Raw genomic sequence first — 288,358 nt, forward strand, 5'->3', positions numbered from 1 at the left:
TTTCACCATGCCTGGTCTCTGTTCACTTGGGAGGGCACTGGTTCCCTTGACTTCCCTGACTGCCAGGCTTTGCTGCTGCCAACCTTTGAAGGGGACTTCTAGGGCTTTGGGGAACTTTTGTTATCCTGAGTGGGAGATTCCCCTCAAACAGTCTCCTTTTGCCTGGGCTTCCCTGGTCTTGGGTGGCGGCAGCAATCTCCTATCCCAGTTACACCCAGTTTTGGACGTGGGTGGCAATTACTTGGTGCTGCACCCTCTGCCAGCCTTCTGAGCACCACAGATGGAGATCTGCATCATCAGATAGCGTGACCCAGTTTAATTCTGGGCACATTGTGAGAAGAAGCTCACAACAAAGATTCAGCTGCCTTCCTTACGCTGGGCTTGACATTCTGTGCTCTTTTTTACGTGCCTTTTGGTGCTTATTTTTTTTTTTCCATTGCTGTCCTAACATATATATGAGACAGTCCTGTGTGGTTTTTTTTTTTTTTTTTAAACCAGGCTGAGGCTGGAATGTAGGGCAGCTCTAAGCATTTCTGACTGCATCTTGCCTCTCAGTCATGCATATGTGGGAATATTTTTATAGCTACGTGGGTGGCTTTCGCCTGGTGCCCAGACAGAGAGCTCCATACAGGGCTGTCACATCTTGCTGACCCTGGGCACACACACAGACACACACACTAAAAGCAGCAAGGCCAATTCTACGTCGTCAATAAAAATTTGACTGCTTGCTTGAGTCCGTGAGAATGCTTAAGAATTAAGGAAGTGCCATGCCTGCTGGCAGACCATAACTAGGGAAAAGTCTGAGAGGCACCTGCCCCAGGCATTTCGCCAAGGGGGGCACATGACTGCCTTAAGGCTCTGCTCTAGTTATGGAGAAGGCCCTGGCAGCAGTGAGCACCTCATGCCTTCTTCTCCAGAGGAGATGGAGAGGGAGAAGAACCCAAGCAAGACAGTCACTTCTGGGTTGTGGCACTCTGATAAGTGTGTTGGACTGTTGTCCAATGCTCCTCTGGAGGCTCCCAGCCTCCCTGGGAGAAGGAACTGGTGTGCTGGTGTGCTCCCTGGGGCATTATCTGATGTGCTCCCTGGGGGATTTGGTGGGCCGCTGTGAGATACAGGAAGCTGGACTAGATGGGCCTATGGCCTGCTCCAGCGGGGCTGTTCTTATGTTCTTAACTACAATTCCCAGGAAGCCTTGCAGGTCTCTTGTTACCTGGTGTGCTCCCTGGGGGATTTGGTGGGCCGCTGTGAGATACAGGAAGCTGGACTAGATGGGCCTATGGCCTGATCCAGTGGGGCTGTTCTTATGTTCTTAACTACAATTCCCAGGAAGCCTTGCAGGTCTCTTGTTATCTGGTGTGCTCCCTGGGGCATTTGGTGGGCCGCTGTGAGATAGAGGAAGCTGGACTAGATGGGCCTATGGCCTGCTCCAGTGGGGCTGTTCTTATGTTCTTATGAACGGGGTGCATGAAGCAGCTGCAACAAGTCCCCCTCCTCAGGGATAACCCAAAAGTGATGTCACTGCTGGGCAGTCTGTTATCTCTCCCTACTGGAATGTGTACAGTGGTGTAAATGGGGAGTGGGGAGAAGGGAAGATCACCTCCTGCAGGTGCCATTTGTCTTTTATTTGTTCATTCATTTTTTTGTTTGTTTGTTCATTTGTTTCTCTCTTTTCTAAATCATTGGCCTGTCCTCCAGTGTGAAACATTTTCCAGGGTGGCTCACAATGAAATCTAACAACATCAGTAACACAAGAACCAAAGCAATAAAACCAGAAAGCTACAAAGAGACAAAGAGCTGCAGCATCCAATTTCGGCAGAAGCAAAAAGTTCCGGGGAAATAACCATAAAATTCAACAGACACTGGCAAGATGGAAGAGCAGGCACTCAGTGAGCTCTCCTGAGACAGCATGAAAAGTAAGGGGCCACAACCGAGAAGACTGTGTTTTCAGTCACCGACTGCCTTACTCTCAACAGGGGAATCCCTTGGAGAAGAGCCTCTGAGTCGGAAGATGATCAAGGTGTGTGGGATGGTTGATACTGCAGAACGGATTCCTTGAGGCAGCAATTTATGACTTTGACAGAATGCAGGGGGTGGCACCAGGACGCAGGTTGTGTCTTGTGTGCTCCCTGAAGCATTTGGTGGGCCACTGTGAGATACAGGAAGCTGGACTGGATGGGCCTTTGGCCTGATCCAGCAGGGCTCTTCTTATGTTCTTATGACAGTATGCATTTCAATCTATTTCCAGGCCCAATTCAAGGTGCTGGTTTTGACCTATATGGCTCAGGCGCAGGGTATTTGAGGAGCAGCCATCCTGTTACAAACCAACCTATCCAACAAGGTCAGCACCTGTTGTATGTGCCACCTCTGACAGGGGCAAGATTAACAGCAAGGGTCTTCTCTGTGGCGGCGCCTTTATTAGGGAATTCCCTCCCAGTGGAATTAAGAACTTCCCCTTCCCCACTACCCTTTCAGCAAAGGCTGAAGACTTACCTTTTCCACCTCGCCTTTCCATCTTAATTAGTTGTTTTGGTATTTTGTGGCTGTACTTTGTTTTAATTTTTTTAAAAATTGTACTACTCTTTATTATTTTTGATAATACACAGTATACTTTTTTTCCTATTTTATCATTTTAGAGGTTTCTGTCGCTCTGTGTTGTACACTGCCTCGAACACTCCATTTATTCAGAGCGAAAGGTGGGATGCAAACCATTTCAATGAATAAACAATGAAATGCGCTGTGCCCAGAAACAGACCAGGAGTTGGCATCGCTGTTTGAGCTTCAGCATGATGTGTTCCCATCGACCAGTCCAGTCGGCAGCCAGGCAACTATGTACAATCCTATGCTCAAGCTTCCCCCCCACACCCACTAAGATTTCTCCAGTCTTGTAGAAACCTATTAGATCTCCTCGCAAATTCCCAGATTTTTTTTTGTCTTGGGAGAAACCCTATGATCCATTTTGAGTTTCACTTCTTTGAAATGTTGGCACCAAACCTTATAAATCCATACCTGTTTTAAAATGAGAGGCTAGTGCTGTGGCTCGGTCATGTTGTGAGAATGGATGATGGCCGGATCCCAAAGGATCTCCTCTATGGAGAACTCGTGCAAGGAAAGCGCCCTACAGGTAGACCACAGCTGCGATACAAGGACATCTGCAAGAGGGATTTGAAGGCCTTAGGAGTGGACCTCAACAAGTGGGAAACCCTGGCCTCTGAGCGGCCCGCTTGGAGGCAGGCTGTGCAGCATGGCCTTTCCCAGTTTGAAGAGACACTTTGCCAACAGTCTGAGGCTAAGAGGCAAAGAAGGAAGGCCCACAGCCAGGGAGACGGACCAGGGACAGACTGCACTTGCTCCCAGTGTGGAAGGGATTGTCACTCCCGAATCAGCCTTTTCAGCCACACTAGACACTGTTCCAGAACCACCATTCAGAGCGCGATACCAGAGTCTTTTGAGACTGAAGGTTGCCAACAAGTGCTGGATAAAAATGACTGCCAGCAGTAGCATAGCAAGCAGGGCGGCAGTCTTCCCTGGGTGATACCTGTTAAGGGTGGTGCCCATGCTGGCAGTGCCACTGAGTTCCAGTCCTGCACTGGGCCTCCCATGGTGTCCCTGCTCACTTCTGATGGCACACTGGGCACTGCCACTGTTATTGACATTGAGGACTCGGGAACTGGCCTGCCCAGGTGGGCACTCTGTTGAATGTGGTGCCCAGTGCATGCGCTGACCATTCCGGAGAAGAGGGCTTGAACAAGTTTCAAGTCCTTCACTGGTGGCTAAAGTTTTAAGACTGGGTTTTCAAGACATGAGAGCAGCCTCTGTAGTTCTCGTCTGACTCTACAACTTTTCTACTCCTCCGGAAAGTGTTGTGGCTGGAATAGGCTGTGGCTTTGAAGCAACAACAATTCTTGTTAAACTCAAAGAAAAGTTCTATGAATTGATTGCAGGAAAGACATTGAAGACTGATGCAGGAAATAGGCTTTCTTGGGAAACATTAAAATACGGGTGCGTCGCAGAAGGTTGGTAAATGTCCTATTATCTGTTGGCTACAATTCAAGAGATGTCGATTTATTTCCTGTTTGGGGGAAATGTGCACGAATAAGAATGCATTGGGAAAATGTGATTCAGATCATGCGCAAGACAATGACATATAGAACCCGGCCCCATCTCAGAATTATACATCCTGTTCGTGCAAAGGGCAGAGATCTTATTGATAACGACTCAAGTTATAATGGCTTGAAATTGAAAAGAAAAAAGAAAAGAAAAGCAAGCAACAAGCATTTAAAAAAATACGGGCTGCCTTTAAAAAAACACAAGACAGACTTCAATTGAATCAGATAGTTCTGTGTTGTGTAAATGCGACTTAAGTACCTAAGAAAAATCTTTCAGTGCTTGTGGAGAACATCTGGTACTTACTGGGAATACAATAACAGATGCAAAACTGTATAATTTCTACCACAAAATAAAAAAGAAAGAAAGAAAGAAAGAAAGAAAGAAAGAAAGAAAGAAAGAATCTGTTACAAAAAGGTAATAGACTCACAGCCTAATCCTAAGTAACCCCCCTCCTCTGCAATTCAGATGCACCAACAGAACATGTACTTCATCTTGCTGGGGGGGGCAGTCCCAACAGCTTCCTTGAGGTAACTTTGTTTCTTTACCTTGGGAGAAGTCTCTGCTGCCCCAGTGGGTTTCCTTGGCCCTGTGCCAGCCATTTGACCAGTGTAGGAGAGCAAAGGAGAGGTACTAGGTATAGGATCCTGGTGCCTGCCAGTGTTGCTAGGTTCTCACATTGATCACCCAGAGGCCCCAGCAGTGGTGTGGCTAAGGGGTACATTGCCCTGGGTACCATGCATTGAGGGGGTGCCAACCCGCATCCCTGATGGCAGATGCCAAGGTGTCTGGGAGGTGGTCTGAGGTGTGGGGAGGCCCCAGGCATGTTCAGGGCATCTGACCCCTGGGAGGGGTGTTAAAAAATTTTGTGCTCCTGGGTGCCACATCCCTTAGCAACACCACTACCCCATGGGAAGACTGCCAGAAGTTTATGTAGGCACTAGCCCTCTCCCACTCTTGTTTCCCATCCACTGGCATTTAGGGCACACAGTCTTGGAATCTGGAAGTAGCATATAGCTATCTCACTTAATGGACACCACTTTGCCAGAGCCGTCCTCTGTGAATTTGTTTAACTCGGTTTTAAAGTGATCGCATCTCAGGATCACTGCCTTGTGGCAGTAAATTCCACAATTTACTTTCTGTTGTGTGAGGATTAGCAGCCCTTTCTTGGTCTATCCGGAACCTACTGCCGAGGACTTCATAGGATGACCCCTTTAGAACATAAGAGCCCTGCTAGTGGTGTAGCTGGGGGGGGGCAAAACACCAAGTTATGCAAGGAGCCTCACTGCAGTATGCAAATGGCCCTGCCCCCTCTCATTTGTAGCCATTTTGGATAGGGGGAGCAAAATGGGCACATTTGCTTTGGTATTTGCTCCCCCTACCCAGAGTGGCGTTTGGGCCTCTTCAGCCTAGAAAAGAGAAGCCTGAGGGGGGACATGATTGAGACATACGAAATTACGCAGGGGATGGACAGAGTGGATAGGGAGATGCTCTTTACACTCTCACATAACACCAGAACCAGGGGACATCCACTAAAATTGAGTGTTGAGAGAGTTAGAACAGACAAAAGAAAATATTTCTTTACTCAGCGTTTGGTCGGTCTGTGGAACTCCTTGCCACAGGATGTGGTGATGGTGTCTAGCCTGGTTGCCTTTAAAAGGGGATTGGACAAGTTTCTGGAGGAAAAATCCATTACGGGGTACAAGCCATGATGTGTATGCGCAACCTTCTGATTTTAGAAATGGGTTATGTCTGAATGCCAGATGCAAGGGTGTGCACCAGGATGAGGTCTCTTGTTATCTGGTGTGCTCCCTGGGGCATTTGGTGGGCTGCTGTGAGATACAGGAAGCTGGACTAGATGGGCCTCTGGCCTGATCCAGTGGGGCTGTTCTTATGTTATTATGGCTGCGGCCACTTGCAGGCTGCAGTGAAGCTCCCTGCAAAACTTGGAGCTTTGCACCCCGTCTAGCCACACCACTGAACCCTCCTGGATCAGACCAAAAGGTCCATCTAGTCCAACTTCCTGTTTCTCACAGCAGCCCACCTGATACCTCAGGGACCACAGAAGACAACAAGATACCTGCATCCTGTTGCCACTCCCTTATACCTGGCATTCTGAGGTAGCCTACTTCTAGCTCTAGTTCTAGTGTGATGAAAAAGGGAGGGATCTCCTCTATTTCCTTACCATGCATCATTTGGTAAAGCTCTGTCATGTCCCGCCTTACTCCCCTTCTTACTAAGCAGAAAACTCTGCTGTTCCAGCATTGCTTTTCTTCTACAATATACTTTTTGAAATGGGGCCACCAGCCTTGTGCCTAATAGTCTGCCTTCCCAATGTGACTAGATTTGCACAAAAGCTATGTGATCCTGGAAGTTTTATTTTCAATACTTTTTCAAATTGTTCAAGCATGAACTCTGCCTTTTCTGCATGGACATCCTGGGTAACTGTTTCTGCTAAGCCACCATGACTTCTTTCTAGGTGAGTCATCAACAGTTCAGACCCCATTAAGGCATTAACAATTATTTTGGAGGGGGGGGATAAATAACTAATAATTTTAGAAGTTGGTGGTGTAGTCAAATGTATGATAGACAACACAGGCCTACCCTCCCCTCAAAAGACAAAAAAGTTTTTTAGTTGCCAAGGATGTTTAAATGAATTTAGGATATATGGTGTGCTGAACCCAAAAACAGCATCAGTTGTGCCTGATTGGCTCTAGTTTTGAGGGTATGGCATAGTCCGCAGCATAGCTAGAGGGGTTGCAAAGCACTAAGTTTTGCAGGGAGCCTCACTGCAGGGTGCAAGGGGCCCCTCCCCCTCGGAGCCAGGTGTACACCTCCATTTTTCTCCCACCGCCTGGAATGACTCTGAAGGCGGAGTGGCCTCTTGCACCCTGCAGTGAGGTTTCCTGAAAAACTTGGTGGTCTGAACCCCCTCTAGCTATGCCACTGGGCATAGACACCTTATATGCTGATCCAAGCAGCTTCCTGGCATCAGGATCCTCATGAGGAAATTGCTTGAATCAGAATATAAGGTGGCTATGTCATACTCCCTAAACTAGAGCCATTCGGACAAAACTGATACCATTTTTGAATTCAGCACCCCAAATATGCTCAAGAATAGGTCTAACTTTTATGATAACAAAACGTGTTTAGGCCTATGTAATTTTTTTTTTTCAGGTAGTTCAAACACTCACTATCAATTGTTAAAAAAAAAATCTCCAATGCATATTTGACAACAGAGGACATAGATGGGAACAGCAGTAAAAAAATGTGCACCTACAACTGATTGGTGATAACAGAAGCAACATGTCTTGCATGGTTTTGGGTCTGGTGTACTGCACTCTGGGTATGGAAGCTGGGGGGAAAAGATGTGGCTCTTCCCAAGTCAAATTAACCTACCCTATGCTTCTATTTATTTATTTTTTTAAGGCAAAGTTGTATTTCATTGAATAGGTCCTGTGTATTTCATCAGTGGACTTGTCCAATGTGCCATAAAAATAAATTCAGTCTCCAGGGAATCTCCTCTTGCCAAATCTTCAGGATATTGTCCATCCAAGAAAGAAACCATAATGGCACAGCTTCGCTGGGCCCAATCCTTTGCCGGGGAAGAGGAATGTAAAAAGGAGGGGGGGGGGAAAATCAGGGCTTGAGTACTTTACAGCACATCAGTTACAGTGTTTTATGTGGTGCTGCTTTTGAAAACAATTTGGAAATGGCAGCAAGTGGTGGGCTACCTGTTAACAAGCACAAATTTACATACATAACATCGCCTGTTTTGAAGCATCTGCACTGGCTGCCTATTCTTAAAACCCAGGCTCAATTCAAAGTGAGAGTCTGTACCTTTAATGCCTTAATGGTTTGGGTCCTGATGATCTTAGGGAATGTTTACCCCTGTATGAGATCACCTTCCTAGCACATAAGATCTTCTGATGAAACCTTCCTCCAGATTCCATTTATCAGCTAGATTAGCTTCTAGAATGGGAACAGGGTCTTTTCTCTAGCAGCTAGGTGCTGTACAATTCTCTTCCAAGGGAAGTCCATCCTGCCTCTGCTGGCTTTCTGAAGATAGGTAAAAACCTGTTTGTTTCAATTAGCCTTTGAGAATTAACTGCTGTATGTGTTTCTGCTGCAGTGTTTTGTTTGCTATTCTTGAGTTCTTAGGTTATAGCTGTTTTCCGGTTGATTTTCAGTTTTGCAAACCACTGTGATATATTTAGGATAGAAATATTTTGAAATAAATAACAACACAACAGCTTTCACAGCTTCACTGAGATTGGCTACCTTGGGGAATGGAGGATATGATAAGAGTTGTTACATTGTGACATTGAGGACGAATCTAGATTAAGCCCAACCTGTTTGAAATTCTAGATCAGGGATGTCAAACATAAGGGGGTGTTATGTGGCCCGCAGATGTGGCCTGCATAAGGGGGTGTTATGTGGTCCGGATGTGGCCCACAGAAGCTTTTTATATGGCCCTCTGGCTTTCAGTTGCTGTGTAGTGCTGAGGTGTTACTGCTGAAAAGGCAGCCCACGTGAAAATTAGGCTCTCCCATATCTTGCAATATGATCAAGATTCATATATTTTCTCTTTTGTTATTTGCAGCTAATGAGTTTCTAAGTGAGAAAAAAGTGTGTATTTTTGGTTATGACATGTTTAATGACATCACTTCTTGCCTAATGACATCACTTCAGGCCCTCAGCAGGCATCATGAATGCTATGTGGCCCTCCGTATGAAATGAGTTTGACACACCTAATCTAGATCTTTCACAGTAGTGCTGGGTCTTGAATAGAGTTTTGTTTGTTAAGGATTTTGGACTTGGTAATGTAGGAAATATTCCAGATCTCTACAGTCATCGAAAAAGAAAATATTAAGGATGACCCTTTTCATTGAATGGAAAGTTTTTCTTCTGTTATAAAATAAGAACATGAGAACAGCCCTGCTGGATCAGGCCATAGGCCCATCTAGTCCAGCTTCCTGTGTCTCACAGTGGCCCACCAGATGCCTCAGGGGACACACAAGACAGCAAGAGACCAGCATCCTGGTGCCCTCCCTTACATCTGAGTTTCTGAGGTAACCCACTTCTAAAACCAGGAGGTTGCACATACACATCATGGCTTGTAACCCGTAATGGATTTTTCCTCCAGAAATTTGTCCAATCCCCTTTTAAAGGCATCCAGGTCAGATGCCATCAGCACATACTGTAGCAAGGAGTTCCACAGACTGACTACACACTGCATAAAGAAATATTTTCTTTTGTCTGTTCTAACCCTCCCAACACTCAATTTTAGTGGTTGTTCCCTGGTTCTGGTGTTGTGTGAGAGGGAATAGAGCATCTCTCTATCCACTCTATCCATTCCCTGCATAATTTTGTATGTCTCAATTAATAAAATAAATTAATTCACCTATTAGGTAAGTATAGTTCTTTGCACTATTCGTCTATTTGTTTTGACTTTTCCATTCAAAGAGTGCTTAAGCTGGTTTTCACTCAGAATAAAAATGCAATTCAATAGCCAAATCAACCACATAACAGTGGCATAGCTAAGGGGGGGCAGGGAGGTACATTGCTACCATGCCTTGAGGGGGTGCCAATGTGCACCCTGTGATGGCAGATTGCAGGCATCTGGGAGGTTGTCTGGGAGGTGGCCATGTGTTCTCTCCCCAGGCCTTAGAAGGCTTCCTGGAGACCTTAGAAAGGCACTTCTGGTTTTTACCGAAATCTGGAAGTGCCTTTCTAAGGCTTCCCTGCACTTCAGACCACCTCCCAGATCCCAACGGCATACTCTGGGCATCTGTCCCAGGGGGAGTTAACACCATTGGGGGGCATTAAAAATTATTGTGCCCCTGGATTCCGGGTTCTTTAGTTTTGCCACTGCCACAGAACAGCAGGCTGTTCTCTCATTGTACTGCCTCCTGGTGGGTCTCTCTCACCCATGCAGAGCTGCAGTGGAAGAGCAGGTTCTTGGTTGCAAAAAAATCTTACTTGCTTCCTTGTTCTCTTGGTTTCTTTGGGCTGCTTCCACTGTGGGTTGGATCAGGCCTACATCTTATCCCCAAATCCATAAATGAAACCTAGAAAGCAGCTTTCTATTGAGTCGCACCTTTGATTGATCCAGCTATGTTTTGCTAAAACTGACTGACAGCAGTCTCCAGGGCTTCAGAAAGGGGTGCTTCCCAGCCAACCTGAATGAAAGGGATTGAACCCGGAATCTTCTGCTTACTAAATAGGTGGTCTACCACTCAGCTATAGCCTCTCCCAAATGGCTCTTCAGATGGGTAGTGCACAATTACCTTATGGAATCTTCTGCCTTAAAACCATACTTAGCAAATTAAACAGGTTGAGCTTTTGGTGTCTGAGTGGCTGTTACTCTTGATCAGGGGTGCCCAAACCCCGGCTTTGGGGCCACTTGCGGCCCTCGAGGCCTCTCAATGCGGCCCTCAGGGAGCTCCCAGTCTCCAATGAGCCTCTGGCCCTCCAGAGATTTGTTGAAGCCCACACTGGCCCGACGCAACTGCTCTCAGCGTGAGGGCGACTGTTTGATCTCTTGCGTGAGCTGTGGGATGAGGGCTCCCTCCATCCAGCTGTTTCATGTCTGTGAGGCAGCAAAGGAAAGGCCAGCCTTGCTTTGTACAAGGCCTTTTATAGGTCTTGAGCTATTGCAAGACCTTCATTCATTCATATAAGTTCATCTTTAATATATTCATTTATGTAAACTTATGTAAACTTATTCAAATTTTAAATGTAAATTAATTCTTTTTTTCCCTGTGTTCCCTGACACAGCGTCAGAGAGACGATGTGGCCCTCCTGCCAAAAACTTTGGACACCCTTGCTCTTGATGGTTAAACTTCATTTGTAGAAGTGATATACCTTTGAATTTCAGATGCTGATGACAACTAATGGGAAGGACAGCTACTTTCAAGTCTTCAGCATGATCCTAACAACCCCTAACAGAGAGGGGGGATCAGAGTGCAGTTACCCCCCCCCCCCCGGGTACTCTGAGGCCAACCTGACCAGCTCATCTCAACCACTGGACGTGAGCGGGGGAAGCCCATTGTGGGGCTAACCCCTTTCCTGTTTCAGAGGGAAGCCATTATGGCACATTTGCAACCCTCCCAGGCCAGCACAAGGGACTTGCATCAGCCCAGGGCACAGCTAGGATTGCACCCTAGATTGTATAAACCTCCAGAGGCCTCTAGCTGTCCACAGTGGTAGCAAAATGCTGGGTTAGATGAACCCTTGGCCAGAACCCACAGGTGTCTTCCTATATTATAACCTCTCTGAGGCAGCTAAAGTCTCCAGTGTAGCTCAGCAATTGCTCTTCACTTCATCCAGCTTCTCCAAGAATTCATGAAAGAACTGAGATGACCTTATATATCCTTTCTGGTACCTTGGTGCAGATGTTTGAAAAGAGGAAGCTAGAATCCCTCTTGCACTCCACTATTCATCCGGATAGCTGTGACATTTTGAAGGCTGCTCTCTGGAGCTTGCGTGTTTCAAAACTTACCAGCCAATTAGTCCCAGAGATTTGAAACTCCTTCCCTCCCCCCCAATTCAAAGTCGGATGTGTGAAGCCGAGCAGATGGGCAGAATCTCAGATGATGGAGTTTGGTTTCAAAAACACTGGAAAAAGGAGCTGAGAAACAGAAGCAGAATCCTGCTGATCCAAAATTGAAAGGGACAAATATTTTGGGGGTGGTTTTTTTTTTTTTTTTTTTTTTTTTTGAGATGGGATGTTAGGACAAGCAAGAGGAAGAAGAGGAAAGTAATTGGGAGGCAGAGCAATTTTTTTTTTACTTTTTGCAAACATTTATAACCTGCCTTTCAGTAGACAATCCCCCAAGTGGTTTTTACACCACCACTTAAAAACAACAAATGTAATAGAAATAATTAAAAACTGCAACATCTCAGTATCAATTGAAGGGAGCAGTAAAATGCTAGAGGTTCTTAAAAGGCATTCAAAGCTTGTGGAAACAAAACAGATGTACGCCTGTGTTGAGTTCCATTAATTAATTTGTGTAAAATATTTCCTTGTTGCTCTTCAGCCCAGGAATAAAATGCTAAACTACAGTCATAACTCAATAAAATGCCTTGTGCGCTGGCATAAAATCATTGCATCCTAAAAGGCCTAGATCAGTGTTTCTTAAACTGTGAGTTGGGACCCACTACGTGGGTCACGAGCCAATTTCAGGTGGGTCCCCATTCATTTCAATATTTTATTTTTAAGATATTAGACTTGATGCTACCATGGTATGTGACTGCATTTGGGAGAATGTTACAGATCTGTACTTTTAACAGGCTACCATGTATATGCTTTTAACAATGCTAGTAAATGGGACTTACTCCTGGGTAAGTGCGGGTAGGATTGCAGCCTAGGATTGTTAAAAATGTTCCTGCTTGATGATGTCACTTCTGGTCATGACATCACTTCTGGTGGGTCCCAACAGATTCTCATTCTAAAAAGTGGGTCCCAGTGCTAAAAGTTTGAGAACTACTGGCCTAGATGAATAAAATTATGCACACCTGATGCTGAAAGGAATAGAGGGATGGCTCCAGACAAACCTCTATGGGAAGGGGGTATCATCACTGAAAAGGTTCTGTTTGTGGTCACCACCCACCTGATTTCAGAAGACAGGGGGGCTTGGTGCACAGCCTCTGAGGCTGAATCTTAATGACTGGACAGATTCTTGCAGGGGTTCTATACTGTGCTGGTAACATAGTCTTAACATATCAGCCACATGCCATTTGACTACTGAAAGGTGCATTCCTAGCCATTTCCCATGAACTCTGAGCGCTTTTTTCCTGCTTTCAAATGGAAGTCATGCCACACTCTTACACCTGCAAAAGCTTCGTTTTAGGGCCAGACTAGATGAGGCTTCTCTTAAGTGGTTGAGGTCAGCATTTATTTGGATTTTCTAGCAATGGAGATACCTGTAGAGCAGGGGTCTCCAAACTTTTTGGCTAGAGGGCCACATCAAACATCTGGTGTGGTGTTGAGGGCCGGGAAAAAGAATTTAAATATAAAATTTAAATAAGTAAATTAGAGCTGGAACTCAGATGAGAGTTTGAGTGGAACTCAAACTCTCTGGCCCTCAGAACACCCTCCAGACATAATCAGAGCATAGTTCTGGTCATGTTCCGTTGAGTAGGCTAGAGGCTTTCAGGGGACAAGAGGATGGCCGCGGGCCGGAAAAAAGCTTGCTGTGGGCCGCATTTGGCCCCCAGGCCGGAGTTTGGAGACCCCTGCTGTAGAGACCACAACAGGATGGCACTTTGACCTTTTGACCCTGTCATAGTCACAGTCCAGTTTCCCTCTCACCATGGCCACTATTTGTCCCAGAGTGGAAGCTCCCTCCCTCCAGGGCAAATAGCAACTATGGGGTTGGTGCAGAAACAGCTGGGCAAAGGGTTAAAGCACCTTCCCCCTATTGCAGTCCCAGTCTGAATTGGAGTCTCTTGTGGCTGCTATTTACATTTCTCTAAAGCCTAAAAGTAACACAGCCCCCAATCAGGTAGCAGATGTGTAGTTTAATTTGGACCTTAGAGACTGGAACAGCAAGAATTACCTATGCCAGGGCTGGCCTTAGGGCAATTAGGCTAAATTGGGCCCCACATCTGGAGGGGTCCTGCACTGGGGCAGCAAGCAAAGTGCCCACAGCCACTGCTGGCACCTCACTCTGTGGCTGACACACCCGCATCTTCCATGTCAAGACACTGCAAGGAGAGTATGGTCAGCGGAGCTTTGCTGCTGGATGACCCTTCCTTTCACCCTCCCCTAGATCCAGTTGGCTTGAAATAGGCCCCCTAAAAATAGTTGGCAGTGATGCCACTGCTGGGTGCCTCACTGCTGGCACTCATCCTGGTAAGTAGCTCCCCCCCCCACCCACCCCGGCTCTTAAGGCTGGCCCAAAGCCATCCTCCTTGGAAATCCATGAGTGAGGCCTGGTCTGCACATGTAGGAGAATTAGGTGGTAGAATGCTTAATAGAACAGGCCAACTCAGCAGGGGGATTCCAGTTTTTTTTAATGCTCCATCACATTTAAACAAAAAAAGAAAATAACAGGTATAAACTCTCCCTGCAAATAGGCAGCTAGGAAAGATGCTATTGGGACCTTCATTGCCTGTACGTGCTCCATGATATGCACACAGTGTGTTTAACACCGAGAAGCGTCTTAAAATATGACGTCTCAGCTGCAGCCCGAGTTCATTATGAAATTCATTCTTGCATATTCTAGTATTCTACTAACTCATTCTACTGCCTGTATCACTTAGGCTTGAGTCATTGTTCTGGGCATGCGTCCTGAGGGAAGTAAGCAAGACCAGAGTGGTGACTCATGCAGAGATGCGGCAAAAGGACTCGCTGGCAATTTGCTGTCTCTCTGTATCCAGAATGATAGAATACACCAAGCGCACCCGATGCAGAAACACCACAAACTCACCCACTTTCCAGAGCCTATCAAATGCTGAGGCCTTCCTGCTCTGTGTCCACCCCCGAAGCCAGACTCATGACCTTGCCAGAGAGAGGGAGCCTGGAATGGATTCAGAGTGCTGAGGAAACCTGTGGGCAATTAATGCCCAGCCTGACTCAGTGGTTCCACAGGGGCTTGTGCTTCAAAAAGGAAAGACATAGCCGATCCAATTTCCAGAAACAAAATGGCTGGATGCCTGGCTATCTTGTTGTGTATTGGCTTCAATAACATCCACAGCCTGCTTTTTTTTTTTTTTATTCCTCCAGCTAGTTTTCATTACATCATCTGGAGCCCAAAACAAACTGTACAGCAGTGGCATAGCTAGAGGGGGTGCAAAGCAGTAAGTTTTGCAAGGAGCCTCACCACAGTGTGCAAGCAGCCCCTCTCCTTAGGAGCCATTCTGGGTATCCACCTCCATTTTGCTCCCTTGCCTGGAATGGCTCCAAAGGGGAGGGACCGCTTGCATGCTGTGGTGAGGCTTCCTGCAAAACTTAGTGCTTTGCACCCTGTTTAGCTACACCACTGGTGTGCATACAGCTCCCTGGCCCCTTTTCTTCCAGACTGGTGCAAATAATGCTCATGTGAATTGGGCTTACTCAGAGCTTGCCAAACATACATTATGCCTAGAGACACTATGGGCAGTCTTCAGTTCATGTTGGCATCCTTCAGTCTCGGAAGACTATGGTATCGCGCTCTGAATAGTATTCTGGAACAGAGTGTCCTCTCCAGTGCGCAAAGCCTGGGTAAGGTAGATATGGAGGATAGACTGTTACCCATGCAGCAAATCCCCCCTCTCCAAGTCGCTGAAATGGTCCAATGGAAAGGCAGAAGCCAATACGGTTGGTTCCAGCGACGTTGCAGGAGTTGCCAGAACGTGACTGTGTTCAGCCATGAACTGCCTCAGGGACTCCGGCTCCGGATTTTGCCTCGAGGTTGACTCCTGAAGCCTTTTCCTTAACTGGATGTAGCCACAAGGCAGTGGAGGTTTGGGATCAGAGTTTTCCTTCTCTCAGATGAGCTGCCTTCCCAGGCTAACAAGTCCCATCAACCCGGTGGCTGTTTAGTCGCTTCTTACGACAAGTACAGCCAAACTGAGGGCCTATTCTTATGCTATTGTCCCCAAGCCTCCCCATTCATTCCCCTTCTTCCCTCATCTTCCACTACCCTCGCTAAAATGTTCTCAATGTATTATTCATATCCAGTGAGATCAGGAGAAAGAAACACAGAAAAATCATTCTTAAGTTGAAGATGAATTTAATTTTTTTTTTTTGATCTGGGAACCAGATTTAAAATTTTCTATGAGATGAAAGCATTCAAATTTTGATTGCCTTTGGGTGGTTTGGATATTCACCTTGATTGATTCCAAATCTGGTGTCATGTTCACTTACCTGGACTCTTAGAGCAATTGATGTGCAGTTTCCTAATTGTAAGCCTTCGCTAAAAATGTGCTTGTTCGATCTGGGTCAATATTGTGTGTCCAGCCAGAGTCAATAACAAGTTCTGGAATGATTGAAGTAGTAAACATCAAATGAGAAGGCATAAAAAGGAGGGGTGAGGGGGAAGGAAAAGGGAATAATTTTCAAATTAGATGCCAATTTTCATATGAATTGGAAATTATATGAAATCGATGGTCAGATCTGTTTTCAAATGACTTGCAAGAAAACAATTTGGTAATGTTCAAGACATTGTATTAATGAGACTACAAGCACTAAAAGGAACCAAACTGGGGTGCAACTTTGGATTACTCACAATTCAGCTAGAGAGCAATTGAATAGGGAAGAATCCTATTGCATGTACTGGTGGAGCCTATTTATTTGCGTAAGTTCTGTTCCGTGTTCTGTTCTGTTCCGTGACTAAGAAAAAATGAGTTGTGCTAAATTCCATAGAGTTATGCAAATACAGTGCAGCCTGACACTTGGGACTGGAAGGAAACTAAGGTGGCTGTTATCAGTCCCCTCCCCTCCGCTCCTTTGCTTCCCCCTCCTCTGCTCCGTACTCAGCCCTCCCGTTGCCAGCTGTCCCCGCTTCTTTCACAAGTGGGATTGTTACGTGAAAATCCCCTTTTTCCTTAGTTGTGATTTTATATCTCGTTATGTTACTAAAACTTCATACAGGCCAAACTTCTCACACAGGCCAAACTTCCAAAACTCTGGTCAAGCCACAAGATCATGGATTATACAACCTCTACTTCCATGTGGTCACTGTATTCATTGTATTGTTTTAAGAACTGTATGCAAACGTGTCTCCTAATCCAATCACTGTTTATGCAAACACATTATAGGAAGAAGTCTGGCATAGTAAATCATTGTTTAAGTGTCTCCTATTCATTGTATTGTTTTAACTCAATCACTGTTTAAGTACTCTATGCAAATTTGAACTGCCTTCCTGGGTTACTGTTTTTACTGTATTGTGTAAGTTCCCCAGCTAGGAAGACAGACATTTGACCCTGTTGAATTTTGCTGATAATCCTTTCAATGTTTTACATATTCCAAGTACCCCACTGTGTGGTAGTAAGCAAGCACATCCAGGTCAGCTCTTTCGAAACAACCCTTTTTAAGAGAGGGCTGCCCCACATGCTCTCTCTCTGCAGCCCCCCTCCAAGGACACATCTGTGTTGTGTCAGAGGGTCCTCTTCCCAGGACTCTCCCCCCCATCCAACTGCTCTACAAGACAGGTAACTATCTCACGTCTGGAACTCTTTCCCTTCTTTCATCCCCCTTTTTCTCCCCTTCTCTCCCCATCTTTAGACAGCAACTGGGTTTGGCAGACCAGGGACCCCTAAAATCCTTCCCTACAATCTTCCCTTTTTCTAATTTCCTTGGATGCACCAAATACTCTCCACATGCAACCACCATGAAAACTAGGTACACTGGATTCAAGTACTAGAATCAAGGAATATATACTTACCATTTTTCCATGTGCATTATGTTTACCTTTGTACTTTGGTAATAAAACTATAATCTTTTAATAAAAGTTATCTTTTTCCCAGTCTCCTCTTTAAGCTAAAGGGAATTTCTCTGCATTACGCCATCTTGTTATCCAACCTGCGATCCTGAGGTTCCAAAAAGGGTAGAGTAATAATTCCCCCTAAACAAAACAGCCCTTTTGGTAACAGGATGCTGAATTTTTAAGAGTCCAGTCCGATGCGTTTCTACTCAGAAGTAACCCCCGTTGTAGTCAATGGGGCTTACTCACAGGAAAGTGTGGATCAGATTGTAGCCTAAATCTCATGCTTTGGCTTGCTGGGAAGACTTGCTTGCTTTGTTTCCGTAGGCTGGAGCACCAAGAGCCTGCACCATCTCAGTCTGAAGAGGGGAATTGGGAAACACTCCCTGGGTTTTTTAAAGCAATCCCCTCTGTTGCTACTGCACCTGCCCCTGTGTGTGTGTGTGAGTGAGTGAGAGAGCGCATGCTGCACCTTGCTGCTTGTGCTCTGGCTACAAAAGTTTTCTGCCCCCCTTCCCCTCTTCAGCCTTGTCTGGCTCAGGGGCTCCAGGAGTGTTACTGTTCCTTTGAAAGGGGAACCTCTTCTGTGGCTCCAGGGCTATTTCCTGCCTGTGCCAGGCAGAGCATTTTTGCTCTGCCTTTTGGGCTGCCTTGAACCGCATGCCATCGAAGGACAAAGGAGGCAAAGGTGTATGTGACTTTCAGTTCCCCCCATTTGTTGAGACAAATCTGCAGATAAAAAAAACCATGGATAAATAGGTTGCACCTGTTTATCTCTGACTGCAGGAGGAACTGCATGTGCATTAGCAATGCTACTTCATGTGTTGCTCCTTTCCCCAATTCAGCTGCTGGGGCTGCATGCATGGAACCCTCTTTACAAAGCAGCAATTGCACCTAACAGCTGTTTGAAAGGGAGAGCAGAGGGGCTGGAAATAGTTTCCATTTCTGCCAACCAGCTGAACTGTGAGGTTATCGCTCTTTTTTTTTTTTTAAGATGGCACTACAGACACAGTTGCAATTAGTCCGCGGAACTCCTTGCACAGGAGGTGGTGATGGCATCTGGCCTAGATGACTTTAAAAAGGAATTGGACAGCTTTATGGAGGAAATGTTCATATGGAGGAAAAGGTTATGGTGGAAAAGACTATTTATGAAGGAAAAGGTTACAAGCTGCGATGGGTAGGTGCAACCTCCTGGTTTTAGAAATAGGCTACCTCAAAATGCCAGATGCAAGGGAGGGCACCAGGATGCAGGTCTCTTGTTGTCTTGTGTGCTCCCTGAGGCATCTGGTGGACTGCTGTGAGATACAGGAAGCTGGACTAGATGGGCCTTTGGCCTGATCCAGTGGGGCTGTACTTATGTTCTTATGGCTCAGGGTGCAGAAAACAATGGTGGGAGAGGACTATCTGCCTGTAAGTCCTACTTCTGAGTGTCCCAGAGGCACCTGTTTTTTGGGGGGCCTCTGTGGGATGCTGGTATAGATGGACCCTGGGTCTGATCTTTGTTTGTTTGTTTCTTTTCAGCCTACAAGGTACAATAGCTATAAATCTACATTCCAGCTTCTTATAATGTCCTATAAATGCACCAGCCAGATGTAATGAATGAGGAAGTAAAAAATAAAAAGGCGTACTAAAAAGAATGACACCAAAAGGTCAGCAGAATGCCCTGGTGTCTCCCAAATGAACATGCACCACGGTTCCAACAGGTCGCATCAGCACACTGGAGCAAACCAAGGGTGAGTTCTTGCTTGAAAGTGATCTCAGACAAACGGTAGTGAGATTCTCCAGAAAAGAGGATCATTTTGCTCAGACGGAGCAGCACAACCTGGCAGGTCGAAAGGACATTTGTAAGCTCCCTGATTTAGTGATTCACGGATGATGAGTGGAAATGAGGTTGCTTTTCTTTCCTTGTGGGTCTGCAGCTGAAAAGGAGGTGGCTTTCACTGCCAATGCAATTCAGGACAGCTCCCCCAGACCCCAAGCCTGGACTCTGCCCACCTTCCCACTCCCTCCAATGGCATTTCAGAGGCTCGGAAATAGAGATGCACATCAGTTCTGGAAATTGTAGTAGGATTATCCCTGCCAAAAATAAGCCAAATGAACCATCAGTTGCCAATTGCATATTTTAACAATAAGCCATTCTGCAGTGTTCAATGTCTGTCTGATGGACTTCCATGAAGTTTCAAAGCGTGGGCAAGAGAAGCAGACTTCAGACTGAGGTATAGTATAGTTTAGTATGCTATAGCAAGGGTATAGCTACCAATGGCACTTAATTCCAAATGCATATGGAAAGGCTTGGGTTGCCCATAGGCTGCAGTCCTATGCACAGTTCAGTTCCCTCAAAGGTCCAGAAACATACACAGGATGGATCAAGCTGCAAGTTCGTAAGGATTTCACATAGAAATCCCCCCCCCCCATTTTCTACAAAGTTAACTGAAATAACAAACTGAAATAAATAAGGGGATTGATATAAATGCAAGAAGAATGCATTTCTTGAATGAACCTCTTGGGTCACGCCAAAGCTCCATCTAATCCTGCATCCTCAAAGCCCCCTCTAAGCCCACCTGCAGATCCTGAAGACAAGAACGCTTCTTCCAGGTGTCTGTCTCCCTCATTCACTCTGCTGTCTCTGAACAATTTGGCTTTCATAGGGAGTTCAGGTTGAAGACTCTTATAAGGAAAGGGGAGATTTATGAGAAGAGGGGACCGCCCCCCCCCATGGACTTCTTATGTAGCAGGTGCAAAAGCACCCCTTTCCTTAATTATAACTCCCCCCTTTCTCTGTCTCCCCACTCCGCATAAATGGCAGCATCCAGCAGATTGTGACCACGGGAGGGGGAGGGTTAAACTCCCCCCCCCCAAGCTCCCCATCTCGGTTCAAACCATCAAGGACCCGATCCTGCTGTGGTAAACGAAAGAAAAACAACCACTTTGAACTAAAAACGCTTCCATGGACAGCTGGGCTCCTGAGCTCTCCCCAGGCATACGAACAAGGGAGCCTACTCCCCCTCCTTCTCTCCTCCTCCTCTTCCACCTTTTCTCCCTCCATGCCAAACCAATTGCTACCCCCCACTTTTTCCTCCCCCCATCTCCTTCCTCCTCCTGCTTTTTTTTCCGCCCTGAAACAAACGCCTGAGTGGCATGAATTATTCAGCCGCTTCCAGTGGCGTAGCTACAGGGGGTGCAAAGCACTAAGTTTTGCAGGGAGCCTCACCGCTGCAGCGTGTAAAGCACTAAAGCGCAGCAGCCTCACCGCTGCAGCATGTGAAGCACAGGGGGAGCAAAACGGAGGCCTCCGTTTTGCTCCCCCGCCCGGAATGGCTCCGAAGGGGAGGGAGGAGGGGCCGCTTCCACGCTGCGGGTGAGGGTCCCTGCAAAACTTACCGCCCAATCCTATGCATGTCTACTCAGAAGTAAATCCCACTATAATCAATGGGACTTACTCGCAGGAAAGAAAAGGAATTGCAGCCTTAGTGCTTTGCCCCTCTCTAGCTACTCCACTACGCCACTTTCCGGTAGGAGAGCAGCCCCAGCGCGCTGGGGGGACGCACCTGGGCAGGGCATCCGAAGGGATCCCTGATGGGGGGAGGGTGAGCTCCGCCCACGGCTCCTGGCCAGCCAGCTTGGGGTTGAGTTGAGGAAGCCACCCGTCCCCTCCAGCCATTGATCGCTCAGCTCAGATCCCTCCCTCGCTCTCCTTCCAGTGTGGCGCGGATGCTCTTTGGACCTGCCCAGGTTGAGCTCTCCAGGTGTGCAGCAGCCGCCGCCGCCTCCTGCCCAGCCACCCACTCGCCTCCTTTCCCCGTCCTTCCAGCCGCGCGTGGGCGTCGCCAGTTCCAGATTCCACCGAGGTGGCGGCGGCAGCGGCGGCGGGGAATCCTCTCCTTGGACGCCGGCGGAGGCATGGCGAAGACGGACGGCGCTGGCCAGACCCCGTTGCCTCCAGCCCGCAGCAGCGAAGAAGGCGCTGTCCAGGGTGCCGAACACCCGAGCGGGCGCCTGAGGCAGTGAAGGCGCCCGGGAGGGAGCCGTCCAGGGTCCTGAACGTCCCAGCCAGTCTCTTGTCGCGGCGAAGGCGCTGTCCAGGGTCCTGAACCTCCGAACTCATCGCCTGCTTCGGTGAAGGCGCCCCCGAGGGAGCCGTCCAGGGTGCTGAATGCTCAAGCGTGGAACCTGCTGCAGCGAAGAAGGCGCGCCCCGGGGGAGCTATCCGGGGTACTGAACGTTCCAACTCGGCGCGTCGCTTTGGGATCAGCACTTCCCCCTCGTTCCATTGGGAAGGTGGAGGAAGCGATCAGTTGGTCGCTTCTCTTCTTTTTCAAGCAGTTTCTTCCCTCCAAGGAGTTGGGCTGATTTTTTTTTTTTGCCTCCAAGAGTTTCTCTTTTGCTATCCCTCCACCCCCCTCTTCTGATGCGCCCTGGTTACACAAGCTTGTGTAAGCCAGTGGTGGGCTTGGAGTGATCGACCAGCCGCAACTGGCCCGGCAAAGGGCGGGAGGTCTTGGAAGTGAGCGTGGTCATGTTGCGAGCCAGCTGGGGTGGTAGCAGCAGCAGCAGCAACATCCCGGCAGACGCGCAGGCGCAATCCCCGGGCAGGCTGCAGTTCCTGAGCAGCGTGTGCAGCCTTGCCACAGTCTGGGCTTCACCAGCCGCTGGAGCGCTACTACCATGAACTGCCTCGTCCACCTTCCCACAGCTACTCCACGGCCCTGGGCGCAAGACACCTTCCGAGCCCCTCCCAGCCGCCCCCACTGCGACTCCTTGGCTCCAGAGCCCGGCTCCTCAAGCGCAGGATGCCGGGGGGCAAGAGAGGGCTGGTGGCACCACAGAACACATTCTTGGAGAACATCGTCCGGCGCTCCAGTGGTAAGCTGACTTCTCCTTCTTCTTCCTCTGGACTGAGGGTTGGTGCAGAGGAGGAGAAAACCGAGTCTAAGTGCCTCAAAGTTAGGAACTTCAACACCCCCTCCCCCCTCAACTTGCATGTAGGTGAAGCTGAGAAAAAGTGGCAGTTTCTACAGAACATTCTTTAAAGTCATTTCTGCCCAACATGGCATATATGCAACAGGGACCAAATATGTACACCTGTGAGCCGGGCAAAAATGTGTTAACAGATGATAAAAATAGTTATAATAAGCCTATACATGGTAATGTGCAAATTAGAATGAGCAAAGTTCTCTGCACCCAGGATGGTGGATAAAGAAGGATAAGAAGAGGGATGCAAGACAGTTGGCAACAAGTTACATGTTCAGGAAGGGAGTTAAAGGCACAGGTAGTGGTGTAGCTAGAGGGAGTGCAAAGCACTCAGTTTTGCAGGGAACCTTACCACAGCATGCAAGCAGCCCCTCCCCTCCTTGTACACCTCCATTTTACTGCCCCTGCCCAGAATGGCTCCAAAGGGGCTGTTTGCATACCACAGTGAGGTGCCCTGTAAAACTTAGTGCTTTGCACCCCCTCTAGCTACGCCACTGCAGGGAGTACACAAGACAGTAAGAGACTTGTACCCTATTGCCTATCCTATCCTGCATCCTTTGTGTGTGTGTGTGTGTGTGTGTGTGTGTGTGTGTGTGTGGCACCAGGGGAAAATGTAATTGTTGGCATAAAAGGGCAATGCCCAACACCCTACTCTCCTCCCATCAGTAGGAACCAAAGGCCTGGAGAAACTTGAAAGGCATTCTGTGTTTTGGAAATGGTTGAATGGGTAAAAAAGATGAAAAGGAGAATAGGAAACCCTCATTTTCCTATTTTTCCTTCTCTCCTTGCCTTTCCTCCTATTTTTTTTTTAAACTCTCTAGAATGTGACTGAGAGGAAGACTTTGCCTCAAATACTTGGAGAGATCTTTGATAAAGTAACACAGAGTGTCAAGGCCTTATCGTAATAGAACTTAAAATGCACACTTTCTTAGCTAAAGGCATTCATACTGATAGTAAAAGGTATGATGCAAAAAGAGAGAGAGAGAATCCTCTAGACCATTACTTTCTGATATCAATCTTCTTGCAAGGAAGTGCATCTACAGCATGTAGATAATAGATAACGCACAATCCATTTATACTTTGTAATGGCATTTAAATTATCTATCCACTTTTTGTTTTACTTTTGGGTGTTACATATATTTGTTTTGGTCAGTCTGAATATTATGAAGCCAAAGGGACTTTATTCAGCCTCCTAGATATTTTAACTGTATACTCCTGGAATAAGTACTCATGACATCTGTGTGATAATTTATTGAGCACTCTTTAACTTTTATTTATTCATTGATCAATCACACTTGTGTCAAGTGATGTATATGGGATGATCCCATTTTGTCCCTGGGAGAAGTATAGATTTGGTACTCAACTCAGGAAAACCCGTGTTCTTCGGTCTGCCATGAACTGGTTAGGTGATGTTAGGCACACCACTCAGTGCCCCCCATATTAGTTCACATATCTTAGAGTTGTTGTAAAGATTACAACATGTGCAGTGCTTCAAACCCTTGAGGGCCAAATCCTATCCAATTTTCCAGTGCTGGTGCTGCTGTGCCAAGGGGGCATGTGCTGCGTCCTGTAGTAGGGGAGCAATCATGGAGACCTCCTCCAGGTAAGGGAATATTTGTTCCCTTTCCTTGGGGCTGCTGTGCAGCTGCCCTGGCACTAGAAAGTTGGATAGGATTGGGCCCTGAAAGTGCTACACTCAGCTATTACTGAGTAATAGCTCAGTGCTATTACTTTCCTCAAGCTTTTAGAGAGAGGTGGGAGGGCTGAAGAAATAGTGACTTACTCAAGGCCATCTAGTGGACTTCCCAGTTGAGAGAGAATTTGAACTCATCTCCTCAATCCCCCCCACTACACCCTATTGGTTTATATCAGGGGTGCCCAAACCCCGGCCCTGGGGCCACATGCGGCCCTCGAGGTCTCTCAATGCGGCCCTCAGGGAGCCCCCAGTCTCCAATGAGCCTCTGGCCCTCCAGAGATTTGTTGGAGCCCGTACTGGCCCAACGCAACTGCTCTCAGCATGAGGGTGACTATTTGACTTCTTGCGTGAGCTATGGGATGAGGGCTTCCTGAACTGCTTGCTGTTTCATGTCTGTGATGCAGTAGTGGCAGCAAAGGAAAGGCCAGCCTTGCTTGTTCAAGGCCTTTTATAGGCTTTGAACTATTGCAAGACCTTCATTCATTCATATAAGTTCATCTTTAATATATTCATTTATGTAAACTTATGTAAATTTATTCAAATTTTAAATGTAAATTAATTCTTTTTTTTCCCCCCGGCCCCCGACACAGTGTCAGAGGGCTGATGTGGCCCTCCTGCCAAAAACTTTGGACACCCCTGGTTTATATTATTTTAATATCCTGGTTTATTGCGTGCAAGACTTTAAAAACTATTTTATTTAAAGACTTTTACTATCATTTCTTTCTTTCTTTCTTTCTTTCTTTCTTTCTTTCTTTCTTTCTTTCTTTCTTTCTTTCTTTCTTTCTTTTGGTTTTGTCTGAAAACCAAGGTGCATATTTAAAGGGATTCTAGGAAACATGGTGGCAGAAATCCTTTGGATCTAGTAAAAAGCAGAAAGCAGTTCTCAAAATCCATATCTCCCTGTATGGGGAATATTTCAGCAAGAATACTGAAAAAATATATAATTCAGTACTTTTGGAAGTTTTTCCCTCTCATATTTCACATGTGATTGAAAATATATGTCATTCCATTAAAGTAATGGAATACTTTAGTAAAGAATGCAGGTGAATTAAGCAAAAGGGATTGTTTTATTATGGGATGGTTAACACAATACTTTTGGTTCTCCCAGTTTTCCTTGTTCATCCATTCATGCTGATAATTCAGTCTTAATATATTTCTAGACTGCCTTTTTGCCATTTGGTACTCAAATCAGCATGAAAAGGATTGAATACAAAATAATAGCACACTCCACGACAAGACATTATTTAATGAACTTTCTAAAAGGTTAGAAAAATCTATGGAGAATCGGTCTACCACTCGTTATTGGCCATGATAGTTAGATAGAGCCTCCATGTATAGAGGCAGTGTATCCCCGAACACCAGACACAGCTGGCCAGTAACAAGGAAAGGCCATTCTCTTAATGTGAGTTTACTGAAGACACTTGGCTGCTGGTCAGTGTTGGAAATATGCTGGATTAGATGGACCTTTGGTTGGTCTATCAAAAGTGTTTTTTTTAATTATAAGCATAAGAAAAACTTATTAAACAGAAAAAATTCTAACTCAAATCTCAATTAAATACCCACAATTTAAAAAGTGTTCCTAGTACATTAGTTCTATTATTTTGTTCTTTATACTTGGGCCAACCCATTCCTAAACTGGCCTATTGTACAACCAATGCAGCTCAGAGCATGTTGGAGATCTCCATGAGGTAAAGGGACATATTTCACCTTACTGCAAGTAAAGCCCCAGCCACACCTATGGGGTTCTCAGATCTCCACTAGGTATAACACTGGCAAAAATCTGGTAAGCGCCATGTAGGGCTGTCCAGCCCGGGGGTTTGGATACAGTGTGCATCACTACCACTGATCCTGCCCCCTTCCTGGGCCTGATCCACATCCTGTTCCACTCTCCCCCACCCACACTGCCTCCCCCCCTCCAAAATGCCTTCCTGCCAACCACTCCCAGCCCCTGCACCACCCAGTGTACCCAACGTACCCAACCAGCTCATGAATAGCCGCAAACATGACTTACAACATGTTTGTGACAGTCTGAGCTGGTGTGGGGATGGCCATACCAGCTCAAGCTTGAGTTAGGATCTCACTGGGACATCCACTAAAATTGAGTGTTGGGAGAGTTAGAACAGACAAGAGAAAATATTTATTTACTCAGCTTGTGGTTGGTCTGTGGAACTCCTTGCCACAGGATGTGGTGATGGTGTCTGGCCTGGACGCCTTTAAAAGGGGATTGGACAAGTTTCTGGAGGAAAAATCCATTACGGGTTACAAGCCATGATGTGTATGCGCAACCTCCTGATTTTAGAAATGGGCTATGTCAGAATGCCAGATGCAAGGGAGGGCACCAGAATGAGGTCTCTTGTTATCTGGTGTGCTCCCTGGGGCATTTGGTGGGCCGCTGTGAGATACAGGAAGCTGGGCTAGATGGGCCTACGGCCTGATCCAGTGGGGCTGTTCTTATCTTCTTATGTTCACTGCTAATAACACAAACACAATTTTCATAGAAAAAATATGCTTTTTTGGAAATTTGTGTTAAGCTACAATTGTGCACTTTAGAAGAAATGCCCCCCCCTTTTTTTTCCTATTGTGGCTATGGAGCTATATTGAAGTACTGCAAACTCTTGCAACCCAATCCTTTCTCAGTCTGTACTGCATGCTATGGGCCAGCTGGGAGACCAGACAGCCCATGAGAGACATTTTTTATTTACCTCCCGATAGACTGCCTGATTCCCAATGGGTCACCTCAGTTCTATTCCACTGGTTCTGCTGATGTACGTCTGAAGGGCCTTTGGGGCTGATCTGGCCTGGAAGGGTGGGGATAGGAACCGGTGTGCATGGCTGCTGCTGAGATCCACCACCTCCCAACCCTGAACCAGCCCTGGCCCAACTCCCTCCCTGCTCTGATCCACCCCGTTCCTTCCCTGCCACTGACTTATTGGTAGTGCAGGCCAGTATCACCTGCACACTACCTTCAGGGCTTGGTCCTGGAGGCAGCAGCCTGCAGATTGGCTACTGCATTAGTGACCTGGACCTTACCCTATCAGGTCTCAAGACCCAGAACACGAAGGTAAGGATAGGATTAGGCTATTAATATTCCTTTTGAATTTTCCCATATATACAGCCAGGTTATGATGACAGCAGATAGTTTAATTTTCTTCTTACACCGCTATGCTGGACTAAATGGACCTTGGTCTGTCCCTCTAAAGGCCTTTCAAAATTAAGACTCCATCTTGTCCAGCATTCTGTTCCCAGTGCATGCAGCACTTTTACCTATTCAAAGAACATAGAAACAGAGGTCAGATGACCGGTAAAATACATGTGCCGTTTGTGATATCCAGTGAGAGTTTGGATAAAAGAACCTTGCAAATAAGTTTGCCTTTAAAAGGGGATTGGACAAGTTTCTGGAGGAAAAATCCATTACAAGCCATGATGTGTATGCACAACCTCCTGATTTTAGAAATGGGCTATGTCAGAATGCCAGATGCAAGGGAGGGCACCAGGATGAGGTCTCTTGTTATCTGGAGTGCTCCCTGGGGCATTTGGTGGGCCGCTGTGAGATACAGGAAGCTGGACTAGATGGACCTGTGGCCTGATCCAGTGGGGCTGTTCTTATGTTCTTAAGTTTGGAATTTTTGGTTTTTTGGTGATAACCATCACCTTTGTGTCCATGAACTTCCCAAAGCACTTGGTTGGCTGCTGTTGGAAACAGAAAAGTATCCAGGACTACCTACATAAGAAGAGCCCCGCCGGATCAGGCCAAAGGCTTATCCAGCTTCCTCTGTCTCACAGTGGCCCACCAAATGCTTCAGGGAGCGCACAAGACAGCAAGACACAGCCTGTGTCCTGGTGCCCTTCCTGCATCTGGCATTCTGAGGAAGTCTACTTCTAAAATCAGGAGTCTGCATATGCCTACCATGACTTGTAACCTGTGATGGGCTTTTCCTCCAGTGCAACTGTTACCCTGCACATGCCTGATCTCATCTGGTCTCGGAAGCTAAGCAGGATCAGGCCTGGTTAGTACTTGGATGAGAGACTGCCTGGGAATACCACATGCTGTGGGCTTATACCATAGTCTTTCGAGTCTGAAGGTTGCCAACCATTTGTCCAATCCCCTCTTAAAGGCATCTAGGCGAGATGCCATCACCACTTCCTGTGGCAAGGTGTTCCACAGACTAATTACATGCTGGGTAAAGAACTATTTTCTTTTGTCTGTCCTCACCCTCCCAACACTCAATTTTAGTGGATGCCCCCTTGTTCCAGAGTTATGTGAGAGGGAAAAGAGCATCTCTCTATCCACCTTATCCATCCCCTGCACAATTTTGTATGTCTCAATCATGTCCCCCCTCAGGTGCCTCTTTTCTTGATTGAAGAGCCCCAAATACTGTAGCCTTTCCTCATAAGTGTTCATTTAGAAAAGAGGTGCCTGACTGGGGGCATGACTGAGACATACAAAATTATGCAGGGGATGGATCCTAGAACTAGAACTTACCTAGAACTTAGTCTGATCCAGTGTGGCAATCCTTGTGTTCTTATGATAAACTGTCAGAGTCTCAGTTGAGACTATGATATCAGAAACGAATGACTCAATCCTACATATCCTCCCATGCATCAATGCAACAGCGCCAATGCTGAATCCCATGGTGATGTTTTGGTATCGGGAGGCCTCCTCGGGATAAGGGAACATTTGTTCCCTTCCTCCAGGGTATGCCCCAGCTGGCCTGGTGGGGCAGCTTGGACCTGTGCCAGCTATATAGCTGGCCCAAGTCTGCATTGACCTGTGAAGGTGGAGGGAGTCCAAGGACGGGGCTAGGATTTGGCATGCATGCTGAGATCCATCACCTTCCACCTGTTGCAGCTAAACTTGCCCCTGCCGTAGACCTGATCTGCCCACCCCCTGCCCATTGCCTCCTCATTCTGCCACCCCTTCTGGCCACATTCTGCCCTCCCCCATCTCACCTCCACTGCCATCTTGCCTGTATCAGCAGGTCTTCTCTGGTCTGCTGGTGTGTGCAAGAAGGCTCCGGTCTCCCTGCAGGCACTCTGGCAGTGTGTGACTCCATATGTTGCAGAATATCTTTTGCGACAGTCATCAGGCAGCTTACACTGGTGGAGTGCTTCTTCTGCCTGTGGGGTAGCCCAATAGGATCGGGCTGCCCAATGTGTTGCGATATCAGCCTTAGACCTGGATAAACGCCAAAAAGCTGAGTGGACGAGAGAAAAGGCTGAATCCAAGATTTCACATTATCCAGTCAGTAAAATCATCAATGTAATCCATAAATAGGTTAGATCCTTTACAACCACGACAAGTCAAATCAATATTCTCCCTAGACCAGCACCCTATCCCTGACAGGGGCCAGGACCAAGCATCCCAGGACATTTCAATAAGCACACATATTATGCACCAAACCTGGAATTGTACTAAAACAGGTCTGCTTTACAGGAGGCCTTATAGTGTGGTGGCTCATGAATCGGTTTTGGGCCTAAATTGGTACCACCGTCATCACTGCCCCTGGCATGGACTGACGGGGACAGTGTAATGAGTGATATGCAATAGGTTGTGGGGTGCATGTGGATTGCTGGGACTAGATGTGTCCTGTGGATGCACAATGTTTTATCCTTTGTCCAACTTCAACCTCTGAAAGGTTCTTAAGAACCTGGTCTAGAGGGTAGAGCCTCCATTTGCCTGAAGATTAACATCCACAAGGTCGCCAGTTCGAGGCCACCGGCACCGTGTGACCTTGAAGCAGCTGGCAAGCTGCAGCTGAGCTGTTCCATCTGCTCGGAGCGTGGGAGGATGGAGGCCAGAATGTTAAACCAGATCGGAGTGTAACACCTTGAATGTGGTGGTTCTTGAAAGAGAGAACCTTCTTTCAATTTGTAAAAATCCCTGCGTGGATTTAATAAGCCTGCCTGTGTAAACCGCCTTGAATAAAGTCTTGAATAAAGACCAAGAAAGGCGGTATATAAATACTGTATATTATATTATGTTATATGTGAGTCGGTTTGACTCTGTTTAGCCGTTGCTTCAGCGGCTACACTGGCTGCCGGTTCTGTTCAATTCAAGGTGCTAGTTTTGACTTTTAAAGCCCTTTACGGCTCGGGTCCGGGTTTTTGAGGGACCGCCTCCTTCCCTACAATCCTGCCCATGCTCTTAGATCATCGGGGAGGGGGCCCTTTTGACTGTGCCGCCACTAAGAGATGTGAGAGGGGCAGAGGCCAGGAAGAGGGCCTTCTCGGTGGTGGCCCCCGAACTGTGGAATACCCTTCCCTTAGAACTGAGAACTGCTCCCTCATTGCTAACGTTTCAGTGTGGACTGAAGACCTTTTTATTTCAAAAAGCTTTTAATTGTTGACAGGCTGGCTGGTGTTCTTGCTTCTTATATGAAAATCCACGGGGTTTGTTTGTTTTTAGATTTTTTTAATTATTGTAAATTGTTTTTAATGTTGTATTTTTAAAGTGTTTGTAAGCCGCCTTGTGTGCCCGTTGGGCAAAAAGGCGGGGTATAAATTAATAAAATAAATAATAATAATAATAATAATAATAATAATAATAATAATAATAATAATAATAATAATAATATCTTCTTGGGGGGTGCAAGGGTAAATAGAATGCCACTTGCAGGAGAGTGGCAGTGAGATGCAGGTCTCTGGTTGTCCTGTGTGCTCCCTGAGGCATCTGGTGGGCCACTACGAGACACAGGAAGCTGGACTAGATGAGCCCTGGGCCTGATCCAGTGGGGATCAGGCCCTTTGTTCTGAGCACTTTGACCAATAGCTCTTTGCAGTCGCTCTTTCCATAACTTTGCCTAGCCCGATCCATGTGCTGGGGTCCACTCTATGCCTGGCCTCAGGCAGCAAGGGACTGCTGCTATTCCTTCTTACCAAAGCTGTTAGGTCTGTTAGGTCCACGAGGATGCTTGCTAGAAGATTGTGGAGAAGCAGCGGTTGCAGTACAGAGAATCTTAATCTTTTTCCTGTGCCATTTTACAATTCTCTGGAGCCCTGCCCATGGACTCAGCAGTGGGGCCAGGGCATCTGGGAATTATAATGCGCCATAGAGGGGAAGAATGAGGCTGACCTATTGCAGTTGCTCCTCCCCATCCCTTGAATGGGACTCCTGTAGTGCGTCTGATGTAGTTGCAGGTGGAAGAATGGAGGAGGACTTGCAACCATTTGCTGCCTGGTTCCCAGCCACTGGGAGGGAGAGGCTTCTAAAGCATGGGGGACCATGTCATGTGGGTCTCTCTTAGAGGGCTTTTGCCCCAGGGCCCCCCAAATGCTGGTGCTGCCACTAGACAGAGACACCTGATAGGCTAAAAAATGGTCTGTTCTGGCAAACACACTGCCCCTGCCCAGCCTTCATAGGCTCATCTGCTCTGACATCACAGAAAGTAAAGCAACATAGAGAATGGATGATGGGCAGATCCCAAAGGATCTCCTCTATGGAGAACTCGTGCAAGGAAAGCGCCCTACAGGTAGACCACAGCTGCGATACAAGGACATCTGCAAGAGGGATCTGAAGGCCTTAGGGATGGACCTCAACAAGTGGGAAACCCTGGCCTCTGAGCGGCCCGCTTGGAGGCAGGCTGTGCAGCATGGCCTCTCCCAGTTTGAAGAGACACTTGGCCAACAGTCTGAGGCTAAGAGGCAAAGAAGGAAGGCCCATAGCCAGGGAGACAGACCAGGGACAGACTGCACTTGCTCCCAGAGTGGAAGGGATTGTCACTCCCGGATTGGCCTTTTCAGCCACACTAGACGCTGTGCCAGAACCACCATTCAGAGCGCAATACCAGAGTCTTTCGAGACTGAAGGTTGCCAATACATAGATCTGATCTCCCTCACTTCAAGAAGATCTTTAAGCAGAGGCTTAAACAGGCACCTGCTGGAGATGCTCTAGGATAGTGGTTCTAAGTTCTTGCATGGGCAGGAGGGGGGAGGCAGCAGGGGTGGGGGAAGGCAGCGGCGTGATCCCCAGGATCGTGCCACTCAGGGGGGCTGCAGGGGCTTGGGTACACGTACACACCCTGCGCGACCCTGCGTGACCTGCAGCAGGGCTCCCCGCAGCAGTGAAAGTAGATGCAGAGTGATCGCGCCCTGAAATGGATCGCGTCGATCCCCAGGATCACACTACTGCTTCCTCCCTGGCTCCAGGCTGCCCCCGTCCCTTAAGGGGGCAGGGGCCAGGGCTCACAGGCTGGGGCGTCGCGATGCCTCTGTTTGAAAAGCCCTGCTCTCGGAGGATTACCTGCTACAGGCAGGTGGTTGAACTAGATGACCTTGTACTTCCCAAGTCTATAAATCTATGATTCTGTGAACATTTTAACTGCTCAGAGAAAGAGTCAGTTCTGTAATTTGGACAAAGCTTGTCAAGCAGAAATGTAGCTTGTCTGAAAAAAAAAATACTTCATGGAGGCTAAGAGCAAGGTGGGCTAGTGGGAAGAGGGTTGAAGTGAGGACTACTGGAGTAGGATGCTTCATCACCAGGGAGGGGGAGGAGGAAGGATGGTGGTGATAAAAACTGCATTCTAACATCTCATGCTGTAGTCGGTCTATGACTGACCTACTTTTCATTTATTTCAAGTCTCCCTTTGTTGCCGCATTATGGAGCAGGGCAAAGGAAAAGGACAGTTCAATTGAAAAGGTGGACAATCTTCATTTTGACATTATTATTATTTTATTAATTTATACCCCGCCTTTTTGCCCAACGGGCACACAAGGCGGCTTACAAACACTTTAAAAATACAACATGAAAAACAATCATTAAAAAACAATTTACAATAATTAAAAAATCTAAAAACAAACAAAACCCGTGGATTTTCATATAAAAAGCAAGAAGCAAGAACGCCAGCCAGCCTGTCAACAATTAAAAGCTTTTTGAAATAAAAAGGTCTTCAGTCCACACCGAAACGTTAGCAACGAGGGAGCAGTTCTCAGTTCTAAGGGGAGGGTATTCCACAGTTTGGGGGCCACCACCGAGAAGGCCCTCTTCCTGGCCGCCGCCCCTCTCACATCTCTTAGTGGCGGCACAGTCAAAAGGCCCCCCCCCCCGATTAACTAAGAGCACGGGCAGGATTGTAGGGAAGGAGGCGGACATGGTTTTCATGTTGAAGATCCAACAGTGCCACTGTTCAGGGGCACAACCAGACCGGAATATTTTTTTGCTGCTGAAAGTTGTGTAAGAAAGACTAGAGTTGCAAAGAATCTCTCTCTCTCTCTCTCTCTCTTTCTCTCTCTCTCTCTCTCTCTGTCTTTTGTCCTATCCCTGCTTTCTTCATTCTCAGAATTCGCTTCTCTCTTTTCTTTAACATGAAATAGGCACTGTTGTGGCTGTGCGCTCATTCTGCTAGACCCCTCAACCATTTCTTCAGCTCATTTATCTTAGCAGAAGCTTAAACCAACCACATCACTATGATCCAGGTCCTTCCTGTTAATCTTTACATTAGCCCCAGACTCTTTGCTAACAATGTGCAAGGAGACTTTTTTTTTTTTCATTAGGGTAGAGTGCTCATTTTCACCCCCAAATGCTTGGCACATGGTATAGCCTGTGGATAGTTTCATCATGTTACAAGCTATTTTCTCAGCCAGGCCTAAAGTTCTATTGGTGGATAGATAATTTTTATCTAAGAGTTCATCACTTGACATTACAATCTACAATGTTATAGCTGGGCCAATGCAAGGCTCTGGGGTGGGTGGGGAGGAGGCAAGAAGGAGGCGGGAGGGAGGTGTTCTGGGCCAGGGGGAGGGTGGGTAGTGGGTGGCCCTGGGGGCAGGCGGGTGGGGAGCAGGTGCCGGGGCTGGGATCCAGCAGTTATGCTGGATCCCAACCCCTGTTCCTGAGGATACCCATAGGGGCCAGGGCGCCTTACCCAATTCTGGCCTCTATCCTGTTCTGGATACAGCTGAAGCCTCTTGGTTTGCCTGTTCCAGCGCAGGATAGGATTGTGCCCTAAGTTGTATTTTTAACATGCAGGAGTGGAGTGGGGGTCCAGGATGATTCCAATTTTTGCCTCAGTGGTTCACAGACTCCAAAATTTTGGGAACCACTGGCCTATATAGAAACAGGCAGGGCCCTAGCAAGACGTTGTTGACAGATGAGATTTGATTAAGCTCTTGGACGGTAGTGGTTGACTAGCAGACATGAATTCCAAACTTGAATGAGCAAGAGGAAACACCTGCCTTTGCACCGTGCAGCTGAGGTCTATCTGGTGAGCACATATTAGATACAGAGCCAGACCAATGTAAAAAACATGGTGACGGTTTTTGTAAAGCCAGTCGGAGACCAGTAATCCCCTCACTTCAAACACCTTTTAAGATGACTGGATTGTTTTCTGTGATCTTTGTATCTTTGAGTGGTTTTCAGACGTTGTCTCCTGGGGGAACACTTTCTATGGCTTATCTGCCAAGGTGCAGCAGAATGTCTATCCTGTGCCTGGTGCAGGAGGGTCTTGGATGAGTCTCAGAGTGATTCGGTTTACCCAAGAAATAGACTGTGGCTCAGTGGAGAGCTCGGCAGAGAGCATGTAGAGGCTTCCAGCTTCAGTCCCTGGTGCCTCCAGCTATGGAGGGGCAGAGAAAGGCCTTTTTGTGAAATAATAATATAATAATATACAGTATTTATATACCGCCTTTCTTGATCTTTATTCAAGACTTTATTCAAGGCAGTTTACACAGGCAGGCTTATTAAATCCACGCAGGGATTTTTACAAATTGAAAGAAGGTTCTCTCTTTCAAGAACCACCACATTCAAGCTGTTACACTCCGATCTGGTTTAACATTCTGGCCTCCATCCTCCCACGCTCCGAGCAGATGGAATAGCTCGGCTTCAGCTTGCCAGCTGCTTCAAGGTCGCACGGTGCCGGTGGCCTCGAACTGGCGACCTTGTGGATGTTATCTTCAGGCAAATGGAGGCTCTACCCTCTAGACCAGACCTCCTGCCCAGATTCTCCCTGAAACCGTGGAGAATTGCTGCTCAGTGGTGTCACTAGGGTTCACGTCACCCGGTGCGGGAGGCCAGCGCGTCACCCCCCCATGCAGTGGACGGGGCAACAACCCAGGTGGTGGGCGTGGTGATGTACTATCACCCCACCCCCACTGGATTTTTGGCTGTACCTTTTGATAGAACACAGATATGTCAATGCGGTTTGTTTCATTGCTTTCTGCATGAAATCACACATTGATTGATATATAACATGATGGTATTATTCCTCCAAACTGATTTTAGTGGTTTTGGTCACTAGTGGTGTCACACGCACCCCAGGGTGTCAACTTACTAACACCTTAGTGCAGCAGTTCTCAAACTTTTAGCACTGGGACCCACTTTTTAGAATGATAATCTGTCTAAGACCCACCAGAAGTGAGGTCATGGTGGAAGTGGCATCATCAGGCAAATTAAAATAAATAAGTATAAATAATTAAAGTAGAACAAATAATTAAATAAGCAGAAACCAGCCCTGTTCCACCAAGTGAATTTCCTCTGTAGTCTGCCTGCAATGTCCCGTCCCCCGTCCCCCCAAATCAGGAAGGTTTTCAGCCCTACCCAGTGCCCAGTTAAATTTAAGAACTTCTGTTTAAACCAGATCACTGTCAGGATCCACCTGGCTTTGCAGGTCTCAAAGAAATTCATCTTATCAGCTGAAGCCTCTGTTTTGATCCTTTTTAGTGGGGGGGGGGGGGGGAGGCTGACTTCTGGAGCACTTGTTTACCTGCAGGTGCATAGGATCAGGACCATTCTGGTAGCCTTGCACTCTCCTTCACCTGATCTTCCACACCAGTCAAGGCACGTTTGCTTACTCGCGAGTAAACGCAACCGTGAGGCTTTGTTTCGCTTTCCATAGGGCTCAATACATTCATCTGCTTGGAGGGAGGGACTTCCTTCTCAGGTGTTTTTGGGGCTGCATTCATTGGATCAGGACCATTCTGGTATCATTGGATTCCTCTCAGCCTGCCCTTTCCGAAGGACTAAGGCAAGTTTGTTTACTCACAATTAAACACGCGATACAGCTCACTTTCACTTTCCATAGGGATCCATGCATTTTTTGTTCTCCAGTTTTTTGGCCATAACTTTTGATAGAAAGGAGATATTTGGGTTTTTGCTTTGCATTCTGCTCGAAATTCTGCATCCAAAGGCATGTAATATGATGGGGTTACTCCTAACCACTGCGATTTTAGTGTGTCGCCCCCCCCCAGTGTGTGTCACCCCCCCATTCGCATCCCCCGGTGCGGCCCGCACCCCCCTAGGAAAGCCACTGTAATGCTGCTGGCCTGTTTGGGAAAGAGTAAGCTAGAGGGGCTAATGGTTTCACATGCTATAGGAGTGCTTCGAATATAATGCAGGGCAGCGGCTAGGTCTGTGTATTGCGAACCGATCATGCAGCTAGAACATCCTCCTGTGATTGTAGGAGATGATTGGCAGCAACGGGCAAACTCTGTTCAGAATGCCTGCTTGGCATTTCAGATCTTTTCAAGGCAAACTCTCCGTAAGTGTCTGGAGAACCCTAGCACTCTCCACAACACAGGCTAACAAACCTAGTGGAGCCGACAGATTCATTCCAGAAATGTTAACTTTTGTTTTTGTTCCAAAGCAGATGCCATGCTTGTCTGCTGGGACAGAAACTAACAGCCCAATCCTTTGCTGAGTGGGCACTGGCATTGTGGCCGCTGCAGCCACTGCACTGGCTCTGGGTGTCATAAAGGTACCGCAAAGCATTTTTTCATGCCACATGACTAAATGATGCTGGTGGGAAGGCCTGCACTGTCCCATGGACACCACATCTTGCCCAATAGCTGATGGGATAGATAGCTGTGCAGGGCATTGGGGAAGGGAGGGGAGGAGGTGGGGATAGAGGGTTTGGGGTGGGGGAAGGTGTTTTGGGGTAGGGGGAGGACAAAGGAGGAAATTCAGGTCTGGGAAGAGGTGGGAATGGCTGAGCAGCTCTGCCACATCCTGGTGATGGTTGTCAACCTTCAGTCTTGAAAGACTATGGTATAAGCCTACAGCACCCCGTATTCCCCGGCGGTCTCCCATCCAAGTACTAACCAGGCCTGACCCTGCTTAGCTTCCGAGATCAGACGAGATCGGGCATGTGCAGGGTAACAGTTGCCACATCCTACTTTGCCACCACAGCTTTGGTTCTGTGCCAGTGAATTAGCTATTGTAGAACTGGGTAGTCCCATTGAGCAGGCTGGGAACAATGTTCCCTCACCCAGAGAAAATATTCTTCCTGCTCAATTCCAGTGTTGGAAACAGAATGAGTCCAGCGACCACACTGCTCCAGCGTTGGATGGGTTTGGGCAGTAAGACTCATATGATACTGTAAGGCAAACAAATTTATTGTGGCATGAACTTTCATGGGCAAGAGTACTTTGGAACTGCAGATCCATCCTTGACATGTCTACTCAGAAGTAAATTCCAAACACAGGGAGCCTTGTTCAGCTGGGCTTCACCCCCAGGTGATTACACATAGGATTGCAACACAAGTGGGCTCTAGGAGTCCATGAAAGTTTATACCACTATATGTTTGTTTTCTCATGACACAGGACTCTTTGTTCTTTTAAAACTTAACAGCCTTCATCTAGTACTTTTTAAAGACTGTGATTATTTTGTTACATTTTGGGTTGTATTTGGCATTTGGTCACCTTTTGCAACTGCCAGATGTTAAACTTATGTTGCTCAAAGTCGGTTCAAATGTATTGTCTTGAACATAAGTCATCATAACAGGAATCAGGAAGTCACAAATCAGTATGCAAAACTTATAAAAATGAATAATAGAACAATTAAAGAACCATAAAACAGTGGGCAATATGAATATTCATATCGTGCCATCACAATTTCTCTGCTGCAAGTGCAAATGAGGTTCCTTCCTCAATCGCTTCCTTTCATCTCTTTCTTTGCCAATCAAAACTCAATTTTCTGCTGACCGGTCCAAAGATAAGCAAAGGGGGAGCTGAGGAAAGACCTCATAATTAGACTCCTTACAAAGTGGATTATTCAGCATGCAATGTAGAATGCCCTCCATGGCCTCAGCCTTGCACAAGCAAGCAGTGGCATAGCTATAGGGGGTGCAAAGCAGTAAGTTTTGCAGAGAGCCTCACCATGCCGTGCAAGTGGTCCCTCCCCCCTTCCCTTTGGAGCCATTCTGGGCTTACCCCTCTGTTTTGTTCTAGCAGCCCAGAATGGCTCTGAAGGTGTCAGGGAGGGGCCGCTTGCATGGCGCGGTGAGGTTCCCTGCAAAACTTAGTGCTTTGCACCCCCTCTAGCTATGATACTGCAGGCAAGGCTTCAAATCAAATGGGACATTTCTATTATGGCCTTCAAGGATGCCAAGGCCTTTGCCGGCATCTGAGATGAATAAGCATGTTCCTTTTGGAAAGTACGCAATCCAAATCTTGTTTAGTAGCACTACTTCAGTTATGATTTGCAGAGAGGTGAGGTTGGAGATATTTTTCAAATTCCAGAGCATGTTTATGTACCGGACCAATTGGTTTGGTTGACTTTAATGTGACCTTTTCTGCACACATTGAGGGCACAATCCTATCCAATTTTCCAGTGCCGGTGCAGTTGTGCCAGTGGGGTGTACACTGCATCCTATGGTGGAGAGGCAGTCACTGGGGCCTACTCAAGGTATGGGAACATGTGTTCCCTTATCACAGGACTGCATTGAGGCTACACTGGAGCTGGAAAGTTGGATAGGATTGGGCTCTAAGTGTCCAGATTCACTGGTAGATTAACATGGATCTGATGGAGTCCTAAACAACTTTCCAGCTTGTGATGGCTTGAGATAACAGCAGAGGTAAACTGGTTGTGCTGCTGTCAGCCACTAGGGGTCACCCTATGTGATGTTGCATCCAGCTATCCCTAAGCCGCTTGAAGAAAATAGTCAAATGGAATTATTGAGCAATATTACCAGTGAGGAAGCTAATTCCCAATGGAAGAGAATTTTTAATGGACCTACTTGATCATTGGTTTGCATGATGGTTAGCTGGAGTTCAATGACAGCTGTGATTTTCCTGTCTACCATACTGATAACCCTCCAAGGTTTCCATTTGAAAAGGCAGATTTAAAAGATGGCATCGTGTGATTTATTTTATTTTATATTTGAGATTGAGCGTTTCCAAGAGCAACTCGGGAAAATAATTTTGACAGGAAGGAATTGCAGTTACCTTTTATGCTCTCATTCTCTGGCGTGGATGGCTGACAATATTTTGACAGTCCGAGCAAATGAGGCGGTGGAAGATCCAGGCCTGTAGATTAACTTGGGAGGTGGTGCAGAGGCGTTGTGATAAAGACAAAGCCCATGATCCAGGGCCAACTTGCAAGCTGCTGCCCCAAAATTGGCTGTGGCAGATGGGGTTACTTAAATGCACACCTGGCTCTCTCCCAAGGTGGCCGTGAGGAGCTGTGCTTGATAGGTTACTCCCGGTGGGGATTGGTGTAGCTAGGGGTTCCAGTCATTTCTTGACAATGAGCCAGAGTATCTGTTACACTTATCAGAGTAGTCCTTTCAGAATTCTTGAGGACCCTCCCTCACAGGCAATGAAAGTGGAAGGGCTTATGTGAGGATCCTTCCACAGTTCTCTCTGCCTGAATGGTCCCCAGTTTTGGAAGTTCCAATTTACCTGATTTGTGTTTCCAAAGTGGAACCTTTGGTGGGCCGCTTTGAGATACAGGAAGCTGGACTAGATGGGCCTATGACCTGATCCAGCGGGGCTGTTCTTATGTTCTTAAGATGTTAAATGCCAGATGCAAGGGAGGGCACCAGGATGCAGGTCTCTTGTTATCTGGTGTGCTCCCTGGAGCATTTGGTGGGCCACTAGATGGGCCTATGACCTGATCCAGTGGGGCTCTCATGTACCGCTGCATCAATGGCATCACTAGGGGGGTGCAGACCACACTGGGTGACACCCTCAGAGGAAGTGGCACCACTAGTGGTCAAAATTTTGGAAACCTTTGGGAAAATGTGTATTTATGAATATTATCATCATGTTATATATCTCATTGGCAAGGTAATTTCTTGCAGAATGTAATGAAACAAATCATGTTGAATTATCTGTATTCTATCAAACGTTGTAGCCAATCAACTAGAAAAAGGAAAAGCAATTGCCTTATGTAACAAAAAGTGGATTTTCTTAAGTCAAAACTGACCAATGAGATTGAGGGTGCAATCCAAACTGAGCCCTAGGTTATCACAATAGTACCATAAGGCACTTATGCATCACTGCTGGACAAGGTAGACTGGTGCATATCCATGCACTGGCCTCTAGAAGCCAGATGCATTGGCCCAGATGCACTGGCAGACATAAGAACATGAGAACATAAGAATAGCCCCACTGGATCAGGCCATAGGCCCTCTAGTGCAGCTTCCTGTATCTTACAGTGGCCCATCAAATGCCCCAGGGAGCACACCAGATAACAAGAGACCTCATCCTGGTGCCCTCCCTTGCATCTGACATAGCCCATTTCTAAAACCAGGAGGTTGCACGTACACATCATGGCTTGTAACCCGTAATGGGTTTTTCCTCCAGAAACTTGTCCAATCCCCTTTTATAGGCATCCAGGCCCAATGCCATCACCACTCCCTGTGGCAAGGAGTTCCACAGATTAACTTACATGCAGACAGGAAGGTTTGTGCTGGCTTGCCTTGACCACTGCAGCGGTTCTAGGAGGGTGGCGGGTGAGAGATCTGGGGGAGTTCTGGGGTGGAGAGAAGGAGGGCAGTGGGCAGGCCCATATACAGGCCAGACCTGTGAGGGGAATGGAGCCAGGATCCGGCCCTTAGGCTGGATCCTAACTCTCCTTCCTGGCGATCAAACCTAGTGCCAGGCTGTTTGGATCTGCACCACCTCTTTAGATGGTGCAGCTCTGAGTAGCCCAATTCAGGCTGCTGCCGCATACTTGGAGTAAGGGGAATCAATTTCCCAGCCCTGGGTTGCACTGCAGCCAGCCCCAATCCTGCGCTGAATACAGTACAGCCCAGTTGGCCTTCCTTTTTCAGCACAGGATAGGATTGGGCACTGATTCTTCTGAGAGCCAATGGGGTGTTATTATGACGCAGCAGGGAACCAATCAGGTATGAGTCAGCTCTCATTTCCATGTATCAATGCTCATACTAGAACTGTTATTCAGTTGTGTGAGTGACATCAAGTTAGCCACTAGTTTTTTGTTGGTTACTGTTTTGTTGGGTGACCTGTGCTGTTATATATTGAAATAAATAAAGTTAATGGGGGCTATATCAACCCTAGTGATGCCAGTGCATTTAGACTGTGTATATGATATTGTAATTTATTCTGTATGGGTTGGTACAGAAGGAGGTTCGTCATGGGGGTGACACATTGAATTCTTGCACCAGGTGAGACAAAACCTTGGAACACAGGGTTTGAAACCCCCCCCCCCCCAGCTCCATTTTTAAATTTCTGATTTGCACGGAGGCCACTGCATAGGTTTGGTTTCCTGCCACCTTCAATGTCTTCTTATTTGAGTGCATTTCTCCCACATTCCTTCATGGTGCGCATCCAGGCGCAATGATGAAGCAGTGCAACAAAGCAATCTTGTTGTCACTGTGTGATGGGTTTTCCCCACATCTGAACCTCCAACTGTCCTGTGAGCAAGAGAAAGAGGAGGAAAAGAAGTAGCCATCAAAGCTAATATATCTAACCCCAAACAACATCACCTTTTATTCTTCTCACGATTTCTTATTTTTATGGATCCAACAGAAGCCATTCTGCTACCTTCATAGGTGGAAGAACAGGGTAAAAATGCTTAAAAAATGAAAAAAAAAGCAGCTGAACATTTCAGAATGAGACAGAATAGCCTGTTCCTCCTCCTCTTCCTCTGACCAGAAAGGGCTGGTGTGCTACTCGCACACCCTATGATGGTTTAACTGGGTTATGTTCTCTATTCTTAAAGGCTTCCACTTTTCTGTTTGTTTGCATCATTGACTCTGCTTATCTCCCTTTCCTTGGCAAACTTCTGCGCTTTCTTTTAAAGGACGGCTTTAGTTGATGAATAATTATGCTAAGACAACTTTAGAGAGGCTGATTATTTTTCTTGTAAATGAGCCCTACCCAAATCTCCCTAAGGAAAACATAAACAGAAGCAATTGTTTTACCTCCTCTCCTGGACGATTCAGTCTTGTGCCTTTCTACCATTATGTAACCTGCACAGTCAAAAAATAACAACTTCACACTGCTCTAGGTGTTCTGTTATATGAAAGAATTTTTTTTTAAGTGTGTGTTTTATAAGAGTCTCTAAGAAAGAAGCGTGGTGTTGAAGCGACTGAGTTTCAAATCAAGAAGTCCCTCCATTGTGGATTCACTGGTGGGCTTTAGGCAAACTACTGTTTCTTAGGGCGCAATCCTAACCAACTTTCCAGCACTGGCATAGCTGTGCCAGTGGGGCATGTGCTGCATCGTGCCATTGCGGGGCAGTCACGGAGGCCTCCTCAAGGTAAGGCCATGTTAATTCCCTTACCTCAGAGTTGCATTGCCCTTACCTCAGTGCTGGAAAATTGGTTATGATTGCACCCTTAATCTCTCCAACTTGGGGAAGATAATACTGTCGACCTTGTAGGATTTTGGAAAAATCTGCAACAAGACTGTGTAAGCAAAGCACTTTTAGAGCTAAAGGAATGTTAAGTATGGAGGGTCTGCATGATATTCCACCATGACCTAAAGTGAGGCTACTGGGCCAGGACTTTCTCAGTGATGACACCCAAGCAGTGGCATTGCTAGGGGTTTGGGGGGGGGGTGCAGACTGTATTGGAATTGCGGAAGATCTGGCAAGGAGGTAGAATGTGGTGTCTGCAGTGGCCCCTTTAAGAGTTAAGGCCTGGGCTTTCAGTAAAGGGTGCACTGCACAGCTGCAGCCACTAGAGGTACCTAAGGTACCTAAGGATATAAGGAGCACCTGAGGCAGGAAGGGTTTGTGGGTTGTAGAAGGAGTGCAGGTTGGACGGGACGGGACGGGACGGGACGGGACGGGACGGACGGACGGACGGACGGACGGACTGACTGACTGACTGACTGACTGGGCGGGCGGGCGGGCTGGCTGGCTGGTTGGCTGGCTGGTTGGCTGGCTGGCTGGCTGGCTGGCTGGCTTATTGACTCTGGATTTCGGCTTGGCAACTCTGACTGATTTGTCTCAAACCTGGAATCTGACCTCAGACTGTGACTTGGTGTATTGACTCTGGACTTTGGCCTGGATACTCTGACTGACCTTGTGGCTAACGGATCAACTGGACTGTTGACTTATGGCTCTGCCTTGTGGACTGAACTTCTGGCTAATTGATTATCTGGCTCACTGACTAATGGACGACTCAAACAGGCTGCGTAGAGCTGGGGAGCTGAGGTGTGCTTGGAAGGACTGCTGCCTTAGGAACTGGGTCTCTGCAGTTTAAACAGGCAAGCTACCCTGGTGGTGGAGTCTAGCAGTACTGCAGTAAAGAACTGGGGCCATTCTTGGGGAATGAAAGGGGAGCTATTAGCTTAGAGTGAGCATAGGTTCCCTAAGTGAGGCTTGGATTGGGAATCTGGCAGAACACAGACTGGGTTACACACTCGGGTGAGGGGTGACACCACAACTGGCCAAAACTGTGAAAATCTTGGTGTTTTTGAATAATACCATCATGTTATATATCATTCAATGGTTAATCTCATGCAGAATGCAATTAAGCAAACCAAGATGAAATATCTGTAGTCTATCAAAAGATATGGCGAAATAACCTGAAAAGGAAAACACAACTGCCTTCTGTAACAAAAAGTGGGTTTCTTTAACTGACCAATAAGACTGATTGTTCCAAGAGCCAATGAGGTGTTATTATGACACAGCAGGGAACCAAAATAATAATAATAATAATAATAATAATAATAATAATAATAATAATAATAATACAGGTATTTCTATACCGCCTTTCTTGGTCCTCAGATTTCTTCTTAGACTTTATTCAAGGCGGTTTACATAGGCAGGCTAATTAAATCCCCGTAGGGATTTTTACAATTTGAAAGAAGGTTTCTATCTTTCAAGAAACCACAACATTCAGATGTTTCTTTCTTGATCTGGCTGCACATTCTGGCCTCCATCCTCCCACACTCAGAGCAGATGGAATAGCTCGGCTCAGCTTGTCAGCTGCTTGAAGGTCGCACGGTGCCGGTGGCCTCGAACTGGCGACCTTCGGATGTTATCTTCAGGCAGACGGAGGCTCAACCCTCTAGACCAGACCTTCTGCCCGTTAGTATGAGTCATCTCTCATTTCCCTGTATCAGAGCTAATACTAGAACTCCTATTCAGTTGTGTGTCATCAAGATGGCCAATAGTTTTTGTTGTTTACTGATTTGTTGGGTGACTTGCACTGTTTTATATTGAAATAAATAAAGTGAATAGGTTGACACCGACTTTAGTGATGCCAGCGCATTTAGGCTGCACTCACGACACTGTCATTTATTCTGTGTGATCTGGTACGGGAGGAGGTCAATCATGGAGGTGACGCATTGAGCTCTTGCACCAGGTCGTGCAAACCATAGTGATGCCTCTGCACCCAGGCTTTGGCACTCTCTCTGCCTAGAGGCCTGCCTGGCTCCTTCCCTACCACATTTTAGAAAAGCAGTATAAGTCCTTTGAGATTAGATAACTGTAGCCTTGTGCAACTTTTGATGCTGATGTGCTGTGTTTATGATGATGATGAATATTTATTTATGGCTGGGGGGGGGGGCGAGTGAAAAGGACTAAGTTCAGCAGCCTGTAGCACACTGTCCTATTTGGGGCAGGATACTCCATTCGGACTGGAGTGACCTCCTTCACATCAGGCCTCAGAATTCTCAATGGGGAGAGGTTAAAGAAACACCCCTCACCCCCCTCTGAGGTTCCGGAGAGGGGAAATGTTATCAAACAGCTACATCAAATCAAGTAATGAAATGTCTCCCATTCTCAAAAGGGCTCACAATCTAAAAAAAAAAAAAAAAGAAGAACACCAGCAATCAACCACTAGAAAAGACACTGTGCTGGGGGGGGAAGAGAAACAGTTACCCCCCCTAAGAGGAGCACCATTTGAACTGTTGCCTCTTTGCCCAGGCAAGTCCAGAAGCAACTTTATTCTCTTGCCGCTCCTTTTCATTTTTTGTTTTGTTTTAACTGAGTTCATTGTATTTTGTTGTTGGCGTGAACTGAATAGATAAATAAGAATGAATCATTATTAGGGTAAGATTTGGAGCTGAATAAGAGATACTGCCATGATTCCATCTAATATATAGAGATCAACCAGCTGCAAATCTTGAGATTTGTTCCTATTCCCATTTGTACTGCACTATATTAAACATGCAAGAAAAATACGGTATCTACTGTACCATGTGTTTGTCGCTGGCTGGGGGGAGGGGATGCTGAGGCCAAGGTTTCTTGCATTCTGAGCCAGTTATGTAACATGCACAGATGAGCAAAAGTAGAATTTAAAACAGTTTCCAAACAACCCATCCTGAATGAAAGTGGCTTAAAACAGCCCTGCAGAGAAGTAGTGGTAAATTTTGAAGTGTGAAAGCTCATGGTCAGTGGCATAGCTAGAGGGGGTGCAAAACATTAAGTTTCGCAGGCACCTGAATGTGCCATACAAGTGGCTCCTCCCCCTCCCCTTTGGAGCCATTCCAGCATTTGCCTTTGTTTTACTCCCCCCACCCAGAAGGGGAAGGGAAGGGGCTGCTTGCACGACGCTTTCAAGTGCCTGCAAAATGTAGTGCTTTGCACCCCCTCTAGCTACGCCACTGGTCATGATGAAACTCCCTATGACAAAAGCTCCCCCAGGGCTATACAACAAAAATTAACCAGGGTATTAGATCAGCTATTTTCAACTGGTGCTCTGTGGCAGGCTGGTGTGAAAGGTCCACAGGTGTACCTTGGGAGTTTGGAGTATAGTGGTTGAACATTACTGAAAAGCTCTTTGAGATTCTACGGCTCTGTTTTTAGGGCAACTGTCTGTAGTAATGGTCTGTTCCTCTGCTGGCAGACCTGGTGGAGGAAGGGGGATAGACCATTTGTTACGATAGTTGCCCTAGAAACAGAGTTGCAGAACACAGACAAATCTCCTGGGACTCTGAATTGACATCACAAGAGATGAAGACCATAGAGAAGACCATCAATGTCAGTGACCATTGAGGAGAAAAACACTGACAATTGCTGTACGAGGGCACAATCCTAACCCACTTTCCAGCACTGGCATAGCTGTGCCAGTGGGGCATGTGCTGCATCATGCTGTTGGGGGGCAATCATGGAGGTCTCCTCAAGTTAAGGCAATGTTTGTTCCCTTACCTCGGAGTTGCATTGCCCTTAATTCATTGCTGGAAAGTTGGTTAAGATTGCGGCCTTAGAGGGTAGAAAATACTGTATTTCTTACTAAGCAATTGTTCTTATTGAACACACTTTGCTTTCTATTTCCAAAAGCAAAAGAGATAGAGATTTAATTTTTTTAAATAAACATCGGGGAGGAGGCCTGGGATACCTGAGAGCCAAGTTCACACCGGCACCCAATGGATGATTCCCCCCCACACACCCCAGAGACAGTATTTTCAACAACTTTCATCAGTGATCACAGAGCACCAGAAAGGAAAATAAAGGCTTCTCAGAGAATCAGCACCTGAGTTATTACACAAACACCATCAATTTCCAAAGCTCGGTAAAATTGCAGGGCCTGGAAGCAACACTGCCATTTCCTATACTTCGTGCAAAGGCTGCTTTTATTTCATGAAAACGACAGCAAAACCTCCTGCTCAGAGCTGTGGATGTCTTATTTACATTAATGGCCTCCTGCCCTGAAGTTCCTTCCTCACACCCGAAGCGGGTTTTGTTTTATTTTTTATTTTTTATTTTTTTGAAAAACAAGAGGAAAAGAGAGAAAATCTTCGTCGGAGCGCTGAGCTGAAAATATTGTGTGACTTTGCTGTTACTAAAAATAGGATAGAAGCTGTGTGCCAACATTTTACATGTTATGGGGGCGCAGACATCAGACAGCCTGATCTTAGAATGGCCGCAGCATCCCCGTGATGATCCATTTGCTAGCCCAGATGCCATTAGGGTTTGCTAAATTACCATAAAGTACACTCAGTTGCTGGGCTCCAACGATCAATCCAGGTGACCCACTTACTGCACGGTAAATATGGGGAAGTTTACCCACTTCTTAAATGTTTTCAGCAACACAGGAATCTGTAGCTGTTTTTGAACTATCCTGTGGTTACTCTCGTTCCACCCTGTTACCTCTTGGTTTTAGGCTACTCCAGATAAAAGGGAGGGCACCAGGATGCAGGTCTCTTGTCTTGTGTGCTCCTTGAGGCATTTGGTGGGCCAATGTGAGATACAGGAAGCTGGACTAGAGCTGGATGACCAGCTGGTGACCAGCTGGTCAGATGTTCTCTTTTCCAACACATTTCCTCTTTTCTAGCCCTGTGTCCTGGAAAAAAACTTAAATGTCCTCCTTTTCCCTGTGAGTAGGCCCCTGCAGGCAGCGCATAGCCTTCTTGGAATTAATAAATCATATGTAATAAATTTTATGTAATATAGTTTTAAATTTAATAACTAATCTAATGTTTAAATTAACCAATGAAATCAATACATTAGTGTTTCTAGCTTTTATTTTGCCATGTCCTACATTTTTTCTTGAGTGTCCTACATTTTGGGGTGCCTTATCCTCTTCTGTGGCTATGACATCCGGTCACCCTGGACCAGATGGGTTCTTTGGCCTGATCCAGTGCAGCTCTTATGTTCTTATGCACCCCACTGTGGTGGGGTGAAGACACATGGTCTACCTATCCCATCATGCATTGCTGCAGTGTCTGTTCACTACTTCCTAGTGCCTTGTTTTATTTATTGTTTGTTGTTACACTTGTAGTGCCATCCATATTCATGGCGCTTTACAAAGAACGGCAGGACAGATCACCTCCTCTTCTTACTCAGAATATCGATATACACTTTTCAACAAAAAGCTCTCAAGGCGGTTTCTGGTGTGAGATGAATGAAAATGGGGCTCCCTGCCCTGTTTGTGAAAGTTGATGGTTAATCTGTTCTCATTTTCAGCTTTTAACAAATGTTTTGCTTTGAAGCCTGTGGGATCCTCTATTGATCTGAAGGTGTTCCGGCTGCCGAGCTACGCACATTTACCTAGGAGAACAGGATTGCCCTGAAAGTGAATGTGTTGTTTCCGAACACAGTTAGTCATGACTATGCACCATTGGAACTGGTGAGATAAGTTGCAGGTGACTAATTCTTGCTCCAACCCAGTTACAAACTGCTGCTAGCAGAATGAACATTCTACCAGTGGTGACTGCTTTACTACACTGTTGTAAGCACATCTCCAGCAGTGCGTGAAGCTGTGCGCTGTCAGAGCACTGGTGGGGAGGCTGGATCTGCCTTGTGGGTGGCAGTGGAACCATCAAGGCCTGTTGACGCACATAAATTGGCAGGGGAGGTGAATGAGGCGGAATGAGGTGGGGAGGGGGAGGAATAGGGCAGAGAGGGAAGGGGTGTGTGTCAAGGCCAGGAAGAGGGTGCTATCAGTGGCAGCAACACCACTGATATCCTATCCCGCTTCCTGGCCTTGCTCCACCTTCCTGGGTCCACTTGGATGTGTGCCAGCAAATTGTTGGCACAGGTCTGAGTAGACCCATTTGGGCAGCAGAGGCTTATCCCTGGGTAAAGGAACAAATGTTCCCTTACACAGAGGATACCACTGGGATAGCCCCCCCTGCAGAATGCAGCGTGTGCTCTTGTGGCGCAGCTGCATCAGAGGGGGTAGAGGTTTAGAAAAGATTAGGCTGTGAGTTTGCAATGTGCACAGATGCGCTTTGTGAGTGTCTTTTTGTGATCAGCCAGAGCCAAACCAGTTGCTTGCAAAGGCCTTGAGCTTCTGCAATCATCTGGTTGGAATATGCACACCTGCTGGACCCTTTGGGTGCAAGGATTGGGAAGGTCGTGCATCATACTTTTGAGGCGGAGTCAGGGGTCAGACGTGTGATAGACCCATTTTTCAATCTATTCAGGTTGACAGAATCGCAAGTAGAGTACAAAGAGCTCCAATAGGATCTCTCCAATTTGGGTGAATGTCCAACAAGATAGCAAATGAGATCCAATGTAAATAAATGTAAAATGAATCACATCAGGGCAAACCCCTCCCCCCCCTAATTCATATAAATGCTGATGGGACATGATCAGTTGATGACTAACTAATACAGGGATTTGGGGATCATGGTGGATAACTCAATGAAAATCTCTCGCATGTCATTTGCCTCTTTCATTGCCAGGGTGTATCATCAGTATGCAATGAAAGAGGCAAATGACATGCGGGAGATTATTAGGAAAGGTGTTGAAAATAAAGCCGCCAGTATCATAATGCCTTTTTATCAATCTACGGTGCAGCCTCATTTGAGATACCGTGCACATCTTCAGTCAGCCCATCTCAAAAGAACTGGTACAGGAACAAACAGCAACTGAAAAAGTCAAGGATTTGAAACACCTTCCCTAAAAGGCTGAAGTGTTTGTGGAAATTCAGCTTATTAAAAAATAAAAAAAGATTGCAAAATGGGAATGTGTAATCTGGTCCTGTCAAAGAAGTATTTATCTGCTTCATTTGGTCGGAGAGACTGCTTATCTGTTCTTTCATCTCATTTCTAAAATCTTTCATCAGGTCAACTAGTGAAGTCTGACTTTCTCTCCTTTGCTCCATAGCTGCGTATGTAGCAATTTGTGATCCAACCAATGGTGATGTCTTCAACGTAGTCTTACTAACTTCTTTTTTTGATGTCATTTTTTCCTTTTTACTATTTTTCTCTTTTAATCCGTCTAGTCCCTTAAACTAATACTATCGATATCTCAAATATCTCAAAACAAAACAATAAAAAACACCATCATAATCAAGGTTCAATAACTTCACAAAATTACCAACACAAAAAAAGAAAAAAATCATTAATCTAACATTAAAAAGCTGCCCCCCCCCAGTCTTTCTTCTTCCTTCACCTTCTTCTAAGGCAAATCTCCAGTTTTATTTCCAAACAACAACAACAACAACAAAAAATAAAAAAATTAAAAAAAATATTTTACTTCACCTTCTTTCTAGGCTAATCCTCAAACTTACTTTGACTTCTTATAAGGCTAAACCCCAAATTATATCCAAAAAGGGTACTTTAATTCACCTTCTTGCAAGGCTAATCCCCAATGATATCAAAAAAAAGGGGGGGGGGAAGAAAAAAAAAAGAATCCATAATCCACTTTTAGACAAATCAATATCAAAATCTGTACAAAATGGGAATGTGATCGAGGCTTGTAAAAATATGAAGGGTGTGTAGAGAAAGTGTATGGGGAGATTTCTCCCTCTCTCCTAATAATAGGTTTAGACCAACCATTTTCATCCACTGCACACTGGTGTGCCGTGAGTGGTCCACAGGTATGCCACATGAATTTGAGGGAAGGTCACTTATTGGTAGGGCCAATAGGGGATGTGAGCTCCCACTGTCAGTATGGTGTGCCTTGTCAATTGTCAAAAACTGGATGGTGTGCCTTGACAATTTTAATGCCTTGTCAATGTGCCATGAGGTGAAAAAGGTTGAAAATCTCTGGTTTAGTCATTGACTGGCAGCAGTGGCTTAGCTAAGGGGGTGCAGTTGCACTCGGCAACAAGCTTTAGGGGGGGCAACAAGCTGAGCTTGACACCAGTGGCCAAAATTGTGAAAAAATTTGGTATGTACGAAATTGGAAAGGTATCATGTTATACATGATGTTATACATCATTGGAAACATCATGTTATACATCATTGGAAAGGTAATTTAAAGAAGAATGCAATGAAACAAACCCTATCGGAATATCTGTATTCTACCAAAAGTTATGGCCAATTAACCAGAAAACAAAAACGCAGCTGCTTTATGGAACAAAAACTGGATTTTCTTAACTCAAAACTGACCCATGAGACTGATTGTTCTGAGAGCCAATGAAATGTTTTGATACAGCATGGAACCAATAAGGAGTTAATATGTGTCAGCTCTCATTTCCATGTATCATAACACAGTTACTCCTGCTAACTGATAAAGAGGCACTTTTTCAAGTGGTGCTCCTCTTATATTTAGCAGGGGGAGAATAACCATCAATCTTCACCCCAGCACAGTGTCTCTAACCAATAAGGGGCACACTTTGTATTTATTTACTTAATTAATTTGATTTTGTCTTGGAGGGGGGCTACAAAATCTTCTTTGATCCCAGGTAGCATATAGATGTTTTAGCTATGCCACTGGCTGGGGAGAGGTGGCAGATCAAGTGTGTGGTGAACTGTTCGGGGGGAGGAGGCAGTTTTCCTCCCAATTTGCACATTTTAAAAAGCCGGAGTATGACATTGCTTCAGGTTGTGACATCACTTCCGGGGCATCATTTTGAGCTCTGCACCAGGCTACGTGTTCATTAGCTACGCCACTGACTGGCAGCAGGTTCAGAAGAGGCAGAAGGAAGTCCTGTTTTGCACAACACATAATGAACTGGTGCGATTCACTACCACAAAATGTGGTGATACTAACTTTGATGGTGTTAAAAAGAAAAAGATCAAGCAAATCCATAGAAGAAGAAAAATCTATAACAACAACAACAACAACAACAACAACAACAACTAGGTATTTATATACCGCCTTTCTGGTCATCGGATTACTCCTCTGACTTTATTCAAGGCGGTTTACATAGGCAGGCATTTCTAAATCCCTCAAGGGGATTTTTACAATCATAGAAGTGCTCTCTTTCAAGAACCAACAGCATTTCAGAATGGAACTTCCTGGTTTGGTCTCACTTCTGGCCTCCAGTTCTCCCACGCAGAATGACAAGCAGCTCCATCTCTCACATGGAGGGCAGCCAAGGCGCTTTTTGCTCACACCAAGAGCAGGTGGAATCACTCAGCTGGGCTTGTCAGCTGCTTCAAGGTCTCGCCATTCTCAGCCGTTCAGGGAGCTGCCGGTGTCCTCAAACTGGCGACCTTTTGATGTTATCTTCGGGCTAACGGAGGCTCTACCCTCTAGACCAGACCTCCTGCCCAATGGCTATCAATGGCTATTCCTTGGAGTAGCTAAATGGAACCCCCAACCGGTTTCTGAATACCAGATCCAACCTTGGCAAAGGGTTGTTTCTTTTGGGCATCCTAGAAGCATCTGGTTGGTCACAGGATCCTGGATTAACAGACCAGTCCTGTCCTCCACCACTGGAAATGATGCAGCCATGCCAGTGGAGTGATGCAGCTACATCCAAAAGTGAGGGGCAGAATTAGAAGGTCTGGGAGAAGGTAAAGAGAAATATGGTAGGCCTTTCGTTGGCTGATGGATCTCCTCAGATCCATGCCAGGTATATAGGTAGTATAAGTGTGAGGAATACACTGTCTTCCCCCAAAGGTGTTCTGAGGGTCGGAGAGGCTCTGTAAGCCCTCAAAAGACCTTCTATGGCCTCAGGAGGGTCTTTAAATATCACTTCCAGTTTCTGACCAAAAACCAGAAGTGACATTTAAAGGCCTTGAGAAGATCTTGGGGAAGAGGGAGGAAGTGGGTGTGGGTATGAGTCTAACACATAGGTCTCTAAACTGGAAACCACTGTGTCCCCAAAAACCCTCCCCTTCCCGAGTGGTGCTTACCATTCTGCCACAGTGCTGTGTTCCCTTCAAGCTGATCTGGGCCCAGAATGGTAAGCACCGCTCATGGGGGGGGGGAGGCTTTTTCCAATTACCAGATCTGGCCCCTGAGCTGGGGTTTGGAGAGCCCTGGTCTAACACATAGCCCAGGTCTAGCAAAAAGACTTGTTGGAACTCCTTTCAAAAGGATCATCAAGCTGTTTTACTAGGATATGGTCCAGCAGGAACAGTGAATTTCCTGCCTGCCCATGGTGGAGCCATTCCATGTACACATACTGAAGGCAGCTGCAGTACTGAATGGAAGATGGATGACTTTTAAAAGGTAAACCACCACGTGCCATCAGGCTTATTGGAGCTGGGGAGACTCACCGCCTGCACACATTTTTCATCCTGATGTATATTTAGAAGTTAAAACAGGCAAGTTAAATCAGTCAAAATAAACGCTGCAGTCCAGCCACAGTTCTCCCTACCTGGACTTCTTGTGCACATGATCAGACATAGTTATTTTGATTCTGCTCTAATTTAGTTATTCATTCCATTCCCTCTCCTCCTTTTCATCTCAAGTGGTCCTCCAGGCAGCCTACAAGACAAAAGGAAAAGCAAGCATTAAAAATGGCTGTAATGAAAGCACAGTAAAAATATAAGCCTGAAATGAGCTACGGCCAAAACGCCACTTCTGTGCTCACAGGAATGTTCTGATAATCGAATGATTTTGGCCAGTAACCACTATTTTGGGGCCTGGGCTTTTGGTTTGGCTCTCTGCGGCCAGGTTTTATTTATTTATTTGCATTAAAGAAATACCATGATTAAAATATTTGTCTAGAACAGTTTGATGTGAGTGTTGTACTCTGAGAGACCTCAACTGAAGTATCCTCTACTATCAAGGAAAACTGTAAAGAAAAGGAGGAAGTGGATCTATAAAACCAGGGACACCACTTGCAGTGGTGTCACTGGGGTTTGTCTCACCTGGTGCAAGAGGCCAGCTTGTCACCCATGTGATGGACAACCCCCATGATGGACATGGCAACACCCTGGGTAGTGGGCATGGTGATGAACCATTGCACCACACCTGCTGGTTTTTTGGCTATAACTTTTGATAGAATATAGGTATTTCAACATGGTTTTCTCCATTGCATTCTGCATGAAATTATGCACAGAATGATATATAATTTGATGGTATTATTCGAGACTACCAGCATTTAAAAATTTTTGGCCAGTAGTGGTGTCACCCCTCCTGCGCACGCCACCCGGTGTGGCCCACACCCCCCTGTACTGCCTTAGCAATGCCACCGATCACTTGGCAGTGGTGAGGGGGTGACACCACAGGAAAAGCCCGCTGCACTGCCTAGGCTCGGCAGTCTTCCACCCACTCTGAGCCACTTTGGGCTTGACTTACAGAGACTGAAGGCCACTGAGGAAAGGCATCACCCATCCACAGCAGCTGGAACCTTTTCTTGATGGTCTTCAGCCACTTTGTGCTCTGCAGAGGCTTGGCAGACGCAGTAGTAATTGGCGGTGACATGATGATATAAGCACATCACAGCCAATTGTTTCTGCTTGGCAAGCCACCACCAATTACTTCCACTTCTGCACACTGGCTGGGGTGACACCACAAGTGACTGCCCCAGGTGACACCAAAGGTAGCACTGCCACTGCGTAAATCTCCCCTCCATCCCTCATTCCAAAACTGATTTTTGTTTGTAGTGAAGGCATCAAAACACCCAGTGACTCAGTATTCCACTGCTGGAGGCTGACATGTTCTATAGTGTTGTGATGATGGTGTTTACTATGGCATAAATTCAAGTTGTGATTTCATTGTGGTCTTTCCTTGTCGAAGTATTCATTTGCAAACTTGTTTCAAGTAGTCAGGGTGTCATTTTTCTGCTTTCTGGTAGAAAGATGTGGAAGTACCTTAACTGTTTCACCATTGGCTCTGCGTTCCTCACTTTAAGTAAAAGGTGGACAAAGCATTCTGTTCTCAGGCTTGTCTGAGAATCAACGTGGACAAAGGATGACATGAACGTCCAATGATTAGGGTAAAGGGCCTCTCTCAATTTTGATATTCCCATGAGTGAATCCTGAGCATGTTCTTTTATTAAGTCTGCAAACATATATACATTTCTGGCCAGTAGCGTCACTAGGGTTTGCGTCACCTGGTGCGGGAGGCCAGCGTGTCACCCCCCATGCAGTGGGCGGGGCAACACCCCAGGTTTATTTGCAGGTAAACGCTACCTTCTGGCTTAGTTTCGCTTTCCATAGGGCTCAATACATTCTAGTACTTTCACACTAGATCAGCGATTTCCGTTCGAAATTCCACATCCAATGGTATATAATATGATGGGATTACTCCTAACCAACGCGATTTTAGCGTGTCACCCCCCAAGTGAGTGTCACCCCCCCATGCAGGTCACCTGGTATGGACCGCACCCCCCGCACCTGCCTAGTGATGCCACTGTTTCTGGCTAGTATTGGAAATCTCTTCTTCCACTTGTTCATTCAGTATTTTCCAGTCTGACTCCAGTCTGACTCCTGAAATCTCCAGGATTTCAAGCAGGGGTCTTTCTCAACCTTCTCCAGAGATGCTGATGAGAACTGAACTTGGAATACTTGCATCCAGATCTTGCAGTCTACCCCTGGGTATGGCCTGCTCATCTAAGACTGGATGAAGTATGTGACGGAGCAGGAGATCTCCTACACCTCCACATTCCATTCTACATGAACCTTGGCTGACTTTTCTGCTGAGGTTCCCATCTCGATTATAAGGTCACATTTCATGTCCTGCATTTTGGGTATTAGCTATAATACAGTCTAATTTTCAGTCACCAGAATACTGATATGCGCACAAATTTCAGCTTTCTATCTAGTGCAGTGATTTTCAACCACTGTGCTTTGGCACACTGGTGTGCCGTGAATGGTCCACAGGTGTGCCGCAGGAGTTTGGAGGAGGGTCTTTTATTAGTAGGGCCATTGGAGGGGGTGTGCACACCCCACCAGTAGCATGGTGTGCTTTGTCAGTTGTCCAAAAACTGTTGGTGTGCTTTGACAATTTTAGCACCTTGTCAGAGTGCCATGAGATGAGAAAGGTAGAAAATCGCTGATCTAGTGTGAAAGTACCAAAATCTGTTTGGTATACCTCTCTGTGACTGAGTTTTTAGACATATCTAGTAATGTCATTCATGGGGTGTGTTGGTACAGGAAGGAAAACCTGAGTTTATTCCACAGTATTCCACAATACGTCATACCCGCTGTTTGCTAACTTGCTATAAACTGGGGAGAATCCCATTCAAGACTGCCTTAGTAATGCAAGCAATTATCAGTATTGCAAATTAAGAGCTTGACACCTCAAGGAAACAAACAATTATGTAACTAAGATTGCCACCTTTTGTTCATGTGCACTCACTTCATACAATTAGATGCACTTTTAAAACTAGCAATGAGAGTGTTGTTGTTGGCAACCTTCAGTCTTGAAAGACTCTGGTATCGCGCTCTGAAAGGTGGTTCTGGAACAGCATCTAGTGTGGCTGAAAAGGCCAATTTGGGAGTGACAATCCCTTCCACACTGGGAGCAAGTGCAGTCTGTCCCTGGTCTGTCTCCCTGGCTATGGGCCTTCCTTCTTTGCCTCTTTGCCTCAGTCTGTTGGCCAAGTGTCTCTTCAAACTGGGAAAGGCCATGTTGCACAGCCTGCCTCCAAGCGGGCCGCTCAGAGGCCAGGGTTTCCCACTTGTTGAGGTCCATTCCTAAGGCCTTCAGATCCATCTTGCAGATGTCCTTGTATCGCAGCCGTGGTCTACCTGTAGGGCGCTTTCCTTGCACGAGTTCTCCATAGAGGAGATCCTTTGGGATCCGGCCATCATCCATTCTCTTGACATGACCGAGCCAACGCAGGCGTCTCTGTTTCAGCAGTGCATACATACTAGCGATTCCAGCATGTTCCAGGACTGTGTTGTTTGGAACTTTGTCCTGCCAGGTGAGAATGGATTTAAAATAGCATACCCATTCCCTGGTTGGGCCAGTTTAAAACCTATTGAAATGTTAAATTCAATAGGCTAAAGAGTCCCTTTGCTGAACAGGCAGCCTGGATATCCACAGGAACATTGGGATAGAGCAGGGGTCGGCAACCTGCGGCTCTAGAGCCGCATGTGGCTCTTTTAGCTGTCTGCTGCGGCTCCTCCCTGTGAAAATGGCAAAGGGGTTAACAGGAGGCACCTGTGTTGGGAGGGCAGGCTGCTTCCCTCCGCCCCCTGAGCTCACTGCCCTCCTCTCCCTTCACCCCCACCTGCCCCACATTGGTTTCCCTTTTCAATTTTGCCTGCTCTGCAGGCTTAAGCTCCCTGTTTTTCCCTTCCCCAACTCTCCAGCAGGCTCAGCCAATCAGCATCCAGCAGGCTCCTGGCTTTTTCTGCTGGAATGGCTCAGGGCCCTTCACTGGCTGACCACCAGCCAATCCTGAGCCGCCCTCCTCCTCAGCCATTGCAAGCCCTTGCAGCCCGCCTTTCCTTGAGCAGGTCCCCACTCAGTGCAAGGAGAGGCTTTTCCTCCACAGCAGAGGAGACATCCTGTGTGTCTACTCAGTATTAAGCCCCATTACAGCAGATGAAGCTTACTCCCAGGAAAGGGGTGCCTGGGATGGCAGCCTTGGAGCCCGCTCAAGGCCAAGCACAAGGACGGGTGAGTGGGAGCCTGTGCAGGTCTGAGTAAGCCCCGATGTAGTTCCTGGGCTACTCCCAGGAAAGTGTGGAGGGCTGTAGCCTCAGCCTCCTCCTGTGCAGGTCTACTCACAAGTAAGCCCCACTGTAGTCAGTGAGGCTTCCTCCCAGGAAGGTGTGGAGGGCTGCAGCTTCAGCCCCCTCCTATGCAGGTCTACTCACAAGTAGTCAGTGAGGCTTCCTCCCAGGAAAGTGTGGAGAGGGTTGCAGCCTGAGTGAGGGAGGCCAGGCAGGCAGGGCAGAAGCTGGCCTGTGGCTGCCCCCCCTTCTTCTCTTCCCCACCTCTGGAGTCTGTGTCCTTTTTTTCTTCCAGCAGGGTGCCTCTGGAAGGTGGGGGGAGTTCTTTAGTATCCACGTAAGATAAGCAGATGTCATAACCGCCATATGTATTGGAAGCCTGGAAGATCTGGTGAGGAGGTAGATGTGGTGTCAGCAGTGGCCCCTTTAAGGGTAAGGCCTGGGCATCCAGCAGAGTGTGCTGCACAGCTGCAGCCACTTGAAGGCAATAGGGCCCTCAGGGATATAAGGAGCACCTGAGGCAGGAAGACTGGTGCGGATTGGAGAAGGACTGCAGGTTGGAGAGGAGAGGAGACTGACTGACTGACTGACTTTGACTTGGATACTCTGACTGACTTGACTGACTTACTTTGGAATCTGACCTTGGATTGTGACTTGGCTTATTGACTTTGTACTCTGCCCTGGATTCTCTGACTGACTTTGTGACTAATGGACTGCTGGAGACACTGGAGTTTGGTGTGTGGCTGCTGTGCCCAAGACCTGCTGAGGACCAAGGGGCTGCTGTAGTGGTGGGAGGCTGCTGGCAGGAGAGAGGACCTCTGCAGGTTGAACAGGCGAGCTGCCCTGTAGGTGGGGTCCAGCAGGAGTGCAGGGCAGAACCAGGGTCATTAGTTGGGGGAAAGAAGGGGAGCTAATTTGCTTAAAGTGGGCATAATTCTCCAGGCAGAGAATGGCCTTGGAATCAGGCAAAACACCATAGAGGACCAGGAGTCTGAAAACACAGGACAAGAGTGTATGACAAAACTAACTAAAAGCTACAAGAGGGGGCTACGTTATAAAAATGGGACCTATAAGAGCATAAAGGTAAAAAAAAACAACAACACTATATATGCAGTGATATCTTCATTTTAGATGTGAAAAGGGTTTTGTGGCTCCTGAGGTTTTTTTTTCTCTCCGGAAAACGGGTCCAAATGGCTCTTTGAGTTTTTAAGGTTGCCGACCCCTGGGATAGAGATTTCAAAATAGGATTTCAAATTCAGCTGGCAGTGAATTTAAGCATCTCTAAATGTTGCATGCATGTACTTAAACACCACCGATCCCACGCATGGTTTGAGGGGTACCAGACCTAGGGAAACTGGCCAGGCCTGTAGTACACATGCTTTGCTTTATATTATAGAAGTGCCACCCCAATACCAGAAGTTGTTCTTTGGAGGCAAGGGATCAGTTGTCATAGGGTTTCAAACTAGCAGCATCCATTGGGGATAGAGGGAATTGGGGAATGTCCTTAGCCCACTGGCGGGCACAAGTCTCTAGTTGTGACTCCAGCACCATTTAACCCTGTGCAGTTCCAGCTTGCTCCAGCTTCCCCTGCTACCAAGGAACCATCTGGAACCATCAGAGGCTTCCCCTTCCCCTCCCACATTGGAGAGCCCACAGTGCTTTTCCTGCTCCCCCAAATCACCTCCAAGTCATCCCTCCCCATCTGGATGCATTAATGTCAACAACTGAGCTGATTGCCTTGTATCTGATTGTTCATCCTTTCTTTCCATTTAGAATCAAGCTTCCTACTGGGCAATGCTCAGATTGTGGACTGGCCTGTAGTGTATAGTAATGACGGATTTTGTAAACTCTCTGGATATCACCGAGCTGACGTCATGCAGAAAAGTAGCACCTGCAGGTAAAAACAGCTTTGGTGGGGTAGACGCGGCACTTTGGAGTGTCTTGAGTTTCTCTTTCCTAAACAGAAAATATGGCAACAGGTTTCTGTGTGTGTGTTTGTTTGTTTGTACTAATAGTATCCTTACTTGCTACACTTGCTGTTGCCCATATGTTCCGTAACTAAACCTCCATATGTGTAACTAAAATAAATGCACACTTTTTTGCTCATTTAATCCACCTCTGTTTCCCTCCCCTTCCTCTGTCCGATCTTAGACTACATGCTCCTGGGGGCAGGGACCTGTCATCTTGTATGCAGTAAAGCACCATGCGCATATAGTAGCTTAGCTAGAGGGGGCAAAACACTATAGGCGCTGCAATGTGCAGTGCAAGCGACCCCTCCCACTTGCCGTTGGAGCTTTTCCAGGCAGCAACGGCAAAGTGCAGGAGATGCTGTTTGGTACGATGAGCTCCCGCACATTGCTATCGCTGGCCAGAATGACTCAAGACAGTGAGTAGGAAGGGCTGCTTACACAGTGCATTGTGGCACCTGCAGTACTTGCTGTTTTGCCTCCCCCCCCCCGCCCATAAACTATTGTGCACATAAATAAGAATTGGACATTTGATCTAATATAAGAATCTAACATCTGTATAAATAAGAATCTAACATTTGGATTCAAAAAGGGATATATAGTGTATAGAAGGCACATAAGTTTATAAGGAACATATAGTGTATAGAAGGCACATCTAGGCACATAACAGCATAAGAAGAGGCCCACTGGATCAGGCCAAGGGCCCGTATCCAGGAAACCTGGATACAAGAAGCCTCAACTTCCTGTATCTCACGGAGCCCATCAGATGCCTCAGGGAGCACTTAAGACAACAAGATATCTGCATCCTGGTGCTCTCTCATCCAGCATTCTGAGGTAGCCTATTTCTAAAGCCAGGAGATTGCACATACCCATCATGGCTTGTAACCTGTGATGGATTTTTCTTCTAGGAATCTGTCCAGTTCCTTTATAAAAGCATGGGAAATACAGACCTGCTTAGCTTTAGTATAGTAGCTGTTATCAGATTTCATAAAGCTATGCTGCATCCTGAAAACAAATATATATGAACCCAACCCATGAGCATGAAAAAATCAGAGAAGGTGGGAATTAATCCGCGAGGCTTTCCTCCCTAAAGAGGAGCATTTAGTGGGATGTTCCAGTTTGCATGCTACTCGATGATATGTGATCCATTTTCTCATACTGAGCCCTGTCTTCGTATTGCACTGGGGGGTCATAAGAACATAAAGCGTTTCTCCTGTTTTATGAAGAGCCCTTTTGTTTGTTTGCGTTCAGACAATGGGTACTTGAGAGTATACCCAAAGTGTCCCTTAAATGGAACAGCGCCTCGCAGCAGAATAAATCCTCCCTCCGGCACAGGATCTGCCCCCACTATCTGCTTTGGAGGGTTTCATAACAATTCTGTAACTATAAATGTCAGGGGCGGGGGGAGGAGAAAAACAAGGTGTAAATCACTACTTAAGCATATGTAGGTTGCAATAACACTGTAGTCCAAACTATAAAATGCTGGTATGTGACGGTGGTGTTGTTTTTGCTCATGAAGCCAATGATCTCTCTCTCTCTCTCTCTCTCTCTCCCTCCAGTTTTATGTATGGGGAACTCACAGACAAGAAAACCATCGATAAAGTCAGACAAACATTCGACAACTATGAGTCAAATTGCTTTGAAATCCTCTTGTACAAGAAAAACAGTACGTATGGAATTCTGCACTCTTGTTACGAACTCTTTGGGAGAACCCAACTGCAGAGCTGTAACTAGGGCAGAGCGTGAGGGGCACCTGCCCCTCCTGCTTCTCCAAGAAAGGGCACATGACTGCCTCCAGGCTCCACCCTAGTTACAGAGGAGGCGCTGGCAGCTCTGCGCACCTCATTGTCACACTAGCAGCTGGGCATGAAGCTGCCATCTCCCCTTCCTCTGTGGAGAAGGGTTATCACCAGAGGAGGGGGTGGACACTATGGTGGCTTCGTGAACCCCGTTCCTTATCCTGTGGCAGCTCCCGCCCTCCAGAGAAATGGGGTGCTCGAAGCCACTATAGCAACTGACTCCATCTCTGGTGAGAACCCGGAAATGATGTCACGTGGCATTGTGATGTCACACAGTGATGTCACTGCTCCGGGCGCCGGGTTAGTATGTTACGTCTCTGACCAACTGAATTAGGTGCTGAACAGAAATCAAAGCGAAAGATGAAAAAGAAGCACTCAGGCTTACTTTTGGAGGAAGACGGGCATCACGCAAGGCTCCCGTGTTGTGTCCTGTACGCCCTGGCCTGGCCTGGCCTCCAGCAACAACCTCTGAATTCTGCTCGCCTTCTCTTTTCGTGGTGCAGCCCACCTCATGCTCATATATGTTAGATCAGATCTCTCGAGGCAGGTTGCCTGGATCCGCTACACTGACCACAGTCTCAAGCCCTGTCATTCTTTTCTTTCCAGCTGGTTACCTTTCAGGCTTCTGGAGCAAAACCTCTGAGCCTTTCTTCAGGTTCACTGTGAAAAACAAGAAGGTTAACCCAGGGTGATTTTTGGCCAGAGCAGGCACCAGTCTGGGCAGGAAGCATCAAGCCTCTTCAGAGACACTGTGTGCGCTCTGCTTGCCTGCCTGTCCCTCTCTCCCAGAAACAGGCCCTTTTTTGGGTACCTCTGCTAGCAAATCACTGTCTGACTTTGACTTTTGAGGGTGCCTAATGAACATATTGATGGGATAAATGACTGAAGCTGTCACTCTTCAGGAATCGGCTCCATTCTCAGGGTTTCAAGATGTTAAGCGTCCAAGTGGGTAGTAGATGGATCTCATCACTAGCACATGTGCATATAATGTGCCGTGTTGTGGGCAATCGGCCATTTCATGGGCTAGTGAGACTAAGATTGCACTGTTGATGCTGGCTGCAGGACACATATTTTTCTAGCAGGTCTCTAATGAAGCAGTGATCCTTGGGATAAGATTAGGGGTATTGCAAGCATAAACTGGGTTAGGATATTGGTGCAAGGGAGAGCAACTGATACTGCCCTCCGTCCACCTCCTTCCTCATCCTCTGCCCCACCCAGGACAACCCCAATGTCTCCCCCTCCCCCTCCCCACCCTGTTCTGCTCTTGCTGTCATCGCACTTATCTGTGCTGGTCCAGTGGAGGGCCTCCCGTGCAGCTGCCTATTGTGGCTGAGCACTCAAAATGGCCACCACCGGTGCGCTGTGCACATCACTGGAATCCATTTTATGACAGCAGAATGGTTCTACTCTTGTAAACCCTCATGCATGCCAGCCCAATCCCATACAGGATTTAGCAAATAACCATTTAGCTGTTAGATCTAGTGAATTTCAGTGTCGGATTCTTCCTTTGCGCTCAACAGGATGAATGTGATTAATTTTGGCTCGCACATACCTTAAAGCAGCAATCAGTAATTATAATTATGAACCAGGCTTTGCATTGTCATTTTGCGCGGCGTGTAGTGTATTTTACTTTTTCTGTTTTTCTGCTCAATTACAGGAACACCTGTTTGGTTTTACATGCAAATTGCACCGATAAGAAATGAGCATGACAAAGTGGTTTTATTCCTGTGCACTTTTAAAGATATCACTTTATTCAAGCAACCCATTGAAGATGAGTCAACCAAAGGTAATTTTTCAAGCAATCTTAGAAGAATTTGGAGAAAAGGATGATCTGTCTGTCTATTTTGGAAAGGTCTCTCTTCCTGTTCTTCAGTTCTGTCTTCTGGAGAAGATAGAAATATTGCTTTCTTCCTCTGTACCCAGCTCCAAATTAGTTGCCCCGCCATCTTTTTCCTCCTTCTCTTTGCTTGCAGAGGAGGTGGAGAAGATGGCAGCTGTGATGACAATAACAGAGGTGGCAGTGGTGGTGTGGACTCTCTTCTGGGTTTGCGCTGCTGCCATCTCTCTCCCTCCTTCCTTGCTTATCTGTGTCATCCACCTGACTTTGCCATACTGTTTTTGAAATAGCAGGACAGAGCTGGGCAAGACTAGGAAGCCAGGAGAAGAGTGGAAGTAGGTGGTGCTTCTCCTGACTTCCTTGTTTCACTCTGATCTGCTGCTCTATGGTTTGAAATAGATCTGCTGTTTTATTTTAAAGCATGGAGCTGGGAGGACCAGATGTGGGGGCAAAATGGGCCAGGTGAGATGGAGTTGATAGGCACCGGGTGCTAACTGTACCCATCCAAAACTGCCTGTCTCATCTCACCTCATCATTGGACCGGTCCTTCCTAGAGAGAATAGAGATGGTGAGGCTTTCTTATCTGTCTGTGGAACTCTTTGCCACAGGATGTGGTGATGGCGACTGGCCTGGATGCCTTTAAAAGGGGATTGGACAAGTTTCTGGAGGAAAAATCCAGTACAAGCCATGATGTGTATGTGCAACCTCCTGATTTTAGAAATGGGCTATGTCAGATGCAAGGGAGGGCACCAGGATGCAGGTCTCTTGTTGTCTGGTGTGCTCCCTGGGGCATTTGGTGGGCCGCTGTGAGATACAGGAAGCTGGACTAGATGGGCCTATGGCCTGATCCAGTGGGGCTGTTCTTATGTTCTTATGTGTGTTTTTATTCCTCCTAAGAATGGGACCTGCTGCTGTAACTGAAAAGCGCTTTGCTTTGTTGGACAAGCTGGCTGGCTGACTTCTGGCACACTAAGTAGGCAGCAGGGAGACTGCTCCTGGAATGCCTCTGGCTGTCACTGCTGCTTTTGGAGACAGTTTCTGGGGGATGTGGACAGGGACCAAACTCCACCCACCAGCAGTAGTTGGCAACCTTCAGTCTCGAAAGACTATGGTCACCCACCAGCAAAGGAAGAGAAAAACAGAGAGATCATTGCAACTCCCACAACAGGGGCAGACAGCTGGCGCAGCATGTGTGTATACTGGCTGCAGTTCACATGCCCCTGTTGAGCTCCACAAACACATCTGCAGAATCTGCTGCTGACAGATTCTGAGGGCCAAACCTGTAGTGCCTTCAGGGACCAGAATCCCATTGATCTTAGTGGGGGGTGAGAGGGGGGGTCAGGGGAAGTGGAGCTGCAAGGTGACAGGCAAGCAAGACGGCCAGGTGGATTGGCATGTGTGTTTGCAGGACCACCTCCCTGCACTCACTGCCTGATGTGACTGCCTTACCTACAGCAGGTAGGGCAGAGTGAGTTATGACAGTGGAAAGTGACTTCTGCTGTCCTAAAATGGCTGCCTTTGGTGCGCACAGAACTCTGTTGGTGAACATTCTGTGCGCGCAGCTGTGACAGGCAAGTGGAGGCAAGTGGTCAGATGGAGGTGGACATAAGAACATAAGAACAGCCCCACTGGATCAGGCCATAGGCCCATCTAGTCCAGCTTCCTGTATCTCACAGCGGCCCACCAAATGCCCCAGGGAGCACACCAGATAACAAGAGACCTCATCCTGGTGCCCTCCCTTGCATCTGGCCTTCTGACATAGCCCATTTCTAAAATCAGGAGGTTGCACATACACATCATGGCTTGTACCCCATAATGGATTTTTCCTCCAGAAACTTGTCCAATCCCCTTTTAAAGGCATCCAGGCCAGATGCCATCACCACATCCTGTGGCAAGGCGTTCCACAGACCAACCACACGCTGAGTAAAGAAATATTTTCTCTTGTCTGTTCTAACTCTCCCAACACTCAATTTTAGTGGATGTCCCCTGGTTTTAGTGGACGTCCCCTTCCAATCTTCTGCCTAAGGCGACTGCCTCAGTTGGCCTCATGGGTGGGCCAGCCCTGACTGAGATCGACCAATAGTTGCACTGTGAGGATGCTTTCTGCTTTGTTTCGGTATCTAAGAGATGCAGCCCTGTTTTGTCAGACATTGAGCTTGGGTGTATGCATAATTCATTTCCTCTCTCGTCCAAACAGCACTGCAATATACTTAGAGGCTTCCCAGCTGAGTTTATTTTGGAATTAGGAGGCAGAAGGATACACAAATTACAATTCACTGGAAACTGCAGGAAAGTTTGGGCAGGGGAGGAAAGGAGGCGATGGGGTGAAGCGTCACATGAGTGTGTCGCGGAGAAACCCAATTTTATTTTGAAAAGGCTCAGAGATTGTTTTTCCAGGGGCCACAGGATTCGTACATAGCATATAATCAAAATGTGACCATTCCACAGCAGCTGAGCAGTGCATACATTTGAGGCCGTGTTCATTACTCATGCAAAGAGTAAATTTCAGTGAAAAATTCAGTGCAAGTAAAATATTGATGCTGGCATATGGCAGGCTCCCTGTCCCAATGTATTCTACTATGCTGCAGGCACATCGTGATGTCCCAGGGCCCCGGTGGTTAATAACGCCAGTCAGAAATTGTGTCCCAGAAAACAAGACAATGCAGATTGGAGTTGTAATGGCTTGAGGAGGTGGGTTTGGCAGATACTAATGTTTCCCTTCAAATCCCTCAGCCAGTGGCGTAGCTTGAGGGGGTGGAAAGCACTAAGTTTTGCAGGGAGCTTCACCACGGCATGCAAGCAGTGGCATTGCTAGGGGGTGCGGGCCGCACTGGGTGACGCGCAAAGGGGGGTGATACAAAGGGATCCTTGCCACAAGGATGTGGTGATGGCGTCTAGCCTGGATGCCTTTAAAAGGGGATTGGACAAGTTTCTGGAGGAAAAATCCATTACGGCGTACAAGCCATGATGTGTATGCGCAACCTCCTGATTTTAGAAATGGGCTATGTCGGAATGCCAGATGCAAGGGAGGGCACCAGGATGAGGTCTCTTGTTATCTGGTGTGCTCCCTGGGGCATTTGGTGGGCCGCTGTGAGATAGAGGAAGCTGGACTAGTTGGGCCTATGGCCTGATCCAGTGGGGCTGTTCTTATGTTCTTATGACATGCAAGGGGGGGTGACGCGCATTAGGGGGGGTGATGAGCTAATAATCACGGTGGTTAGGAATAACCCCATTATGTTATATACTGTTGGATGCGGAATTTCCACAGAATGCAATGCAAAAAAACAGAGTGAAATATCTCCTTTCTATCAAAAGTTATTGGCCAAAAACCAAACAAAAAATGCATGGAGCCCAATGGAGAGTGAAACTGAGCCATATTACGTGTTTACTCATGAGTAGGCGAACTTGCCTTAGTCCGTCAGAAAGGGCAGGCTGAGAGGAATCCAACGACACAGAAGGGTCCTGATCCATTGAATGCAGCTGAGAAGGAGGTCCCTCCCTCCAAGCTGGCAAGTGTATTGAGCCCTCTTAGTCTTAGTTGGCAACCTTCAGTCTCGAAAGACTATGGTATCGCGCTCTGAAAGGTGGTTCTGGAACAGCGTCTAGTGTGGCTGAAAAGGCCGATTCGGGAGTGACAATCCCTTCCACACCGGGAGCAAGTACAGTCTGTCCCTGGTCTGTCTCCCTGGCTATGGGCCTTCCTTCTCTGCCTCTTAGCCTCAGACTGTTGGCCAAGTGTCTCTTCAAACTGGGAAAGGCCATGCTGCACAGCCTGCCTCCAAGCGGGCCGCTCAGAGGCCAGGGTCTCCCACTTGTTGAGGTCCACTCCTAACGCCTTCAGATCCCTCTTGCAGATGTCCTTGTATCGCAGCTGTGGTCTACCTGTAGGGCGCTTTCCTTGCACGAGCTCTCCATAGAGGAGATCCTTTGGGATCCACCCATCATCCATTCTCACGACATGACCGAGCCAACGCAGGCGTCTCTGTTTCATTAGTGCATGCATGCTAGGGATTCCAGCACATTCCAGGACTGTGTTGTTTGGAACTTTGTCCTGCCAGGTGATGCCGAGAATACGTCGGAGGCAGCGCATGTGGAAAGCATTCAGTTTCCTCTCCTGTTGTGAGTGAAGAGTCCTATGGAAATTGGAAGTCCATATTGAGCCCTATGGAAAGTGAAACTAAGTCACACAGTTGTGTTCACTTGCGAGTAAGCCAACGTGCCTTGGATCATGGTCAGGACAGGCAAAGGGGAATGTGAGGCCACCAGAATGTTTCCAATCTAATGGAACTGGAGCTCAACAAATGCTCCAGAAGGCAACCGTCCCCCCTCCCTGAAAAAGAATAAGACAGAGACTTCAGCTGGTAAAGTGAATGTTTTCTATTTAGACTTCTAAAGCCCTGATAGTGATGTGCTTGAAAAAGAAGAACTTAAATTGAACTGGGTACTGGGTAGGGCTGAAAATCTTACTGATTTTTTTTGGAGGGGGGGATGCAGGCAGGCTACAGAGAAAATTCACTTGGTGGAACAGGGCTGGCTTCACCTTATTTATTTGTTTTACTTTAATTTAATTATTTACAATCATTTATTTTAATTTGCTTTATGATGTCACTTCCAGCCACGACATCACTTCTGGTGGGTCTTAAATAGATTGTCATTCTAAAAAGTGGGTCCCGGTGCTAAAAGTTTGAGAACTGCTGAAATAAGGTGTTAGTAAGTTGACACCCGGGGGGAGGGGTGAGGGTGACACCACTAGTGACCAAAATCACAGTTTGGGAGAATAATTCCACAGTGTTAGATATCAATCAATGTCTAATTTCATGCAGAATGCAATTAAATAAACCATGTTAAAATATCTTTATCGAAAGGTACAGCCAAAAAAAAATCAGTGGGGGCGGGGCGATGGTACATCACCACGCCCACCACCTGGGGTGTTGCCCTGCCCACTGCATGGGGTGACGCGCTGGCCTCCTGCACTGGCTGACGCGAACTCTGCACTGGGTGACGCCATTGCATGCAAGCAGCCCCTCCCCTTCGAAATAATTCCGGGAGGGGGGAGCAAAATGAAGGGTTTTGCTCCCCACGCCCAAAATTGCCCTGAAGAGGAGGGGCAGGGGCTGTTTGCACGCCACGGTGAGTTCCCTGCAAAACTTAGTGCTTTGCACCCCCTCCAGCTATGCCACCGCCTTTGGCTTTCCACTGCTCCCAGTTTCTCAATAGTGATTCAGGCTGTTTGTATGTTGGCACGCCCCAGTTTATTTCTGGGCCCAATTTAAAGTGCTCCCATTCTCTTGAAAGGTCTGCACAACTTGGGCTCAGGGTCTCTTCAGGCACAGCTGGTGCAGCCCAGAACACCACCTGAGGCTACCACTGAGCTACACAAAAACTTCCCAAACCCTGCTGTGTTCATGATGCAGTGTTGTCGAACCTAGAAGTGCATGACTTCCAGGTTTGTCAAGAGCGCACAAGGAGCGCAGTAAGGAGGGAAAGCGATCTGCTTGATTCTCCTTTGAGGAAATGGAAACAAGTCATTGTGGCTTGCAGGGTGTCAGGTTGGGTGGAGATGGTGGCAGCAGACTCAGGAGAACAGTACCCCAAGAAGTCCCTACCTTGGGCCCCTTGTAATCTGCTTCTGATGTAACCTGCGTTGGGGGGGGGGCTCATGGGTGTGCTGGCAGTGTCTTAAAGACCAATTGATCCCATGCGAACTTGCTGAGATGAAGATGTGGTTAGTGGTGACACTGGGCAGAACATCATTGGTAGTGATACCTAGGATACAAAATGTCCTCCATCCACTGTTGGCCTGCATTACCCTCCAGGTCTTAGCCTCCAGCCTTGCCTTGGGCTGCTAAACAGCTGAATCAGCTATCTCATTCTCTATGCACTTTCTGTAGTTTTGCTGTGGCCGTGTGTTCTTTTGTTTTTAATGCTATTTTATTATTTTATTGTAGCTTTAAATAATAATAATAATACAGGTATTTATATACCGCCTTTCTTGGTCTTTATTCAAGACTTTATTCAAGGCGGTTTACATAGGCAGGCTGATTAAATCCCGTAGGGATTTATACAATTGAAAGGAGGTTCTATCATTCAAGAACCACAACATTCAGATGTTTCATTCTGATCTGGTTTCACATTCTGGCCTCCATCCTCCCACGCTCAGAGCAGATGGAATTGCTCGACTTCAGCTTGTCAGCTGCTTCAAGGTCGCACGGTGCCAGTGGCCTCGAACTGGCGACCTTGTAGATGTTATCTTCAGGCAAATGGAGGCTCTACCCTCTAGACCAGACCTCCTGCCCTTGTAATTGTAAGTCTCCTCTTGAGTGGAAAAGTGGCCTAGAAATATTAATATACTACGCTATGATATAGATAGCTACACAGATTCTCAAAGAGAAGCGTGGGGAGGGCTTCTACCCGAGTCCTTGGAGATACATTGTAGAAAGTTATATGCTGGATCAGTGGATTCCTATGGTGCAGAGCAACAGTTTCATATGATTGCTCTGGTCACCAAAACATTGGGAAGGTTCCGTAGCTCTGTGGCAGAGCATGCAGGGAGCATGCAGACTATTTGTGACACACCCATGCGCCATTGCACACTGGTTGCTGCCCTAGATTTCTCATCTGAAGCTGGCCTGGCTCCTTTCCAAAAAATTGCAAGCACCCTCATAAGAAATAATCTGATTTCTGTGAAGAACAAATAACATTCCTTTTTTAAATACATCTCAAAAAAAGGTTTCGGGGCGAAGGGTGGGCAGATCATGTCTGGGAAGGGGGTGGGTTTGAAGGAAGCAGAGGCTGCTGAATCCCAATGCCCTTTCCAGACCTGATTCCATGGTTTGGGTCCACGATTGTTCTCTTCCTCAGAGTATACCTCTGAAAGTGCCTCCTCACTTGAGGATGTTGTTGCAACCATTTTGCCACCACTGAATTGGTGGCAGCGGGGGTGGGGTTGAGAATAGGATGGGCCGTTATTTTGTGTTTCAATGAATGAGCATTCTATAGAATTTCAATGAAAGAAGGGTTGAAAAAGGTTCCCTGTTCTTTCATACATAGATGACTCAGCACTAGCAGAGAATTAACCGCTTGGCATTTTGCCTGCTGAGGGGTTTGCTATCATTAGAAAGCTTTCATAGTCTTACACCAACAGAAAGGCAAGGAAAGGGGATAGTAAAGAATCTGTGCTTTAAAAAAAATATATCAATGTCTGTTCCAAGGGACGTACAGCTACCATCTTTAATAAAACCTGTCCAGCTCCCGTGCCCTTAAAACCAGCCTGCCATACAGAAATTTAATAGGTGAAGCATTTCACACCTGTGATCTCCAATCTGTGGTTCAATATATGCAGGAAAAGGAGGTAATTCTATCTGCCGCCTATTCAGGGCTTCTGAGAGGAATTTTATCAGGGGGTACAAAGTTTCTTTTGGGCCCCTTTGCAAAGGGGGAGAGAGGGTGGTGATGGGTGAACAGCATACAAGCAGGGAGAGATGAAGCAGGTTGAGGGGAGGGTAGAGACAGCTGGAAAAGTTTTAGGAGCCCAGGTCTACCCACCCATGTGGCATCAGTAGTGTCCCCAGCATCCCGTACGGGCAACAAGTCTGAGTAGATAGGAAAATGTCAGATCCCAGGAAATTTCTGGGCCCCCTCCTTTGGCTCCCGGGCCCCCCTTTTGACCCTGAGCCCGGGTACAAATTACCCCCCTTTACCCCCCCTCTCCTAGGCCCTGCGTCTATATATACTCTCCACCTCACACTTTAGCTGAGGATTCTTATTAGGATTTTGAGAATTCAAACTTTCATTTTAAAATAATGTGTCTAGCTCTCAGGATTTCAGAAGTAATTGAGAAAATGTGATGCTGAAACTTTCCAGTTTGGCCCATAGTCTGTTCACAGAGCCAGGATTCAAGGAGACATATTGTGGAACCATGTTTTGCTGCTTTAACCCTAGTTATGATCCCAGGTGTACATCATTTAACTCGCCAAGGAGGTGTACAAAGAAGACACCAATGAATCGTGCTTGTCAGGCTGAAATTGCTCTAACCATCTCAGTTTGATGCATACAGGTTATGGCTTGCAAACCCACTCCAGGTTTTGGATCTTGGTTTACTGCCAGCCCTTAACCACTGTTTTAGCTAGTCAGTTACACTACTTAACAGTATATCTAAGGCTTTGATGGCTGATATAGCTATAGTTGCAATTAAAATGATCCAGGATTAAAGGCTACAGTCCAGTAAAAATGTCAGATCCTAAAGTTGTGTAGCTGCTTAACTGTAGTTAGGAAAAGTAAAGTCCACTCCCTGGTGATGTTGGACTGGCAGACCCTGATCTAGCAGGGATCCCTTTATGTGTTTAATGTTGGTCATGCCTGCTCTATAGGAACAGACATAGCTTAGAATTTAGCTTTTTTTGTGATTAATCTGCTGGCTATGCACCTCACATTTCCACTTTATCTAAGAACATTAGAATAGCCCTGCTGGATCAGGCCATAGGCCCATCTAGTCCAGCTTCCTGTATCTCACAGTGGCCCACTAAATGCCCCAGATTTGGAAATAGCTGCCCTTCTTGTGAGTTAGTGCAACATGAATAGGTGTTAGCATCAGAACGGTATCGACTTATGTTTCCCTATTTGTGTGAACTATTGCACAGTGGACTGTAAGACAAGAGCACTGACCCTTGCATTGCCTAACGGTGTCACTTACACTCATGTGGGCAAGGATCAGCTTTTGAACCACTGTAATCACCCTAAGGCAGTCCTTAGACCCTAAGCATTGATGTTAACCTCAGCATTTTTGTTACCGATTACAATCTCGCTCTCCACTCTTGACACATTGATTTAAAGGCCTTCATTATTTCCTTCCGTTTGCAAAGATGAGGCAAAGCCATGACAAAGAGGTTAATTGCAACCAAATAGAGCTATGCTAATGTTTTATTAAGGAGAGAGTAAGTAATGACTGCTTTTTCAGCAGAGCAAACCTGCAAAGGACTGGGTGGAACTTGATCCCTGAATTTGCTTGGGAAGGAAACATTTGAAAATGGTGCGGATTTGTAGTAACCTGCTTGAAGAAAAAATAGTAGACGTTGTAGCTTGTGTTCCCTTGGTGCTACTAGGCTCTGAAATACTTATGTACATTCCCATCCTTCCCACTGGCAATAAATCTTCCTCCTTGGCTCATAAGAACATAAGAACAGCCCTGCTGGATCAGGTCATAGGCCCATCTAATCCAGCTTCCTGGATCTCACAGTGGCCCACCAGGTGCCCCAGGGAGCACACAAGACAAGTGACTTGCATCCTGGTGCGCTCCCTTGCATTTGACATTCTGAGGTAACTCACTTATAAGGACTATGGCACCATAAGCAGCATAGTGGGTTGAGGGTACAGTGCTTCACTCAACACATAATGAGTTTGTGTAATTTAGCACTGCAAAATGTGGTAACAGACTGGTTTGGAGGGTAATCTGGTTGATGGAATTTAGTGCCACAAAATGTGGACAAGGCTTAAGCAAAGGGTTTGTGATACCCATGGAGGTCAAGCCTATCATGGGTTACTAGTTATGGTTGGCAACCTTCAGTCTCGAAAGACTATGGTATAAGCCTACAGCACCTGGTATTCCCAGGCGGTCTCCCATCCAAGTACTAACCAGGCCTGACTCTGCTTAGCTTCCAAGATCAGACAAGATCAGGAGATAGTGTTCAGTATAGGGAGATGGTTGGCAACTTTCAGTCTCGAAAAACTATGGTATAAGCCTACAGCACCCGGTATTTCCAGGCGGTCTCCCATCCAAGTACTAACCAGGCCTGACCCTGCTTAGCTTGCTGGGCTCAGAGATAATTGAATGGCAGCCACAGCCACAACTCAGCTATTTCTGTTCCCCCTGTAACCTGCCTAGCAGTGAACCTAGTGCTTTGTGAATGGGGCAAATGCTAAGTCCACGCACCTCTACGACTGCATGGGAGCCTCTCTGAGGATCCCAACATGCTCGGAAACTGCACTTTTTGGAAGTGTAGTTTAAGACCCCAGGAAGCCTCAGAATGCTTCCCTGGCTGGTCCTGGAGTCGCATGAGGTTCTGTATCACTGCGGTGAGTGGGAGGGACAGCATCGCTTATGGGGGTAGAGGCATTTCACGAGAGGTGGCATTGCAGACTTTTGCTCAGGTCTAGGGAGGCCCACCTATGGGGTGGCATTATGATCAACTGGGTTCTTGATATAATTGGGTCCCGCTGGATCTGAACCAGCAGAACTCTTTTCATGTGATTACATAGAGTGCTAGCACCTACCTCTTTTGGACCATAGAATGGAAAGAATCTGTTCCTTTAAAACAAGAACAACAATTGACATCTCAGTCTTCCTAACTACTTGTGCCAAGGTGCAGTTGGGTCAGTGTGGCATCCACTGTATCCTGCAGGGCGGTTTTGACCTCTGGAGGCCTCCTTAGGGGAAGGGAAAATTTATAAGTACATTTGTAAGACCCTGCTGCCCTCCCATGGGTCAGTATTGCTGGCACAAGGCCACACGAACCTGTGAAAGTGGATCGGAACCGAGAAGGAGGTGAGGATTCGGTGGGTGGTGCTCTCACTGAACCCAGACACTTCCCAGGTCCGATCCACCCTCCTTGTCACCCCAGTTGCTTCCCACTTTGGTCCACCCCTCCCTGCCACCCTCCTGCCCTCTTACCTGCAGTGGCGGACATCCCTGATCTCACATCTTCCAGCCACTCACATCTTCTGGTGGAGGCCAGGCTGCCCTCTTTAGTGTGTCACATTTTCAACAGCCGGAAAGTGCATGACGCCACTGTAATGCCCATTCCAGTGGCATACCTGGGGGGTTAGGATTGGGTCATATAACAATTAAAGGACCTCCAATGCTGTTAAATGTCAAGAGAGAAGATTTTCCCTGGTACCTAAAAGGTAGTGAGGATAGTGCTAGGTGAACTGAGGGCTATGTGGTGCAGGGCTCTTAGATGGGTGACCTTCCCAAGGCCACCCAGTGAGTTTCCTAGCATGAGTGAAAATTTGAACCCAGGTCTCCCATTGAACGAGTGCAATTTGAATGAAAAGTAACTTATTATGCCCATGTTCCTTGCAAGGAACATGCCACGTGCGAAGGAATGACATACATTCCCAAACACCTGGGGGAACATGGCAGGTGCAAGCCAGGGAGTTGGGGTTGCCCCTGGCTCCCATGCATGTGTCAGTTGCATGCTTGCTGATGTGCTTCCTTTTTGCTCACTTTCTCTTCATTCGACAGCAGATAGTTGATGCCAGTAAATGACCAAACCTTGTATTCATTTTCATTGCGTTGGATCAGGACCACCAATGCTCTCGGGCTCTGGAATGCTCCAGAATGAGAGGAGAAGCCAACAGAAAGGCATGCATTATATTTATGTCTAGGACCTAAATTACAGGACCGCTCTATAGATTTTTTGGCAAGCGGCAGTTTTGCTTTCATTAGTTTAAATGAGCAAGAAGGCTGGAAGTACAGTCCTTTCCCCTGTGTCCTGCCAAGCCACTGCACAAGAAGTCATTTTCAGAATGGCTCATTGATTCGAAGAGGTAGACGAATGAACACGTTCGGCTCCTATCCACACAAAAAAACTTAGTTTTCCCCAAGGCTAGAATGACTCCGTGCTTCTGCATTTGCTTGAGTAGGCAGCTCAGGACCAAGGCTGACACCATGTTCTGAGCACAAATAGTCTTGACGAATGGGTTTGAGCTGCTAAAAAATTAAATGAATGTGGAAGAAAGGTTCCTCTCCTTTCTGCATGAAGAAGTTCACAGCTTTTTCAGTTGTCCACCATTGGCAGCAAAGAGCCTTGGGCCTAGCAGTTGTTGTAGAAGGAGAACGGATGGATGGAAAGATTCACCAGCTACATCCAAGTGTAATAAATGTGGAGGGTGTCGCTCCCTAAGGAGGGCTACAACATTTCACTACCTAATTAATTTTTTTTAATTTTAAAATGCAGCGATTCAGATTTTTGAATTAACATGCATTTTTAATTAAAATGCAGTGATTTGAATTTTTGAATAAATTTCTTAATTTAATTTGAGTCAGTCCTATGACTGGGTTGTGCTGTGGACATGGAGGGGAAGTAATGGGGGAGGATGGGGGGCTGAGGCCACCGGACGACAATGTCAGGGTCAGATGGGGAGGGTTTTCAGTGCCAAAGGCATCACCAATATGCTGTACCTCCTGCCTGGCCTTGCCACGCTCCCTTGGGTCCACTCAGACTTGCATGTGCCAAAGAGCTGGCACAGATTGAAGTAGACCTATATGGTGAAGGGGGCTTACTCAAAGGTAAGAACAAAACTTTCCAATGAGGCCTCTTGATTCCCCCCACCCCCCACCATAGGATGCAGTGTGTGACTCCATGGCATGGGTAAATGGTTGGCAACCTTCAGTCTCGAAAGACTATGGTATAAGCCTTCATTGTTGTTGGCAACCTTCAGTCTCGGAAGACTATGGTATTGTGCTCTGGATGGTGGTTCTGGCACAGCGTCTAGTGTGGCTGAAAAGGCCGATTCGGGAGTGACAATCCCTTCCACACTGGGAGCAAGTGTAGTGTGTCCCTGGTCTGTCTCCCTGGCTATGGGCCTTCCTTCTTTGCCTCTATAAGGCTTGTATAAGCCTACAGCACCCGGTATTCCCAGGCGGTCTCCCATCCAAGTACTAACCAGGACTGACCCTGCTTAGCTTCTGAGATCAGACAAGATTGGGCATGTGCAGGGTAACAGTTGTTGTCATCAGTGCCTTCTAAAAATAAAAAGAATGCCTTTTTCTTTAAAATGATTGCTTTATGGCCTATCCTGGGTTCATGGCAGCACATCTTGCGATCCAAAATCCAAAAAAGTCCTAAAATGCTGCAAAGAGATCATCGTCACTGAGCTGCATGAAATCCTCTGTCTCTGCTGGAGAGAAGGTGGAGTACCTCAAGACATGAGGGATGCAAACATCATCACGCTGTACAAGAACAAAGGTGACAGGGGTGACTGCAACAACTACCGCGGCATCTCTCTCCTTAGCGTTGTAGGAAAGCTGTTTGCCCGAGTTGTACTAAAGAGGCTCCAGGTACTTGCAGAGAGCGTCTATCCAGAATCGCAGTGTGGATTCCGAGCCAACAGGTCCACCACTGATATGGTATTCTCCCTTAGACAACTGCAGGAGAAATGCAGGGAACAATGACAGCCACTCTTTATAGCCTTCATAGATCTCACAAAGGCTTTCGACCTGGTCAGCAGAGACGGCCTCTTCAAGATTCTCCCCAAGATTGGATGTCCACCCAGGCTCCTCAGCATCATCAGATCTTTCCACAAGGACATGAAGGGCACTGTTGTCTTCGATGGCTCCACATCAGACCCTTTTGACATCCGAAGCGGAGTGAAGCAGGGCTGTGTTCTTGCACCAACCTTGTTTGGGATTTTCTTCGCTGTCCTGCTGAAGCAGGCCTTTGGAACTGCAACAGAAGGCATCTATCTCCGGACCAGATCAGAAAGAAAGCTCTTCAACCTCTCCAGACTGAGAGCAAAATCCAAAGTCCAGCTGAAATGTCTGCGTGACTTCCTCTTTGCCGACGATGCAGCTGTCACTACCCACTCTGCCAAAGATCTCCAGCAGCTCATGGATCGTTTTAGCAAGGCCTGCCAAGATTTTGGACTGACAATCAGCCTGAAGAAAACACAGGTCATGGTTCAGGATGTGGACTCACCTCCCTGCATTACAATCTCTGAGCATGAACTGGAGGTTGTCCATGACTTTGTGTACCTTGGCTCAACGATCTCCGACACTCATTCTCTCGATACCGAGCTAAACAAGCGCATCGGTAAAGCAGCTACCACGTTTTCCAGACTCACAAAGAGAGTCTGGTCCAACAAGAAGCTGACGGAACATACCAAGATCCAGGTCTACAGAGCTTGCGTCCTGAGTACACTTCTGTACTGCAGCGAGTCATGGACTCTTCGCTCACAACAGGAGAGGAAACTGAGCGCTTTCCACATGCGCTGCCTCCGACGCATCCTCGGCATCACCTGGCAGGACAAAGTTCCAAACAACACAGTCCTGGAACGTGCTGGAATCCCTAGCATGTATTCACTGCTGAAACAGAGACGCCTGCGTTGGCTTGGTCATGTCGTGAGAATGGATGATGGCCGGATCCCAAAGGATCTCCTCTATGGAGAACTCTTGCAAGGAAAGCGCCCTACAGGTAGACCACAGCTGCGATACAAGGACATCTGCAAGAGGGATCTGAAGGCCTTAGGGATGGACCTCAACAAGTGGGAGACCCTGGCCTCTGAGCGGCCCGCTTGGAGGCAGGCTGTGCAGCATGGCCTTTCCCAGTTTGAAGAGACACTTTGCCAACAGTCTGAGGCTAAGAGGCAAAGAAGGAAGGCCCATAGCCAGGGAGACAGACCAGGGACAGACTGCACTTGCTCCCGGTGTGGAAGGGATTGTCACTCCCGGATTGGCCTTTTCAGCCACACTAGACGCTGTGCCAGAACCACCTTTTAGAGCGCGATACCATAGTCTTTCGAGACTGAAGGTTGCCAATACACATCTTGCGATCCACTGCCATAAATACAGTTACAGTGGCATGAGAAGCATGAGGTGTGGAGCTGCTAGCACAAAGGACTCAAGGGCTCTGCCCACCCATCAATAGCCAACACAGGCCCCACTGCAGCAAGTAAAGTGTGGGGGTGGGTCATGGGAAGCTGGGGAAAGATCGGAGCAGTTTGTGGATGGGAGGGAGCGGATCTTGGCAGAAGTGGTTCATGCTGAATCCTATCCCCCTTTTCAGGAAATGACCCACCCACTGACTCTCCTTGGACTTTCACCAGCAAAAGAGCTGGCTTCGGTCCAAGGAGACCCATTGACAGCTGGGTGGCCTACGAAGAGATAAGTAATATCTGTCGGCCACCTGGAGAGCACTAGCATGAAGTGCATGTTTCATTGGTGGCCCTGCAGAGTTATCCATATTCAATCAATCAGTTAAAACTCTTGATCAATTGCTAAGGATTTTTGGGTGTCCTGTTCTGGTTGCCATATTCCAGAAAGTATATAGTGGAAATGGAAAAGGTGCAGAAGAGAGCAACCAAAATGATTACTGGACTGGGGCATCTCTCTTATGATGAAAAGTTAAAGCGTTTGGGGCTCTTCAGTCTAGAAAAGAGGTGCCTGAGGGGGGACATGATTGAGACATACAAAATTATGTAGGGATGGACAGAGTGGATAGGGAGACACCAAAACCAGGGGATATCCACAAAAATTGAGCATTGGGAGAGTTAGGACAGACAAAAATATTTTTTTACTCAATATGTAATTAGTCTGTGGAACTCCTTAAGAACATAAGAACGGCCCCACTGGATCAGGCCATAGGCCCATCTAGTCCAGCTTCCTTTATCTCACAGCGGCCCACCAAATGCCCCAGGGAGCACACCAGACAACAAGAAGACCTGCAAGGCTTCCTGGGAATTGTAGTTAAGAACATAAGAACAGCCCCAATGGATCAGGCCATAGGCCCATCTAGTCCAGCTTCCTGTATCTCACAGTGGCCCACCAAATGCCCCAGGGAGCACACAAGACAACAAGAGACCTGCATCCTGGTGCCCTCCCTTGCATCTGACATAGCCCATTTCTAAAATCAGAAGGTTGCACATACACATCATGGCTTGTAACCCATAATGAATTTTTCCTCCAGAAACTTATCCAATCCCCTTTAAAGGCATCCAGACCAGATGCCATCACCACATCTTGCGGCAAGGAGTTCCACAGACCAACCACACGCTGAGTAAGAAATATTTTCTTTTGTCTGTCCTACCTCTCCCAACACTCAATTTTAGTGGATGTCCCCTGGTTTTGGTGTTATGTGAGAGTGTAAAGAGCAACTCTCTATCCAATTTATCCTTCCCATGCATAATTTTGTATGTCTCAATCATGTCCCCCCTCAGGCGCCTCTTTTCTAGGCTGAAGAGGCCCAAACGCCGTAGCCTTTCCTCATAAGGAAGGTGCCCCAGCTCAGTAATCATATTAGTCGCTCTCTCTTGCACCTTTTCCATTTCCACTATGTCTTTTTTGAGATGTGGTGACCAGACCTGGACACAGTACTCTAGGTGTGGCCTTACCATCGATTTGTACAACGGCATTATAATATTAGTTGTTTTGTTCTCAATACCTTTTTTAATGATCCCAAGCATAGAGTTGGCCTTCTTCACTGCCGCTGCACATTGGGTTGACACTTTCATTGACCTGTCCACCACCACCCCAAGATCTCTCTCCTGATCTGTCACACACAGCTCAGAACCCATTAGCATAGGAAGTGGTGATGACATCTTACCTAGATGCCTTTAAGAGGGGATTGGACACATTTCTGGAGGAAAAGTCCATCACAGTTTACAAGCTGAGATGGGTATGTGCATCCTCCTATTTTAGAAGGAACACCCCTCGGCATCCTGGAGGCAGTCTAAGGCATTGGGAGGACACGCACAGCCCATGGGAAATGCAGAAGTGCTTCTCATCAGTGACTCTTCAGTGACCAGAATTCCCTGAGGGAGGAAAGTTTGTAAACCATCCTAAGTTTTCCTTGGAAGGACGTGGCCATTTCCATAGTCAATGTCATGCTATGTCAGTTCTAATCCCCAGGCCTGGTTTATCTTCCCCAAAAATTCAACAGAAACATCTGAAGAAAGACCTTCCAAGGCCTTCCTTTGATGTATTCTGCATCCTCCCCAGGCCTCCCCAGGAGAGAGGGGTCTCTTTGCATCTGCAAGTCAAAATATTAAGTACCAGCTCTTTGATCTATTGTCTCTTGTCTGGACAATGGCTACTGGACAGATATTGCTGGGCAAGGCAAGGGGGGGGGAGATTATCTTTTGTTAACAATTCCCCCTAGGAGAACCTCCATGATTCTCACCGATGGGCTGGGTGGCAATTTATCAGCCTAGAAGTGCTGGTCTAAATTACCCAGTGTGATCCATAAAAAAACAAGGCCTCTCCATTGACGAAATGGTAATGTATAAGTAGTATTTGTCCATTGATTGCTTCTCTGGTCAGAGCTAGGATGGGGGGGAGGAAGCATTCTGGGAGGGGGGAAGCAGGCAGAAGGTGGGGAGAAGACGGGGGAGAGGGTGGGGGGAGGTGTGATGGGGAGGGAGGGAGGTGGGACCAGTGTATCGATGCTCCACCAGATCCTGAGCCTTCTCATCGGACTCGGCATCTGACATGAAGGCTCTTACTTCACCACCGACCCATTGCGGGGCTACTCCCTTTACCTGGGGGAAGGGACAAAAGTCCCCTTCTTCCAAGATGCCGCTTGCAGCTGCTGTGGGAGTATAGGATTGGGCTCTTAGTTTTACATCACAAGATCCGCAAGATCAGCAAGGCCTGGCAAAGGGACATTCTTTTTAAAAGGATTTGCTTTAATGCAATTTGTGCCATCCACGTAAGTTCTGGAAATGGAACCCTTGTGAATAATGAGACTCAACCGGTATTCTATATTCGGTAAGCACTAAAAGACCTGGAAGAAGGGGTCAGCAGAAAGCATGCTCTATCATTTAAAGTGGAAAAACGAGGAGAAAAAAAAATAAAGCGCTTTAATCTGATCAGTATGCAGATTAATGACCTCTGGGAATAAATCTTGACTGAATGACCATCTGCCATCAGAAATTCAAAATAGCTGACTAAACGAAGATAATTCAGACAAACGAAGGCGGCATCAAGAGCAAGCAGATATTGGGCAGTTGTGATTTGCCAGCAAATTTGCCAGCGGCTGCCTCTGATGACCTCATGGACAGGCCAACCCTGGAAAGAGCTTTGTACTGTCCATTCCAGGCTCCACTTCTTTTACAGGCTCCAAATCTAGCATCAAACATTGTCCTAGAATGGCCAAGCCACCCATCAGTTGAGTTAGAGAAGCGATTTTCAACTGTGCCGCGGCACATTGGTGGGCCGTGAATGGTCCACAGGTGTGCCATGGGAGTTTGGGGGAGGGTCATTTAGAAGGGCCATTGGGGGATTTGAGCCCCCCACCACTGACAGTGTAGTGTGCCTTGTTAATTATCAAAAAACTGATGGTGTGCCTTGACAGTTAGCAGTGTGCTGTGAGATGAAAAAGATGGAAATCACTGAGTTTGACTGTTGTCTTGGATATTGACCTTGCATGTTTGCTGCTCCAAAAGTGGCTAGAGCACTCAGTGGCGTAGCTGGAAGGGGAGCGGAGAACTCAGGCTGGCAGGGAGCCTCAGTGAAGCGGGCAAGTGGCCCCTCCCTTTGGAGCCATTCCCGGCGGGGGGAGCAAAACGGAGCCATACGGCTCCGTTTTGCTCCCTCCGCCGGGAATGGCTCCAAAGGGAGGGGCTGCTTGCCCGCCTCACTGAGGCTCCCTGCCACCCTGAGTGCTCCGCCCCCCTCCAGCTACTCCACCAAGAGCACTCTTTGCTACTTCTGCTTATGGAGAGGGAGACAGCATGGTTTCAGTTGTCCAGCTGCTCCAATATGCATATTCTTCCTCTGTAGCCTCCAGCGTTCTCTGTATGTTGTCGCCATCCTACAGGGCAGCTGGGTAGGATTTAAAACCACAAGAGAAAAAGAGCATTTGGCCCATGTCCAGCTACCATTTGGCTTGCCAAGGAAGATTGATGGAACTCATCATCATAGGATCTGTTCTCTAAATATTTAAGAAGTCAGGCGCGTGGCCTACGAGCAGCACTCTGTGAGTTATTCTTCAGGTGCTGTCGGGGCTGAAATGGAGGCAGTTGTCTAGTGGAAGATGGGAGCTATGCCAGCCAGGTCAGAGCTGAAGGAACCAGCCAGGAGTCAAAACAGAAAGACAAAATTGGGGAGCCAGCCAAGTAACAGAAAAAGGCAGAGCCATGAAAAACAACTGTTGCTCAGGCAAAATCCCAGCTAGAACTGGATGCCTTAGCAGCAACTATAGAGAGCCAGTGACCAGCTTGGACAGGCAGAACCACAACTTCCTCGCCTGGGAATCCATCACCGGCCAGGGAGAGATTCCAACGTTTAACCCTGGTGGCATGCCATGCAGAGCAGCTCTGCTCAGCACTTGCAAGTTCCTGATTTTGTTACCCTGCATGTGCCTGATCTTGTCTGATCTCGGAAGCTAAGCAGGGTCAGGCCCGGTTAGTACTTGGATGGGAGACCGCATGGGAATACCGGGTGCTGTAGGCTTATACCATAGTCTTTTGAGACTGAAGGTTGCCAACCATTTGGTAACCAGGGAATTGTTGACCTTCTCAGGTCCATCTTTCCAACACCTTTTAAATTAGTGTGAGAAACTGTATAGATTCTGGAATGCAGGCAGGCAGAGGCTGCTCAGGAAGACAGAGCAGAGTTGCTGCTGAACCTCATTTGACATGCATATGGCAGCCGCCCCCCCCCCAGGCAAGACTTGAAGGAAAGTGAAAACAGTGGCATAGCTAACAGGAAGCAGGGGGGTGAATAAAAGCGGATAAAAGCAGAAGTGACTTTTTTTTTTTTTTGCCTAAATGACCATTCTAAGGCCCTCAGAGACTGCAGGCAGATATGTGTGACCTCTCCAGAGATCAGAAGACTCTCCAGAGGGGGAGGGAGCCCAGCAACCCTCACCTCCCAGTGGTGTGGGGGAGCACTGGGGAGCTCTCCCACATCTACAATTAACTGAAACTGTGAATACGGGATCCACGGATGCAGGGGTCCTCCTATATTATAAACGATTTTACTTGGATGTGTTCACTGGAACTATAAAAATAAAAGAATGACTGGCTATGTGATGGCATCACTCATAATGATCACTGCAACTGATGAACTTTTCCGTCCTTTCTGCAGGATGGACTAAGTTTGCACGGTTGACACGAGCTTTGACAAACAGCCGGAGTGTTCTGCAGCAGCTAACTCCTATGAACAAAGCAGAGGTGGTTCATAAGCACTCGCGATTAGCCGAAGTAAGTGTCAGACATTTTAGAAATGGGCTTCGTCAGAATGCCAGATGCAAGGGAGGGCACCAGGATGCAGGTCTCTTGTTGTTTTGTGGGCTCCCTGAGGCATTTGGTGGACCACTGTGAGATACAGGAAGCTGGACTAGATGGGCCTAAGGCCTGATCCAGCGGGGCTCTTCTTATGTTCTTATGGTCTTATGTTCTTATGACATGTTCCTGCCTCTCAAATTAAATTAGCTGGAGAGAAGCAGAGCAGATAGTGGAACCATCAGCCACATCTAAGGTGCAAGCTGCAGATTAGGTGTACGTAGCAAAATCTTGGGCTGCTGGTTTCTAGTTTATTTATTTATTTAAAACATTCCTTGGCTGCTTTTCAATCCCATGACAGAACTGCTAAAGCAGCTTACAGGATTTCAACAGAGAAATATAAAATCAACTTTTAAAAGCAAGAATTAAAATAATACTGCAGAGCAACCAACAACAAAATACATAATGAATGTACAGAAGACCTAGAAGAATTCAAGTGGAAACTCTAATGAAACAAACACATTTTTGCTGCCTGCTTAAAAATGGGCAGCGTCTGGACCAGTTGGGCCTCCTGGGGAAATAATTTCACAGATGGGGGACTGCCACTGAGAAGACTCTACCCTGTGTCCCCAACACCCCTACCTTGGATGGTAGTGGGATAGGAAGCAAGGCTTCAGATGGAGGCTGCAGTTGGTAAGGTTAGGGTGGGAGATCCCCAGATCCCATTGTGTTTTCAGAAGGATGACAGGATTAAATTTAGGAATGGACTTGATACCAGTGGTGTAGCTATAGGGGGTGCAAAGCACTACGTTTTGAAGGGAGCCTCATTGCAGCATGCAAGTGGCCCCTTCCCCTCTCCTTCAGAGCCATTCCGGGTGGAAAGAGCAAAATGGGGTCATTCCCCGTGCCCGGAATGGCTCTGAAGGGGAGGGGGAGGGACTGCTTGCACACTGTGGTGAGGCTCCCTGCAAAATTTAGTGCTTTGCACCCCCTCTAGCTACGCCACTGCTCAAAACTATTTTGAAACTAAATTGTGACTTGAACTCACTTTCTAATCTACTGCTAAAGCTTATCTGCATATCTTTTGTTCCAGGTTCTCCAGCTGGGCTCTGATATTCTTCCACAATACAAGCAAGAAGCCCCCAAGACACCACCACATATAATTTTACACTACTGTGCATTTAAGACCACCTGGGATTGGGTCATCTTAATTCTTACCTTCTACACGGCCATCATGGTCCCTTACAACGTGTCCTTCAAAACAAAACAAAACAACATCGCATGGCTGGTCCTGGATAGTGTGGTAGATGTTATTTTTCTGGTGGACATTGTACTGAATTTTCATACAACCTTTGTGGGCCCTGGTGGGGAAGTCATCTCCGACCCCAAACTCATCAGGATGAACTACCTGAAAACGTGGTTTGTGATAGACCTCTTATCATGTTTACCTTATGACATCATCAATGCCTTTGAAAACGTAGATGAGGTAAGCCATCTCAACTCAAATTGGTCCTGGAATGCTTGAACATGGTTGCTGTTTCCTGTATTCTGGACATGTCACAACTCAAATGTGAAATCAGTTTGAAGCTAACTCTCTTCCACTGAGAGAATGGGATTTAGAAATAGACTATAAGAAGATGCTGTATAAAGCAGACTATCTAAAGAGCAGAATTAAACCAGAAAAAACTAGCACCTGAAAGTTGACAGTAGCAATGAACAACAGAGCATCTAGAAGAAAAGGACTAATATAGACAAATGGATCCCTGAAGTGAGGCGGAACAGATTGTATTGGTTGGCTCTCAGTATCCCTGGGAATCCATTCCCAGTCCCACTGCAGATACCTGCAGATATTGAGATCCATGGAGTACCCCTTAGAGAACCTCTGAATGCAACGGGAATTGCCTTCCAATCACATCTGGGGGTGTTCTGAGGCGTGGGGAGGCTGTGCAAGGTCTCTGCATGCCTCAGAAGGCCTCCCAGAGGCTTCTTAGAGGCTATCAGTTTTTCTTCAAACCAGAAGTGCCACTCAGAAGCTTCTGGGAGGCCTTCTGAGGTGTGTGGCTTCCCCCATGCCTCAGAACACCTCCTGGGCACGACCAGAAGGCACTTGTGGTTGCGTCTGAGAGGTTCAGTGAGGGCCTCCGGGCACTGGTCAAGACCCACAGTAAGTCAAATCCACAGGTCTGAAACCGGCGGATAAGGAGGGCCAACCTGTATCAATGGTGGATTGTGAGGGGTTCCGAGGGGTTGGTGGATTTGGTTTGTTTCACCCCAAGTCTGCTGCCACCACTTCTCTCCAGCGCACTGCTGAGACAAATGTCTGGTTCATGCTCATCTTTTGATGCTCCTCGTGCAGTTTCCTCAAAGCCAGAAGTGCAGAACTTCTGGCTTTAATCACAGGGTCAGTGTGAACAGAGGAGCTCCTTCATGCACGCAGTCCCTTTAAATACAACCGGAAGTCTTGCGCTCCTGGGTTTGACAAGACTGCATGAGTGGCAGCCTCAGTATCAACATGGGGGGGGCAGCACTTCAGGTTGTGCCACCTATGCTTTGTCCTGTAAATAAGTGGGTGCACTTTGGAACATTGTTGGAAGCGAGTGGAAAACCCCGGCAGACTTCATAGCCAGAGATGCCACATGAGGATATAGGAAGAACAGAGTCCCGTACTCCCTAGGTGTCCTTGTAGTTTTAACGTCCCCCTTCTCCACAAGCCCTGCCTGTCAACATGATGAGTGTTTTATTATTAGTTGTGAATAAGGAGTGGTTTGCTGTGATAATGCCCCAAATGTACAGTAATTTTGCACAAAGCAATGCAGTAATCTGTTGTGGTGGGTCTCCATTCAGTGCGCAAATTCCTCTTTTGGCATGCTGTGCTGTTATCATTGGCAACCACTTATGTGTTACTCTTTTTTTTTTTTTAATTGCTAGGACCATATTGCTTAACAAATGATTCTATTCTGGAGTAAACTCTATGAACACACACACACAAACACACTGAGTTATAGGGGAACAGCTTGGTTTGGGGATGAAACAGAAAAATAAAAAAAAAAATGATGCAGTGCAGCAACTGTTGCCCTGCACATGCCTGATCTCGTCTGATCTCAGAAGCTAAGCAGGATCAGGCCTGGTTAGTACCTGGATGGGAGACCGCCTGGGAACACCGGGTGCTGTAGTCTTATACCATAGCCTTTCGAGACCGAAGGTTGCCAACCATCAGTGTGCTATCACAGTGCTCTTGAAATGAATAGGGAGAAATACATCTCTTGGAATCCCACATCCTGGAGTTTCACATCAGAAGCATCACTACGGTTAGTGCCCCCTGGTGTGAGAAATCATGGTGTCACCCCTAAGGACACCCTCCCATACGAGACCATACAGAATCCTTAGTAATGTTTTTTTTTATTCTAATGTTATTTGTAAATCATAATTACTGTAGATCACTGAATGTTACGGCAATAATCGTGACAATTAGCAAAATTAAAATGACACCTATACATTGCGGTATCGTGCATTTTTAAACAAAACTTATTTTATTCAAAAATAAAATGTTTTAAATAAATAAAATGGTTTTAAATGGTTTGTTGTTATAAACCATTCTGTGCTTTATATCGCTGATTTTAAGCATTGATTTAGTAACTCAGGGCCCAGTCCTATCCTTGGCTACCATGCCGGGGGATTCAGTGGCACCCAAAGGGCTGCTGCTGTATCCTGTGGGGCCAAGAAAGATGTGTGAGGTCTCCTGTGTAGAGCTGCAGTAGCCCCTATGGATCTCCTCAGAACTGCACCAGCTATTTAGCTGGCACAGGACGGAGAAGACCTGTTGGGCTCTGAGGTCCAGGAGGGAGAATGGGATTCGGCAGCAGCCTCTGCTGCCACCCCTGCCCCCTCCTAGGCCTTAACTGCCCCCCTGGGCTGCCCACCCACCCTCACCCAGTTTGGCCCCTCCCTCCCATTCCCTCCCCTACCCTAGAAGGCTTTTCTGCTTCTTGGTGGAATACTTACCACTGCACAGACCTCCTGCGCATTCCACCGGTGCACAAGCCCAGCGCCAACTGGCACTGGTCTCTCTGCCAGCACCACTCAGCTTCAAGCCACTACAATGTGCCTTATGGCACATTTATAATGGCCATTGCCAGGTCAGTACACAGCCTGCCAGTGCTGCCCCGGGTTAGGATCAGGCTGTAGAGTGTTAACCATTTTCTACCATTGGTGTGCTTTTGCACCACCGGTAACAAATGCAGTCATTCTGGTGTCACTCCCTCTCTGGGGTGTCACCCATGGTGGTCTCCCCAGCCCCCTAGCGACCCCCCCCAATTCACAAGTCTTCTATCAGTTCAAGAATAATCAGATTCATTCTCCTTAAGTGAGCTGATGTGCCGCAAAGGTTAAAAGACTGGACTGACAATCAGGAAGTTCTTGATTCAAATCTTGTCTCCCTTGTTGGTCTTAAGACTGGCACATCCAAGAGGCAGTTGCCTCTGGCAGTAGACTGGCAAAAGCACCTCTCTGCCCATTTGCCTCCACCAGTCCTTTCACTTTCCCCAGTTTCCATAAGCTTCTGAGGAGATACCTAGTTTTCTTCTTAGCTTCTGGTCACAGGTGATTTAGTTGGAGAATCAGCCCAAGGGCTGTTTAACCTCTCTCATCTCACACGTCACAGCCCTGATCAACCCCAAATCCCACACTTGGCTGCTTTTTGATGAGGGGTGAAAAAAGATGTGAGGCACAATTATCATTCAATGATTGATTCCTTGTGCATTTGAAAATGCACAAACTGTTCAGTGGTGCAAAGCTGCCTTCTTTCTAGCAATCCATTTGTAAAGGAATGCTGTCTCCAAGCAGGAGCTGACTCAAGAGTTACATTTTAACAAATAATTGCTTTTGACAAAGGCTTTTGAAATGGGGAATTATTTCAGGATCGTGGGAATTACTCATGACATTCAACTGGCACCAAACTGGTTTTGCCATTTCAAAATGGCGCCAGGGCAGAGCACCAATATAATGATTCCAGTGCCCACTGCTTCTCTACTAAAGGGACTCATTTACTTTGCCTGTGTGGGAAAGAAGCAAGAAATCTGAACCTCACTGCAGTGGCGTCACTAAGGGGATGCGGGTCACACCAGGTGATGCGCGCACAGGGGATGACACCACTACTCACCAAAAATTTTTAAATCTTGGTATTTTCCAATAATTCCATCACATTATATATCAATCAAAGTGTAATTTCATGAAGAATGCGATGAAATAAAACACATTGAAATAACTATATTCTATCAAATGTTAGAGCCAAAAAACCAATGGGAGGGGTGATGGTACATCACAATGCCCACTGCCCAGGGGGTTGCCCCGCCCACTGCATAGGAAGAGATCCCTCATAGGAGTAATGAACTGGCCTTCCGCACCAGCTGACACAAACCCTGGTGATGCCACTGCTTCACTGGCTAAACAAAAAGTGTTTGACAACAAATTCCAGCCACAGTTCATGAACTTGAGAGACAGCATGTACTTTCTAGGCAGTAAGACTCAGATTTAATTCCTGGCATCTCCAGATTAAAGGATCTCAAGTGAAATGGCTGGGGAAATTCCCAATGATGTATTCAAGTCCCTAACCCCAAGTCTCATTTCTACTCTCAAGTCCTTGCTTAAATTCTCAAGTCGTTCAAGCCTCAAGTCACAACTCAAGTCTCTAAAGAAAAAAGGGATGTGGTAGTGGTGTGTGTGTGTGGATGGAGTTGTAAGCACCCCCCATAGCAAGCAGTTCCAGGTGCCTACTCCCTACCGCCCAGCTGGGTCGAGCCACAAGTCTCTCAGTCTCAGGTTGAATTAGAGTCAGTGATTGATGGAACTTAAGTCTGACTTGGCAGCAAGTCATGGGACTTGAGTCTACACCACTGGAAAGTCCTTTCCCTGATATTTTCAGAACTGCTACCAGCTAGCATAAACAAGAATGGGTTAGGTCCCTGGGTGTGATCTGGGGGATGGGGGGGATAAATGAAACAGTATGTTTGCTGAAGCTAAGTAGGTTCTGAACTGGTCAGTAGCTGACATGCCTGCCACCTTGAACTGCAGCATGCAAGGAAGGTGAGGTTTAAATGGACAAATGATCTGACTTGACAGAAGGTCTGACCTGACCTTATGTCAAAAGATTGTAATTTGAAATGTATTCGGCAACATGTACCAGTTGGAAATGGAACATTTCAGTCCTTGGGAAGTTTATGCACTTGTTGAAGACTCTGCATTAGCTGCTGTTTGCTTGCAGAATGTTGTGATACTATAGAAGGAGGTCACACAATGTGGAGGAAATGGGATTTGGGTACTTTGTTCACAAAGAAAGCTCCAATTTGTTTTTTTTCATGCCCTACTGGAGGTGCAGGTTTACCTGCTATAAAATATTGAGCCAGGAAGATCACGGCAATTCTGGAAAGAGCTGGTTGATGTGACAAGAACAGCAAAAAACAGGATGAGGAGAATCCCAAGTAGTGATGGAGAGCTAAGTTGACATGATAAAGAGGAGATTAGGTGTGGAAAAGGAGTATTAGGGAAGATCCAGAAGAACCACGTGGAAGAATGTTTAGCGGCAATTCTACTGTGTAGTGTCAAATGAAGAGAGAACTAGATCTTTTATATAACCTGATTGCTTGCTAATTACCAGAGGTGTTCAGCTGATATTTTTGGAGCGAGCAGCACATGATGGCTAACATATGTTTCCTTAAGGGGCTTTAATAGATGGTGGGTGTTAGCTACAACAAAACCTCATATGATTGAGTGGGGAGGAAAACAGTTGGGATTTGGAAAATAGCCAGAAAACGAGGCAAAAGTCTGCATTTTGCAACTAATTGGCTGGAGATGTCTTAGAGACCAAGCCTATGTATGTCTACTCAGAAGTAAGTTCCATTATAGTCAATTGGGCTTACTCCCAAGAAAGTGTGAATAGGATTGTAGCCTTAGGAGAGGCGTCAAGTACTGTTTTGCTTAGGGCAGCAATTCTCAATGTTTTTATTCTTACGGCACACTGACCTCTTTGGTCTTCTCTATGGTCCTTGCCCCTTGTGATGTCACTTCTGTCTTCCAGGGGACTCTTCTGGGTTCTGAGCTCTTTTCTACAACTGTTTGTTGTATTGAATTGTATGCCCCTCTTCTTCCAGGTCATGTTTTACTGACCTACATACTTAACAGCTATAACTTTATACCCCCATAAGATGAGGTCTTTACAAAAGTGAATCATGTGATCCATGGTCATAAAGGCCACATTGCTATAGAAACTGGAGTCCCGCTGCTGAGCACGTTGCAGGTATTGCCGTAAATGGACTTAGTCCAGCAAAATAGCTGATGTGGGTTCAGGGAGACCCATTGGCAATTAAGGGCACAATCCAGAGGTGCCCTTGGGCTGGTGCAAGTCCATAAGGCAAGTTTGCACCTCTTTGGGAGTTGGCAAGGCTGTCGCACAGAGGCGAGCCGCCCTGCAGAGGCTGACACAAGCCTCTGCACCAATGGAGACCCCAAGCCTTGCATCAGCCCCACTGGGCCGATGCAAGGATCTGGGGTGGGTGGGGAGGAGGCGGGAGGGAGATATTCCAGGGTGGGGGGGAGGGCGGTGGGCAGCCCCAGGGGCGGGCGGGCGGGCGGAGAGGTAGGGCTGGCACCAAGCAGTTATGCCAGATCCCAACCCCCGTTCAAAGGGAGTTTGGAGCAGCTTAAAGCTATTGTGCTCTCCTTGGACTTGTGCCACCTCAGGAGATAGTGGAAGTCCGAGGAGACCCATTGGGGCCTGTGTGCCTTACCCAGAGGTAAGGGGAAAAGTTTCCCCTTACCTCTGGCTGAGCCACTTTGGGCCCCTATCCCGCGCTGGTTACAGCGCAAGCCTCTTGGTTTGCCTATTCCAGCGCAGAGTAGGATTGCACCCTAAGCAGCCTACCAGGAGGTAAGTAGACATTTTTACTTACTGGCTTTCTGATCCCCCAGCCACCATTGCACGCAGCTCATGCTCTGTTGGCACAGCTCCATGGCAGAAGCCAAGGGCGAATGGCTACTTGCAAGCCTGGGTTAGAAACGGGAGACTCGTTTTCAATGGAATGAATTTCTGTGGCTGATGTGATAGATGTGGCTGTAGTTCACCTCATTTCCTCACCAGTGGTGCAGAAAACCTCCGTGTGTTAACATTCGCTGAGCATTACAAGCCTTATAAATGAAAAGCTAACACAATTAGCTCAGAAGTACTACAGTTTTCTATAATTTACCAGAAGCGTTACTTCTCGTAAAGCCCTTGAATGGAAGGTTTATGAGCTCGGATCCCAGAGTGCTACGGAAAATGGAGATGAGCTGATGATTATAATGAGAATGTACCTAATGTGCATTAATACTCAAACCTAACCCTGGCTTCTTTAATGTCTGGTGGAGAGGGTGGGAAGCCCCACACAGGATTGCCCCCAGGGGGAGCAGGTATAAAGGAGAACAGGACTCCTGCTAATTTTGAACCAGACTAGGTAGGCAGCAGCAACTGTTATCCTGCACATACTGGATCTCATCTGATCTTGGAAGCTAAGCAGGGTCAGGCCTGGTTAGTACTTGGATGGGAGACCGCCTGGGAATACTGGGTGCTGTAGGCTTATACCATAGTCTTTCGAGACTGAAGGTTGCCAGCCAACCAGGTAGGCACATGTACAGTTACACATATGAGTTATTGCTAAATCCTTATAAAGTGGAGTGGTGGGGGTGTCTTTTAAAGGAACCCCCATAAACGGCCTTTTGTCAACTATTTTTCTCTCAGTAGATCTTTAAGTACATCTTCCCAGCAACATAAGGCTGTGAATTAGCAGCTGGGAGAGAAGCATGAGTTCATCACCCTCTTCTCTCATGCTCCCCCCCTTCCCCCCCCCCAAATGACCTCTCCCCAGAGTTTTTCTCTCAGTGGAGCTCTGGAAGTAACCCTCACTACAGGGGCAGGGAACAGAGCAAGTATAAGTACTGTACAACAGTGGCGTAGCTAGAGGGGGTGCAGAGGATTAAGTTTTGCAGGAAGCCTCACCATGGCTTGCAAACAGCCCCTCTCTCTCCCCCTTCAAAGCCAGGCATTCTGCTTCCATTTTGCTCAGCCCACCTGGAATGGTTCTGAAGGGGAGGGACTACTTTCATGCTGTGATGAGGCTCTCTGCAATACTTAGTGCTTGGCATCCACTCTAGCTATGCCACTGCTGTACAATGTCACAGAGAAGTGAAATTTGTATACGTATCCCCTCCCTTTTGAGGCATAAGGGAAGAAGGAGAACATGCATGAGTGGCTATGGGAAGTCTTTGGCATTGACCAGGGCTCTTGTGCACCCGTAGTCACAACAAAACATAGTCTCGAGAGTGTGTGTTTTCCATTGTCTTGTGGCCCTGAAGGCCTTACTTGTGCAGAAAGCTATAATCTGTGGCATACTGGGGAAATGATGTAAAAGATGGGATGCCATAAATATTTTGTGGCATGAAAGGGTAAAGGGAAATTTAGTTTATACATGCTGCTCCTAGGTAATCAACCAAATCAAGCCAATAAAAGTTAGCAAAGGTACCCCAAGGATGAAGTTGGCCTGAAGCGTATATTTACAGTGTCTCCGTTTATGCAAGATTTATAACTGATCACTGAGGGTATAGGTATTGAATTTTAATTACCCTTCTCAAACATGTCCCCTCCCCCCCCATGCACTGTATATATTAGTGGAGAAACAGATGTTGGGCACACGTTATTTAAATTCAAATCCTTTGTGAGAGACATACTAATGAATGCCGGGTCTAATTGAGGGCTTGTTCAGTCTCTGAAGCTTTGCGGAGATGCTTTGAGGCCTTCTCTCTTTTTACTCATTGGTATTAGGGGAGAAGAAAGGAAGGAAGGGAAAGGCGGTTTTGCTCAGGAAACCAGGGAAATGAAGTAATCCTCTTGGATGCAGACTTCGAAGAACGCTGATGGCAGCAGTGTAGATTTGTAACATTTAAGTTGCTGCACACCGCAGGGAATTGGTGGGGGGGAAATAATGGCAGTACGCCTGGAGGTTCTCCAGGGTGGAAATCTGAATGCAATGCAGAAAGTGAGCAGAAAGCGAACAGGGAGTATTCTGTATTGCAGTGAACAAAGGGGGAAGGTGGTGATGATAGCTGTGGTTTGTAGTGATGGTGAAGCCTCCAGAAGTGACTGGCTCCACTGCCCAGCTGTTGTGAAAGGGGGCACAGTGGATGGAGAGTCTCTGCCTTTCCTTGATGAGCAGCTCTGACCTTAAGAAGAGAAAGGGAAGATAGGAAAGCCTAGGTAAAGGGGAGAGGGAGAATCAAAGGAGGGAACCAGAGTGCAGGCAGAGAGGAACCAGAGAGAGTAGACCAATGGAGTGAAGGTAGAAGGAGATGGTCTAACTCAGAGGTGTCAAACTTGTTTCATGCAGTGGGTTGAACAGCATTCATGATACCTGCTGAAGTCTGGATGTGATGTCATCAAGGAGGACGTGATGTCATTGAGCAGGTCATGACCAGGAAAAGCACTGTTTCTCACCTCGGCACTCATGACAGAAGAGAAAATATGCAAATCTTGATCATATTTCAAGATATGGAGAGCCCAATTATCATGCAGATGGCCCTTTCAGCAGTGACACCTCAACATAGGCTCAGCGAGAGCAACTGATGCTGGGAGAGCTTGACGGCCAAATAAAGAGCATCTGGTCCGTGGGCCTTATGTTTGAGACCCCTGATCTAACGGAGAGTAAGGTAGCTTCACATCATAGGCATATTATGCTGTTCTCTAAGGGCACAGTCCTAACCAACTTTCCATTACTGGGATAAGGGCATTGCAGCTTCAAGGAGGAAGCCTTCATGCCTGCCCCCGAACTGCAGGATGCAGCACATGCCCCATTGGCACAGCTATGTGAGAGGTGGAAGGTTGGTTAGGATTTGGACCTAAATCCTTTCTCTTAAAAAGAACTCTTGCTACCTTTATTGGGAGGGGGTCCTCAAAGATGTAGGCTGCTAAACACCAGAAAAGAAGGATTAAAGAGCTCATAGGGCCTTTCAGAACTAAGCTCTTTATAAGTAGCTCAACTCGAAATGCCTCATTTTCAGGGCTCATTTGCTTGCAGACTTTCCACCAGTTTATGAGATGCCTACAATCCATTAAAAATCCACCAGCCCAGCTAATACGGCAACACTAGTGCAACTCTCACCCCCAAAACAATAGGTTGGAGGACGAATAATCGAGAAGGTGCCAGTTCCTATCCCAGCATCTTCAGTTTGAAAAGAGTCAGGCAGGGCCTACAGCTGCTGCAGAAGTAAGTTTTGGGGGACACAGGACACTTTCAAGTTTAGAGCCTAAGTTACCTAGTTGGCAACCTTCAGTCTCAAAAGACTATGGTATCGCGCTCTGAAAGGTGGTTCTGGAACAGCGTCTAGTGTGGCTGAAAAGGCGAATCGGGAGTGACAATCCCTTCCACACTGGGAGCAAGTACAGTCTGTACCTGGTCTGTCTCCCTGGCTATGGATCTTCCTTCTTTGCCTCTTTGCCTCAGACTGTTGGCAAAGTGTCTCTTCAAACTGGGAAAGGCCATGCTGCACAGCCTGCCTCCAAGCAGGCCGCTCAGAGGCCAGGGTTTCCCACTTGTTGAGGTCCACTCCTAAGGCCTTCAGATCCCTTTTGCAGATGTCCTTGTATCGCAGCTGTGCTCTACCTGTTGGGTGCTTTCCTTGCACGAGTTCTCCATAGAGGAGATCCTTTGGGATCCAGCCATCATCCATTCTCACGACATGACCGAGCCAATGCAGGCATCTCTGTTTCAGCAGTGCACACATGCTAGGGATTCCAGCACGTTCCAGGACTGTGTTGTTTGGAACTTTGTCCTGCCAGGTGATGCCGAGAATACGTTGGAGGCAGTGCATGTGGAAAGCATTCAGTTTCCTCTCCTGTTGTGAGTGAAGAGTCCATGACTCGCTGCAGTACAGAAGTGTACTCAGGACGCAAGCTCTGTAGACCTGGATCTTGGTATGTTCCGTCAGTTTCTTGTTGGACCAGACTCTCTTTATGAGTCTGGAAAACGTGGTAGCTGTTTTACCGATGCGTTTGTTTAGCTCGGTATCGAGAGAAAGAGTGTCGGAGATCGTTGAGCCAAGGTACACAAAGTCATGGACAACCTAAGAGAGCCTAAGTACGATGATGCTAATTTTCTGCAGTGATTTTCTATATTGAAAAGAGTTTAGAGAGACTTAGGAGTGTGTTTGGTTTTCCGTATTACTGGATCTAGCTGCCAACCCTGAGCAAGCAGGTAGACCAGGTAGAGTTAGGCTCCAAAAACTTTTACAGCTGTCACCACCCTACCCTGTTTCACCCCCTCTCTGCCCCCTTCTGTTCACCCTCACTGCCACCCTCCCTCTGCTCTGTTTCTCCCCTTTCCCCTTTGAGAAGGGCCCCAAAATAAACTCTGTACTCCTGATAAAATTCCTCTTAGATGCCCTGAGGTCAAGCAGGTGGTGGTGGGACCTGATCTGAGAATCCCATTGTGAGCTCCTACATCTTGTTGGAACTGAACCTTGATGAAATATTTCAAGGAAGTGCATCATCCACCAGCAAGTGCCCTCCAACAGTGATTGCTTACTTCACGTGGATAGCTTTCCTTTGGGGGAGTGGGCACCTGTATTCCCGACAGGGTTAGATTTAGCCTTGCGCTTTCTAGTTGCTGATGGAGTTTAATGCATGAAGTTAAGAAATCTTAAATATGCATGTTGTCTTTTAGAATCGGCTTGCGATTGGAAAAAAGAAGCACTCCAGACGCAATGTGTTTCGGCTTCATCCAAAGCCAAAAATAAACTCCAGTGTTTTGCAGCTTGATAATATAATTAGCCAACATTTCGACTAGACTGGCTTGATAATGACTTGCAGGGAAGGACAATTTAAACTTGGCATGGGAAGAACGAACGCTTGCCCTGTTGCCTTCTGTTAAATGAAACGTCTTTGCGGCTGAATCTTCAGCTGTGGAATTATTTTGTTGAAGTGCTTCTACATTGAGTTAGTAATGATTCTGTTACGTGGGAACTGGTTTGTTTATATATACACATAAAGAGCCTATGATTTTCTCTCACTGCATTATAACTGCTAATGCGATACATATGGCCATTGAATGTGGGGGGGGGGGACCCATTAATATCCAAGCAAAAACTCTCTTCTATAACGCAGTCAGAACTGCTTGTTGGCATAAAACACTGCAATGGCTAATTAGCTCTCTGTGGTTAGACATATGTCTTGCCTTAGGAACTTGGTAGGCAGAAGATGTGGTATGGCCATGCATTCAGCTGTTTAGAAACTCAAGGGGCAAATTTCCCTGAAATCACAGTACTACCAAGTGAATGAGATCTATGTGACAAGTCAAGTCATAAGAACAAAAAAAGCCTCGCTGGATCAGGCCATAGGCCCATCTAGTCCAGCATCATGTATCTCACAGCAGCCCACCAAATGCCCCTGGGAGCACGCCAGATAACAAGAGACCTGCATCCTGGTGCCCTCCCTTGCATCTGACATAGCCCATTTCTAAAATCAGGAGGTTGCACATACACATCATGGCTTGTAACCCATAATGGGTGTTTCCTCCAGAAACTTGTCCAATCCCCTGTTAAAGGCATCCAGGCCAGATGCCGCCACCACATCCTATGGCAAGGAGTTCCACAGACCGACCACACGCTGAGTGAAGAAATACTTCAGTCCCATTGATACTGATGGGAATCCAGGGTGGGCAACTGTTGCTGGACTGGCGCTCTAGCAAATGTTGGCTAAGGATGTCACTGAGTTTTGTATTTCCTTGGCTGCCCATAATTCCCACCTCAAATAAGGTGAACATCTTAGCACTGTGAATTCTTCTCTGGAATGGACTACAAAATGAGTTTTTTCCACACAGCTGCGGGCAGCCCAATTCTAACCAGTGCTGGTGCAGCAGGGTAGTGTGGTGGCCCACACTGTATCCAGTGCTGGCAAACAGCAGGCTGGAGGTCTCCTCGAAGGAAGGAGACATTTGTCTTCTTACCCTGTGTAAAGACCCAGCCTGCTTAATGGGCCTACTCAGATCTGTGCCTGCCAAATGGCCGGTGCAAGTCTGGAACGCCCTGTGTCAGGCTTTCAAGACCAGGAAGGGGAATAGGATTTGGTGTGCACCAGTACCGCCAATCCTGCCTTATCCTGAACCTGATTCACCCACTCTCTGTCTTTCCCCACCCTGTTGCCACCTCTCCTCCCTCCCCCCAGTCCCTGCACTGCTTGGCAGATGCTTCCATGCTCCATCAGGGGTGCTGTCTGGATCCAGTACCAGCAGTGCTCGCTCACTGTGTGTTGTGGAGTGCTTAATGTCACTTTTGCAACACTCTAGGCTGGCAAAGGGGTCACTGTGCCTGGGCAAACCAAGTTCAGAACTGTGCCAAAAGTATGCTAAAAACGTCAATGTTTTCAGTTCCTGTCTTGGGCAACAATTAGTGCTCCTGCGGGGCTAGATTGAGTTCCAAAATGGATTTTACGGCCCCAGGGAGAAGCGGACAAGCAAACCACTAAGCTTTGAGGAGAACCAGGCTTTGCAGCCCTGGAACTCATCTGACTAAGCCGGTGGTATAATTTGAGGCAACTGTTACCCTGTACATGCCTGATCTCGTCTGATCTCAGAAGCTAAGCAGGGTCAGGCCTGGTTAGTACTTGGATGGGAGACCGCCTGGGAATACTGGGTGCTGTAGGCTTATACCATAGTCTTTCGAGACTGAAGGTTGCTAACCAATTCGAGGGGTTGCAAAGCACTAAGTTTTGCAAGGAGCCTCACTGCAGCCTGCAAGGGGCCCCTCCCCTTTGGGGCCATCCCAAATGGGGGGAGCAAAACAGAGGTGGACGCCTGTCTCTGAAGGGGAGGGGGGAGAGGCCCCTTGCACGCTGCAGTAAGGCTCCCTGCAAAACTTAGTGCTTTGCACCCCCTCTAGCTACGCCACTGGACTAAGCTCCGGGAAGCTTTCTAACCTCAGTAGCCTACAATACAAGCAAAGGTTTTCATTTCAGTCTCTGCAGGCTATCCCTCTGGCCAGTGTCGCCACGAGGGTTTTTGTCATCTGGTACGGGAGGCCAGCTCATCACCCCCATGATGGATGGGGAAGCCAGTGCATCACCCCCATGAGGGACCTCCTCCCAGGCAGTGGGCGGGGCAATGCCCTGGGCAGCGGGCATGGTTATGCACCATTGCTCCACTCCTACTGTATTTTTGGCTATAGCTTTTGATAGAATAGAGATATTTCAACACAGTTTGTTTCATTGCATTCTGCATGAAATTGCGCATCGAATGATATATAACATGATGGCATTATTCAAAAATACCAAGATTTAAAAAATCTTGGCCAGTAGTGTCACCCCCCATTGTGCATCACCCAGTGTGGCCCGCACCCCCCTAGGGACGCCACTGAGTCAAAGCATTAAGTGTTGATCAGGATTCTTCTTCCATCCTAGGGGATCAGCAGCCTCTTCAGTTCCTTAAAAGTCGTGCGCCTTCTACGACTTGGCCGCGTCGCTCGGAAGCTGGACCACTATTTGGAATATGGTGCTGCTGTGCTGGTGCTCTTGGTCTGCGTCTTTGGACTAGTGGCCCACTGGCTCGCCTGTATATGGTACAGCATCGGGGACTACGAGGTCATTGATGAAATCACCAACACCCTCAAGAAGGACAGCTGGCTCTGCCAACTCGCAGAGAGCATTGGAACGCCGTATCGGTACAACACGACAGGATCGGGGCAGTGGGAAGGAGGACCTAGCAAAGACTCTCTTTATATAACTTCTCTCTACTTTACCATGACAAGCCTTACCACGATAGGATTTGGAAACATCGCTCCAACCACTGATGGAGAGAAGATCTTTTCAGTGGCTATGATGATGGTTGGATGTAAGTAGGATGGTTTTTCCATTCATTTCTGTTGGGTTTGTGTACTGTTTTGCATGGGATTTGGGCTTTTGTTGAGAGTGGACGTGATGCTTGCCAGACTGACATCAAATGAGAGAGGGAGTTTGGTCTCCTGCATTTTTATACAAACTATGAGGTTGGATGGTCCATCTCCTCACCTGTCATTTCCTCTTATTGTTTGCTGTGGCTCTGGGTACATCCTCATTGGCTACGCCTTCCTTATGGGAATGTACAAATGCATTATTGGCATTGGCATAGATGGCGCTATAACCGTTCTTAGGTGACAACTGGCATTAAACTCGAAGGTGGACATCTAAAAGTAATTATACGAATGAGACAACCATATGTTGCAAGAGATATAAATCATGAAACGATATTCAGAGAGTTGGATCTCCATGTTGAATTTGCACTCGTTGGCAAACCCAGGATTGATGTCATGCAATGTGTGGAATGGGTGTCACAGGAAGATTTTAGGATCTATGTCTTTGTGCAGCCATCTTTGTGAATACTGGAGGAGACAAAAGTTTGGTGAGATGGACTAGAGCAGTGAGTTTGGTGAGATGTTGGTGAGAAGTTTGGTGACATGAACTAGAGGACTAGAACTTTTAGTACCGGGACCCACTTTTCAGAATGAGAATCTGTCAAGACCCACCAGAAGTGATGTCATGACCGGAAGTGACATCATCAAGCAGGAAAAGTTTTAACAATCCTGGGCGGCAATCCTACCCACACTTACCCAGGAGTAAGTCCCATTTACTATCATTGTTAAAAGCATATACATAGTAGCCCGTTAAAAGTGGAATTCTGTAATATTTCCCCAATGCTGTCACATACCATGGTAGCATCAAGTCTAATATCTTAAAAATAAAATACTGAATTGAATGGGGACCCACCTGAAATTGGCTAATGACCCACCTAGTGGGTCCTGACCCACAGTTTGAGAAACACAGGACTAGAGGCATTTAGACTTGCTTCACCCTCAGGGTCTCATTGCCTGTAACCTGACTCTGAACTAAATCTTGCACGTACAGCCATACATACTTTGCAGCAGCAAAGTAAATGCAGACAGCAGTCAATTTATTTGCTTTTTAAACAGCTGGACCATGATGAGGTTTAAAGGGGCACACTGAGGGCTCATGGAGGTCAAGCTGAACTTACCTGGCAGGGGTAAAATCACATTGGTGATGAAAGTGTGCCAGGTACACTTCTGGTTGTTCTCCAGAAGTGTGAAGAGCTCGAAGTTTGGGCTAGGCTGCGACTTCTATTTTTATCGCTTGAGAATAGTATCCCTTGTCACCGTGGGAGCTGGAGGCAACAAAGATGATTTTTAGACACAATACATGGTGTGAGATTTTTGTTTTGGTTTCCCTGCTGATCTGTGGCTCCTCTAGAGTGTCTTTTAAAAAACGGAGGCTCAAAAGAGACCGCTTCTCCTTTTATTTGCTATCAAAGGTACAGCCCATTGCCTGGGTGGAAAATCTTCAAACCACTGTGTAGTGTGAGTGGCTGGAAAATGCAGTTAGAAGGTTACTAGTGAGTACTGTAAGGCACCCTAGTTATAGTTACAGTGATGAGCAGAGCAGCTGCAGTCTCAGCAGAGCACCTGTAGCAGAACCTCACTCTGTAGCTCCATGAAATCTCCCACGCTGCGGAATCGCAAGGACAGCATGTAGAGTGCACCCCTGCTAACTGGGCAAGAGGCACTTTTTCAAGTGGGTGTTCCTCTTTGTAGCAGGGGGAGAGTAACCGGCCCTCCTCACCCCAGCAGTGTCTTTTCTAGTGGATCTCTGCTGGCGCATCTTTTTAGATTGTGAGCCCTTTTGGGACAGAAAGTCATTCGTTATTTGGTTTTTCTCTGCAAACCGCTTTGTGAACTTCTGTTGAACAGCAGTATATAAATACTGTTAATAATTATAGTATTAGTATTGGCAACCTTCAGTCTCGAAAGACTATGGTATCGCGCTCTGAAAGGTGGTTCTGGCACAGCATCTAGTGTGGCTGAAAAGGCCAATCCGGGAGTGACAATCCCTTGCACACTGGGAGCAGGTGCAGTCTGTCCCTGGTCTGTCTCCCTGGCTATGGGCCTTCCTTCTTTGCCTCTTAGCCTCAGACTGTTGGCAAAATGTCTCTTCAAACTGGGAAAGGCCATGCTGCACAGCCTGCCTCCAAGCAGGCCACTCAGAGGCCAGGGTTTCCCACTTGTTGAGGTCCATCCCTAAGGCCTTCAGATCCCTCTTGCAGATGTCCTTGTATCGCAGCTGTGGTCTACCTGTAGGGCGCTTTCCTTGCACGAGTTCTCCATAGAGGAGATCCTTTGGGATCCGGCCATCATCCATTCTCACGACATGACCAAGCCAACGCAGGCGTCTCTGTTTCAGCAGTGAATACATGCTAGGGATTCCAGCACGTTCCAGGACTGTGTTGTTTGGAACTTTGTCCTGCCAGGTGATGCCGAGGATGCGTCGGAGGCAGTGCATGTGGAAAGCACTCTTTATAGCCTTCATAGATCTCACAAAGGCTTTCGACCTGGTCAGCAGAGACGGCCTCTTCAAGATTCTCCCCAAGATTGGATGTCCACCCAGGCTCCTCAGCATCATCAGATCCTTCCACAAGGACATGAAGGGCACTGTTGTCTTCGATGGCTCCACATCAGACCCTTTTGACATCCGAAGCGGAGTGAAGCAGGGCTGTGTTCTTGCACCAACCTTGTTTGGGATTTTCTTCACTGTCCTGCTGAAGCAGGCCTTTGGAACTGCAACAGAAGGCATCTATCTCCGGACCAGATCAGACGGAAAGCTCTTCAACCTCTCCAGACTGAGAGCAAAATCCAAAGTCCAGCTGAAATGTCTGCGTGACTTCCTCTTTGCCGACGATGCAGCTGTCACTACCCACTCTGCCAAAGATCTCCAGCAGCTCATGGATCGTTTTAGCAAGGCCTGCCAAGATTTTGGACTGACAATCAGCCTGAAGAAAACACAGGTCATGGTTCAGGATGTGGACTCACCTCCCTGCATTACAATCTCTGAGCATGAACTGGAGGTTGTCCATGACTTTGTGTACCTTGGCTCAATGATCTCCGACACTCTTTCTCTCGATACCGAGCTAAACAAACGCATCGGTAAAGCAGCTACCACGTTTTCCAGACTCACAAAGAGAGTCTGGTCCAACAAGAAGCTGACGGAACATACCAAGATCCAGGTCTACAGAGCTTGCGCCCTGAGTACACTTAATAATTATAATAATTAATAAATAATAATTAAAAAATTGAGTGGAGTATTGCTGCTGGACAGCCATTCCTCCCACTTGCAACTGCATCCGATTGGCTTGAATTCAGTCGTGTGTGTCCCCCCCCCCAAAGTAGTTTGCGATGTTGCCATTGCCAGGTGCCTTTCTTCTGCCTCTCATCCTGGTAATTAAGGGGTTCCAACAGGAGTGCCCCCCAGCAAAAATGTTTTGCATTGGGCCCCACAGGTCCTAAGGCTGGCCCTGGCAGGAACTGTTTCTGACTCAGTAAGCCAAATTTGGCCCAGCAACCATACAGTCTGACCTGCCACCATTTCTTTGTTCCGAGTCCTGCTTTACCAGATTCTGGGATCTAGTGTCACTGGGTGGGAATCTACTCCTGGACTCTAACAGCAGTTGAGGGGCTTATGGAACTCAATGCTCTTCTATATTGACCTCCCCCAATTTAAAGCTAGCATGTTGGGAGGGGCAAGATTGAGCATGCACGAACTCACGTATTTAGCTGTCTTTTCTAGAGATCTTAACAGCACAGCTGAGTGTTTTGCTTTTATTTGGGCCTGTGGAGTCTTTTCTGATACAGTGATGATTAGGCCCAGATAGAGGCATCAGTTGGTCATAGAATAAACTGCACCAAATGCGCATGTAAAGCATTCCATTCATGAAGCTGAGAAGCGACTCTGCACCAAGGAAAACCTGATCCCGCAAGAAAACATTAAGGCAGCATTTGTTAAATTAAATGGAACTGGCCTTTCTTTCCTCCTGTCCTTTCCTAGCAGTGGACAGGGAGGAAGATCAGTCACATTCGAGGAGACAAGAAATGAAGGATTGTGGCCAGAGCGGTCAAAAGGCCAGCCTGGGCCTTCTTCATGCTGGCAGGAAGAAGCAGGCGGCTTGCTCATGGAATGCTATGGAGACCCTTTTCTGCCCAGGAGGGGGCGGGATGGGGAGGAAGAAGCAAGCCTTTCGGATGCTCCTCAGTAATGGCGTAGTTAGTGCAAAGCACTGAGTTTTGCAAGGAGTCTCACCGAAGCATGGTGGTCCCTCTCTCTGTCTCCCTTTCAGAGAATTCCCCCCACCTGGAATGGCTCCAAAGGGGAGGGGGAGGCTTGCACACTGTGGTGAGGCTCCCTGCAAAACTTAGTGCTTTGCACCCCTCTAGCTATGCCACTGTTTGCTGGTTTTCACAGTTGGCGGGAGGCTTGCTGCCTCCTTCAGAATTTGGAACCATCAGATGCCGGAAATGATAGTATGTAATGTGTGGACTGGACCAATGGGGACATGTTAGCGCACTAGGGGGAAATAGGGGTCATTGGAGTGTATGGGCTTCCAGCTTCCATCATTATTTATTACACATTTTTCCTACACTGTTTTCCCTACCCTTCCTCCAAAGAGCTCAGGGCAGTGTATATGGCTTTCTCTGCTTTGTTTATTCTGTTTATTCATATTAAAAATTTATTCTATTTATTCATATTAAAAATTATTCCCTGTGCTTTGCCCTTCCACACAGCAGGCACTCAGTGTGGCTAACAATATGAAAAGCAGAGCAGGCACCTGTCGTTTTTGCCTGCTTCCCCCTTCCTCTGTTTTTCCCTCTCCAAAACGGTATTAAATAACCCTGTAATGGGCGGGGGGGGGGAGGGTTTGGAGGAGTCCAACTAAAGCAGATCAAGTATCTGATGCTATCCCTACAACAACCATTTGAGATACAGTCAGTTCTCCTTATCTGCTAGAGTTAGGTTCCTGGAAAACCTAGTGGATACCCAATTAGCTGATGAATCATTGAACCTATGAGAAAAAAGGGGTTAGGTTCTACGGTTCTATGGACCCTCTTCACCACACACTATATGAACTTGATGAACCTGAATCTTAACTTGAAGTCTCTGAGGCTGAGTGATAGAAAGGGCTCATGAACATCTCCAATATCTATGCTTTCTCCTCTGTACTTGCTGGCCCAACAGTGAGGCCTCGGAGTTCAGCAGTAAGGAAGGGGTTGCTTTACCTGTTTTTCTTCACCTGACTCTTGGCTCCTTCCCTGGGTTTGCCCCAGCCCTAGAACAGCCCTCAGGTAACTTTCCACTCATCATCAGCCTCTTATTATCGCCAGGGTTGTGAAGGTTCACCTGGAGTCCCTGAGATGGTGCCCAAGATGGTGGGACTAGCCTGGAAGTGGACACAAATGTGTCCAACGATTCTCCATAGGCCAATCCCAATCAGTTGCATGCCTGCCATAGAGCTCCCTGGGGCAAATGCCCCAGGTGCTGGCTGCCAGGACCCCAAGGAAGCCTCTCTGAGGTTCCCGATGGGGGCGGAAACTGTGCTTCTGGTTTGCCGGAAGCACAGTTTATCACGCCGGGGAACCTCATAGAGGTTTCTCCGGCGTGGGAGATGGTCGCGTGAGGCTCTGTGAGCCTCTGGTGAGTAGGGGGGTGGATATTGTGCAAGGGGGGTGGCAATAGCCCACAGGGGGCAGTATCATGGAGCTTTGCCCGAGGTGCAGGGCTACAGAGGTCCGTGGCTGATTCCAATGCCCGTTTGATGTGGAAATTGACCCAATCAGGATATAGGTGGCAATTCTGCTCCTCACAAATAAGTGAATTAGTGGACAGCAAATTCAGGTATAACCAGTGGCATAGGTAAGGGGGTTCAGGGGGTAGTCACTGCACTGAGCAACAAGCTTTGGGGGGTAACAAACTGAACTTGACACTAGTGACTAAAATTGTGAAAACCTTGGTATATATGAATAATACCATCATGTTATATATCATTGGAAAGGTAATTTAATGCAGAATGCAATGAAACAAACTGCACTGGAATATCTGTATTCTATCAAAAGTTATGACCAATTAACCAGAAAACAAAAATGCAACTGCCTTATGGAACAAAAAGTGGATCTTTTTAACTCAAAATTGACCTATGAGACTGGTTGTTCTGAGAGCCAATGAAATGTTATTATGAAGCAACATGGAACCAATAAGGTGTTAATATGAGTTAACTCTCATGAGTCTGGAGGTGGTTTTCCCCCTGATTCTCACTTTTTGAAAGCCTGGGTGTAATACCACAACTTCTGGTTGTGATATCACTTCCAGGGCATCATTCTGAGTTTGGCACCAGGCTACATGATCATTAGCTATGCCACTGTGTATAACGAGAACTGACTGCAGTTTAGGACTGGACGGTTTAAAAAAACATACCCTTAAACATGGAGCCTGGTGGAGATGGGGCAAGGGGAAGGAGCCAGATTGCTGAACTCCAAGCATCAGAATGCAATGATCTCACTCTTTCCTCTGCATGGGCTCTTTAAACTAAGCAGGAAATGCAGAGTGAGCTGCGATCTCAGCACTCTGCACATCTCCTGCTCTGATTAGCATGTGGAGAGAAAGGGCAGCTAAGGAGACCGCCTCTGTCAGTGGTGGATTGGGGGAGGAGGTTGGGGTGTCTACTCCCTACTCCTTCCAAATCTGTCACCAACAGGAATATCATTGTTTGCTTCATGAACTGGCCAGCTCTGGCTCAGGGGAAAGGTTAGATCCTTCTCCCCCCTACACTGTGGTTGTGATCCAAAACCTCCCCCCACCGACTGATTTTTCCGATAGACAATATGGGGAATTTGAACTCAAAAATACCCACATCAGGTCCAGTTTGGCCATGAGTTGATATGAACATCACAGGAACAGGATGACAGACTGGCAACTTGAGCATAAGGTCCTGCTCCTTATCAAAAGCTGGCCTCTTCTTGGTGAAGATTCATGCCTTGCGTAATCAGACTCCCCCATAACAAATAGGGGAGTCTTTTACCAGCACCCTTACATTTACGCGGGCACCGGGATGTTTGCAGCACTGTGGCAGTTCCTCAATAAAGGCAAAGCAAAGGTTTCTGCTTTACTGAGGACACTTCAGGCTATAAGCATTCTGTTTTAATCAGGCCCATTCAGGCTCTGAATACATAAACCCCAGAAGGATTTTTTCCCTTCATTTCTAAGATCTTAGCTGTGCCTTGAAGTTTTCTCTTGCTTCTTTATACTGGACCACTCCCATTTGAATATGTAGCATAAGCATCCACTTAGGATTTTGGAATGTTTGGGTAACTTTCTGGAAACACAAAGAATTCTACGGGTTCTGTACAGAAAGAGAAGTTACCTGACTTATATCATTCTTATAAATGATGAACCGGAATTTGGACTGAGACTTGCAGCCCAATCCTAACTAAATTCCCACATGGTGATGTAGCAGGGCAGATGTGGGCTTTGCCACATCCTGGAGGGAAATTTCAGCTGCTGGAGAGCTCCTTGGGGTAAGGGGGCATTTGTCCCCTTGCCAGACAGTAAGTCCAAGCATCCACAATGGGTCAACTTGGACTTGCACCAGCAAAGTCCAAGTTGATCTGTATTGGCCTGGGAAGGGAGATAGAATTCTGCAGAGCTGGCACCACCAATACCGCCCCCTCCTGGCCCAAATCACCCACCCCTGCCCCATCACCACCCTCCCCCACCCATTTCACACCTCCTCATCCTCCCTCTGCCCCTATGCCTGTCTTACCTGTCTTAGAGTGCAATCTTAAGCGCGCACTGGGCCGGCGCAAGTCCCTTCCACCGACCCGAGAGGGTCGCAAACATGCCGTAAAGCACATTTGCGCCTCCCTTGGAGTAAGCTGCACCAGTGCACAGAGGTGCAGAGGCCAGATCCAACCTCCGCAGCAGTGCCAGCAAGTAAGTTCACGCCAGCCAAGCTCAACTGGTGTGGAGGGCTGGGGGTGTGTGGGGAGGGTGGGAAGGAGGTAGGGAGGAAGGGTTTCAGGGTGGGGGGAGGGCGTGCAGCAAGTGGGACCATGGGCAGGCAGGTGGTGCGTGGGAAGCGGGGCCAGGAGCCAGCCATTATGCAGGATCCTAGCCCCATTCTCACACAGCACGGAGCTGCTTCAGGCTGTTTGGTTCTGCACCACCTCTTTAGGTAGCACAGATCTCATTGGGGCTGCTGCAACTCTCCCTAGGATAAAGGGAATTTTTCCCCCTTGCCTCGGGCTGAGCCAAACTTGCACTGGATGCAGCACAGGCCCACTGGCCTGCCTGTTCCAGCATAAATTAGGACAGAGTGGATAGAGAGATGCTCTTTACACTCTCACATAACACCAGAACCAGGGGACATCCACCAAAATTGAGTGTTAGGAGAGTTAGGACAGACAAAAGAAAATATTTCTTTACTCAGCGTGTGGTTGGTCTGTGGAACTCCTTGCCACAGGATGTGGTGATGGCGTCTGGCCTGGATGCCTTTAAAAGGGGATTGGACAAGTTTCTGGAGGAAAAATCCATTACGGGGTACAAGCCATGAGGTGTATGCGCAACCTCCTGATTTTAGAAATGGGCTATGTCAGAAGGCCAGATGCAAGGGAGGGCACCAGGATGAGGTCTCTTGCTATCTGGTGAGCTCCCTGGGGCATTTGGTGGGCTGCTGTGAGATACAGGAAGCTGGACTAGATGGGCCTATGGCCTGATCCAGTGGGGCTGTTCTTATGTTCTTAACTACGATTCCCAGGAAGCCTTGCAGGTCTCTTGTTATCTGCTGTGCTCCCTGGGGCATTTGGTGGGCCGCTGTGGGATACAGGAAGCTGGACTAGATGGGCCTATGGCCTGATCCAGTGGGGCTGTTCTTATTTTCTTATTGTGCTGTCAATATAACATCACACAGTGTCATTCCCAGTGGACTTGTGGGACAAAAAATGGCATCCATTGCCCACCAAAAAGAGCACTGCCACCTTTTGCTTTGAATCCTTCTTTCAAGCAAAAGATGGTTGGGTGAAAAATTAACCTCATTGATTTCAGATGAACTACCATCACAAATTGAACTGAATCTGCAATAACAAAAATCATCATATTGGACAGGATAGAAGAAGCAGAGCAATTATTTCTGATGTTATGGAAGCACATTAACTTACTTCTTACCCTCCAACTTTTTCACAGATGGAATATACTTGTGAATTCATAACACTGTACAGAAACCCCTTGAGATATTTCACTTGCCTTCTAGAAACTTCTTTGGCATTCCTTGAAAACTCTCAGATGTTTTATCTTGAGATGAACCTTGCAGGCCCCTTCAAATGTAATTTTTTTGGGGGAAATTTTTGAGCCAATAGCTTTCTAATCAGAGATCACAGTCATACTACTCTCTTACATCACACGTCACCAGAGACACTTCTCCATCTGCTGTCTGCTATATCTACATCCTCTGCAAAAGATTGCCACACCTGGGGTTGGTTTCTAAACTGGGGTGCCGAACTAAACTAACCATAACAATTTCCTTATTTTGAAACTTAAGAATCTTTAGTTGGGTGTTTAACCTTACAATGGAATCTCAGGGTAATTTGAAAGATTTATGTCTCCCAATAGCAAGTAAAATTGCCAATGGGGGGGGGGGAACCTCTGTGTCATTGCTGGACTGATTCTCAGTTTTCCTCTCCTATAACATATGAATATTAATTGGTTGTCTTTGGTCAGATGTTTGTGTCACTCTGCTGGCCAGTTTTAGAGTTTTATGCCAACCTCTCCAACCTCAGATACAGATGTGTCCTTGTGTGTGTGTGTATGTGTACCAGGGTATAGCTCATGCGGTGCAATAGATGACTCCTCCCCCCTAGCTACCATTTTCCGTCTGGCTCCAGACACTGTTTTGAACCTGAGTGGACCTTTGGGAGAAACACAGATTCCACAAACCTGAAGTCTGCCCAGACTTGCTTGAGCGCACATGTCCGAAGGCTGACAACATTTTGGAAAGATCATCACAAACGACATCTCCCCAAAAGGCAACAACTAGCAGGTACCTGAAAACAGAGTTTTGCCCTGCTAAATGGGGAAAACTGTGGCATGTGCAGCTTACCCTTGGAAAACAGATCTCTGGTTGTCATCTTTAATTGCAGGTCTGGTAATTCCCACAAATCCTCATTAAGCACCTCGCTTATTGTCATGTGGATGGCCTACGGTTTTCACAGCTTAAAAGAATAGCTTGAAAGGCCCTGAGCTCAATAAGCTCAGTTCGCAAAGGAGAAAGCAATGCAAGCAATTAGCAGCACTGCTTTAACCCATTTTTGCCCAGCCCGAAGGTATACTCCTTTGATCCCTGTTGTGCATGGAGAACTCGTGCAAGGAAAGCGCCCTACAGGTAGACCACAGCTGCGATACAAGGACATCTGCAAGAGGGATCTGAAGGCCTTAGGCGTGGACCTCAACAGTTGGGAAACCCTGGCCTCTGAGCGGCCCGCTTGGAGGCAGGCTGTGCAGCATGGCCTTTCCCAGTTTGAAGAGACACTTGGCCAACAGTCTGAGGCAAAGAGGCAAAGAAGGAAGGCCCATAGCCCGGGAGACAGACCAGGGTCAGACTGCACTTGCTCCCGTTGTGGAAGGGATTGTCACTCCCGAATTGGCCTTTTCAGCCACACTAGACGATGTTCCAAAACCACCTTTCAGAGCGTGATACCATAGTCTCTCGAGACTGAAGGTTGCCAACAACATATGCACATGTGTTGTGTATATGCACACGTGTTGGGCAACAATGGTTTAAGATGCTGCAGCATCTCCAGTGTGGGATGGTCTCAAATGACGCCTACTGAGCTTGCTTTTATTATTACAGTCTTGAGAGGACGTAAGAACATAAGAAAAGCCCAGCTGGATCAGCCAAAAGCCCATCTAGTCCAGCCTCCTGTATCTCACAGTGGCCCACCAGATGCCTCAGGGAGCACACTAAACAACAGGAGATCTGCATCCTAAGGTAGCCTACTTCCAAAATCAGGAGGTTGCACATACCCATCATGGCTTGTAACCTGTGATGGACTTTTCCTCCAGAAATTTGTCCAATTCCCTTTTAAAGGCATCCAGGCCAGATGCCATCACTACATCCTGTGGCAAGGAGTTCCACACACTAATTACATGCTGAGTGAAGAAATATTTTCTTTTGTCTGTCCTATCTCTCCCAACACTCAATTTTAGTGGATGTCCCCTGGTTCTGGTGTTGTGTGAGAGGGAAAAGAACATCCCCCTATCCACCTGGACCTGGGTCTGGTGTCAGGCACGGGTCAGTCATGAGTTCTCACTTTTCCATATAAGAGAAACTTTTCTAATAAGCTAGGAGTAAATGGTACATAAATCAGACTTCATGCTGGCTGCTGGTGTCTCAGAAGGAACATCTTCTTGCTGTATTAGAATCAGACAATTTTGCACCAGATTCCCAATGTCTCCTGCTTATTTATTGGGACCATTTCAAGCTGTGGGGTGGGCTGGGAGGGGATTTACATTTTAAATGCTCTGCCACCTAAAAAACAAAGTCCTTGCAAGCTGAAAACGAACACAGCAGGATAGATGTTTCTGTCCCAGTTGATTGTGCTAGTTTTCTACTTGCAGGGAGTTGTATTACACAGAAGAGCATTCAAAAATAGCATTCCCCCGATCCCCACACCTGCAGTTTGGCACCTAGGCAAATGGTCACTTATTGGATTTTGTTAAGCTCCAGGCAAAGAAATGGCAGCTTTCAAGAAAGATCTGTATTCTATCGTGAAGACTGAACTAGACTGCATTGCAGCTAAGAGCAGGCTGGCAGATATCTATGGGTGAATTAACAATGAACTGTTTTTGTGGACATGACTATTTCAGAGTACTTGACGCTCCTCTGGAGTTTGGCACTGGCCCAGATCAGTGGCATCTGTCCAGAAGAGGCCCAGAGTTGAGTTCCAAGCCATGGTTGAAATGTTATCAGGAATAAACCTGTCTTGTACTGTGCTTGGCCCTCAGCCATGGGGTATTGCATCTCTCCCTTAACTAAGCACAACACTGTCACGGAAAAGTGTAAGATGAAACACACCTGCCCATGGAAACTTATAAAAGCCAGAGTGGTTCAGCCATGGAATTCTTCTCACCTGCGGTCTTGATATGATTGTCTGATCAGGATGTTGTATTTTTGTTGTTGTTGTTTTTTTTTGTGGTGTGCACAAATTTGCCCAAGCGTGCATTGTTAATACATTACAAAAACAAAATTTGGTGTGATTGGTGTGTAAGAGGCTGCTTGTACATTTGTATATTTGTACCAGGAGTTTTATTTTCATTTTAAAAAGGACATGAAAATAACGATCATGGCAAACTTTGCAACAAATAGAACATGAGAATGTCATTGTAAAAAAATCCTGCATGATCTAAAGTTGCCCCATGCAAAATCAGGCCTTGTGGTTGGGCTGCAACTGCCTGCAGATTTATTTTCAGACCTGATGGAATGCAGGAAATTCCCGGAAGCCCAGGTAACACCTCCAGGATTACTTTCTGTAAGTACCTGCAGATTGATGCTGGTTCTGGGAGAGAATCCTGGAGAGTTGGCATGCCTACCTCACACGACAGCATTAAAATGTAGACTGAGCATTCTTTCGGCAGCACTTTGCTTGAAAATAGAAACTGCCTCTCATCCAAAGAGGATCTTAAAGTGGATAGAGAGATGCTCTTTACACTCTCACATAACACCAGAACCAGGGGACATCCACTAAAATTGAGTGTTGGAAGAGTTAGGACAGACAAAAGAAAATATTTCTTTACTCAGCGTGTGGTCGGTCTGTGGAACTCCTTGCCACAGGATGTGGTGATGGCGTCTGGCCTGGACGCCTTTAAAAGGGGATTGGACAAGTTTCTGGAGGAAAAATCCATTACGGGGTACAAGCCATGATGTGTATGCGCAACCTCCTGATTTTAGAAATGGACTATGTCAGAATGCCAATGCAAGGGAGGGCACCAGGATGCAGGTCTCTTGTTGTCTGGTGTGCTCCCTGGGGCATTTGGTGGGCCGCTGTGAGATACAGGAAACTGGACTAGATGGGCCTATGGCTTGATCCAGTGGGGCTGTTCTTATGTTCTTAACTACAATTCCCAGGAAGCCTTGCAGGTCTCTTGTTACCTGGTGTGCTCCCTGGGGCATTTGGTGGGCCGCTGTGAGATACAGGAAGCTGGACTAGGTGGGCCTATGGCCTGATCCAATAGGGCTGTTCTTATGTTCTTAACTACAATTCCCAGGAAGCCTTGCAGGTCTCTTGTAATCTGGTGTGCTCCCTGGGGCATTTGGTGGGCTGCTGTGAGATACAGGAAGCTGGACAAGATGGGCCTATGGCCTGATCCAGTGGGGCTGTTCTTATGTTCTTAACTACAATTCCCAGGAGGCCTTGCAGGTCTCTTGTTACCTGGTGTGCTCCCTGGGGCATTTGGTGGGCCGCTGTGAGAGACAGGAAGCTGGACTAGATGGGCCTATGGCCTGATCCAGTGGGGCTGTTCTTATGTTCTTATCTTTACGAAATGTTCTTGCCTGGCATTGATTTGTATCTGCCTGTGTCTTGGGGCAAGAGTTACAGTTATTAAAAAGTTGCTGGCATTTTCACAGGCCTACATCTGAAAGTGTCATTGCACAAACTTTATTTTGATCCTCATTGCCGTCTTTTAATGAAGTGGATTTACTTGGAGAAAAGGGGGAAGTGGGAATGGAAATGAGAAAGGGGAGAAAAAATTTGGTGATGACAGTGCAAAAATATTGAGGACTTTTTAGTCCTAAACGTTGGATTCTGAAGATTTCTCTTTAGAAAATGTGCAAACTGATGGGGAGTCCTTGAGGGTTTATGATGATGAAGATGATGATGCTTCATCACAGTCTATGCTGGGCTGGGCATGGTCTGCAATTTGGGATCCAGCCAAGATCCTGGGAATCACAGAGATATCACCATAAGATTCTTGCTGTTCCTAGCAAAGTTGTTTTCTGGAGCTGAGCTGGTGTAATTTGCTCAAGGCCAAGAATGTCAAGGTGTTTTTTTCGACTTCTAGGCACTTCTCCAAGGGCTCCAAAGACAATTGGCCCAATATTGACCGAGACACACAAGTTCAGCTCATAGGTCTTGATAGTTCGTGATCTTCTCATGTTCTTTGTCTTCAATTCTACTGTTACCTGCGATTGCTCTATCAGTGAGCCAAACTTGATTTTTCTTGTTGTCAACTACTGTCATATCTGGTGTTTTGTCATATCTGGTGTATCACCAAACAGATAGATATTTATCTGTCTGTAATCTGAAGTCCCAAAGGATCTTTGCTTGGTTGTTCTCAGTGGTTTTATCAGGTTTGTGACCCCAGGAATTTTGATGTGAAGGAAAGTTGTACTGTTTGCAAAGATTCCAGTGAACCACAGCTGCCACTCTGTCGTGGTATTCTTTATCGTCAATTTGGGTTAGCTTACTACAGGCACTGACCAGATGGTCAACTGTTTCATCTCTCATCTTACAAAGTTGACATTTGCTGTTGTCACTGGTCTTCTGAATCTTTGCTTTAATATTATTTGTTGCAAGTGCCTGTTTCTGTGCGCATAGGATGAGACCTTCCATTTCTTCCTTCAATTTAATTAATTAATAATTAATTAAATGATGACTGCATTACTATTTATGCATTGTTTATGCCAGTATCATAATCATCATCATCATAATCATCATTATTTTGGCACAGTCATATTGTTTTTGACTGGATTTTGTTTGCATCCACCTATCAAGTCCTTCCCCAAGGACCTAGGATAGGGAGCTAATTTTTGTCTTCATGATGTTGCGTTACAATGTGGCCGGAGTATATGCGCTTTTCCTAGTAAGGCGGCCTTTTGCAATTAGCTGATGGTACTTGTGTTAATCTTGATGGTGTTCAGGTGCTTTTCCAACTATTTTGGGATAGTACCCAAGGCCCCTATGACTATTGGTATTACTCTTTCTTTCTTTCTTTCTTTCTTTCTTTCTTTCTTTCTTTCTTTCTTTCTTTCTTTCTTTCTTTCTTTCTTTCTTCTTGCCCTCTGGCATTTAATACATGGCACCTGAAACATACAGTGATTGTTAATTCCTATTATTCCTGTAGAATATCATCACCTCTTTGTAAACCAGAGTTTTAATTACTCCAGCTAGATTACATAATTCCCTGTGCATTATATTAGGTGGATAAACAAATCCAATTTAAAAAAAATCGGTCGAGATATATTAGGCAGAATTGCTACAGATGTTTAATTTGCAATCCAAGCTGCAGATTGTTTTACTAATTCAAATGGGCAATTAATTGCTTAGCTGGGTGTGAGTCAGTGGCCTGCTCATTACTTAGAGAGGCAGAAACTCCTTCTGAGGCATCTCTGACTTCCTTTAAATTTCTCCTCATAACCAAACTTTCCTGTGAAGTCACTGGTATAGCTCCTAGTCCCATATACTGGTGTAACAAAACCTGAGTACATGTACTTGAAAGAATTGCATATTCTTCTCTCATTTACACTTTTCTCCTCTTCCTCTGTTTGTCTCTCTTGTTGAATGTTGATTGTAAGCTCCTCAGGGCAAGGACGTTCCTTCATTCTCTGACAAGCACCATACCTTTTGATAGTACTACATAAGTAATCATCAACACTTGGGGCTGATGCATGCCTGAGATCAAACTAATTTCAAGGTAGTCTTCTCACTAACTGCAAGTCGTATACCATCTCTGGTCAGCTGGCCTTCCTCATGGACTGTGTCTTTATGGTCCAAGAAGCAAACTCCCTTGTGAAAACAAATTTTTTTCCACGGAATGCTCCTCAGAAGGTTCCATGTGATAAAGTCACATTGTTCCAAAGGTCTTTTCCAGGGGAAATAGCAGCCATTTGGCTGGCAGCCAGAGGAATGGTCCTATTCCTGATGCTGTGGAACCAATGATTTCAAAAAGATAAGCCGAGGGCCTGGTTTTGACCTCTCCAACGAATGAGCATCTACTTCAAATAAATACCCCATTTTCTTGCCTGCTGTTTCAAACGGACAGTTTACCCGCCACATTCTTTAGCCTTGCTGGCAGTCCAGCTTGATCTTGTCCATATTTGCATTGTAACTAAAAGGGACTTCAACAGCGAGGTGGAAAAGAGCTTCAGGCATGTGTGAAGTCACTGACTGTGCTGGTGGGCTTTGTTCTTTTAATAGCAAAGCAATGACAAGCCCTTGAAAGGAAGATGCTGGATAAAGGCTAGAAAGGCACTTTTGGAGAGGAAACTCTGGGAAACGAGACTGTAAAGAGCAATGAGAGCTCAGGTTGGGACTGCAGATCTGTCTCTTTAGGAGCTGTCCACAGTCACAGGAGAGGAGGCCCCTGTTGGATGTGCTGGTCTAATGTCCTGGTTCTAACACTAGAACCAGGGGACAGCCACTAAAATTGAGTGTTGGGTGAGTTAGGACAGACAAAAGCAAATATTTCTTTACTCAGCGTTTGGTTGGTCTGTGGAACTCCTTGCCACAGGAAGTGGTGATGGCATCTGGCCTAGATGCCTTTAAGGGGCAGGCGGAGGGCTGGAAGAGGGAGGTCCCGGTAGTTGCAGGCGGGACACAGGAGGCAGGGCTGGGACTTGGCTGTTATTCCTGATCCCAACCCTGTACTCCGAGCATCGCGGAGCAGGTTCAAGCCACTCCGCTGTCCTTGGACTTATGCCACCTCTGAATAAGGTGGCGCAAGTCCAAGGAGACCCATTGGGGCTGCATGAGATTTATTAAAGGTTTTGTTGAGAGCTGTGGGTTGTCCATTCTCCACCCTCTCTGGGGGGTCCGGGAGGGGGGAAGTGCTTGCTTGGCAAGGCACTGGAAGTCTGAGACTTCAGGACCACATCTCAGGGTCTCACGTCCCACCTGTGGTCCACAGACCATGGGCTGGGAAACCAGTGGTGCAGCAGAGTACCTGCTCGTCCCATCAGTTTGGCACAGTCCTCCTAGACTGGGCAGTTACAACTTACGCATCCCTTGAGATGTTTTGTAACCGAATTTTCCGGCTGCCAGTGCCAGGATGTCTGTGTGCTGGGAAGTCCACCATAATTTTTTTTCAGCGCTAATTCTATCCTTAGAAGACTGCAGTCTGCTCAGTAGAATGTGTGTGTGTGTGTGTGTGTGTGTGTGTGTGTGTGTGTGTGTGTTAAGCCCTCAAGCTGGCAAGTACATATGCTGCAGTTCTAGTTGGGGTCACACGCCAATAATGATTAAAAGCAGCACTGAAACTTGCCTGGTGTCATGTGGCAGGACCTTGCACGGGCTCCCACGGCTGGTGCTACTTAACTATCTAGTCCCCCGCAGCCTCCTCCCCCTTAGTTAAGGGCAAAAGTTTCCTCGTTGAATTTGCAACACAAATAGCACAGTGGACATAATGCTCCGCTCTCCATTGCAGAAGATAAACGGTGGCTTTGAGTGCTAGTCTGGATTTTTATAATGCAGAATTAGAGGGGATTTTTGTTTCTCTGCTGTGAAAGCATTAGTCTGGCTTTCAAAAACAAAACAAAGTGCCTCCTTGTCAATGGAATCTCTTTAGCTATTTTAACGGGGGGATCATAGCGGCAGTGCCTTGTTCATGATGCATTAACAGAGCACCTTATGGGGATTAGATTTCTGCAGGCATGTCATGTCCCAAATACCCCTTGCCTGTTTTCCGTCAGTGTCTGCCTGAAATGGGATTGGATTTTTAGTAGGAAATTCAGAATGAGACTGGGGACAGGTAGGAAAGAAAAACCAGCAAGAAATGATGATCCAGTGGCTGCCATTTGTTGATTAATTGCATAGTTTAAATGTTTTAACAGTCTATTCCATCGCCCTTCCCCGTGTGGTGATATAGCCGAACCAATATAGTGAATACCTCCATTTTGCTTTAGCACCCGGAGTAGCTCCGAAGGGGAGGGGAGGGGCTGCTTGCACGGCGCGGTGAGGCGCCTGCAAAACTAAGTGCTTTGCACCCCCTCTAGCTACGCCACTGCAGACCAGTAGTCTGTACTGTACTCTTGCAGATTTAAGCCTAAACGCGCATTAACCATTCAGCATGTGCTGGGGGGAGGGGGGGCTCATTCCCACACTCCACTCTGTGCACCACACATGTGCTGGAGCTTTGAGTAAACTGGCCCTTAGACCGTGCTCTGACTCATAAGCTGATGATGAAGGCTGCGATCCCTGGTGATGTGGCCTTATTTATGCGTTTTAATACATGCAGTGGAAAGCATTTCCTGGGAGAAAAGATGGAAGATTTGCGGCATTTCGAGAGTCGGTTTGCCTTTGGTGCTTGGATGAGAAACTCTAAAGTGGGTGTTTATTGATCTCCCCACACACAAACATGGACAGGAGCCCACAGGATTTGGAATGGAATGTAAGCAATATGTCTAATTAAGTTTTTTCTTTTTTTACTACTGCTAAAGAAGTTTACCCCAACGGCACACAGAAACTCATAATGAGGAACTGTGAGGTGCGGTGCTTCTATTTTTAGCTCTGCACGGCTCCTTTAGCTTCATCCTTCTTGGTGCATGCTGGAGATAATGGATCATGGAGAAGTTCTATCCTCACCTTGTGTCCCATTACCAGGCAACTGTGAAAGCAACCCGGCTTTTGTCTGCATCATCAAAAGTCTGAATAGAAGCCGAGAGAGGCAGCCGATCCCCTCCCTGCCAATCACAGTAAGATACAGGAAGGCTGCGTTTCCCATACCTCGTATTGACTGCAAGTACCAGGAATTGAAACCCTGGGGGCTGGGGACAAGAATAGGCCCTCGGTTTGGCTGTACTTGTTGTAAGAGGCGACTAAACAGCCACCGGGTAGATGGGACTCCTTAGCCTGGGAAGGCAGCTCATCTGAGAGAAGTAAACTGATCCGAAACCTCCACTGCCTTGTGGCTACATCCAGTTATGGAAAAGGCTTCAGGAGTCAACCTCGAGGCAAAATCCGGAGCCGGAGTCCCTGAGGCAGTTCATGGCTGGACACAGTCACGTTCTGGCAACGCCTGCGACGCCGCTGCAACCAACCATATTGGCCTCTGCCTTTCCGTTGGACCATTTCAGCGACGTGGAGAGGGGGGATTTGCTGCATGGGAAACAGTCTATCCTCCATATCTACTTTACCCAGGCTTTGCTCACTGGAGAGGACACTCTGTTCCAGAACCACCATTCAGAGCGCGATACCACAGTCTTCCGAGACTGAAGGATGCCAACAACCAGGAATTGATGAGGAGCTGTCTTTCGTGTTGCTCATTTCACCCAGAGCTTTTTGCTTTGAGGTTTTGAAAGCAAGCAGTGAGAAGAGGGGCTTCTCTTTCTTCTCTTTCTTTTCCACTAGCTTATTCCCAACACTAGAGCATGGGTTGAATGTTGCTGGCTTGAACTACAATATTAGTCACCCACCTGACAGTGGCTTTGGTTTGGTCTTTCGACACATGCTGTAGAATGAAGTGGTAGTGTGTTAATGTGCTGGATTGAACTCAGAGCTGGCATCAGCACATGGCATCCTAGGGCAGTTGCCAGGGCCAAAGTGCCCCGGGGGGGGCACTGCTGATGCATGCATTAGCCATGAGGACAACTAGACTATTGTCATTCATTCGTTCATCCATTTTCACACCACCTTTCTTCCAATGAACTATGGTTGGCAACCTTCAGTCTCGAAAGACTATGGTATAAGCCTACAGCACCCGGTATTCCCAGGCAGTCTCCCATCCAAGTACTAACCAGGCCTGACCCTGCTTAGCTTCCGAGATCAGACGAGATCGGGCATGTGCAGGGTAACAGTTCCAATGAACACAGAATGGCTTACATGGTTCTTTCCCTCCTTTCACTCTCACAACAACCCTTTGAGGTAGGCGAGGTTGAAAGATTGTGACTGCCCATGATTTCCCAAGAAGCTTCATGACGGAGAGGGGATTTTAACCTGAATCTTCTAAGTCTGAGTCCAAATCCCAAACCTCTCCATCCTGACTCTCTATTGTTATTGGACATTGTTAGTGGCCCATTTCCACCAGATGACCCCTTGCCACATCCATTGGTTGCCAGCTGAAGTATTGGGGGGTGGGGCAATGGGTGGCACCTTGTCAAGAGTCTGCTCAGACATGAAGCTGGCCCTGAATAGATTGCACAAGTTCAGACTGCAGGAAATAATATTTTTTTACTCATGTTGGCATCCTTCAGTCTCGGAAGACCATGGTGTCACGCTCTGAATGGTGGCTCTGGAACAGAGTGTCCTCTCCAATGCGCGAAGCCTGGGTAAAGTAGATATGGATGATAGACTGTTACCCATGCAGCAAATCCCCCCTCTCCACGTCGCTGAAATGGTCCAATGGAAAGGCAGAGGCCAATACGGTTGGTTCCAGCGGCGTCGCAGGAGTTGCCAGAACGTGACTGTGTTCAGCCATGAACTGCCTCAGGGACTCCGGCTCCGGATTTTGCCTCGAGGTTGACTCCTGAAGCCTTTTCCACAACTGGATGTAGCCACAAGGCAGTGGAGGTTTGGGATCAGAGTTTTCCTTCTCTCAGATGAGCTGCCTTCCCAGGCTAACGAGTCCCATCTACCCGGTGGCTGTTCAGTCGCCTCTTACGACAAGTACAGCCAAACCGAAGGCCTATTCTTATCCCCAGCCCCCAGGGGAATTTTTTTACTATTGCCCCACATTCAAAACTCCTTCAAATTAGAAAACCAACAGAGCAGCTGAAGGATTGGCCTAGATACTTTATCCCCATTGTGCTAGTTTTCTACCTGCAAGGAGAGGTTTTGCATGGCAGAGAATTCAAAAGTGGAATCTCTCACACATATTAAGCTGTTTTATCCTGGGTCATGCAGTTCAGTAAAATGAAATGGGCTGTACAGTTGTCAACTTCAACTGAAAGAGCGATGGGGCGGGGAGGAATGTTGTATGACCAGATGCACCTTCATTTAAAAACATTAGAAAACTAGCATGTCAGACAGAAACGTTGCTGGCATACTAATTTTGTGTGTTTAAAGTTTCCTTTCCCACACAGAGATCAATTAAATTAATGACTCCCCCCCCTCCAGGTAATCGGAATTGTTACAGACCAGGAACAATTTTATCATTCTGTGTAGATGAGATACTTATTAAAGCTCACTGAGCAAATTAAGTCTTGAAATTGTTGGTAACGGCAAAGAGCTCAATTGACTCTTTAGCAAATGAAGGTCTTTCCTGTGTAAATCCCAGGGAGCAGAATGACCCCAAAGCATGGTCTGAGTGCTCATGGTTCAAGATGGGGCTGAACAGTTCCTGGCTTTTAGACCACCTACAAAGCCCATGTCTGCTGCCTTGAACACCATGATGAAAGCAAGAGCAGCTATAAACAGGAGGCAGGCAGCACCGAAACGTGCTCGTGTTAATTCCCACTTATTTAAATATTGCTTGTGCAAGAACATAAGAAAAGCCCCGCTGGATCAGGTCAAAGGCCCATTTAGTCCAGCCTCCTGTATGTCACAGTGGCCCACCAGGTACTTCAGGAAGTATGCATACAAGACAACTAGAGACCTGAATCCTGGTGCCCTCCCTTGCACCTAATATTCTGAGGTAGCCTACTTCTAAAATCAGGAAGTTGCACCTGTGATGGACTTTTCCTCCAGAAATTTGTCCAATCCCTTTTTAAAGGCATCCAGGCCAGATGCCATCACCAGATGCCAACATACCAGATACCAGGCCAGGCCAGGCCAGATGCGGTCAGTTCTTAATGCGTCACTATGCACACATTGTGTCCAGCCCCACAGAAAGCACAGGCACCCCCTCCTCAGGATGTTGTACAGATGAAAGAAAGGAGATTACATAATTTACAGGTGCCTTAATTTGGAACGTGTTTTCAATTTTTAATGCTCATTCTTAAAAGGCTTCTTTGATTTTTTTTTCCTTTTGCATTAAGCTTCTTAGCAAGTTGCAAAAAGGCAAAGTCAAAAAGAAGTGAGACATGTAGTGTTGTCCTCGCTTCATTGCCTTTTGAATTCAGCTGCAGAAACCAAGGCTTATTCCTTCATTTAATAAAGAAAGCAAGGCAGATATGGACCACGCCGTTCCACGCACAGGCTGTTTCTTTAAAGCTCATTTGTTTTGTGGTTCTGCTGAGAACGATCTTTGTTTCCATGCAGAGGGGAAGGTCATTTGTTTCAGAAGGGGGATGTTAGTGATCGGTTTGGAGAAAGGAAATGGCAGGTGGGAAAAGGCTTAAGAGGGCGGGGAAAACAGATGTAGGATGCAGTTTGAAGCAGAGGACCAGCAGGCAGAGAAAGGGTTAAGCATTGAACCCCCCCATCCCCCAATACTTGTCCACTCAAAATCCTGCTCTTGATGGTGTTTTTCTTTAGCAAATGAAGGTGCTGGGCTTTGGTACACAAGTGTAATTCTTCTCTTAACAACTGAGTTGAAGAAGACTTGGTGCTAGTAGCATAGCAAAAGGTGGTGCAAAGCACTAAGTTTCGCAGGGAGCCTCACCGCAGCATGAAAGGGACCCTCCCCCTCCCTTTCAGAGTCATTCCAGGCAGATGCCACTGAATGGTGCCCTTTAGACAGACCCCACCTGGGATACTGCGTCCATTCTGGGCGCCACTGTTTAAGTGAGACATGACCGTTAGAGCTTTCAGCGCTAATGGCTACAGCCCCCGCCTGATGCAGACAGGCTGGGGCTTGCTCCGCATTGGCCCTCCTGTGGCTGGAGGCAAGACAATCAGGCTGGAGTTGGGCGGTTGCCCCAGTCCAGCAGGGAAGCCGCGTGCACCCCTCAGGGGCTTTTCCCCATGCTCCTCGGGGCTCAGCTCGGGGCTTCAAGCCAGCCCCCGCCTTTGGGTTTGGGCAGACACCCCTGTCCCACGGCTACCCGCAGACTTGGTGGGGCGCCTCCAGCCCCCTTTTCCCGCCTGGGGCAGGGGATAAAAGGCATGGGCGCCATCTTGTCTCGCCCATCCGCCATTTTGTGGCGTCATCACAAGCTTGCCAGTACTAAGGGCTTGCTGCCTGGGGAGGGCAATTCTGCACCCCACCCCGCTTGAGCCCCCAGCAAGTGCCCCCCCTCCAAAAAAGAAAAAATAATAATAATAATAATAGCAATTACATGGAATATTGAATATAAGGGGAGACAGGGCACAGTTGGGGGAATTAACAGGTTATTGCTATTAGGGTGGGGCCTCAGTAAGGGTTCTCGAAGTTTAAAAAATTTTTTTGAATAACAATAACATTAAGAGAGACTGGAATAAGTACAAAGGGGTAATAGTTAATTAGCTGAGTGCAGCTACCCATCATGCCTAAGTGCCCTCAAGGCACCTAAGCGCCCTGTTCCCAAACCGGCTGAGTCTTCATCGTCCTCTGAGGAAGGCAGGGACCTGGGTGAGCTTAAGGCATTAGTGGTGCGCCTGGAAGCACGGCAAAAAGAGAAGGCAATGCATATGGGCGATGGGGCGATGGGGGAGGAGCATCTGGCACCGGGGGAGCCCAACGCAAATTTAACCGCCCAGGCCATGGTACCCGACTTAACATATTTCTGCCTTCCAATAAGAAAGGCAAAGTCCCTGCCGCCAAGAGGTTATCGGATGAGGAGTCCAAGGGGCGCCTGATCTCGTTAAACCTTCACAGGACAAGGCCACGGCGGACAGGGGGCGTGCAGGTGAGATAGAAGGGCCTGATCACGACCCAATTACACCGTTTTGGGGTGACGAGGGCATAATCCCTGAATACCCCAATTCGCTAGCCATGAGTTATCAATTCGGTGGATTAGGGTGGCCTCCACATGCGGCATTGCCGTATGGTGGCCTGGGCTACCCCTGGCCTCTGGGACACTTTGGTTTCACTGGACCAGCAACCCAGCCTACCGGTAGTGCTAGTGGGCCTTTTAGTGCCCCTACTACTCCAGGTCAAGCACTTCCTCTTGCCCAGGGCCAACCAATATCCTCACAGGGCCACCAATTCCTCCCCCCCCCCCCGGTTTTCTGATAGAACCTAGTGATCGCCCCAGAATTTCATATGGGAACATCGCTCTATCTTTAGGCGGCCACTTACTCTATTGGTGAAGGAGTGAATTTGGCGAGGAGGATTTGTGGACATCTTCAGCCTTTTACAGGTGGAGCCTGAACTCGCCCCAAGGCTGGGAGAACCCCTTAGGGACCAGGAGCTAGTAAAGTGTAGGAAAATCGATAAAAATTGGACGAACTGGCTCAATGGTTTTATAATTTATGCCTCAGTAGTCCTCCAACTGTACCCTAACAAGGCTCCTTCCCTCTTTAAATATTTGGACATCGTCCATAGGGCTTTTCATGATTATTCTGGCCCTGCTTGGTGTTCTTATGGGAGGACCTCACTTTCACATGAGGTCCTCCCATGATTCCGCCCTTGATTGGCGCGTGCTGCAATGGGAATTGTGGGCGCAGCTAGTTATTCCTTCAAAACCGATGATTGGCGACCGCTCGGACAGCGGTCACCTGATCACCAGAAACAGGAGCAAACAAGGCAGAGCACCTCCGGGTGCTCAAGGGGTTCAATACCGGTGCAACTTTCATGAATTTAATGCCATTGGACCTTGTAGTCGGTTCAACTGCCCCTTTTCACACATCTGCGTGCAATGCGGGGCCAAACATGCGGTGTTCAGTTGCCCCAAGCTGGGATGGGCCAGGTCCCAATTTCGAGGGCAACCTGGGGGCGGGCTGAAAGGCGGTGCCCCATCTGCTGTCCCTTCCAAAGGGCCCAACCCCCATTAGGCTTCCATTCCTCGGCCGGTTACTCAGCCAGTATCCCAACCAGCCGAAGGTCAAATACCTTTGGGTAGGTTATTCCAGTGGTTTTCGGATTCCGGCACCCCCTCCTTCCCAACCCTCCTGGGCCAAGAACCTTTGCTTAGTTTGTGGTATGGAGGAGGTGGTGAAAAAAAATATTGCCGAAGAAGTCGAGGCTGGCCGAATGGCCGGTCCGTTTGTTGAGCCCTCTTCCCAATTGCAAGTTTTCCCTTTGGGCCTCATCCCCAAAAAAGTCCCGGGTGAATTTTGGTTAATACACCACTTGTCACACCCCAAAGGCCAGTCCATAAATGACAGGATCCTGCATGACCTTTGCTCTGTCAGATACACCTCTCTCTATCAGGCTGTGGCTTTGGTCTGTGACTGTGGTCCCTCCGCTCTCATGGGCAAGGCTGACATCCAATCGGCTTTTTGCCTACTGCCAGTCCACCCCAACAATTTCTGCCAGTTGGGTTTCTATTTTGAAGGGGCTTACTATGTTGATAAGGCGCTGCCCATGGGCTGTTTGGTATCCTGTGCCACCTTTGAAAATTTTAGTTCCTTCCTAGAGTGGGCGGTCCATGACAGGGCTCGCCCAGTTTACTCCGCCCACTATCTCGATGACTTTTTGTTTATAGGCCCAACGGGAACCAAAATATGTTCAGAGGCCTTGGCTACTTTTGTCGAGCTCTGCAGCAAACTCGGTGTCCCCTTAGCACACAAGCAATTCGAAGGCCCCGCCAAGTGCCTCACCTTTTTGGGGGTAGAACTCAACTCTGTATTACAGCAGAGCCGTCTTCCACTCGCCAAACTTGTTGAGCTCCGCGAACTGCTAAGTGCTGCTCGTGCGGCACGCAAGATCACGTTGCGGGACCTCCAGGTACTAACTGGTCATTTAAATTTTGCCTGCCGTGTTATCGCCCCTTTCTCTGGCGCCTGTGCAATGCCACAAGTGGCTTAAAGCAGCCGCACCACAGAACCCAGGTTACAGAACCCATGCATGCCGACATGGATATGTGGTCCAATTTCATGCTAAATTTCAACGGTCTCTCCTTTTGGAGAAGCCAGAAGTTGCTGGAAGCAGAACTGTAGATTCATTCGGATACCGCCAGGGGTTTTGGTTTTGGCCTTTATTTCAGGGGTTGTTGGTGTTCCACTGCCTGGCCACCTTCCTGGGTGTCAGCAGGTATCACCAAAGATTTAACTTTTTTAGAATTATTCCCGATAGTTGTGGCAGTTTTCATATGGGCAGACATATTTCAAGATTCCGCCATGTTATTCTGGTGCGATAATCTCGCCGTGGTGCACATCGTCAACCAACAGACATCTAAATCAGCCAGGGTCATGCGCCTAGTCCGGGTCTTCATGAAACAGTGCCTTTCAATTAACGCCATATTCCCAGCCAGACATGTTCCAGGCCTCGACAATGGTATCGCCGATGCTCTCCCTTGTTTACAGGGGGAGCGTTTTTGGCTGTTGGCCCCAGAGGCAGCGCAGGACCCAGACCAAATCCCCAGCTGGTTGTGGAACCTTGGTTTGTCTGAACCCAAGGGGCCATTTGGGCATCTCTAGCTCCTTCCAGCCGGGCCAGTTATTGCAATAAAATACGGGAGTTCACCCCCTTTTGTACAGAGGCAGACTGTGCCCTTTCCACATCCTCCCCGCCCAAGGCGGTGATGCGTTTCCTGTTGGCCCTTTGGGACCGTGATATACTGGTCCGGTCCATGTCTGTCTACTTAGCTGCCATTTCCTTCAGTGCCAAAGCCACGGGAACTAAGGATCCAGCTGCTGATTTTAGAGTTCGTAAGATGCTGGAGGGTTTTAAAAAAGACACCCCTCCGCTGCCTGACCATTGCAGGCCCATCACATTCACCCTCCTGCAGGGGCTCTATATCGGATTTGGCCTTTGTGCTTTTCTCAGTTTGAGATTTGCCTTTTTTGCACTGTTTCCCTCGTCTTTCTCTTTGGGGCATTTAGGGCAGGTGAGCTTCTGGCACAATCGAAAGGGGCCCCTGGCGAAAGAACCATGCAGTGGGATGACTGTGAGATCTTGGGCGATCCGGTCCGCCTGCGGCTTAGATTCTCCAAGAATGATTAATTAGGTAGGGGCCACATTGTGCTTCTCCACAGGTCTTCTAATCAGCGACTGTGCCGTGTTCATGCCTCGTCAGTATGCCGGGCAAGGGCAGCCCCTGGTCCTGGGTGTCTTTTCAAACATGGGGCTCTAACTCCGCTTATGCTCTACCAGTTTAAACAGTTGTTTAAGTGGGCCGTGGAGCAGATGGGGTTACAACCCGAGGAATATGGGCTCCACTCATTCCGCATTGGCGCCACCTCAGCGTCTGCACAATTAGGCCGGCCCATTCCGGCCATTCAGAGGATTGGCAGGTGGCGTTCCGGCGTCTATCAGTATTATCTGAGGTAAGTTGCATGGCATGCGCCCTCTCATGGGCTATGAGCACTCCAGCGTTGGGAGTCTCCTCCGATTTTGTCGTAGCCTTTGGGCCAGTTTTTAGGGGAGACTCCCCCTTCCCCCTAAGGGGGTTTCTCTGAGGCATCTGCCTTTGGGCCTTGTGGCTTCGTTTATGGGAATCCGGTGACTTCCTTGTGTGTCCTTAGGGGATGTTGGGCCATTCAGTTCCCAGGCTAGCGATGCGAGCTGAAGGGGACCCCCGTGGAGCTCTTTGGGCATTCGCCATGTTTGTACCAAGTGGTCATGTTTAAGAGTTGTTAGTTACCTACAAAGGCACCGCTTCCTGTCCCTTACTGTTCTTTTGGCCTTGACAGGTCCATGGTGGCCACAGCTCATTCAGACTTTAGTCATCGGGCACTCTATCATTTTTGGGGCCAGGAAGCATGCGATATCCACCAGCTTCAGGTCGCAGCTGGGGTTGGCTGGTCACACCTACATAGCATGACTGGCCCTAAGAGGCATGCGCTTGCGGCAATTCCTGTCCATGATATTCGAATATGTTGCTACCCATCTGCCACCCCAGGTAATCATCTGGGAGAAAATGACCTCTGTCAGAGGACGACCCTGTCCTTGAGGCTGCAGGCCCGTAAGGATTTTCTCACCATCTGCAATTGGTTCCCTGGGATCTCGATCCTATGGTCCAATCTTCTCCCCAGGAGGGTTTGGAGGGGCGCTCCACCGCGTCGACGTGGCCAGGCATCAAGTCAGTGATTACCTGGGGAGGGTCGTTGTGGCCATGGGCGGGTCCATCATCCCCCATCCCAATATTGTATGAACCAGCCCCACCCTTTCCACAGCGATGGGGTTCATCTGTCCCCGCAGGGCTACGACATCTTTTTGACTGATTTACAGCAGGGTTTGAAGCAATTCATTTTTAGTGGGGATAAGAAGGACAAGCAGTAGGCTGTCCTTGTGGCGTGAAGCGTGCGGGGTCAGGGTAGGTAGCCACACCCCAGTGTCTGTCTAAGACAGCAAGGGCAAGGGGTGAACTAGTACTGCTCACATGATGCTTTCCCGGCTCGAAGAGGCTGGCTGGCAATCCCCTTTGACTGACTGGCACGCCTGGCAAGGCTTGACCTGTGGGCCACCAGTCCTGCTGTTTTAACCATTTGGGCGACACTGACAGGTTGTCCTAGGCCGCAGGTCTGGTGACAGCCTCGAGTCGGATGGTTTCTCCCTTTGACCTTGGGGGAGGTAGACAGCTAGGTTCATTTCCCCCTATTAACAACCCCGCACGACTTAGGACTGGGAGTTTAACCAAGTACCCCAGTCATCCTGCTGTAATTGAACAATCAGTAAAGTGGCCCAGTTTTAAATCCAAGCCGCAGTCTGGTGCATTTATTGGGGGGGGGGGGAGGGCGCCGGTAAATGTCAAACTGGAGTGTGACCAGAGGAGGGCAGCTAGGATGGTGATGGATGGGACTGGAAGCCATGTCCTTTGAGGACAGATGGAAAGAGTTGGGCATGTTTCATTTGAAGAAGAGACTATTAAGAGGGAACTTGATATCTATCTTTAAATATCTGAGGGGCTGTCATGTGGAAGACAGAATGGATTTGCTCTCAATTGCTCTGGAGGATAGAACCAGGACAAATGAGTTTAAATTACAACAAGAGATTTTGATTAAATGTTATGAAGAACTTATGAAGAAATGTTATGATGGTATGAACTGCCTGGCAGTCAAACAGTTTGCTTGGAACATGGTAGACTCTCCATCACTGGAGGTCTTTAAACCGAGCCATCTGTTGGGGATATTGTAGACAACTGAGGGGGGACATGATGGAGATGTACAAAATTATGCAGGGGATGGATAGAGTGGATAGAGGGATGTTCTTTTTCCTCTCACACAACACCAGAACACATCTGCTAAAATTGAGTGTTGGAAGAGTTAGAATGGACAAAAGAAAATACCGTTTTAACCCAGTGTGTAGCTAGTCTGTGAAACCCCTTGCCACAGGATGTGGTGATGGCACCTTGCCTAGAAGCCTTTGAAAGGGGATTGAACAGATTTCTTGAAGTCCATCACAGGTTACAAGCCATGATGGGTATGTGCAACTTCCTGGTTTTAGAAGTAGGCTACCTCAGAATACCCAGTGCAAGGGAGGGCACCAGGATGCAGGTATCTTTTTGTCTTGCATGCTCCCTGAAGCATTTGGTGGGCCACTGTGAGATACAGGAAGCTGGACTAGATGGATCCAGTAGGGTTTTTCTTATGTAGTCTGTATCGGTAGGGAGTTGATGATCTTTTAGTTCCTTTCTAACTCTATGATTCTGTGAAGAAGAAGAAAATCAATGGAATCATAAAACCGATAGAAGAAGCATTGTTACTGTGCAATGAATATGCTCAATATTCACTGCATTTAGTATATACTTGGAAAGCAATCCCTTCAACTAAGGCTGAGCTGGAAAGTCTGCAGTGAGAGCTTTCATCTCAAATCATGAGGGGACTGCAGCTGACTGAAAGACAAAACTGATGCATTTTTGTCTGATCTTTGCATTTTCTGGGGTGAGGGAAAAACTTATTGGTAGCCTCCTGGCAGCTGACAGCAGCCTTTTTTTCTCTCCTTAGAATATTGCAGGAACAATGCTACCTATTGCCATGGCATCATTTTTGGGGCACTCATTTCCTGAGCATCATGGGGCATTCGGGGGGGTGGGTGGGTGGGTAATGGGAACTGCCATTCAGTAGTTGTTGGAAAGAACGTTCACTCACATCCCTGAAAATTGCTGAATTCCCCCTGCCTTCATTTTTGCCACCTGCAACTGGGCAATGAAAATTGGGGGGGGGGGGAGGGGAGTGGGTTGTCCTATTTCAAGACAGCATGATGTCCTGCCTAGCCCTCTGTCATTCTAATCCCAGGGCACAGCCAGTCCCAGTCCTGCACATGCTGGGTTTACCGGAGTCTCGTCCGTTATAGGAATTGACCAGACAAATCACTCCACCAACGGAGAATGTACTGCCACCCAAAGAATCGAGAATTCTTATGGCCAGATGCAAGGGAGGGCACCAGGATGAGGTCTCTTTTTATCTGGTGTGCTCCCTGGGGCATTTGGTGGGCCGCTGTGAGATACAGGAAGTTGGACTAGATGGGCCTATGGCCTGATCCAGTGGGGCTGTTCTTATGTTCTTAACTACAATTCCCAGGAAGCCTTGCAGGTCTCTTGTTATCTGGTGTGCTCCCTGGGGCATTTGGTGGGCTGCTGTGAGATACAGGAAGTTGGACTAGATGGGCCTATGGCCTGATCCAGTGGGGCTGTTCTTATGTTCTTAACTACAATTCCCAGGAAGCCTTGCAGGTCTCTTGTTGCCTGGTGTGCTCCCTGGGGCATTTGGTGGGCCGCTGTGAGATACAGGAAGCTGGACTAGATGGGCCTATGGCCTGATCCAGTGGGGCTGTTCTTATGTTCTTATGAGAAAGAGCTCTCAATCTATCAGTCCTTCCCTAGTCTGGGCCAGGTGAGGTTTCCCTGAGCCTAAACGAGTCATGGACTCTCCCATTCACAGAGGTACTTAGAAGCAGGAATTCATAGTAGGATGGTCATAGGAGGACACTATAGAGAGTGAGGATAGCAAGGGTGGGTTGGGGTGGATCCTAGTGGTGACAATAGCAAGTGCTGGGATCCTATCTCAGTTTTTCCAGTGTGACATCCCCCAGATTTTCCTCAGACTTACACCAGCAAAATAGCTGGTGTGGGCCTACGGAGCTGGTGCAGCGGTGGACCTCCCCAGCCCTGGGCCTGGGACAAAGGTCCATGATGGCACCCCCCTCCCCACAGAATGTCACCAATCCTCCAGGTCATCAGAGAAGGCCTTTTTACAAGTGCCACCACCTAAGGAGGTACGTGGGGCGGCAGCAAGAAATAGGGCCTTCTCAGTAGTGGCACCAACGCTATGGAACTCCCTTCCCCTTGACTTGAGAATGGCTCCTTCTGTTGAGACTTTTCGGCGAGGACTGAAGACCCTTCTGTTTAAACCAGCCTTCTGAGTTCATGGCCTTTTAAACAACTTTTTACATCTTTTAGTATTTTTACAGGCCTGATTCCTCTACGATCTGCTGCTTTATGCTCTTTTCATCTGACTACTGTTTTATGGTATTTGTTAATGTGTTTTTAATATGTTTTTATCTGTTTGTTAAATTATGTTTTAATCTGTTTTTAGCATGTTGTAAGCCACCCTGGGTCCCTGTAAGGAGAAGGGCGGGGTATAAATAAAGTTGATGATGATGATGTGAAAATCCACCCTCTCCACTCACCTGAGGCTCATGGAGCCTCACGCAACCCAGGGCTGCATTGGAGAAGCCTTTCTGAGGTTCCCTGAAAACCACAGTTTCCAACTCCATTGGGAGCCTCAGAGAGGCTTCCGTGGGGTCCTAGAGGCTCACACCTAGGGCATTTGCCCCATCGGGCCTAATGGTAGGTCCGAAACTGAGCCAGTGTGGACCCATTGATGACCAAGCAGCCTATGGAGAGGTAAGAACAAAATACTTTTACTTACATGCTCCAAACTGTCTGGTCACCCTTTCCACCATTGCAGGCAGCTCACGTTCTGTCAGTACAGCTGCAGGGTGGAAAATGGTGGAGGATAGGATTGGGCTCTAAGTCAGTTTAGTATCTGGCAGCCCAATCCTAACTTGCACTGGTGCATTGGGGCCACGTGGCCTCCATTGTATCCCATGCTCATTAGGGATATTTGTCCCCTTACCTTGAGTAATACCCCAGGCTGCCTAATGGGGTGACTTGGATCTGCACCAGTTCTTTAGCTGGTACACATCCGAGCAGCCCAGTGTAGGCTGCTTGTGTAGTCAGGCTTGGGAGGGAGGATAGGATACAGGGAGGATGGGAGGGCACCAGGATGAGGTCTCTTGTTATCTGGTGTGCTCCTGGGGTATTTGGTGGGCCGCTGTGAGACACAGGAAGCTGGACTAGATGGGCCTATGGCCTGATCCAGTGGGGCTGTTCTTATGTTCTTAGCAATGGCCTGCTGTACTGATCCCACCCCCAACTGGGCCCAATCAGTCACCCATTCTGCCCTCCCCCCCCCAGAATCGCCCCTTCTTCACCTCTGATCCACCCTTCCACCACCCTTCTGCCACCTGGTGTGACTCTTACTTCCATGGGTGGTCATCTTTGTGGATGTCATGGTGGTGAGACAGTGCAGGCCTTTCTGCTACTTACTCTCCAGGTGCCACAAACATGGTTTGGTACACCCTTGGCCAGTGTGCTGGTGAAAAATCAGGTTTGAATTGTGTTCTGAATTATGCAGCACAATTCTATACACCTGGAAGTGAGCAATACAGACACACACCCTGTCTCAACCCCGCCGCAACCCCACCTCAAAGCCCATCTAAAGAGACACTTTGTGTGGATGGAGGAATGTTCTTTTCCCTCTCGCACAACACCAGAACCAGGGGACATGCACTAAAATTGAGTGTTGGGAGAGTTAGGACAGACAAAAGGAAATATTTCATTACCAAGTGTGTAATTAATCTGTGGGACTCCTCGCCACTGGATGTGGTGATGGTATCTGGCCAAGATGACTAATATTCTGAGTAATTTTGAGTGGTATGCATATAATTGTGCAGTCAATTAATTGACAGATGGAGCATAATTTCCAGAGTCCTCACATGACAGAAATCCAGCCCCCACCCCCCGCATCTGGAAAGCACATGTCTACTTAGCTTGTCACTCCCTTGAACTCTAGGGATGCTCAATCATTTTTATGTGGTGTGTCATCATTCCACTTGTTTTCATTATTAAAAATCTTACTCACTCGGTTATTCATTCAACTAACGTTGATTTTTGTGGCTTTTTTATTCATTTTTGTGACTCTCATGCATTTTTCTTTCTGGGCTTCCTTTTAATCGTTTTCCTTGCAGTCTGGCTCATTTCAGCAGTGCCTCCTGGCAGCTTCAATTTGTCCTCAGACTGCTGTCACGTTCTGGGGAAAAAATGGGCAGCCCCCACAAAAAAAAGGAAGGCAGCTTCAGTTTATGACTGCTGTATTTCCCAGAACACACAAAATGTGGCATGATCTCTGCTACCGGGGAGAGTTAGGCTCCTGGAATGAGTAACAAATAGGGTACAAAAAGGATACGCACTCTGAGTTCTTGGCATTCATTTCAGAGCGAATTAACATTGTTGAGTGCACCCTATTCATGTCATGTTTTTAATTACTTCCCAAATGAATGCACAACCTGACTGGCTTCCATGGCATCCATTTATATTTCATGTAGTCAACCTACATGAGACATTTCAACACTTTCCCTAGGAGGATTTCTTTCTTTAAGGAGGATTATTTCTTTACCCAGCATGTTATTTCTTTACCCTGTGTGTAATCAGTCTGTGATTGCCACAGGTAGTAGTGATGGCATCTTGCCTGATCTTGTCTGATCTTGGAAGCTAAGCAGGGTCAGGCCTGGTTAGTACTTGGATGGGAGACCGCCTGGGAATAACGGGTGCTGTAGGCTTATACCATAGTCTTTCGAGACTGAAGGTTACCAACCATCTTGCCTAGATGCCTTTAAGAGGAGATTGGACAAATTTCTGGAGGAAAAGTTCATCCTGGGTTACAAGTCATGGTAGGTCTGTGCAAGCTCCTGGTTACAGAGGTAGGCTAACTCAGATTGCCGGATACAAGGGAGGGCACTAGGATGCAGGCTGTGTCTTGTCTTGAAGCATTCGGTGGGCCACTGTGAGATACCAGAAGCTGAACTAGATGGGCCTTTGGCCTGATGCAGTGGGGCTCTTCTTATGTTCTTTAGGATTCTGCCAATATCAAAAATAAATAATAGTCGACCTTTCTGCTTTCTGAAGGCCTAATTTTGCTCCTAATTTTGCCTTGGTTTCCTTTTCATCTGTTGCTTCTTTATGGTCCAGTTAAACATCATGCACCAAAACCCAGGAATTTCCCTCGCCAATTTTACTGCAAGCCATGATTACTGTGCTTGAAGTCAAAGGCTGCCTGCTTTATGCAGTTCCCATCCACCTCATTCCTGCAGGGAAAAGTGACTCTGTTCTGCGGTTCACACAGCAGTGGAAAAAACCATTTTTTTTTCCCCCTGGCAAATCCATTAAAATCTCCTTGGAGTGCACAGACAAATTGATATGTCCCCTTCAGTTTTATTAAAGTTACCAGTTTAGGGTTGGGAGCTCCCAGGTGTTCTGGACCTCTAGTCAAGTAATTACTTTGTGATTGCTTTTATCAATAGTTGTCTGTTTTTCTCAGTATTTGCCCGGCAAGCAGAAAAGGATGGAGCTCCAGGCCAAATCCCCGGGGTGTGGTGCTTTGAAACAGTAGGGAGCCCATTTCTGCTCTTGAGGATCCCTTTAACTTTGCTCCTTAATTATGTTCATGCCTACCGTACTCCAAATATCGTTACGCCCAGCAAAGGAAATGTCCACTATGGTCTGCTTCAGAGCCCCACAACTGACAATCCCTGCGAATTCGTCCCTCACAGACCATGATCATTTGGGTACCGAGATGAAAAGCCTGGTCTCATTTGGTTTCGGGTCCAACCCCCTTCCAGCTGGGTGTGAAATCAGCTTTGCGCCTTCCCTTGACCCAGCCCTATCTCCTAGTCTCTGTCACATTCCACAAGGTTCTGAAATACCAGAGATGAGCAAATCCAGGGCAGCTTCACTCAAGTCGAATCATAAGTCTCCACCCCCTTTAACTCAACTCAAAAACAAGTCCTAACAGTTGGGCTTTCCAAGTTGCCCACAGAGTTTTGGAGACTCTAAAAGACTCGAATCCTGAGTCTTTTCCATAAAAAAAGTCAACCACGGCTCCACGGGGGGGCGGGAAACAAACACAGAGCTGCTGCCTGTGTGCTCTGGGTGTATGTGTGTGTTGGAGTTATCTTTAAACACTCTCCTGATGTCCCCATCTGTAATGTCCATGGCGGGCGGAGGCCCCGCCCCTTGGGGTGCGACCGAGCGCGGGGGGCTTACCCTGTCAATGAGAGTTGGTCGGCGACGGAAAGAAGGACGAGAGGCAGACACAGATGGTTTACTTGCGTCAACCGCTTGACATTCATGGGGCCTGTTACGTCAGAGGCCCCGTTGCCTTACACAGACTTGTGGCATCGGTGCACGATAGGCTCGTTCCCCGCTCCTTCCCGACCCCTTGGGGCTTCAGGCAGAGCTCTCCAGCTGGTGCCTGTCGGCCAGGGGTATGGGTTCCCGAGGGCTGCAGTGCTGCTGTCTGGGGTCAGCTCAGCTGTCCTCAGGAGGGCCCCTGGTACCTCTGGGCTTGCCCCTCGATCAGTTGGCCTCCAATGGAGGTAGCTGGTACCGGGTCCTTGGTTCTGCAACCTCGCCTCTCCTGCTGTCACGCCCGGGGCCCGGGCGGGTCTAGGATCAGGGAGTTCCCAGCCCCCGGCCCCTCTCTCCAGGGCCGAGGTAAGCAAAGTTCCCTTCGGGGCCTGGATCATCTGGATAAGGCCAGGGTGGCTGCCCCCTCTGGCCTTCCCTTCGACCCTGCTCCCAACTAGAGAGGAGTGACCTCTCTCTAGGCTGCCCAGCCTCCTTATGAAGCCAGCCTCGGGCTGGGCCAGCCCCACCCCTTTATCCCACGTGGCTGCTGGCTGCTCCCAGGAGGCACTAGGCCCTACTCCCAGGGAGGCGTCTTGCCTGGGACCCCAGTCCTGACAGTGCTTAGGTCTTGCTCCTGAGGAGGCTCCTACCCCTGAGGAGACCCCTGCTCCTGGGGAATTCCTGGCCGCCTGGGCTGGGCCTAGGTGACACCATCCCATCTGTAAACAAGGGGGGAGAGGGTGGATGAACCGCCTGAGAGTGGGGACAGAAGCAGAAAGAGAGAAGAGGGTCACACGAAGCAGCTGGGAGGCTTACCAGTACGACCCAATCCCTTGCAGCTCTACTCAGAAGTAGTCCCTTTGTGACCAGTCATTCAACCTCCAGCCTGCTGGAGCCATACCATTTTTCTTGGATGGCTAGGAACTGCCTCTTCCCACCTTCTCCCCTCACTCGTCCAGGGTAAAAACCTTCATGCAATGATCATCGGTTCCACTCCCATGTCCCCCCTGCCTCCTGCTCAGTGCAAAACCAAAACATTAACCCTTTCCTGCCTCCTGGCTGGAACTTCCCTGCTGCTCATCCGGTCTGAATGATGGCCCCACAAGGTCTTTCAGGTTGAAAAAAAAGTAAGCAAGCACACCCAGACACAGGCGGGCTCCAGTTTGCATACTTGGGGATGAGTGCTGAGTCACTGGCCTCAGACTCAAGTCAGCGTCAGAGCGTTTGACACGCCTGACTTTTGAGTGTACATGAATCAGCAAAAAACACGTGTAATACTGAACAGACCGCAGCTTTTCTCCAATATCTTTTTCACACAGTGTGCTTTTCTCAATTTTTTATTAGGTGTTTCAAATCATGTATGCTGTTTGGGGTAATTTTTTTGGAAAAGTCACCGATATGTCATGCTTGGACTTGCGCTTCTTATACATTGGGCATAATCCTAACTGTGCCCTGGGCCCGCCAAAGTCCCTTGCGCTGGCCCAGGATGGTCACAAACATGCCATAAAGCATGTTTGCGCCTCCTTGGGAGTCAACTGGCCTGCACAGGGATGCGTGCTGGCCCACGGAGGTTGCATCCAGCCTCTGTGCTGACTTGGGGAGGGAGGCTTGCATCGGCCAAGCTTGGCCTACGCAGGGGTCTGGGAGGAAGCGGGAGGGAGGGAGGCATTCTGGGGCAGGGGAGGGTGAGTAGAGGGCAGTCCCAGGAGTGGGCGGGGAGCGGGAGGTGGGCCTGGGTCGCGGCTGTTATGCCGGATCCCAACCCCGTTCCCCGAGCAACGCGGAGTGGCTTGAAGCCACTCCATTCTCCTCAGACTTGTGCCACCTCCTGAGGTGGCGCAGGTCCAGGTTGACCTATTGGGGCCTACCTAGGGGTAAGGGGAAGAGTTTACCCTTACCTCTGGCTTCTGGCCCCAGTCTTGCACTGGATACAGGCCCGCCGGCCTGCCTGTTCCAGTGCAAGATAGGACTGTGCCTGTTTGTTACTATCTCATTGCAATGCAAAGTTTCAAACTCAGCAAGGAGCAGGGTTGGAGACATCCAAGGTGCTCCAGTGAAGCAAATGCTTTGTACATTTTGCACACGAGACAGTTATATAATGCTAATTACCTGAGTTTAATTCAAGCAGATAGTTTGAATGGTTTGGCGCAGCACGAGGCAGCTTTGTGACGTTGCTTGCCTTTCCTTTTAAACCATGGGCAGCCACCTTGTATATTAGCAGGGGTGTTCTGTTTGCCAGACTGGGGTCTGAAGCTGGGAGTGTCTTTTGCCACACAAAGTGACACCCTCACAAAGGGCCATAGTGATGTTTGCAACCTTTAGATCTTCATATTTCTGCAGCACGTATAATCACGCATAGCTGATGAACTACATGGAAATTCTCATGGGCAGCTCAATCCTATCTTGCACTGGTGCTGTATCCAGCGCGAGTTTGGGGCTAGCTGAGGCTTGGCCCGAGAAAAGGGGAAGCTTTTGGCCCCAATGGATCTACACAGACCTAAAGAAGTGGTGCAGATCCAAGTAGAACAGAGCAGCCTGAATCTGCTCTGTGCTGCCTGAGAACGCAGCAGCAGACCTCCCCAGCCCTGTGCCAGGGGTGAAGGTCCATGATGGCACCCCCCCAGGACTATCGCCATCCCCCTGTGCAAAAATTCACCCCCCCCCCACACACACCTGAGGCTCATGGAACCTCGCACGACCTCCACCCACATCGGGGAATTCTCTCTGAGGTTCCCAGATGCTTTAAACTGTGCTTCCAGTTTTTCAGAAGCACAGCTTCCACCCCCGCTGGGAGCCTCAGAGAGGCTTCCGTGGGGCCCTAGCGTCTTGCGCCTAGGGCTTTTGCCCCATTGGACCTTATGGTTTGCAACTGCGAGAAGGAGGCTAGGATCCAGCATGATCAGGTTGATTTTTGATTGATGCAGACCCCTATGGAGGAAAACTGTTTGGAAAAAAACAAGAAAAAACAAAATAAATAATCCTTGAATACACCACACGTGTGGGGAGTCTCAGGTTTGCATCCTTCCAGTCAAGATAGGATTCTGCTTCCCCCACTTATGTGCTTCCCCCACCTACCTTAAACAGTGTAAAGTGGACATCTGCATTTTTTTCCTCCTTTTGCTTTATGATCAAAGAAGGAAGGGCTTGTGGATTGAGAAATAAATCCGTTTAGAAAATAATTATTTTCAGGCAGCCAGCAGGCATTCTCTTAATTCAGCCGCTTTGGCCAGCGAATAGCCGCACATCTTTAGCGCTTTTAGCAGGTAAAACAATTAAAATGGCATAATTTTGTGAACCGTTGCATAACCTGAATATTAATCAGCCGCAATTTTACTTGATCAGAGTTAATATTTATCTGCCCTAGACTAGCACACCAAAGATAGATTGTTTTTTAATACTTTTATTCCAAGTCTACAGGGTGTCTTGCAACCCACATGGATTCAGTCTCTTCCTGGCTTTTGCTTATTATGTAGGAAAACCACTTGAAGTAATGCAATTACCCAAGTTGCCACAGGTACTATAGATAATACTAAGGATAATGTAGAAGTTAATAATACGTGTGCATTTTGGATCTGTCCTTGGAGGAAGCCAAAGGCTGTTAAAGTGTTGCTTATAATTTATTACGTTTGATGAAAAATCTCCTGCTGTACTTTAATGATGCAAACATATGCACTAATGATACTAGGGGAAGATTCAATCTATTAAATACACTTCCCAGTTAGCAGATTTGGATGTCTGTCAAATGTGCAAATGCAGTAAACATACCCACTTTGGTCATGTCAGTGTCATCACTCGGGAATGTGGAGGGTGTGGGCTGCAACAGATGATGGTAGAGGGAGCGCAAAGCACTAAGTTTTGCAGGCAGCTCACCGTGCCATGCAAGCGGCCCCTCTCCCTCCCCTTCAGAGCCAATCCAGGCCACGAGAGCAAAACAGAGCTGTTTGCCAAAAGCCAATGCTGCTTCTCACAGTGGCCGGCCGGATGCCCCTGGGAAGGCTACAAGCAGAGCATGAGGCATTACCCTTCTCCCACCATTGCTCCCAAGCAACTGGTATTCAGAGGAACACTGCCTTGAGACATGGAGGCAGTGGCGTCACTAGGGGTGTGTGGGCCACACAGGGTGTCATGCATGGGGGGGGGGGTTTGGTTGTTGGCAACCTTCAGTCTCGAAAGACTATGGTATCGCGCTCTGAAAGGTGGTTCTGGAACAGCGTCTAGTGTGGCTGAAAAGGCCGATTCGGGAGTGACAATCCCTTCCACACTGGGAGCAAGTGTAGTGTGTCCCTGGTCTGTCTCCCTGGCTATGGGCCTTCCTTCTTTGCCTCTTAGCCTCAGACTGTTGGCAAAGTGTCTCTTCAAACTGGGAAAGGCCATGCTGCACAGCCTGCCTCCAAGCGGGCTGCTCAGAGGCCAGGGTTTCCCACCTGTTGAGGTCCACTCCTAAGGCCTTCAGATCCCTCTTGCAGATGTCCTTGTATCGCAGCTGTGGTCTACCTGTAGGGCGCTTTCCTTGCACGAGTTCTCCATAGAGGAGATCCTTTGGGATCCGGCCATCATCCATCATCCTCTATGGGGGGGGGGGTGACATTGCATAATTTCATGCAGAATGCAATGAAACAAACCACGTTGAAATATCTCTATTCTATCACAGGTTATAGCCAAAAAACCAGTGGGGTGGGGCAATGGCCCAGTGCGTTGTCCCTCCCACTGCATGGGAGGAGGTCCATCACGGGGTGATGCACTGGCCTCCCATACTGGGTTACACAAACCCTGTCATTAGCTCATGTCATTAGCATTTTCAGGTGAGACGGACTCCTTCATCTTCCCTATGTGGAGATGTGTGCGCCGCTCCCATTGAAAGACAAGCAGAATTCAACTTTGGATGATAAATAATATATATGCAGAATACTGGCAATGTGATTTAACATTGTCTGAGAACATGTTGTATAATGGAGACCTTCTTGTCTTTCACCCTCAGTGCAGCTGGAGGGGTTAAATATTAAACCATCATGTTAATATTTGCTGTGCTAAGTTTAGCTGCTGTTTAAGGTTGGGGGAGCACGAGGGAGGAGGCAGTTTGGGCTGGACACGTATGGCCAGGATACATCTCGCTTTGCATATGACTTCAGTGGGTTTGACCCTCTTCATAATAAAACCAATAAAACTGACTCTGTAAAGTCTCGGGACAAATGTGGAAATAAGCTTCAAGACTGCTTTTGTAGTCCCAGTTCTTTGGTGCACGATAGAAAAAGCAAATTCTATTAAACCTTTTGAACAAAATCTCTCCGGAAACATTACGCTCTTGGAAATGAAACTACGAAGCATCAGCAGTTCATAGTCATTGTTTACAATGGGAAATATAGTGTACATCTCTAATTCTCCCCCCCTTTTTTGCCTAGTATCCATTTGTTTGGGACACTTTTAGCACCGCCGCGGCTTTGGAGTTGCATCAGCCTTGTAATGAGGCTGCCCTGTCAAACAGATGCAGTAACCACGAACCCTTTGTTGTTGTTCAAGCACCTTCTTTTTTCTCAGTTGACCAGTGAGCAAAGAACTTGGCTATGAGCCAGCTAAAGAGACCAGAAACCCGCTTGATTCCCAAGAGAAGGAAGTTCAAGAACCCAGGTGACCCTTTCCCCTAACCAATCCCACAGGTAAAGTGGAATTAATGTCCACAGGCTATATATAATGGGGTCAACACTCTCACTCTCTCACTCACTCACTCACACCACTTTGCGTGTTTGCCCAGGTCCAACATCAGCAACATCTGATGCTTCCCAGGGCCTCGTCCATCCACTGTGCTGCAAGTATGGGCGCCAGGCCCAGGAACTAGATGGTGTGTCTGTAGGTTAAGTGCCCAGAAAAACTTGGTCAGATTTTTGTTTTCTTTCCCATTTGCCTTTTTTAACCCTTGCCAACCTTTGCCTCCTCTTTTCTTCCTTTGCTAGCTGATCAATGCCTTGTACTTGCATTTCCCCCTCCAGTGTTTCGATTTTTAGCTATTTAATACTGCAAATACCTTTTAAAGTTCCATTTTCCCTCCCTTGTCTCAATTAATTTGGGAGGGAGAGGGTTCCCATATATACCAGCCTGCTAACTACTGGTTCTGCTACTGGTTGTTTTTAAGCCCCCACCTGGGGTTTTGGGGCTCTCCATTACCCTGGGAGGCATTCTCAAGAGGGAAGTATTGTCAAGAAGGCCTCCTTCTGTCTGGGCTTACAGCTTGGTAGCAACAAACTACATTCTATTTTTCGTTCCCAGCTTTCCCAGTAAAAGAGGCTGAAGCAGGGAGTGGGGTTCCAGTCACCACCTTCAAGATGTTGTACCTGCTCGGTCCTTTGTCTGTACTTATAGGACAGAGGAATTCGAGAAAGCAAACCATGCAATAGAGATTGGAAGGAATTATATCTAACAAAACTTCAGGGTGCTTTTTCTGAAACAAACTGTGTTTTCAAGATATAGCTACACCACTGGGACATCAGTCCATGAAGTTTGAGTTGCCACACACACCAAATTCAAAGGATTGTTAGATGCAGCCCAGGGTCGTTTATTTTTCAATAATCTAACATTAAAAAACAACAACAAATAACTCCTGGGATCGATGTCCCAGTGAAGTGTTGAAACCATTGAAAGAGTGGCACAGTGTAGAGATGAATACATTGTGTGGTGTGAACTGTAGAAATAGGTACCCATTGGCATAGCTAGAGGGGGTGCAAAGCATTAAGTCTTGCAGGGATCCTCATCGTGGCATGCAGGCAGCCCCTCCCCTTCAGAGCACAAAACAGAGGCATATGTCTGAAATGGCTCCAAAGGGGATGGGAAAGGGGCCACTTGCATGTGATGGTGAGGCTTCCTGCAAAACCTAGTGCTCTGCACCCCCTTCTAGCTATGCCACTGAGGCATCCTGATCTAGTACCGCTCCATTCTTCATATTACTGCCATAGTTGTTGCTGCAAACTTTATAAAACAATGCAGAAGGGACAAGCATCCAATAAAGGAACAGCAAAGAGTTCGGCGGCACTGTAAAGTCTGATTAATTGTGGCAGAAGCTTTTGTGGGCTAGATCCCACCACATCAGATGCATCAAATGTTTTCCCCCATTGGCAGGTATGTGCGAGTCTTCTCAGAATACTGAGAAAATAATTGTAAAGTGAGGCCAAAAGGCTATTTAGTGCAGGGGGAACTGTCTGCAATAATCCTATACATTGTTGGCAACCTTCAGTCTCGAAAGACTATGGTATCGCGCTCTGAATGGTGGTTCTGGAACAGCGTCTAGTGTGGCTGAAAAGGCCAATTCGGGAGTGACAATTCCTTCCACACCAGGAGCAAGTGCAGTCTGTCCCTGGTCTGTCTCCCTGGCTATGGGCCTTCCTTCTTTGCCTCTTTGCCTCAGACTGTTGGCCAAGTGTCTCTTCAAACTGGGAAAGGCCATGCTGCACAGCCTGCCTCCAAGCGGGCCGCTCAGAGGCCAGGGTTTCCCACTTGTTGAGGTCCACTCCTTAAGGCCTTCAGATCCCTCTTGCAGATGTCCTTGTATCGCAGCTGTGGTCTACCTGTAGGGCGCTTTCCTTGCACGAGTTCTCCATAGAGGAGATCCTTTAGGATCCGGCCATCATCCATTCTCACGACATGACTGAGCCAACGCAGGCGTCTCTGTTTCAGCAGTGCATACATGCTAGGGATTCCAGCACGTTCCAGGACTGTGTTGTTTGGAACTTTGTCCTATATAAAGAGTGAATAAATACATGTGTCATCTCCACCTCCTCCTCCAGGGGAGGGGGAGTTTTACCTCCAGGGGCTTCACAAAGGCCACTCCAGACATTGGGGCTGCACTTAATAGGTGCTTTATTTCATCCAAAAAGGTGTTAACAAAAATAGGAGAAAAGTTGTCCTTCCATGCCAGGCTGACTTCACCCTTTCTTACTACCTGCCCTTGGAGGGGCTTGACAAATGGCTTAAGCGCAGGCTGTCCTGCAGTAATCAAGCACAAGTCAGGGTCTTGCAAGTTACTAGAGACCCCAGCCACTTGCTCTTTCACAAGAGTTCCCCAGTCCCTCTCTGGGATGGGCTCAGGGTCCCTGGGAATCCTGCCTCTGCCTCACCCCCAGGTGGACATGGGTTGGGCTCATCCACCTACTCCCCAGACCTCCTTCCATGAGCTTGTAGCAAACCCATGTTCTTCTTCCCAGATTCTTCTCCATTCCTCTTTATCTTTCACCTGTTGCTCCAGGTCCAATTCACCCTCTTTCCTCGTACCACCTCCTCCTCCATATCTGGGCTCCCCCATGTTTCTTTGTCACTTTCTCCTCACTCACTCTCCTTCCATGGCCAGTGGGTGTCCTTTCTAGACTCTCCCTGCCTCTGCCTCCCACCTCACTTCTGCTTTCATCTCCCTTCCTGGCTTTGCCTTCACTCCAGTGCCTTCAAGCCTTCTTGCTTGCTCTGATGCTACCTCTCGTCACCTTCAGCTCCTCCCTTTTTAAATGGGTAGTAGAACCAGCCCCAGCCCTGCTTCCTTCAAGCCTCCCAGCAGACAACTGAGAGGGGGTAACAGCTGATGACATCTATGGCTGTTGCTTCACTGCCCAGCTGATCAGTGAGCCATAAGTTCCACCTGATGCAGCAACTGTTACTCTGCACATGCCCAATCTTGTCTGATCTCAGAAGCTAAACAAGGTCAGGCCTGGTTAGTACTTGGATGGGAGACCGCCTTGGAATACTGGGTGCTGTAGGCTTATACCATAGTCTTTCGAGACTGAAGGTTGCCAACCAAGTTCCACCTGCTAGACGATTGGTGAGGTCCTGCACTCCATCAACCCACAGCACCCACCATAGCTGTCCAGGGCTTACAACAGGGGTGTCCAATGTTTTTGGCAGGAGGGCCACATCGTCTCTCTGACACTGTGTTGGGGCCCAGAGAAAAAAAGAATTAATTTACATTTCAAATTTGAATAAATTTATATAAGTTTACATAAATGAATATATTAAAGATGAATTTATACGAATGAATGAAGGTCTTGCAATAGCTCAAGGCCTATAAAAGGCCTGGTACAAAGCAAGGCCAGCCTTTCCTTTGCTGCTGCTACTGCATCACAGATGTCAAACAGCAAGCAGTGGAGGGAGCCCTCATCCAACAGCTCACGCGAGAGGTTAAACAGTCGCCCTCAAACTGAGAGCAGTTGCCTCGGGCCAGTGTGGGCTCCAACAAATCTCTGGAGGGCCAGAGGCTCATTGGACACTGGGGGCTCCCTGAGGGCCACATTGAGAGGCCTTGAGGGCCCCAAGTGGCCCCAGGGCCGGGGTTTGGGCACCCCTGGCTTACAACATGATAAGAACAATGATCACCCTCTGCAGCAGCAATTGTGGAAACAAACATATTGGATCTGTCTTTGCAATCAGCACTTTAAATCAACTTCCCAACATACACCTCTGATTTGTTCCCACTGCCTGAAATTGCTTCAATGGGCTGCTTGAATGCCGCGGTGAGGCTCCCTGCAAAACTTAGTGCTTTGCGGCCCCTCTGGCTGCGGGACTAATCAAAGGTTTTCTGATAATTGGATTAATATATGTGTAAACATATTAGTAATGTCCACTGAGAACTGGAGAAAGCCAAAGGCAAACATTTAATTTCTTCTTCAAGATTGACCCAAGTCTGCAATATTCACTTACGTGTGTAATCGGAATAACTTTGTGCATGAATAAGGAATTATCATTAGACTAAAGCCTTCAGAGAATAGATACCCAAATTAACTGTGAAGCAAAAGTCTACAATTCTCTCTTGCATGTCCCTGAAGACCAGCTAACCTAGATGTTCACAGGACATCTTTGTAATTAAATCATAGTGGCATATTAATTGTGCAACTCACTGGATCTTTGTAGATAAAGGTCCACAAAACCAATTACACCTTTCCCAGTGGAATTAATTTTGTTCCCTGCACTGGTGCATTGAATCTAATTCTTGCACATTTCCTTTTATCCTAAAAGAATGATACAGATTGTTATCTGTAGACAAGGGTCTCTTGGGGCCAGACTAGATTTGATAGGGTAGCCATGGTTCTTTAATCACAAGCCTACATATGATATGGGGTGGGTGGTGATCTCACATAAATACAAGTGTACTGTTGATGGGAGTGTAACCTTCCTTGGCCTTACCTTCCTGCAGACCATCACCTGGACTCCTTTTCGTCCAGCCATTTTCCTACTGGTTATGAGCTAGCCTGCAACAAAATTTTTTGGGCTGATGGACCTTGCAAGGTAAGATGAAGGTGGGGTGAAGGGTCTGTTTTCTTCACCTGTGAGAAGCATGTGCACCACCATTGGACTATGTGCCCACCCAAGATTCCAAAATCTGTGTAGTTTAATGGCTAAGGGCCCATTCCTAACCAGTGTATGCCGGCTTACTTCTGGTGCACACTGTTGCAAGCATGCCGTAAGGCACATCTGTGGCCCTCAGTGCTGGTGCTAGCTCAGCTCCGGCTGGTGCTGGGCTAGCGGTGGTGGACCACCTCTTCTCCGCTGCTCTGTGGTCACGTGGACCAATGGGCAGCAGAGATGTCGGTAGGGACGGGGGGGAGGCAGGAAGGAGGTGTTCCAGGGCAGAGGGATCAGGCAGAGGGTGGGGAGAGGATGAGGAAGAGGTGTGCCAGGAGAGGGAGTGGAGCAGGAAGGAGGTGGGACCGGTGGAGCTTCACTTCACCAGACCCTGAGCCTCCATGTTGGGCTACTGGCCCAACACGGAGGCTCTTGATTCTATGCCAACACTTTGGTCACTGTAGAATCAAGTAGCCCCATTGTGGGGCTACTCATCTTACCCAGGAGAGGGGGGACAAAAGTCTTACCCAGGGAAGGGGGACGAGCCGGCATTGTCCAGTTAGCATGCAAGATGCAGTGGCAGTCATTTTCAGTGCCGCTGCAGCCATGGGTGCCAGGCAGTTCAGAACTGGGTTGTGAGACAGCACTGAAAAGGTGTGTGCTGTATCCAGTGTGATTTAAATTCCTTTACCCCTCTGTAAGCCTCCTGTGCAATAGGTCTCCTTGGACCTGCACCAGCTCTTTATTTGGCTCTAGTACAAGAAGGGAAAGGGGGAGACTGCCAAAAGTTGGGATAGGATCCAGTGTGTGCCATTGCCCCCAGATCCACCTCCTCTTGCAGCCTCCATGCCCACATTCCAACTCCTTTCCCACCCCATTTCTCCCCTCTCTGCCTCGGCCACTGCTTTACCTGCTCCAACATGTATGAGAAGGGCTGGCAATGTCCAGTGAGCCTTGCTAAACCTTGTTGCAGCGCACCCAAAATGGCAGTCAACAGAGCACTCTGCGCGCCATTGGTAGCCATTTTGCGACAGCAGACCTCTGTTCCACTGTCGCCAAGTACTACGGCTTGGCAGCCCAGTCCAAAATAGGATTGGGCTGTGAACGACAGATTTAAAGGTTCCCGGTATTGGTCTTGCTTCTGCAATGATCTCAGTAGGGTGGGCTTAGGCAAACCCATGGATGGCAAAGTGGGCCAACCAGGTTGGGCACTGGCCAAGTGCCATCTAGCGTGTGCAGTACAGCACCCTGAGGGCCCAACACAGGGCTTGGATCCTACGGCCCTTGAAAACTTGATAGCGATGGGCAAACCTCATGTTCTCAACCAAGCTTTTCAAATGGGAGAAGAATTTATATTTCGAGTCCACCCGGTGAAACGTTCACATAGACGTTCATCCAGTGAAAGTCTGACACCATCTCCGCTGACATCAGCAGACCACATCAGGGCGAAAAGCCAGTCCGTGACACTGTCGGAGGCATCTCTATCTCAACCTACCACCTCCTGATTCCTGCTGTTGGAGGGTTTATTGAGGGCAGAGCAGACACTCTCTTAATTGGTGACTTAGCAACCAGCAGGCATTCAGGTTCATGTAATGCCTGTGGAGATTTTACCTGGGCTTCTCAGCTACGCGCACATGGACAGGAACGTGCTTGACGAGTATCTATAAATATCTGTTTGCTTCTTTTATTTTTTTTTCCGCTCCCTGGAACAGCTTCACAAGAATCAGCATATTTTCACCTTTACCTTCCATATGTTTGCCCTGCCAGGGAATCAAAAGCAAAAGCCAATTACGATGGCCCTGTTACAGATGTTAACTATGAAATAAACATCGGAAAGGGAGAATAGAGGGACCAGGTCTTGTGATCGTGCTGCTTTTGCAGTCCGCTTTTCAGCACAACAGTCTATTTGATCTCTGTAAACCTCATCAGAGCGGTAATTAAGGAAAGTGACATCTGATGATCGTAACTGCCTTGCAACAGAAAAACCTTCACCTCTGGTTTGGTGAAGACGCCTCATTGGTAGAACTGCATGCACATGGCCATGCGTACACACATAGATCGCATCAGGGTAATCCATGAAGCTTGTACATTTACTTCCAGTGTTTCATAAACATTGTGGGCAGTGTTAAAAAGTGTTCCTTTTCAGCCGTTTTCTGGCACTCCTTGCTAAAGTGTCTTCTTCATCCAATGGCGCACCAAAGTCATTTGGCACCCGAGGCCCATACATTTTTACACCTTCTCATGAAAAAATTATTTTAAGTGCGTATTTATATTTGGTATATGTGGTAGACTTAAAAAATTATTTTAAGTGCGTATTTATATTTGTATATTTATATATAACTTTGTATATATAATCATACCAATAACCTGTGGCATACCAATAAGCTGTGGTAGACCACAGCTGCGATACAAGGACATCTGCAAGAGGGATCTGAAGGCCTTAGGAGTGGACCTCAACAAGTGGGAAACCCTGGCCTCTGAGCGGCCCGCTTGGAGGCAGGCTGTGCAGCATGGCCTTTCCCAGTTGGAAGAGACACTTTGCCAACAGTCTGAGGCAAAGAGGCAAAGAAGGAAGGCCCATAGCCAGGGAGACAGGCCAGGGACAGACTGCACTTGCTCCCAGTGTGGAAGGGATTGTCACTCCCGAATCGGCCTTTTCAGCCACACTAGACGCTGTGCCAGAACCACCTTTCAGAGCGCGATACCATAGTCTTTTGAGACTGAAGGTTGCCAATACTGATACATACCAATAAAACACGTTTCTCTTGTGGGTTGCTGCAGCCAGCACTAGCCAAATGACAGGTGCAACCAGGGTTATCCCTGCTGCTGCTATCACCACCATCTTGGGGCGGCCTCTCGGACACCTCCCTGAAGCCTGGCACCTGGGGCTGCCCCCCAGCCACCCTCTTCATATGCCACTGTCTTCACCTATTCATTTACAGCGTGAGTTCCTATGATTGCCCTTGCTCTCAGTGATGTCATCAGTAGTAAAATTTGATTGGCTGTGTAGCACTGTGATGTTATCCCATTTAGGGAATGCTCCATCATTAGAATAACACACTGCCCTCAGTTGGCTTCATTTACCCTCAGTAATGTCAACATGTGGCCAAATGCATAGTTCCGTGTCACTATATAAGAACATAAGAACAGCCCCACTGGATCAGGCCGTAGGCCCATCTAGTCCAGCTTCCTGTATCTCACAGTGGCCCACCAAATGCCCCAGGGAGCACGCCAGATAACAAGAGACCTCATCCTGGTGCCCTCCCTTGCGTCTGGCATTCTGACACAGCCCATATCTAAATGTTCTATATGTTCATATATGTTTTATATGTTCTCTTATTGACTGGGATCATCCATTTGACCAATCCAGCAAGAAAAAAAGCAGTAGCAGTAGCAGGGATGAAAAAGGAGCCTGTCCAGTGCAATAGCAACAGTAAAAAGTAATTTAATGTGGCATCATCAATGTGCTTGGTGCTTTACATGGACAAATTCCTGCACCCAAAGTCTCACAGCCTATTAATAGACACAAGGGAGATGCCTGAGGGACTAGCAGCTGGTTAAGTGGAGGAAGAATATGCAGTTATTTCATATACGTATATCTACATTGCCCAATCCAATTGATCTCTACCACTGCTGGAATTAGCATTCCGGCAGCAGTGGCTGCTTTATGGCTGTTGCAAATGGTGATCTTGCACCTTATAAAACCATGGTTGCAACATGGCCACTGACAGCGTGCAGAGTGCTCATTCGGCAGCCATTTTTGGAGCACCGCCGCAAGAGTGCTCCTGTCTTTTGCCAGACCCTGATGTGGCCTCCAGAGCAAGTTAGACAGCAGCAGGGGTGAAAATGGGCTTGGAGTGGGGAGGAATGTGGCAGGGAGGCTGTGATAGGGATGGATCTGACTGCAGTGGCATAAGAACATAAGAACAGCCCTACCGGATCAGGCCATAGGCCCATCTAGTCCAGCTTCCTGTATCTCACAGGGGCCCACCAAATGCCCCAGGGAGCACACCAGATAACAAGAGACCTGCAAGGCTTTCTAGGAATTGTAGTTAAGAACATAAGAACAGCCCCACTGGATCAGGCCATAGGCCCATCTAGTCCAGCTTCCTGTATCTCACAGCGGCCCACCAAATGCCCCAGGGAGCACACCAGATAACAAGAGACCTGCAAGGCTTTCTGGGAATTGTAGTTAAGAACATAAGAACAGCCCCACTGGATCAGGCCATAGGCCCATCTAGTCCAGCTTCCTGTATCTCACAGCGGCCCACCAAATGCCCCAGGGAGCACACCAGATAACAAGAGACCTGCAAGGCTTTCTGGGAATTGTAGTTAAGAACATAAGAACAGCCCCACTGGATCAGGCCATAGGCCCATCTAGTCCAGCTTCCTGTATCTCACAGCGGCCCACCAAATGCCCCAGGGAGCACACCAGATAACAAGAAGACCTGCAAGGCATTCTGGGAATTGTAGTTAAGAACATAAGAACAGCCCCACTGGATCAGGCCATAGGCCCATCTAGTCCAGCTTCCTGTATCTCACAGCAGCCCACCAAATGCCCCAGGGAACTCACCAGATAACTTCCCTGCCTCAGGCATAACTTCCCTGCCTCAGCAGCCTCCCTGACTCTGTTCTCTGTTCAGATTTGCACCAGCGAAATTGCTGGTGCAGGTCCAAGGAAATCCATTGTGGAGCAGAAGGCATATACAAGGGTAAGGGAATTTAAATCTCCGTTCCCCTTCAAAGCCTCCCAATCTGCCCCCCTGCGGGATACAGTGGGCTCCTTTTCAGTACAGCTGCACCAGCAAGCAGAGTAATCAGCAGAAGAACCTTTTCCTATTGGAAATAGGATTTGGCTCTTAATTTGACAATAGATTGGATAGAGAGAATAGAGACAGGAGTCCAAGGTAAAACCAAGTCTTTGAGTTTGCTCCACAGGGTAGATAGTGACATTGGCGACGGGTAGGGAGAGAGTAGGAGAAGAGGAGAGCTTGGGAGAGAAGATAAGAAGCTCTGTCTTGGACCTCTTGAGCCTATGAGAATGATGAAGCATCCAAGACAGAGAGATGGAGGGAGAAGGTTCTGTGCCAGAGGGGTAGAACTTTGAAAAAGGCAGTTCTGGGGCTTCTAGCAAGCAGAGTAATCAGCAGAAGAACCTTTTCCTATTGGAAATAGGATTTGGCTCTTAATTTGACAATAGATTGGATAGAGAGAATAGAGACAGGAGTCCAAGGTAAAACCAAGTCTTTGAGTTTGCTCCACAGGGTAGATAGTGACATTGGCGATGAGTAGGGAGAGAGTAGGAGAAGAGGAGAGCTTGGGAGAGAAGATAAGAAGCTCTGTCTTGGACCTCTTGAGCCTATGAGAATGATGAAGCATCCAAGACAGAGAGATGGAGGGGTGGAGGGAGAAGGTTCTGTCCCAGAGGGGTAGAACTTTGAAAAAGGCAGTTCTGGGGCTTCTAGCAAGCAGAGTAATCAGCAGAAGAACCTTTTCCTATTGGAAATTCTACCACCCAGCTAGGTTCCTGCAATTAATACACACGCACAGGAGCAGAGGTTGTTCAGAACTACTCTGCTTCAGTGGTATAGCTACAGGAAGGGTGGTGTGGTAAGTATGACAGGCACCACAACTGTCTTGTAAGCAGCCCCTTGTAAGCAGCTCCTTGTAAGCAGCCTTTCCCACTTGCTGTTGGAACCATTCTGGGCAGTGATGGTATTGCAAGGTACGCCTCGCCTGGAATGGTTCTGATAGCAAGTGGGAGGGGCTGCTTATAAGTGTTGTGGAGCCTGCAGTACTTACTGCCACCCTTCCTGTAGCTACACCACTGATTTACTTACAGTTCTCAAGCATATACATCTTCTGAGATATCAGAGGCTCCTACTGCTTATGGAACAAAGGACCCTATAGCTTTGTGTGGGTGTGAGGGGATAATGGTTGCCTGCCATTATGGAGACAAGAGCTTAGAAATCTGCGTCCTCCTCCAATGGACAAAGAGGGAGAGAGGAAATATGGGAGGAAGGGAGGAATGAAGTTGCACAAAGGGACACTCCTCCTACAGGTATCACAGAGAGCAGGTCAAGGGTCTCAGATGTCTGGATAATATATTGTGTGTCTTCGTCCCGTCCCCCGAGCTCTGCAGGCAACCTTTGCACCCAAATCCTGGCAAGAACTGGGTGTCAACGGTGTGTGGATTGTATTGAAAACCATGGGATTGGATGAGATTAGCTAGGGACAGGATGTAGAGAGAGCATGACAGTGGATCAGGAAAAGTTCCCTGAGGACACTGAGAGAGAGATGGAACGGAAGAGAGAGAGGAAGAGCTTTCCCCTGTGAAAACATTGAATGGATGGGCAGACAGGTCAGAAGAGAACCATCTGAGGACAGAATGGTGGAGGCTGGGCATAAAGACAGAGCAATTGGCTGTGTTGAATGCAACTGAGGTATCAAGGAGGTTGAAGGCAGCATGGAGACTTCTCCATCTGGCAGGGAGAGAACCTTTGGTGCTTTATGCCAGAACAGTTTCATTGGGTCTCAAGGGGCACAAGTCAGCTTGGAAGGAATCCAGAACAGAGTTGTAGGGGAGAACATGGGGGCAGCAGGAGACAGCTGCACACTCCATGAGTTTGGAGGCAGAGGGCAGAAGGGAGGTAGCAGTCACTGGAAACAGAGGATGACAGGTTCATCATGTAGTGGAGAGAAGGGATTTGGCTGGGGAGGTGGTAAAGTTAGAGAAGAGGTTCTGAGGCTGCTGAGTGGACTGGCTCATAAAACTACAGCAGTGTTCTTTAGTCAGATAGATGAGCTGAATTTTATTTGCAACCTGGAATATTGTGATTATTGGAAATTTTGAACATTTCAGCAATTTTTCTCTAGCAAAGGGGTACAAAATGCAAGGACTTTTGGGCCAGAACTGATATGCAGGAGAGGAAGGACAGGAATATTGAGCTATTCACCAGATAGGGAGCTATATAGGTGTCAAGATAGGGCCACTTCAAGCCCCTGGGAGCACTGTAACCAGTGGTGACTCCAGCTTTTGGAGTCTCTGGAGCCAATATCCTTCAAGCACCCTACAGTGTTGTATACTTCCTAATTTTGGAAAGCACATGTGTGAGCCGGCAACACCCCCCCAAAAAAAGTGTCGGGAAACCAGACAGCAAATTGATGCAAGTCCTCCTTCATGGGGTGAAGGTGAACTTTCACCTGTTTGCTGGGTAGCTTTCCAAGCAGTGTACCTTTGACAGTGCCTGGCTGGGCAGGTGGACAGATAACAGTCCTTTCTCATTTCCACCCTGATTGCTACAAGTGGCAGCACAGACTCATCTGCTGCCCACTGCCTCCATGATAGCCTCCCCAGTGGACCCAGTGGACCACCTGGCTTATCAGGTGATGGGGGAAGTGGCTGCAACTGCAAATGGCCCCAAAAGGGTGGGGAGCTGTTGCGGCTGCCATGGGGATTGTCCAGGCCGGGGTGGGGGCCCTTGTATGGGCCCTGGTCACCCGTTTATGCCCATCAGGTCTACTTGTGAAGCCACCTAGATCTGAACATTCATAAAAGTGTAAAGCACAAAGCAACGGGCTTCAGAAGCAGGATCTTCAGAAGCAGGATCAGAAGCCAGCATGCCTCCAGCCACCCAAGTTCTTAAGCCAGGCAGAAACCTCGTAGCCGCCATCATGGAACATGAGAGGTTTGGAAAATGACCTTCGGGAATCTCCTTACTGGTCATACAGACAAATCCAGTCCAGGCGGGCAGAGGGGGAGGGAGGGAGGGAATCATGAAGGTAGGTTTCCATGTTCCTGGTTGTGTTTTTAATAGGTGAAAAGATCTGTTTGTCAGTGTGCGTGTTTGTGTTTTGGAGCATGCCTCAAGCGAGTGTCTTGTCACCCAGTTTTCCCCCAGAATGTGACAGGAGCTCTGTGTCCATGACAGAAAATTTGCTGAGAATAAATTAAAAGAACAGCAACGCAGCCACCCCGACACAGCAACAAGCTGTTAGATTCTCCTGTGTGGCACTGATGACAGCTGCCAACTTGTCTCATGGAACTTTGTGATGGAAACGGCCCTCGCCGACCTCATCAGCTTTCTGGGCTGCCCTACAACGGCTCCATGTATCCTTTGCGTCTCATGCTTATTACCTGTGACTCGCTTGACACAGCCAGGCATGTGGCAGCACAAACATAATATGGCTTTAATCCACAGCTGTCAATGACAACTGGGTAATGATTCCAGAAACAAAGCAGTCCGGAGAGGCTGGTTTTCCAGCCTTTTGGCAGAAAACCCGCGTACAGGTTTCTGGTGACAGGTAATGCAACCGACAGTTTGACAGGCCCGATTTAGGTGTGCACGGCCAATCAGAAGCAACCAGATGTGACCAGGAGTGTGTTTGGTTGTGCGTGGAACTGGCAATTAGCCAGTATTTGGGACTGGTACGCTGGGGGAAAATGACAGACGAAGTAAAATGGTACACGCATGGAGAGTTTTGCCACTTGTCATCAACAGAAGTCCCCCTAAGTCTTTGGCATGTCTCATTATCAGCTACTCTGTTTTCCTGAGAAGAATGAATCTACTTTCACCAGCCCTTGCCATGGAATGGCAAGAGAAATTCAGCAGACCCTCTACATTTGTGGGTCCTCTATCTGTAGATTTAACCATCCGCAGATACGGAGGGTTCACATGGATGCTCCTGGAGTCTCCTCACAATTACTAACTGGAGCCCCCAGAGGCCTCTTCTGGGTCACACTTGGCCGGCAACCCAGTCTATTGGCCTCCGCAGGTCTTAAAATGGTCCAAGGAAACCTCTGGAAGCCACTTCCTGTTTTCAGAATCAACTTCCAGTTTGACCAGAAGTAGCTTTCAGAGGCTTCGACATGCCATTCTAACAGAGGCATATGGAGTGAGTTGCCAGCCTGGCACGACCCGGGAAAGGTCTCTGCGAATGAGGATCCTCTGTGTATATATTTTAATGTGGGGAAGGAGACTGGAGAAATACCAGTCCAAAGTGGCTGACTTTGTTGAATTTACATTGATGTCCCTTGTGAGAAATACTTATGATGTGGAAGGGAGATTTAACATCTTCAGGCTGCAATCCTATAGAGGTTGTAGTGATTCCGTACCTGGAACCCCTGTGAATGCTGGAATCTGTGATGATGAAATCTGTGGTTAGGTTGGACCTCTGGACATGATTGGAAGCATCTTCTAATTGCATCTAGAGGTGTTCTGAAGCCCATAGAAGAAGGTGCTTCTGGTTGTGTCCAGAAGGAACTCTGTGGGTCCTCTGTGGTTTGGAATCTGTGGTTTGGAATCTGTGGTGGGTCAAATTCATGGGTTCTGAATCTGCTGATAAAGAGGACCCACTGCATATACTTATTTGATAGTAATTCCCACTGAATAACATGGGAGTTAATTCTGAGTAAGCATGTATAGCAGTGCTTCTCAAACTGTAGGTTGAGACCCACTAGTCACAAGCCAATTTCAGGTGGGTCCCCATTCATTTCAATATTTTATATTAGACTTGATGCTACCATGGTACGTGACTGCATTAGGGAAAATGTTACAGACGTGTACTTTCAACAGGCTACTCTGTATATGCTTTTAACAAAGATAGTAAATGGGATTTACTCTTGGGTAAGTGTGGGTGGGATTGTAGCCTAGGATTGTTAAACATTTTCCTGCTTGATGATGTCACTTCCGGTCATGACATCACTTCCGGCGGGTCCTGTCAGATTCTCATTCTAAAAAGTGGGTCCTGGTGCTAAATGTGTGAGAACCACTGATGTATAGGATTGTGTTGCCAGACACATGTTGTAGACCTGTACCTAGTTACTAGCATTAGGAACCCTAAAGGAAATGTGAAAGACATTTGGGTTGTCCCAAAGAGCCCTAAGAACCCACAGAAAACCTGAGTGCAGCTTGTCAAGTCAAGGCAAGTATTCTGGGTTTCTCCAGACATCCAAAGGGAGCTTTAGTAGGATTCAGAGGAATGTCTCCGCATCATTTTGCATGTCCCAGTTTTAGATAAAGTGCTTTGTGTAGACAGAAGCCCTCTTCTCTTGCAATTTTAAGGGAGGGAATTCAGGTGAATGAAAAAGTGAAAAGTCTAGTTCAGAGCTGTGTGGAAGAAAGCAACGTTCACTGACAAGAGAAGTGTCTTCTGAACTCAGCTGCTGAGAGGTCCTTGTAGAAGGAAGTGCAAAGTGACTGCTAATGGTTCCTCACAGCAAAAATGTCTGTCCCACTCCCCCACCCTGCTGGTGGGGGCTAATGCTCAGGAGGTAGGAAGGAATCCCTGCGTTTGAAAGATATCAGATAAGACTTGGGGAAGGGGTGGCATCGCTGTAGTTACAGGGAGAGGGTAAGAGCATGGCAGAAACACACAAACCAGGAGTTGCATCTGTATATTAAACTGGAAGTCGCTTCCGGTCGCTTCCGTGAGGCAACTGTATGCAGCCCAGGGGGAGGTCAATGGAGTGGGTCACAGGCCCAGTGCAACCCAGAAATGGCCTTCAGGGTCTCCGAATGAAGCATAGTGGCACCACAAGGAGCATCATGCTGAGACCCACCAGAGAGGACAAGGTGGGTCATGGCTCTAAAAGTTTGGGATATGCTGTATAGTTTTGGAAACTAAGGGTGCAATCCTAGCTTGCGCTGCATCCAGTGCAGGATTGTGGCCAGCAGCGGCTTAGCCAGAGGCAAGGGGAAACTTTTCCCCTTACCCCTGGGTAAGGGCTGCTGGTCCCAATGTGTCTCTTTAGATTTGCACCACCTCATGAGGTACCACAAGTCCGAGGAGAGCGGAGCAGCTTGAAGCCACTCCGTTCTCCCTGGGGATGGGGGTTGGGAGACTGCTGGATCCCAGCCCCGCCTCCCTCTCCTCACCCACCCATCCCCAGGGTCACCCATTGCCAACCCTCCCCCCGCCAAGGAACGCCTCCCTCCCTCCCCCTCCCTGCCTCCCCCACACCTAAGAACATAAGAACATAAGAACAGCCCCACTGGATCAGGCCATAGGCCCATCTAGTCCAGCTTCCTGTATCTCACAGCGGCCCACCAAATGCCCCAGGGAGCACACCAGGTAACAAGAGACCTCATCCTGGTGCCCTCCCCTACATCTGGCATTCTGACTTAACCCATTCCTAAAATCAGGAGGTTGCGCATACACATACCTACCTGTCACCCTTGCGCTGGCTCATTCGAGCCGACGCAGGAACCGCAAGGAAGCCAGCGCGGAGGCCTCCATAGGTGGCTTCCTCCCACGGAGGCGAAAACAAGCTTTACGGCACGTTTGCGACCCTCCCAGGCCGAACCGAAGGTTTGGATTGCACCCTAAATCATATGAGCTTCCATTAAAACACAGCTATAGGAAGACTTTGTGCATGAGAGGGTATTAAAATGGTGTTTTGTTTATTTTTAACAGCAGCAGCATAGAGCATAAATTGTCAAGTTTTTCGAACGTTAAGGCAGGCAGTTATTTGAGGGTTATAATGATGCATCTGCTACTAGAGGCTATTTACCTCTCCTAGGATCTTCATGCATTCGTGTAACATAAACAAGTGTTTTATAAAAATTAGATAATATTATGCTCCAGGATTTGTTCTGAGAAAAACTGGCTGACTGTCAGTGCTTACAACAGTCTGATGACTATTCGTCTGGTTAGTTACAGCTTAGGAAACACTCTTAGAGCCCAATCCTTTCGGCTGCAGCGAGAGTGGCACACCTGCACCACCAGCTCTGGGTGTCACAGACATGCCATAAAGCATGTTCTCTGTACCCCAGGAGTAAGTGGCACTGGCAGGGAGGCTTGTGCTGCTCCAGCAGTGCCCCAAAGAGGCCCCAGCTGCTGGCAGTGGAAAGTGAGTGCTGGCCAGCGTGGGGGGCATGGAGGCAGACCTGGGCCGAAGGAGGACAGAACAGGGGGTGAGGGGGACCAGCCTGGCTTGGGAAGGGGAGTGACAGAGGCCTCCTCTGCCAGATCCTATCCTGCATGTTGGGCTCAGAAATCCGACACGAGACTTCTCAAGTCTGCGCCAGTGATTGGCGCAGGGAGGATAGGATTGGGCTACTTGGCTTCAATCCTGCATGCAATTACCTGGAGTTCAAATCCCACTGAACTCATTGGGAATCGAGGTCAGGAGACATGCCTAGGAGTGTGGTGTTAATAACTTCAATGAAGTGGTTAATTGTTCTGGGGTGATTTCACCACACATCTGCATTGTCATCTTTTTGCGATGGTTTCATTGAAAGAGCACTAGGGTTACTTTTTACACTCTCACATAACACCAGAACCAGGGGACATCCACTAAAATTGAGTGTTGGGAGAGTTAGGACAGACAAAAGAAAATATTTCTTTACTCAGCGTGTGGTTAACCTGTGGAACTCCTTGCCATAGGATGTGGTGATGGCGTCTGGCCTGGATGCCTTTAAAAGGGGATTGGACAAGTTTCTGGAGGAAAAATCCACTACGGGTTACAAGCCATGATGTGCATGTGCAACCTCCTGATTTTAGAAATAGGCTATGTCAGAATGCCAGATGCAAGGGAGGGTGCCAGAATGAGGTCTCTTGTTATCAGGTGTGCTCCCTGGGGCATTTGGTGGGCCACTGTGAGATACAGGAAGCTGGACTAGATGGGCCTATGGCCTGATTCAGTGGGGCTGTTCTTATGTTTTGTTTATTTGAATTCATATTGTAGCATTCTTAAAAGAAAATGTATTTATTTCAGTATTTTTATATCGCCTTTTTCTATTTTTACCCAGGCTCAAGGTGGTTTACATAGGCAGTTTAGTCATAAACTACCTTTTTTCACATGGGGTTTTTACGTATTGTTCTGTGAGGCACAGAACCCTCAGTTCATCAGATGTTTCCATCCAAGTGTGGCCAGCACCCTGTCTGTGCTCTGCCCTTCCAAAGCATCACAGCAGCTGCAATCAGGGCTGGCCTGAGGAAGTTTTGGCCATTTGGGCCTAATCAGATTCCACGCCTTTAATGGGGGGCGGCGTGGGGGTGCACTGGGGTGGTCAGCAGAGCACCTGCAGCCTCCACCTTGCTCTGTAGCTGACGCTCCAGCATGGAATCTTCCATGTCAGGCATCACAAGGACAGCATGGCGAGTGGAGCATTACTGTGGGACTGTGGGTCTGTTCATGTGTAACTTTAACATTGAAAACATTCATTTCACAATACAGTACATTTTTCTTGTAAGTTATTTTCCAAAGCGTAGCTCACAATACAAATCCAGGTGTAGCAACGCAACGCTACTTGGGAAGCACCCAGGGCTTAGAACCTTGGTGCCTGAGGGAGAGTGCTAAAAGCAGAAGCACTCTGAGGGTTTGAAAGTTCGAACTAGAGCAGCAAGGAGTAAGAGCAATGAATGAGACACAGCAGACATTCATTCAGAGGGTTGATGCAGGAAGAGCTGAGCCGGAAGTAGGATGGTATGAGATCAAGAGAGAAGTCCGTCCTCCCGGCTAGCTTCCTCAGACTTTTATTCATTCTCAAAACACATGATACAAAGCTATGCAATAGGGAAAATTACTGAAGGTTGCTAAGATTATACTGGCTGCCTACTAGCTAGTTCTAGCTTGACCACAATACACACTCCTAAGATATGCGCTTCTTCATAACATCCTCTGTTTACCGGCTCTGGGCGAAGACTCAGCATGATTTCCAAGGCTGCGCCGAGTGTGCTCTTTGCGCAGACGCAGAGTGTGCTCTGCCTTGTTGCCAACATACTGAGGCTAAGGCCAGCGCCTCTACATAAACACTACATCCAGGTGCCTTGGTTTTGTGAGGCAATCAGAACTCCCAGAGGTCTTTTCTAGCTGAGATTCAAATCCCACCCAGAGCAATTTTAACTTCACCTCCTTTCTTGCTTCCCACCCTCCCTCCTTCCAGGCTCAATACCTAGAGCTGGTTTTGCCTTGAATACTCTCTCCATTCACGTGGGACAACCTGTTCAGGGCTGAGTGTGCTGCCTACAGCATCCCCCAGAATCTTCCGCATTGCATAGGGGTTCCTTGGCATCTATGCAAGGCTTATTTGACAGGCACATTGATGCGAAGTGAAGACAGAATGTTTGAAGAGAGCTGTTGTAGATGAATGAACCAAAACACAACAAATCATGCACGTGGGTGGCTCCTTTGTGCCTCTTGCAAAGTTGTGGTGAGGACTGTAATCCAATACTGAATAGTTGTCTGGGAGCAAGGTTCACTGAGTGTAGTGGGATGCACTAGCGTAGGTAGAGGGGGTGACGCTGTAAGTACAGCCGGTGCCCCAACGGGCTGCGTAAGCTGCCCCTCCCACTTGTCATGTAGAGTCATGTAGGGCTACGCTACTGGTGAGATGACTTCTGCCTATACCGGCATAGGATCAGGCTGTAAAACCTCTTCCACCATATCTGATTGCTTCTGAGATCACTGTGTTTGGATGCGTTAGTGTGTGGGGAAAAGAATCCTGAAAATGTTCTGACTTTCCCTTCCAAAGGGGTATATTAGAGGTACTGGGGAAAAAGCTGAGGCAGCAGCAAGCCAGTTATTTTTTTAATAAGCAGGGATGCTCCGGCTGCTTTGTTCAGTAATTGACAAAACAACCTCTGGAAGCTTTTTTTAAAAAAAAAATTCTTTGGTTCCTGCCCAACAGAGCAAAGAGCTGACAGGAGTATGTGAAACTAGCTCAATGCAATTTTGTAGTGCTCGGAGCATCCTTTCCAACTGTCCAATTTGGGAGCAGGATCAAGAATTGCATTTTTCTTCTCTTGACATGATGGACTCTGCACTAATTTGGCCTGATTCATGCTGTCAAAAATCCACTCTGGCCCAATGATGATTTCAGCAAGCACTGAAATGGCCACCTGTGGCACTAGGTGACGTAACCATAACAGGGACAGAGTTATTAGCCATGATATCGAATTCCATGTTTATATGTATACCTCTGAATATTAGAATCTGAGAACAATGGATGGATATTAGCCTTGTGCCTTGCTTGTGGGCTTTCTGGACACATCTAGGAAAGCATTTAGGATCAATGAGCCATTGCCATAGGCCCTCTGTAGGATTGGACCATATGTACATATATCTGAGACAATTGTACTGTGTGTGCTTCTCCCGTTTTCCCCTGCCTTCAACACCTTTTCCCTCTCTCTCTCTTTTTCAGTTCTGTCAATATCTAAATTGGAAGACAAACCATATCTCCTATCTCTGGAAAGTAGCTTGTGCATTGATAACATAATAACAGAATACTGTATCGCAGGGGTGGCCAACCTTTCAACTTTAGGGCTGAATTAGGCTGCTTTAGAAGTAGGCTCCTGCAGCCTCCTGATTTCAGAAGTAGGTTACCTCAGAATGCCAGATGCAAGGGAGGGCACCAGGATGCAGGTCTCTTGTTGTCTTGTGTGCTCCTTGACACAGCTGGTGGGCCACCATGAGATATAGGAAGATATAGATACTGGACTAGATGGGCCTTTGGCCTTATCCAGGGGGCTCTTCTTATGTAGGGCTGGACCTTTAACAATAGTGTAGAGCAGGGGTGTCCAAAGTTTTTGGCAGGAAGGCCACATTGTCTCTCGGACACTGTGTCGGCGGCCGGGCAAAAAAAAAAAAGAATTAATTTACATTTAAAATTTGAATAAATTTACATAAGTTTAAATAAATGAATATATTAAAAATGAACTTATATGAATGAATGAAGGTCTTGCGATAGCTCAGGGCCTATAAAAGGCCTTGCACAAAGCAAGGCTGGCCTTTCCTTTGCTGCCACTACTGCATCACAGATGTGAAACAGCAAGCAGTGGAGGTAGCCCTCATCCCACAGCTCACACGAGAGGTCAAACAGTCACCCTCATGCTGAGATCAGTTGTGTAGGGCCAGAGCGGGCTCCAACAAGTCTCTGGGAGGCTCATTGGAGACTGGGGGCTCCCAAAGGGCCGCATTGGGAGTCCTTGAGGGCCGCAAGTGGCCCCAGGGCTGGGGTTTGGGCACCCCTGGTGTAGAGGAGCAAATTTCAGCAGGTACAGCTTGTCAGATGCTACCTGCACCTGCTGAAATTTCTTCTTTTACAGAATTGTTAATGGTCTAGGAGCCCTAAAATTTAAAAATTGGCCAATGCTGCTGGCAAAAAAAGTATAGTAGTAAAAAAACAAAACAAAAAAAACCATGCTGATAATTTTGAATTACATATGCAAATATTTAGTCTTAATTGACAGGTATCAAACCAGCATCCTATGATGCTGAGGCTGCAATCCTAACCACACTTTCCTGAGAGTAAGCCCCATTGAAATAGGACTTACTTCAGAGTAGATTTAGTTAGGATTGTGCCCAAACAAAATGATCTTCAGTACCCTGTAGAGCTGTTTCACATTTGAAACCTTCAGATAGTCATAAGAAACTAAACTAACAGTGCAATCCCAGTTATGTCTACTCAGAGGTAAGCCCCACTGAGCAAGTGAGACTTATTCCTATGTATGTACATAGAGCATTGTAGTCTAAGGCTGCAATTCTATACCTACTTACCTGGGAGTAAGTCCCATAGATCTCAGTGGAACTTACTTCTCAGTAGATTGTGCATAGGCCATTAGGCTACAATCCTATGAATGCTTACTTGGGATTAAGCTTCATTGAACACAGTGATGCTTACTTCTGAGTAAACAGGCATGGGATCAGGACGCTCTGTGCATTGTGCCCCATCATTTTATATGGAACCAAATCCCATTCATTTCAGTGGGATTTTTACAAGTATTACGTTCAACATTGTGGCAGGGAAGCAAGTTCAATTTTTTACTCTGAGTTTAAACATTGCATTTGTATGTACAGAAAATCTGCTCTACGCTGGGAGATGGAAAAATAGGGCAGTTTTTATATCCAGTATGTGAATAAACAGAATTTAACACATAGCAGTGTGTTCTACCGTAGCGCCCACTCTGAAGCTAAGAGAATTTAAAAATAGCACAGAGAGTTCTGTATATTTGTTTTTCTATTTCAGCGAAAATAATATTCCATCATAATGGTGTTCAGTCCTAAACACAGTTCTTTAGAAGCTCCTTCACAAATGGGAATGAATTAACTGGGAACATTTGTTCCCTTACCCAGATGAGACCTCCAAGAGACTGACCTCTCCCCCCCCTCCCCCAAGGACTATATTCCCTTGCAGGACGCAGTATGAGCTGTTTTTGTATACCTGCATTGGTGGAGGAGGAAATATAGGATTGGGCTATGAAGCACACTTGCCTGGGAGTAAGTCTCATAGACTATAACAGGACTTACTTCTGATATGCCTAGGATTGGGCTCTGACTCTCAGAATATCAGCAACCTTAATGAGGACTAGCTGTAAATAAGGGAACAGCAATTAAAAATGAGTGTTGGCAGAGTTAGGACGTACAAAAGAAAATGTTTCTTTACCCAGCATATATTAGTCTGTGGAACTCCTTGCCACAGGATATGGTGATGGCATATGGCCTGGATGCCTTGAAAGGGAGATTGGGCAGATTTCTGGAAGAAAAGTCCATCACAGTTTACAGGCCATGATGGGCATATGCAACCTCCTGATTTTAGAAGTAAGCTACCTAAGAGTGGCAGATGCGAAAGAGGGCACCAAAATGCAGGTCTCTTGTTGTTTGGTGTTGTCTAGTGCTCTCTGAGGAATCTGGTGGGTCACTGTGAGATACAGGAGGCGGGACTAGATGGGCTTTTGGCCTGATCTAGCTGGGTTTTCTTATATAAGTAACCATTCTCACCTGGATTTGGCTGATGCATCATTGCTGCCCCTTGCTATGCCTAAGAATGCATTTCATCAGAACTAATGTTGGTATTATATTTGATCGACTGTACCCAAAACTTCCAATGAAATGATGAATGCCACTTTCACTGTTTGTGTAAACACTACCTTAAAAAAAAAAATCCCATCAGCTCTCTTGGTCTCTTCCAGCTCTCCTTTATGCAACTATTTTTGGAAATGTCACCACCATTTTCCAACAAATGTATGCCAACACGAACCGCTACCACGAGATGCTGAACAATGTGAGAGATTTCTTAAAGTTATACCAAGTCCCAAAAGGCCTTAGTGAACGCGTGATGGATTATATCGTCTCTACCTGGTCAATGTCGAAAGGGATCGACACAGAGAAGGTAGGAGCTCATGACAATTGCTCTTCCGTTAAAGCATTGGGCATTTCAGTATATCAGGCAACTGAGGGCCCAATCCTATCCAACTTTCTAGCACCGAAGCAGCTGCAGTGCAACCCCAAGGTAAGGGAACAAACATTCCTTTATGTTTATGACCCCCCCCCCCCACACACACACACACCGCAGATGCAGTCAACACCCCGTTGGCACAATTGCAGCAGTGCTGGAAAGTTGAATAGGATTGGGTTCTGAGAGAGTGTTGTGACTTTTCTGCTTTCAGTATTGGTTCATTTGAATAATGTTCTTATGATGCTTATTTGAACACTATGGAAGAAGGGCGGGAGGGGCTGTGATCCACAAACTGTAGCACACAACTGCAGAAATTGTTAAGAGAGCAGGATTCAGCCACATGAATTTGCCTGGTAAGGCTATGTTTGGAACTCTTCTTTTCTCATACCAGAGCCACTGGTGCCCTCATTTCACGCTCTCCTCTGTTGTATTAAGTACTCATTTACAGCCCAATCCTGAGCTGCCTGGCGTGTGGGGCTGCAATGGAGCCAAAAATGGCTGCCACCGCATCCTGCACGTTCCAGGCAGCTGCTGCTGGCTCCTTGGGACTTTCGTCCTCTTCCCTTGGGTAAAGTGAGTAGCTCTGCAATGGGGCTACTTGATTCACCAACAACCAAAGGGTCGGTGGTGAATCAAGAGCCTCCGTGTAGGGTGGTGAGCCCAACATGTAGGCTTTGGATCTTTGCTCCACCAGTCCTGCCTCCCTCCCTCCCCACTTCCTCCCCTGGAACACCTCCTCCCCGCCCTCCGCTCGCTCCCCGCTCCCCAGAACACCTCCTCCCTATCTCCCCCCACGCCCCTGCTTACCTCTCTGCTGCTTGGCTGCCCATGCGACTGCTGAGTGGCGGAGCTCTGGCGGCCACCCAGTGCTAGCCCAGTGCCAGCCAGGACTGGGCTACCACCGGCGCTCACCCGGCAATAAGCCAGCGCGCACTGTTCAGGATTGGGCAGTTACTCTGCAACAGCCCATCTTCCACACCTGTGAAACCTAAAGGGAGTGTTCAGTTTGGGGGTTAAAAATAAATTAGAAAAATTGGTTGGCAACCTTCAGTCTCGAAAGACTATGGTATAAGCCTACAGCACCCAGTATTCCCAGGTGGTCTCCCATCCAAGTACTAACCAGACCTGACGCTGCTTAGCTTCCAAGATCAGGCATGTGCAGGGTAACAGTTCATGTGATGTTATCCAGGGCCAGTGCTATCATGAGGCCAACATGGCAGCTGCTTAGGGCATAGACTTCAGAGGATTGTGATACGAACCTTTAAGAGGCACAGTGTTGTACAGATTAGTTCTTTTAACCCATGTAAAAATTGTATGTGACTATTTTTTTGTCATTTTAAGATAAATACTACAACAGCACTATGGAATACGCTTAATTACAAAGTCTTATGAAAAACGGAGGGGTGCAAGTAAGGCTTGCCTGGGGCACAAAACAGCCTGGCATCAGCCCTGATGTAATCAGATGGTTGGCAACCTTCAGTCTCGAAAGACTATGGTAGAAGCCTACAGCACCCGGTATTCCCAGGCAGTCTCCCATCCAAGCACTAACCAGGCCTGACCCTGCTTAGCTTCCAAGATCAGACAAGATTGGGCATGTGCAGGGTAACAGTTGCTCTCTTCTCAATGTTGGCAACCTTCAGTCTCGAAAGACTCTGGTATCGCACTCTGAAAGGTGGTTCTGGAACAGCGTCTAGTGTGGCTGAAAAGGCCAATCCGGGAGTGACAATCCCTTCCACACCAGGAGCAAGTACAGTCTGTCCCTGGACTGTCTCCTGGCTATGGGCCTTCCTTCTTTGCCTCTTAGCCTCAGACTGTTGGCCAAGTGTCTCTTCAAACTGGGAAAGGCCATGTTGCACAGCCTGCCTCCAAGCGGGCCGCTCAGAGGCCAGGGTTTCCCACTTGTTGAGGTCCACTCCTAAGGCCTTCAGATCCCTCTTGCAGATGTCCTTGTATCACATCTATTCTAGCATTTACAGCTTGTGCAAGCTTAGTGTGTAGGCTCTGTAGAAACCAGGCGCACCCATCCATTTACAGACTAACTGCTACTGACTTATTGGAAAAGGACCATTCTCGCAACTTATGCTCGAAACATTAATAAGGTACCACAACGGATAAAAAAAAATAATTAAAAAAAAACAGGGACAAGATAGGGGCAGTACAATGTGGGAGGGATGCTAACCAGAAAAAAAAATGGACTCACTCTCAGTGGCATAGCTAGAGGGGGTGCAAAGCACTAAGTTTTGCAGGGACCCTCAACACAGCGTGTAAGCAGTGCCTCCCCCTCCCCTTCAGAGCCAATCTGGGAGGTGGGAGCTAAACAGAGGTGTAGGCCCAGAATGTCTCCAAAGGGGAAGGGGAGGGGCCCCTTGCATGCTGCGGTGAGGCTCCCTGTGCAAGACTTAGTGCTTTGCACCCCCTCTAGCTACACCACTGCTCACCCTGTTAAGTCAGTTGAAGTATAGGAGAACGTTTGGTGTAGAATGAATTCCGTCTTGAATCTTTATTAAGAAACCATGTTCCTTCATTATTCCACTTTATTTTTCCTTTACTGAATTATCACCATAGTCTCTCTCTCTCTCTCTCTCTCTCTCTCTCTCTCTCTCTCTCTCTCATACTGCTCATGGTGGCACAAGCTTCCAACTGTTTCATTCTCCATTATACTATTGCTTTTCAGATATCCCTGAAAATCCGGTGTTCTCAAATCCATTATGCTCAAACAAATATATTAGCACATTTATTCTTTGTCAGCATTTTAATGAAATAGATAAATTACAGTGCAGTTTTTAGCCAGATTTTTCTTCTCGGCATCATGGGCACTAGGACATCTGTAGCCTGTTGGTATTTTTAAAATGCAGCGTACGGCTTCCTTTGCAAAGGGATTTATTACATTACAGCGTTATTCACGCCAACATCATAGTGTACGTTTAAGATAGCAACGCAGGCAGTTATGAGAAGTTTAATAATAAAGGAACAGGAAGGAATTGCACATGCCTGGAAAAAAATAAAAATAAATAAGAAGTAGATTCTATATTTAAACCTTTGCAGCAGGTTCCCATGGTGACCAAAAAACAATATCGTTTGGGAACGAGGATTTAAAAATAACTACCCACAATATGTTATGAAAATAGTTTCTTAAAAATAATGCCTTATGGCCCAAGCCTACCCCTCTCCTGCGCCGCCATAGCTACCATTGCTCTTGCAGAAGCTGCTTTACTGCAGTCACAAAGCAGCCTCTGCTGGTATGCACTGAAGGCCCACTGTGGGGGAGGCCAGAGCAGCCTCTCACACTCCAGCAAATCCACAAGACCCAGTGGTGCAGGTAAGCCCATGCAGGGGGTTGGAGAAAGGAGGGGAGGGGGTTGGCGGTTGGTGATGGGGCGGGGAGATGGCGGATCAGGCCTGGGAGGGGGGTGGGTTCTATGGCAGCAGTGCACACCAAATCATAACTCTTTTCCCCGGCCTGATCTGCCTTCACAGATCAATGAGGACTTGTGCTAGCCATTGAGCTGGTGCAGGTCCAAGTTGACTCATAATGGCTACAAGGGCTTATTCTGGGGCAAGCAACCAAAAATCCCTTGTGGGATACATTGATAGCCAAGCCGCTGCATTGCCACATGAGAATTTAGGTAGGATTGAGCTGTTAGACTGCTATCCTATACACCAACCATTTTCAACCACTGTGCCATGGCACACTGGTGTGCCGCGAGTGGTCCACAGGTGTGCCACAGGAATTTGGTGGAAGGTCATTTATTAATAAGGCCAATGGGAGATGTGAGCCCCCACTGGCAGCATGATGTACCTTGTCAATTGTCAAAAACCTGGTGGTGTGCCTTGACGATTTTAGTGCCTTGTCAGTGTGCAGTGAGATGAAAAAGGTTGAAAATCACTGCTATACACACTTTCCTGGGACCAAGTCCCATTGAACACAATGTGACTTCTGAATAAGCATGCAAGGTTTGCACTGTTAAAATCCTCCTTATGTAAGCGTATGAGAGCAAAAGTGCTGTTGTGGATTTGACTCCTGGTTTGTTCATCTGCGGTCTTTTTATCGTTGGGAGGGTAGGCAAAGCAACATGTATAATTCACAATACATCGAACCTGATAGTGCACCAAAGTAAAAACTATAAAAATCTAGCATGCCAATAAATTTAGTAAAAGTTTTCTTTGGTTAGGGCCACTTCCACACATTATAATGATTAAGGATTAGCTGAACATTCATAAGGGCAAACGTTTGGCTCAAAATGGAGTGTGTGCGCAATGGGGAGTGGTGAAACTGGTGTACCTCTTTTATCAACTGTCCTCTTTTCCACTCCTGTGCCAAGGTTGTGGCAAGCCTCCTAGCAGCCACCATTTTTGTGTCCAGATTTTCTGATGGGCAGAATGTTACGTTGTCATGTAGCATGATGTTTCCAGGGGCAATCTGGAAAAAAAAAAATAATAGTGGGGACTAATCACTGGGATAATTGCCACCCCTGTCAGTGGAAAGCCTCTCCTTTTTTACCTCCTCTGAAAACTGAAAAACTGAAAATAGGACAGCAAGAAGAGGAGATTGTGGCCCCTTGAGTGTAGAGTTACCTGCTCTGTGTGTTGTGGGAGGGTCCCGCTTATTCTTCTGTTTAAAGAGGGCACCTGAAACCTATTTTTTTTGCTGGCATTTTGGACGTCGAGATTTACTGCAGTTGGAGTATCTGATCTCTGTTTAACGTTTTAAGTTCTGAGGTTGATTTTTAGTTTGCTTTTGTGTTTGAACTCTGTGGTTAGCCCCTTGGAATGATGTCAAAGACAGGAGATAAGTGCAAATAATAAATTGATATTATTACATACCCCCATCATCCTTCCTCAAAAAGATCAAGGCCTCACCAACCCCTTTTCTCCCCTACTTCTCCCTCCCTGTGAGATTGACAAGGTGAAGAGATGGTGACTGGCCTGGGTCATCCTGTGAGTGTCATGAATTTGAATCTATATTCCCTCCTAGTTGGAAAACAGTACACCTGCTGTCAGCATAAATATCACACCTGAGTTGCCATCTAATATATATTCAACAGGGTGCTGCAGCTAATCCTTGATAAATGTACATCCAGGGACGTGGCATAGCTAGAGGGGGTGCAGAACACTCACCCCAGTATGCAAGCGGCCCCATTCCTTTGGAGCCAGATGTACACCTCCGTTTTGCTCTTACTGCCTGGAATGGCTCCAGAGGGGAGGGGGAAGGGCTGCTTGCATGCTGTGGTTATTCTCTCTGCAAAACTTAATGCTTTGCACCCCCTCTAGCTACACCACTGATCCAGGGTACATCTACATGTTGCATTCACGTCTTCCACATTTCTAAGAACAAACTGAGCAGACCATGGAACTGTAATTTCTGGAGCAACCTACAAAAAAGTAGGTGTGAGCCAAAGAGCACTCTTTGAATTAGTAGTATAAAGTGGTCAGAAGAATATTTATAGCAATGCTTGGATACAGTAGAACATTCATCTTGGATTAGGACGTTTTAACTGTAATCGTAGCACACTTGATATCAGTCAAAAAGGAATAGGTTGTTTCCTTACTATGGGAAAATAGGTCATTACACAAAGAACTGCAAACAACATTTACTCAGCCGAAGGTTTCAATTAAGTTAGATATCTCCTGGTGAGAAAACGTAAACCCTAATATGTGTACTCCGCCTCCCTGGACTTCTTGATTACTCATAAACTTGAATAATGCTTAGGAAGCAGTAAAATCAAGGGTCTGTCACTTTAGTTTTGTTCCAAAGGCAGGAGAAGCCCCAGGCAGAGGGGGGCCTCTGTAAGACTTACTCAAGCCTCTTGTATTTTGCCTCACTGCATAAATTGAAGCAATATACCGTTTACAGCCCAATCCAGTGCAAATTACCCTACGTCAATCCAGTGAACATAAGAACATAAGAGCCCTGCTGGATCAGGGCCCATCTAGTCTAGCTTCCTGTAACTCACAGCAGCCCACCAGGAAGCACACAAGACCACAAGATACTTGCATCTCACTGCCACTCCCCTGCATCTGGCGTTTTATTTATCCTTGCACCCCCCCCCCCCAATGAAGACATCAGACTGCAGCTTGGGTTTAACGTGGGCCACTTTATCAAACACAAGAGAGCAATTTTTAATGCATTAAACCTACTGAGCACACTTTCCCTCCCTCGTCAGTCTAGGGTAGGCAAAAAACTGCCATCCATCACCCGTTTGGATGATAGGAAATGTTCCTACCTGACCGTCATGATGAGTGACCAGCTAATCTCAGACTGTCCCCGTCCATCATGGCTTGTAACCGGTGATGGAGTTTCCCTCCAGAAATCTGTTCAATCCTCTTTTAAAGGCATCAAGGCCATTGAGAACATAAGAACATAAGAACAGCCCCACTGGATCAGGCCATAGGGCCATCTAGTCCAGCTTCCTGTATCTCACAGCGGCCCACCAAATGCCCCAAGGAGCACACCAGATAACAAGAGACCTGCATCCTGGTGCCCTCCCTTGCATCTGGCATTCACCATCACCACGTCCTGTGGGAAGGAGTTCCACAGACAGACTAATTACATGCTGGGTAAAGAAATATTTTCTTTTGTCTAATTTAGCAGGCAGAAAGTCAACTTGGGGTGAGACATTCATCCCGTTTCCTCAGGGAAAGCCCTAACCTGCACAATGGGTCTACTTGGACCTCTGCAAACTCTATAGATGGACCAAGTTTACATTAACCCATGTTGGCAGATCAGGCCCAGGAAGAGGGGCAAGATGTGACACATGCCAGTACTGCCAATCTCACCCCTTTCCAAGCCTGATCTGCCCTTCCACACTCCTACCCTTCCATGCCCCATTAACCCCTTCTGAACTTCCCTGCCCCTGTGCCGCTCAGTGCAAAATTAACCATATCTGGTGCACGCTGCTCATTCTGCCAGCACAGCTATGCTGTTGCAAATTCTTTTATGTCACTTTTGCGACAGCTAGCACCAGTCCTTAGTGTGGATCATCTGCCAGTGTGATGAAGACTGTACGGGCCCTATCCTATCCAACTTTTCAGCACCAATGCAGCCATGCAAACAGGGTGTGTACTGTATCCTGTGGACAGTCCTGTGCCATCTCCTACAAGGGGAGGGGGAGGGCAGTCACAGAGTCCTCATCAAGGTAAGGGAACTTTTGTTCTTTACCTAGGAACTGCATTGCAGCTGTCTCAGTGCTGCAAAGTTGACTATGATATGAACCTTTCTTCTCTTAACCAGGCCTGAAAACAGATTTTCCAGATAATTTCATCCAGGAAACCTCAGAGCTAAGACACAACCACGCACTCCTTTACCTTGCCAAGAAATGTGAGGCTAGAAACTGGCTGGATGTTTTCCAACACAAAATGGCCCCCATATCCACGGGTCCTATAGCCACAGATTCAGTTATCCACGGATCAGGTCTGCCCCCCCCCCCCGTGCACTCCACACATGCAGAGCCAAGGGGAACTCCACTCCCCTCACCTCTGGAGGGGCTTCTGAGCTCTGCAGAGGCCGTGAACATCTGTCCATGACCCCCATATCTGTGGATCCTGTATCCACGGATTCAGTTATTCACAGATCAGGTCTGCCCCCACCCCGCATGCTCCCCAAGTGCGGAGCTAAGGGGAGCCCCGCTCCCCTCACCTCCAGAGGGGCTTCTGAGTTCTGCAGAGGCTGTGAACATCTGTCCATGGCCTCTGCTGTGCTCAGACTGAGTTTGACTGCTCAAATCATGTGACTTCTGGTTTCATGGAGAAATTGAAAGTGATGTTTTTAATGCCTCATAAGGCATTAAGAGGCCCGGGAAGCCTTGAAGTCACATGATTTGAGCTGCCGAGCTACGTTTGAGCCCGGCAGAGACCGTGAATGGACACCCACAGCCTCTGCTGAGCTCAGAAGCCCCTCAAGAGGTGAGGGTAGCTCTGCTCCCCTCACATCGGGGGGGGCAGCAGCTGCTTGGCCACAGGGATGGGCGTTCGCCCATATTCGTGGTTATCCGTGGGGGTTCCAAACAGAACCCCTGCACATAAAGGGGCATGCTTGTAAATAAAGGGAGGGTTTTTCAGGAGCAGGCAAGCCATCCGCAGCCTCAAAGCTGGTTCATCCCCTCCTCCATGGACGAATGAAGAAATGCTTCCTTTTGTCAGATCATGCTGCTTCCATTAGTGCTACCGCATTACAGAGCTCTGTGCCCTGGGTTGATGGACAGTGCATTCTGGCCAGTGGTTGCCAACTTCTTTCAATAAAATCTCCTTCAATAAAATCTCCTACAGCTCGGCTTTTCATGGAGGGATCCCTGGCCAGGAGAACCTGTACAGTACCTTTGTTTGGAGCTCTCCATGGTTCTGACCACCTTCCAGGCCTCTGCAGTGGCTAGATCACTCTTGTGCCTGGAGCATGGGGAAAGGGGGGAAAGGAGGTCGTGAGAGAGGGGGAAAATCTTTTCTTTGTTCTTTTCTTCAGATCCTGCAAGATTTTGTAAACCTTGGACCTGCTCCTTTGTTAGTACCATTTTTGTACATTCATATGGCTCCGTTTTGCCCCGCCGGCGCCGGGAATGGCTCCAAAGGGAGGGGTCGCTTGCCCGCCATGCTGAGGCCCCGTGCCAGGCTGGGTGCTCTGCCCCCCTCCAGCTACGCCACCGATTTGTGGCATGGGCTAACGTTATTTAATGAGGGGCACTGTTCCAGTTCCACTAAATGCGCCTTCCATCTCTGGGCACTGGTGTTAACTTTGCACATTTTGTTAGAGGGAAACTAATTAGGCCCTGTATGCTGACCTGGGGCTCTCAGCTTGTTCAGCAAGCTGCAGAAATGAGGGTGGCATTTGCAGTTGCGGCATAATCGCAGGCCCGCTTCCCTCTCTCGTTTTTTTTTTTTTAAAAAGAGAAATCTTTTGTGCTCATTACCCAGTCAAATGTTTGAAAGGAAAAGACAAAATCACAGCACGAAAGATTAATTGCCGTGCCTTGGGTCAACACTTGCAAAACAAAAGCGTCTTGATTATCAAATCTTTTCTAATATGCAGATTAGCTGCCAGGTGTCGTTCCAGCCAGGTCAGTGGGGGTTATGTGCATGGGGGGGGGGGAGATCTGCCAGGTGAAGCAAGAAAAAGACACAGGCAGAGGTTTTGTGTGGGATGAGGTGAGTCTGAGGCAGGGAGCAACAGCACAGCAATCTGAGAACCCTTTTCCCTGGACCAAACAAGCAGACCTTCCTTGAAAGCTCTAAGAGACCTTGGCGTATGACTCATTCTGGTCTGTCTGTTTTAAATTTCATTAAAAAAAAATTTTTGTTCTACTTTTTCATTAATGACCAACAAGGCAGTTTCCAAATGTGCACACACACACACACACACAGGAGGACCCAACAGGCCAAGAATATTCAGCTACATAATTAAACAAACTGGAAAGAAAACATTATCTACAAGTGAAGCTGTAGCCATTCATCAAAAAGCAAGAAGGCAAACATGTATTGCAGAATGTACTTTGGGGAGTCTACCTTCTTGTGCTGTGGTCAAAAAACCCCTGTCTTGTGACTCTCACACTGGCAGGCAACCATCAGCAGGACCTCTGTTCTTGAAGAGAGTGCCCAATTTGGGGCCCAATCCTGTCCAATTTTCCAGTGCTGGTGCAGCTGTGCCAATGGATCAGGCACCGCATCTTGTGATAGGGCAGCAGTCACAGACGCCCCCTTAAGGTATGGGAACATTTGTTCCCTTACCATGGGGTTGCATTGCGGCTACACCAGTGCTGGAAATTGGATAGGATTGGGCCCTTGGTTGGCTGGCACAGATTAGAGGAAACCCATTCAGGCATTGGAGGCTGGTGCAAGGTCTGCGGAGACCCAGCATCAGAGGCTCGCCTTAGAGTACGATTGGGCCACTAGGGTCTGTTTCCAACCCTGCTGTCAGTGCGGCCGATGTCATGATAGTTGTAAAGAATCCCCAAGACAAAATCTTTGAAAAGCATCATACAGTGTTAATTCTGCAGCCCTATGGCTATGCCATCAAGTGGCTTTAACCAATTTAATCGCATACAGCAAGCCACCCAGAAGACTCACCATACTGAGAAAAAGCTATTTTGAACATCCAAAGCTGTTTTTGCAGGCATCTTGTACACAGCTCTAATCTACAAAAGGTTTTGTGCTGCTTGCCCCTGCTCTCTCTTCCCTCCTTTCCTATCATCTCTGTTCCCTGTAGAGTTCTTTTGAACCATTCTAGAAGCTTATCTTAAACTGCCTGACTATGTTTAGAAAATGCAAGTGGAAAAAGAAAACAATATCAGATCCACCTCCTTTGGGGATTTGAAGCTTTTGTGGTCTCAGGAGCGGAACCGAAATCGAGGCAAGCGGTCTCGTTTTCTCGTGGAATGATCCCTCCACACGTTTGACTTGGTGAAGGGGTTTATATGCCAAGCCTTAACCATTTCCATGGCAGCTCACAACGTAATCAATTACTAAGCAATATTTTAAAAGGCTCAAAATCAACCACATCGCAGTGACAGCAGTGCTCGACCGTTAAATAGCAAATAACATTATGGACATGCTAGCGTCTCAGGATGTGGAACCATAACATAACTCTGAACAAAGTCAGAGGAGTAATCCAATGACCAGAAAGGCGGTATATAAATACCTAGTTATTATTATAGTGATTATGATTATAACAATGACAACAGAGAAGGACCAGGCACGGCTGTGGGCTCAGGTTGGCCTCCTTCAAGTCAAAGCATTCAAACTCTGCGGGCACCGCAGACCAGGGATGTACGGTGCAGGGACAGAGGGTGAAGCAGGACCGTCCCACTGGTGTCTTCTGAACATTGCCACAGCCTAACCTGGTGATCATACACGTGTTTCACCCACTTACACCTCCAAGTAAGCAGCTGCGATCACCAAGTTAGGTTGCAGCGATTTTTGGAGGATGTAAGTGGGGCACACAGTCCTGTAACAACACAGTCCTGGAACGTGCTGGAATCCCTAGCATGTATGCACTGCTGAAACAGAGACGCCTGCGTTGGCTCGGTCATGTTGTGAGAATGGATGATGGCCGGATCCCAAAGGATCTCCTCTATGGAGAACTCGTGCAAGGAAAGCACCCTACAGGTAGACCACAGCTGCGATACAAGGACATCTGCAAGAGGGATCTGAAGGCCTTAGGAGTGGACCTCAACAGGTGGGAAACCCTGGCCTCTGAGCGGCCCACTTGGAGGCAGGCTGTGCAGCATGGCCTTTCCCAGTTTGAAGAGACACTTGGCCAACAGTCTGAGGCTAAGAGGCAAAAAAGGAAGGCCCATAGCCAGAGAGACAGACCAGGGACAGACTGCACTTACTCCCAGTGTGGAAGGGATTGTCACTCCCGAATTGGCCTTTTCAGCCACACTAGATGCTGTTCCAGAACCACCTTTCAGAGTGGTTCAGAAATACCTTTCAGAAATACCGTAGTCTTTCGAGACTGAAGGTTGCCAACAACAACCTGGTGATCATACATGTGCTTCACCCACTTGCACCTCCAAGTAAGCAGCTGCAATCACCAAGTTAGGTTGCGGCGATTTTTGGAGGATGTAAGTGGGGCAGACCTACATCACCTGCCACTCCTGCACGACACACCCCTGCATAGGTTTTGAGGATGACTCTGAGAAGGAAGTTGTTCTCTTCTTTGCCTCTTCTTACTCCTTCTCTATTTTGCATTCTGTTGTTAGTGCGACATCCTTTCATGTTTCCCTTGATGAATCTGGTACATCTATAGACTGTGATGTTTGTGGCTTCAGATTTACTACACCAAAGCCCCTTTGATACCCACCCCTATAAGTGGTCTTTGAAAACCGTATGCTCCCAATCTTCTGGAGCTGAACACAGCAGTCGGCAGCCTGCTTCTTGGGGGCTGGTGTGAAATAGGATTCCACTGGGCAAAAACAATTGTCATGCAGCATGCTTAATTCTGTAATTTAGGATAAAGCTAACAGCGCTGGGGGGAGAGCATTCTTCCACCCGCCAGCCTGTTCTATGGCTCTCCCAGCCTCATCTGGTGGCAAAGCAACTGTGGAGAGAAGCAGAGCTGCGAAAGAGAGTATCTTTCATTGGATCGACCCCAGGGAGGCTACGAGACATTATTTGGAAAGCAATATCAATCTGAGTTCCTGCAATCCAAGCTGTAGCCGGAGGATGTATTTGCCAGAGATGCTGGTAGGGAGTTGAAGCCGAGATTGAAAATAGGAACTTCCTGGGCTAGGGAGCCGTTTCCCTTGGTGGTAACTGAGCCACTTGAGATTGATGAGTGGAAGGCCCTGCCCATTCCTAACTGGCCTGACTACCCTCTTGCTTTGTCTGCTACAACAGCATCAACCTTAGGGATTACAAGGGTAACGAGGAGGTAAAGTGTTTTTCTACCCTTCCCTATCCTCCTATCCATCGTGGAGACCATTCCCATGGGCAATCCTGTGTGCTAATCCTGGATCTACCTTATACCATGTCTCACATTTCCACACACCCCATTCCACATAATTCACTGTAGGGACAGGGCTGAATTAAAGCAAATACTGAACCAATTGCTTTCAACTGGGCCCGCACCTAAGGGCCCCCTCCCCCATGCGAGGGTAATCTGGTCTTAATAAATACAAATCGAAACTCATTGCAATGGATATAAATGCAAGATTTTGCTTTGCTGGTTCAATTGTAGGCTTACATGTATGCAATATGATATTAAAATGTGCTTAAATCGATTTGGTTCATTAACTCACAATCACTTTTTAGGTGGGCATTTTGATTGCATTCCATTCAACCAGAGATATAAAGTGTATAGTAAGTCCTTTTTTTTCTTTCAAATCTCTCTTAAGATTCTACAGACCTTGACAGTGAAAATGGGGACCCATGAAAATGTTTCCAATTGGGTTCCGCAGCTTCTAAGGCTGGCTCTGTGTAGGGAACACACACCATCATGATGTCACCACAGTGGCACGGACATCTAAGTAGTACAGAGAGAGAGGAGAATGTGGTCTAGTTCTCAGTGTGTACATGTGTGTACATATGTGTGTATATATGTGTGTACATATATATATATACACACATATATACATACATCTACCTGTCTGTCTATCTATCTATCTATATTATATCTATCTATCTAGTTGTTGGCAACCTTCAGTCTTGAAAGACTATGGTATCGCACTCTGAAAGGTGGTTCTGGCACAGCGTCTAGTGTGGCTGAAAAGGCCAATTCGGGAGTGACAATCCCTTCCACACTGGGAGCAAGTGCAGTCTGTCCCTGGTCTGTCTCCCTGGCTATGGGCCTTCCTTCTTTGCCTCTTTGCCTCAGACTGTTGGCCAAGTGTCTCTTCAAACTGGGAAAGGCCATGCTGCACAGCCTGCCTCCAAGTGGGCCGCTCAGAGGCCAGGGTTTCCCACTTGTTGAGGTCCACTCCTAAGGCCTTCAGATCCCTCTTGCAGATGTCCTTGTATCGCAGCTGTGGTCTACCTGTAGGGTGCTTTCCTTGCACGAGTTCTCCATAGAGGAGATCCTTTGGGATCCAGCCATCATCCATTCTCACGACATGACCGAGCCAATGCAGGCGACTCTGTTTTAGCAGTGCATACATGCTAGGATTCCAGCACGTTCTATCTATCTATCTATCTATCTATCTATCTATCTATCTATCTATCTATCTATCTATCTACCTACCTACCTACCTACCTACCTACCTACCTACCTACACACACCCCCTTCCCCAGTTACCACAAATCTGCAGATACCGGGGATGCCCTATAAAAAGATTTGGAAAGTAAAGGTAACAGCCCAAAATAACTCAGTGTACCATTGCGCAGCAAAACCGTAGAGATAATTGAATCTGCGGATGCTGAATCCATGGATACTGGGGTACACCTGTAGTTGTAGCTTCTTGATGCTCTTCTGGGGTAGAGAACTTTGCAAAAGTCCAAGCTAGCTGTGACTAATGCATGTGTTACACTGACCAGATCTGCCTTCCTCTGTAAGGGGTGCAGTTAGCACAGCAGTCAAAGCAGTGTGAAAGCACCCTGGCCACCGTCGCTCCTGATCGTCTAACAGTAAGACTGGGACCAGGACTGCTCCCGGTCTGCAAACCTCTTCTGCCAGAGGAAGTACTACCCCATCATGAGCAAGCTGAACACCAAGTCATCTTTCCTATTGATCAGCAGCTGTGAAACAGCTTTCAGCAGGACAGATCATTTGTCTGTCTAACCCAATACTACCTGTTTGGGAGCAACACTCAGTCCAAAGGTTTTGCCCAGATCCTGTAACTGACCATGTCAGGGGTTGAACCTGGGCCTTTCTCCCTACAAAGTGCTCTACCGCTGGGCTTGTAACTCCTGCTTCAACCCTTAGCTTTGTAATACTGCAAATATTTGAACCCAGGCCTCCCCAGATCAAGTCCAACCAACTCACAACTATGCCAAAGATCTCCAGTTTGGTGCCCTTGACATTTTCCTTTCGGCGCAAACAATCTGTCCCCAAACTCTTTGGTCTCTGTTTGATAAGCAGAACCCATTTTCAGACTAGAAAATCAAGAACAGGTCCTTGTGGTTAGGCTTTGTTCCTCTACACTTCGGGGCGGCTGTCTCTCTCTGTTCACATTCAGTCAGAGGCAGCTTGAGACTGGCTATATGAATAGAACAGTTTGGCTCCTAACTTCAGTTAATTACTGAATTCTTCCTGATGGATTTAGCTGGCTTTTTCCCACACAGCAGAGGTCTCGCCTTCCAAACTGTTGGGGAACATGATGAAAGTACAAGTATTGTACTCACAGAAAGGAACAGCATTTGCAGTGATAACACCACTGAGATATCTAAGCACATCAGAATCTCTTTTTCCCCATGCACTAAACTTCTTTAAGGCAACATGAAAAAGATTTTGAGAGCGTCTTCAGTGTGTAGGCTCCTTTTGCAACAATTTGCAGTGCAATCCTAAATATCTCTGAGGTTCTTTCTGAAATGCAAGCCACTTTCTCATGAATGCTCCATGTGTTCACTCTACATGTTAAGGGGGAATGGGATTGCAACAGCTTGCCCCAGCTCCTATGCATTGATGCAAAGCTGGGAATTGGATTTCTATGTATGTACAATAGCATGCTCGCAGGCTCTCTCACATGATGGGGAACCTTGATCAAACAGGGTCTATACCTGTTACATGCCAGTAGAAACCTAGTTTTCATGTTGAGCTCAGTATGCAAAGGTTGAGAGTGGAGCCATCCACTGTGATTCCCACTCCTGTTTCCATCCCATGCAGAGGTCTGATGAAGTATCACATGGAATGGCAAACAGGCTCAGGAAGAAGGGCATCCAGAAACTAATGCCACTTCCTTCCTGTTCCCAGGGGACAGAGCTACTCAGATAGGTTTTTCTTTTGCCTTACTTTGCTCTGTCCCTTTAAATGAAACAAGAAGTGCACTTCCTGCTGTATTTAAAGGGACCAGAGGAGGAAGGAGCAAGATAAGGGTGTAGGGGGTGGATTGCCACTGTTACTACCACACACACCCCAAAAAACTGCACAGAAAGTGGCAATCCATGTCTATATCCCTTAACCTTGTTCCTTCCTGTGGTCTCTTTCGACAAAACAGGAAGTGCAGCACATGCTGTGAGCTTCCGCACTTCCTTTTTTTGTGGTTTTTTTGCAAGGGATCATGCAGGAAGCAGCAATGTGAGAAGCTGGGGGGGGGGGCTGGATCACTGCTTTCTGCATGGGGGTCTTGCAGGTATGGTGGCAGGTTGGGGGAGGTGGTAAATGGCAGATCACCTTAGGCCACCCTTCCTCCCCCTCCTCCTCCCGCCTCCCCCTCCATCTATAAACTGGGCATGTGGAACATTTGGGGTAGAGGCCCATAAAAGGTTGGAAGGTAAAGTTGGGATTGGAAATGTACAATAGGTGTGCAGCAACTCCCTCAGAAATTGCACATTTTACAGAAGCTTGTACACCTTCCCTTGAACATGCTCGGATATGTTGTTTTGGGAGGAACCATTGGACACACTCATTCTGGGAATTGTAAGCATGTGAAGGGCCACAGGGAGCAGAATTCTCACTAGGGCATTCTTGGAATGTGAATTTGAAGTGTAAATATGTCCCCAGACAAATGTGCAAAATGAGAACAAATGTGACCTGGTGCTAAGTGCTTCTGCTGTTGCTACAATTACGACATGGGTGTTGCTGCTCTGGCTGGTCTTATCTCAATATGGTCCCTTCACGCTGCGCTCATTGGTGAACTTCCTCCCTTCTTCTCTAGGTCCTTTCAATCTGTCCTAAGGACATGAGAGCCGACATCTGCGTCCATCTCAACCGGAAGGTTTTCAACGAACACCCAGCCTTCCGCCTAGCTAGCGATGGCTGCCTGCGAGCCCTTGCTGTGGAGTTTCAGACGATCCATTGTGCTCCTGGAGACCTCATCTACCATGCCGGTGAAAGCGTCGACGCCCTCTGTTTTGTCGTCTCAGGATCCCTGGAAGTCATACAAGATGATGAGGTGGTGGCTATTTTAGGTATAGTGACGTCATCTTATTCCCTCTCACCCTCCCTGGCCTTTAACTGCATTGGTTGTGATCTGAGAAACTGAACTAGGGCCCAATGCTATCCCCTGGTTGTCCTGGTGTACCACCAGGTATGCTGGTGTAATGAGGGCCCTGCCATTCTGCAGACTGAACCTCACTGATAGGCATGATGATGATGATGATGATAGTTCTGCTATCTTAGTGCAATTTTATCAGTGCTTTATAATAGTCTTACGTTTGTCTCTCATATACAGCATTTTCAGCTTGCTGCAAGAACCCTTTGGTATAAGACTACAAATGAGAAATAAAGAAAAAAAAATACATAAATAGCCATTTCATTTTGCTTGTGCCTAGCATCTGGTTCACAGAAATATACTGCTCTCAATTGTGAAGGTTCAATGTAGCCTTTATAGCTTATAGTCAAATAAGCTATATATAGTCAAATATTGCTTACCACAAATACAGTGCTCCTGAAGGTGGAGGAATCAGGGTCTAATCCTATCCAACTTTCCAGCATCAACGCAGCCCCTAGGTAGGGAAACAAATGATTACCTTTCCTTGGGGAGGCCTCCATGACAGCCCCCTTACCACAGGTTGCAATGCACATCCCACTGGTAGAGCTGGATCAGTGCTGGAAAGCAGGAAAGGATTGGGCCCTCGTTTAGCTACCATACTTCATCACTATTGATTGATCTCCCTCCTGTGAATTTGCTTAATCCTTTTCTAAGGCCAGCTCAGTAAGGAGGTCCTTTGCAATCTTAACTGTTTATAACAATAAGGGTGAGAATATGAATATTCAGAGCTAGGCAGAAAACAGGCATGAGGTCACTGGAGTGCCTAGACCAGGGGTGCTCAAACTTTCAACTTTAGGGATGCTGGACCTTTAACAAGTGTATAGAAGAGAGAATTGCAGCAGGTGCAACTTGTCATCCCACAGATGACAAGCTACACCTGCTGAAATTCTCTCTTCTATACACTTGTTAAAGGTCCAGCATCCCTAAAGTTGAAAGTTTGAGCACCCCTGGCCTAGACATTGGATAAGGATTTCTCAGAGTGTAATATAATTTTCTAGCCCTGTAAGTCTTCCGAGACTGAAGGATGCCAATGAAGGCAAGGCAAGAAGAATTGGGCACAAATGCAACTAAAAAAAAAATCATTTAATTCTCCCTCTGCTCGTTTTATGATATGACAATTAACTTGAAAGGTAGTATACGTGGGTATTGTAACAGATTGCTCAAACTATGGTAACAAAGTGATCTGTAATTCAACATTGTCCTCAATTCAAAATTGTCCCCTCTAGGAAACCATTTTTACAAAGTGTTTCCCTCTCCCCATCAAGTCCAAGAAGAGTATTCAGGAGCTATACTCATCAAGGTAAAAGTGTCTACAGACAGATCCTGCTAATGGGGAAGAGGAACCTTTTCAAAAAGTAGTTTCCTTCAGGAGGAGATCTGCAGGTTGGGTGGTCTGCCAAGTTTACCTGTTGCTGTGTTCAGTAAACAAGAGGTTTACAGAGCTGAATGCAAGGCCACATTCAATGGAGTAAGGGCCCAATCCTATCCAATTTTCCAGCACTGGTGCAGCCTCAATGCAGCCCCGAGGTAAGGGAACAAATGTTCCCATACTTTAAGGGGGCCTCTGTGACTGCTGCCCCACCACAAGATGCAGTGCATGACTCATTGGCCCAGCTGCACCAGCACTTGAAAATGGGATAGGATTAGGCCCTAGGTCACCTGTTGTGCAGACCAAGGTTAGCATCTCTGCAGAGTTTCTGTATCTGTGAGCTCTCCGTTTTTTCTTAAAGCAAAGGTACCTTTTGGAGCACAAGGCTAATGACCTTCCTGAATATTTGATGTGCTTTCAATATCTGCAGTGAAAGTTTTAGACAATGAATTGCACCAACCATTGAATGAAACTATGAAATCCTGTCTTTTCCATGCAGGTGTGATTTGACTAGCAGATGTTTGATTTGAGGGTCCTTCCCTTCCACATTATGCAGTGGATATTATACATCCTTCAATCTTGCTCAGTGACCCAGTGATTTTTCCTTAGGGAATCTGTGAGGCTTGTGTTTGGCACTGTGTGAGATACATTGCCCCAGGAGAGAGACCTCTGTGGCTGCTACTCCCCAAACTTCCCAGACTTTGTCCCCTGGGAGATGTTCATCTTGTCCATCCACATTCACTGATGTGAAGAAGACATCTCTGAACAGAACAAAATGGCTCTCAAAATATATGTGAAACGTGATAGGTGCTAGGTGCTCTAACTTCAGTTTCTGGGGTGGGGAATGAGGTGGAAGGTTGGTATCACGGAAGGAGCTGTGGGTTCATGAGCTTTGAACTTTGGTTGTTTCACTAGCTTGTTCTCTGGTCTGTCTACCTCTGTCTAGATGCTGTGTGTTGAGGAACAGTTTCATGTAGTAGACAGGGTTATTGCCTGGGATTGGGGAGAAACAAAAACCAGTGAACTCTGCACCCAGTAGTGCATTCTATGTTTCTCTTGCCCATTGACTTCAGGTTTCCAATACAAAGGTAATGCAGATCCCTCTGTGACCCCAGAGAAGCTAAACCAATAGCAAAGTCCTTCTGTGACAACAGACAGAATAGCCAGTGCCATCAGGACAGACAGAGAAGTCAGAATTCAAGAAGATTTCACAAGAACATAAGAACAGCCCCACTGGATCAGGCCATAGGCCCGTCTAGTCCAGCTTCCTGTCTCTCACAGCGGCCCACCAAATGCCCCAGGGAGCACACCAGATAACAAGAGACCTCATCCTGGTGCCCTCCCTTGCATCTGGCATTCTGACATAACCCATTTCTAAAATCAGGACGTTGCACATACACATCATGGCTTGTAACCCATAATGGATTTTTCCTCCAGAAACTTGTCCAATCCCCTTTTAAAGGCATCCAGGCCAGATACCATCACCACATCCTGCGGCAAGGAGTTCCACAAAGCGACCACACGCTGAGTAAAGAAATATTTTCTTTTGTCTGTCCTAACCCTCCCAACACTCCATTTTAGTGGATGTCCCCTAGTTCTGGTGTTATGTGAGAGTATAAAGAGCATCTCTCTATCCACTTTATCCTTCCCATGCATAATTTTGTATGTCTCAATCATGTCCCCCCTCAGGCATCTCTTTTCTAGGCTGAAGAGGCCCAAACGCCATAGCCTTTCCTCATAAGGAAGGTGCCCCAGCCCCGTAATCATCTTAGTTGCCCTCTTTTGCACCTTTTCCATTTCCACTATATCCTTTTTGAGATGTGGCGACCAGAACTGGACACAGTATTCCAGGTGTGGCCTTACCATCAATTTGTACAATGGCATTATAATATTAGCTATATACCTTTCCTTATGATCCCAAGCATAGAATTGGCCTTCTTCACTGCCGCCATACATTGGGTCGACACTTTCATCGACCTGTCCACCACCACCCCAGATCTCTCTCCTGAACGGTCACAGACAGCTCAGAACCCATCAGCCTATATGTGAAGTTTTGATTTTTTTGCCCAAATGTGCGTGACTTTACACTTACTGACCTTGAAACGCATCTGCCATTTTGCTGCCCATTCTGCCAGTTTGGAGAGATCCTTCTGGAGCTCCTCACAAGATTTCACAGGATGCCACACTGCATCCTGTGCTGGGACTGATCAGTCTGGAAATCTCCTCGAGGAAAGGGGACATTTGTCCCCATGCCCTGTGGAACGCCCCAGCCTGCGCAACAGGTCTACTTGAACCTGTGCCCATTCATTCGCTGGTGCAAGTCTGAGTGAAGCCATGTGAAGATTCCAAGCTTGTGGAGGGGGATGTAATATGACCCCTACGCCTCCTGGAACCTCACCCACTCATCTTGCCCCATCTCCACCCTCCCCCACCCCATTAACCCCATTCCAATCCTCCTTGCCCTTCCCCTGCACCCTCCCAGAGGCTGATCCACCCATTCCCTGCACTCCCTGCCCTGTTACACCTGTCCCCTGCTCCTCCCCCACCCCTATACTGCTCATACCTGCTCCAGCGCCCACCACGTTCCTGCTTGCCGTGGCACCAACAGGATGGTGCAGGCCTTCTTATTGGTGCTGCTATCCTCCGCTTTGTCGATACAGTGTATGCAGATAATGCATTAGTGCACAGAGTACTCAAGATTGTGCTGTTAATCTGACTCAGAAGAATGCTATGATTGTGATAAATCATTACTGTCCCCTCTCAAAGAGAAACTCAAAGTAGCTAACAGATAATAGCAGCCATAAAAGCAAAATTAACAAGATCAAAGCAGAAGAAGAAAAAAAATCAACCATAGGAAAAAAGTCAGATAATTAATAGAAACATAGCAATCTTAGAAATATGAACACAATTTAGCTTCTAAGCTTTCAGGGCTGGGAAATCCTCTGTGTGGGTTCCTCTCACTCTTCACAGCCAAATGTGTCTGAGCTGGCTGGGGCAAAATCCAGAATGGATAATTACACCCCGAGCTTCTTCGAGGTAAAGAGTAGCATGTATATGAACTGAAAAATGGTGGGCAGTTGCTTGACCAATGTGTGCTGAAATAATTTGACTGTGGTCAGAGTGGAAGACTCCCTTATGTTTTGTAAATTCAGTGAGCGTTTGGCCTTCCCGGTGACTTGTGGGAATGTTAGTCCAGCCAAGTTCAAGGAAAGCGGCTTTAATTACTGGAAGTGCCTTTCGGACTTTGCATCATTATGGACAAGCCAGCCAGTGAATGAGTTACATTCAGTGCTTTTTTTGTAAAAAAATAGGTGCAGGAACTCACAACTTTTTATTTATTTATTTATTTATTTTTAAACCATTTTTTATACATGCGCGCGCGCGCGCGCGCACACACACACACACACACACACACACACACACACACACACACACGTCCATCCCGTGTGAGCTCCCTGGTAGCAAAAGCACTCCTGCCACAGCTGGAGTGAATCACCCCATTTTTTTTTAGGTGGGGAGGTGCTCCATTGGGCTATAGGAAACTCTCTCTATTGGGCTATAGGAAAGCCTATACAGTAGTTAAAGTGTTCAGAACAAATATATAAGGTCTTGAGCCCAGCTGGTGGCCATCAGTGCCTCAAGTGTTAGTTCCAAACACTTTGAGCCTAAGAGCTCTGGTGGCTCAGTGGCTAAACTGTAGATCTGTGAAGCCTGAGGCTTGGGGTTCAAATCCCACTGAGGAATAATATATATATATATTTTTTTTAAAAGTCCCAGGTAGGACTTAACCCACAGCCTCCAGCAGGGGGCTCACTCCAGGAGCTTAACTGTGGGTTAAGTTGTAACTGGAACTTAAAAAAAAAAAAGGTCAAAAAAGAGCCTGCCTGGGACTGAACTTTGAGGAGTTTTGCAGCCTCAACTGGCTGCCCTTTTGGCAACTAGCAACCAACCTTTATATTTTGCAGCCATGGAGCACCTTCCCACCTTAAAAAAAAATATATATTCCTCAGTGGGATTTGAACCCCTCCACAGACCTACAGTTTCACCACTGAGCCACCAGTGCTCCTAGGCTCAAAGTGTTTGGAACTAATATTTGAGGCACTGATAGCCACCAGCTGGGCTGAAGACCTTATATATTAGTTCTGAACACTTTGACAATAGGCTTTCCTATAGCCCAATGGAGAGAGTGCTGGGCTGTGGAGCACAAGTTTGGAGGTTCGAATCCCTCCCTAGCCAGCAGTGCAGAGCGGGGTGGTGCAGGCAGGGGAAAAAAGGTGGGGGCAAGGAGGAGGGAAAAAGGGGGCGGGGCAGTGCAGGCAGGGGGGAAAAAGGTGGGGGCAGAGAGGAGGGGGGAAAAAAGGTGCCGGAACGCCATTCCGGTGCGTTCCATTACAAAAAAAGCCCTGGTTACATTTATTGTGCTATGTAGAAATAAAGTATAAATGAGGCCCAAAGGCAATTGATCAGGAAGAGGCTTTTTCTTCATGTACTTTACAGAAACATGCAGTGAATAATTCTGCAGGGTTTCATCCCAAAAGATGGATGTTTTGGTTGCTCTTTGCAAGGATGGGAGAGAATCTATGCCTGATGAATATGCAAAAGCCTTTCTCCCCTGATAGCTACAGGACATGAGATGGCACTGGGAAGATCAAATAGTGGAGGGCCTCGTTTTGCTGGATCTGCCCTATACTGAGCAGTACAAGGAGGAGGCCAGAAGAGTGGGAAATGAGATTTTGACATTTCCCAAGTCTGAGCTGAGCTTCCTGCTAAACTGAGCTGAGCTTTAAACCAACGATGCTCAGGAGATTTATTTTTTTTTAATTTTGTGAAATGCCCTTCTCAAATATGTAGCCCAGTGGCATAGCTAGGGGGGTGCAAAGCACTAGTTTTTCAGGGAGCCTCACCACAGCATGTCAGTGGTCCCCCCTCCCCTTCTGAGCCATTGTGGGTGATGGGAGCAAAATGGAGATAAACACCTCTGCTTTGCACCCACCGCCCACAATGGCTTCAAAGGGGAGGGGAAGGGACTGCTTGCATGCTGTGGTGAGGTTTCCTCCAAAGTTTAGTGCTGTGCACCCCCTCTAGTTATGCCACTGTTGAAGCCATTGCTAATTATTTACACAACAACTTGCATGACATTGCTTATGAAGGGCTGGACCAGGCATGATGAGAAGGAGAATGGAGAGGAAGAAGGGCTGGAGCTTTAGCTAGGAGGACAGGGAGGAAGGAAAAGGAAGAAGAGACCAGAGAGAGGAGGTGAAGAAGATGAAGAAGGAAGAGAAAGAAACAGAAGTGACAGGAAGGAAGAGGGTGGAAGAATGGCGCACAAGAAGAATGGAGGGAGGGAGGAGAAAGGTTGGTACAGGAAAGGAAGACGAAAGCCAAGAACAAAGGGAGTGAGGAAAGATGTGGGGCGTGCTGACAAGGGGACAAGCACCCTCCTGCAGGCATTGGGCTGAGTCTGGGGGCAAATCCTTCCCCATGGGTGGGAAGATCCATAAATTAGGAACTCTGGCCTACTGTTGAGGCACAAGATGGGTTGCTTGTTTGCCATCTACATCGCCCTTTCTCAGGGCCGAATCATATCCAGATTTTGTGTGCTAATGGGGCGCACGCTGCATGCTTCAGTTGGGGTGCAGTCGTGGAGGCCTCCTCAAGGTAAGGGAATATTTGTTCCCTTACCTCGTGGCTGCATCGCGGCTGCATCGATGCTGGAAAGTTGGATAGGTTTGGGCCTTCAGTCTCCTTTCCCAAGTGTCAGGAGGCGAGTTTCCATTTAAGGGTCAGCTGAGGACCCACTGACCCAAGGAACCTGCAGTGGATAAAGAAACCTGGCTAGATGACCAAGCATACCCCCTCCTCTTTCTGCTTGAGGAAAACCCCTCCTCTGATCTTATTTATGTCAGACTTCAAGAAATGAGAATCAAACAAATATCTTTTCCCGTCTCCATCTTGCAGAAATGGCATTTAATACCTCTTTGTGGCTGAGCTGCTAGTTTTCTTTCTTCCCCCTTCTCCTAAAATGATCCCAGTCAATTAGGAATTGCACAGTGGCTGTCATATCACTTTCTTATGTAGCCCGTTGGCTTTCATTGCATCCTGCAGGGGGAGTTCTGGCTGCCAGAGTTCTGCTCAGAGTAAAGAGACATTTGTCCCCTTGCCCTGGGATAAGCCTCTGCAACTGCTATGAGTCAGCTCAGACCTGCACCAGCAATATTGCTGGTGCAAGTCAAATTTGATCTGTGCCAGCAGATCAGGCCTCAAAGGTGGTCGGGATTCAGCATGTGCACTGATTTTCAACCCCCTTTCCCAGGGCTGATCTGTCCTGTTTATCATCTCATCACTGCCCCATTCCACCTGGCTAAGGCAGCAAACCATTGGCTCAGCAAGTATCTTCCTGGACTGCAAAGGACATACATTTGTGTCCTTGATGTGTTCCAATTCCGGTGAAGAGTGCTTGGAACTCACTTCATTGCACGAGAACGGCTCCATTTCATCAATTTTTCAGTGACACAACATGGCCCTGTTTTGGGATGTTGTGATTTCACTGTCATTTCACTTTAGGATTGATTCCAGTTGGTTGTCTGGAAGAAATGTATTCGGCTGTTGTTCAGATGTCAGAGACCTTCTTCTGCCCCAAACTTGGAGTGAATAACATGTGAATAAAAACAGTAAACACCAGCCTTGTCAGACCCTACTTTTAATGATACTTGAACTCAGGGTCACTATAATTGGTTGGCAAGATTGGAGATTCAAGACAGTCAGGGAACAGTACTTCTTCACAAAGCATGTAATTAATTTATGGAGTTCTCTACCATGGGAAGTGATGAGGGCCTCTAGCTTGAATTACTGTGAAAGGGGATTAAAGATGTTTATGAAAGGAGAGGTCTACTCCTGGCTATTAGCCATGATGGCTTTGTGGCACTTGCATGTTTGGAAGCTGTATATTTCTGAATGCCAGTTACTGGATGGGGGCAATACCAGGAAAGGGTGCTGCTTTCAAATCCTGCTTGTGAACTTCCTGGAGGCATCTGGTGGAAGAAACAGGATACTAGACTGGATGGACTTCGGTCTGTCTAGCAAGCTCTTCTCATTTATGAATTAACTTGGTGCAATAATTCACTTTTAAAACTGAAAAATCTACTGCAAATAATAATAATAATAATAATAATAATAATAATAATAATAATAATAATAATAATAATAATAATAGTACAGGTATTTCTATACTGCCTTTCTTGGTCCTCAGATTTCTCCTTAGACTTTATTTAAGGTGGTTTACATAGGCAGGCAATTTTTTAAATCCCCATAGGGATTTTTACAATTTGAAAGAAGGTTTCTATCTTTCAAGAAACCACAGCATTCAGATGTTTCTTTCTTGATCTGCTCGCACATTCTGGCCTCCATCCTCCCATGCTCAGAGCAGATGGAATAGCTCGGCTCAGCTTGTCAGCTGCTTCAAGGTCGCACGGTGCCGGTGGCCTCGAACTGGCGACCTTCGGGTGTTATCTTCAGGCAAATGGAGGCTCAACCCTCTAGACCAGACCTCCTGCCCAGACCAGACATCACTGCTTCTGAGGCTCTGCATTGGTTCCGGCCACTGTAGGTGTCCAATGCGTGGGTACCAGAGGCCTGTTTGATGATGCCTGGAAACAGAACTAGCGTCCCCACAGAGGTTGCCACCATCACTGCTGACCTTTCGGAAGGCAGCAAATATTTGTTCATGCTTTTTTATCTGCTTTTAGATATTTGTAATCTGCTTTGGGTAGACATTTTTGGTCAACCAGAAGAGTAGAAAAGTTTAAATTATCGTTCACACCTAATAAAAGTCCGGCGCTGCAGTTCAGCATGGCCAGTGCAGCTTCCATTGTATTCAGTGTGGGAATAAAGGTTTCTGGAGGTCTCCTTGGGGTAAGGGGACATTCATCTGCTTACCCCAGACAAAGCCCCAGCAGCTTCTTTGGAGCTACTCGGATCCAGTAGCAGGAAGCTACTAGCTACTCGTGCTAGTAAAATCACTGGCACAAATCCAAGCTGCCCTGTGTCAGGCATTCAGGCTCTGGAGGAGGAAATAGGATGTGGCAGTAGCCATGGTTGCCACCCCAGCCTTCCCTGGCCTGAACCACCCCTCTCCCCACCCTCCCCCATCCTGTAATGCCTCATTACTTCATTCCACTTTCCCCACTCCACCACACAGAAGAGAGCCTACCTTCTCCAGCAGGTGCAGGCCTCCAGGTGGTTGACAGCAGGCTGGAGAATGCCTTGTGGGCCTCCGCGCTGCCACAATCTTGCCTTATAGAACATTTGCGACGGCGCACATGCCCGTTCCACTGGCACTAGCCAGAATGGGATTAGGCCATTAATCTCTAACAACAGTAGGGGTATTGATACGCCTTATGTGTCATGCCCTCGCATTGCCCTGTTTCTCCAGGGAAATTTTTCAAATTGCTAGGCTGTCATTTCACTTAATACTTTCACATGGGAGGCTTAATCCTGCTTCATTTTATTGGTTTTAGAGGAGGCACAGCATCTGCCAACAGCTTCTCCTCTGTTCTTATTGCATGTGTCCCAACTCGTATTCGAGGGACCTCATATCAGACATACACACATAAGTGGTTTACAGCCCAATCCGATCCAATTTTCCAGTGCCGGTGCAGCCATACCAGTGGGACGTGCATTGAATCCTGTGGTGGGAAGGCAGCCACAGAGGCCTGCACAAGGTATGGGGACATTAGTTCCCTTACTTTGGGGCTGCACTGCACCTGCACCAGTGCTGAAAAGTTGGATAGGATTGGGCCCTCAGTTCAGTGGTAGGGGACCTGCTTTGCAGGCAGAAGACACCAGATTCAGCAGCACAGCTGGCCAGTTCATGAGGCCAACTGAGGCGATCGCTTCAGGTTGCAGAACAGTGAAATGGGGGTGCCCACCTCCATCTGCTCTCTTGCCTCCACTGCTCCCTGGATTGGTAGTAGAGTGAAAGGAGAGCGTCCAGACTTCTCGTCCATCTTCCGTTTCCTATCTAGGGTGCAGGAAGAACAGAGGTTGGTACATCACCAGGTAAAGGGTAGCACCATTTGGCTTACTTCCTTGGGTGTTAGGAGATCTTGAGCTGCCCCTGTTTAGTTCCTGGCATTTCCAGGAAAAGCCCCACCTGCTAGTCAGTGCAGGTGGTACTAAACTGTAGGTAGAATAACAGGCTGACTTGATAAACCAGTATCATTTGCTTCTGAACTTCCTGGGAGAGGAGAAGATGGCAGATTTATCCAGTACATCAACTGAATAGGTTGCAAATGTTGTTTGTGCACATTGTATTGGTTCCGAACATAAGAACAGCCCCACTGGATCAGGCCATAGGCCCATCTAGTCCAGTTTCCTGTATCTCACAGCGGCCACCAAATGCCCCAGGGAGCACACCACATAACAAGAGACCTGCAAGGCTTCCTGGGAATTGTAGTTAAGAACATAAGAACAGCCCCACTGGATCAAGCCATAGGCCCATCTAGTCCAGCTTCCTGTATCTCACAGCGGCCCACCAAATGCCCCAGGGAGCAAACCAGATAACAAGAGACCTGCAAGGCTTCCTGGGAATTGTAGTTAAGAACATAAGAACAGCCCCACTGGATCAGGCCATAGGCCCATCTAGTCCAGCTTCCTGTATCTCACAGCGGCCCACCAAATGCCCCAGGGAGCACACCAGCTAACAAGAGACCTGCAAGGCTTCCTGGGAATTGTCGTTAAGAACATAAGAACAGCCCCACTGGATCAGGCCATAGGCCCATCTAGTCCAGCTTCCTGTATCTCACAGCGGCCCACCAAATACCCCAGGGAGCACACCAGACAACAAGAGACCTGTTGGTTACACTTCTCACCACAGCTGTAGCTCCCACCTGAGGTCAAATCTTCTGGCTGTAAGTTGTGACGCGTTCACATCAAAATCCTCATGCCCCAACTGTACATCAATGGGGTTACTTTGCAGAATTCAACTTTGGGCTACCTTTGTGCAGAATCTTTTTTAGTACAAAGAATATACCTTGCTTTATAGTGTAGTACAGAACCGCTCCGCCTTTTTCCAAAGGCATTTGAAAAGCAGTGAGTTCAGAAGTGCTTTGAACCGCTTGCTCAGATGTTCCTTGAAGACAAGGTAGTGCTGGGCCTCCACACAGTCCCACAGTGCGGTGTGGGGACATGCTTTGCGAGGGTGTTCTTTAAACATACAGGCAGTAGCAGCAGCTGGCTGGTTCTGAATCTCAGTCTCTGTTTTTGATGCTACTTGCTTAAAAGAATCCAGAATCTTGAATTGGAATCAAATGGCTGAGTGACTTCTGCATAATAAGCACTTGTAAGGGCTCTGATGCTTTGTGGTGAAACCGACAAGGCCTCCTCTTGAAATGAGAGGTGGTGAACACTCTACTGACTTGTCTGATGTGATTTCCTTCCCACAAGAGGGATGGATGTTGCAGACAAGTGTATTTGTATACAGAAAGTTCTGCTGTTTATGAAGATAAGAACAGCCCGCTGGATCAGGCCATAGGCCCATCTAGTCCAGCTTCCTGTATCTCACAGCAGCCCACCAAATGCCCCAGGAAAGCACACCAGATAACAAGAGACCTCATCCTGGTGCCCTCCCTTGCATCTGACATAGCCCATTTCTAAAATCAGGAGGTTGCGCATACACATCATGGCTTGTAACCCGTGATGAATTTTTCCTCCAGAAATTTGTCCAATCCCCTTTTAAAGGCATCTAGGCCAATGCCATCACCACATCCTGTGTGTAGGCCCTCCCACCTTTGAACTGGCACTCCATTTGTTTTCTTCAATGCAGCTGTAGCAAGGCCCCGTTATTACAAGAGGGCAGAATCCAAGCAAGGGCCCTACCAGCCCAGTGGTGTACATTCAGTTTGCACGAACCCATGAAGGTGGATGGAGGCTGGGAAAGGGGTTTGGATTTTGCAGGTGCTGTTACACTGAACCTGCCTCCTTCCTGGTCCTGTTCCAGCCTTCTCACCACCCCTGTCACTGTTCCATTCTGCCAACCCCCTGTGCTCACTTACCAGGGCCAGTCGGTGTCTGTTGGCTGCTGGTATGTGCTCTAGAGTACTGCCTTTTGTGACAGCTAGAAAGCACCTGTCGCTACCAGAATATTTGTCCAGCAGCTTGGAACAGATGTGCCCATAGGATTAGGCTGTTAATTAACTCTCTTTTTTACACGAGAAGAACTTTTTCTCATGAGAAGAAACAATAGTTCTCAAGAAAAGAAGCATATTTGTTTTTAGATTATGTACACATATGCCAACATCTTCTTAGAAGAGGCATGCCTCCCTTCTGTTTCCCACAGAATAGCATGCCTCTTCTTAGATTGCTTGCATGAAATGTGCAGGTCTTATTTAAAAAAAAAATTAGCATGTTTCAAATTTGCTGACTGTGCCATGCTGGGCAGCCCAATTCTGAGCAAGCTGGTGCGCAGGGCTTCCAGGATGCATTGTTGCATTGGTACCCAGTGCGCAACCAGGCAGCTACTGGCAGCTCCTCAAGGGAAGGGGAATTTTGTCTCCTTCCCCCAGGTAAGGGAAGCAGCCCCACAATGGGGCTACTTGATTCTACAGCAGCTCTGGAGCTGCCGCAGAATTGGAGAGCCCCATGTTGGACCGCACAGTCCCACATGGGGCTCAGGATCCAGCCAAGCCAAGCTCCACTAGTGCTGCCCTCCTCCAGCCCTGCTCCCTCCCTGCCATGCCTCCTCCTCACCCTGCGCCCGCCATCCCCTCACCTCCCTCTGCTCCGAAAAGCCTCCTTCCCGCCTCTCCCCACACGTCCACTCAACTCTCCGCTGCCAGTCAGTCCAGCAAGGGTCTGGATTGGGCCCTTAGTCAAAGTTGTTTTTAAGTCAATCCACCTGATTTATCAAGTAGCCCTCTTCCAGTTACTAAACTACACATCCACTTTCTAAAGATGATGTACATAAAATCAAATAATTATTCATGAGTTTCCTTGAGCTTGCATTTTACCAGGCTTTTGTTATTCTGGAGTTATGGAGAATAACATTAAACTACTGAACAAGTTCATCTTAAAACAGCAGAGTACACTGTGTAAGCAAAATCATAATTTAGCAAGTTTGTTAAGCCACCGTTATAGAGGAGCACTTAGCTCCCAGTAGGGAGAAAAAAAAATTAACTACCAAAAATAAAATGAATGTTAAAGCGGTGCATCATGTAACTCCTCCATTAGCAGCAAACTCAGCAAGGCAACATTGACTTTCTGCCATGTTGCTATCTAAAAATCATTAGCGAGATTATGTATTCCCAATTCCCCTCATTCTTTTCTTAAAGCTATTAAATCTTGTGAAAAGTTCCATTTAGAAATTTCCTCTAAATGCTACTATGAAAGGTTTCTGCAAGGGCCACAAATAAAAAACCCAGACCAATATAAACAGATTGATTAGTTTCATCATCCACTGAGTCCAGCGGCTCACAATGAACGGCAAAGTTAGACCACCCAAACCACAGTTGCCTTTTCTCATGAGAACAGAAGAAATGAGCCCTGCTGTGGGTTGGACCACAGACCCTTCTCGTCCTGCTTACCTTGGTGGCCTGCTGGAAAGCTCACCGGTGGAACATGAGAACCAGAAGCCAGTGGCGTCACTGGGGTTTGCATCACCTGGTGACTGAGACCAACAACAGTATTTATATACTGCTTTTCAACAAAAAGTTCACAAAGCGGTTTACAGAGAAAATCAAATATCCAATGGCTCCCTGTCCCAAAAGGGCTCACAATCTAAAAAAAATTAGATTAGAGACCAGTATGTCACCCCCATGATGGTCCACTTCCCATGCAGTGGGCATGGCAACATATCATCCCCCACCCCTTGTTTTTTGACTATAACTTTTGATAGAATAGAGATAGTTTGACATGGTTTGTTTCATTGCATTCTGCATGAAATTACGCATTGAATGATATGTAATATGATGGTATTATTCCTAAAAACCGCGATTTTAACAGTTTTGGCCAGTAGTGGTGTCCCCCCAACTGTGCCCTGTGTGGCCTGTACCTCCCACACTCCCCTAGAGACACTACCGCCGGAAGCATAGCTAGAGGTGGGGCAAAACTGTAAGTACTGCAGGCACCTCAATGCGCCATGTAAGCAGTCCCTCCCACTCGCCGTTGGAGCTATTCCGGGCAATGATGACAACACTCGGGCGCTCGACAAACAAAATGGCATCTCCTGTGCATTGCTGTTGCTACCTGGAATGGTTCTGATGGTGAGTGGAAGGGGCTGCTTATACGGCAAGTTGCGGCACCTGCAATACTTATTGCACTGCGCCCCCTGGCTATGCTATTGACCTATGAAGCTTCAGGTTCCGCTTCGACTTCTCATTCTGAGCAGGACTCACACATTCAAAGACCGTCTGGGGAGCATGTGACACAACATTGGGAAAAGAGAATTTTGAGATATCTGTTTTTATTGATACGCTTCTGTTTCAGAACCAGCAGAACTACTGTATCCTGCAGGAGAAATGACAGTGAAAAATAAAAACAGGCACACTAAAGAGGGATAATACCATATGTATGCCTTGAGCTTGTTTGAGGAAGAGTAGAAAATAAATGAGAGCCACACAATGGTGCATTTCACACATGCATCTCTCTTCTAGGCAGGGAGCCCACTGCATAGTGATAAGAAGCCGTAAGATAGTACATAAAGCATCTTAGGTCTATCCCTTTTGTTCTTTCTTACCCTCTAGTTTTCTAGAGCAGTGGTTTTCAAGTGGTGTTCCTAGGGGTTCATATCAATAACGGTGAAAAACAGCACTCCATGACGGATAAGGGGATGTGGAAAGGATTCATGGAAGATAGAAAGTTTATTCTACAGACAGAACTTCTATAAAAGCATGTTGGAGAGGGGGAGGCCACGCTCAGGGACGGGCACACAGACAAAAGAAGATATATCTTTACCCAGCATGTAATTGGTATGTGGAACTTCTTGCCGCAGGACATAGTAATGTCATCTTACCTAGATGCCTTTAAGGGTGGATTGGACAAATTTCTGGAGGTAAAGTCCATCATGGGTTACAAGTCATGGTAGGTATGTGCAAGCTCCTGATTTTAGAGGCTGGCTATCTCAGAAGGCCAGATGCAGGGGAGGGCATCAAGACGCAGGTTCTGTCTTGTTGTCTTGTGTGCTCCCTGAAGCATTTGGTGGGCCACTGTGAGATACCGGAAGCTGGACTAGACAGGCCTTTGGCCTGATCCAGCGGGGCTCTTCTGATGTTCTTATGATGGATAAGCAGAGATTTGAACATCGAACCTGCTTGTTGTGACATTCCATCTGTATTTGTTGCAGCAGTGTTTCCCATGTACAAACAAGGATCCATAATTTCGTTTTGGCTGCATTCTAATTGAAAAACAATAATAGACAGATGCCTGGCTGCAGCTTGCCATTCCGTTGTGGCTATTTTCAATGCAGCAGCTGGTGAATGAGATGAGGGGAAACTATTCTAGTATCTTCTATAAATATTTATTAAATATTATTAAATAGGGTTGTGTGGATTCCAGGCATATCCGGAATAGCTGGGCAAGCGTAAAATTAATATCCTGCATGATCTCTAGGTTCATACAAATGTTTTCTTATCCTGCCTGCATTTGGGGGTTTACAACTGGCCCCAGAGTTGTTTAAAAATGTATGCCACTTCATCCTCCATGTCTGAAGCTGCAATCTCAATTCACAAGTACTTGTGAGTAAACCCCGTTGACTCTAATGGGACTTACTTCTGAGTAGATTTGCAAAGGACTGAATTCTTAATCTGTGCTTCTTCAGACAGTAAATGAGAGCCCTAGTTGTTACGTGAAAATCCCCTTTTGCCTTTTAGTTGTGATTTTCTCTCTATATCTGGTTATGTTACTATGGACTAAAATATCATGCAGGCTAAACTTCTCCCAACACACAGGCCACAATCAAGTCAAGTCACAAGCTCATGGTTACACGACCACCACCATCTCCCCATGGTCACACATTATGGGAGGAAGTCTGGCATCTTAAATCATTGTTTAAGTGTCTCCTACATTACTGTATTCATTGTATTGTTTTAACCCAATCACTGTTTAAGAACTGTATGCAAAAGTGTCTCCTAACCTAATCACTGTTTGCAAACTTGAACTGCCTTCTTGTGTTGCTGATTCATTGTATTGTTTAAGTTCCCCCATCTAGGAAGCCAGCCATAGACCCCATTGAATTTTGCTGATAACTGACATCCTGATCCTTTCAATGTTTTACACACTCCAAGCACCCTGCTGTGTGGTAATAAACCAGCTCAGCACTGTCTTGGAACCTCTTTTAAGTAAGGGCTTCCCCTCACACACTTGTTGGCTCTCTCTCCAAGGACCAACACATCTGTGTTGTGTCAGAGGGTCCTCTTCACAGGGCTCTTCCCTTCCCATCCAACTGCTCTACAGGACAGGTAACTATCTTGCGCCTGGAACTCTTTCCCTTCTTCCCCCCCTTTTTCTCCCCTTCTCTCCCCATCTTTAGTCAGCAACTGGGTTTGGCAGACCAGGGGCCACTAAAATCCTTCCCTACGACCTTTCCTTTTTCTAATTTCCTCGGATGCACCAAATACTCTTCACACGCAACCACCATGAAGGCTAGGTACAGTGGATTCAAGTATTAGGACCAAGAAACATACACTTATCATTTCTCCATGTGCATTATGTTTACCTTTGTGCTTTTGTCATAAAACTATAATCTTTTATTAAAAGTTATCTTTCTCTCAGTCTCCTCTTTAAGCAAAAGGGAATTTATCTGCATTACGCCATCTTGTTATCCAGCCTACAACCCTAAGGTTCCAATAAGGGCAGTGTAATAATTCCCCTAAACAAAACAGCCCTTTTGGTAACATAGCCTCTGCATGTCTACTCAGAACTAAGTACCATTACAGCCAATGTGGCTTACTCCCAGGTAAGTCTGGCTAGGCTTGTACCCTGAATGGCTCGTTCTGTTTTGTTTCAACACTGTATTACGGACTTTGTTAAAACGGCATAGCGGTGTTACAAATGCACACCTGCTTTTGTCTGCTAAATGTTGCGATCAAAAGAGCGATTTTCCTGATTTTCCTGGGACTCGGAATACGTCTCAAGGAACTGTCTGTGAGTAGAATTCCAGATGCCTGTTCATATACACTGTTCAGCGAATAAAAAAAGATTAGCCGGCAATTTCTGTACAGCTTTTATGTAGCTGAGTTCAAGGAGAACTGAGATTGGATCACACGAGATTACAAGTTTATTCAAAAAATGCAGGTTGAACAATGAGTTATTTTCTGGCTTTAAAAAACTCTTAAGCAGCGGTGTAGCTAGAGGGGGTGCAAAGCACTAAGCTTTGAAGGTGCCTGCATGCGCCGTGTCTCTTAAATTCACAGAAAAGATCTCTTAAATTCACAGAAAAGTCTCTTAAATTCACAGAAAAGATCAATATTGCGACAGAACCACATCAGAAAAATACCCATAATCAGTCAGCACCCTTCTGAGTTCAGAGTAATGGGCACATTTTAAAGATGGCATGGCTAGGGCAGAATGCCACGTAAGACGCATGTTTTGATGGACTGTTCTCATTGCTTTGCCCAGGGAAAGGCGATGTGTTTGGTGACATCTTCTGGAAGGAGACCACCCTGGCCCACGCGTGCGCTAATGTGCGGGCCCTGACATACTGCGATTTGCACATTATCAAGCGGGAAGCCTTGCTGAAAGTTCTGGACTTTTATACAGCGTTTGCAAACTCCTTCTCAAGGAACCTCACGCTCACCTGCAATCTGAGGAAACGGGTAAGAATTTGTTCCAAAGAGCATGGGTCGCATGGCCATGTTTGAGAATCCAGCCCTTTCTCCTTTGAGCAGCTGAAACCCTCGCCCTTCCTCTCCCTCCCCCTGCCCTCCTTTGATCTTCCCTGAAACTCCCCCTGCCCTCCACCTCCCAGACCTGAATCCCTCCCCTTCTGTTTTGCCAAACTCCCTTTCCAAACTTGGTTTAGAGAACTTATCCCCACTTTAAGCTAATGCGTCCCCCTGGCTCAAACATGGCTAGCACCGTACGAAACTACTGCTGAATTCCAGGGAATCAGTAGCTTACCTGTGGGGCTGCAGGGTCCCTCCTCCCAGTTCTCAACGCAGCAGTTTTTCTAGGTACAGCAGCACCCTCTCAGCTCTCCACCACTCAGCAGTTCAGTCAGTTAGGGCGCAATCCTAACCAGGTCTGCTCAGAAGTAAGTCCTATTTTGTTCAATGGGGCTTACTCTCTGGAAAGTGTGGTTAGGATTGCAGCCAAAGTCTGTTAGCCAGTCCGTGAGTCTGTCCACCAGTTCGTTAGTCAGTCCACCACTCGATTAGTAGTCCACCAGTCGATTAGTCTGTCTACTAGTTTGTTAGTCAGTCTACCAGTCCATTAGTCCGCCAGCCAGTCAATCAGTCAGTCCTCTCTTCTTCCTTCCTCCAAACTTTCCTCCTACTACTACCCACAAGCCCTCCTTTCTCCAAGTGCTGCTTTTACCCCTTACAGCCCTGTTGCCCCCAAGTGGTTGCAGCTTTGCAGCGCACTCACTGCATTCTAATGACCTGGTTTTAACCCCATGCTTCCCAGACCTGTCAGAGCAAGGGATCACTGTTGACACCACACCCTATCTCCTGGAAGGATCTTTCGTGTTTCCAACATAGCTGCCAACATAAGTGTTGATGGGGGCACCTGGAGTCACTGCTGCATGCGCTCTTGCCTGTTTGCATCATCAGCCCAGAAGCATTCAGCCCCACTTTCAAGCAGCCATAAAGGACATTGCACTGCCAAAACATCGGTTCTGACAGCTCAAGGCCCCCAATATGATTAGGGCCTTAGTGTGTTACAGGACTGAAAAATGTTCTTTTTTTATGTGGGTGTCTTAAAAACCAGATTAATGGAAGTCATATAAATGTTATTTGCATGAGCAAGTCTCATAACTGTGAGGAATAGATTCATAGAGCGTTAACTCAGGCACATTTACGAGTCGAATGAATTTCTTTTCTCCATAGTCTTATTTTATCATCTTATAAGAACTTAGGGTGCAATCCAAATGTGCCGTAAAGCACGTTTACGCCTCCTGAAGGGGAAGCCAAGTTGCACTCTGAGAAGCACCAGCCTGCGTAGGCTGATATAAGCCTCCGCGCCAGCTTCCCCTCATCTGCTTGTGTCAGCCCACCTGTGCTGACACAAGCAGAAAAGGTAGGCGTGTGGGGCGGGGAGGAGGAGAGAGGGAGGGAGGAGTTCCTGGGAGGGGGGATGGCGGGCAATGAGTGGCCCTGGGGGCAGGCGGGGAGTGGGAGGTGGGGCTGGGATCCGGCAGTTATGCTGGATCCCAACCCCCATTCCCGGGGAGTTTGGAGTAGCTTCAAGCCGCTCTGGTCTCCTCGGACTTGTGCCACCTCCAGAGGTGGTGCAAGTCCGAGGTGACCCATAGGGGCCAGCAGCCCTTACCCAGGAGTAAGGGGAAAAGTTTTCCCTTACCTCTGACTGAGCTGCTTCTGGCCACAATCCTGCGCTGGATACAGCGCAAGCCTCCTGGCTTGCCTGTTCCTGCGCAGGTTAGGATTGCGCCCTTAGTCAGTTGAGTTCTGTAAGACTTTGTCATAGAGTACACATGGCCTAGCAGGCATGGACTCAGGATCTGTCAAGCTTTGGGCATGACTCCTAGTACCAGTTTGCAGGGTGGTGACATGTGAAGATGTGCAACCTTATGGTTGGAGCAGCCTCTACTCTGGGCTTTGACAATCAGGGTACAAATTTAGTAGATTTAAAGCCCAATCTTATCCACACTTTCCTGAGAGTAAGCCCCATTGAACAAAATAGGACTTACTTCTGAGTAGATATGGTTAGGATTGTGCCCTTAGTTAATATCCCACCAAGTGGGCTGATTTTGTCCATCATGGACCACAGGCTTGAGGACTCATGCTCACTCACCCAGCTGACTCATTTCACACAACCCATGGGAAGGGCAGGAGTAAAAGGAGTGAGAATAATTCCTTTCCCTCCCATAGAGCAAGTGTAGGAAGGGGGAAAGTTGTTCACCTGGAGCACTGCCTGGTGCCTCCAGGTAAGCTGGAGGGGCAAAGAGGCTCAGTGTACCAGGAAACTTATTAACTTCATTTCCAGGGGGCTAGTCAGAGAAGAAAATGTCAGCTCCTGAAATGGCAACAAATCCATCAGTTGGATTTAGTCTCCAGGTCCTGAATTGCTAAGTACAAGGCATGCACAGGTTGTGAAAGTTTTTCTTCATGTGTTCGAACTCCCTGCTGGACCCAACCCTAGTTTTCAATCCTGTAGCAATCAGAGCCTGCAAATTTCCCCAACTTCCCAAAAGAGACTTCCCAAAGAGATCTAGTAACGTTAAAAAAAAAAAAAATTAACAGCTCAGATTCCAAAGCTGTGGCTGTGCGGAATAACTTAAAAATAGAACATTGGTCCAGTGGCATAGCTAGAGGGGAGCAAAGCACTAAGTTTTGCAGGCACCAGAATGCATTGTGCAGGGGCCACTTTTAGGGCACATTCAGACACTTACAAAACGTAGTGTTTTGCACCCCCTCTACATACACCACTTTGTTGGTGAATTAATTTTCTCACAAATAACCAAAATATTCCTTGTTGGCGCTACATCTCCCTTGGGATTCCCTGCTTTTAGAAAAGCATCATGGGCTGCTCATTTGCAGCAAAGCTTATCACCCTGATTTCAAACTGGGGTGGAGATGATGGTTCTTTCGCCTCATCTTTTCTTAGCAATTTTTTGGCCACAGATTTGCAGGCATTTTCATTTTACACCTTGCTGAAATGGCAAGGGTCAGTGCAACTCGCAAGTCGTGGGTGTCAGATGGCACCCAATTTGTGTTTTAAATTAAGAACATAAGAACAGCCCCACTGGATCAGGCCATAGGCCCATCTAGTCCAGCTTCCTGTACCTCACAGCGGCCCACCAAATGTCCCAGGGAGCACACCAGATAACAAGAGACCTCATCCTGGTGCCCTCCCTTGCATCTGGCCTTCTGACATGGCCAATTTCTAAAATCAGGAGGTTCGCAATACACATCATGGCTTGTACCCCGTAATGGATTTTTCCTCCAGAAACTTGTCCAATCCCTTTTTAAAGGCGTCCAGGCCAGATGCCATCACCACATCCATTTATCAAGCCAGCTTCTACCAGACCACTTTCTCTCCCCCTGAAATTAAAGGTGTTTCGGAAACTGTACTCCTTACTTTTAGACAGTGGTTTTTCAAATGAAGATCTTGCTTCTCTTCAAATGTCACAAAATGCCTGGTTGTTTGAATTTTACATAATGGGTCTGTCTCCTTTCCTGCTGAGACACAGCAAACCATCCTCTCTCCTGGAACAGTTTATTTCTTTATCACATTTATAGCTCACTTTTTCACGCCAAAACTCAAGGCAACACACCTAGGGTTCTTACAACCCTATCCTATTCAGCGCTGGTGCAGTAGGGCCAGTAGTGGCCCATGCTGTGTGCAGCGCTGAAACTGAGCAAGCTGGAGGTCTCCTCGGAGTAAGGAGACCCTTAACATTTGTTCCCTTACCCCATGTTGAGCCCCAGCCTGCTCAGTGGAGCTACTCAGATCAGTGCCAGCAAAATCACTGGCACACATCCAAAAAGCCCATGTAGGGCTTCCAGACCTACGAGTGGGATTAGGATATGGTAGAGGCCTCCTCCGCCTACTCTACCCCCTCCCTGACCTGAACTACCCCTTGCCCCATTCCACCCTCCCTCCACCCCTACACTGCCCAGCGCAGCACTTACCTGCCCTGACCGCCATTGGGCTGGATTCAGCGCCGATGGGAAAATGCAGGCCTTCCTGCTGGCCTACTCGCAAGTCCTCGCAAAAGTGCTTTTCTGTGCAGTGCCACAACAGGATTGGGCAGTCTTCCATCAAGGTGCTGACCAGACTGAGACCTGCTTAGTGTTGTTGTCCAAGTCCTTTTCACCAGGTTGTTCTGCAGAAAACACCCACAGCATGGGGGAGGGGGCATCTAATTCTCTGTTCCCCCCATGATTACAACTGGAATTAACAGCATTTTCCCCCCTGCTAAATGGGAAACTCCTGTTGGCTCCAATAGGAGCTTCTTTCCAGAGCATATAGCAGCTGGAAGAAGGGCAGAATCCATCTGTCATATGCTTAACATAATTTGTAGTTTGGCCCTAAGACACTGTAAAGATCTCAGCCCACCGTTTCATGCCAGGTTCCTTTTGAACTGCAGAGACCACCTTAACAGCTCAGTCCTACCTAACCTCCCGCCTAGTGACACAGCTCTGCTGAATTCCATGGGGGAGTTTTCATTCCTGGAAGTCTCCTCAGGGTAAGGGGACATTTCTTTCCTTGCCCCAGGGTAAGCCCCAGCAGCTGCCATGGGTCAACTCCAACCTGTGCTAGCGATATCACTGGAGCAACTCTGCATTGACCATGCAGACGGATCAGACCCAGGAAGGGGGTCAGATTTGGCCGTTGCTGTTACCATCAAACCTGCCCCCTCCTGGGCCCGATCTACCCGTTGGCTCCCTGTTCCGCCCATCCCGTTCCACCACCTCCATGCCCTCCCCTGCTCCATTCCACCCCCTGTTCTGGGTTCACCTGCTCAGACAGGTCTCACAACGTCCACCAGTGAATATGGGAAGGCTTCGACATTCCCACCAGCATGCCGGTAGCTTGTGCTGCCACAAATCACTTTACAGCGTGTTCTGCCGGTGCGAGTTTAGATAGGGCTGAACCATAAAAATATACTTGAAAAATGATGGTTTTATAGTGCATTATAGGACATATTATAATAATGATGCTCTGGCAAGAAATCTCTTTGTTTTTCTAAACTAGTGCAGAACCGACTGTTGCAGAATAAATGGAGAACAGCCTCCAGGAATATAAAGAAGTGTGGGAGGGGGAGGGAATGCAGGCCCCAATCCGATCCAACTTTCCAGCACCAGTGCAGCCGCAATGCAGCCCCGAGGTAAGGGAACAAATGTCCTGTACGTTGAGGAGGCCTCTGTGAGTGCCACCCCCGCCACTGCATGCCCCATTGGCACAGCTGCACCAGCACTGGAAAACTGGATAGGATTGGGCCCGTAGTCAGGTAGTGATCCATGGCAGAAAAATAGGACCTTATACACACATATATATAAGGGCTTTATATACAGTAGGACATTATATACTTACAAAAGGAAGGTTTTCTTTATTTTCTTCTCTGAAATCTTGGTGGGTGTGGAAGTGATAGAAGCCTGCCTTGATATGTCAATTATTTGACAGCATTTTTATCCTGTCTTTCCTTCAAGGAGCTATACATGGGGAAATGACAGAGGTGCATTACATGCTGTTGTTCATTATTTAGAGCAGGGGTCTCCAAACTTTTTGGCCAGAGGGCCACATCAAATGTCTGGCATGGTTTTGAGGGCCGGAAAGAAAATTTAAATATAAAATTTATATAAATAAATTAGAGATGGAACTTAGATGTGTGAATAAATGAATGAATGGGCTCATTCATTCAACCTCTCTGGCCCTTAGAACACCCTCCAGATGCAACCAGAGCATAGTTCCAGTCATGTTCGGCTAAGTGGGCCAGGGGCTTTCAGGGGATAAGAGGCTGGCCGCTGTGGGCCGCCATCTGGCCCCCGGGCCGGGGTTTGGAGACCCCTGATTTAGAGAGAACCACCCATGCTCGCAGTGCAAATGAAGCAGAGCCTCGGTAACAGCAACAAAATTAGTGAGCATCTGAAGGCCATAACATTGAATGCTGGGGGTCTTAAGGTATAGGGATGTTAAGCAAGGACCTACTTAACTCTGCATAAGCCTACAGGACACCTGTGGGCTTCCTCAGACATTCACCAGCCATTTTGATGGCATATGTCTGAGGAAAGAAAAGGGGCAGGGAAGGTTTGGAAAGAGGTAAGAAGAGCCAGCATGAGTGACTGCTGCCAGATCCACCCCTCCCTCCCTGACATGTCCCCCGGTTCCTTCCCCAATGTGCCCAGTTACTCCCCCTCCCTGCCTTCATACTGCCTCCCCCCCCCCCCAATTCTGGTTTATCTTCACCAAAGCAGGCCACTGGACATGGCAGCCGGTGATTCCATCATTTGCGGTGGCAGCTTGAAAATGTCCAGCATGGGTCAACTTGGACTTGTGCCAGCAATGTCACTGAAGCACGTCCATGTTGACCAGTGAAGGAGGATTGAGCCCTGGATAGGTGTTTGACACGGTTGCACACCACAGGCTGCTGAGAAAACTCCACAGTGAGGGAATTAGAGGGCAGGTCCTCTCCTGGATTAGGAACCGGTTGAGGTCCAGGAAGGAGAGAGTGGGTGTCAGTGGGCAATTTTCACAATGGAGAGAGGTGGAAAGTGGTGTGCCCCAAGGATTTGTCCTGGGACCGGTGCTTTTCAACCTCTTCATAAATGACCTGGAGACACGGCTAAGTAGCGAGGTGGCCAAGTTTGCAGATGACACCAAACTTTTCTGAGTGGTGAAGACCAGAAGTGATTGTGAGGAGCTCCAGAAGGATCTCTCCAGACTGGCAGAATGGGCAGCAAAATGGCAGATGCGCTTCAATGTCAGTAAGTGTAAAGTCATGCACATTGGGGCAAAAAATCAAAACTTCACATATAGGCTAATGGGTTCTGAGCTGTCTGAGAACCCACTGAAAAGGTCTTTTGAAAAAGAGGAAGACGGAGAGAGCTTTGATCAGGGAGTTGATTTCCTAGATCAACTTTCCATGTGTCAGATCTCCCCACCACCGCCTGTAGAAATTGCACTCGCACGTAGCGGGAAGCAGGGAGAAGAGACTGGAGCCTACACATGGAGCTTGCTGGAAGCTGTATTGATGTGACAGTAAGTTCCTTGTTTAGCATCAAGTGGGCAGGGACCTATCCAAGACAGTGACCAGCCTGACTGTTGGGTAGAAGTAATGTTGTTGGCACTACAATGTTGTTGCACTAAGATCGGGAGAGAGATCTTGGGTTGCTTGCCACAGTTCTATGCTGCTTTGGGAAGCACCCAAGGCTTAGGCGTTGTTGCTTGAGGGAGTGCAGAAAGCACTGAAGGGACTTTGGAAGAAGGAACTGAAGTAGCAAGGAGTCAGAGCAATGATGAGACGACAGTCATGGATTCAAAGTGTAGATGCCAGGGAAGAAGCCAGAAGCGGAACAGAGTGAGATAGAGAGAGAGAGAGTTTCCTCCAGCCAACCTCCTCAAGCTTTTATTGACTCTCAAAACACATGAAGCAATACTGATAAGCTGCTAGTTACAACTAGCTGAGACTCTAGCTAACCACAAAACACATTCCTAAACAATGACCGCTTAACATCCTGTTATTCACGGCACTGGGCTCAGACTCAGCATATTACCAAGGCCAGCAGAGTGTGCTCTGGCCAAGCAGGCATGCCTGCGGTTGCCACATACTAAAGCTAAGCCCAGCACCTGTGCTCTAATTACTACAGTTGCTGGTGGACAGCTTGATAAAAGTGTCGACCCAATGCATGGCAGCAGTGAAGAGTGTTAATTCCATGTTTGGGATCATTAGGAAAGGCACTGAGAATAAGACAGCTAATATTGTAATGCCATTGTACAAATCGATGGTAAGGCCACACCTGAAGTATTGCATCCAGTTCTGGTCACTGCATCTCAAAAAGGATATAATGGAGATGGAAAAGATGCAAAAGAGAGCAACCAAAATGATTACTGGGTTGGGGCACCTTCCTTATGAGGAAAGGCTATGGTATTTGGGCCTCTTCAGTCTAGAAAAGAAGCACCTGAGGGGGGACATGATAGAGACATACAAAATCATGCAGGGGATGGACAGAGTGGATAGAGAGACTCTCTTTTCCCTCTCGCATAACACCAGAACCAGGGGACATCCACAAAAGGTGGGAGTTAAGACAGACAGAAGAAAATATTTCTTTACCCAGTGTGTAATTAGTTTTGTGGAACTCCTTGCCACAGGAAGTAGTGATGGCATCTTACCTGGATGCCTTTAAGAGGGGATTGGACAAATTTCTGGAGGAAAAGTTCATTACGGGTTACAAGTCATGGTAGGTTTGTGCAAGCTCTTGGTTTTAGAGGCAAGCTGCCTTTGATTCTCACATAATACCAGAACCAGGGGACATCCACTAAAATTGAGTGTTGGGCGGGTTAGGACAGACAAAAGAAAATATTTCTTTACTCAGCGGGTGGTTGGTCTGTGGAACTCCTTGCCACAGGATGTGGTGCTGGCGTCTAGCCTAGACGCCTTTAAAAGGGGATTGGACGAGTTTCTGGAGGAAAAATCCATTATGGGGTACAAGCCATGATGTGTATGCGCAACCTCCTGATTTTAGGAATGGGTTAAGTCAGAATGCCAGATGTAGGGGAGGGCACCAGGATGAGGTCTCTTGTTATCTGGTGTGCTCCCTGGGGCATTTGGTGGGCCGCTGTGAGATACAGGAAGCTGGACTAGATGGGCCTATGGCCTGATCCAGTGGGGCTGTTCTTATGTTCTTATGATTGCCAGATGCAGGGAAGGGCACCAGGACACAGGTTGTGTCTGTTGTCTTGTGTGCCCTGTGAAGCACTTGGTGGGCCACTGTGAGTTACAGGAAGCTGGACTAATGGGCCTTTGGCCTGATCCAGCAGGGCTCTTATTTGGTGGGCAGTGCTGCCGAACCTACCCCCAGCCCAGGCTCGATCTGTCCTCCACTCTGCCATCATCTCCCCATACTGCCCATCCCTTGCCCCATTCCACCCCTCCCTGCCTCCCTCCCAACCCCGTGTGGTCTTATCATTAGCAGCAGGTATCTGGCACCCATCATCACATGGACCAGGTCACTCACTGCTTGTGCAGCGGCCAGTCCGCACTCACCAACACTGTCGCCATAAAGATGTTTACACCGTTGGAACACTTGTTCTTGGGGCATAAATGGCCCATAGTTTTGGGCTGTACCCAAGTTATCAAGCGGGTTGTCGTGAACTGATGACATTATACATTCTGAACTGTTACAACAAACTATTGTTTGTAGCTAACAAGGACATATAAATATAAATGTTTGCCAAACACGTTCAGGAGATCAGACGGTTTTTAGGTTTTGTTTGGAAGTCAAAAGACAGCGGATTAAAATGGGATTAAACAAATAAAAGGCACAGCAAGTTTAGCAGTGATGATGAAAGGTAAAAGCTACAGTGAAGATGGACTGCTTATGCCTGCTTTTGCTATCAAAGGATGCAGACTTCTCCATGCAGGTGGTGCTTACTGTTCCACTCCAGAGCCTCTTATCTCCTATGGATACTCCTGTGGGCTTTGCCTCCCTCAGGCCCCCCAGGATCCCTCAGTGCATGTCTTCCACTGTCAGTTGAAAGCCTACCTTTTCTGGCTATATGTTGCTGCTGGCTATATGTTTCTTTTCTGGCTATATGTTGCATATGCATGGGAAGGATAAAGTGGATAGAGAGATGCTCTTTACACTCTCACATAACACCAGAACCAGGGGACATCCACTAAAATTGAGTGTTGGGAGAGTTAGGACAGACAAAAAAAAATATTTCTTTACTCAGCGTGTGGTTGGTCTGTGGAACTCCTTGCCACAGGATGTGGTGATGGCATCTGGCCTGGATGCCTTTAAAAGGGGATTGGACAAATTTCTGGAGGAAATTATGGAATACAAGCCATGATGTGTATGTGCAACTTCCTGATTTTAGAAATGGGCTATGTCAGAATGCCCATGCAAGGATGAGGTCTCTTGTTATCTGGTGTGCTCCTTGAGACATTTGGTGGGCCGCTGTGAGATACAGGAAGCTGTGGCCTGATCCTGTGGGGCCTGATCCTGTGATACAGGAAGCCTATGGCCTGATCCTGTGGGGCTGTTCTTATGTTCTTATATGTATATGTGCTCTATATATGACATAACTCACTCTAGTTTTTTTAGTTTTCATTGCAGTTGATGCTTTTAAAAAAATTTATCCATTGTAAACCACTGGTTCTCAAACTTTTTAGCACCAGGATCCACTTTTTAGAATGACAACCTGCCAGGTTCCACAAGAAGTGATGTCATTAACCTGGAAGTGACATCATGGCCAGAACTGACATCCTCAAGCAGGAAAATTTTTAACACCCCCCTATGACAAAATCAAATCAATCAATCAATCAAAGTAAGAACCCAATCCTGAACTCTTATTGCCTGTCCTCCACTGGTGCGGAGTGTCGTAAACATGCTGTAAGGCATGTCTATAGCCCTCAGCGCCAGCCTGGCACGGACCTAGCCCAGCACCAGTCGGTGCTGGACTAGTGCCAGCAAAAGAACAGTGCTCCACCGCTCAGTGGTTGGGTGAACCTTTGGGCAGCAGATAGGCAGGTGGGGGTGTGGGGGAAGGTGGGGAAGAGCAAGATGAAGAGGTGGGGAAGGTGTTCCAGGGCAAGAGTGCCAGGGGAGGGAGTGGGCGTGGGAGGGAGGGCAAGACCAAAGGAGCTGAGGTCCACCAGATCCTGAGCTCTGTGTCAGGCTGTGTGGTCTGAAATGGAGGCTCTTGATTCTACGGCAGCGCAAGGGCTACCGCAGGATCAAGCAGCCCCATTGCAGTGCTACTTTCCTTCCCTGGGGGAAGGGGACAAAAGTCCCCTTCCCTCGAGGAGCCGGCACTGGCTGCCTTGTTGCCTCAACAGCCATTTTGGCCCCGCAGCAGTCCCAGTGCAACAAGCAGCTCAGGATTGGGCTGCCCATTAAAAGTTTGCAATAAGTATAAATTTAAAAAATAACCCTCCTAACCCTCCTAAGCAATTGCTGACCTGTTTAAAAGAAAATTCCAAACATCCTAAGACTACAATTCTATCCACACTTACCCAGGAGTAAGCCCCACTGACTGTCTTTGTTAAAAGCATACACAGAGTAGCCCATTAAAAGGACATTTCCTCAAATGCAGTCACACACCATGGTAGCATTTAAAAATAAAATGCACATTGAAATGAATGGGAACCGGCCTGAAATTGCCTTGCGGCCTGCCTAGTGGGTCCTGACCGACAGTTTGAGAAACACAACACTGCATCTCAGAAGAAAGGCAAGATATATATATTTTTTTAAGTTCTTGAATGAATAAACAACATCCTGATTAGTAGCTTAGGGCCCAATCCTATCCAACTTTCCAGCACCGGTGCAGCCGCAATGCAGCCCCAAGGTAAGGGAACAAATTATCGCATCCCTTAAGGAGGTCTCTGTGAGTGCCTCTCCATCATAGGATACAGTGCACACCCCATTGGCACAGTTGCATCGGCACTGGAAAACTGGATAGGATTGGGCCCCCGGTCACTATGCTACACTGTTGTCCAGGATTTGGACTAAACATAGATTAACATTTCCAAGCACTCTCTAAACACGCGCAGGAACAACTTTAGAGTCTGTGATGCTCGTCTTGGTTTATGAGCTGCCAAATTCACATTTCCGAGCCAAGACCTGTGAATGTCAGCAACATCTCTTGCTAGCGACAAGAGAGTTCGAACCTTCCCAGAGCTGGGTTCTTGGGACCAATTTTGAAATGACAGGTTCCTTGATGGGAGAGAATCCACCTGAGGTAATGCAAACTGTAAAACAAATGCCAGCCCCGGAACATTGCCGAACAGTGGCCTTCAGATCAATTCACTTTTTATAACAAAAGTATAATTGTATCCTAAGGGAAACATATTATGAATCAAGTTCCTTGAAAAATTAGATAGGGAGAGGAACTGAAGGCATCTTGGTATGAACTGAACCTTCAATCCTGGCCTTCAAGAACTGGCTGCATGTCAAGGCAGGGGTCTGGTGCTTGGGAATGGTTTGACGATGGCCTCCTTTGAATCTTGAATGCTGAATTACCTCGTCTGGCATGCATCACTTGCAAGTCTCCATTTTTTTAAAATTTCTAAATCTTCTGCAGAGCTGGTGCGTTCAGTTTGTCCCAGTTTTCAATTCCAGTGATGCTGGTCCTGTACTGATTCAGACCATTGGTCCACCCAGCAGCGTATAGGTTGGGATATCAGTCTTCCAGCACTACCTGGAGATGCTAGGGGAAGATTGTGGGAGTGATTCTGCATTGGAAGCCTGTGCCCTACCACAGAGCTATGGCCCCGTCATCTCAGGATAGTCTGAGCCAGTGGTGTAGCTAGAGGAGGTGCAAAGCACTAAGTTTTGCTCCCACCACCTCTGTTTTGCTCCCATCACCCAGAATGGCTCCAAAGGGGATGGGGTGGGGCCGCTTGAAGGCACATTCAGGTTCCTGCAAAACTTAGTGCTTTGCACCCACTCTAGCTACTGTAGTTACACCATTGGTCTGAGCTGAGTACGCCCTCAATACAACTCTCTTTTAGACCTCTCCTTCATTCACTATTTACCAGGGACAGTCCCTATTGCCCAATACCCATCCCTGGTAAATCATAGACCCAGCTTTGACCTTAGGGGAGATTCTAGACATGCCTTATAGCAATGTTAGTGGAAGGTGCTCAAGTTGTCATTCTTCAGATTTTGGTGACTTCCCCAGTCTCTAGCATAAATGCACAGGTATTTAAGGCGCTGGGCAGTTCGTGAAAAAAAATGCACTTGTTGCAGTTGGTGAAGTTCATTTTCACTTGCTGACCTGTTTAAAAAACATCCCAAACATCCCGAAGGCTGCAATTCTATCCACACTTACCCAGGAGTAAGCCCCATTGACTGTCATTGTTAAATGCATACACATTGGGAATATACCGGAGAAGCAATTGTCCTATGACATAAGACAATTATGCTTGCCAGGCATATTTTTAACTGAAAGAATCAATACCCTCTTTTTAAAAATCAGTGGATGACAGACTGTTGCAAAGTAAATGATATGGTGTAAGACAGCAGTCCTGAAAGTGTGGGTCTTGACCCACCACTGAATCACGACTCCGTTTTTGGTGGGTCACATGCCAGCACTACCTGGAAGCTGCAAGGCATTCTGGGGTGCGATGTGGTCAGTGAAGTTGGTTGTGTGCCGGCACCACCAGGAAGCCATAAGGCATTCTGGGACGCTGCCTGGAAGCCACAAGGCATTCTGGGGTGCGATGTGGTCAGTGAAGTTGGTTGTGTGCTGGCACCACCAGGAAGCCATAAGGCATTCTGGGACGCTGCCTGGAAGCCACAAGGCATTCTGGGACATGATACGGCTGCTACAAATGACAAAGTAGGTTGCAGTAGTAAAAAGATTGAGAAGCACTGGTGTATGACATGTGCAGGAGAGCTTTCAGCTCCTTGAAATAGTGTGCTGTGTGGGGAGGCACTCAGGCAATGGTCCAAGATGTAAGAATAGGGATACTATTATAAGAACACAATATGTTCCTTATTTTCATTTGTGCAATGTTGGAGGGCATGCCCCATACCGTGAAATTGTCCGTAACTAGTTATTTCTGGTGCAAACTTTTGCACCTCCTGTGAGTCAATGTGGCAATAATAGCTAAGAAGGAAGCACATATTTACAGTTTCTCTCTGTGGCAGATTTAAAATGTGTCTGGCAAGAAGCCTCCCCCCCCCCACCTCCTTTACATACTCCCATTTGTGTAATGGGGAACTATGAAAATGTGAAAAAGATGATTATCTACACTTTCTCTCAAGCAGAGGAAGACTAGCCTGCAGAAATCTTCTTTTCTCTGCAAAGACGCCAGCATGGAAACTGCAGGTGTTTAGCGCAGAATCCTGATCCTAGAGATTAACTAATTGCACAGTCATCAATCATTTTCACTGCATAACCAAGCCCCGTCTCCCGTCTTCTCCCGTCAAGGGCTCCCGTCTTCTCCCACCCTTCGCCAATTCCCTTCGTGATTTAACAGTGCTGTTTTAATGGCTAGATACGGCTCCGAGGAGGATTATACTGAATTTATTGGGAGGGCAATTTGAACACTGGTAGGATAGTTTGTTTTAAAGGTCAACTTGCAAATCAAAGTGAAACCACCTGAGAAAAAACACTTAGTTTAATCACAATAAGAAAACATGGCATCCGCTCAGCCGTGGCCCATCACAAGGCTCCCATTTACGGAGATGAGCTATGACAAAAGTTTTCCTGGGAAACATGTGGCCAGTCTCTCGTTGAGACTGCCAAAAAAATAATTTCCAGGCAGTAATGCTTTAGACTGCAGCTGTGATGTTTAAAAGCCATTTGGCAGATCCAAATATGCAGAGTTTTTGAGCAAAACCACCAGTGGAGTACTGTGAGATGCAGCAAGCTGGACTAGATGGCCCTTGGCCAGATCTAGCAGGCCTCTTCTTATGAAGAAGGTATGGAGCTTCTCCTTCTATTGAGAAAAATACGTTTTGTTCATTGTCTGCTATGTATTCCTCCTTCATTCCTCTAAGGAACTCAAGGAAAGAAGGAAGACAGATGGGATGTTCCTGAGAAGTGTGATATGAGCATCTCCAAGGCCACCTATTGCACTTCATAGCTGAGCAAGAATTTGAACCCAAGTCTTTCCCATTCACTTTAGTGCTCTACCTGCTACACCACCCTGGATTTTCCTTGCTGGTGTAAGGCAGCATTTATCACTGCTGAGAGGCACGGTGGCTTAGCGGTTAAAGACACTGGACTGTCAGCTGGAAGGTCAGCAGCCAAGGATTTTGAGACCCCGGAGCTGCTGATCAGGGTGAACTCCTGTTACCTGCCTCAGCTCCTGCCAACCTTGCAGTTCAAAAGTATGTAAATGCAAGTAGATAAATAGGCACCACTTCCGTGGGAGGGTAACAATGTTCCATGCGCTTCGGTGTTTAGTCATGCTGGCCACACAACCATGGAAGATGTCTTTGGCAACACTGGCTCCCTCGGCTTGGAAACAGAGATGAGCACCACCCCCTAGAGTCGGACACGACTGTGCAGAGGAAACCTTTATCTTTTTACCTTTTAGTGTTTCTCAAAGGATGGGTCAGGGCCCACTTGGTGTTTCCTGACCTGATTTCTGATGGGACCTGCAGAGCCTCCACTCAAAGCATGGATGGAAAGATCAGATAACCATGTGCCTAAAAATCAGACATTTGCTGACTGTCCTGCAAAGAGCTGAGCTCCCACAGTCTGCAAGCTTGTGTAAATTTAGGGAGATAAATGTCGGAGCATCTTTTTTCTGGCAGACCTGCACTGTATCCAGCGCAGGGTAGGAAGTGGATCCTGTGCAACTCAGAATAAGGGAATTTATTTCCCCTTACCCTGTGTCACTCAGCAGCCACCTCAATGGGGCTTCGTGGATCTGCACCAGCTGAATTGCTGGCGCAAATCTGAGCAGCCCGGAGTAATTCCAGGCTGCTCAAGATGGGGGTTAGGATCTAGCCTAAGACCCAGAGCCTGATCCCACTCTCCTCCTGGGCCCAATTTACCCACCAGCTCGCCAGCCACCCTCCTCCCCCTGCCTCTAAACACCCCCCTTCCACCCTTCCCAAACCCCACCCTGGCACCAACCGCCCTCAAACAACATAACCTTACCTTCTCTGGGTGCCCCAGAGGCTGGATGCGGCCTCCATGGACAGGCGCACATCCTCGCTTTGGTCCAACCAACTCCTAAGGAGACACAAATGCATCTTACAGCACATTTATAATAATAATAATAACAACAGGTATTTATATACCGCCTTTCTTGGTCTTTATTCAAAACTTTATTCAAGGCGGTTTACATAGGCAGGCTTTATTAAATCCCTATTAAATGGGGATTTTTACAATTTCAAAGAAGGTTCTTTCTTTCAAGAAAGACTACATTCAAGGTGTTTCATTCCGATCTGGCTTCACATTCTGGCCTCCATCCTCCCACGCTCAGAGCAGATGGAATTGCTCAGCTTGTCAGCTGCTCCAAGGTCGCACGGTGCCGGTGGCCTCGAACTGGTGACCTTGTGGGCCGGCACCAGTCCAAAGAGCGCTCTGGGTTGCTTTCTCAGCCCCTCAAGCCTTGAGGATATTCATTACCATAAATGGATCAAGTTTTTGGGCAAATAAATCAATAAAACATTGCTTGTAAATGAATAAATAAAAATATTTCTTTCTCAATCACCTTTTTTTTTTTAAAGTCTCGAAAAGCTAGGTGGGTCCTGACAGAACAGTGATTTTCAACCAGTGGGCCATGGTGCATTGGTGTGCCGCGAATGGTCTACAGGTGTGTCACGGGAGTTTGGGGGAGGGTCATTTATTAGTAGGGCCAATGGGGGTGTGAGCCCCCCCCCCATCTGCAACATGATACATCTTGTCCAAATCTTGTCAGTGTGCCATGATATGAAAAAAATAAATTGAAAGTCACTGTGATGGAGTGTCATTTTAAAATATGGGTCCCGGTGCAAAAATGTTTGAGAACCACTGGTGTAGGGTATAACTATGAGTAGTATAACTACTAGGGTATAAGTGGACTCGTATGTCCACTTTCTCATAAGATATTCCAAATGGGATGGTACAAAAACTGAATTTTACATTATGCAAAAAATTTTCTCCTCTATTTTTGTCCTTTCTGGCAAAGTGCAGTAGAAGCTTTAAAATCCCCTTTTCATTACTTAAACCAGTGCTTGGCAGTTGTCTGCCTGCGTTTTGTAAATAATTTTATGTAACGTACTGTGCTCAAGAGTTCCTCCATTTGGACAACCGAAATGCCTTGGCCCTTTGAACAATGTGAAACGCTCACTTTTGATGGTGTCATATATTTATAGTCTCTGTGTTATATAATGAGGATTACTTACTTTTGTCCAACAAAGTGCATGTTTCATTTGCAAACTGCTCAGTGCGCTGCCTGTGTAATGCAGTTGGAGCACTGAGTTTTTCCAGCCATAATTGGTGTTTCTGCGCATGAAGCTTTTCAACAGACCCTTATTTTGCAAATCTGATTACATTATTTGAACTCAAGGAAAAAAAGGGGGGGAATTGGAAAACAAGCTACATCGTTAGAGTCACCATCTACGAACACATCCTCCAGCTAAGACGTTTTGCATTTGCCTCTGTAAAATTCAGGCTTTATTGCCCCTCCAGGGAAAGAGATTTCCACAGTTGCCGAAACTTGATGTGTGTTATTTAGGGCATATCCATGCTAGAGATTTAAAACTGGTTTAGCAGTTATTCCCTATTCCCAGTCAAATGCAGTTCTGCAGTTTTCCAAGGGGGAAGTTAAGACAGTTGCCAAAAGTCAAGAAACCACCCCCTGCTCAAAATCCAAAGACCCCATGACGTTTCGAGTGGTATAAAACGCTGTTCCAGAACCACCATTCAGAGCGCAATACCATAGTCTTTCGAGACTGAAGGTTGCCAACAACAACAAAAAGTATATAGTGCTGATGGAAGTTTAGTGTGCTTGCTTATTTAACCCATTTCTGTCCAGCCCAGGTTTACACATTTGGTCCCTGTTGCGCATATGCAACATTGGGCAAAAATGACTTTAAATACTTTTATCCTCTCTTTCTGTCCCATTAAAGGGACTGACAAGGTGATCATGTTGCCCATTCAGTTCTTGACGGAGGAGCCCATCCCCACTTGGAAAGGAGAAATTCTACAGGTGTAGCATATGTTTAGGACTGCTGGCCTGTAAAGAGAACAGCTGCTTTTCCTGAATTTCTCCCTTTGAAAAACAGAGGCTTTCCTAAACACGGGAAAGCAAATCCTACCTTTGGTGTGCTATGAAGATATAACCTGAATCTGTGGCATGATCACTTACATTTAAAGTATAGACTGGCTTTTGCCTTTCTGGAGGGTTCAGAGTCAGCCATAACTTATGATCCTATGTGACTATAAGCTTTTGTTGGTCTGCTTACTGCTGCCAGACTCTCTCTGTTGTGGTTCCTGTAATACTGTCTAATTGTTTTATGATGTCATTGGAGGATTGGTTTTAAATTATGTTCCAAATTTTTTGCCGGCTTCTGAAGGTGAGGGGAAAGGCAAATATCTTAAGATAAATTAATGCATGGTTCCCAAACTTTTTAGCACCAGGACCCACTTTTTAAAATTACATTCTATCAGGACCCACCTAGCTTTACAAGACTAAAAAAAGCTTCACTTTCCCAGCTGATTATCCTTTTTACTATGGTGGAGGGGGGAGGGACTGCCTTCTGGAGCATTTGTTGATCTCTACATTCATCAGATTGGGATCGTTCTGGTGGCCTTGAGTTTCCCTTCACCTGGCCTTCCATAAGAGCCAAGGCACAGTTGCCTACTTGCATATAAAAATGCATGTGTGGTTCAGTTTCACTTTCCATAGGGCTCAATACATTTTACTTATCAGCTTGTCGGTTTCGCGACCCACCAAAAATCAGGTTGTGACCCACTGGTGGGTTTCAACCCACAGCTTGGGAACCACTGAACTAACTAATTAACAACTCAGCCCCACATATCTCCCTGTGAGGTGATGCAGTGGTGTCTAAATGGCACCCACTGCATCCTGCAGAGTTTTGCCTTCCAGATGCCTCCTCAAGGTCAGCCCCCACTGTCCCCAGAGGATCAACCTGAACCTGCAGCATCGATATCACTGGCACCAGTCCAGGTTGAGAGGTGAAGGCGGGCAAAGCTGCAGCTGAACTCAGCACCTTCCTAGGCACAATCTCCTCCTCATTCTGCCTATCCCCATCTCAATCCACCCCTTCTCTGACTCCCTCAAGGCCCCTACATAGTCCTACCTATGGTAGTGGGCATCTTTGGTTTGTCACCACACTGACCCAGACACTCACTGTTTCCAGCAGTTGGCAGATTATGCTCTCTGGTATGTGGCCTTTGTGACAACCAGAAAGTGTGTTATGCCACTGGAATGCAGGCTCCAGCACAGGGGCTTAGGTATTGTGGGGGTGCAAAGCACTAAGTTTTGTAGGGAGCCTCATCAAAGCATGCAACGGGCCTCTCCCCCTTCCTTTCTGAGACATTCAAGGCTATGGGAGCAAAACAGAGGCATTTGCCTCTGGGTCTTCTCTGGCATTCGCCTCTGTTGTGCACCCACTGCCCAGAATGGCTCGGAAGGGGAGGGACCCCTTGCACGCTGCAGTGAGGCTCCCTACAAAACTTAGCACTATGCATCCCCTCTAGCTACACCACCAATTCTTACTACTCTGATTTCATGCTACTGTGTTGCACTCTGCAAAGCTTGAGAAAGACTGGGGAACCATGTGTGATTACAGAACGTACATTTGCCTTGTTCGTAGTTTGTGTTTTGTTAGTTGTGTCGCTGAAAGCAAAAAAAAAACAAAACTGCTGAAACTACCTCTTTCGAGAGAGATGAACTTGGACAGGGCAAATATTGCTCAGTCCTAAACAGACCGCCCCTCTAGTCCCCCAGGAGAGCACAAGTTTAAGCTAAGCACATTTCTAGCTAGTCTTTCCGAACCCAACAGTGCAAGGCAATTTCCAGCATTAAAACAGAATAACTTACAGCCCAATCCTATCCATACTTTCCTGGGAGTAAGCCCCACTGACTTTAATGAGACTTACTTCTGAGTAGACATGCAGAGGATTGGGCTGCCTGGCTGCAATCTTTTACACACTTTCCTGGGAGAAAGCCCTATAGAACACAGTGGGACTTACTTCTGAGGAGACATGCATAGGATTGTGCCCTATGTAATAATAAGAACAAGCAATCAAAAAACCTAACTAAAACAACAGAGGACAACTGAAACCATTTGAACCCACAGTCATTTCCCAGCAAAACAAATGTAACCCATTCTTCTTTTTCTTCCCTTCTTAACTTTAAACCTTTTTCTTTTATATTCCAGGAGCTCTTGGTTCCTCTTTAATGCCCCTTTCCTTTCCTCCCTGCTTTTTTTTTTTCCCTTTTAAAAATTGGTTTAATATTTTTATGTGATTTTATTATGTTTTTGCAAGCACTGGGACCGCTGAATGTATTATTGTGTTTTGCAAAGCGCCCCAAGCACCAGCTGGCAGCAGGAGGGGGGTGACATATAATTAAAATTTTTATTTGCTGTCCCCTGCAGCTTTCACTGCGGAACATGGCAGCCAAACGAGGGCAAGCACTGCTCTTAAACGAAGATACATGTACCCTGTATTTGGGTCATCATAGCAGGGAGATAAAAGCATCAGGCTGTTTTTCCCCCCACCGTTCCAACTAGATTCTAATAAACAAGCTAAGTTTCTAAATTATTGTAAGCAGCAGCTTTAACTCAGAGCTGGCAGTCATGTACTTAGTGTATTTGAAAAGGTCTTTTGAAAAAGAAGAAGACCGAGGGAGCTTTGATCAGGGAGTTGATTTCCTAGATTAACTTTCCATGCGTCAGATCTCCCCACCACCGCCTGTAGAAATTCCACTCGCACGTAGCGGGAAGCAGGGAGAAGAGACTGGAGCCTACACATGGAGCTTGCTGGAAGCTGTATTGATGTGACAGTAAGTTCCTTGTTTAGCATCAAGTGGGCAGGGACCTATCCAAGACAGTGACCAGCCTGACTGTTGGGTAGAAAACAGGCACAGGAAGATAAGGAAGTGAACCCCAAAAGTGCTGAGCCGGGTTGGCCTGAGGGCAATTTGGCCCATCCTGCGCCTGGAAGGGCCCTGCACTGGGGTGGCAAGTGGAGTGCCCACAGCCATCATCTCACTCTGAAGCTGACACCCTGTTCTGCCAAATCCCAATCCACTTGGCCTTGTGCCCACTTAAGGCTGATTAGTTTCCCTGGTGAAACTCACCAGTGCAGCAAGCAAAAGTCAGAGTCCAAGTCCAGTCCACAGATGCCAAGTAAACCAGTCCAATCAATCAGAGTTGCCAAATCCAGAGCCAATAAGCCAAGTTACAGTTCAAGGTCAGTTCCTGGTAGGTCAGTCAAATCCATCAGGGTGTCCAAGTCCAAAGCCAAAGTCCAGTCACAGTCACAGTCACAGTCACAGTCACAGTCACAGTCACAGTCACAGTCACAGTCAGATTCCAAATTCCATAAGCCAAGTCAGTCTCCTCTCCAACCTGCACTCCTTCAAAACCCACAAACCCTTTCTGCCTCAGGTACTCCTTATATCCCTGAGGGCCCTATTGCCTTCCAGTGGCTGCAGCTGTGCAGCACACTCTGCTGGATGCCCAGGCCTTACCCTTAAAGGGGCCACTGCTGACACCACATCCACCTCCTCGCCAGTTCTTCCGTGATTCCAATACACACCCCAGCATGGAATCTTTCATGCTGAGATGTCACAAGGGGAGCACAGCAAGCAGAGCATTGCCACTGGACAACCCTCCCCCCCACCCACCAACCCCAGTTGGCTTGAAATTGGCACCCCTGGAAGCAGCTGGCAGTGACTATGCTCTGGGGTGCAAAAATCTGGGGGAGTGGGGGGGCACAAAAATGTTTAGCATTGAGCGCCACAGCTCCTAAGGCTGGCCCTGGAGCTGAGAAATGTATTCCATTCTTTTTACCCAAACACACACTTTATAGAGTTGTTGCCTGCTGCATTTTGAATAGCCCTTCCTCAGAGACGATGTCCTGTTTTTGGACAGTGTTTTCCTTATGGACAGAACATTTTCACATGCAAACAAACAACAACAAACCACTGGAATTAAAAATAAAACTTAGAATTATACCCGCCTTACAGCAACTTTTGAGTTTCATGTCCTTAGATCTTCCCCCCAGTTTAAGAGCTTCCCCTCCTTCCTTTTGCTGTCGTTTTTAGGATGTGAATACACTGGCAGCCCACCTGCCAGTTATAACCCAAGAGCCCGCCCCCCCCCCCAAAAAAAATACTTCAAAAGACTAGCAAATCAACTTGGCTGCACTTGGCTGCACATCTGGGGTGTGGCTGTTATCCTAGAATGGTGAGACTGATTACTGAACGTAGGAAGCTGTCTTGTATTCAGTTAGGCTTATGCTCCATCTTGCAAATGATGGACTCCTTTGTTTGATGGTGGCTCTCTAGGACAGCAATTTTTAACTTGTCTCATCTCACGGCTCACTGACAAGGTGCTAAAATTTTCAGGGCACGTCACCAGTTTCTTTGACAATTAACAAGGCACACCATGCTGCCAGCAAGGAGCTCACTTCCCCCAAAACCCCTACTAATAAATTTGCCTTCCCCAGACACCCATGGCACACCTATGGAACATTTTTTTTTTCCCGAGAGTTCAAAACCTTTATTGGCATTAACCTATGGAACATTCGTAGCACACTAATTGAAAATCACTGTTTTGGGATCTTGGCAGAGGGGCTCCCCAACTGGGCTAGCCTTGTTTGCAGACAATGGCCAGAACCTTCTGCACACAAGTTGTATCATCAACAACTTTGCTACCACTCTACATCTGATAGTTTTTTTTTTGGGGGGGGCAACCCCCAAAATCCTCCAAAATGGTTTGCACTGCATCCATACCCTTCCAACCGCTCACATCCATGTCCTATTACGGCCCTCAAAATCTTAAAATAGTATATTAGAGCTAAGTAGTTACCCAGATAAGAAAGGCTATCAGATACAATTTAATCCAGTTAGGTTACCTCCGAACACCTGTCAAAGTCACTTTGAGTTGCTCCTGCCAGTATGCTTATATCAGCAAAAATCTTAACTGCACCCCAGGTGGAGGTGCAAAAAGATGCCAAACATGAACTGAATAAAATGGTAATATGAATGTATTTAACGCAGTTGGGGTAGGAAGATGAATAGACAGCACTCCTAAAGCACACTTTTACTTACAAGTAAACTCTCCTTTACATGTGAGTCCCATTAAACTCAGTGGAACTTTCTTCAAAGTAAACTTGAACAGGATGAGACTGTAAATGTTCTATCTGCGTAAATCACAGACAGTTCATTGGCTTCTGGAGCTAGTACCAGAGGTTTTTGTGTGTGTCATGGTCCTGAAGCTATGTGATTATCTTAATATGGGTGGGTGTCTCATATCCGTGGATTTTGCATCTGTAGATCTGGCTCAACATGGGTCCACCAGACCCACATGGAGCCAGACTTGGCCCCACCTGAGCCCTCCGGAGGCAACTGGAGCACAGAGGGCTTAAGGGGCTAATTGGTCAGAAAGCCTAAGGGGCTGATCACGGATTGGATTATCCACAAATTTTGGCATCTGTGGGGGCCTGTGAACGTATCCCCCACGGATACCAAGGCCCTGCATGTGCATATCAACTGTGTCAACACACCTTCATCTAATTTGATACTCTCAGACTCCAACAGGACTGGTGCTGTTGTACAGCGAAGGCCGATTCTCATCTCTATTCATTGGGCCTTACATCTAGGAGACCGTATCATAATATCTTTTTGTGTGGCTCCCAGCACAATGTGAAATCTGCCCTAACTGTGCCCCATGGGAAATATTGCAGCACAATGAATGATAATGAGGTACATAAGACTGGCTAGGTATACAGCTGCAAACAAGGACTAAATTGAATTTAGACATCTGTCTCCATCATCAAAGATTTGCCTGGTGCAACTGCCTTTGAATTCACTTGCCGAGAAAATTGCAAAAGAGAAATGAGGAGGTGTTATTCTCGCCAGGCCTAATGACAAGTCACAGAAAGTATTTGCTTGCCACCCCCCTCCAAGAAAAGTTCCTTTGTTTCTTACTACATATTGACTTTTTCTTCCTATACAGATTATTTTTCGAAAAATCAGCGATGTCAAAAAAGAAGAGGAGGAGCGCTTGCGTCAGAAAAACGAAGTGACTTTGAGTATCCCGGTGGACCACCCTGTGAGGAAGCTCTTTCAGAAATTCAAGCAGCAGAAGGAAATGCGGAACCAAGGCACGACAATCATCGACCCGGAGAGGAACACCCTCCAGGTGGAGACCCGGACCATGCAGAATGGTGCCTCCATCACCGGCACAAGTGTGGTGACTGTGTCTCAGATCACACCCATCCAGACATCACTGTCCTATGTGAAAACCAATGACCCCATCAAACAGAACAACAGGGATGCCCTGGAGCTCAAGCCCAATGGGGGCAATGGGGACCCCAAATGCCTCAAGGTGACCAGCCCTGTGAGGATGAAAAATGGGAATGGGAAAGCTTGGCTTCGACTCAAGAACAACATGGCGGGCCAGGAAGAGAAAAAGGAAGACTGGAATAATGTCACAAAGGCTGAGTCCATGGGGTTGTTGTCTGATGACCCCAAGGGTGCCGAGGTGGAGAACGGTGTAACGAAAAACCCACTGAGGAAAACGGATTCTTGTGACAGTGGGATCACTAAAAGTGACCTTCGATTGGACAAAGCGGGTGAGAACCGGAGTCCCCTGGAACACAGCCCTATTCAAGCAGATGCAAAGCACCCGTTTTACCCCATCCCTGAACAGGCCTTACAAACTACCCTCCAGGAGGTCAAACACGAACTCAAAGAGGATATTCAGCTGCTAAGCAGTAGAATGACTGTCCTGGAGCAGCAGGTGGCCGAGATTTTAAAAATATTGTCTGAAAAGAACACGTCGCAGGCACCTTCTCCTAAATCCCGTTTACCTCCTCAGCTACCGTCCCAAATACCTTGTCAGGATATTTTTAGTGTTTCGAGACCTGAGTCACCTGAGTCCGAGAAAGATGAAATCCGCTTTTAATAGACGCCTGTTTCTCTTTATATACGTATACGAAGGGTATACTGCAGAATAGGCGGGCGTACACAGAAGCTCACGTAAACACTCACACATATAATGTACTCGTATACGTATATATATGTGACGTGTGTATAGAGAGTAAATATATATAAATATATATAAACATATATATATATATTTTCACTTGCATTCGATATGACTTGAACACACACAAAAAAATGGATTTTGATATGTAAATATTGCATGTCCAGCTGGATTCTGGCCTCCCAAAGATAACTGTTATTAACATAGATATTGCTTGTACAATATGCAGTTGACTGCATGCACACTTTCAATTTATTTATAATCTCTATTATGGAATAAAAGGATGAATTTTGTTAAAAAAAAAAAAAAAAAAGCTGGCAATGTGGTATTTAAAGAATCTGGGATTATTAGTAGCCTGCCAATATTTCACATATTGTCTTTGTTGAATTGAGCTTTTTATTTTATAAGAAAAATCTACTATGTCAGGGACAGATACGCCCGAGAAACCAGCTGCATCTCGCCTTGTAAATGGCAAGCTTAGGAGGCTTGTAATGCCTTTCTCAAACATTATGAGACCACATTCTTTTTTGGTTCAGATTGAAAGCTGGGGGAGGTGGGGGCTCATGCAGGTGCAGGTGAGCTGAATTTGAATGTCCATTTGGGTGAAAATAACCTATCTGAGCTAATCTGGTGTGGGGGGGGCACTCTCAGGTATGAGGAAGGTTTCTGGACCAGGTGCCAACTAAAAATGTATTGATTTCCTGGTGGTCCAGAAATTACTGCTCTAGTTATTTGTTCCATACATGCGGAATAGCGGCAACAGCAAAAATGGAGTTTTGTCTTTGTCACACTCTGGTGTGACCAACAAACTGGCAAAAAGGATGGTGCTGACAGTGGTGTCTTTTGGGTTCAGTGGTGCTTATGTAAGGGCCTACATTCTGAAATGCAGGGGTAAGGGGAGTGAAATCCTCTTTCCCTGCCGAATCAGAGATAATCAAGTGACAAATATGTGATTACTGCGGGCGCACGTATTTAGCCTAGTCATAAGACTATAAGGACAGCCCCGCTGGATCAGGCCATAGGCCCATCTAGCCCAGCTTCCTGTATCTCACAGTGGCCCCACCAAATGCCCCAGGGAGCACACCAGACAACAAGAGACTTGCATCTTGGTGCCCTCCCTTGCATCTGGCATTCTGACATAGCCCGTTTCTAGAATCAGACGGTTGCACATACACATCATGTCTTGTAATGTGTAATGGATTTTTCCTCCATAAATTTGTCCAATCTCCTTTTAAAGGCATCTAGGCCAGATGCCATCACCACATCCTGTGGCAAGGAGTTCCACAGACCAACCACACGCTAAGTAAAGAAATATTTTCTTTTGTCTGTCCTAACTCTCCCAACACTCAATTTTAGTGGATGTCCCCTGGTTCTGGTGTAATGTGAGAGTATAAAGAGCATCTCTCTATCCACTTTATCCTTCCCATCCATATGCAACATATAGCCAGAAAAGAAACATATAGCCAGCAGCAACATATAGCCAGAAAAGGTAGGCTTTCAACTGACAGTGGAAGACATGCACTGAGGGATCCTGGGAGGCCTGAGGGAGGCAAAGCCCACAGGAGTATCCATAGGAGATAAGAGGCTCTGGAGTAGAACATTAAGCCCCACCTGCATGGGGAAGTCTGCGTCCTTTGATAGCAAAAGCAGGTATAAGGGGTTCCATCTTCACTTTTAGCTTTTATCTTTCATCATCACTGCTAAACTTGCTGTGCCTCTTTTTTCTTTAATCCCATTTTAATCCGCTGTCTTTTGACTTTAGTGAATGTCCCCCGTTCTGGTGTTATGTGAGATTGTAAAGAGCATCTCTCTATCCTCTCTATTCTTCCCCTGCACAATTTTGTATGTCTCAATGATGTCCCCCCTCAGGCGCCTCTTTTCTAGGCTGAAGAGGCCCAAACGCCTTAGCCTTTCCTCGTAAGGAAGGTGCCCCAGCCCAGTAATCATCTTAGTTGCCCTCTTTTGCACCTTTTCCATTTCCACTATATCCTTTTTGAGATGTGGCAACCAGAACTGGACACAATACTCCAGGTGTGGCCTAACCATTGATTTGTACAATGGCATTATAATATTAGCTGTTTTGTTCTCAATACCTTTTCTAATGATCCCAAGCATAGAATTGGCCTTCTTCACTGCTGCCGCACATTGGGTTGACACTTTCATCGACCTGTCCACCACCAGCCCAAGATCTCTCTCCTGATCTGTCACAGACAGCTCAGAACCCATTAGTCTATATGTGAAGTTTTGATTTTTTGCCCCAATGTGCATGACTTTACACTTACTGACACTGAAGCGCATCTGCCATCTTGCTGCCCATTCTGCTGGTTTGGAGAGATCCTTCTGGAGCTCCTCACAATCACTTCTGGTCTTCACCACTCAGAAAACCTTGGTGTAGTCTACAAACTTAGTCACAATAGAGTGCATTGCATAGGGCAATGGATCTTCACAGACAGTGGTGTAGCTAGACAGGGTGCAAAGCACTAAGTTTTGCAGGCGCCTGAATGCGCCATGCAAGCGGCCCCTCCCCTTCAGAGCCATATAGGGCAGTTTTGCTCCCATCACCTGGAATGGCTCCAAGGGGGAGGGGCCGCTTGCATGGTGCCTGCAAAATTTAGTGCGTTGCACCCCCACTAGCTATGCCACTGATCACAGAGATCTTTGGTATTGGCTGCAACATTATTTCATTTCTGCAGCTACGAGAACATATGCAGGGGACCAAAGTTTCAAAGGGAAAGCAATGGGTGAACAGTTGTATCTAACATGCAAACTCAGACTCAATATATTTTCTCATAACTAGATCTCAAGAGTCTCTGGCTGCAATCATATGTGCATTAACCTGAAAGCATACTCCATTGAACTTTGTGGGATTAACTTCTGCATAATCATGCATAGCATCTTGCTATTTGTCACTCTTGTAGAAGCTCCCAATTCCATCCCATTCTATCCCCAGACAGGCAAAATCACCGGGGTCAGGTTGAGGAGTGGGTAGAGTAAGTCAATTTGAATTCAAGCTAGAAATGAATATGTAGAATTTTAATGCTCACCTTCCTCTTGAAGCAAGAATTCATGTTCCCAGGCCCAGCCCAAGCAAGTTTTACTAGCCTTTCTAGCATGGAGAGTGCAAGTGTGTGATAAATTTTAAGTTAGGGGCAAAGAAGACCATTTATTTCGAGTGGCTGGTACCCACTTAATTCAAACTTGGATTGCGGCTGTAAAGTCCTGCCCGCAAAGGTAGTATTTTTTGCATTTCCTAAGACTGCAATACCAAGTACACTAAACATGATTGAAACAGCCAACTGTGGAGCCCTTCAAAGAAAAACCCTTTAAATATTGTTTTGTGAATTGGGCCACAGTAGCAGCCGTTTGCTTTCACATTATCAGATCTGATCACATGGATGATGCGAGGCCATTCAAGGCGGTGCCTCCGTTTTGCTCCCACAAAGTTCCCGGAATGGCTCAGAAGGGGAGGGGCTGCTTGCATGGTGTGGTGAGACTTCCTGAGAAATTTAGCGCTTCGCACCCCCTCTAGCTACGCCATTGGCGGCAGGTCAGGCTGAATGGAAGAGCCAACACGAATGAAAGAATGCATTCATTTGGTCTGAAGCAGTATGGACTGTAGCTGCTTGAACAGAATTACCTAAAAGGCATTTAAGAAGAGCCAAGCTGGATCAGGCCAAGGGAGGCCCACGCCGGCTCAAGCCAGAATTAGGATTGGGTTGTAAGCAAATCTTCATTGAGGCTTTACTTAGTAGCTGGTTATGTTGAATCTGCTGTTCTGTTGTATCTGTTACAGCCCAATCCTAATTTGCTCTGTAAGCAGGCAGGCTGGTGTGCCTGTGTTGTATGCAGTGCAAGTTTGGGGCCAAGAGCAGCACAGCTCAAGGGAAGGGGAATCGCTTCCCCTTACCCCACGTCTCCGTACCCTTGCAGTGGCCGCAGTGGGTCTTCTCAGCTCTGAACCACCTCAAGAGGTGGCACAGATCCGAGCAGAATGGAGAGACAGAGGCTGCTCCGCACTGCCCCAGAAGGAGGGTCAGGATCCAGCATAGCCGCCAGGTCCTGACCCCGCCTCCTACTTCCTACCCGCCTGCCGCAGGGAACACTCACTGCCCACTCTCCCCGCCCTGGAATGCTTCCCTCCTGCCTCCTTCCTGCCCTCCCTACGCCCCTTCCAGACCCCTGCGCCGGCTGGTGCAACTTACCCGTCCTCTGGGATCCGCGGTGGTGCAGGGAGGCCGGTGCACATGCGCTGGCCTAACTCCCTTTGGAGTGGTGCAAAAGTGCTTTACAGCATTTCTGCAACACTCTTGGACCAGCGCAAGTCGCACCTGCCCAACTCTCCCTTTGGATTGTGCCCTTAGTTTTACATACTGTGTTTGTTATTAAAGAGAATGCCAAGTCAAGAACTCAACTCTCTCTCTCTCTCTCTCTCTCTCTCTCTCTCTCTCTCTCTCTCTGTATGTGTGTGTATTTATATTGCCATAGTCCCACCCTGATTTAATAATAATAATAATAAAACTTTATTTTTATCCCGCCCTTCTCCCAAAAAGGGACCCAAGGATTTAGACGTGACTCATTTCATGTTGACTTTTGATCAGTATTTGTAATAAAGAGAAATCCACAGAATCAGGTCCCTGAGCAAGAGCACCTCATCCTTGATCACCTTCCTCATTCTGATTCTTCCTAGTCCAGTAATCGGAAGGGCTCCAATGAAGCCCGTTCTCCTAGAATTCATTTTATAGTCCTTTACCCAGATTCTTTCCAATTGGCTTCTTCCATCAATTGTACCTTTAAAAAAAAGCAGTTTACCACCATGATAACTCCTCCTTAAGCCTGTCTTTGTGAGTTCCTCTTCATTTCCTTTGGCAGAGCTTAAGGCTTTGCTGCACACATTTTTCCCAGTTAGATCAGGGTGGCTTCCCTTTCTGCCTCCTCCTAGCTTGACATTTCAAGGGAGGACGTTCTTTTTCACACCAGCCCTCGCTTTCTTTCTAACCAGTTTGCAACCCTATTTATCACCTCACTCAGTGCCAATAACTGCATTCACAAGGATAACGTGTTTCGTGATTGGGGTGACTTAAGCCCAGCTGGCTGCACATTTTTTCCTGAGCTAGCAAACATTTTTAGCAGCTTTCACATCCCACCTCATCCAATCCTGCACCAGCAGTACATACAGTACTACATGAGTGCTTCTCTCCTAACTGGGCTATCTACAACATCAACAGACTGGAGCATGTGAGTGAAATGTACAGCAGTAGGAAATTGCAAGGATACGCTCCTAAAAATGCAACAGATTCTGCAGGATTGGGGGGGGGGGATATGCATAATTCTGTCACCTACTCCATGAACATTCATCATGCTGGACTCATATATAGCTGATCTTGTGGTAAACTGGAGGGGAGAGGCAGGTCTCTAAGATATTGACGTCCAAGTCTTCTCCACTTTTCGGTAAGAAGTTCCAAAAAAGTGTGCTGGCTGGGTTTTGTTTCATCTGGATCAGGGGTGTCCAAACTTTTTGGCAGGAGGGCCATATCATCTCTCTGACACTGTGTCAGGGGCGGAATTAATTTACATTTCAAATTTGAATAAATTTACATAGATGAATATATTAGAGATGGAACTTGAATGAAGGTCTTGCAATAGCTCAAGGCCTATAAAAGTCCTTGCCACAAATCAAGGCTAGCCTTTCCTTCACTGCCACTGCTGCATTATAGACGTGAAACAGCAAGCAGTGGAGGGAACACTTGTCCCACAGCTCATGCAAGAGGTCAATCAGTCATCTTCACACTGATAGCAGTTGCGTCAGGCCAGCATGGGCTCCAGCAAGTCTCCGGAGGGCCAGATGCTCATTGGAGACTGAGGGCTCTCCGCCGGCCTGGTTGTGAGTCCCTGAGGGCTGCAAGTGGCCCCTGGGCTGGGGTTTGGGCACCCCTGATCTGGATGAAAGAACATCAGAGGCAAATGGTGTCTTGGAAAAATTTGTTTTACTTACAAATTTGAAAATTGAGCCTAAATGCAAAAATCAGGCACCCTTATAAGGTACAGAGAAAAACTTGCAATCTTAAGGAATTTCCGGTCTTGAGCTAATTCCCAGTTCTCTTGCTCAGACTGCAGAATTCCTTTCTTTCTTTCTTTCTTTCTTTCTTTCTTTCTTTCTTTCTTTCTTTCTTTCTTTCTTTCTTTCTTTCTTTCTTTCACACTGATGAAGAGACCACTCAAAGCACAAGGGAGAGATTGTTCCTTTTTTCTGTTTGGACTTTTCTTATGAAAATGTCCAATATTATTCTTTCTTGCTCTTACTTGCTCTGAATGACTCATCATCATCATCATATAGTCATAGCCCATAGCCCAATCTCTTTGACTGTATAGCATCATGAAGCCCCCCAGTTCCCTGTCTGTGTTGATTCAGGTGAAAGTGTTTGTGTGACTAATTCAGAAAGGATAAGGAAGCAGCAACTGGGGTGATGGTGTCAAACCAGAATGGATAAAGATCTATATTCACACAACTGAGACCTCTGTTTGGGCCTCTTCAGTCTAGAAAAGAAGCACCTGAGGGGGAACATGATTGAGACATACAAAATTATGCAGGGGTTGGATAGAGAGACTCTCTTTTCCCTCTCACATAACACCAGAACCAGGGTACATCCACTAAAGTTGAGTGTTGGGAGAGTTAGGACAGACAAAAGAAAATATTTCTTTACCCAGTGTGTAATTAGTCTGTGGAATGCCTTGCCACAGGAAATGGTGACAGCATATTGCCTAGATGCCTTTAAGAGGGGATTGGACAAATTTCTGGAGGAAAAGTTCATCGTGGGTTACAAGTCATGGTAGGTATGTGCAAGGTAGAGGTAGGCTGCCTCTAATTGCCAGATGCAGGGAAGGACACCAGGACGCAGGTTGTGTCTGTTGTTTAGTATATTCCCTGAAGCATTTGGTGGGCCACTGTGAGATACAGAAAGCTGAACTAGATGGGCCTTTGGCCTGATCCAGTGGGGCTCTTCTTATGTTCTTATGTTCTCTTGGAAGGAAATTTCTCTAACACCAAAATAGCTATTTTTGATCCAAAGCAGGAGAATATATTGTACAGTAGATATGTGCTTTTGGTGCCTGAGATTGCTGAAGGGTCATTCATGGGTCCACTGTTTGGCTTACGCTGCAGAGGACTGCAAGGTCAGGCACCAGGATGAAGAGGCAGAATAAACCAGGAGATGGAAGTACAATGTGGAAGGAGTAAGAGGCTAGGTGAGGAGCCTGAACAAGGAGGAAGAGAGTAAACTAGGAAACTAGTTAAGGGGGAGCTCTGGGAAGAGAGTTATTGCACCTGCAAAGAACAAGGTTAGGTTGAAAGAGCATAATGAGTCCTAGAAGCTCCCTGCTTCCAGTATCTAACTAACAGGTCCTTGCCCAAGGCTGTGTCCTCCTCCCAACAGGCTCTGAAACAGGAAGGCCTTGGGTTGCCAGGCAGACTGGGATGGGCTTGGGCAGCCTTCTGCACAGTTCCAGCATCATTTAGATCCCACGGTCCCAGAAGTTAGAGGAAAGGGTGCAAAGTGGTTTTAGAGGTTCAAGCGGTGAAGAACTGGATCCTCTGGAGTCCTGAGCTTCTCAGATGGAGGAAATTCCAAGCTGTGGTATACCTACGGGCGGGGGAGGGTTTGGGCAGTTGCAGCCATTCTGAGCAGTGAGTTAGTCATCAAGAACTAGGCTATGAGTGATATCAGAGGCATCTGTGAAGCTCAGCTGCCCTTTGGTCTCAGAGGAGGGCCCTTCTGAGTCAGGTCCTGACAGGACAGCCCTAATTACAAGCATAGGAATGATGATTTCTCAAATCATTCACATTCATCAGTACCTCTTTCAAATCAGCACTCGGAGACACAGACTGCTTTATACCATCGCGCAGTAAACTCAATTTATTGAATGGAGCGATGCAGTGTTTGGCTATCAAGAGAGACTTAGCTGCTCAAAATACCAGCTCTCTGGGAGTTTTGGCAAAGCACCAGTAAGACAATAAAGATTTATCTGCAGATCCATCATCCCTGGCAGGGACGTTAATCATGCAAAGCAAGGGGATTTATTGATTGCTATGAAATAGCTTACTTAATGCTAAAAAGCAAGAGTGGCTTTCTGAAACGTCTGGTTTCCCCCATTCCAGTAAAACAGGCTGCAGGAGAGCTTGCATTGATTATCACGGAGAGCGTGGCAAAGAAAATCCGTAATCCATCAATGAGCAAATGGACGATGCTGTAAATACACTTCTGTTCTGAACCATGATGCCGTTTTTACCCATACCTATCAGTTTGCTATTGGACTTATAAAACCTCCTTCTACTGAGTCAGACCATTGATCAGTCTAGCCCAGGGCTGTCTGCTCGGGCAGGTAGTTAGTCTCCAAGCTCTTGACTACTGGAGCCTTTTGTAGTTTTGCAATCTGAGATCCTTCTTAGCAGAGTTTGAACCCGGGATCTTACTCTGCCGTAGTGCTAAGCTACTGCCCTCCATCCTGGAACACGACCAGAAAAGCATTCAGGGGCCATGATGCTTGCCTGTCACCCCTCATTTTATTTATTTTGCTGTATAATCTGCTTTGTCCCCATTTGCTGTGGAAAAGCAATATATAAAAATATTTTTAATAATAATAATGAATCTGAGACAATTGTTATGAGCCTCTGAGACTCACTAGGCAAAAGCCCCTTTAACTCATTCATTTTGATGCTACCCTTTAACACGGCTATTAAACCTGGTAAGTCGTGTCTAAACATCAAACAGTAAACTAAAATCCATCAGCAAGACTTCAATTCAAAGTCTATTATGTACAAATTCAACATCTGAGATTATTGTCAATGTCTGAATATATATATTTTATATAAATTTTCTGCACAATTTTGCTCCAATTTTCATACTAATTTTTCATCAGTCTTCCTTGTCCTAGGAAGGAGAAGCAAGTCCAGGTTCCAATGGCCAAAGGAGGTGGGCAGGCTGGCTGGCAGTAAATGGTTGAGAACTTTTCATAGCCACCTACTGCCAACCAATCTGCCCACCTTTGACCCACTTACAAAGTTAGTGTACACACACACACACCATTCAATAAAAGAAGATGTTCACTGCCCTTCTTCTCTGATCATTTTTATTATTCATGTCATGACCAAGGTGACCAGATGTCCTCTTTTTCCAGGACATGTCCTCTTTTTTAGGCTTGTGTCCTGGAAAAGAACTTAAAATGTCCTCCTTTTCCCTGTGAGCAGGCCCCTGCAGGCAGCACATCACCTTCTTGTAATTAATAAATTATATATAATATAGTTTTATGTTTAATAATAAGTAATATAGTGTTTAAATTAACCAAAGCAATATACAAGTGTTTTGAGTTTTTATTTTGTCGTGCCCTACATTTTTCTTGGATGTCCTACATTTTGGGGTGCCGTGTCCTCTTTTGTGGTTATGACATCTGGTCACCCTGGTCATGACAACTAACTGAAAATAATTTTGCCTTGGGGGGGTGCCAAATGGTATGCCACTGGACAGCGTACTGGATCACCTATAGTGCCCCCTCTGATGACACGTTGGGTCACGGCTGGCCCATCCATGCAACCACCGGATGCAGGTTACATCAGCAGGAGGTTGCAAAGGGTCTGAGAGAACAGTGGATTTGGGGTGCCTTTCACCCTGAGTCTGCCATCATTGCCTCCCTCCAACCTGTCACCAATGCAAGAATGTACTTCCTGCTTGCTTGAGTGAAAAGCAGATAATTTCTCTCCGTATCACGCTTCCAGGTGCACAGCTGTGAGGGATGACGACAAACAGTGCCTTCCCCTCACCACTAAGCCATATTCTCTTCAGCCTAGAAAAGAGCTGCCTGAGGGGGGACATGATTGAGACATACAAAATTATGCAGGGGATGGACAGAGTGGCTAGGGAGATGCTCTTTACACTCTCACATGACACCAGAACCAGGGGACATCCACTAAAATTGAGTGTTGGGAGAGTTAGAACAGACAAGAGAAAATATTTCTTTACTCAGCCTGTGGTTGGTCTGTGGAACTCCTTGCCACAGGATGTGGTGACGGCATCTGGCCTGGACGCTTTTAAAAAGGGATTGGACAAGTTTCTGGAGGAAAAATCCATTACGGGGTACAAGCCATGATGTGTATGCGCAACCTCCTGAAACTGAATGCTTTCCACATGCGCTGCCTCCGACGTATTCTCGGCATCACCTGGCAGGACAAAGTTCCAAACAACACAGTCCTGGAACGTGCTGGAATCCCTAGCATGTATGCACTACTGAAACAGAGACGCCTGCGTTGGCTCGGTCATGTCGTGAGAATGGATGATGGCCGGATCCCAAAGGATCTCCTCTATGGAGAACTCGTGCAAGGAAAGCGCCCTACAGGTGGACCACAGCTGCGATACAAGGACATCTGCAAGAGGGATCTGAAGGCCTTAGGAGTGGACCTCAGCAAGTGGGAAACCCTGGCCTCTGAGCGGCCCGCTTGGAGGCAGGCTGTGCAACATGGCCTTTCCCAGTTTGAAGAGACACTTGGCCAACAGTCTGAGGCTAAGAGGCAAAGAAGGAAGGCCCATAGCCAGGGAGACAGACCAGGGACAGACTGCACTTGCTCCCAGTGTGGAAGGGATTGTCACTCCCGAATCGGCCTTTTCAGCCACACTAGACGCTGTTCCAGAACCACCTTTCAGAGCACGATACCAGAGTCTTTCGAGACTGAAGGTTGCCAACTACTACATCAGAATGCCAGATGCAAGGGAGGGCACCAGGATGAGGTCTCTTGTGAGATACAGGAAGCTGGATTAGATGGGCCTATGGCCTGATCCAGTGGGGCTGTTTTTATCTTCTTATGTTCTTATTGTGGCAGCCGTGCTTCTGTGGGAGAGGCCTGAACCTGAGTGAGGGCAATGCAGGGCTTTTGGTCAGCCAGGCTCCATGAGACAAGCAAACTTTCCACCCATCCCCATCACCTTGTTCACTTTCGTGTGAACAAAATTAGCAATTGCTCCAGTATGGGTTGGTTGTAGCAGAGTCTTCTTAAGAGAAAAGCTGCTGATCAAGGCATTAGGAAGACCACAGGCAGCTCGACGGAGTCAGCCTCATGCATCATAAGCATCTACTCCTGTATCCTGGAAGTCTGTGGTCACAGCCAGGTAGCCAAGCACAGTAAGACATTATGAGCCAATAACTACACATCATCCTACATAGCAGTCCCTCTGCAGGCCATCTGGGAGAGCAACAAAGAGTGGTGATTGCTTGAGAAAGGGCCTGCAGCGAAGCCCCCGGCTGCCTTCCTGAATGGCGAAAGCCCTGCTGCTACTCCAACAAAAAGCTAGCAACAGGAGAAGATCTGTCTCCCCCCAATTTCCCTGAGATGAAAATGAACGCCTTTCATGAAAGACGTCTGTTTCAAGCCGCCCTCCATTTTGCGTTTGGCTCTAGTACGTTTTGGGGACAGCTGTGAGGACTAACTGACATGCTCGACTAAGACTTAAATATGTGTTTTAGGAAGGATGCATATTTTCTCCAGGGGGAAATAAAAACTATTTAAGATTTTCATTTGGTAATTCCTGCTGCGGCAGATGCCTGTGGTACTTTGGGCCCTAGCTAATAAGAACATAAGAAGAGTTCCTCCTGGATCAGGCAAAGGCCCATCTAGTCCAGCTTCCTGTATCTCACTGGGACCCACCAGGTGCCTCGGAGCACACAAGACAAAGGATACCTTCATCCAGTTACCACTCCCTTGCAATGTACCTTCAGAGACAGCCTTCTTCTAAAACCAGGAAGTTGTGTATACCCATTATGGCTTGTAACCAGTGATGGACTTTACTTCCAGAAATCTGTCCAATCCCCTTTTAAAGGCATCTAAACCACATGCCATCACCACACCCTGTGGCGAGGAGTTCCACAGACTAATTGCACACTGGGTAAAGAAGTATTTTCTTTTGTCTGTTCTAACTCTCCCGACATGCAATCTGAGCGGACATCCCCTGGATCTGGGGTTGTGTGAGAGGTAAAAGAACATCCCTCTCTCCATTGTATCCATCAGATAGAACATTGGCTCAGAAAAGAACCAAATCAAAAGAACGTTTTGGAGCATGGAGATTACTCAGGTGGCGTAAAGAGCCATAAGGCATGGCCCTAGATTTCCTCTTCAGATTTGACAGCCATGATTTGATAGCACCTGCTAAAGTTAAGAAGCTCTTGTCTCAGAGGAGCTATCTGGAATTTTTCTCTCCCCACTGCGGCACAGCCCGAGAAGAATTAGGGGTTCTAATGATGCTCACCCCCGATGATGCTCATTCCCATATTTAAGACAAGTATTAAGAGCCCCTGGGACTCATATTCCAAAACTTAGAAATGGAGCATTACTAAAAAGCCACTGTAAACCATTTTAATGCTCTTTTGATCTTCGGTGGCATGGCAGCTCAATACATGCTACCCAAATGACCCTCTCATGCGCACATATTCAGTGTGCCAAGACGTAAGAGCATTCGTGGTTTAGTCACTACATGCCACTGTCACTTAGTGTCTCACTTTAGAGTGAGCTGCTCTCTGATTCCTGTTTCTTCCAAGCGCTGTTCCCACTGGGGGAGCTAGAGGGGGGACGATGCATTAGCTTTGGAGCCATGTGGGCGGGGGGGGGAATGGAGGTGGATGCCTCCCAAGGGGAGGGGGAGGAGCCGCTTGCATGCTGCAGGGAGGCTCCCTGCAAAACTTAATGCGCCCCCCCTCTAGCTATGGCAGTGACTGTTCCACTGTGAGTCAGTGGTACGCTTTAGAGCCTCTCTCCTGCTGCTGGTGTTCACGCGCGACAGACTGAAATGCAGTTTTAAATGGACATGTACCAGGCTTTGGAACTGGGTACTGACTGCGCAAGATAGCCATTTTCAACCAATGTGCTGTGGCACCTTGGTGTGCCGCGAGTGGTCCGCAGGTGTTCCACAGGAATTTGGGGGTCGATCACGTAAAGATAAGATTCAATACTTCATTGTCATTGTACAAAGTACAACGAAATTTCAATGCGCTCCAAGACACGGTCGTAAAAACATTTATGCAACCATCATACAACACATTTAAATCCATCCTGCATTCAATACTACATATACATCTATTTAAATAAATATCTCAAAATAAAAATAAAATAATATTCCTATTTCATTCAGAGGTGTATTAAACAGATTATAAAACCCAGTGCTGTGTAGGGGCAGCAGGTGAGGCAGGACCACCCCATCTTAGTCCATGGAAAAGCACCGCAGCTGCCCCACCTGCTTACACCTGATGAGTCTTTCCTTGCACCAGCTTTCTCAGGTGTAAGGAGAGCCTCTCAGGGGTAGGCAGGCAGGGCAGGGCAGGGCAGCTGTGGTTCTGCCTTTCCTGCCACCCCCACACCGCACGTCCCTGCAGCAGCCTGGGGTTGGAGAAGAAGGTGGCAGGCCAAGCTCTCCTTTTCCCATGAAAATATTCCTTTTTGAGCCTCTGCTCTGATTTTCATCAGAATTCTTTACATTTGACTGCCCATTTCAGAGCAGGCCAGAACTTTTCTTCTCCTAAAAAAAGCAACAGCTGAAAGGCCACAGAAATGGGGAGAGGAGAACATCAACATATATAACCTGGACCCTTTTTTCCCCATGTGCCTCTATCTCTGCACAATTCAGCAATGGCGTTTTGCCTTGGCTAGGATTTAAAATAAGAGCTAGAAAACCTGGAAGTGTTCCAGGTTTTCTAGCTCTTATCTTAAATCCTAGCCAAGACAAAACGCCATTGCTGAATTGTTCATTAATAATAGTGCATGGGAATTCACTATATGCTACTTTTTCAAAAGAAAAGAAAAGAAAGAACAAATAATATTACAACGTAACCTTTTATTCCCATTGGGATTCCATGAATGCTTCTAATGGAATCCCAAAAGGAATTCACAAGCTGGCTTTCAGTTGCAATAAATATATTTCTCTTGAAACTCCTGTGTGTTTTCCTTAGCTCCTTTCTCATTTCTTTGGGAGCTGAGGGCCCAATCCTATCCAATTTTCAGTGTGCCAATGGGTCATGCACCATCTTGGGGTGGGGCAGCAGTTTCCTACCCCAGATGTGGGAGAGAGAAAAAGAACCCCCAGATTTGAAGTGTATAGACCAGCCCAGGCCCCTGTCTAGGCCTGGTCATTAGCTTAAAAAGTGTTCCTTGACCAAAGTCAAGGCCTGTGTTTTTGTTGCTTATGCTAGAAAATATGCCCTTTAGGTGCCCTGTGTCGACAGCAGACAGAAGGCAGGGTGTTGCTGACTTAGCTTAACCACAAGGCAGGTGTTGCCGAATTAGCTTAACCACAAAAGTTCATCTACACTGTATCTAGCTTGTTTTGATGAGACCCTGGCAGCAGAAAACTGTGAGCTTCAAAGGCTGATGTACAGGTGGTCGGGGACAGAGATTTTACACAGGCCAGCTTAGCTGAAGATTATCTATAGGGGACTTTCCATAGAAATAAAGATATGCTAAAGTGACCCTTTGTAACCTGCTTGTAGACATAGAAAGCCCCTCACGTGATATGATGTTTGCCAATCAAAGATGTATCTAAGGCTCTGCAGATCTGATTTGACCAATCCAAAGTATGCCTAATGCTTTGCAATGAAAGCTTGAAAGTATATCTATCCAGACCCCAGAAGAAATCAGGGTCACCGACTTTTGGAAGCTATTCCTCTGTGACCAGCAGCTGGCTGAAAAGAAATGAAGCTTGTCTTCCTTGAAAAACTCCTAGTGTCCATTTTCACCCTTGCCTGTAACCTGCAACAAGATATATTCCTTCTCAGCAATCATAAAGCACCATATAGTGTTTCCCTGACTGCGTTCCTTGAATATCTGGACACTGGCTGTTTATTCCGCCATGATCCTATGTTTCGAGATGTTTAGGACTTCTGTTTTCTAATCTTCAGCTGCAATCCTATCCACACATACCTGGAAGTAAGTATAATGGGACTTACGTCTGAGTAGACATGCATTGGCTTCAAGATAGTGTGCGAGAACATTCTCAGTAATAATCATTCAGCGTTATAATCTGTCTTTGGAAGGCTGTGGGCCAAAGTACATCGCCAGAGTTGTCCTTCTCCTTCAAGGGCACAGCAGGGCACAGTGGGATTGGGGCAACGGCACATATGGAGAGAGTATTGAACTTTTTGCCTTTGCAGCAGGGCCTCAACAATAATGTTACCCCCCCCCCCCAAAAAAAGCCCCTATAAATCCTGGGAAGGAAGCCTCTCTTTTGTGGCTAAGAGCAGCTTCAGGGGGAAGCGTCATTTTCATTGGGACCTTGGCACAGCGGTCCTGCCCCAATTTTGATCACATCCCTGCAGCTGCTATTTAGCTTTGAAAAAAAATGCAAGGGAACCAATTACAGATTTAACACAATGTATGGTGTGGTCCTGTGTTTCACAGAGAGTTGTATCATTAAGACCTCGATCTTATCCCATGCCGTGCTGTAGCATACAGTTGTGCAGACAGAGCATGTGTTGCATACTATGGTGAAGGGGGCACCAGAAGACCAATGAGAGGTAAGCAAAAAATGTGCTTCTCACTCGGTCTTTGGGATGCCTATGGTTCTTCTCAGAACCACGCCAGCTTTGTACCTGGTATATGTCCTAGGAGAGGAAGGGGAAGGGTGGCCTGGAAAATGTGAGATGGGATCCGGCATGTGATTTTGCCACTGATATCCAACTGCCTCTAGCCAACTCCCAGTCCACTGCCCTCCCGCCTCCCCATCCTGAACCTTCCCTGAACCAGGTGGTAGGAGCCGACCATGGGTTAGTCAAGAAAAAAAAAATCATGCTCGATGAATCTCACCTCCTTCTTTGGTAGAGTGAATAGTCTGGTAGACCATAGGAACACTGCAGACATAGTGTACCAAGATTTCAGCAAAGCATTTAGCAATGTCTCTCAGGGTATCCTTGTGGATAAAGCAGTAATAATAATACAGGTAATAATAATAATAATAATAATAACTTTATTTCTACCCCGCCTTTCTCCCCGAAGGGACTCAAGGCGGCTTACAACATATTAAAAACAATTTAAAAAACAAATAAAAACATATTAACACATACTAAAAACAGCAGTCAGAGTAAAAAAAAATAGGTAAAAAGAGCATAGAGCAGCAGCAAGTCATAAAAGAATCAGGCCTGTAAAAAAAATATTAAAAGATGTTAAAAAGATGTTAAAAGGCCAAGAACTCAGAAGGCCTGTTTAAACAGAAGGGTCTTCAGGCCTTGCCGAAAGGTCTCAAGAGAGGGAGCCATTCTTAAGTCAAGGGGAAGGGAGTTCCATAGCGTTGGTGCCACTACTGAGAAGGCCCTATTTCTCCTCAGGTATATAAAGGTATTTATATTTCTCCTCAGACTTTATTCAAGGCGGTTTACAAAGGCAGGCTGTTCTAAATCCCCATAGGAATTTTTTACAATTGAAGAAAGGTTCTATCTTTCAAGAACCACAACATTTCAGATGGATCTTTCTGATCTGGTATCACATTCTGGCCTCCAGTTTCCTCCCACGCAAGCTGACAGGCAGCTCCTTCAAATGGAGGGCAGCCAAGACGCTTCTTCGCTCACACCAAAGAGCAGGTGGAATAACTCGGCTCAGCTTGTCAGCTGCTTCAAGGTCTCACCATTTGTGGTGCCGGTGGCCTCAAACTGGCGACCTGCAGATGTTATCTTCAGGCAAACGGAAGGTCTACCCTCTAGACCAGACCTTCTGCCCCCAGACCAGACCTCCTAACCTCTGTGTAACCTGTGGGCTACATGGAATTACATAGTCAATTACTTGTAACTAACATTTTTGCTTTAGTTAATAAGAACATAAGAAGAACCCTGCTAAATGAGCCCAGGGCCCATCTAGTCCAGCTTCCTGTATCCCATAGCAGACCACCAGATGCCTTAGGGAGCACACACAAGACCACAATGTACTTGCATCTCACTGCCACCTCCTTCCATCTAGCATTCTATTTACGCTCACATCCCCCAGCAAAGACACCAGGTTGCAATTGGGTTCAACTTGTGCTACTTTATTAAACACAGTGACCAATTTTTAATGCATGAAACCTACTGAGCATAACCTCCTTCCCTCACTAGTCTGGAGTAGGTGAAAAAACTGTCATCCACAGCCAATTCAAATGACAGAAAAAAATTCCTACCCGGCCTGCATAATGAGCGACCTACTAATCTCAGACTGTACAATAACCATCATGGCTTGTAACCTGTGATGGAGTTTTCCTCTAGAAATCTGTCCAAACAATATAAGCAGTGTTTCTCAAACTGTGGTTCAGGTCCCACTAGATGGGTCACGAGTCAAGGTGAGTCCCCATTGATTTCAATGTGTATGTTATTTTTAATATATTAGTCTTGATGCTACCATGGTATGTGACTGCATTGGGGGAATGTTACATATCTGTACTTAACTGCTACTGTATTGTATTGGCAACCTTCAGTCTCGAAAGACTATGATATCGCGCTCTGAAAGGTGGTTCTGGAACAGCGTCTAGTGTGGCTGAAAAGGCCAATCCGGGAGTGACAATCCCTTCCACACCGGGAGCAAGTGCAGTCTGTCCCTGGTCTGTCTCCCTGGCTACGGGCCTTCCTTCTTTGTCTCTTTGCCTCAGACTGTTGGCAAAGTGTCTCTTCAAACTGGGAAAGGCCATACTGCACAGCCTGCATCCAAGCGGGCCGCTCAGAGGCCAGAGTTTCCCACTTGTTGAGGTCCATCCCTAAGGCCTTCAGATCCCTCTTGCAGATGTCCTTGTATCACAGCTGTGGTCTACCTGTAGGGCGCTTTCCTTGCACGAGTTCTCCATAGAGGAGATCCTTTGGGATCCGGCCATCATCCATTCTCACGACATGACCGAGCCAACACAGGCGTCTCTGTTTCAGAAGTGAATACGTGCTAGGGATTCCAGCACGTTCCAGGACTGTGTTGTTTGGAACTTTGTCCTGCCAGGTGATGCCGAGGATGCGTCGGAGGCAGCGCATGTGGAAAGCGCTCAGTTTCCTCTCCTGTTGTGAGCGAAGAGTCCATGACTCGCTGCAGTACAGAAGTGTACTCAGGACGCAAGCTCTGTAGACCTGGATCTTGGTATGTTCCGTCAGCTTCTTGTTGGACCAGACTCTCTTTGTGAGTCTGGAAAACGTGGTAGCTGCTTTATCGATGCGTTTGTTTAGCTCAGTATCGAGAGATAGAGTGTTGGAGATTGTTGAGCCAAGGTACACAAAGTCATGGACAACCTCCAGTTCATGCGCAGAGATTGTAATGCAGGGAGGTAAGTTCACATCCTGAACCATGACGTGTGTTTTCTTCAGGCTAACTGGCTACTATGTTCATGCTTTTAACAATGATAGTAAATGGGACTTACTCCTGGGTAAGTGCGGATCGAATTGCAGCCTTTGAGATGTTTGGGGAATTTTTTTTAAACTGATCAGCAACTGTTTGGGAGGGTTAGGAGTGTTCTTTAGTTCAAATAAATTTTTAAACTTATTATTATTTATTATTATTAACAGTATTTACCGTATTTTTTGCTCCATAAGACGCACCTGACCATAAGACGCACCTAGTTTTTAGAGGAGGAAAACTTACTTTTAAAGTAAGCCTGCCCTCCCCCTGTGGCGCCTGCGCAAATGAGGACCTTGCCCCCAGTGCGGAACTTGCCCCCTTTGTTCTCCGCCTGCCCGCCTCCTGTGGCGCCTGTGCAAATGAGGACCTTGCCCCCAGGTGCGGCCCTTGCCCCCAGTATTCGCTCCACAAGACGCACACACTTTTCCCCCCACTTTTGAGGGGAGCGAAAAATACGGTATATACCGCTTTTCAATGGAAAGTTCACAAAGCGGTTTACAGAGAAAAATAAATGATTAATGGTTCCCTGCCCCAAAAGGGCTCACAATCTAAAAAGATGCAAAAGAATACTAGCAGGCAGCCACTAGAAAAGACACTCCTGGGGTGAGGTGTTTACTTTTTGTAAACTTTTCCATATTTAATTAGATTTGATATTGTTGTATGGGATGTGTTAATTTTTTTTTATTTGATGATGTCTCGTCTGGACATGATATCACTTCCAAGTTAAAGACATCACTTCCGGTGGGTCCCTACAGATTGTCATTCGAAAATTTGGGTTCAGGTGCTAAAAAGTTTGAGAACCACTAGTATACCGTGTTCAATTTTCCAAATAACAATATGATGTTTTTGCATTGTCAGGCATGTTGGACATGTCTTGTTTGAAGGGGGCTCATGTTGGACAAGACTTGTTTGAAGGGGGAGGACAGAGCAGATGAATGAGAGGGGCTAAGGGTGGTTCGGTGTGGTTAAAGGAGGACGGGATGGTGCCAAAGGGGCAGGACAAAAGATGGCCCAATTATATGCTGTTCGCCTAGGACTCACCAAAACATGGAGAAGGCAGTGATGACATCTCTTGAGCCCTGAAATGGACACAGGTTGACCACTTCAATGAGGGTCAAACTATACTTCATACAAAGTTCTGTAGGTGTTTTTAAAATCTTTTTTTAATTAGCCTGGGAAGGCAGAAAGTACCGCTAGGTGGAAAATCAGAGCGAAGGAAAGTCAGGGATAGAAAAGCTGCTTGCTCAAACCCTTTTGAGCTCCCCAGGTGAACATCTTTCTCTTCAAACTGCTTCCCACCGGAGGAAAGGAAGGGGGACCCGGCATCTTCTCTGCACTTTCTCTCCAGATTTAAAAAAGCAACTTAGGGAGGGTGGTTTTGAGCTCAAAGTATCCAGAGGGGGGAAGGCTGAAACAGTCTCTTCCACCTACTTTTCCTCCACCCTGACTAGCAGTCCCCAGAGGCTGAATTTGGCTTCCTAAAAAATGCATCAGAACCAATGTAATGTGTAATCGGAGCTAAAACTGAGGCTCTATTTTTGTGTCTGTGAGGCGGTGGGTCCACATTGCCATCATTAGCGTGTCTGAAGGTAGGTCTGTGGTGAGTGGTTGAAGCTTTCCTTCGATATTATGCCATAAATATTTCCCCGGGCAGTTGCAGAAATACATGATTTCTTTTGGGATTCCATAACCATGACAACCACTTCCAAGGGCCATTTTTTGCATCTTCCAGAGTGGCTCTTGGAACTCCTTTATTTAAAGAGGTGGAAGGGGTGTCATATGTACAGTATACTGGATCCTTTTCAGAATTTCTGGTTACAAAAATAATTATTACTTTTTCATATCCTCCCAAAGCTATTAAAATTGATTAAAAAAAAACAAAACACAGGGCGACACCGTCTTCTGTTTGAAAGAAAAGGTCGCTCTAATAGGAAGTGGGTAAAATTGCTTTTTGCCCAGGTTTTTTTTTTAATGAAGGCTCTAACGATGCTGAAATGGAATCATTCTTGCTTAAATCAGAGGCGCCCCAATGACACCATAAATGCTAATGATGACATTGCACACAGACGGCACCTTTGAAGCTACCTCTTTCATGCACACTTGAATGTTGGATCCATTTTACATTGGGAGTTGAACATGTTGAGGCAGAGCTAAAAATAACTCAGGGGTAGTTGCCGCCTCGCTTAGTTAGACCTAGTTGTTTTTATTGCACTTGAAAATCCCAGGAAGGGCTTGGAGGGCAGAAGCTCCTCTTGCAGTTGTCCATTTCCAAATATGCCTTAATAGTGTCAGCTGCAAAGATACCCTATTAAAAATTTTTAGCTTGTGCGTCAACCAAAAGCAAGCCTAGGGTCAAAACTAGTCGTCGGCTGCTGGCTCAATCATTTGCCTCCCCCTTCCCATCTAAGAAAGGATGTCACTGAGCTGGGAAAGGTGCAGAAAAGGGCAAACAAGACGACAGGGAATGGGTAAAGCATCTTCCCTTGTGAAAAAAGGCTTAAGTGTTTGAGGCTGCTTGTTTAGCAAAAGATAGCAACTGTGTGCAGGTTTATAACACTATGAATGGGGTGAAAAGAGAGGGCAGTGGGACAGTTTGGAGGATCTCTAGTCCTATGAAATGGCTCCATGTGCCCAGTGGGGCAGCACAACCCAGAAAGCCACCAGATGACATCTCGGGTCATAAGAACATAAAAACAGCCCCACTGGATCAGGCCATAGGCCAATCTAGTCCAGCTTCCTGGATCTCACAGAAGCCCACCAAATGCCCCAGGGAGCACACCAGATAACAAGAAGACCTGCAAGGCCTCCTGGGAATTGTAGTTTAAGAACATAAGAACAGCCCCACTGGGTCAGGCCATAGGCCCATCTAGTCCAGCTTCCTGGATCTCACAGCAGCCCACCAAATGCCCCAGGGAGCACACCAGATAACAAGAGACCTCATTCTGGGGCCCTCCCTTGCATTGGCATTCCGACATAGCCCATTTCTAAAATCAGGAGGTTGCACATACGCATCATGGCTTGTAACCTGTAATGGATTTTTGAGTTCCACAGACCAACCACACGCTGAGTAAAGAAATATTTTCTTTTGTCTGTTCTAACTCTCCCAACACTCAATTTTAATGAATGTCCCCTGGTTCTGGTGTTATGTGAGCGTGTAAAGAGCATCTCTCTATCCACTTTATCCTTCCCATGCATAATTTTGTATGTCTCAATCATGTCCCCCCTCAGGCATCTCTTTTCTAGGATGAAGAGGCCCAAATGCCGTAGCCTTTCCTCATAAGAAAGGTGCCGCAGCCCAGTAATCATCTTAGTTGCCGTCTTTTGCACCTTTTGCATTTCCACTATATCCATTTTGAGATGCGGCAACCAGGACAAAATACTCCAGGTGTGGCCTTACCATCAATTTGTACAACGGCATTATAATATTAGCAGGTTTGTTCTCAATACCTTTTCTAATGATTCCAAGCATAGAATTGGCCTTCTTTACTGCCACCGCACACTGGGTTGACACTTTCATCAACCTGTCCACCGCCACCCCAAGATCTCTCTCCTGATCTGTCACAGACAGCTCAGAACCCATCAGCCTATATGTGAAGTTTTGATTTTTTGCCCCAATGTGCATGACTTTACACTTATTTACATTGAAACACATCTGCCATTTTACTACCCATTCTGCCAGTTTGGAGAGATCCTTCTGGAGCTCCTCACAATCACTTCTGGTCTTCACCACTCGGAAAAGTTTGTGGTCGTCTGCAAATTAGCCACCTCTCTGCTCAACCTGTCTCCAGGTCATTTATGAAGAGGTTGAAGAGCACCTGTCCCAGGACAGATCCTTGGGGCACACCGCTTTTTACCTCTCTCCATTGTGAAAATTGCCCATTGACACCCACTCTCTGTTTCCTGATCTTCAAGCAGGTCTCAGTCCAGGAGAGGACCTGCCCTCTAATTCCCTGACTGTTGAGTTTTTTCAGTAGCCTTTGGTGAGGGACCGTGTTGAACGCCTTCTGAAAGCCTTGTTTGTCTATGTTTTTTGAGATTCTATCTTTGATGAGGCATTCCACCATCTTACCCGGTATAGATGTTAGGCTGACCAGCCTATAGTTTCCTGGGTCCCCCCTCTTTCCCTTTTTAAAGATAGGCATGACATTTGCTATCCAATCCTCTGGCACCGTGGCCGTTTTGAGGAACAAGTTGCATATTATAGTCAAGAGATCAGCAACTTCATTCTTCAGTTCCTTAATAGCTCTAGGGTGGATGCTATCAGGGCCCGGTGACTTATTGATCTTTAATTTATCAATGAGGTCTGAAGCATCTTCTCTTTAAACCTCTATCTGACTTAATTCCTTGGTCAGGAGGGGCCATTCGGGCAGTCTTCTGCCATGAAGACAGATGCAAAGAACTCATTTAATTTCTCTGCCATCTCTAAGTCTCCTTTTATCCCCCCTTTCCCTCCCTCACCATCCAGAGGGCCAACCGCTTCTCGGGTGGATTTCCTGCTTCTAACATATTTGAAGAAGCTTTTATTATTCCCCTTAATGCTGCTGGCCATGTGTTCCTCATAGTCTCTCTTGGCCTCCCATATCACCTTCTGACATTTCTTTTGCCACAGTTTATGTTCCTTTTTATTCTCCTCATTAGGGTAAGACTTCCATTTACGGAAGGAAGCTTCCTTGCCCTTTACGGCCTCTCTAACTTTGCTGGTTAGCCATGCGGGCACCCTCCTGGATTTAGTGGAACCCTTCTTTCTTTGCAGTATACACTTCCACTGGGCCTCTATTACTGTTGATTTGAGCAACCTCCATGCTCTCTGTAGAGATTGGACTCTTTTTATCTTCCCTCTCAACCACCGCTGAGTACAAAAAAAACAAAAACAAAAAAACCACCAAATACTGTATGCTCACAATGCTGTCAAACCCGGAAGTGTGGGACTTCCAATCTCATTTACTGTAAATGAAGCTGGATGCCCCATCAGAGGCATAATATGCTGTCACAGGTGCCAGGTGCCACATCATGACATGTGACATCACTTCCTGGTTCTTCCCTGAGGAAGGGCACTCACTACATTGGCTTTGCGCCTCTATGCCTTCTGCTCCTTCAAGGGGTGCCTCCATAGGAGAAGGTACAGGGGGGCACGAAGCAGCCAGCACCTCCTCTGCAACTACAGTGGAGCCTCAGTCTTGTGTCCCCTTGGCATAGCGCCCAGAGTAGGTGCCCCTCAAGCTCTACCTCTAGCTACGACACTGCCTCCCGTATTTCTGGGGTTGATGGCAGCATGCGAGGAGGACAGTAAGGAGGAGAATGGTCTGCTTTTTACTTGACGGAGGGGAAAGCACATCACTGAGGTTTGCACTGACAGCAGGCGGCAGTGACTGCAGACTCAGGGTGAAAGGCACTGGGAAACTGCCACCCTCTGGACCCCTTATAATCCGCCACTGATACAACCCACATCAGGTGACCTCATGGATGGGCTGGTGGTAGTGAACAGACACACATGCTCATGCTGTGCACTCACCCTTGCTCCTCTCTATTATTTTTCCTAATTGCAGGGGGAGGGAAGCAGTCCACCCCAACTGTCCTTCTATATGTGCTACTAAACCGACTTTAAATGTAGTCCTACAGTGTGCAGAGAGGGGCAGTCTGGATGACTTTCATCAGCCCTCAAGTAATTAGGAAAAATAATTATGAAGAGTGGAGGAGCTAAGATAGCACATGCAGCATGAATATGCATGCCTGTTATCACATGGGACAGGATGGGGGAGAAGCCACCAAACGGCTCAGAGAAATGTTCCTTTCACTTGCATTAACCTTGCACTTGTGCGTGCAAAACAACAACAACAACAATAGGTATTTATATACCGCCTTTCTTGGTCTTTATTCAAGACTTTATTCAAGGCGGTTTACATAGGCAGGCTTTTTATTTAAATCCCTTATTGAATAGGGATTTTTACAATTTGAAAGAAGGTTCTTTCTTTCAAGAACCACTACATTCAAGGTGTTTCATTCCGATCTGGTTTCACATTCTGGCCTCCATCCTCCCACGCTCAGAGCAGATGGAATAGCTCGGCTTCAGCTTGTCAGCTGCTTCAAGGTCACACGGTGCTGGTGGCCTCGAACTGGCGACCTTGTGGATGTTATCTTCAGGCAGACGGAGGCTCTACCCTCTAGACCAGACCTCCTGCCCACTGATACAGCAGTGGAACCCAAGCCCAGGGGCTGGCTCAAGCTGGTAGTCATTTTTTCTCCAAAATGCCCCAGGCCTTTTGACACATCATTATATAAGGTGATTTTAAGGGGGCTTCTGGGGAAAAATATAGAAATTTCCATGGAGAAAGTTGCCTCATTTTCACCTTCTCCCTTAATTCCATGCAATCTAAGTCAAAAATTCTTTAAATGAGTTTAAAAGAAATAAGTTTTTTCTTGAAAAAAACATTCAAGCATCTTTGGGTGACCTTTCAGACACCCCCCCTGGCACACTGGCACCTGGAGCTCCCCCCCTCCACCCACTTTATATGCCACTGACATCTTCCTATCCAAACAGGAATTGATTCTCTCTAATACTGGTACATTACAAGCCTTCTCAACTTTTTTTCCCCCTTGAATAGCAATTTACATTCTGCCTCATTAAAATGACCAGAAAACCCCCCTAGGCTAAGTAAGCACATAGAAGGCATGTCTGTCAGCTGACAAGAATCTAGTGCAGTGTTGGCAATCACTTTTCATTTTGCTCAACTGGAGGAAATATACGTAAAACAGTCATCAGCACAGGCTCCCAGGGTGGAGTTGATGTCACCCCATTGCCAGAAGGTTGGGTTGTGTCTTTGCCACTTTGCTACAGAGCTACACCCCATATTATGGAACTGCAACTTGGGCCACAAAACTCTAGTGTAGAGCATGAAGGGTGATGGTTGGATATGCAGGTTTTGCAGTGACCTTGCAACTTGAGAGTACATTCCCCCCTGCATAAACACACACACACACACACACACACACACACAACCTGCATGTGCAAATGTTTGCTATGCTCTATATTTGCCAGGAATGTTGCACATTCCATGTGGAATCCTGCAAGATGTGAAACAGACCAAGGGTTCAAGAGTCAAGATTCTCCCTTCTAAACATATAGAAAAACTGTGGGTTAGATTCAGAAGATAACATGAAATGCTGGGGTCTTTCCTAACATGCTTCTTGTTAAATTACATCACTATAGCAGAGCGGCAGAAGACTGCAGTCACCACATCCGAGAGACTTCAGACGGGAGGACTGACACATTACCTTGGATGCTCTGGTGACATGTACATGTGCCTATAGATGTGCACCCAAAATGTGCATGTTTATGGCTCTCTAGGGGAAAGGGGACAGTGAGAGATTTCAAGCCCAAAGTAATTCCAGAGAACAGGTTTTATTGAGTGGAATTAATATAAAAAGGAGTTTCTCTTCTCATGAAACACTGGCCTCTATGGGCTTCTCTATGGTCTTTGCTTCTTATGATGTCACTTCCAGCTTCTGGGAGACTTGTCCAGATTCTGTAGCTCTGTTTCTAGGGCAATTTCTGTAATAACGAATTACCTGTCGCTCTTCCTCTGCCAGCAGGACTAGCAACAGTTGCCCCAGAAACAGAGCTGCAGAACCCGGAAGAGTTTTACAGTGATTTTGAACACTGTGCTCCAAACCCAACCGGCAGGACAAAGTTCCAAACAACACAGTCCTGGAACGTGCTGGAATCCCTAGCATGTATGCACTGCTGAAACAGAGATGCCTGCGTTGGCTCGGTCATGTTGTGAGAATGGATGATGGCCGGATCCCAAAGGAGCTCCTCTATGGAGAACTCGTGCAAGGAAAGCGCCCTACAGGTAGACCACAGCTGCGATACAAGGACATCTGCAAGAGGGATCTGAAGGCCTTAGGAGTGGACCTCAACAAGTGGGAAACCCTGGCCTCTGAGCGGCCCGCTTGGAGGCAGGCTGTGCAGCATGGCCTTTCCCAGTTTGAAGAGACACTTGGCCAACAGTCTGAGGCTAAGAGGCAAAGAAGGAAGGCCCATAGCCAGGGAGACAGACCAGGGACAGACTGCACTTGCTCCCAGTGTGGAAGGGATTGTCACTCCCGAATCGGCCTTTTCAGCCACACTAGACGCTGTGCCAGAACCACCTTTCAGAGTGCGATACCATAGTCTTTCGAGACTGAAGGTTGCCAATACTACTACTACTTCTCCAAACCCACACAGCACACCGGTCGAAGACCGCCGACTTAGAAAGACGGAGTGCCTATCAGGGTTGGCCAAACTTGCTTAATGTTAGAGCCACGCACAATAAACTTCAGAGTTTGAGAGCCACAATATTGAAGAAGCATTTCAATTCTTAAATATATTTACTCACCGTGAACATTAAACTTATGTTTTAATCCAATAGTCTCTTGGTTCATACCCCGTAAAAAATTATACAGTTTGAAAAAAATTCTTTTATATTAATTGTGATGCAAAAAGGAGCTCAGACAACATATTTCTGAGAGATGCACATTAATGCCAAAGTGGCTGGTGAGCCATGGTTTGACCACCTCTGGCGCCTACATATGATCAGACTGCTTGGTCTCTGTAGGGCTGCTTTTCAGATGCAGGAATTGCTGCCCAGCCATGACTTTGGGGGGCCGTTTGTCAGTCCGCAGCTCTTGGCAGTCGCATAACTCTGCCTCAAGGTGACATCTAATCAGTTTTGTCAAAGCTCCTTCTGTGGTTGTCCACTCCTGTCTTTGTTAGAAGCCAACATGCAGCCTGTAATTGCTTTACCCCAGTAAATGAATTTTTCCCCATTTACTGGGTTCCACCTCCTCCATTTGGAGAGTGCCGTTCCATCCCCCCGAGACGCCTTCTTTCTGAATAGATCAAGTTCCCTCCTTTCTGTGAGCCTTTTATTCCTGCATGATCAGCTGAGAGCATCAGACCTCTTCCAGAATGAAATGGAACAGTCCACCCAACTGGGATAAGTGTTCCCTTTGTTCGGGCAAGTCTTCTGGGCGAGCTGTGCCTCAAAATAAATGACAGAGGTCTGCGCTCTGTCGGCTTTAGTCACAAGTACAAAAAAATAATCCAAGCAGGATGGACTTCAGTCCTTCTTGTACAGCAAAAATCGGCTTAGCTAAGCTCCGTCTCTTCCTTTATTGTTTTGAAGGGTTAATTCCTTCTGCAAACAGAGCGACAGCCTCCAGCTCTTAGAAGGCATCCCAGGCTAGCTTTTGAACTAGGTGAAGTTCAGAAGCACCGGGGAGAGCTCGGGCTTTCATGTCTTCTCCTAGTCACTGTAGAACAGAAATGCTTTCATCAAACAAAAAATAGACTTCTGTGACTCGCGCCCCACTTCCCCAAGAGGTGAGAAATTCCAAATGTAGCCCTACTTTGGTTGATTTCCTCTGGATAAGAGAACGCTGGAGACAAATTGTTCTTTAGTAATACTTGCATAATGTACAAATATACAAGTGGACCATCGGAAGAAGCAAGCAGCATGTATAGTTAATTATTTAGAATATTTGCATCTTGCTTTTCCAAACAAAAGCATTTATGTAGCAAACTGCATGAGAAGATGGTGGCAGGGGAACTGTTCTGCTTTTTCAAATTAAAAAAAGTCAAAGACATCAGCCATGAGTCATGTGATTGTGTCGAACCAAAGGGCCAAAGGGCCATGATCCAGTACAGGCAGAGGTAATGTCTGAAAGTGGCAACTGTGAACCCAAAGGGCAGGAGGCAAGCACTGTGATTCAATATAGATGCATTCTGGAGCAGGCCGGCAAGGATCTGAGGATCTGGGTCAGAGAACTATGTTCTAGAACAGGAGTGTAAAACCCGTTTCACATAGCGGTCCAAATAACTGTCATGGAGTCATGTCAGCTGGGAGCTGAAAGTGATGTCCCTAAGCAGGAAGAGATGGGTAGTGGAGGAAACCACAGAGGGAGGGAGGGAGAGGCAAGAACAGGGCAGGACAAATACATGTGCTGAATTTTGTATATTATTTAGAATAGTATATACTGTCGGACCCCGGTATATGCAGGGGATCTGTTCGTGGAACCCAAACCCACAGATAATGGATTCCGTGGGGCCCCAAAACCAGAAGTGTCTGTCAGAAGTTTTCAGCAGGTTTTCTGGATCATGGGGAGGCTGCATGCAACCTCTCTGTGCCTCAGAAGCCCTGCTGGAGACTTCTGAGGGGCACTTCTGGTTTGGCAAAAAACTGGAAGTACATGTCAGAAGCCTCTCCACACCTCAGAATACCTCTGGACTCCACCCGAAGGCACTTCCAGTCATGTCCGGAGGTCCTTTGTGGACCTTCCAGATGCTGGTTTGGAACCTGTGGGTTCCAAACCCATGGATAAGGAGGACCCACTCTACCATTTTTCAGCAAAAGGTGTTCAAACATATGAGTAATGAGTAGCAATGAGTAGATGGCCCAAAAGATGCTCACACTCTTAAAAAAAAAAAGACACAAGAGAGACTCCCACAAATAGTCACTGGAAAAGTCATTGCTGGCATGAATTGCAGCTGTTAACTGGTTAAAAAGCTTTGTTATTGTTGAGAATCAAGCTTTCGTTTTGCATAAGTATTTAAATATTCATCCACTCTATCCACAAACTAAATTGGTACAGTTCAGAGAAAGCTTTACCATATCAATCCATTTATTGTGTCAACTGCCCTTAAAAGGTGGTCCACCTCCACAAGCATTGAGTATCTCACCATCCCACACTCATGCAGGGTTACAGGACATTCCAAGGGCTGGGTCTGTTGTTTCTTTCAGGTGAAAATCCTATACATATTTTCCTGGAAGTGTACCCCATTGAAAATAATGGGGTTTACTCCAGAGCAGACATGCCTAGGCTTGCACTGCAAGTCCTCTCTGTGTGTTGACTTTTCAGCGTGCAGTTGATCTTCACAGTTAAGAGAAGAAGATCAGCCTGCTGTGTTTGTTGATTTTTACAGAGAGCTGCCTTCACAGAAGTCCCTCCAGACATGGCAGAAGTCCACTCCCCAGCAGTTATGCGCGAACAGATGTTTCACAAGGCAGACACGATTTGTACTCAATGATGCATTTCAGAAATTGTAGTCTGAATGTGAACATGGCATGCAAAGCATGGGTCCTCCTGGATGAAATCAGCAGTATGAACAGACCTTAAAATAATGCCAATGGCAAAGAACCACCGGTTGATGGCCAGCAGAAGCACCCTTCCTTGGCAAACATGCATCAAAATTGGCATCAAATCAGGGCATAATTAGATTGTGTTGGTGGCATTAAGGGCCTTTGCTATACGGCTTTAAAACCATTGTCTATGAGGTTAAACCTGGACCTTACTGGAGTTGTGTAGCTAGAGGGGGTGCAAAGCACTAAGTTTTGCAGGCACCTGAACCCACCATGCAAGGAGCCCCTCCCCTTTGGAGCCATTCCTGGCAAATGCCTCCATTTTGTTCTGGCCGCCAGGAATGGCTCCGAAGGGGCAGAGTTAGCTCTTTCCCCCCCCCCATTCTAGCTATGTTACTGCCCCCAGGCTCACTATATCCTCACACCAGTTCTGGGAAGGTTAGCCTGATGGATGGGGTCTGGCTCAAGGTTGCCCTACAAGCTTTGGTGGCTGAGTAGAAGTCTGAACACCGCGTTGGACGGGCCCCTTGCACAGCATGTTCAGGCGCCTGCAAAACTTAGTGCTTTGCACCCACTCAGAGACGCCTGTGTTGGCTTGGTCATGTCGTGAGAATGGATGATGGCCGGATCCCAAAGGATCTCCTCTATGGAGAACTCGTGCAAGGAAAGCGCCCTACAGGTAGACCACAGCTGCGATACAAGGACATCTGCAAGAGGGATCTGAAGGCCTTAGGGATGGACCTCAACAAGTGGGAAACCCTGGCCTCTGAGCGGCCCGCTTGGAGGCAGACTGTGCAGCATGGCCTTTCCCAGTTTGAAGAGACACTTTGCCAACAGTCTGAGGCTAAGAGGCAAAGAAGGAAGGCCCATAGCCAGGGAGACAGACCAGGGACAGACTGCACTTGCTCCCGGTGTGGAAGGGATTGTCACTCCCAGATTGGCCTTTTCAGCCACACTAGATGCTGTGCCAGAACCACCTTTCAGAGCGCGATACCAGAGTCTCTCGAGACTGAAGGTTGCCAATACAAATAGCTATGCTACTGCCTTACCGTGACTTGAACGATTGTGTCTATGTCTGGATTTCAACTTTCATCATTTAAACTCTGAATGCAAACTTCAGTAGAGGAAATTTCAAACGTGAATATGAAATTTCACCCCAGAATTCATAATTCAAGTACTTTACAGAGCAAACTTATGCATAACTATATGGAAATAACTCTCCCTGTCTTCGGAGGGGCTTACTCCCCTGAGAAGATTTCTGCCTTGGGGCTGTTCACACCTTCCTTAATTGTTTCTTTTCTGGAAGATGTCAATAAATACGAAATCTGATGAAGTGCCAGCTTGTTCAGTACTAAATGCTATTGAGTCTCAGTGGTCTTTCCTTTGAGACAGTACTGAGGAGGGTAGCCCAATCCTATCCAGTGCTGGTGCAGAGGGCCATGCAGCCAGTGCTGTATCCAGCACTGGGATTGAACAGGCTGGATACAGGTTGAGTGCACAGTTGCTCCTTTACCTTGTGTCTCACCGCAGCCTATCTAATGAGGCTACTCAGATCTGCACCAGAGAAATCCGCTGACCCTGCCTGCCTCTTGGGTCCAATTCACCCCTGTTGCACCCTCCCATCACCCCGTTACACCCCTCCCCACCTTCGTTACAGCCCCCCCACCCCTGTGACATTTATTGCTGAACTCAACAGCACTGTCAGTCATCGGTGTGGATTCAGCACCAGCAGGACAGCACAGGACTTCCTGCTGGCACTGCCTACTCCTGTGGAATCGCAAAAGTGCTTTGCAGAATGTTTGCGATGGTGCAGCACAGGGTTAACATTGGGCTATTAGAAAACAGTCATAAGGTAACGGCTTGGTGCATTTATGTTAAATGTGTTAAAATACCAGTTCACAACTCTCTGGATACAAACTACCTGTGCCTCTTTAGTGCAGTCTGAGGCGCATTGCTGCCACTAACTTCACCTATGCTGATGGTTGGCAACCTTCAGTCTCGAAAGGCTATGGTATAAGCCTACAGCACCCAGTATTCCCAGGCGGTCTCCCATCCAAGTACTAACCAGGCCTGACCCTGCTTAGCTTCCAAGATCAGATGAGATTGGGCATGTGTAGGGTCACAGTTGCTGGGGGCATCACATTTGCTCCCAGATCATAAAATCATAGAGTTGGAAGGTACCTAAAGATAATCTAGTCCAACCCCCTGCCTATAGCAGGAAATTCTCCTACAGAATCGTGCTTGTCAAGCCTCTGCTTGAAGACCTCCAGTGAGGGAGAGTCACTGCTTCCCTCGGCAATCTGTTCCACTGCCAAACTGCCCTTACTATCGGGAATTTTTTCCTGATGTCCATCAGAATCGCTTCTCTGGCAGTTTGTACTTGCTGGTTCTAGTTCTACTTTCAGAGGTGGCTGAGAACACATTTTTCCCTTCTTCCCTATGACAGCCCTTCAGGTATTTGAAGAGTGCTATCATATCCCCTCTCAGCCGTCTCTTCTCCAGGTTGAGCATACGAAGTTCCCTCAACCTTTCTTCATAGTCCCAGCAGGGCTTGGGGTATCCAGGGCAAATTGTCGCTGTCAGCACCCAGGGGTAGGAGGGCTGCCACTGCTAAAATACCACACTGACACCGCTTTAAAAAGTGTCTTGTAGGCAATGGGGGGGGGGACATTTGGCCTCCTTGCCTCCAAATTTCACATCCAGAGTTCTTATGTAAGAATTGGCACCTCTACCCAAAGTCTGTGTTGTTTTCAAAACTGTTCCACATCACTGAGCTGGCAGTGAAAGGCCAGGCTTGGATTCTGCTCCTTGTAATTAAAATACACCCCCCCACACACACACACATCCTTTAAACTTTCTTTTCATTTTTGAATGGTTTGAGAAATGTTTAGGAACTCGCGCTCTCAGATGCCTAGTCATGTCTCAGAACTGGAACGAGCCGATGTGTTAATTATTCAGCAAAGTCCTAATCCTTTCAAGAGTGCCATTAATCATTTTAAAGGTCTCCCTTTTATGTATTTCATGTGTCAGAAATATAGAGCTTGAGGAGGTAAATGAACATTTTTACGGCTTCTGAGATTTTCTTTCACAAAATAATCACCACCACTTCAAGCTATTGACTGTCAGAATTGCATCGTAGAAAGTTTTTGCCTAGATCTAATTAAAATATTGAACATAACCCAATTAAGAGTTATTCCCTTACAGCATTTTTTTTTAAATATTCTGTTGAATATTTTAAAAATATTTTAAAAATGCACCAACTATGTGACATGGAAGTCTTTTTTTGTATTGTTTTGCTTTTGAAAACAGATGCTGTATGTTCAATTTAAAACAAAATATTTCTCATAGCTTATACTTATCTAAATTAAAATTGGAAAAAAACACTGAAAACGTGTGTTCTGAGAGTATCTGATAAAAATAATTACCTGTCTGCAAATGAGTCCTCTTTTCTGTATATGTGTTCCTCTTCTGGGTGTATGCTGTGATAGGAAGAAGGTAATCCCAGAGCATGAACTAATAATAACACAGGTATTTCTATACCACCTTTCTTGGTCCTCAGATTTCTCCTCGGACTTTATTCAAGGTGGTTTACATAGGCAGGCAATTTAAATCCCCGTAGGGATTTTTACAATTGAAAGAAGGTTCTATCTTTCAAGAAACCACAACATTCAGATGTTTCTTTCTTGATCTGGTCGCACATTCTGGCCTCCATCCTCCTACGCTCAGAGCAGATGGAATAACTCAGCTCAGCTTGTCAGCTGCTTCAAGGTCGCACGGTGCCGGTGGCCTCGAACTGGCGACCTTCAGATGTTATCTTCAGGCAAATGGAGGCTCTACCCTCTAGACCAGACCTCCTGCCCTACAGCTACAGATGACGCTACCTCATACTGAGTCCAACCATTGGTCTATAATATGTTGTCTACATCAGCGTTACTCAAACTGTGGGTCAGGACCCACTAGGTGAATCACGAACCAATTTCAAGTGAGTTGCATAACACCTAGCTCAGCCACCATTGAAAATTTTGTGTATTGGCAACCTTCAGTCTCGAAAGACTATGGTATCGCGCTCTGAAAGGTGGTTTTGGCACAGCGTCTAGTGTGGCTGAAAAGGCCAATCCGGGAGTGACAATCCCTTCCACACCGGGAGCAAGTGCAGTCTGTCCCTGGTCTGTCTCCCTGGCTATGGGCCTTCCTTCTTTGCCTCTTAGCCTCAGACTGTTGGCAAAGTGTCTCTTCAAACTGGGAAAGGCCATGCTGCACAGCCTGCCTCCAAGCGGGCCGCTCAGAGGCCAGGGTTTCCCACTTGTTGAGGTCCATCCCTAAGGCCTTCAGATCCCTCTTGCAGATGTCCTTGTATCGCAGCTGTGGTCTACCTGTAGGGCGCTTTCCTTGCACGAGTTCTCCATAGAGGAGATCCTTTGGGATCCGGCCATCATCCATTCTCACGACATGACCAAGCCAACGCAGGCGTCTCTGTTTCAGCAGTGAATACATGCTAGGGATTCCAGCACGTTCCAGGACTGTGTTGTTTGGAACTTTGTCCTGCCAGGTGATACCGAGGATGCGTCGGAGGCAGCGCATGTGGAAAGCGCTCAGTTTCCTCTCCTGTTGTGAGCGAAGAGTCCATGACTCGCTGCAGTACAGAAGTGTACTCAGGATGCAAGCTCTGTAGACCTGGATCTTGGTATGTTCCGTCAGCTTCTTGTTGGACCAGACTCTCTTTGTGAGTCTGGAAAACGTGGTAGCTGCTTTACCGATGCGCTTGTTTAGCTCGGTATCGAGAGAATTTGTGTCGGAGATCGTTGAGCCAAGGTACACAAAGTCATGGACAACCTCCAGTTCATGCTCAGAGATTGTAATGCAGGGAGGTGAGTCCACATCCTGAACCATGACCTGTGTTTTCTTCAGGCTGATTGTCAGTCCAAAATCTTGGCAGGCCTTGCTAAAACGATCCATGAGCTGCTGGAGATCTTTGGCAGAGTGGGTAGTGACAGCTGCATCGTCGGCAAAGAGGAAGTCACGCAGACATTTCAGCTGGACTTTGGATTTTGCTCTCAGTCTGGAGAGGTTGAAGAGCTTTCCGTCTGATCTGGTCCGGAGATAGATGCCTTCTGTTGCAGTTCCAAAGGCCTGCTTCAGCAGGACAGCGAAGAAAATCCCAAACAAGGTTGGTGCAAGAACACAGCCCTGTTTCACTCCGCTTCGGATGTCAAAAGGGTCTGATGTGGAGCCATCGAAGACAACAGTGCCCTTCATGTCCTTGTGGAAAGATCTGATGATGCTGAGGAGCCTGGGTGGACATCCAATCTTGGGGAGAATCTTGAAGAGGCCGTCTCTGCTGACCAGGTCGAAAGCCTTTGTGAGATCTATGAAGGCTATAAAGAGTGGCTGTCGTTGTTCCCTGCATTTCTCCTGCAGTTGTCTAAGGGAGAATACCATATCAGTGGTGGACCTGTTGGCTCGGAATCCACACTGCGATTCTGGATAGACGCTCTCTGCAAGTACCTGGAGCCTCTTTAGTACAACTCGGGCAAACAGCTTTCCTACAACGCTAAGGAGAGAGATGCCGCGGTAGTTGTTGCAGTCACCCCTGTCATTGAAAATGACCATTGAAATTGAAATTGTCATTGAAAATGACCATTGAAAATACAGAGCTGAAAATACAGGGTGCAGAGCTACTGGGCAGGGTGGCAGCAGGTGGGAGAGAGGTAGGATACTCTGTCCAGAATAGGTGGGAAGATGGGGTGCTGGAAAGGAGGGAGGGCTGTGAAGTTGGAGAAGAATCCAAGACTGCATTCTACTTTGACTTCTGAGCTGTAATGTTAGGATTCAGAGCTATGCAAAATAACAGCACAAACATGCTGTGTTAAGTGGTCCTTTGGCTGTTCATGGGTTAGGTTTGAAGCCTAAACTGATGACGTCACTTCCAGGTTAATGACATCACTTACAGTAGGTCCCAACAGATTGTCATTCTAAAAAGTGGTTCCCGGTGCTAAAAAGTTTTGAGAACCACTGGCCTACATGGCTACAGTTATCCAAGGGTCCACCTGGAGACTGGTCAGAGAATAAAACTAGGATCCTCTGCATCTGAAGTGCATGCTCTACTCCCAAGCTACGGCCACTACCGTAATCATAACCTGTCCCCTTAGTACAGCCCGGCCTGCAGGCTCCCACAAAAGCCTGAAAAGCCTGAAAAGCCTTTCAACCCTGACAGAGACAAACAGCTGGTGAATAAAACAAGGAGCCAAGACTCAGTCAGCTTGAAACAGCTTTATCGGAGAACCTAACTATGAGTGTAAGTAAAGCAGGAAGCATTCCAAGACCCAAAAAACAGAACAGCTGTGATATGTCCTGATGGTAGCATATTGGGATATTCCAAGAAAACTGAGACCTCTAGTATAGATCTCCAGGTTGCATTCGCCTCAATTTTGCTCTCGCAGCCAGGAGTGGCTCCAAAGGGAAGGGAGAGGGGCACGGCACGTTCAGGCGCCTGCCAAACTTAGTGCTTTGCACCCCCTCTAGCTATGCTACTGGGCTGGAGGTCCCCTTGGGGTAAGAGAATTTTTTCAAGATGCAATGGGATACAGCATCGGCAGGCCTTCCCGTCAGCATTGCTTACACACGAGTAATTGAAAAGTGCTTTATGGTACTTTGACAATGGCTTGCTGTGGCGGAGCAGCTGCTGTGCCCGTGTTAGCAAAGAATGGTTGGCAACCCTCAGTCTCGAAAGACTATGGTATAAGCCTACAGCACCCGGTATTCCCAGGTGGTCTCCCATCCGAGTACTAACCAGGCCTGACCCTGCTTAGCTTCCAAGATCAGATGAGATTGGGCATGTGCTGGGTAACAGGGTACTACTAGCAAAGAATAGGATTGCACTATCACAGAGGTATTGCAGAACTAGCCTTTTCAAACTGTGCTGCGGGAGTCTTGAATTCTCTGCAGTGCAGACATAAGAACATAAGAACAGCCCCACTGGATCAGGCCATAGGCCCATCTAGTCCAGCTTCCTGAATCTCACAGCGGCCCACCAAATGCCCCAGGGAGCACACCAGATAACAAGAGACCTCATCCTGGTGCCCTCCCTTGCATCTGGCATTCTGATATAACCCATTTCTAAAATCAGGAGGTAAAATCAGAGACCTCTCCAGAGATCTCTGAAGTCTTGAGGTCTCAGAGGAACAGATTTCACAATCGCCATCCTATGGTCTTAGCTGCTTGTCTTTTGACCTGCAGATCTCAGAGAGACACAGCCCTCTTTTTTTTTTTGCAATGTCTTTCTGTCAATACGACCTGAGAGCCCGCTAGTTGGGTACTTTATTGTAGCTTTTTCACCAGCAGAAGTACAGAGTTAATCTGATATGAAGCTGGCTAATGTATTCAGACGAGGTGATCTCATTAGTGCCCAAGTGCTCTCTGTGCCTTTGTGAGCTTGTAAACCGAGGACAGCATGTGCCTTAAACATTCCGAAGTTTTGCACATGGCCTCGTTCGAGGAGATGCTCTAATAGGGCGCCAAGGAAAGTCCTGGGGGCAAGCACATGGGCTTTGTCTCAAGGATATATAAGGTGAGGCCTGTTACATCCTTCATTGCTTCCCTGCCTGGCAGTGTTTGTTCTTCTGCACAGAACACCCGGGGGGGCTGCGGTGTCAAGAGTGTTAGTAGAGATGGTGATCCAAGGAGAAATAAATGGGACGAGATTTTTTTTCCCCATTTAGAAAGAGTCTTGCTCAACTGGTTTGCGAAACCTGTGCAAGGGGGGCACCATTTTAGATATGAGTTTTTGAGTTTGGGTGCCCATGCATTTTAAGGAGCCCAAGAGTCCCAGAAAAGTTTAAATGTTTGATATTGAAAATATTCCAGATTGCACTTGAAAAGCAGCCATAATCCTGTGTTGAACATGGCTATGGAATCCAGTCTTCACACGTGTGCTGGTATCTTAACCGATTTGGTAAACAGAGTTGTACACAACTCCCTGGCAAATCTCTTCATTCAGGTCTGCAGTAAGGTTTCTCATAAGCCTTAGAGAGAGGAAGGGGGAGTGTGGAGGTTGAAAGAGTGGAGCAAATTTACAACCAAATCCTATCTGAGCTGCCAGCACCATGGTGCAGTGGCACCAAAATGACTATATCCTGTCAGGGCTAAGGAGGCAGCCAGAGGTCTCCTTGGGGTAAAAGAACTTTTGTCTCTTTACCCCATGTTGAGCCCCAGCAGCTATAGCTCAATAGCTGGCACACATCTGAGTACCCTGTGTAGGGCTTTCAGGTGCAGTAGGGGGATAGGATGTCACTGCCATCCCTGCCTCCTCTGGTGCCTGAACTGCCCTTTGGACTGCCCTTCTCCCCCACCCAGTTTTGCCCCATTCCTGCCTTCCCTAACATAGAGCCATCGCAAAGTGCTTTACAGCACTTTTGTGATGGCTATCACCATGGCAGCATGCCCAAGAATGGCTCTGCAGAAAGGTAGGATTGGGCCCTTAGTTTACACATTTCCTCTGCAAGCAAAGGAGAGTAGCAAGTTGCTGTTGATGTCAAATTACTACTTCGCACTTTGTGTGTGTGTGTTTTAAAATATTCAATGCACCATTTTTTCAACAGTGCAGTGAATTGTGGGATATATTTTCAGTAAATATTGTCAGTAAATATGAACATTGGTAAGAACACTGTTGATTTCACATATAGGCTAATGCAGTGTTTCTCAAACTGTGGGTCAGGACCCACTAGGTAGGTCACAAGCCAATTTCAGGTGGGTCCCCATTCATTTCAATATTTTGTTTTTCATCTATTAGATTTGATTGTACCATGGTATGTGACTGCATTTGGGGAATGTTACAGTTCTGTATTAACAGGCTACTTTGTATATGCTTTTAACAATGCTAGTCAATGGGACTTACTCCTAGCTAAGTGTGAGTAGGATTGCAGCCTAGGATTGTTAAAAATGTCCCTGCTTGATGATGTCACCTCTGGTCATGACATCACTTCCGGTGGGCCCCGATAGATCAGCCATTTTCTACCACTATGCCATGGCACACTGGTGTGCCATGAGTGGTTCACCGGTGTGCCACAGGAATTTGGGGGAAGGTCATTTATTAATAGGGCCGGGAGATGTGAGCCCCCACTGGCAGCATGATGTGCCTTGTCAATTGTCAAAAACCTGGTGGTGTGCTTTGACCATTTTAGTGCCTTGGCAGTGTGCCATGAGATGAAAAAGGTTGAAAATCACTGCCATAGATTGTCATTCTAAAAAGTGGGTTCCGGTGCTTAAAGTTTGAGAATCACTGGGCTAAAGGTTCAGGAGAGAGATCTTGGAGTGCTAGTGGACAGCTCAATTACACACTGAGTAAAGAAATATTTTCTTCTGTCTGTCCTAACTCTCCCAACACTCAATTTTAGTGGATGTCCCCTGGTTCTGGTGTTATGTGAGAGGAAAAAGAGCATCAATTTGTGCAACGGCATCATAATATTAGCCGTCTTATTCTCAATACCTTTTCTAATGATCCCAAGCATGGAATTAGCTTTCTTCACTGCTGCCACTCATTGGGTCCACACTCTCATCAAGCTGTCCACCAACACCCCAGGTGGTGCTGGGATTGAGCTGAAAGTGTCTCCCTGCAGCAGAGGAGGAGGCACTAAGGCTGCTTAGGAGCTTCGGCTGCAATCCTATCCACACTTACATGGGAGTAAGAACTATTGAGTCCAATGGGACTTACTTCTGAGTAGACATCCCTAGGACTGGGCTGTTGGGCTGCAATCCTATCCACGCTTACATGGGAGTAAGTTCCATTGACTATAATGGGACTTACTTCTGAGCAGACATGCCTAGGATTGGGCTGTTGGGCTGCAATCCTATTCACACTTGCATGGGAGTAAGTGGGACTTCCTTCAGTTTCAGTCTCCAGCCACCCAAGCCTTCAAGTGGCAGCCCGTTCCACCAGTGAATTCTATGCGATGCAAAGACTTTTATGTGTGCAAAGCCTCCCCTGCAGCGGAAGCCATGAGAAGTGGGGCAGGCAGGCAAAACGGGGCCGGCGGACTCCTGGGGACCGCTCCTGGCGCTTATTGCCTGAGGGGCCAGTGACTCCCTCCCAAGACACATCCAAGGCGCTTGCCTGCTCTGCTCTGCTGGCTGCCAGCGTCACACTTCCACTGGTCTCGCGCTGCCTTGGCGGCCACCAGGGGTCGCGCTCCTGCGCCCTCTGCCTGCCCAGGCGGCTGGGGAGGCGAACACCTGAGCTCAGGAGGCTCAGCCTCACCCGCTGGGCGGGCCCTGCGATGAGCCACTCGCGCCCGCTCCTCTAGCCTCTTCCGAGCTCCCCGTTACCTGTCGCCGAGGGCGGGGCCTGCGTCCTCCAATGGGCTCTGCGCATGCAAATGAGGGCACTGCCTGCATCCACCTGGCGCGCTACTGTCCCTGCATCCCTCTGGGCTGAGCATCCCCTGGACCAGTGCAGAAGCCGCTTCCTCCAAGGAGAGAGCAACTTGGGGAGGGGGGGGGAATGGAGATTCGGACCTGTTTGGATGGCTCGGAGAGCACCCCTGTTAACACCTTTGTTGCCCTGAGAAGGGAGGGGATGTACCCCAAAGGGTGGGGGCTAGGGGGGTCTGAACCTTGGCCGGCTTGCATGTTCTGCAGCGAGTGCCTTGCAGCCCAAGTCTATGCATGTCTACTCAGAAGTAAGTCCCATTATGGACAATAGGGCTTACTCCCAGGTAAATGTGCATTGGATTGTAGCCTTAATCAGTTGGCGTGAAGGGAAACCGAGTCACTCCAATAACAGTGGAACCCAAGTTGCCCCCACAGCCCTGGAAAAACACCAGTACCAGGAGACACCCACTAAAATTGAGTGTTGGGAGAGTTAGGAGAGACAAAAGAAAATATTTCTTTATGCAGCATGTCATCAATCTGTGGAACTCCTTGCAACAGGATGTGGTGATGGCATGTGGCCTAGATGCCTTTAAAAGGGGGGCTGGACAAATTTCTGGAGGAAAAGGCCATCACGAGTTACAAGCCATGATGTGTATATGTAATCTCCTGATTTTAGAAGTAGGCTACCTCAGAATGCCAGATGCAAGGGGGGGGGGGCAACAGGATGCAGATCTCTTGTTGTCTTGTGTGCTCCCTGAGGCATCTCGTGGGCCACTGTGAGATACAGGAAGCTGGACTAGATGGTCCTTTGGCCTGATCCAGCAGGGCTCTTATGTTCTTATGTTAGATGGTATTTTATTAGCATATTGGAAGTCTGCTCTCTCTTCATCAATCAAGAATGAAGGCCAACGCAAAATATCTCCCTCACAGTTTCTCCACCATACTCACTGGTGGCCAAAAATGTTGGGGGCAACTCAGCAATTTTCAGGCAGATTATGAAATGGGGCAGAGGAGGGACAAGAGTTTTGTTTCTGCAGCGCTCTTCTGGGTGGCTGGTGGACCCCATTTTAATTTCCCATTCCCAAACCAAAGTGTCCCCAAAATTTTATTACTAGAGTCTTCTTAAGGTTAATATCTAGAAGTCCAGTTTTAAGCATATTCTATGCACATAAATGGCCTTTCTCCAAAAAAAAAGAGGAAAATGATAGATCCTCTTTTCTGTAACTGTGAATCTGAGCCAAACCAGGATAACTATAGTACAAAGTCTCAAAAGGCCAGTTCCTTCAAATATAATTTGTGCAGTCTAGAATTGTCCATAAATTGCTACTTTACTCAATAATTTAATAAATGACAGTTCTCTCAAACCCGAGTACCATTTGACAACAGAGTTTATACACGTGCTTCAGAAACTCTTAGAACAACAGAGGTCAAATGAACAGAGGAAAAAATGAACAATTGCTTTAGAGAACTAATATATTTTTCCAGTGTCTCCCTATTTTTCTGTACAGAAAAATAAATACCAAAATATTTGAATGAGTCTATCTGATCAACTAAGGGCTCAATCCTAACCAACTTTCCAGCGCTGGCATAGCTGTACCAGTGGGGCATGTGCTGCATCCTGCAGTTGGGGGCAGTCATGGAGGTCTCAAGGTAAAGCAATGTTTTTTCCCTTACCTCAGAGTTGCATTGCCCTTATATCAGTGCTGGAAAGTGGGTTAGGATTGCGCCCTAAGTGTCTGTCTAGCATCCAGTTATAACATGAAGGTTTATGTTTGAAAACCATAATCGACATTTTGACATAATGGCTAGATGTTCTGCCCAACAGTAACTGCTATTTTGATAAAAACATCTTCATAACCATAGGAGATTTTGTGCCAACAGGACCATGTCTTCTGAGCAAAGCATAATGGATAATTTATTGCTCTGAATTTTAACCAGAAAGAACAATTTCCTTCCATGTAGAAACCACATTATTGATCTTAAGGCTGAATAAGCAGAATTCCTGAGGAACATACTTTATTTTTTTAACAAACATTTTCATGAATACTAAAAAAAGATCTTTCTTTATGACAGGTTGTGATCCCTTATCCATACATTGCTCTTACTCTCAGTTGCTCTCCATTACAGAACTGAGTTGTTAACCAAATATGTTATTGTGGTATTTATGTGCACAGGCGCTGGGCTTTGAGATGCCTTGGCATATTTGACAACAACACAGCAGAGCACACTCTGCGTCTGCGCAGAGCCCACTCTGCCATCAGCCTTGAAACATGCAGAGTGTCTAAAGCCCAGTGCGATGGTATTTTGGAGAAGCGCCTCTTATCAATGTTGTGGTTAGCTAGAAAGCCAGCTAGTTATAGCCGGTTCCCTAGCAGTGTAATTTTTGTAACTTTCAGTAACCCTCGTTGTATTGCGACACATGCTTAAGAATGAATAAAGCTTGCAGAAAGCGGGCGAGATCTCAGATCTGTTCCAGCTTCAAGCCTTCCTGCATCAACCCTCTGAATGTCTGCCGGCTCTCATTCATTTGCTCTGATTGCATGCTCCTTTAGCCCCAGTTTCCTTTCTTAACCCTTCAGTGCTCTGCACTCATCAAGCCACAAGGCCATAACAAGCCTTGTGGGCTTCCCAGGCAGTGTCAAACTGCAACATGTTATAGCTCAGTAGCATTGTTTTCTGATGCCAGCCCGATCATAATTTGATGCCAGGCTGGATGGGATGACCCATATGACTTATCCAGGAAGGAAAAAGGAGTCCTACAAAGGTCAGAAAGGAGAATGCAAAGGTCAATATCTGCTTATTTCTACCCAAAAATTGGAACTGGAAAATATGAGGCGAAGTTATACTTCTTTTCAAATTACCATTATCTAGCCAAATGTGTGTGTGGCATGAAAAGACAAATATACACACACACACATCTACACATGTAGCATAATAGGATGGAAAATTGATGGCAGAATGAACTATACAGTGGGCCCTCCTTAACTGCAGGGATTTGGTTCTTGAAATCATTGTGGATAACAAATTACTTGGATGCTGGAGCCCAGCATTTGATACACTGCACTGACCTACTGGGAGCATCTAGAGGTTGCTCCTGGGTCATGCCAGGCCTGGTATTGGTTGACAACCTTCAGTCTCGAAAGACTATGGTATAAGTCTACAGCACCCGGTATTCCCAGGCGGTCTCCCATCCAAGTACTAACCAGGCCTGACCTGGCTTAGCTTCTGAGATCAGACAAGATCGGGCGTGTGCAGGGTAACAGGCCTACAGTGCACTCTACTGACCTCCATGGGCCTCAGAGTGCCTCGTGGGGGCCACCAGATACTGGACGCAAACCAGAAGTCTTGTCCAAAAATTGGAAGCTGCTTCCAGAGGCCACTGCAAGGCAAGTTCTGAGGACCTGGCATGATGCAGGACCACTCTTTGGAGGCTCCCAGTAGTGTAGTGTGACAGAGGTACCTCCAAGCCATGGGTGGCTCAATCCATGAATGGTTAAATCCGCAGGTGCAGAGGGTCCACTGTACTCCAAACAATCAGTAAGGAAATATACCAGATAAGTGTTCCCCTGTGCAAGTAAGAAATATGCAGAATGGATAAAGGACCAGCTCTATAAACTTTTCCCTTGTTATATATGTTTTCTTCTGGAATGAAGTTTTTTGTGTGGGGAACCTTGAAACGGAACCCCACCTCCGAACCAGTGACACGATCCAACTCTACCACATTAGAATATTCTTGCTTCCTTCTGCTGCGTGTGTGCACCAGGCCTACATTATCTTGGGATCTGGCTTTTTCCAGGATTGGTCATAGTTGGTTTCTGCAAAGCAGTCAGGCAGGGAGGAAGATGCCTTGTGACACTTGAAGTCAGAGGGAACGTTCTAGAAAGAAGATGCAATTAAGGAATAAATTGAAAAGTGAAAACACCTGGCATCCAGTGGCCAGAAATGATTGTTTTAGAGGAGGAAAATGATCCTCATCAGCTTAATTTTATTTTATTCCATCACTCTGGGGAAGATGAACATTTCACTCATTTATTAAATATAAAGTGAACTTCCTCTGTTCTCTTTGTTAGCAATAATGAGTGTTTTGCCACAGTATTTTTTCATTCAGAGTGCTTGTGGCTGATGTAGCTGTCACACATATTTTGTCACACACATACACAGGCACAAATTCTCCATGGCTTTAAGATGTACATAGGACTTGCATGAAGCTAAATGCTTTCTTAGCATAGGCAGGAAGATGAGTTGGGAAATAAGTTTATTGACTGGAAAAATCAGCACGGCTCGGGAAAAATATGGTAAAGAGGGTAGGTGGCCATACTGGACACATCCTTCCTCAGTATTCTTTCTTCATTGCACATTATAAGGAGGAGAAATATGGCTATTATAGGATTCTTTCCAAAATCTGAAAGTGCTTTCCAAAATCTGAAGTTGTCCCAGGATTTTTGAATTCTGAGTTACCTTGTATTGATTTCTCAAGTCCTTGGCAAGTGTCGACACCAGAGTTCAGTGGACGTGAAGACGATCAATTCCATGCTCGGGAGGATTTTAAAAAGGGATTGAAAATAAGGGTCCCATCCAACTTTTCAGCACCAATGCAGTCACAATGCCGTCTTGAGGTAAGGAACAATTGTTCCCTTACCTTGAGGAGGCCTTCATGACTGCTCTGTGCTGCAGGAAGCAGTGCATGCCCCGTTGACATGGCTGCATCATTGATAGGAAAGAAAATGCCTTGACCCAGTGTGTAATTAATCTGTGGAACTCCCTGCCACAGATTCTGTGCTGGCACCTGGCCTAAATATCTTTAAAAGGGGATTGGACAGATTTCTGGAGGAAAACATCACAGGTTACAAGCCACAACTGTATGCAACCTCTGGGTTTTTGAGGTAGCCTATCTCTGAATGTCAGGTGCAAGGGAGTGGCACCAGGATATGGCAATCCTGAGTGCTCCTTGAGACATCTGGTGGGCCACTGTGAAATACAGAAAGTTGGACTAGATGGGCCCTGGGCCTGATCCAGCAGGGCACTTCTTATGACACCACCCCCTTTTTTAATAGTTGATTTCCTATCCCCGGAGAACAGCAGTGTGTTTATAATTCTGTCTTCTGTTAGAGAATTTTTCAGCACCTTCACTAAACTGTGATTTCTAGGATTCTTTGGGGGAAGCAATGGCTGATAAACTGGCATTATACCATTAGAAGTTTGTAGTCCACTAAATTTGGTCCAGAGGCATTATCCACTTCTTAGACTTCATCACTCTTAGAAAAACTTCTAGAAAAAAAGAAGCTTACAATGTTTGTTTATAAATAGTTGGTGTTACACGGGGCTCTGGATCCAGTGGAGCTGAGCTCCACTGTCCTGGTCCCTCCTTCCCCGCTCCCTCCCCTGCCATACTTCCTCCCCAACTTCCCCCACACCCCCCACTCATCTCTCTGCTGCTCAGTGGTCTGGGCAAGCAGCCAGGCAGTGGACCGCAGGCCTAGTGCCAGAGCTGGCCCAGCCCAGTGCTGGGCCTATAGTAAGGCTCACAAATATGCCTTATGGCATGTTTGTAACAGTGCGCCCGGGCGATGAGCTGGTGCGCGAGGCTCAGAATTGAGACCCAAATCAAATGATATGTGAATACAAGCAAACTCGTATTAAACAGTCAACATACACGAGGTATCATCGGTTTTCTTGATTTATGACTCTCTAAAAGCACTCATTAAAAAGTCTACCCAGTTATCTTTCTCTGCAGCAATGCCTCTGTTAAAAAACTGAACCAAACAGAGGTGAGACTAATATATATATTTTAGGAAAGCATCTTTCCCTTTTATAAATTTTTTGCCAGTGACATTGAAAATGGATTGAACTGTTCATGTTTCAGAGTGATGACTTTGTGGTGAGAGAAACATTGTCCTCACTTGAAACTGGCTTAATAGCCTCTCAGTTACATTATGTAGTCAAAACTAATTGACTGCGTAGAATCATGATCAGTGATGGTACCAAAATTCATATTTCTGGGATTGGAAATACAGGTGTAGATGAGCTTATAATGCTTTTCCCAGTATAGCAGAGGTTCCCAAACTCTGGGTCTTTGGCCCACCAGTGGGTCATGATCCAATTTTTGGTGGTTTACGAAACGGAAAGGATAGATTAGGCTACGTGCATCAAGTGTTAAATGACCTGCTGCTTGGGGGAAGCACTGCTGCCCAATCACCATGATAGCTACAGAGACTTGAGCAGCTGGTACTTATTTTTGGTGGGTCCCAATGCTAAAAAGTGGGGGAATCACTGCAATATAGTGATTCTCTGACTTGGGTTAAAATCCGAGCCACAGTAGCACCTTCTCTCTACCTGCCTACTTTCCACTGCCTTACACATTCCTTTGTGTTCCCTGTGCCTAGAAGGCAGCCATTCCAGTATGCCAAGTGTTAGAAGATGATGAGTTGAGCAAGACCTTTCTCTGTTCTATGGCCGTTCATTGCTGGAGCATCAAGGAAAGCATGTGGAGGGGAAGAAGTTTTGGCAGGAGAATGAACAAGATAAAATTGGGCTGGATGAGCTGACGGAACTTGGAGGCTCACCCTCAGGAAGGAATCCTGATACCAAGGTGCAACAGACCCTGACTTCGCTTCCAATTTGGACTTAGGGTACACCAAACTAATTTCTGAATGTTTAGAAAATAGTTCAGTTTGACTCCGCCCACTTCTGAGCCTTCCTAGGGAGGTTCTCTCCATCACTGTTAACATCATCATTCAGTCTGATTCCTGATTGGCTCAGGTCGCTCTTCCAGGGAAGAGACCAGCCAGTTAAATGAAACTGACAACAAGTGATCAGGGAATGAACAAGCAACAAACAAGGTTTGCAAGTGGGGTCCAGGGACCCTTTACTTTTGCCCTCCAAATTGAATTGAGCAGTTATTCAGTACAGCTATAATACTGTATCAATATAAATAGAACCACTCCATGGGCTCTGAATGCTGGTCCACTGCTAAAACAGGCCAAGAGAGATCGGTGCATGTAATGACATTACTCAGGCTGCTACATTTATATTACAGTACCTCCTAAAAACTGCTGATGAAAATTTTAAATTGTTGGAATTAATTATTTCTGATTCTCCAAGGCGTCTCTTCTTCTTTTTGCTTCAGTGGAAGCTGCAGCCTCTAACGATAAGTGAGACTGTCCGGTGTGATTCCAAAACTGAAGGGGCAAATTTACAATACTAATATCTGTTCTTTCCCTCCCCATTAAAGATGTATGCGGGTTAAAGGGTTTCATGAACATTCTTGTTTCCGTAATGGTCAAAATTCCCAGTGTTATGGGTGGATAGTTTCCCCGGCACCAGGCAATCTCAACCTTTGCTGCAGTGATTTTGCCTAACTGAAGATCAAACAGCTGGAATCTTCCCAAGTGTAGAACTAATTACATACTCGTGTCTCTGTGTATGTACCCACTACCAGCTCTGTTCTTTTTATGCATGAGATTCAAATTAGCTGCTGCCCAAGACAATTCGTGTCACAATCAATAATTTCTGACTGAATCCTGTGCATGCTTTCTTCTAGACCCGGGTGTCCAAAGTTTTTGGCAGGAGGGCCACATCATCTCTCTGACACTGTGTCGGGGGCCGGGGGAAAAGAATTAATTTACATTTAAAATTTGAATAAATTTACATAAATGAATATATTAAAGATGAACTTATATGAATGAATGAAGGTCTTGCAATAGCTCAAGGCCTATAAAAGGCCTTGCACAAAGCAAGGCTGGCCTTTCCTTTGCTGCCGCTACTGCATCACAGATGTGAAACAGCAAGCAGTGGAGGGAGCCCTTATTCCACAGCTCACGGGAGAGGTCAAACAGTTGCCCTCACACTGAGAGCAGTTGTGTCAGGCCAGTGCGGGCTCCAGCAAGTCTTCGGAGGGCCAGAGGCTCATTGGAGACTGGGGGCTCCCTGAGGGCCACATTGGGAGTTCTCGAGGGCTGCAAGTGGCCCCAGGGCCGGGGTTTGGGCACCCTTGTTCTAGACATACCTGGGCCCTGATTTCATTGGACTTTGGGGTGACACCTTAACAGTCTGATCCCAATTTACTCAGAAGTAACGCCCATTGAAGTCAAATGTGTACAGGCTTGCAGTCGTGAAACCTAAATCTATGCAGAGGTATTCCAATTCCAACTCAGGAGTAAGTTCCACTTAGTCTGTGGAACTCCTTGCCACAGGATGTGGTGATGGTGTCTGGCCTAGATGCCTTTAAAAGGAAATTGGACAGATTCCTGGAGGGAAAGTCCAACACAGATTACAAGCCATGATCAGTACTTGCAACCTCCTGAAATGATTTTAGAAGTAAGCTACCTCAAAATGCCAGGTGCAGGGGAGGGCACCAGGATACAGGTCTCTTGTTGTCTTGTGTTCTCCCTGAGGCATTTGGTGGACCATGGTGAGATACAGGAAGCTGAACTAGATGGGCCTTTGGCCTGATCCACTGGGGCTCTTATGTTCTTAAGTAAATGTGCACAGGATTGCAGCCCACTTTTACACATTTTGTAATCACAAATAAGGGGGTTTAGAATTGGGCCATAAGAAGAATACTCTGAAACTGAATAGATATCATGAATGCTGCAAAACACCACAACTACCATTCAACAGTCTACACTCTAGCAATGCACTTGATGGCAGATAAGATTCAGCGCCATTTAATGAACAGGTCTCTGTGATTTATCGGACAATTACTGCGCTCTTGCTACTGAAGGGGATCTGAGGGGACAGTTCAGTTCTTAAACAATGCAGATTACATTTTGCTGGCCAAGAAATGTTCTCTCAACAAATTTGGTTCCAGGACTGTTTGGACATTTTATCCATCAAACCAAAAGCTTCAGACGACATGGGGGAGAAAAGGAGGAGAGGCTGGCCACCGTCTTCCTCAAAACAAGTGTTTATTATTAACAGTATTTATATACCGCTTTTCAACTAAAAGTTCACAAAGCGGTTTACAGAGAAAAATCAAATAACTAAATGGCTCCCTGTCCCAAAAGGGCTCACAATCTAAAAAGATGCCAAGGAATACCAGCAGACAGCCACTAGAACAGACAGTGCTGGGGTGAGGTGGGCCAGTTACTCTCCCCCTGCTAAAAAAAAGGAGCACCCACTTGAAAAAGTGCCTCTTACCCAATTAGCAGGGGTTATAAAATGTTTATAAAATGTTTATACAGAGTGTTTATAAAATGTATTGACCAGCCTGTCATCTTAGAAGCTCTTCCCTCTGTAAGATCTGTGCTCTTTCTGTGCCAAATTCATGGGGGTGTCTTCAGCAGAATGATCTGTGTCTTGACAAGTCACCAGAATGGTTTGCTGATGGTTGGTTGGCTGGCAACCTTCAGTCTCTATGGTATAAGCCTACAGCACCCGGTATTCCCAGGCGGTCTCCCATCCAAGTATTAACCAGGCCTGACCCTGCTTAGCTTCCGAGATCAGATGAGATCGGGCATGTGGACCGTTGAGGGAATTCTGTCAGACTTTGGCTTGGTTCTCATTTAGGTGGTTAACTCTGCATCTATGTGTCCCCCACCCCAGGCTGAAGGACAGGTTCCCTGTATCTTTGCATACAGAAAACTAGATTACAGGGAGAAGGATTCCAAGTCATAAGAACATAAGGACAGCCCCACTGGATCAGGCCATAGGCCCATGGAAAGTAATAATAATATAATAATATAATATACAGTATTTATATACCGCCTTTCTTGGTCTTTATTCAAGACTTTATTCAAGGCGGTTTACATAGGCAGGCTTATTAAATCCACGCAGGGATTTTTACAAATTGAAAGAAGGTTCTTTCTTTCAAGAACCACTACATTCAAGGTGTTACACTCCGATCTGGTTTAACATTCTGGCCTCCATCCTCCCATGCTCCGAGCAGATGGAACAGCTCAGCTGCAGCTTGCCAGCTGCTTCAAGGTCGCACGGTGCCGGTGGCCTCGAACTGGCGACCTTGTGGATGTTAATCTTCAGGCAAATGGAGGCTCTACCCTCTAGACCAGACCTCCTGCTCACTTTATGGGCAGTAGAAAGTAGTGCTCCCACTTTATGCTGGACAGACCTCATCTAGAGTACTGTGTCCAGTTCTGGGTGCAACACTTTAATAAGGATGTGGCCAAACTGGAATAGATACAGAGAAGGGCAATGAAGATGATCAGGGGTCTGGAAAACAAATCCTAGGAGGAAAGGTTGAGCAAACTCAGTATATTTAGAGCCCAATGCGGAACTCTTCAGCACTGGCGATACAAGCATACCACCGGCGCTGGGTATCACAAACATGCCATAAGGCATGCCCATGAAATTCTATGCCGAGTTGACGCTGGCGCTGAACCCAGCACAGGCCAGACACTATCTGGATCTAGGTAAAGGTTCTGGGCAGCAGTGAGGGCCTTGGGGATGGGGGGAGGCATTCCAGCATAGTGGGAGGGCAGGGTGGGGGAGGAACTGCCTGGAAGGGGGCGGGACTCCGCCAGATCCCGAACTGTGTTAGACTGTAAGGCCCGACATAGAGCCTCTCAAATCTGCATTGGCTAAACAGCCAGTGCAGACTTGAGAAGCCCCACTGCGGGGCTTGGGGCTTCCCCCAAGAGACCTCCAGTGGCTGCTGGATGCACACAGGATGCATACAGGATGCACACAGGATGTATGCCACAGGATGCAGTTGTAGCTGTTTTGGTGCCGCTGTACCCAGTGGCAATGCAGCCCTTAAGACTGGGCTGTTATTTTAGAAGCACGCAACAATCCCAGAAAGCAAAATATGACCGTATTTGCCTTCTGTCAAATGGTGTACTTTGTGAGCAGAGTTGTCAATGGCTAATGCTACCCTGAACATCTTAATTGTGAGGATCCTCCTGTTGTGTGAAGGTACCTATTTCATCACAAATTGAAATTTAAAAAAAAAAAATCTAGCCTTGTGAAATGCCTTTACAGCTGCGTCCCATGTCCTTTCCCGTTTTGAAACAGGCAGCCTGGGAAGCTATTGTAGAAACAATTTATTTATTAGCAGTTATTCACGTTTTTCTTTTGCACCCAAGGCATCAGAATTGGCAGGTCGGTGGTTCATTAGAGCTTGAGACAAGAGCCCACTGAGGAAGTTAAATCTCTGCCAAACGCTTGGCTTCCTAACTTCTCACATAACTCTCTTTCTTTATGTCCTCTTTTTGCCTACTTGAAAAATCAGCAACGCTCCTCTCTAGTCTATTACGAGGCAGAGGCAATGAAAAAAATGGCATCTAGAGTCCTCATGTGTTGATCAAAACCAATTGAGTTTCAGCCTGGAAAGATTCTCCTCCTCATTAGAACTCTGTTAGCAATTCAAAATTAAACTTGTGCCAAAGGATGGATTGGTCCCTAGGGAACGACTTGGTAAGTGTACCAGCCTATAGCAAATTCTGAAACTAATGACTTAAAACTGTCACAGGAACATCGCAGAGGGCTGAGACGGGTTTCTTTTTCTTTGTCTTGGATGTCTATTAAATGACCTGAGAGTGCAGAGTACCGGATGGATACCTCATTCGAGGATCATGTGATCGCTAATGACCCAAATTCAGTAAAAACAATCCCACATTGATTGCCAGTTTGCACTTTGGGAGAGAGGATGGAAAGCTACCGAACATAAGGGAAAAAATTGCCCCAAATGTAGCCAACTAGATTCTGGCTTCCGTGCTCTAGAAGGCATGCCTCACATAAATTGGCTTACGGTTTGCAGCTGTGCGCGAAGAGGTATGTATCATGATTTACTGCTGTTGAATGGAAGGACCATAGACTTGGCACAAAAGTCTGCCAACTTTTTGCAGTGTCAAAATCACAGGATGCACTGCATCAGTTTACAGTGTTAACTTTACACAATTGGTAGAACTGAGTAGTCAAATATTTTCTGGACTGTTCCACCTCAGGTGGCAAGTACCGAGGTCACATGTTTTCATGTTCCCCCACAAAATCACCCTTTTGGCCCAGTGACACTGAATATTCCACAGAGAGGGGTTCAGGATTTTCTCTAATCTGCCAGACTTCTATGCAAGGAACCTGCCTGCAACCTGAAGTGGTACAGTTCAAAGGTATATTTGTCCTTTAAGAATTCTTTTCATTCATTCACTGAAAAAATTTATATCCTGCCTTTCCCATGCCGAAGCAAATGCCCAAGCTTTATTACAGGCTGTTTAATATAGTACAAAGTATTACAACAGGTAAAACAACAACAAAAGAGCCTTAAAGAATTAATTTTAATAATTCAAATTGTTAGAGCAAAAACTAACAAATATCATGGGGCCAGTGGGGAACCAATTAATCCAGGGAAGCTATCAAGTCACATCCGTGTTATATGTCTAAACTTTGTTTTTTGCTATTTGTTAGTTTGTGTCATTTAGGCTGCAATCCTAACCACACTTTCCTGAGAGTAAGATCCATTGAACAAAATAGGACTTATTTCTGAGTAGACCTGGTTAGGATTGTGTTTTTAATTTTTTTAAAATTGTTTATCGATTGTATTTATTCATCTTAAAGCACAATCCGAAGATTGCACTGGGCCGGCATAAGTCCCTTACCCCGTCCCGGGAGTGTCGCAAATGTGCCGTAAAGCATGTTTGCACCTCCTCTGGAGTCAACCAGGCCATCGTATAGAGGTGCTCCAGCCCACAAAGGCCCAATTCAGCCTCTGCACTTATGGGAAGGGGTAAGTTAAACTGGCTGAGTCAGGCCAGCGTGGGAGTCTGGGGGGCATGGGGAGGCGTTCCAGAGTGTGGGGAGGGTGGGCGGTGGATGGGCCTGTGGGTGAGTGGGGGTTGAGCAGGGGGCGGAGCCAGAATCCAGCACATGCGGGATCCTATTCCCATTCCCAGGCAGCCTGGGGCAGCTCCGGGCTGCTCGGGTCTGCACCACTTCTTCAGGTGGCACAGATCCAAGCAGCCCCATTGGGGCTGCTGTGGCATTACCCGGGGTAAGGAGAAGAGATTCCCTTGCCCCAGGCTGAGCCGCTTTTGGCGCCAACCCTGTTCTGGATGTGGGGCAGACCTGCCATGTTAGGTATAAACCGGGTGTGTCCTGTTCGTACAGCAGGGTGCAAAAAACCAGCAGACACAGCAGAGTCTTTGAATTAGCTGTTGTATATTTGAGCAAGGAGTCACACGCACACAGAGTAGTCAAAGCAGTCCAGGTCCTACACGTAGAGTATAGCAGTCCAGTGTTACCTTATCCGAGTCAGTATCCACAAATCACAGTCAGTCAGTCAGTCCAAGGTCATCTACAGCATATACACACACAGTTATCCGATCGTCAAAGTCTCCGGCAGTAGTTTCACAGTTTACACCTACTGCACTGGTGGAGCTGCAGACTGAGGTTTAAGTAGTCTGAGTACCCAATCAGAGTCTGCGCAGTTAACTAGGGTGTGGCAGGCACAGGTGCAGTGTACTTCTGTTGACTCAGCTGCCTGCAACTTTCCTTGAACCAACCCGTTTTGCTTTGCCTCTGGCTATGCCTGAGCAGAAAGCTAACATGCCAGCTTGCCTGCTCTAGGGCAGACTAGGATTGGGCTGCCCAATAAATAAATAAATATTTAAATTGGAAAATGGTTGAAAGAGCAAAGCAGTGAAAGTCAAGTGGATGAAAGTCAAGGTATTGTTATAAGTTTACTATGCTAGTTGTTGGCAACCTTCAGTCTTGAAAGACTATGGTATCGCGCTCTGAAAGTTGGTTCTGGCACAGCGTCTAGTGTGGCTGAAAAGGCCGATTTGGGAGTGACAATCCCTTCCACACTAGGAGCAAGTGCAGTCTGTCCCTGGTCTGCCTCCCTGGCTGTGGGCCTTCCTTCTTTGCCTCTTTGCCTCAGACTGTTGGCCAAGTGTCTCTTCAAACTGGGAAAGGCCATGTTGCACAGCCTGCCTCCAAGCGGGCCACTCAGAGGCCAGGGTTTTCCACCTGTTGAGGTCCACTCCTAAGGCCTTCAGATCCCTCTTGTAGATGTCCTTGTATTGCAGCTGTGGTCTACCTGTAGGGCGTTTTCCTTGCACGAGTTCTCCATAGAGGAGATCCGGCCATCATCCATTCTCAAGACATGACCGAGCCAAAGCAGGCATCTCTGTTTCAGCAGTGCATACATACTAGGGATTCCAGCTCGTTCCAGGACTGTGTTGTTTGGAACTTTGTCCTGCCAAGTGATGCCGAGGATGGTCACCCAATCATATTAATGAGAAATGACCCAGATATGCAATCCCAAAGCAATCTGGACATAGCACACACAAAAAAACCGCAAGCTGACCATACTAAGTGCTGTTTTAAAAGTACTAAGTGCTGTTACACACCTCACATTGCACAATGTGAAACTCTGCCTGTGGTTACCAAAATGACTTTTTTCCCCTTCAAAACAAGCTCATGCATGTAAAATTGATGAGTTTGTAAAATGGATCTGTGTCGGCCGTGTTAAGCTAACCCTGCCAATGGCTTCCAAGAGCGAGGACTTTGGTTATGTTTGGAGAAAATGTCTGGAAAGGTTTTCAAATTGTGCATACAAAGCTTTGCCGTTTACCAGGTTAGTGCACCCAATGTAAAGAGGGGATGTTCTGTTCTGGATGATGGGCTAGTCTTGTGGCTAGCTGTCTGATGTCAGGCCAGTGCCATCCTACACTTCAAACCAGCCATCTTGCCAGGTGTAAGAGAGGAAGAGAAACAATAACTATAAGCCAGAGCTGGGCATCCTCATCGGGGCCAAACCTATAACAAAGACCTCAAACCTGTGGCTGTCACTCATAACTCCTTTACGATCCTTTTAATACTGTGATCCTCTTTGACAGAGCAAACTATCTTCTCATGCCTTGTTGCTGTGAAAACCACTTTATGATATTTTTTGTTGTTGAAGAGTAATACATAAATGCCCTATGAACAATGTTGTAAACTGAGGGTCAAGCTAGATATGCAATGAAATAGGCATTTTTGAAAAGAAAAGATGAGGAGGCTGACACACAGGAGGGGGATTTAAGAACATAAGAACAGCCCCCCTGGATCAGGCCATAGGTCCATGTAGTTCAGCTTCCTGTATCTCACAGCAGCCCACCAAATGCCCCAGGGAGCACACCAGAAAAAAAGAGACCTGCATCCTCTTGCCCTCCCTTGCATCTTGAATTTAACATCTTAAGAACATAAGAACAGCCCCGCTGGATCAGGCCATAGGCTCATCTAGTCCAGCTTCCTGTATCTCACAGCGGCCCACCAAATGCCCCAGGGAGCACACCAGATAACAAGAGACCTGCAAGGCTTCCTGGGAATTGTAGTTAAGAACATAAGAACAGCCCCACTGGATCAGGCCATAGGCCCATCTAGTCCAGCTTCCTGTATCTCACAGCGGCCCACCAAATGCCCCAGGGAGCACAGCAGATAACAAGAAGACCTGCAAGGCCTCCTGGGAATTGTAGTTTAAGAACATAAGAACAGCCCCACTGGCTCAGGCCATAGGCCCATCTAGTCCAGCTTCCTGTATCTCACAGCGGCCCACCAAATGCCCCAGGGAGCACAGCAGATAACAAGAAGACCTGCAAGGCCTCCTGGGAATTGTAGTTTAAGAACATAAGAACAGCCCCACTGGCTCAGGCCATAGGCCCATCTAGTCCAGCTTCCTGTATCTCACAGCGGCCCACCAAATGCCCCAGGGAGCACAGCAGATAACAAGAAGACCTGCAAGGCCTCCTGGGAATTGTAGTTTAAGAACATAAGAACAGCCCCACTGGCTCAGGCCATAGGCCCATCTAGTCCAGCTTCCTGTATCTCACAGCGGCCCACCAAATGCCCCAGGGAGCACACCAGAAAACAACAGACCTCATCCTGTTGCCCTCCCTTGCATCTGGCGTTCTGACATAGCCCATTTCCAAAATCAGGCGGTTGCACATACATGCAACCCTTCCCACATGCTATCCCCCCCCCCAGTGAAATAGCAAGCTGTGCCCTTGGAATAAAAACACATTAACACTGCTTTCGGCACTTATTTATTTTATTTATTTATTTGTCACATTTATTTATTTATTTTTCACATGTTTCACAGAACTCAGGGCGGTGTACGCAGCTGCTCCCCTCCTTTTGTCCTCGCAACAACCCTGTGAGGTAGGTGAAGCTGAGAGAAAGTGACTGGCCCAGGGTCACCCAGGAAGCTTCGTGGCTGAGGGGGGGTGTGAACCTGGGTCTTCTGGGTCTATGTCCATCTTCCAAACCACGACACTACCCTGGCTCTTCTAACTTTAGAAACACTAAAATTCACAAAAATAAAAAAAAATAAAACTGTTTTCACCCACCTCTAAAACTGTTTTCACCCACCTTTTGGCTGCTAATTTTAATTTTTCTTAATTTTTCTTAGCTACAACTAGGCATTTCATATCACACCTCCTTTGATCCCCAATTCCTACGAAATTGTTTAGCAGTGCGAATCTCCTCCCAGGGCGGTCTGTGGCACCTACCGATTAAGATTTACTCTTGCTGATGTGTCCATTAAGCCTTAAATTGATGGATCTACCCATTAAAATGAACAGTGCTGAAGACAAGCTCTTTCCATAGTTGGCCTCCTTTAATTTCTGGAAGTAATGAAATATGACTTTGTGAATTATTATTCAGTGCAAGCTATTTAAAAGAATAACAACAGGTGTTTGTCTTTGAAATCTGATTTGTGGTTTCCTTTACATTCCCTCTAATTGCCTTTAACAATAGGAACCCAAAATGTCACGTTTAGACTATCAAGACAGAGGCAATTACTTGCTGTTCTAATGCAAGATTGATTTATCACTGTCATATAAGATCCTGGTCTCTGCCTCCTTTTTGGGAAGTCTCTGATGAATTGGACATAAAATGTCAACTGGTAACAAAAAAAAATGTGTAAGACAACCTAGCAAAGCAAAGTGTCTCTATGTTCGAGCTACTGAAAGCAATGGAAATACAGAATTATCCCAGGATGAGTGAAAGCCATTCACTGTCAAAAGCAAGACATGACCAACACTCATCTCCTGAAAGAGGCACAGCCCAATCCTAACCTGCCCTGGAGCAGGCAGACCAGTTGGCCTAAAGAGCAGGGCATCCACTAAAATTAAAGAAGATATTTATTTGCTCCATGTGTAGTCTGTGGAACTCCTTGCCACAGGATGTGGTGATGGCATCTGGCCTAGACACCTTTAAGAGAGGATTGGACAAATTTCTGGAGGAAAAGTCTATCACGGGTTAAAAAGCCATGATGGGTGTGTGCAACCTCTTGATTTTAGAGATGGACTACTTCAGAATGCCAGATGCAAGGGAGGGCACCAGGATGCAGGTTGTATCTTGCTGTCTTGTGTGCTCCCTGAGACATTTGGTGGGCCACTGTGAGATACAGGAAGCTGGACTAGATGGGCCTTTGGCCTGATCCAGCAGGGCTCTTCTTATGTTCTTATGTAGGTGGCACAGATCCGAGTGGCCAGGTGTAAGACTGGGTAGCCTGGGAGGGCGTTTAGGATCCTGGTCCTGCCCACCTTCCGGGCCCAGTCCTCTTACCAGCCCACCCCCCTGCTCTCTTCCCCACCCCGGAACACCCCTAGACTGCACTCCCCCCACCCCCCCGAACTGCTGTGCTGGCTGAGGCAGGCCAGCACAAACTTACCAGGCTCTGTCACTCCAGAGGCCAGATTGGACTTCCAGAGTCCAGTGCACATCTGTGTGCTGGCCTGCTTCCTCCCAAGATGGCACTTTTGTGATATCTCTGGACTCCTCCTTATGACACTTTTGTGACACCTCTGGGCTGGCACATGCACCGGCCCAAGAGTGCACTTGGATAGCTCTCGTAGTCACGTAACTTTCTACTAGACTTCCAGTGGATTTGTTCTTCACTATGACAACAAGATTTGTGACTTGCTTTCTTGGCCAACTCACTTGTAGGTTTATATCTATACTAGACCATTCTAGGTGATTCATTGGGTTAGATTAGGAAATTTAGAGGGCAGTCCTATCCATGTCCACTCAGAAGGAAGCCCCACTGAGTTCAAAAGGACTTATTCCCAGGTCTGTACAGGATTGCACTGTAAGGCTCTCTTTCCTGGAAGAAAGACCAGTGATGTACAGAATGAGACTTAACTCCAAGTACACACGCACAGGATTCTACTGTTACAGTGCAACGCTATGCATGTTTACCAAGAAGTAAGTCCCATTCTGTGTTACTTACTGAGAAGTAAGTACCACACATCCGAGGAAAGAGTGCATTGGATTGCAGCCTTATAGGACAGTCCTGTACAGGAATGCAAAGGGCCAAATCTGACTGTGGACTAGTTTTATAGAAAAGATTTTTGGAATTGCAGCCTGAAATTAATCTACCAGGTTTTTGCTGAAAAGTATTGTTTTATTATGCTGTATTGGGTAGTTTGATTTACATTTATTACTTTGGTAATCATACCATGTTCAGTCATTGTCATAAGTTATTGCATTTTGTTATTTTGTGTTGAATGCTTTGTGATCTCATTTTTATTTAGTGTATACATTAGCTGCATGATCACATTTGCTTACAAAAACCATAAACCATTGGTTTTGTTCGGTCACAGTTTTGGGTCTATGATCTATTCTGCTGGTTCAGCTTTAACTGATTAGGGTGTGAAAAAAAAAATCCAACCATTTCAGTGATAAAGATCCATCTGAGGAATGGGAATGGCTCTGGAGAAGTGCTGTTTAACATCTGTTAAATGTATCATGTAAATGTTTTTATAAACTTCAGTTTCATTGGTACTTGAGTCCCACCCATCAAAGGAGCCCCCAGGCAGATGGCAGATGCCCAGAGCAGTTTTTTTTCTAAATCTTCTGAGAATGTCTGGTGATAATAGATTTTTGGAAAGAAGAGAGTGACTAAGATGATTACGGGGCTGGGGCACCTTCCTTATGAGGAAAGGCTACAGCATTTGGGCCTCTTCAGCCTAGAAAAGAGACGCCTGAGGGGGGACATGATTGAGACATACAAAATTATGCAGGGGATGGACAGAGTGGATAGGGAGATGCTCTTTACACTCTCACATAATACCAGAACCAGGGGACATCCACTAAAATTGAGTGTTGGGCGGGTTAGGACAGACAAAAGAAAATATTTCTTTACTCAGCGTGTGGTCGGTCTGTGGAACTCCTTGCCACAGGATGTGGTGCTGGCGTCTACCCTAGACGCCTTTAAAAGGGGATTGGACAAGTTTCTGGAGGAAAAATCCATTATGGGGTACAAGCCATGATGTGTATGCGCAACCTCCTGATTTTAGAAATGGGTTAGGTCAGATGCAAGGGAGGGCACCAGGATGAGGTCTCTTGTTGTCTGGTGTGCTCCCTGGGGCATTTGGTGGGCCGCTGTGAGATACAGGAAGCTGGACTAGATGGGCCTATGGCCTGATCCAGTGGGGCTGTTCTTATGTTCTTATGTAAGTCATAATTAACACAAGGAAATTACAGGTTGTGTTGCTGAAAATTTAATGAAGAAACTTGACACCAAATTTCCTTGAGAACACTCTGGAGTGATGTATTGCCAAAGTAAGGCACCATGGGAGCCTTTTTCCATCAGTCAAGGAGATGGTTATAAGAGACCAAGAGAATCAGGAAGGTGCATTTTATTTTATATGAATTTTCAGCTTGCTATACATTGGCTGATGCTAACTGTCCAATTATTGACTGGCAATCAATCATTGATGGGCAATGAGATGGACAAACATTTGAGTATGGACATGGACAATGTCCATACATGGACAATGAGATGGACAAAGGCCCTACTTAACGAGAAATCCAAAGAAAATTTTATGAAGAACTGGAAAGCGATTATTGATTTTCTGCATGAAAGAGAGAACAATGAGTTGTGAATTTGAAGATTAGATTGTAAGAGAATAGAGAATATTATTTCAGAATAATAATTTGAAAAGGGCTGTTGGAGGTATAACATATATAAGAGGGGAAATTTAGATTAGGATATAAAATTGTAAGTAATTAGGATATTTGACTTCACTCATGCTACACTATTAGAGATTTTCTTTTTCAGTATTTTCTATCTATTTTCAGTGTTGCTTGTTTTCCTTTTTATTTTATCGTATGCTTTTTCTCTCTTTATTATATTCATCATTTAAAAAGGGAAAAAAATCATTGATGGGCAATAAACAATCCTTGTTCTTGTGCTACCTCCTGAGGTGGTAAAAGTCTGAAGAGAGCAGAGCAGCTTGAAGCCGCTCTGAACTCCCTGGTAACGGGGGTTGGGATCCAGCATACCTGCTGGATTCCAGCCCCGCCTCCCACTCCCCACCTGTCCATCCCCGGGGCCACTCACTTCCCATCCTCCCCCTTCTCAGTAACAGTTCCCTCCCGCCTCCTCCCAACCTCCTCCCCGCTCACCCCAGAGCCTTGTGTTGGCCCAGCTGGGCCAATGCAAGGCTCACAGCGCAAGCCAGCACGGAGGCTGGATTTAGCCTCCGTGTGCCAGCACATCTCCGTGCCCTGGTGCAGCTTGCTCGAGAGAAGGCGCAAACATGCTTTATGGCTCATTTGCGACCCTCCTGGGCCAGCGCAAGGGACTTGTGCCGGCCCAAGGGGACCTCTAGATTGTGCCCTAAAAGTATCTTTTTTTGAGGCAAGCATGACAAGGCCCCTCACCTCCCATGCTGAGTATGGTTAATCAGCATCTCCACAGTTTTTGAAAAAGAAAATATTGGGTGGGGGGGAATAGCACACAATCAAACATCAAGTGATTTGCTTACCAAACAGGTGATAACTGCTCCATTAAAATAATACACAAAGCTTTGCACAATGAAATGAAGGCTCCATTGCCAACGCTGGAATTGATCCATCCTGGCTTGCTCATTAATGCGGAAGATGAGTTAAATTCCTGGAATAAATTATTCCTAATGATCAATTCAGCTGGCTCTAATTGCCATTAAGGAATTCAATAACCAAATGATCAGTTTCCTAACTGTGTGGACCCCACTAGAAGCCCAGCGGCAGTCCCAGAAAAAGATTGAGTTGCTGTTAATTGTGTAACAAGAGGCAAGCTGATCATTTGCTCCAAGAGGAGGAGGAGGTTTGCCAGAATTTCGACGCGCAATTAGACACAGATGAGTGAGCTTAGCATGTGGAGATGGCCTGTGGGAAGGAACAAGACGAGCACCCTGGGAAATAGGTGTTGCACTAATAATATAGTATGGAACAGGTAAGGAATATCAACACCAGCTTGAAAATCATATACAACATTTGCCTAATAAACACAGAAGTGTGAACCTTGGACTGCTACTCCATGCACACTCAACTTGCCTTATGCTCTTGCCTCACGAACCTTGTAGAATTCTTTGAAAAGGTTAACAGGCATGTGGATGCGGGAGAACCTGTAGACATTATATATCTGGACTTTCAGAAGGCGTTCGACACGGTCCCTCACAAAAGGCTACTGAAAAAACTCCACAGTCAGGGAATTAGAGGACAGGTCCTCTCCTGGATTGAGAACTGGTTGGAGGCCAGGAAGCAGAGAGTGGGTGTCAATGGGCAATTTTCACAATGGAGAGAAGTGAAAAGCAGTGTGCCCCAAGGATCTGTCCTGAGACCAGTGTTTTTCAACCTCTTCATAAATGACCTGGAGACAGGAGTGAGCAGTGAGATGGCAAAGTTTGCAGATGACACCAAACTTTTCTGAGTGGTGAAGACCAGAAGTGATTGTGAGGAGCTCCAGAAGGATCTCTCAGACTGGCAGAATGGGCAGGAAATGGCAGATGCGCTTCAATGTCAATAAGTGTAAAGTCATGCACTTTGGGGCAAAAAATCAAAACTTCACATATAGGCTGATGGGTTCTGAGCTGTCTGTGACAGATCAGGAGAGAGATCTTGGGGTGGTGGTGGACAGGTCGATGAAAGTGTCAACCCAATGTGCGGCGGCAGTGAAGAAGGCCAATTCTATGCTTGGGATCATTAGAAAAGGTATTGAGAACAAAATGGCTAATATTATAATGCCGTTGTACAAATCTATGGTAAGGCCACACCTGGAGTATTGTGTTTGGTTCTGGTCACCGCATCACAAAAAAGACATAGTGGAAATGGAAAAGGTGCAAAAGAGAGCGACTAAGATGATTATGGGGCTGGGGCACCTTCCTTATGAGGAAAGGCTACGGCGTTTGGGCCTTTTCAGCCTAGAAAAGAGGCGCCTGAGGGGGGACATGATTGAGACATACAAAATTATGCAGGGGATGGACAGAGTGGATAGAGAGATGCTCTTTACACCCTCACATAACACCAGAACCAGGGGACATCCACTAAAATTGAGTGTTGGGAGAGTTAGGACAGACAAAAGAAAATATTTCTTTACTCAGCGTGTGGTTGGTCTGTGGAACTCCTTGCCACAGGATGTGGTGATGGCGTCTGGCCTGGATGCTTTTAAAAGGGGATTGGACAAGTTTCTGGAGGAAAAATCCATTACGGGTTACAAGCCATGATGTGCATGTACAACCTCCTGATTTTAGAAATGGGCTTCATCAGAATGCCAGATACAAGGGAGGGCACCAGGATGAGGTCTCTTGTGATCTGGTGTGCTTCCTGGGGCATTTGGTGGGCCGCTGTGAGATACAGAAAGCTGGACTAGATGGGCCTATGGCCTGATTCAGTGGGGCTGTTCTTATGTTCTTATGATGTTGGTAGTTTGCAAACCAGCCACTGGCACAGATCTTTAAAAGACAGTTGCCGTTTCTGCCGTGCATGACTGTCCTTACTGCTGTTATCCACCTGTTCCTTCCCTCTTAGATAAGAGGGAGGTTATCTTGATCCATGTGCCACCAGTCATGAACAGATCAACCTTGCCTGGCCTTCCCATCCCTTGAGACTTTGTGGGGCCTTTGCCTCACTGGTTGTCTCACTGGTGAAGGGTGGCGTGTAGCCTGCATTCCATCAGCATTCAACAGTTGCCCACCAGTCTGATCCACATGTGATTATGTTAGTGTGGGCCAGGAAGGCTGGAGTAGGACATTTGGTGTGCACACTGAGGTTATCAAAGTCATAGGGAGAACCATGTACTGTCCCTCTGTGGTTTAACAGCTTGAATTGGTGAGGGGAACCCTCTGGCCTGGGTCGCAGGGACCACCTCAAGGGCTGTCCAGCCTGTGGCAGGCTTCTGCGGTCCAGCTGTCTCTGCCCCTCCCAGGGTTGATGGTGATAAGCAGGCATATGGAGTGCAACTTGGAGCTGAGGTGACAACGCCCAACCTGGGGGATTGGCCACTCAGTTGCTGTCCTCTTGAATCAGCCACCAACTCTGATGCAGGTAGTTCTTCCTATAATTAATAAAAGCAGCCCATTTTCCACCCATATCCCCATCTCATGTGGTCTCTGGGGAGTGCACAGGCAATGGATGTGGACATTAAGAGTGGGAAGGGAACAGTCAGAAGAAGAAATGTGCCCCCCTCCCCCATTTTACAGGAGATTTAATGACCTCTGTCCAGTACCCAAGTTGTAAAGGCACAGTAGCAACCCTCACATAAGAACATAAGAACAGCCCCACTGGATCAGGCCATAGGCCCGTCTAGTCCAGCTTCCTGTATCTCACAGCAGCCCACCAAATGCCCCAGGGAGCACACTACATAACAAGAGACCTGAATCCTGGTGCCCTCCCTTGTACTGGCATTCTGACATAACCCATTTCTAAAATCAGGAGGTTGCACATACACATCATGGCTTGTAACCCATAATGGATTTTTCCTCCAGAAACTTGTCCAATCCCCTTTTAAAGGTGTCCAGGCCAGATGCCATCACCACATCCTGCGGCAAGGAGTTCCACAGACCAACCATATGCTGAGTAAAGAAATATTTTCTCTTGTCTGTTCTAACTCTCCCAACACTCAATTTTAGTGGATGTCCCCTGGTTCTGGTGTTATGTGAGAGTGTAAAGAGCATCCCTCTATCCACTCTGTCCCCCCTAAGAATCATCTTAGTCGCTCTCTTTTGCACCTTTTCCATTTCCACTATGTCGTTTTTGAGATGCGGTGACCAGAACTGGACACAATACTCCAGGTGTGGCCTTAACATAGATTTGTACAATGGCATTATAATATTAGCCATTTTGTTCTCAATATTAGCCGTTTTGTTCACAAGTCAAGCAATGTTCATGACAGTCATTACAGGCTGATTTGTTTTGGGAAGGGAGAGCACTGGTATTTTTTAAATAACATTTCTGGTCCAATGTACAGCTCAATTCAGTTCATTGAGCAAGTGTTGTGGGGTGCAGGAGCAAGTACACAGAGAGACAATGCTCACCCCAAAGTAGGATCAGCTCAGAACCCTGAAATGCTAACTCAATAGTGACAGAACAGACAAACCATCCGAAAGAACTCATGCAGACCACTAACTCTTCAAAATACACAGGACCTCCACAATCTGCCAATACAATAAGATACAGTAGGTCCTCAATATCTGCGGATAATGAAATCCATAGCGGTGCCTCTGTACATGGCCAAAAGTGCCTTCTGGTAGCAACTGGAGGTGTTCTGGGATGCAGGGAGCCCAAGGATGATCTCCCCATGCCTCAGAAGGCCTGCCAGAGCCTTTGGACACGCAGTTCTGGTTTTTGCTAAACTGGACGTGTTTACTAGAAGGCTCCAGCAGGGAGGTTGTGCACAACCTCTCTGCTTCTCAGAGGACCTCCCAGACACAAACTCTGCATCTGAGAGGTCCAGGGAGGTCCTCCAGTGCGGACTTGCAATCTTCATTGAGTCATAATCATGGATTGCAAAACCACAGATGACAAGGACCCACCTGGACATGCTTTTAAATTTGAAAATCTTAATTCTGACAACGTCCTGCAGAGTTTATCTGAAACGGCAAAGTGCAATCCTATGCATTTTTAACAAAGGAAAATTGCTCTGCTGGTTGGAATTTATAACCACTTTTAATTTTAGATGCTTTCTAATTAAATGCATATGTGCATAAATAAATGAGTGAAGCTTTTCTCTTCTCTTCACACCACGTAACGTCTGCTGAAGTGCTCCTTTTATACAACTTTAAAAGTTACAGGAATCCTCCCCACATTCTGCTGTTTGATTATTCGAAGCTGCTGTAAGAGGTACAGGAGCAGGTCCAATGAAAAAGTTGGCAACCCTGAGAATCATTGCAAATGCCACTTTGAAAGAGATTGCACTTATTCTCATAATAGCATTGCCACTTTTTCTGACTACTGGCATCCCCCTCCCGTATCCACGGGTCCCATATCTGTGGATTAATTTATCCATGGTTACCCTCCCCCCCTCCATTACTTGGCTGTGGGGCCAAGCATTCCTGTCTCTTCCTTTACAATTTGTTATGGAACTCTAGAATGCAAAAAGCAGCCAGAACGCTAGAGGAGGGAGACGAAGGGGCCAATCCTATCCAATTTTCCAGTGCAGCTGTGCCAGTGGGCTGTACGTATTGTGGTGGGGAGGCAATCACAGGGCCCTCATACCCTCAAGGTATGGGAACATTTGTTCCCCTACCTCGGGGCTGCATTGTGGTTGCACGAGAGCTGGAAAGTTGGATAGGATTGGGCCCTAAGATAACTCTAAGAGGAAGCAGGAACGGGCTGCAAAAGAAGAAACAGGAATGTTTGACACCATAGTATGTATAGGTTTCTCCTTTATCTACGGTTTTGGTATCCATGGGGGGCACAGGAATGTATCTTTTGCGAATACCAGGAGATGACTGTATTTTCCTGTGTCTTTCAGAGCAGCCAGACACAGTGGAAAAGGTGATGCACTGGAAATGGTTTTCTTTCCATGCTAGTCTACTGGATTTCTGAGTGAGACTGCAATTCTTGCCATCTATTGTAATGAGCCCCCATTAGAGGGTCTTTTGGAGTCTGTTCATAACGGTGCAGCACTCTGACGCACCTACAAAGGGGGGGTTTCGGGACCTGCACTGCCTCCCCTCTCCTTCCCTTCCAGCACAATTCACAGGCCTCTCCAAATATATCAGAGGGCGGATGAACAGACAAGGGAGCAAAAGCTATTTGGGTTAAAGGAGATGGTGATTTCAACAGCCGATGGCTGCAAATTGGCCATTTCCAAATTGAAATTGGAAGTCAGAAGAAGGGGTTTTTTTTTGTCATTAATGGAAGGCTTTTATTTCGTTTTTTGGCTCCTTGCGTGAATTCAATTTAGGCAGAATGAGGAGATGGGATTAAGGCCATATCATTTTCTAGTTAACTAGAGAAAAAGTTTATTGTATTAAAAAAGACATAATTGAGCCTATCAACCATCAGCATACGCTGTGTTGCAGATCCATCTCCCAGTGAATACAGGGAGCAGATCCTGGATAACAGGACCTTTGGGTTTATGCCTCCTGAGAAATTCTTTTTAATGGCTGGGGTGAAAGGAAGGTGGCAAGCCA

At 46.9% G+C, this 288,358-nt stretch overlaps 1 protein-coding gene and 8 pseudogenes across 1 annotated transcript; 5 read left to right on the forward strand and 4 right to left on the reverse strand.

Moving 5' to 3' along the window:
• The first annotated feature begins 22,309 nt into the window (after positions 1-22,309).
• On the forward strand, positions 22,310-222,104 carry KCNH5 (potassium voltage-gated channel subfamily H member 5). The gene is made up of 11 exons (XM_066612337.1): positions 22,310-22,382; positions 59,290-59,413; positions 61,043-61,149; positions 62,940-63,068; positions 82,921-83,036; positions 84,151-84,543; positions 98,527-98,956; positions 162,452-162,651; positions 178,953-179,205; positions 197,266-197,462; positions 221,154-222,104. Exons 1-11 carry the CDS (start codon positions 22,310-22,312, stop codon positions 222,102-222,104), a joined length of 2,973 nt encoding a protein of 990 aa, XP_066468434.1.
• On the reverse strand, positions 37,168-37,287 carry LOC136637278 (5S ribosomal RNA; annotated as a pseudogene).
• Positions 82,166-82,284, forward strand: LOC136637598 (5S ribosomal RNA; annotated as a pseudogene).
• Positions 86,114-86,233, forward strand: LOC136637072 (5S ribosomal RNA; annotated as a pseudogene).
• Positions 91,544-91,663, forward strand: LOC136637832 (5S ribosomal RNA; annotated as a pseudogene).
• Positions 97,656-97,775, forward strand: LOC136636982 (5S ribosomal RNA; annotated as a pseudogene).
• Positions 118,663-118,781, reverse strand: LOC136638194 (5S ribosomal RNA; annotated as a pseudogene).
• Positions 222,105-253,673: 31,569 nt separating the features above from the next.
• On the reverse strand, positions 253,674-253,793 carry LOC136637333 (5S ribosomal RNA; annotated as a pseudogene).
• A 4,605-nt stretch (positions 253,794-258,398) lies between these two features.
• Positions 258,399-258,519, reverse strand: LOC136638265 (5S ribosomal RNA; annotated as a pseudogene).
• Positions 258,520-288,358: the final 29,839 nt, after the last annotated feature.

This window comes from Tiliqua scincoides, chromosome 1 (genome assembly GCF_035046505.1).
Source record: "Tiliqua scincoides isolate rTilSci1 chromosome 1, rTilSci1.hap2, whole genome shotgun sequence".
In the NCBI taxonomy this organism is placed as follows: Eukaryota; Metazoa; Chordata; class Lepidosauria; order Squamata; family Scincidae; genus Tiliqua; species Tiliqua scincoides.

Excerpts from the sequence above, each read along its gene's own strand:
- KCNH5 (XM_066612337.1), top strand. The coding sequence starts at position 22,310 with ATGCCGGGGGGCAAGAGAGGGCTGGTGGCACCACAGAACACATTCTTG. Across the intron at positions 61,150-62,939 it reads CCTCTTGTACAAGAAAAACA|GAACACCTGTTTGGTTTTAC; the intron begins GTACGTATGGAA and ends GCTCAATTACAG. Across the intron at positions 162,652-178,952 it reads AAGGGATCGACACAGAGAAG|GTCCTTTCAATCTGTCCTAA; the intron begins GTAGGAGCTCAT and ends CTTCTTCTCTAG.